This window comes from Bos mutus, chromosome 9, assembly GCF_027580195.1.
Source record: "Bos mutus isolate GX-2022 chromosome 9, NWIPB_WYAK_1.1, whole genome shotgun sequence".
Classification (NCBI taxonomy): domain Eukaryota; kingdom Metazoa; phylum Chordata; class Mammalia; order Artiodactyla; family Bovidae; genus Bos; species Bos mutus.
Window position 1 is genome coordinate 25918365 of NC_091625.1, and position 273659 is coordinate 26192023.

The 273659-nt window shown below is 41.4% G+C and overlaps 2 protein-coding genes, 1 long non-coding RNA gene and 1 pseudogene across 5 annotated transcripts; 1 reads left to right on the top strand and 3 right to left on the bottom strand.

Annotated features, from left to right (window-relative positions):
- Positions 1-110670: 110670 nt before the first annotated feature.
- LOC138989202 (uncharacterized) lies at positions 110671-122418 on the bottom strand. The gene is made up of 3 exons (XR_011465455.1): positions 122304-122418; positions 115298-115485; positions 110671-111083 (listed from the first exon to the last, which is right to left on the bottom strand). It is a non-coding gene; the product is annotated as an uncharacterized lncRNA (long non-coding RNA).
- Positions 122419-122521: 103 nt separating this feature from the next.
- Positions 122522-142328, top strand: HDDC2 (HD domain containing 2). The gene is made up of 6 exons (XM_005890121.3): positions 122522-122677; positions 125051-125172; positions 126877-126979; positions 132976-133044; positions 137066-137204; positions 141971-142328. The coding sequence occupies exons 1-6, from the start codon at positions 122591-122593 to the stop codon at positions 142066-142068; spliced, it is 618 nt and encodes a 205-aa protein (XP_005890183.1). The 5' UTR covers positions 122522-122590; the 3' UTR covers positions 142069-142328.
- A 5814-nt stretch (positions 142329-148142) lies between these two features.
- TPD52L1 (TPD52 like 1) lies at positions 148143-238382 on the bottom strand. 3 transcript variants are annotated; one of them, XM_070376294.1, is made up of 7 exons: positions 238149-238382; positions 178348-178463; positions 170523-170671; positions 161293-161394; positions 156346-156384; positions 153352-153412; positions 148143-148736 (listed from the first exon to the last, which is right to left on the bottom strand). In XM_070376294.1, the coding sequence occupies exons 1-7, from the start codon at positions 238165-238167 to the stop codon at positions 148608-148610; spliced, it is 615 nt and encodes a 204-aa protein (XP_070232395.1). In that variant the 5' UTR covers positions 238168-238382; the 3' UTR covers positions 148143-148607. The 3 variants fall into 3 exon arrangements, with proteins under 3 accessions (XP_070232395.1, XP_070232398.1, XP_070232396.1); XM_070376295.1 differs by lacking the exon at positions 156346-156384 and having other exon boundaries at positions 148144-148736; positions 238149-238381; XM_070376297.1 differs by lacking the exons at positions 153352-153412; positions 156346-156384 and having other exon boundaries at positions 238149-238378.
- Positions 175495-176013, bottom strand: LOC138989216 (large ribosomal subunit protein P1 pseudogene; annotated as a pseudogene).
- Positions 238383-273659: the final 35277 nt, after the last annotated feature.

Here is a 273659-nt window from a genome sequence, read left to right on the forward strand (position 1 = left end):
CTCTATTGGACTTTGCCCAAAGTCTTAAAGCCAGGAGATGACAGAATCACATTATCTAACCATAACACAGATGCTTCTATTTCTTTTGTTGATGGGGTTATTACCAGAATGTTATTATAGGGAAATGTGAAAGATGTAGTAGAGTTCAGTTCAGTTCAGTCTCTCAGTCGTGTCTGACTCTCTGCTACCCCATGAATTGCAGCACGCCAGGCCTCCCTGTCTATCACCAACCCCCCGAGTTCACCCAGACTCACGTCCATCGAATCGGTGATGCCATCCAGCCATCTCATCCTCTGTCGTCCCCTTCTCCTCCTGCCCCCAATCCCTCCCAGCATCAGAGTCTTTTCCAATGAGTCAACTCTTCACATGAGGTGGCCAAAGTATTGGAGCTTCAGCTTCAGCATCAGTCCTTCCAATGAATATTCGGACAGATTTCCTTTAGGATTGACTGGTTGGATCTCCTTGCAGTCCAAGGGACTCTCAAGAGTCTTCTCCAACACCACAGTTCAAAAGCATCCATTCTTCGGCGCTCAGCTTTCTTCACAGTCCAACTCTCACATCCGTACATGACTACAGGAAAAACCATAGCCTTGACTAGACGGACCTTTGTTGGCAAAGTAATGTCTCTGCTTTTTAATATGCTATCTAGTATAACTGAGCTTTAAAAGCTCCATAGAACAAGATCTTTCACTAGAGTCTATAAATGGGAGAAAAAGAGATTGGGGTTTTGGTCACTAAGCCATTTAGATGACAGCAACTGGTCAAAATATTGGATATAAAGAATCCTGACTGACCATTTGGTGCCTCAAATGGTGTTTCTGGCACCATGTTGTGGGAGCGCTGAAAGGATTCTATTCCTTTTAACATATTTATCCATGTTTTCGATGGAAATATAGAGGACAGCCTCACAGACTCCACTGATGACAGGGATAGTAAAATTTTGTAACTCAGTGGACAGTAGGATTAGAATGCAATATTATTTAACAGATTTTAGCAGTAGTCTTACTCTAAAAAGATAAAATTGAATGGGGCTCCAAAAGACAAATGACCAAAAAGCAGAGTGGAGACTTGTCTTAGGGGAAACATGTGTGAAAAGCAATCAATGGATTATAGACACCAGTTAGTGAAATTTGAGTAAAAAAAAAAAAAAAATGTGGTTACTATAAAAGTTATACCACTTTAATCCACTCTTAACAGAGGCACAGTATGCTTATTCAGGAAAAGGATGTTCTTTTTTCATACTGCACTTAACAGATGATACTGGAAGCACTGAATGCTATGTATCCACTATATATTTCAAATATATTTTATATAGACATGTGATATATAATGTAAATGCACAGTATATGATGTTCTATTTTAAATGTTTCATCTTGAATGGAATATAAGCAAACTAAGGAGTGGTAACTATAAAAAATAATATCTAATAACTTCTGGACATTTGATACATGCCAAGTACCATACTAAGCATTTTACTTATATATTTTAATTTAATCTTCCTAGTCACTAAGTCATGAGGAGATGAAGTCTCTAGAAAATTAAGTGACTTACACAAAGCCAGACAACTAATAAAATATGAATCCAAGGGACTTCCCTGGTGGTCCAGTGGTTAAGAATCTGCCTTGTAATGCAGGGGACACCAGTTCAATTCCTGGTCTGGGAAGATTCCACGTTCCAGAAGGCAACTAAGCCCATGTGCCACAACTACTGAGGCCCGTGGGCTCTAGAGCCTGTGAGCCACAAGAAGAGCCGCCACAGTGAGGAGTCCGAGCATTGCAGCTAGAGAGCAGCCCCAACTCGCTGCAACTAGAGCAAAGCTCATGAGTAGCAATGAAGATCCAGCACGGCGAAAAATTAAAATAAAAAATATGAAGCCGAGATTTGAATCTAGGCAGGCTGACTGTAGGACTCACTCTCTTATCCACTTGCCTGTGGAACTGAGGATGCTGTTCTCCAAAGATAAGATGAAAGAAGTAATCAGCTGACTCATGGACAAGTTGCTTTGAGACCTACGACAGCTGTCCACAAATACTGGAAGGTCTCCTGGGTGGAAGAAGGATTAAATTTGAGCCCAAAGGAGAATGTGTGAAAACCTTAAGGAAGCAAGTTTCCCCTAAATTAAAGGAATGATTTTCTAACCAAAAGATCTGTTCTTTCTAATAAGGACTGTCTTCAAAGACAGTCTTACTGCTATTATTCAAGGTATTCAAATGAATAAGAATATGGAAGGAAGAGTTTTTTCCAAACCATGGGTATGATGCTGAAATTAATTTAGCAGGATATTAACAATATCATTTTTTAAATGAAATACAAAAAGTAGAAGAGGAATTATTTGAAGTATCACCTTTGTAAAACTCTTGTCTGATGTATGTGCATGTGAAATGCACTAGATTGTGAAATATATTTCTAGTGAGTTATTAAGTAGGTACGAAAAGTACTGGTGTAGAAAGTTGTTCTCCAAACCTTGGCTAGTCTTTGAACCAGTGTTGTTTCTGATAAAGTTACCTCTGATATTTAGTGAATAGAGAAACTTATAAACAATATGGTAGGCTTTTTATTAAACTAGATTTATTCAATTTAAACGGTCATCCTTCAGTCTGAGATTATGTCCTTCTATCAATGTCAAAATGTCCTATGTTTTTATAAAATGAGGGATAGTAAATAGTGTTTCTAAACGTGGCCACATTGCCCATTCCACATAGCTTTTTCAGTGTGACTTTTTCATTCTTCCACCAAGAGATGGAATCTATTTCCCCTCACCCCCCTTGAATTGGTCTGGTGCTGTGACCCATATTCAGTAATGGAACACAGCAGAAGTGATGCTGTTTAACTTCTGAGACTTGGATTTAAGAGACCTGTAGCTTTTACTCCAGAGAAGGCAATGACACCCCACTCCAGTACTCTTGCCTGGAAACTCCCATGGACGGAGGAGCCTGATGGGCTGCAGTCCATGGGGTGGCTAAGAGTTGGAGACGACTGAGAGACTTCACTTTCACTTTTCACTTTCACGCACTGGAGAAGGAAATGGCAACCCACTCCAGTGTTCTTGCCTGGAGAATCCCAGGGACGGGGGAGCCTGGTGGGCTGCGGTCTATGGGGTCGCACAGAGTCGGACACGACTGAAGTGACTTAGCAGCAGCAGCAGCTTTTACTCTCATTTTATAGAATGCTTCCTCTCAGAAACTAGCTACCTTCTAGTGATGAAGCCCAAGTAGCCAGATGGTGAGGTCCACGTGGAACAGAAGCAACGCCAGCTTTGACTGCCCCAGCTAATTGCCAGGCTGACACGTGAGTTAGGCTGCCTTTTCAGCCATCCCAGCTGAAACCACGTGAGGCATGTGTTCTCAGACAACCTACAAAATTGTGAGAAGCAATAGATTGCTATTGTGGTGAGCCATTAGGTTTGGGGATAGTTTGATATGTAGCAATAGATAAGGAAAGCAAAAGATACTAGCCAATTGCCTGATTATTTGTTTAATATTCACTCAACAAAATAAAAATGAACAACCTGTAGTATGTCTCCGGCTTTTTCCTTTCTCAATTTTTTGGTTCTTTGAGATTGGGTCCCTGGTGGCCACTGTTACTGGAGGACCTTCCTTTCACTCCTGAGGTGCTAGGAGACACCCTCTCCTTTGTGAAACTTATCCAAATACTCTTAATGACCTTGCTACATGGAACAAACAGTCTTTTCCATCATTAGCTCATAAAACCAGGACCTTAAAACTATTTTAGTGTTTCTCACACACCTTTGTGTAAGAATTTGCACTTCCATTTGGTGAACTACTTGAGGACAGGAGCTCTGTCTCATCCATTGTAGTTTCCTCAGAATCTGTATTAGTGCTGGGCATGGAGTGTGTCCTTAATAACCTAATGGAACTGAGTTTTCGCTTCTTTCTAGAAAAATTCTCTGTAAACACCTTTTGTTGCTCTCAGTTACCAGCAAGCTAGGGGAGCGTATGCTAAATACATAAATGTTATGTTAAATACACAGATGCTTATTTCATGGAAACATACAGGAGAGTGTTGAAGAAGGCTACAGGAAAAGGGAGAATCACCATCATACACAAGGGGTGATATGGTCATTGCTGTTAATATGTCCCTGACCATCAAATTACTGTAGTCCCAGAGACCAATGGGCATCATTCTATCTATGTCAACACTGAAGAATCTCTTATTGGGTGTTTCTTATTTTTGTAATAAACTGTAGGTTAGTTTTGACTTTCTTGGATCTGGTGATTTCCCATCATAAGAAGAAACATCTTTAACAAATTAGGAACATTGTGGTTATTGAGTACAGGAATTCCCTGTTCTATTTGAATGAATTAAAGAAAGCATTTTCTTAGAAGGGAAATATTTTCATTTTAAATGTTTAGTTGTTCCATTTCTTAGCCACATTTTATTTGGTCTTTGGACCACTGGATATACTAAAACCAAGAATCATTTCTAGAGTCTGGTCCCATGAGTTTGGAGGTGGGAGTTTGTGAATATATTTTAAAGGATGTTTTATTTATACATAAATTCTGATCTAGCACATGATAATCTTTTGGCATTATCAGGCAAATACCATCACTCTTTAAGAATATTCTTTTGGTTGGATGACATTACATATCTTGTTCATTGAAATTAGTATTACATTAAATCAAGAGGAGTGAAAAATAATTCCAGAAGTGAAAATGAAGCTAAAATGACATTTGTTGCATGTGGAGTGATCACCAAACAGTTTCCATAAAGGGATAATACAAAATACACAAATATGGAAAAGGCAAGTGTCCTAAGATTTTCATACTCAAAAGGGCTCGTGTTAGATTCTTTTGTAACTTCAAAAAGGCAAAGATCACAACTATTGAAAGAGAAATACTTGATTGGGAATTAGTGGTAGAGTAACTGAACAAGGCCTAATTAACCAATGCTTTCATAAACACTAAGAATTGATCAGAGATAACTTGAAGAACTGAAGACCCTGGGAGTCCCTGAGGCCTCCTAGGTCCTTGGCCCCCACCCATCAGGCGCCTAAGAAGGATGTTCGCTATCTTCTCTCTGGTCCCTTCCTATCATTATACCCCTCAACACATAAGAGCTACACAAATGCTAACTTCCTCCAATACCACGCTCACTGGGAATTGAAGTTTGGGTTTTCTAGAAGTGCCAATGGGTCTAAACTTTTACCTGGATCCCTGTCTTCTATCAGGGGACAGTCCTTTCTTACAATGCCGGTGCCCTTGTCCCTTCCTCCGCACTCCCTGTTGTTTCACTGATCCATCCTAAACGTCCACGAGTCGCAGAATTCAGTCCAGATTCCATTTTCCAGGAGCATCGATCACAGTGAGGCTCCCAAGGCTCCAGTTTAACCCCTAGGAAACTACCCTAGGCTCCATCTCCCCTGCCCAGAGACCTGCGCTGAGAGACCCAAGCCCTTACTCACAATTCATCATTTGCATGAACTAAGAACTCTCACTGGGGCTTCCCTGGTAAAGAATCTGCCTGCAATGCAGGAGACCTGGGTTCAGTCCCTGGGTCAGAAAGATCCCCTGGAGAAGGGAATGGCAACCCACTCCAGAATTCCTGCCTGGAGAATCCCATGGACAGAGGAGCCCGGTGGGCTACAATCTATGGGGTCGCAAAGAGTTGGACATGACTGAGCGACTAACACTTTAACTTAACTTTAAGAACTATCACTAGAAAGTAATTAAAACTTCTATATTCCCCAGGATCATGTGATGATTCTGATTTCCTTTCTCACCACTAGATTTGTACCATCCCAACATTCACTCTTATACCCACACCCTGGAGGCCCCCAAGTCAGTAATTCTGGGAAAGATGATAGAAGCAGTATATAGCTCAGATGAGGAAAAAATATAAATTTAGAGATAAACAATGGGCCATGACCACCAATTGAGTCAAGAATGTGAATTTGAAATAGAAGAAGGATGTATGTGTGTTTGTTGCTCAGTCATGTCTGACTCTTTGTGACCCCATGGACAGTAGCCCACCAGGCTCCCCTGTCCATGGAACTCTCCAGGCAAGAATACTGACATTGGGTAACCATTCCCTTCTCCAAGGGATCTTCCTGACCCAGGAGTTGAACTCGGATCTCCTGCATTGCAGGAAGATTCTTTACTATCTGAGCCACCAGGGAAGCCCTTAGAAGGATCAAAAAGATTAAATGAATAAACACAAAGATAAACTTGGTTTTAAATGACTGTAAGTTTTAAATGACTCCTCTCTGGATTAAGACAAAATATGAACAGTTAAGTGAAAAGAGATTTGGGTAGCAGACAAGGGAAGTGTAGGAGACAGATAGGATATAATTATGATATGATTTTAAATTGCAATAAATGTAGGGTCAACCTAGGATAATTTCCCACAATGTCCCCAAGTTATGGGAGGTCCAAGAAAGATACAGTAGCAAAATATCCATGGTCAAGAGTGATTATACTTTGCTCTCAAACCCAGAAAACAGTGGAGACTAAATAATTGAAGAGTGACTCAGAAATTAAAGCTATGGCTCCCAATAGCTGACCCTGGACAAGTGCCAGGCTGGCTGCAAGGGTTTAGAAATATCTGGAATCCATCTCCAGAGATTCCCATTCAGGAGGTCTGGGGTGGGAACCAGGAATGTGAATTTTTTAAAAGTCTCCTCATTGATTCAAATGTGCAGCTAGAGTTACAACCCACTGGGCTAGAAGCCACAAATCCTGAGCTCAGTGACTAAACGTCTCCTGCTGGATTGTTGACTCTGTCTCCAGAAGTCCACAAAGTAAAACAATAAGGAGCAAAAGGCATGATGTGTAGGTGTGTGAACGTGAGGTTACTGAGAGTTGGAGCACAATGGACTGTCTGAAGAGGATGCAGTTAAAGAAATAGGCACCAACATGCAAGCCTAGATTAGCTGAGGAGTTGCAGGAAAAGTGTGAAATTTACATCAGAAGGTGGGGGGAGGGGGAAAGGAATAGTTGCTAACAAAATTTGAAAAACAGTAGTGAAGGGACTTCCCTGGTGGTCTAGAGGCTAAGACTCCTGCTCCCAATACAGAGGGCCTGGATCTGATCCCTGGTCAGGGAACTAGAACCCACACGCCACAACTAAGAGTTCTCATGCCACAACTGAGACCCAGTGCAGCCAGTAAATAAATAAATAGAAACAAATATTAAATTAAGCCAAATAAAGGCAGTGGTGAAGGATGGACTAGCAATAGAGTTAATGCTATTGTAGCATGTATCACTCTTTTTACACAGCTAGTTTCTCAGCCCACAAGGAGTCTAAGGCTCAAAGAACTTCCTCTAGAATAGGGAAACTAGTAAGGGGCTGTTAAGAACTGCACGCTTGGGACCTCCTAAAGTTCACTTGTTGAAGTCTTAAAAAGTCATATGTTGAAATCACCTTGGGGTGTGATAATATTCAGAGATGCGGCCTTTGTGTGTATTAAATGCTCAGTCGTGTCTGACTCTTTGAGACCCCATGGACTGTAGCCCACCAGGCACCTCTGTCCATGGGATTCTTCAAGCAAGAATACTGGAGTGGGTTGCCATTCCCTTCTCCAGGGGATCTTCCTGACCCAGGGATCAACCCCCAGGTCTCCTGCACTGCAGGTGGATTCTTCACCATCTGAAGTACTTTGGGAGGTGATTAATGGAAGAAGGTAGAGATCTTATGATGAGATTAGTAGCCTCAGAAGATGAGACATGAGAGAATGAGGTGGCCTCTCCACCTCACCAGTCCCTTCCCTTTCACCTGCTTCTTTACCAACCTTGCATTTCTTGTTTTCAAAAGCCATTCACTCGTTTTGCTGGAAGACAGAGTAATCTGTTAAAAGAGTATATGTTTTGAAGCTAGCCTTCCCCAGGTTCAAAACCTGGTCCAGTCCCTGTCTTAGTCAGATTGGGCTGCTCTCACAGGATATCATAGACTGGGTGGATTAGACAGCAAGAATTAATTTCTCACAGTTCTGGAGGCTGGAAAGGCTGAGATCACGGGGACAACAGGGTCCATTTCTGGGGAGGGCTCTTCTACTGGGTTGAAGTGGCCATCTTCCCGCTGAGCCTTCACAGCTAGAGTGCAGAGAGGAGAACATTCTCTCATGTCTCTTCTTACAAGGATGTTAATCTCATCATGAGAGCTCCACCTTCATGAATTAACTACTTCCCAAGGGCCCCATCTCCGAATACTATCACATCCCAAGGCAATTTCAACATGTGAACTTTTAGGATTTTGACTGGTGAATTTTGAGGGGACCTAAGCATATAGTTCCTAACAGTCCCTTACTAGTTAACCGTGCTCTGGTGGCAGTTCCTTGAGCCTTATGCTCCTCATCTGTTTAGACGTTTAAAATGTATTGTGCTGGGTATTTCATAAGTTGTCACTGCCTCCTATGTATTAACCATTCTGCTGTATTAGACACTGCACTTCCTTCTTGAAACATTTTCTTTTTGATGTCTTCAACGCTGTATTATTTCCTTTTCATTCCTTCTCCACAGTATTCTATCTCAACATATCCTCTTTATCTTTCGCTGAATTGTGTGTTTTCCCCAATGACTTTCACTCAGACTCTCCCATTGGCTCCTCTCTTCCAGGCAGATGCAGGTACCTCTTCTGTGAATCGCTTGTTGGACCCCTTGTCTGAATCCCACGGTAACGTCTGCACACGAGCGGCAATGCAGTGTTATCCTCCTCTCTTGCAGATGGTGAGCTTCCTAAGGGAAGGGACTGGTAACCTGGAACCACAGTTGGTGCTCGGTAAATGCACTTTGGAAGGAGAGATGGAAGATCAAAATAAAGAAAGAATAAATGAATAAGTGTTTCCGAAGTGTGAATATTGCACATTGCCTAGGCAATTCCAGTTATCCATCGCCTTGCCAGTGATCAGTTTGGGGATGCACAAATCTAAGCTTGTTTGGACCAGTGAGACAGATGAGGCTTACTTGAGATAAGAATCTCTGGGCAATAGATTCAAGTTCCTCTCCGTCCCACTATGAACAGCGAAGTATTGGTCCCAGTTATTGCTGGTGGCCTATTCATGGTCTCAGGAAAGCTGGACTCGGTGCTGTGGATACCAGGGTAGGGGTATGAGAGGAACCTGAGTCTCACAGGATAACATTGAGACACTAAATCAACCAGCCCTGAAGCCCGACCTTCTCCTGTGGACTTGATATTACATTTAATATACATTTTAGTTATTGTAATGATTTACCATATCTCATATATAACAGAAACAAAGCATTTATGTAACGTTACTTCCCAAGGTCCAGAAGCGTTGCACACTATTTCTTCCCTACTGGACACATTATCATTTAGTTATTTTTAAGAGATCCTATGGGGAAAATATTAATTTGCTTTCATGTTTAATCCCCTGAACACAAACTTCTTCTATCTCTTTCTTAATGCTGTACTTATTGATACCATCTTGAGAAATACTGGAATAAATGTTCACCTCTTCCTTAAAATACCTTTTATGCTTCTTTCCACCTGTTTAAATTCTGATTATTTTCAACCTCTTGCTGCTGCTGCTAAGTCGCTTCAGTCGTGTCCGACTCTGTGTGACCCCATAGACGACAGCCCACCAGGCTCTGCCGTCCCTGGGGTTCTCCAGGCAAGAGTGCTGGAGTGGGTTGCCATTTCCTTCTCCAATGCATGAAAGTGAAAAGTGAAAGTGAAGTCGCTCAGTCGTGCCCGACTCTTAGCGACCCCATGGACTGCAGCCTACCAGGCTTCTCTGTCCATGGAATTTTCCAGGCAAGAGTACTGGAGTGGGGTGCCATTGCCTTCTCCTTTCAACCTCTTACTGAAACCCAGATTTTAGTAAATGGTTCACCCAAGCTGTGAGTGGCACCTCTGTCTTCAGAATAACTATTCTAGTTATAACACGTGCTACTCATTTGGTTTCTGTAGCCTTTATTTCATCATTGTTGTTTAGTCACTAAGTCATGTCCAACTCTTTTGTGACCCCATGAACTGTAAATCACCAGGCTTCCCTGTCCATGGGATTTCCCAGGCAAGAATACTGAAGTGGGTTGCCATTTCCTTTTCCAGAAAAATCTTCTCAACCCAGGGATTGAACCCATGTCTCTTGAACACATGTCCTACATTGCAAGCAGATTCTTTACCGCTGAGCCACCAAGACCACAATGGGCCACGCTTTGGATCCAATGATCGTGCGGAAGTGTCATCTGGGTCTTTATCTTTCTTTCTTTCTTTCTTTCTTTTTTAATCAGGGTCTTTTTCTGCTTTGAACACTTCTTAAGCCCAAAACACTGGCTTCAGAGTTTGACCTGGTCCGCTGCTTTCATTTCCTTTACCTATCCAGGTGAAGACCATGAAACAAGAGTGTTCTATAACCTACATGCCTGGTACATCACATGAACTTCATATTTATTGACTTGGCAGGCACTCCTCTAATCCTTGGAGCCCATGGTAGGAAGACAGGCTTAGTACACATCATTCTGTCCTAGTTGGTAGGAGAGTTGAAGTCAGGAGGCAGGATGGAACTTGTGTCTCCTGCATTGGGAGGCAGATTCTTTACCACTGAGCCTCCAGGGAAGTCCCAGGAAAATAATACAGTTATAAAATTTTATCTATTGTCAAGGCACAGTTCAAATCCCACCTTGCTCTCAAGTTAACTACTGTAACCTTGTCCACTGGTGATTTTACCCTCATAGCCCAGTTGTGTGAACCTCTAAGCTCCTGTTTGCCTATAAGCACAAGCCTTGTAGTGTATCTACATGCTTCATCTCCTCCACTAGAGTATAAGTTCCTGAGAGCAGTTATATGCCCCTGTTTAATGATACATGGTGATTAAAGCATGGGCTCTGGGGTCAGATCACATGGATTTGTATCCCAGACAAATCCCTTAATTGATTTGTGTCCTTGAGCAAGTCAGCCAATCTGAGTCTCAATTTCTTCATCCATGAGTTGAAAACAGTAATAGCAATAAAAACAACAACAATAATACTACCTACTTTGTAAGGAATAAGTGAGAAATACCTGTAAAACATCACAATGATGAGTAGCAACTCAATAAATCCTAGCTATGATTATTATCCTTTGTAAATTCAGTGCTACATAGCATAGTACACTCAAAGAGTGGCACTAAAGTAGACATTTTTTGACTAAATTGAATACATAAATGAATGAACGAGTCTCCCCAGGCATCTCAGAAATGGAACGTGACATAGAATAAGCCTCAGGTTCTCAAGGGCCGAGGATGGAATCAGGGATGGCCAAAGGAGGTCACTGCTTTTAAATTCCCAGCTTTAGACTGGCTTCCTATCATGTAATGATTCTGCGGATTTTATTTGGTTTCCTTTCTTTTAGGTTTTACTATGTCCCAAAGTCATCTTGGGCCTTTGGGGGACTGTTTTGAGGAAGACCACCCCAGAGTTTTACAACACAAGGCTTTGTTTTGAGAAATCTTATGCAGTTTTCCACTTCCAGCATTTGAGAAGAGCCCTGCATCAGTGTGGGTCTTCCCTCTTGCTCTTCCTGTGGAGTGCCAGGGGAATGTTGTAGGCCCAAAGTGACATTCTGAGTTTCTTTGTCAAAGCCATGACTCAGATTTTTCCAAAGGTGATTTCTCATTATAAGTGATTATAATAAAAGATGTTTGGTTTTTTTTTTTTTCCCATAAAATGCTTTCACGTGCTTTTTACTTCTAAATTTTGAAAGAACACTATTTCCTACTGCAGAGCCTAAGCATCTTCTGGGTTTTGTCTGACGGAGTAACTTTTGACACTTCCTGATCTTTCTTCAGCCTGCTCCCAAGTTCAGAACTGAGGTGTCTCCTGGAGAAGAAGAGGGGAAGGGGACTTAGAACAAGCTCAGAAGATTCTTACAATTTATTCAATAGCCTCAGCATCTGCAACGTGTTTTTATAAAATATCTGAGAGCTTTGCCGCAGAGAAAAATCCAGGTATACCTTACCCTTCTTTCCCTATTTTTCCATTAAAATAGCAACAAGCAACAGATGAGGGAATTTGCACAACACCAGGCACATAAAGTACTCACTTCTTTCGCTAATGTCATATAAGGACATGCGACAAAGGGAACCAGCAAAGAGGGAGGGCCATGATCCATCCTTTTAGCAATAGTGCAGAGCAAGGTTGACATGCTCCAGAGAGCTGCATGGAGAGGCTCCTTGGGCTGAAGATAGGTTTTCAGAGAAGAAAATTGGAATTTAAAAGAGAAGAGGTGGATGAGCAACTTGGAGACTTCCAGGTGGCCTTTTGAAGCTGGAGGAATTAACTAGTAAGGGTGTGATGGGAAATCATGAAGCCCCCAAAGGAAACAGGTCAGCAGCTTGAGATTATGCTTGCAGCTCTGTGGAAGTATGCATCCTTCATCTCTTTACCTGAGGAATTCTTCAAATGCATTTTAAAGGAAAACCAACCAAGTCTTTTAATTCTCTTGTCTGAAAACAACCAATGCATACACTATGATTTTCCTCTTAATTGTTGCACAAAGGCAGGGCTGTGTGGTTCCATTATGTCTGTCACGGCCCTCTGTTTGGCATTGTGGTAATTTGCTGGGATCTTTGTCTTCATGTGAGGGATGCCACATACCACCCTGGTTCCCACCAGAGTCAGCGGTCTGTTTCCCCTTTGTCTTCCTTCTGAACTACCACTGCATGCCTTTCACCTCCCCAAATGTGCTGTCTTGCATTATTCCACTGAAAAGATGCTTTACCAGCACCAGGGTCCTCAGATGTGGTTCGCTCAAATAGCATCCTACCAGCAACTAAACAGTAACTGGCGTCCATCAGCCTCTGGGACGAGGGAGCTGAGAGACAAGACCGCTTCAGGCTTAAACAAACAACAATAAGAACATGTGCAGATTCCAAAAGAACACACACCAAATCTAATAAAGACTTGGTGCCACAGAAGGTTGTGTTAGTGGATGTTGCCAGAGTTCTTGTCCTCCTGGATTTTCTTGTATTGGTTTGTCCCTGGAAGCCATGCACTCAAATCTACACTCTGTATCACCATGAGCTGATTCACCTTTGGGTGGCTGCCTCGACAGCTAAGAGATGAGTTTGGGCATGCTCAGTCGCAAAGTCATGTCTGACTCATTGCAACCCCATAGACTGGAACCCACCAGCCTCCTCTGTTCATATCTCCCAGGCAAGAATACTGCAGTGGGTAGCCATTTCCTTCTCCAGGGCATCTTCCCGACCCAGGGGTCAAATCTGCATCTCCTGTATTGGCAGGTAGATTCTTTCCCACTGAGCCACCTGGGAAGCCTCCCTAAGGGGCTTATTAGAGCATTGCTCCTATGGAGCCAAAGCGTGAGCTCCAGCCCACAGAACCACTAGGTTCGGTACCCACAGTCGCCCCACCAAGGCCTGGGCTTGGCCACGGGGGCACTGAGTTAAGGTGTTGGAGAAGTTTCCATGCGGCAGCACCAAGGGAAGAGCCTTACATCACTGCTTCACGGGTAGTAGCCGAAGAACTTGGTTTAACTTCATTAAGACTAAGTACTACATGTATGTAGTTGTACTTAGTAGCTCAAAGTGTAGAATAGTGGTCCCTACAGAATCTGGAAAAAAAGTGCATATCTGAGGGCATCTGGAAGGCTTCACAGGGAAGGAGATACTTACCCTGGGTCTGGACAGAAGCAAAATAGTGCTGTTGGCCGGTAGAGACAGAGGCCAAGCATGAGCCACGAAGCCCTGCCGTGCATGCAGGTCTTCTAGAAAGATTCTTTTTTTTTTTTTTTTTTTAATAAAAGTGGAGATGATGACAAATTTCAGACATTGCAGTAAAGAAAATTATTTCCCAGAGGACCCCAGGAGGGAAGTAAAAGTTTAACTTTAGGGGAGCAAGAGGGGCAGGTTGGCCCTGAGAGTCTGGCGCAAGCTCTTTCTGATTTCACATTTTCTTACTCTTTCTTTGGCTTCTGAACTCTCAAATTCTCTCAAATCTTAATTTTTTAAAAATGCTCTGTTATCTTAGTGGAGTGGGAGAGGCAGGAGAGGGGAGGGGAGGCCCTCGGGTTCCGGCGAGCCCTAGGGCGGATGCTGGCAACTCCATGCGGGGGAGGCAGGTGGGACCGGCCGCCTCTCTCCTGCCCCTTCCTCAGCCTCATCCAGGGCTGCCCACGCCTGCCCCTCTGCCCTGATCTCCCATGCTGAGCAACCCCAGCACACAGGGCTGTTCTCCTGAATCCATCCCAATTCTGTAGAGGAAAGGGAAGGAGGTAAAGGGAGGTACACCATCCTGAGAACTGTGCAGGCCTAGGCACTTCCTGTGTCTCCTAGTGACTGAAGTCTCACGTGTCCAACTCTTTGCGACCCCATGGACTGTAGCCCGCCAGGCTCCTCTGTCCATGGGATTCTCCAGGCAACAATACTGGAGTGGGTTGCCATGCCCTTCTCCAGGGGATCTTCCTGACCCAGGGATCAAACTCGGGTCTCCAGCATTGCAGACAGATTCTTTACGATCTGAGCTACCAGGGAAGCCCCATCCACAGGTGTATTGAGCTAAAGGGTCCTATGGTGGGAAAGGGATTGGAGGTTGGATTTCATGACTTTCTCACAGCAAGGGAAGGAGGGTGTAAGAGTGAAGGCTCCCTATGGGCATCCGCAAATGTCAGCATTTCATCTGGCTTGTGTGTGGAAATCTGGTTTCCTGCCCTTGACCCTGAATGACTTGATCCTGTCAGAAGGCAGCTGTTTGGTGGCGGGGTGCTGCTCTGCAGCCCCCTGTCCCCGGGGTGGGGGTGAAGGGAGGTGGGGCTGGGAGGTGGCCGCCCAGACTCCAGTTTCAGCTGCTCTGGGTGAGGGATGGCGGTGAGAGGTCCTGTGAAAACCGTCTGGGCCATCTCTGCTGGCTGTCCTCCAACAAGAACCGTTCACAGGCCTGTTCTCAGGCGGCCTCGTTCCAGAAGCTCTAACTGGGAACACGAAATGCATTGCTTTTTTTTTTTTTTTTCCCAACGACCTCAAAGAGATCCTTTTATGGACAGACCGAGTCTGTCTCCTTTTTGAAAATTCCCCTTGAGAAGCTGACCTCCCTTGGCCTTGGCGAGGCAACAGGTGATGACCCCTAGGAGAGTGGGTGGTGTTCAAAGCTGCTCTGTCCCTGGGGTGTCCGTGGAACTGAAGACAAATCGAGCTTTCAGCCTGAAGGGACACAGGCGACGCCCCCGCCATGTGCCCTGGAGTTTGGTGGTGTGTCAGGGCAGTGGGACTCTTGGCCTCACAGAGAAGTTGTGGCTGCTCCTAGCGCTCGGGGAACTCACTGGGTTCTGCGTGATCATGTTGGCAAACAGGGGAGCGGAATGCATAACTATCCTTTGGGCAAAATTCCTTGGGTTTTTTCCCAAATACACTCGGTTGCCTTTGGCTTAAAAACTTAACCTCAGCGCAGTCTCCTCTGTGGACAGTTGTGGAGAAGAGATTCTGAGTCAGGGTGAGATTGTCAGCGTCACTGACTGGATGGGAAATGATACACTAGGTGAGACGTTTTTCTTAAAGACTGTAGCGTCTGGGACTTTTCAAATCTCCAAGAAAGCCTTCATTTGATGTTGTTAATGTTTCAAGATGTAATTAAGAACTGTTAACAGGAAACAAAATGAAATTCAAAATCAGTTCCAGCTACCGCTCAAACATCAGCAACTTGATGTACAGATCTTGCTCTAGGAAAGGATTGACAGACCTGGGTCTATATAACAGAAAGTCCAAAATTTCAGTTATTTTTGATGCAAATGCATTTGAGTCCGTTTTAATGGGCTTCTTTAGCCATGTATTTAGATCTCTCTATTTACTTTATGTTTGGAGTGATAAAGAGGAAGGAAGCTACAAAAATGCTGAGTTCTTACATAGAAAACAAACTTGTGGTTACCAAAGGGAAGAAGGAAGGGGGAAGGGACAAATTAGGGGTATGACATTAATATATACAAACTGCTGTGTATAAAATAGATTAGCAACGTGGATAGACTGTATAGCACAGGGAATTACAGCCATTACCTTGTAATAACCTGTCATGTAAGTTTTCCTTCGTGTCTTCTTAGCAGGGAGGAAGAGGTACCTCTCCATGTGTCAAAGACACACATCCTCTATGGACATCAGGGTCTCTTCATTATTTTCTGAGCATCTCTAATGTCCAGGACTAGCTCAGGTGCTGAGTGGAGGGTGATGAACCACACAAACCTGGTCCCTGACCTCAGGAGGTGAGAATGTGTTTTTCGATGCAAAAACACTGAATCGCTATGTTGCATACCTGAAACTAACATAATATCGTAAAGCAACTATACTTCAATTTTTTTTAAATGCTGGGGTTTTTTCCTACTATTAAAAAACTTGGAGTAGATGACTCACTTGTCCCTTTTGTGTATTTTCATACTATTTTGAACATTTTTTTATTAGTCCCATTTATTTTATATATATATTTATTAACTTAATATGTATTTAGCATGCATTTATATAGTGTCTTGCACTAAATTAATCACTTCAGTTTGGTGTTATAAATCCAGAAGACACAGTGGTTATCACAAATGATATAAAAGGCTTAAGGAGAAAAACAGTGCCAAATATAGAGTTCTCATAGACTGTAAAATTTAGTATTATTTCACTCGATCAAGAAGCCAACGAAGCAAGTCTCGTGGCTTTTAGGAGCTGATCCAGAGTCAGTCAGAAGTTGAGGCAAATTTCAATCCCAAATCATTTGACTCCTTCTCTTTGCTCTTTCACCCCTTGCTAAGGAACCCAGGGGAAATCACTGATAATTAAAAAACAAGCGTACCTCGTTCTTTCGGTGGTTGCTTGCATCTGAACAACTGAGCCATGGTCTTGAACGGTTGTCAGGCTCTAAGTCATTCCCTGTTGCACCGTGTATCTCAGTGTCCCCATTCCTAACACACAAGTTATTCCACAGCTATGTCTCAGGGGTAACAACAATGATAGTCATTTACATAGATAACATTCTCTGTTTGCAAAATTGTTTTTTGTAAACAAAAATATTACACAAAAGAGCTTTGAAAAGTAAAAGACTATACAACTGCAAGAGATTACTATGCTTCCCATCTTAGAACTTTAGTTCTAAGAAACTTTAGTTTCCCCAACAGTAAAAAAGATAGCTATATCAAGTATTTAAGGAGTTTGGAGAGTCAGTGTCATCTGGACAATTTTTTCCTGAGCTAAAGAGATGTTCATTCAAAACACATGCAGAGCATCTATTATCTGTTAAGCATTGTGTTAGAAACAGGACTGCTGCTGCTGCTGCTCAGTCGCTTCAGTCGTGTCCGACTCTGTGCGACCCCATAGAGGGCAGCCGACAAGGCTCCCCGGTGCCTGGGATTCTCCAGGCAAGAACACTGGAGTGGGTTCCGTTTCCTTCTCCAATGGATGAAAGTGAAAAGTGAAAGTGAAGTTGCTCAGTCATGTCCAACTCTTAGCGACCCCATGGACTGCAGCCCACCAGGCTCTTCCATCCATGGGATTTTCCAGGCAAGAGTACTGCAGTGGGGTGCCATTGCCTTCTCGGAGATACAGGACAGGTGAGCCAAATTCTTAGACCTTTGATCTTGGCACCAACGACTTTCACCTTCACCTTACTTCCCCAGTTCATACTAATGGTTAAACCTTTAGTCTTGCCAACTTAACTTTTTTTTTTTTAATTTCATTATCAATTTTGATGTTACTATAACACAAACCAATTAACATAATTGAAATCCTAGATAAAAATTGTCCCATATCACATTGCCTGATTAAAACTTTTTTTTAACTTTGTATTGGGGTAGAGCCAATTAACGGTGTTGTGACAGTTTCAGGTGGACAGCAAAGGGACTCAGCCATACATATACCATACATATACATGTAAGTATCCATTCTCCCCCAAAACCTCCTCCCATCCAGGCTGCCACATAACATTGAGCAGAGTTCCCTGTGCTATACAATACGACCCTGCTGTCAGGGACAAATTACCTAATTTGTCTGTGATATCAACTATTTCTCCATATGTTCATCAGTTTTTGCATATTTACAATATTATATCAATAGAGTTCTTCAAGTTGTAATTCATCACTTAGTATTATATCAGAAGACTGTTTTTAAAACTTTCCTAGTCTTTTTTTCTGCCTCTTATAATTTTATCCTATAAAATTATAATATACTATATTCTATAGAATTATAATATACTATGTTCTATAATATATATATAATATATAATATAAAATATTCTATAAAATTAAAATTATAATATAGAATATATTTATTCTATAATCTTATAATATACTTTCTCTGTCTGCTGTGGTGAATATAATAATGGATATTTCCTTGCTTAATATCTATCCAGTCTCCTTTTGGGCTTCCCTGGTGGCTCAGTGGTAAAGAATCCGCCTGCCATTGCAGGAGACGCAAGAGACACAGGTTCGATCCCTGGGTGGGGAAGATCCCCTGGAGGAGAAAACGGCAACCCCCTCCAGTATTCTTGCCTGGGAAAATCCCATGGACAGAGGAGCCTAACGGGTTACAGTGCACGGAGTTGCAAGAGTCAGACACAACTTGGCAACTGCTGCTGCTGCTGCTGCTAAGTCACTTCAGTCGTGTCTGACTCTGTGCAACCCCATAGACAGCAGCCCACCAGGCTCCCCCGTCCCTGGGATTCTCCAGGCAAGAACACTGCAGTGGGTTGCCATTTCCTTCTCCAATGCATGAAAGTGAAAAGTGAAAGTGAAGTCGCTCAGTCGTGTCCAACCCTCAGCGACCCCATGGACTGCAGCCTTCCAGGCTCCTCTGTCCATATAGCTGCTATTCCTGTCAATTCCAAAGGGCCAAATTCTGTCATTGAGTTTCTGCCAACACTGCTTTCCCAGTGCCATAGCCCAGTCTCTTCTTAGTCCACATACTTGACAGTCAACCAGAAGATTTTTCTCTTCCACGACTCCTTTGACAGTTGTGACTCCAAGAAGTATGTACCATATATGAATATCTAACACAACTTAGTTGTGTTGTCATCACAGATTGCCATTTATTACACTTCAGTGGTTCAGTAAATATTGTTACAGTAGTGTCAAACTAGTACTATCAAACAGTAGTGTCAAAACTTGATCATTCTCTTCGAGTCTGTACAGGCTACCCTGTCCATGAGATTCCCCAGGCAAGAATACTGGAGTGGGTAACCGTTTCCTTCTCCAGGGGATCTTCCCTACCCAGGGATCAAACCTGGATCTCCGGGCAGATTTGAGGGCAGATTCTTTACCATCTGAGCCACAAGGGAAGCCCTCCTGACTTGACTTCTACCCTATCAATCCCCTCTTCTTCTTTCACTCTTTCATTTCACAGAGAAAATATATCAGTTGAAAAGTCCCTCACATTTCTCCCTTTCGAAGTTTTCCTTCATGTCTTCTTAGCAGGAAGAGGCACCTCTCCATGTGTCAAAATCCTCTTTGGGAATCAGGTTCTCTTCATTATTTTCTGAGCGTCTCGATATCACAGCACTAGCCCAGGTGCTGAGTAGAGGATGATGAACCACACAAATGTGGTCCCTGCCCTCAGGAGGTGAGAACCCAGTAGAGAGCAGGTATTTGTTATTATAAATGGGATGAGTGTTAAATCACACAGGAATTCTTATTCCTCCTGCTTTCTTGGAAACTGCCATTGACCAACCCCTACAGTCTTCATTATCTTCAAGCTCTTGCTTTTGATAACTTTCCCTAGTGTCTCAGCTGGTAAAGAATCCGCCTGCAATATGAGAGACCTAGGTTTGATGCCTGGGTTGGGACGATCCCCTGGGGAAGGAAACAGCTACCCACTCCAGTATTCTGGCCTGGAGAATTCCATGGACTACAGTCCATGGGGTGCAGAGTCAGACGCGACTGAATGACTTTGACTTCACTGCACCACAATCAGCATTTCTGTTTGCTGCTTCATCTTAAAGGTAAGATAAAAATTCTTTCATGTATATTTCTCTCTAAATATAGTCCTAAGCTGTTTTCCATTCCCCAGCAAAACTTCTGGAAAGAGTTGCTTATAATCACTGTATTCCTTTTCTTAACTCTTACTGCATGTTGGCTTCTGAAACATTCCCTCGTCTATCACCAGATCCCAGGAACCTCTCCAACCAAAAACCACAACTCTGTGAAGAAAGTGCCTATTTTTTAGTTCTGGTTTGACCTCTCAGCAGTATTGGAAGTTCTTTATCATTCCGTTTCTCCAGACCCTCTTTGTTTAGCTTCAGGGGCTCCACAGATCTTAATTCTTCTCACCTCTTTGCTACTCTATTTCCATTTTCTTTGGAGGTTCATTTCAGCTGCTAGACCGGTAAGATTCAGTTCTCCCCTCTTTTCATGTGCTGTCTTCTACGTAGGCAATTTCATCCATCCCTCAGCCTTAGATTAACATCTTCAGAGGACTATTCCACATTTATACCTCTGGCTCAGATCTCTCCTCTGAATTTCAAACTAGCATTCCTAACAGGGTTTGGGTGATTTCCTCTGGGAATGTTTCACAGAATTCTTAACCAGTTCAGGGTCTCTTACAGCACACTCCCAGTTCACCTTGTATTTTTCTATTTTATTGTGATTTTATTTCGTCTTCTTCCTTGAAATGTACTCTGTGAGGTTAGAAACCCCACTACCCCACTACTACGCCTATCTTATTCATCACTTTACCCACAGTATCTAGCAAAGTACTTGCTTTGTAATTACTATATACTGAAAGTCTGAATTGATAAATTTAGTGATTCTCATTTAAAACATTGTAGGAGTGATTTGTTTTAAAGGACATCAAACAGTATGCCTTTCATCTTTTACAATATGATACTGTTTTAATAACTGATACTTTTGTGAAATAGTTGTAAAAAACAAATTACTAGAAAAATGAAGCCAGCAATAACAAGAAAAGTATACAGCATGCAAGCTCCAACTTTTCATTATTAAATTCAGCAGATTTGTTTTTAATCTGTGGAATAACTATAAAGGTTTCTAAATGTTTACTCTAAATTTCTCCAGTTCTCCTGGTGCTGAATGGTGACAGCTCACAAACCAGCACTAGAGAGCTGACCGTACTTTGAGTAGTGCTGGGTTGGATGTCAGAGAGAGTCACACCCCTCAGTGTTTTTGCATCTTTCTCTGATCACTTTAGGCTTCCCAGGAGGTACAGTGGTAAAGAATCTGCCTGCAATGCAGGAGACGCAGGAGATACAGGTTTGATCCCTGGCTCAGGAAGATCCTCTAGAGAAGGAAATGGCAACCCATTCCAGTATCCTTGCCTAGAGAATTGCATGGACAGAGGAGCCTGGTGGGCTACAGTCCTTGGCGTCACTAAGAGTTGGACGTGAGTGAACACACACACATATCATTTTATTTGCCAAAAATCATTAGATAAAAGTCCTTTTTGTTTTTGCAGAGCGAGTAAGGAGCTGCGTCTCTACTGGTCAATGAACTAAGTCAGTCTCCCTCATAGTTCAGGTTTCTGTAGAGGGTACAGAGTCACGGGTGGTGCTCTGAGGCAGCACGGGGGCAGCAGTGCGCATGTGTGCTCTGGAGATCATCCAGGCCTTTTGTTACATGCTTATCACACAGTCCTCGACAGAGTGACCGCTGAATCAGCGCCTACAGTTGTGCAGCAGTATTCTTGGCACTGAGTGCTTGCTTTAAAGCCAAAGATGTCCTGAAAATACCCGTAACCTTTCGCTGTTTATGAATCCCACCTTCAGAATCCCTCAAAACAGCATAATTTTTATAGCCATTAGAAAATTCTTGCATTGTTTCTACTAAACATATGAAAACTACAAATTCTCATGGAATTGACAATTATTTTTTTCTAGGACCAAATATCCATGGACATTAAAAGTTCAGAGTGATGATATCTACAGTTTTCCCTCATGTTTTTTAAAGGTATAACTATGGGGAAGTTTCAACCTCTTCCCCTTGTCGACTTCAGAATAGTTCTCTGTTTAACATTTGAAGAACTGAAAAAAGCCCAGCCTCACACTGGAACCTCAGTTTATCTCAGTCAGAAATTGCTGGATAGAAGCCCTGTTTATAATGTCTTATCAAGGTTGCTGTATTTAAGAAATAAAAATACAGGACACTCAGTTAAATTTGAATTTCAGATAAACAACAAAAAATGTTTTTAGTATGGATAAGCACATGTCCATTGCATGGGACGCTAAAAATTTATTCTCTGTTTATCTGCAATTCAAATTTAACTGAATGTCCTATATTTTATCTGGCAACACTATCTTGTGTAAATTAATTTATTTAGATGGACACTTTTTCCTATATAATCACTGTGGGGGTTTTTGTTGTTGTTTGTTTCATTTTTTTGTTTTTGAATTCTTTTCTTTGCTATTCGAGCACACTTTTTAAAAGGATCTCTGCCAATCCCCAGCTCATTATCAATGACATCATTAGCATCACCATAGCTCTAAATTATGTTAAAACAGGATTAGAACTACTGACATGTTGTATAGACAAGAGGCTCCCAAAGAAGTTGGGATCAAATTATGATCAAGAAAGGAAAGGAAGGAAATGCCAAGCTTAGCCTGTAGATAATGCCCAGCCTAGCGAAAGCTCTGAAAGGGAATCAGACATGGAATACCCCTGGGAGGCTGATGGGCACTCAGCCTTGCATTTCACAGATGGAGAAACTTGAACACAAAGGGAGGTAGAGACTCCTTGAGGGAGCAGGAAGCAGCTGTGTAAAGGAATGGGGAAAAGATGAGAAAGAAAATCTTCTGAAACCCAGTCTTACCTGGCAGGGTAAGGGAGAGGGCAGACATCACTGAAATGTGGATATTTTATTAAAACATTTTTCTTCAAGACAACTGGGGACGTTTTGTCTCTACAACCCACCCTTTATATGCACAGATCATGGGACCAGCACATTCTAAAATCTGGAAGGGACATTAGAAAACATTCATCCCAATTCCTTCAGTATATTGATCTAGGAATTGAGGCCAAGGGTTTGAGTAACTTCAACCAAATTGTACAACCTGTAGGAATCCACCAGGGTCTAAGCCTAAGGATATGGACTTCTCAGTGTTTTTAATCCAGCTCTTTGCAGCCCCATAGCCTGTAGCCCATCAGGCTTCTCTGTCCATGGAATTTTCCAGGCAAGAATACTGGAGTGGGGTGCCATTCCCTTTGCCAAGGGGATCTTTCCTACCTAGGGATTGAATCCGGGTCTCCCACATTACAGGCAGATTCTTTATCTCTGAGCCACCAGGGAAGCCCTTAATCCAGCTACTTTTCAATTAATAATTGATCCATAAACTATAAAAAAAAAAGCCAGGGTGAATTTTTTTCAACCAAGGAAAATGACTCCAATAAATTGAGGTATAAAAGGGTCTTAAAATATCTGACTCTTTACAGTATGTGAATAAAGTCGGATCCTCTTGTTAAAGGGTAAATCTTAAAAAAGAGATATAAGTATGACTTATGCAACTATAAAACAAACACACATCAAAGATTTGATTTAACTAATTAATTAATTAATAAAGTGGCTCAAACAGTAAAGAATCTGCCTGCAATCGGGAAACCCAAGGTTTGATCCTTGGGTCGGGAAGATCCCCTGGAGAAGGGAATGGTTACCCACTCTAGTATTCTTGCCTGGAGAGTTCCATGGACAGAGGAGCCTGGCAGACTACAGCCCATGGAATTGCAAAGTCAGACACGACTGAGTGACAATCAATTCCACAATGAGGGAACCAGTAAGATGTCACAGATGGTTTAAAGCAGCAATTCCCAACATTTTTTACACCAGGGACCAGTTTCACGGAAGAAAATTTTTCCATAGAATGAGGGTAAGAGATAGTTTTGGGATGATTCAAGAGCATTGTATTTATTGCGCACTTTATTTCTATTATTATTACATCAGCTCCACCTCAGATCATCAGGCATTAGATCCTGGAGGTTGGGAACCCCTGGTTTAAATGATACTTTGACATACAGAGATAATACATTATCTGCCTGAGTGTTAAGGACTGAATTGTCCCTGCTCCTCACAATCCCTACCCAAATTCATTTATTAGAGCCATAACCCCTTCATGTGACTATTTGGAGGTAGAGCCTTCATGGATATGATTAGGGTTAAATGAGGACTGAGGAGTAAATCCCTGATCCATCAGAACTTGTGTCCTTATAAAAGAGCAAGAGATACCAGTGGTCACTCTCCCTGCCACGTGAGAACATCATAAAGTGGCCATCTGCAAGCCAGGAAAGGAGCTGTCACCAGAATATGACCCTACTGGCATTCTGATCTCACACTTCTAGTCTTAAGGCCTGTGAGAAAATCGTTTCTGTTGTTTAAGCTACCCTTTACACTGTTTTGTTATGGCAGCCTGAGCTAACTCTGAGAAATCCATTCACACTGCCTTAAGCAGGAATCATTTGCATAGTTATGAACAGTTGTATGTGCAGTTTTGTACAAGGTAACTCCTCTCTACAGAGTTGTAGGAACCTAGTCAAATAGAGACAAAGGCACACAATCCTACAAAATTAGATAATCCCCATAGGCTACATCATTCCACAGAAAGGCTATTCAGTAAACTCTTTAAACATCTTCTATGGTTTCCCCTCACAATTTTTATGAAGATATATCCTTGGGAAAGTATTTTACCCTTGCTACCTTGGGCCCTCCTTTACTTCACTGGAGGTTACTCCATTCCTTACACTTTATTTGGGCTTCTGTGGACACAGATCTCTACCTACCTCTCTTTCTTCCATTTGCAAGCTTTTACGCTCCTCACTCTCCATACTTTTCTGTGAATGAAAGTGTTAATTACATTTATCTGCAGTTAATTTGTATAAAATGAATATAAAAGCTCTTGTCATTGGAAAATTAGAATGCTTCCAAAATCATAACCAGTTTACTTAGGAGAAAGAAGAGGAAGGTTCCTACATGTGCCTACCATTCTTCTCAGAATTAAGAGGCAGCTCAGTAGATTGATTTTGTTCCTCATATTTAAGTATCTAGAAGATAAAGTTTTATTTAAACTATTTGAATAATTTTGAATGGTATTTTTTGATACTCATTTGTTTTGAGATGACTCAGTAAAAATTTTATAACCACTAGTAGAAATATAAATATTCTTACTGTAATGGTATTCATCCTTAGAAAATCACAGATTAAATTTTTGAAGAAATTTGGAAATTGTAGAACACTTCTCATCAATTTTTCATTTCTTCTATATTATTCTTTAGAAAAATTAATACTGCTTAAATATTTTATCTCAATACTTCAAAAGGAATTTCTTTTCATTGTTAATGCCAAAAATAATCATAACTCCCTTAAGCCTAAAAATATTAAAAATATACTGAAATAAATCTAGTACATTCAGATGAGATATCCAAGATTTCTGTCTAATTCTCTGCCCTAAGATCTTCCTATCCACTCAAATATCCAGAAATGCATTTTGGTATCTATAACACATAGTGTTCTGGGCAGGACTGTAATTTTTTTAAAAAAAAAATTATGAAATAAGCAAAAGTTTCCTTGTCTGATTTTTGTTCTAAACACGAACACAACCCAACTGTGTGTGCATGATTTATAAACCACAAAGAATTCTGAGCCAAGTTTCAGGTGAAACTTCTTTTTTTCCCCATGGTTTCAAGTCAGACAAAAATCAATGCATTAAGACCATTGAAAGTGAAAGTTATTGAGGTCAACTGACAGGAATTCGGATATAAGATTTTCCAACACTGCAATCTAAGCAGTGAGCTGCATAGAAAAAAAGTTCTTTTATTCAGATCATTGCAACTGGTAGTCATGATTCCCCACAGACTAAAACAGCTTTGCCTAGTTATTGTTTGTAAACTAAACTTTAACAAATACCATCAGGTAACTCATCCAAAGATAAGAAAGTTTAAGGCAAAGGATCCCAGAATTAAATTATCAAAGCAAGCCTTTAGGGTGCTCAATTTAGGTGGTTTAAATGCAATCATTATTCACAGAGTTTGTAGGCTTCTGATTTGCTCTATGAGGGAATAAAAACAGCTCAAGTCTCTTATTTGGCTTATTGGGTTCCTACATCCTCTCAAGGGTAATAAAGAAATCTCAAATAACAATGTTTCCAAAAGTTCATCCAGGCCTTTAAAGTCTCTGAGTTGAAATTACTCTTTTATTAAACAGATTCATAGTCCTAAGAAGATGTGTTTTCATGCTAATCTTCAGAAAAAAAAGGTAAACATATTTATCTCAGATTGTAAAAGGCAGGGAGTAAAGGTTATAAACTAGGAGACTGCATCTCAGTCACAGATGAACGGCTCAGATTCCCAACCCAGGAAAGAGTCGTTTTGTACCTACTCCAAAAGTGAGTCACTCTGAGAAATAGGTGTCTGCCCCGGTCAACTAACTTATATGTGCATATGCTATGAGGAAGGAGCCACAGGGGCATTCGTTTTTAATTTCATATATATGCTATATATGTGTGGGCTTCCCTAGCGGTTCAGATGGCATAGCATCTGCCTGCAATGTAGAAGACCCAGGTTCAATCCCTGGGTCAGGAAGACCCCCTGGAGAAAGGAATGGCAACCCACTCCAATATTCTTGCCTGGAGAATTCCATGGACAGAGGAGCCTGTGGGGCTACAGTCCATGGGATCACTATATATGTTACTTATACATGCTGTATACTATATATATATATCATATATTACTATGTATACAGTATGTGTGCTAAGTCAGTTTAGTCATGTCCGACTCTGTGGCTCCTCTGTCCATGGGATTTTCTAGGCAAGACTGCTGGAATAGGTTGCCATGCCCTCTCCAGGCCTTCCCAACCCAGGGATCGAACCCATGTCTCCCGCATCTCCTGCACTGGCAGGCAGGCAGGTTCTTTACCACGAGTACCACCTCGAAGCCCCTATAAATATATACATATATATAGTATGTATTATATAATATATATTACTGTATGTTCTACATATGTGTGTGTAATGTTCTTAGTCACTCAGTTATGTCTGACTCATTGCAGCCCCATGGAATATATCCTGCCAGCCTGCTCTGTTCATTGGCTTTTCCAGGCAAGAATACTCGAGTGGGTAGCCGTTCCCTTCTCCAAGGGATCTTCTCAACCCAGGGATTGAACTTGGGTCTCCTGCATTGCAGGCAGATTCTTTACCACTGCGCCACCCAGGAAGCCCCATAAATAGGACTACAAACCCCACAATAAGCTTAGACAGCCAAGCGACAGGATGAAGACCAGTAAGACAGACGTAGGGCTACCAAAAGGGAGAGTGAGAAGAGAAAGATCAAGTCAGAGAGAAAGACGCACCAGATTAGCTAGAGCCTTGGAACCAAGGTCAAGTGTTTAGATTCTTTTCTAATTAGAATGGAGAGCCACTGGAACACATTAAAGCAGCCACAGCCTCTCACTGTAAAGCGGTGAAGTGATTCACTTCAAAGGAGTGAATCAGAGAGTGCTTGGTTCTTAGTAAGAGTTCGATAAATGACACTATTGCTATTTATTCCTGGATGGGAAAAAAGCACTGCCCACCTCATCATTCTTCGCTCATCAGCATCATATTCACCCCAGAAGGCATCTTAGCCAACCTATATCTCATTATGTCACAGTCAGCGAACAAGTCTGAGAAAGCTACTTCTGCATTGCTGTGTGGTATGAGATCTGGCCGGGAGGATGGGTGTGCAATAAAGGTGGCTTCCCCCAGGTCTAACAAGGTCTTTGTTCTCTCAGAGTAGAAGGGACCACAGGATCATTTTTAGTATTTAATTGAAAAAAAAAAAAACACTTCAGATTTAGTAGTAAAAGCGTTAGTCCCTCAGTCGTGTCTGACTCTTTGTGACTCCATGGACTGTAGCCTCTGTCCATGGGATTTTTCAAGCAAGAATGCTGGAGTGGGTTGCCATTTCCTTCTCCAGGGGAACTTCCCCATATTTACTCCAAAACTGAAAATGTGAGTTGAGTAAGTAGGGTGACAGCTCAAATGCTCCTCCTGACTCCCCAGGAGATCGCCTTAACCCCACTTGGATCAGCCAACAGCAGCATGGTTTTCCTAACCTTCCCATATGGGCCAGATTAATGTCATAGTTCATCTTCTGTGAAAATATATGAATGTTTCTAATACTATCTCATGTTATTTTAAATAAGAATGAAATATGACTTTCAGAAGAATCATTCGTGGTTCAAGTACCCTTGGCCAACAAATATGTTTTGAGGGCTTATCACCAGCCAGACATTAAAGTTACTTACTACAGTGGTTTTAAAACTTTTTTTTTTTTTAAGACAGAGACAACTTTCTTCAAACAAAATCTAAGTCAATCTAACCTGTGAAACAGACCAATATGAAGCACTTTTTGTGAAAGCAGGGATCGAGGGTCTCAGGCCTGAGATGAGACTCCCAGATCGGCCATTGCTTTCCTAGGGGATCCTTGAAGAGTTTGGAGGAATTCGAGCACGTTTGAAAACTAGGGTCCTGGGTGAAAAGATTCAATAATCTTCAGATACTGATGGAAAACAGATTTAAAAAAGAAAAACCACTGGGGGATGGTGGCCCAAATGTTAATTTCTCGTTCTTTTCTCTATAGAAGATGTCTTTGAGGGGTTATGAATTATATTTTAAACTCTTTGTAGTTTTAACACGTAATGTGCCATGTAAGTTAAAGTTCCTACAATCTTCTGTTCACATAGCTATCCTAAACCTTCTATGTCCAGGAAGCCCCATCCTTTTTCAGCCCTTCATCACTGCTGCATCCCACCAGCAGCATCTAGGAGAGTAAGTCCCACCAGGTGCAAGACTCCCCAAATGCATATGAGCGGTAGTCAGCGGGCTCCTGATGTACTCCCAGAGAGGCTGGACTGATTTGAGAATATGTGCCTGTGCCTAGTCGCTCAGTCGTGTCCGACCCTTTGTGACCCATGGACTGTAGCCCGCCAGGTTCCTCTCTCCATGGGACTTCCCAGGCAAGAATACTGGCGTGGGTTGCCATTTCCTCCTCCAGGAGATCTTCCCAACCCAGGGATCCAACCCAGGTTTCCTGCACTGTAGGTGGATTCTTCATCAACTGTGCCACCAGAGAGAAGCCCAATTTAAAAAATAAACAGATATAAACTGAGACATATTAAAAACTTTAAGAGTTTACCTGAGCAAAAGTCAATTCAAATCAGGCAGCACCAAAGCGGAAGTGTTTAGAAGCGCTGACAGGTGTTAATCTTGAGGTATTTACAGGCTTAGGTTTTGTCTGCTTACATAGGCTGCTAAGACATAAGAATCTCCTGTCTAATGGTCTCCTTGCTTAATTAAATAAGCAGGAACAGGTGTGTGCTGTGATTTTCAGTCTTTGCTCTCTCACTTACCAATAGTTGGACCTGAGGCAGGTATCATAATTTCTCCAAGTTAGTTGTTTTCTGGGCTTCCCTGGTGGCTTAGTGGTATAGAATCCACCTGCGACACAGGAGACACTAGTTCGATCCCTGGTTCGAGAAGATGCCCTGGAGGAGGAAATGGCAACCCACTCCGGTATTCTTGTTGGGAAAATCCCATGGATAGAGGAGCCTGGCAAGCTACAATCCATAGGGTCACAAAGAGTTGGACATGTTTGAGCACCAGCAGGGATTATACAAAAGAAGGATAATAAATAATATGTTTCTTACCCAAGTACAGTATGCAGTCAGTACTCAATAAATGCAAGTTTCCCCCTTTTCACTCTTTCCTTTTCCATTGTGTGGTACAGTTTCCCTTCTGGGAGCCTGTAGGGATGAGGGAGGGATTGGGGCCTGCTCAGTCATGTTGGACTCTTTGCAACCCCATGGACTGTAGCCCGCCAGGCTCCTCTGTCCATAAGAGTTTTCCAGGCAAGAATACTAGAGTGGGTTGCCATTTCTTTCTCCAGGGTATCTTCCCCACCCAGGGATTGAACCCGTGTCTCTTGCATCTCCTGCACTGGCAGGCAGATGGGGGAGGGCTGTATAAACTACACCCTCTGTTTTCTCACCTATGCAGCTGCTGTTGAGGGGGAAAAAAATACAAGTTCATTTATAGTGTTTACCAAATTCAAGGTAGCCTTTTAAAAAAAGTTAATTTACTTAAGAAATAAAATGCATCTCCACTTACATAAAAGGCCACAAAAATAGTTGATTTTAAGAGGTCCTTCAAGTTCTAAAAAATGGGAACAGCTTTCTGGTGGAGCAAAAAGGCAGCTAGGAAGCCCTGGCTCTGGCATGAAATCTTTAGTCTCTATAGCAGCCTCTCTGCATCTCTCATTACTGGTTATCAGGGGGGGAAGTAAGGACCGCAGCTTTGCTTTCCTTCACATTGCCTGTCCTGTTTCCTGGCTTCCTGCCCCTCCTCCTCCCATCTAAGCCCCTCTAGGGTACTTCTCAGGAGCCTGGCAGCAGACAGAACACTGAGTCCCAGGCTTGGCGGTGGTTCTGGCCTGGTCCCACCCTGGTCCCAGCCCAGAGATAGCCCCAAGGCTGCATCTGATTGCTAATGAGCCTTCTGGAGGGCGCGCCTTCTCATCAGGACCGTTTGTTTTTACAGGTCACTGGCATAGACTTGACACTTGTTTTCCTTGCCTCCGAGGCCTCCAAAGTTTTTCCTCTCTCAGCCTTTTCTTTTGAGACTTCGTGGGAGCTAAATTTAAACTTGATTAACAACATTTAGTCCAAGGAGGGTCAGGATACTATTTTCATGTTTAATGCTGCTCTTTCGGAGGTTCTGTTTTAAGAACCAATAGGCCCTCACTGATGAGAGTCCTGATTTTGTTGCTATGGTGTGAGGGACAAAAATAGCATAAAGCCTTGGCTCCTTTGATTCTAATCGGAGACAGAGGGGAATTGGTACCCTTTTGTGAGAATATAGTCTACTATTGACAGATGTTTGATAAACCTCACAAATACTATAAGTAGTGACATGCTGACACTTCTGAAGAGCTTTTTCCACTTAACTGATGGGGCCAGCTTGACATCATTTGCTCAGGTAAATTCCCTGACTCCCCAAAATAGGTCATATCCACTATTAGCGACTTGCTTCAATACCTAGGAAGCATTGTCTATGGCCTGATTAAAGCATTATTCATCACCTGCCTTCTTTAACAGCCTGTAAGCTCCATGGAACAGGCATGGTTTCTCTGGTTCTCCACCAATGTGAATGAATATATAAATGGACATTGACCAGACCATGTGACAGTATAACACTGGCCCTCAACCTCTGTAGCAACCAGTTCTTGAAGGCAAACTACAACTTTTTGGTCCAGAATGGTCAGGATGTTGTCAGAGTATGGTTGATAACTGACAGCTTCTTCAGTTTTGTCCCCATATCTAAGTCAGGACCAACAAGAGAAAGTAAAATACACTCTCCAGAACTGTCACACAGCATGCTCCCTCCCATTCAGCCCCTCCCCAGCTTCCCTCAGGCCTAAAGCCTTTTATCTTCAATATATTGCTTTTCCACTCCCCTGCCTGCCTTGGAGTCAACAAAACATAAGTGATATCAACAACCTCAGATATGCAGATGATACCACTCTAATGGGCTTCCCAGCTGGCAGTAGTGGTAAAGAACCTGCTTGCCAGTGCAGGAGACATAAGGGACACAGGTTCAATTCCTGGGCTGGGAAGATCCCCTGGAGGAAGGCATGGCAACTCCTTATTCTTGCCAATATTCTTATTGGCAACTCCTTATTCACTCCAATATTCTTGCCTGGAGAATCTCAATGGACAGAGGAGCCTGGCATGCCCCAATCCTTGGGGTTGCAAAATGTTGGACATGACTAAAGCAACTTAGCATGCAGGTACCACTCTAATGGCAGAAAGTGAAGAACTAAACAGTCTCTCAATGAGAGTGAAAGAGGAGAGTGAAAAAGCCGGCTTGAAACTCAACATTAAAAAAAACTAAGTTCATGACATTTGGCCCAATACCTCATGGTAAATAGAAGAGGGAAAAAACATGGAAGCAGTGACAGATTTTATCTTCTTGGGCTCCAAAATCACAGCGATGGTGACTGCCACCATGAAATTCAAAGATGTTTGCTCCTTAGAAGGAAAGCTATGACAAACCTAGGCAGCATATTGAAAAGCAGAGACATCACTTTGCCAACAAAGGTCCACATAATCAAAGCTATAGTTTTTCCAGTAGGCATGTACAGATGTGAGAGTTGGATCATAAAGAAGGCTGAATGTCAAAGAATTGGTGCTTTTCAACTGTGGGCTGGAGAAGACTCTTGAGAGTTCCTTGGACTGCAAGGAGATCAAACCAGTCAGTCCTAAAGGAAATCAACCCTGAATATTCATTGGAAGGCCTGTTGCTGAAGCTGAAGCTCCAATACTTTGGCCACCTGATGCAAAGAGTCAATTCATTGGAAAAGACCCTGATGCTGGTAAAAGCTGAATTCAAAAGGAGGAGAGGGCAGTAGCATCACCAACTCAATGGATGTGAATTTGAGCAAAGGCCAGGAGATAGTGGAGGGCAGTGGAGACTGGTGTTCGATGGCCCATGAGGCAGAAAAGTTGGACATGACTTTGTGACTCAACAACAACAACAATGACAAAAATGTAAGTGATGGTCGCCAACTCCCTTGCTATAGCAAACTCTGAGCAAATGGCCTCTGTTCTCATTTGAATGGTTCTCATTTATTTCCAGAGTATAACCTTGTACTCAGGACAGTGTCTAGCAATAGTAGGCACTGAAAGTAATTGAATGGGTGAAAGACAACACCTCGATCCCTTATTGAATTATAGTTCAGTTTTCCTGAACAGAAAATTCAGGAGCCAAGAAGACCTGGGTCTGCATTTTAGGTCTTTATGTACCTGACTTGGCTGTAACTCCCTAATACTTTAAAGGCACTTTTTGTGGGGTACTCATCACTTTCTCAGAGAAGGCAATGGCACCTCACTCCAGTACTCTTGTCTGGAGAATCCCATGGATGGAGGAGCCTGGTAGGCTGCAGTCCATGGGGTTGCTAAGAGTCAGACACGACTGAGCGACTTCACTCTCACTTTTCACTCTCATGCACTGGAGAAGGAAATGGCAACCCACTCCAGTGTTCTTGCCTTGAGAATCCCAGGGACGGGGGAGCCCGGTGGGCTGCTGTCTATGGGGTCGCACAGAGTCGGACAAGACTGAAGCGACTTGGCAGCAGCAGCAGCAGCAGCAGCATTTTCTCTGTGTCTTGTCAGTCATCCTCCTCTCTTATGTCTAGGGGCTATTCTTTTTATTTAAAAATTTTATTGGAATATAATTGATCTACAATGTTGTATTAGTTTCTGCTGTATAGCAAAGTGAATCAGTCATATATATACACATATACACACTTTATTTAGATTCTTTTCCCATATAGGCCATTATGGAGTATTGAGTAGAGTTCCCTGTGTCATACAATAGGTCGTTATTAGTTAGCTATTTTATATATAGTAGTGTGTATATGACAATCTCAATCTCCCAATTTATCTCTCTCCCCACCTTACCCCCCAAAACCATGTTTGTTTTCTACATCTGTAATTCTATTTCTGTTTTGTAGATAAGTTCATTTGGACAGGGGCTATTTTTAATTCATTTTATTTCTTAGAATAAAAGAAACCAATGGGAGAACAGCAGAACTGAAAGATGCAAAGAGGTCCTGACTATGGTGATGTCGTGCTTCAATCCTGCCAAGTTTTAAGGTCATTCACTACGGACTTTTCAAATGATGAGCTTATGAATTTGTATTTTTTTCTTCATCAAGTTTAAAGAAGAGAATTCTTAAACTAGTAGATTGCTGGTAATTATGGGTAGGTAACCAGGATCATTAGAATAATAACAATGTTTAGCTGGGTTTTTAATTGCTATCTCTCCTAAGCCTTGTTTTCAGTCTTCGTGGTCTTCTTGTCTGGTTTTCCTATCCTCATAGTTTCAATAAACTCTATGGCAATGACTGCAATATCCATCAGTCAAAATTTCTCCAGACTCACACACCCAGTTGCCTACTGGACCCTCCTCGGGCAACTTCAGACTCAATATTGTTAACATGGCTTGCTTTCTTCTCCTTCAGATCTCTACGTCTTCTCATTTTCCCTCCCTCATTTAAGGACTTCAGGTACCCAAGTCCATCTTCTCTAATTAAATGATCGCCTCATGTGTGGGCATAATGTTTTCCTCTTACTAGGCCCAGTCCTAGCAGCATGTCTATCATAGAATAGATACCTCCCAATTTTTTTTTTTTTTTTTTGCTAAATGAAATTATTAGCAAAAAACAAATGAAGAAATGATAAAAACTACTCTTATTTAGTGATATCAAGAGCAGATCTTAACTGAAAAAGAATAAAGTAGAGGACCTCTTAGAATCCCTTCCAGCAAACTAATGTTTTTTTTAAAAAACAACTCCTCTGCTTTGTTTTTAAAGAGGTAAACCACTTTTACAGGTAAAAAGTATTTTTATTTATTTATAGTTCATTTTGATCCATTTTAAACAGTAAGATGTCTAATTGGTGTTGATGCAATACATTTGGTCAATCACAGACTGTAGACTTGTCTATGGACTAGTTTCATAATCCAAAGTTTTGGAGTTTCCCTAAGTATCAATAATGCAACTTTGATCAAAAGTTGTTCTGAAAAAAAAAAATCTCTTTTATAAATAAACTAGGAGGAGAGGCAGGAAACTAGAGGAAGTAGACCAGAATGGGAATAGATGAAAAGACTATGAGAAGGCCTTAATGGCAAACAACAAACAATTTCATGTGGGGAGCGAGCTCCGCCCGTGGCAAAGGTCATGAGGAAGGAGGCTTGACATACGCAAAGGCGGGATCAAGCCTCAGGAGTCTCCCTGGAAATTCTCGAGCAATCTACCCCCAAAACCAGAGTCTGCCTACTTTCTGCTTTGTGCTTTCACCTACACCTCTGACTTTACGGGGGGCTGTCCCCCACGACCTCTCTGAAAAAAGAGTTAGCTTACAGCTCCAGTTAATAATTCCTGGGTGTGACAGTGTTTAACCTACAAACTCCTTTGGAAATCCTCTAGCCTGCCTGAATAGGTTTTTCCGGCCACATGTGATTGTTCAGAGCCTCTCAACTGTGAGAGGCAGGAGATGTTCTAAACTGTCTAAACACAGATTCTTTTGAGTAGTTAAAAGATTGATTAGAAATTGTATTGGTGAAGGGATTTTCACTTGTTGGGCCAATGTTTGCTGCTAAGTTTCCATATCCCTTACCTGCTGTGTCCCTGGCAGTGTATTGATTAATATAGTTGGTGTAAGTAGTAGCTTTAATGTTTGTAACCTGGGACCCTTGAGTTAATTCTTTTTCTTGTTATAGCCCACCACACCTTTGCTCTGTAGGAATGCAACTTTATCTAATGCTTTTTGAGGCTGGCGCCTGACTTGAGAATAATCACCTTTAGAGAAAAAGGCCTCCGGGCCAGAAGATGATGCAAATCACCTAAACTTTTGCATATGATAAGTTTGCAGGAAGAAAGCCTGGCTTACTGCATGACTCTACCCCTTCCCCCATTATCCTCTATGCATAACTTAAGGTATAAAAACTACTTTGGAAAATAAAGTGCGGGCCTTGTTCACCGAAACTTGGTCTCACCATGTCGTTCTTTCTCCTACCTTCTGGCTGAATTATTCAGCCTCTTTTCTACACTGAATTTCCTCACTGAGCTATCCTTATTTCAGCCTCTTTTCTCCACTGAATTTTCCTACTGAGCTATCCTCATTCTATTACTCTTTATATCCTTAATTAACGTTTAATTAAGCAATTGTTTCCTGATCTTCGCCGACGCCGTCCCCGCTTCGAATTCCCTGGATCAGCTGGGGCTGGTCCCCGGCAACTTCACATCCAAAAAAAAAAAAAAAATGTATAAGACAATTCAATATGAAGGGAGTGTTGAGAGAAGAGAATTATATCCTGGGGGAAATTCTGATTTATGAGCATTTCTAAAGTTTATTCCAGAATATAGCATCACATTTTGTGTTTAAAAGAAAGTTTATAAATTAGGAGTTTGAGGTTAGCAGATACTAACCATTTTAGATAAAATAGATAAACAACAAAGTCCTACTGTATAGCACAGGGAATCATATTTAATATCCTATAATGAACCATAATGGAAAAAAATATGAAAAAAAAATATATAAGTCACTTTGCTGAAGCCCAGAAATGAAGACTACATTGTAAGTCAACTGTACTTCAATTATAAATAAATACAGAATGGGCTCCAAAAAAAAAGTTTAGAGTAATTGTTCTAATTGCCACACTGTAAGATGTTAAGATTGACTTCTTGAGGTGTCTGTATTTTATATTTTATCACAAATATGTGGGAAATTGGAGGTGGGAGAAAGGAAGATTAAAAATGGTAAAATTTCCAGAAGTCTAACTTCTTCCTAGGGCAAATTCACCAAACTCTAGATTTATGTTGGACATGTTACAGTACCAACTACTTGTATGTACTCCTTTGCCACACGAGTCGTGTGTACTGCCACAAAAATCCTTTCCCAGCTAGCACACTCTTCCCATAAGGACTTTAACTCAGGGCTCTGGGATGCCAGTGACAACCACCTCCAACCTGGAGAGGCTAATGGTGTGGAATAAAATCACCTGACAGATCTTACACAGATTTCTTCAGAAAGCAACCACTTCCCAAAAGGGCATTCATCAACTCCTTCAGTATACAACCTTAAGATCTTAGCCTAAACCTAATTACCATACTCTTCTTGGTTTTTGTTTTTTCTCCATATGACAAAGTCAAAATGCAGTGCTTGTAATCAATAGTAATCTCCTCTCCAGAATGCCATATTTGCTCAGAATGCCCTCAACATGGAAAAATATGATGGTTCATAAAAAGGATACACAGGAGAATGATTTATTTGGCAGCCAGAACACAAACTCAGGCTTAATCTCCATTGCTTGGATGTAGAACAAGGCAATCGGGCAGAAGGCACAGTGAAATACAGATGCTTGAAAAAACCTGAATTGCACCTTAGTATCTTTTTGCTCATGGGAGAATTCTCTGTGCTTGCTTGGTAAAACTACTCAGATTGTTTCAGTCCAAAAAGGCAAGTGAAAAAAAAAAAAAAAAAAAGGCAAGTGAAATACAATTACAATGAGGGTGAAGAGGTAGAGGAGATAATCAGTAAATGTGGGCACACCAGGGTCCATTCAGAAGCTCACTTTGGTCAGAAAATACATTCGTACAGTCACTCTAATCACACTGCCTCTTCCCACCATTGCTCTCATGCACATCACTCCATAATCTTTAATTCTGTTTACATAGTTATATATCTATTCCTCTGTACCCATCTATTCATATATGTGTTTCAGAGTTGGTTTAGATACTCCTACTGGCTGTTGAGAATTTAGAGGTCAACCTTCATATCTAAAGTATTTTCTTTCCTTCTCCCTTGGGTAACTCTATGATTGAATAAATGTTATTGACTAAGCTGTCTACATTTTCAATCTCAGAGTAGTCTTTCTGAGAATAATGAAAATAAATATTTATCAAGTGCCTGAGTGTTAAACCTAGAAAAGAAAGGAGATTCAAAATATTAAGGCAGCCTTTGACTTCTTTGTACTTTTTTTTTAACTCTCTTTTATTAATTAGGGCTTCAGTTTTCAGTTATTGCAAGAGCAAGCAACCTCAAACCTCAGGGGTTTGAATAACAATGAGTTTTTAGCTCACAGTTCTGTAGATTGGCAGTTTGGGCTGGATTCAGCTGGATGGTTCATCTGGTCTCAACAGGCTCATTCATGCGTCTGTGGTCTGCGGGCATGCTCGCTGGGGTGTGAGACTACCAAGGCTCAGAGCAGGGTGACATTACCTCTACTGCATTATAATATAGTATAAGGAATAATAATCATTATTTTTAAACAAGTAATATATAATATGGTATGGAATAATTTTATTAAACATCTTTTTTTAAATCTCATGCTTTCATTGTTTCAGTGTTTTACAGATCATCTTTGAAATTTCTGAAAAGTCAGGGGCTCTTTACAAACATACATTAAATTATTATTATTTTTTTTTTAAATCACAAGTGAATTGCAGTAAAAGCAGACTAGAGAGTCAGAACTTTGGGAGCAAGCACTGGCTCTGACACTTTAGTTCTTCTAGTTTTAGTCTTCCATCAGTTGTCTTACCTGAGAAATGGGGTGTCATGGACTTGTCTCTCACCCCAAATTAATATGTGGAAGCCCTAATCCCCAGTATGACTGTATTTGGAAATAGGGTGTTTAAGGAGGCAATTAAGGTCAAGGTCATACAGTCGGATCCCTCATCTGAGAGGACTGGTGTCCTTAGAAGAACAGGGAGACAGTGATACATCTCTTTCTCCATGTGTACGGAGCAAAGGCCATGAGAGAATCCAGTGAGAAGGCACCAACCTGCAAGCCAGGAAGAGAGTTCTCACCAGGAACCAGTCCTGCTGGCCCCTTGACATCTAGTCTCCAGAATTGTGACAATATATATGTCTGTTGTTTAAGCCACCCAGACTGGTATTTTGTTATGGCAGCCCATAATAACTAATACATGTGAATTAAGATAATACATTTTGGAGGGATTTTGTAAAGTTCAAATTAGATTTGCAAAATGAAGGAAATTTATAAACAAAATTTCATACAGTGGCTAGCTATGAGTAATATTTAATGATAATTAGAGTTGGTGATTATTTATACTTGAATTTAATAACTGAATTAAAAATTGCCAAGGACATGTTAACAGAGCAAGGACAGGCTTGGTGTAGGAATGTAGGATTTATTAGCTAGTAGAGATTGCCTCTCTGTGTGGCCATTATTACTCACTCTGCATATTATGCATAGAACCTGCCTAGTTTCAGGATGATGAGTTGAGGAAAATTCATGCTTTGTCATGCAATGTAGGAAATGCGGGTTCAATCCCTGGGTCAGGAAGATCCCCTGGATTAAGGGAATGGCAACCCACTCCAGTATTCTGGCCTGGAAAATTCCATGGACAGAGAAGCCTGGCAGGCTGCAGTCCATGGGGTGGCAAAGAGTTGGACATGACTGAGCATGTGGCACATCCATAGTATTGAGGGTTTTCTTATATTTAAGTAATATCTAGTTGGCTCTTTTTCAAAATCTGTGAAGAAAACAGAAGTTCTATGGTAATAAAAATAAAAGTGGGTTCAATTTTTCTCTTTCCATCTGGGCTGACCTAGAGAATGGTTCTGCTCATTGCAGCAGCAAGACTTCCAGAGGCAGCAGCCAAAAGCAGCCTTTGGATACCACATGGAGATGCTGGCCTCAGAGCAGTGAAAGGCAATGAGCAGCTCTAGCTCGGTGACACTTTCCCCGCTCCAACCTGCTTGAGGTCCAGGTGTTCTAGGGTCCATGTGGCCCAGAAGGAGAAGAACTTCTGTCCCTGAAATATGTCTCCTCTCCCTTCCTATGTCAGCGACTCCCCTTGCCCCTCTTGTTTTCTTGAATACTCAGAACTGCCTGGCTTCTCTCTTCCTCCTGAAAGGAAAAAAAAAAAGTCAATTCCAAAATGACATACTTGTGCACGTCATTTTCTCCAAAGAGCTCTAAATATATTTTTAAAAACCTTCTCGTTTGCATAGCTCTTGGAAAGATAGATGGCAAATATTAGGTTTACCAATAGGAAAAGGTCCAGAAAGAGAGTCTCCAGGGACTTTCAAGAGAGAAAACTCACAGAGTTGGACTGGGTTGTTTTGAATGTTTTTCTCTATACTATATCCCATTACAAAATGACTGGAAAAGTATAGTCTCTGTGTCATGTACCCCTTACAAATTAAAAATCAGTATAGTAAACATGAAGAAAGAAGGTATCTTAGGGTCCCTAATGGTGTACTTCCAGAATTTCTAGTGGGATATAGACAAAGGATAGATGTTACGGTGCTCCTTTTCCCTCAATTTCTAATAAAATATAAACTAATAAAAACATCCCAATGATTTACAAAAAATGATTTTTAAAGTAATCAAGTTGAGGTGTAAATGCAGAAGGCCTTGGGTCTCGATCAACAGGGAAGGAGTATGGTCTATTTGACATATACAATCTTTGGGACTTTTTAGCCCAGCTGATGAAGCCGTGGCCACAACTGCTGGTTATTTCCATGAGTCATATTAAAGAGCTTAGACCAGTGCGGTCATCAAAAGAAGCTCTGCCTTCTGGTTAACTCTGTTTATAAGTGCACCACAGATAGTTCTTCCTGGGGCTACAGAAAAATTTGATTTGCTCTTTGGGTCATTTTAATGAAATGCTGACTTTCAGTTTGTGATTCTTGGCACTATCCCAATTGCTAAGAAAAAGAATTAGGAAAGAGACCCTTCTAAATATATACCATCATCTCCTAAATATACACCAGTATCTGAGAAACACTCCCAATAGCTCTCTGGGATGAATTTGTTTATGTCTGTGTCTATGTAAAAGCCTACACATGGTCTTGGAAGGAATTATCAGACTCTGGGATCAAACTGTACCTTTCTTAATATGTAAACTAGTTCCACCAAGCCAAACAATCAAAATAGGCTTTGCTGCCTTGTAAGCAAAGATTTTAGAGCAATTTTGGATATCCAAGAAACATAATCCTGGCAATGAGGCTAGGGAGAAGCATTTTTGTGAATGAATGCATAGAGATTTATGAGCTTGTAGGCAAGTCATTCAGTCTTTCTAGGTATCAGTTTCCAAGGCTCCTTTCAGTTTTAAAAGTCTCTGCTTTATAATCCCCTCAAATTGAAATTTTCAGCTCCAAAATTATCACTAAGTACACAGGATGAGCCAGTTAAATCTTAGAGCTGCAGAGGGTCAAAATATTAAAGAATTAGATACAGTCCCTGCCTCCCAGGATTATGAACTGGCCAGGATATTTACATGATAAATGATAAAACAACCAATCAGATTAAGGACACAAGTGATAATAGGGAGTTGTCTGCAGAGAGAGTAACATGATAAAAAAAATAATTACAAAAATGTAATTCTTAAAGGATAGGTTTGATTTGCATTAAAAGTATTCAGTACAGTGTGGTCTTCCTCACTTAAATACTTCTCCCCACTTTGGCATGGAGAAGGCAATGGCACCCCATTCCAGTGCTCTTGCCTGGAAAATCCCATGGACAGAGGAACCTGGTGAGCTGCAGTCCATGGGGTCACTGGGAGTCGGGCACGACTAAGCGACTTCACTTTCTTTTCACTTTCATGCATTGGAGAAGGAAATGGCAACCCACTCCAGTGTTCTTGCCTGGAGAATCTCAGGGACGGGGGAGCCTGGTGGGCTGCCGTCTATGGGGCCGCACAGAGTCGGACACGACTGAAGCGACTTAGCAGCAGCAGCAGCCACTTTGGCATGTTCTCCTTACTGATGCTTTCTTTCTGCTGAGATTAGTTGGCCCAGTTGTCACTAGTGTTGGAATGCTTCCTGGAATTTCTTTTTCTAACAGCAATTTTTTCTTTATGTCATTCCTTCAAGACAAATCATAGATCAGAGCAACATACAATATTTACTAAATGCTTGTTGATGATGATAAAAACTCAGTTTGCAAGGCAGCGGCTAAATAATTCAAGGAACTGATCTAATCTGCTATAAGTTTACTAAAAACAGAGAGATACATACATAAACTTTATATAACATTTTATATAATAAATTATTTTATATATAATATAGTTAATATAACTATAATATAAAATAATGAGCTCCTAGATGGAGAAAATAAAGTGGTGACCACTTGGTGCCACTCTGGATTTAGTAGGAACAAGTCATGGCATGCTAACTTCTTTATTTAACCTCTTTATTTTTTTTTAAATTTTTAATTGGAGTATAATTGCTTTATGGGACTTCCCAGGTGGCCCAGTGGTAAAGAATCCACCTGCCAATACAGGAAACAAAGGAGACATGAGTTTGATCCCTGGGTTGGGAAGACCCCCTGGAGGAGGGCAGGGCAACCCACTCCAGTACTCTTGCCTGGAGAATCTCATGGATGGAAGAGCCTGGTAGGCTGCATGTATGTCCATGGTGTAGCACAGTGTCTGACATGACTGAAGCAACTGAGCGCTCACATATGCTTATATATTATGAAGGCTTTCAGATATATACATTCTTTTTGGAACCAAGGTATCAAAGAAGTAGATTAAGAGTCACAGATTATATGAGAATTTTTAAAGAAAAATGTTTAAAAGATAGATTGAGTTACTTTGTGAGAGGAAGATTTCCTCTTGAGAAAATTTGGGCTTCAGTGGTGTTTGAATCAATGCCCTGTAAGATAGTGCTGTTGGGAGACAATTCTTCATGAATCTCTCATGTGTTTGTGTGCATTGTGGGCAGAGTTACTGATTATGTTTTAATCATAGTTTAATGTTAATTAAGGTATGGTGAAGTAATACAGAAATCAAAGAGAAGGGGCCTTGAAGTCATGAAAGTTTATGATACTCACAGGTCCCCAGGAAAAATTCAGCAGACCATGCAGGGCCAAAAAGGGAAACACCAGAGTCAGTTATGAGGTGGAGAGGAGAAGAGAATGGGAATTGGTGCTCAAGGAACCAGAGAAAATGCTGATATTTTGACTACTGCTACGCATGTGAGTGATAAACTTTTCTTGTTTATGACTCAAGGCTCTCCTGTCTTCTGCCAGAATCCAAGAAAATGACTGGTTAGCCTACTAGCATGAAAGTAGGGTAAAATCTGAGACCTTCACAGTTCTTGACAAAACCTTTCGACATCTTGATTCTGTGATTTTTGAGAGTCTGGAGATAATGTCTTAGTGCAAACAACATACACTAATGATGAGAATTCCAGTGTCTGGCATCTGATAAAGAGGTGACTGAGAGCAGGTGAGAATTTGAAGAGATTACTGGGACAAATTTCATGGATAGCCATCTCTTCAGCCTCTGTTATGGCCCATTCTCGTGTTGTGAAAGATCTTGAGCACAATATTGATGGGTCTAGAAATATAGCCACTTCCCAGGTAAATTGTGTTATTTCAAATTTCTACTGAACAAGGATGTCCTGTTTTAGAGATATGACATAACCTGAACTGTATTTGAGGTCGTACAATAATTGGTTGCATCACACAAAGTTCTTCTTTTCTGTCCCCCAAATGTATAAAAGGTAATGTGGCAAACACATGACCTACTAATTTTACTATCAACACCAATTACATCTCTTTTCCATGAGACCTTCCCATGAGTATGGTTCAAACAGTAAGACTATAGTGTATTTTCTTTTTTTGAATATCACTTCTGTGAGGGAATAGTGATAAAAGAGTGATTTATTTCTCTGAAATTTCAACAGCTTTAGCAAGACTGTTTATGTGATTATTTTTGTTTTTTTAGACAAGTTTTTCCAATTATTTTATAAGTATTTCATCAAGTTAAGAAATGTGAAACTTCATATGTACCTGGGAATATTTGTGTGTGTGGACTTCTGTGGAATGTGCACATGCTGAAGTGAGATTTACTGTCTGGATGCTTCAGGTCTTGAGCTGGGTAAGAGAAAGCTATAATGAGAGTCAACCCTAGCCACTCATCCCACGTCTCCCATGACTGGCTTTAGAATTGATATTCAGGACTGATGCTTCACCCAAGCTTGCAAGGGGAAGCAAGGGGAAGAAGCTGAAACACCCGGACCAAAATGGGAGCAAGGAGCGCCTTGCTCCTTGTGGATAAGTTGACAGCTGAAGACTGAGTGCCAAACTGGTGTCTGGCTCCAGAATGTCTCTGGTCTATGACACAACACAGTTTGCCCCATAAAGACTTTGAAAAATGAATGGGAAAACAGTTGGCTTATTGAAATCTTATAGTTAGGGTGGGAAAATTGCTTTCATTGTTTATAAAAATAATACATTCCAAAAATGGTGTATAGGGGAGAGTTTTAATTTTCTCACTCCCCATTTGATTTTTTTTTCTCATATTTCAGAGAATAATATGGGGGGAAAATGGGAACTGATAGCATATGTTTCAGTTGGGTGGCTTGTTACTGGAGATAGGACAATCCTAAAGGGAAAAAGAGTTGCTTATCTCATGGGAAAAAACTTTAGTCACTGGAAATAGAGCAATATTTAGGTGACCTGTTAAAAGCAGGAAAGAGTCTGTATGTATATTCACAAGTGATCAGTGGGATGCATAAAGCTCTGGATCATTCCAATAGTATTGTACCCCATGTGAAAACTGGCTAGCATTACAGGTCAGGCATATGCCCCAAAGGGCCCAGGCCCTGTGGATCAAGCATCAGACACAATTCATGAGGAAGATCCCAATCTCTCGGATTCTTCTGAAAACTTGGCCCCAGCACTTTTCATGGGTCTCGTGTCTAACTGCCATCGAATGAATAGAGCATAATTTGTAGATTACAAGATTTGCTTTTGAAAAAACCCAAGTTAATCTAATAATTAATGGAACTGTCAGATCAGACCAGATCAGTCGCTCAGTCGTGTCCGACTCTTTGCGACCCCATGAATCGCAGCACGCCAGGCCTCCCTGTCCATCACCAACTCCCAGAATTCACTGAGACTCACGTCCATCGAGTTAGCCATCTCATCCTCTGTCGTCCCCTTCTCCTCCTGCCCCCAGTCCCTCCCAGCATCAGAGTCTTTTCCAATGAGTCAACTCTTCGCATGAGGTGGCCAAAGTACTGGAGTTTCAGCTTTAGCATCATTCCTTCCAAAGAAATCCCAGGGCTGATCTCCTTCAGAATGGACTGGTTGGATCTCCTTGCAGTCCAAGGGACTCTCAAGAGTCTTCTCCAACACCACAGTTCAAAAGCATCAATTCTTCGGTGCTCAGCCTTCTTCACAGTCCAACTCTCACATCCATACATGACCACAGGAAAAACCATAGCCTTGACTAGACGAACCTTTGTTGGCAAAGTAATGTCTCTGCTTTTGAATATGCTATCTAGGTTGGTCATAACTTTCCTTCCAAGGAGTAAGCGTCTTTTAATTTCATGGCTGCAGTCACCATCTGTAGTGATTTTGGAGCCCAGAAAAATAAAGTCTGACACTGTTTCCACTGTTTCCCCATCTATTTCCCATCACAGTAATTTAACTGTAAAATAACTGAGTAGTACCTTATCAAGAAATATGAGGCTTATGTTAAGAAAACCATAAATATTTACTGAGATGTAAAAAAAGTTTTGCTATATAGAGATGTATCATATTTTAAGGAAGATGGAATCTGACAAATGTTAATTATTCTAAATTAATTTACATGTTTATACAGATTCTAATAAAAATTACCCTCTCTACCCAAAACTTGTGTCATTTAGGGATATTAAAAACTACTTATTTTTAATGGAACTAAACAGAAAAATTTAGCCAAGAACATTTGGAGATTAAAACAAAATAAAAAGAGTAGTTAAGAAGGAATTTGTTTTACTAGATATTAAAACTTTATGTAAAAATTTAATATGGTGTTAAGATCAATGGATAGATCAATGTAACAGAAAATATAGGTCTGGGTGTTGATCCCTTACTTCTTAGGGATAAACATTGCAGTCACGATAATCCTGTTTGTGGGTTGCCTACACCAGGTGTGTAGGTCTGGACTATGCCATGTCTCTGCCCCTTCTACCCATCTCATTGTGGTTCTTTCTTTGTATCTTTAGTTGTGGGAAATATTTTCTACGAGTCTTCAGGTCATGCCCAGGGGCAATCGCTCTATGAATAGTTGTAATTTTGATGGCCTGTGAAAGGAGATGCGGCTTCCCAGGTGGTGTTAGTGGTAAAGGACACACCTACCAATGCAAGAGCCTTAAGAGACGTGGGTTCGATTCCCTGGAGGAGGGCTTGGCAACCCGCTCCAGTATTCTTGCTGGAGAATCCCTTGGACAGGGAGTCTGGAGGACCCTACTACATAGGGTCACAGAGAGTCAGCCACGACTGAAGCGACTTGACACAAGTGAAAGGAGGTGAGTTCAGGGGTTTCCTACTCAGACATCTTGGCCACTACCTACTAATTCCAAAGTAAATTTCATCAAGTCCCTATAAAACCAAAAGCCTATATAAATATAAAAACTTTGCAATGTAAACATAGAAAAAAAAACCAGATTCTTCTGTAATAGTTAACTTGAACTATTGTACACAGTTAAATTTATCTAAACCTATTGGAAAAGACTTTGACACTGGGAAAGATAGAAGGCAGGAGGAGAAGGGGACAATAGAGGATGAGACAATTGGATGGCATCACTGACTCAATGGACATGAGTTTGAGCAAGCTCCGGGAGATGGTGTGGGAAGCCTGGCATGCTGCAGTCCATGGAGTCGTAAAGAGTCAGACACAACTGAGCGACTGAACAACAATAAAACCTATGGCATCACTTATTTAGCATCTTGTTTTTGAACTTTGTTTCTAATAAATTTGCTTTGATCAGGAAAATCTAGTCATCTAATTTTTTTATGTTTCTATTAGGACCCCAATATACTATTTTTTAAGTTAAAAACTTTAAAGAAAAAAAGAAAAAATGAAGTTGAACTTTACCTCCACCCTTAATCTCTTTGTCAGAAAAAAATGATTCTAGAAATTGATCTACCTGCTAATGAGCAGGCATCCAAAAATAAAAACACTGCAGGCAACAAAGCTTCTGTTCTAAGAAAGAGATTGATTTCCTTGTTTTGATGATTTTAGTCTTTTGTAGCCTGTCTCCACTGAAAGAGAGCTTTCAATTCCCCTCAAGACCACAAAATACCCCACTGCTCCCTCATCATTGTGGTCACCAGTGTATTTATCAGTTGTGGCAAATGGTAACCCTTTACACCGTACTTAGCTGAATATTGTTTGCTTTAGGAACAAAGCACAGAGGACAAAGATTTCAATGCGGTTTTTCATTTGGGGAGGGAGTGGGACTAACACTTGAACTCCAGCTGATTCTCATCCTCTCAGACCCATGCTATTTGGCAGCTGAAGCTTCACAGAGCCCTCAAGGCTCCAAAGTCTTGAACTCTGACTTGCACAGAGGAGGCAAGAATTAAATTGGGTGTAATTAACCTGAGAAGCCTCTAGATTCCAGGCCCCTGGTAAAGAGAAAGTTAGAAAGACCACTAGAGCACCCTAAGTTAATTATTATGTAAATAACTCATAAGGAAACAAGTTTCTTCTTCTAAGGATCTCTGCAGGGGACTTTTTTGGGTCAGGATTTATGCTGATTTCAGTACATTTGCAATGCATGTTAACTCCAGCAAAATCAAAATTAAAAGAAACTACCTCTACCCACGGCCACCCAATATGAATCAAATGAAATCCCCTTCAAGCCTAATATATTAGTGGGGGCGGGGGTGGTCAAATGGTAAAGGACATAATGTCCTCTATCTTATTTAGTTTATAAAAAAATACATTAGTTATGACCCACTGAATTGATTTCATGGTGGGTCACAATCCTCGGTTGAAAAAACACTGGTTTTTATGGGAACCCATTTATGAGTGGGAAAAGATTTAGATCTGAAGCATTGAGCCTGTGAATACCCGAGATGTATAAATTTTTTAAGCAGAATGGCCTGAGAAAGAGGAAGTATAAGGTTGCAAGGCCACCAAGGAGGAAAACCTACATTTTTTTCCACTGGCATTAGATTTCTTAGAGTCAGAAGCTGAGGTACAACAGTGCGGACTATTTTATTGGTCTTACCCATTTTTCTGCAGATCTATCAGTCCAAGTTTTGAGAAGACTACCCGTTCAGGCTTTCATTTTTACCAATGGAAATGACAAAAAGTACACTACAAATGGAGCAAAAAGAGAGAAAAAGAAAAAAAAAAAGACTTTGAGGTACTGGATAAGAGCATAGACTATGGAGTCAGGCAAGCTTTGAATCAAATTCTGGCCATGCCGCTTACAAATTGGTTACCTTGACGATTTGCTTAAGCTCTATGATGCTGTTTTCTCATCAGAGTTTCTTGTGGCACTAAAACACTTAGCATAATACTGGGCACAAGATGCTTAATACGTATGGTGTGATTTTTATAGGATGCCTCTGTCACTAATAAGTTGTGTGACATTGTGCCAATCATTCAACATCTGTGAACCAAGAGGAGCCATGTCTTTCTCATCTACAAAGTGAGGGACTTGAATGATACGGGTAATGCATGCCCCAGCTTTAAGTTTCATTCATTAAAATCCATTACCACTAGGAATTTAGGCATACTGGAGCCAGCTAGTGGAAGTATACCTCTTACCTAGATATACGTGGAAAATACAATCTTTTAGTTTTTCACTATCATCCAGACACTGACTTCTTTAACTAATTACCTTGTTTGTAAAAGTTCTTTAGAAACCATTTCAGAATTATGAAAGCCAAACTCCAATGTTTTAGCAGGAAAATAGGCAGGCTGCAGTGACATGATATTGTATTGCTTAGATACCAGAAGTCATGAAAGATGTTGCTACATAACATTGATAAAGATCTAACTAAGGATAAGGTTTTCCTGATCCAATTGTTAGGAGATCTTCTGCCTATTTAATGCTCTAAGGATTATATAAAGGCATACTTTTTTTTTGTTTTTTTTTTTTTTTTTTTAATCTCAACAGTTGCTTTTCCATTATAGAAGGACCTCTTTCTAGTCTTAGCTATTGGAAAGGGAATTCCCTGGTGGTCCAGTGATTAGGACTCTGTGCTTTAACTGCTAAGGGCCCCAGGTTCAATCTTTGGTGAGGGAACTAAGATCCTACAAGCCAAGCAGCCAAAAAACAAACAAACAACAACAACAAAAATTAGAAAAATAAGTCCCATTTTCCTTTTATGCCTAGTCTACTTCCTACTTTATTCTAGGCCATTGTTAAACAATGTTCCACTGTTTAGTCAGAAGTCATTCAAAATGAGATTTTTCAGTTGTCCCTGAGCTTTTAGTCTTCCTCTCCCTTCCACTTTCTTCTGTTCTAAAAGAAATAAATGTCCTCCTTTCCATACATTTACCTACTTTTGGTTAGAATCCATAACGTCAACTTCTTCAGCTAGGATTATTTCTGCCTTGTCTATATCTGTAGAATCTATCTCTGTTTCAAGGGGAATTTATTCTCCCTTCTCTATGCCTCCATTTTGGTTTAGGAATTTATTACGTCTCTCCTTCACAATTGAAACAGCATCTTACAAGATCACCTAGCCTTTCTTTTTTTTTCTCTCATTTCATATTCTTGCTGCAACCCTTAGCCAAAACTTAAATTATATTACTGAGTAAGTCACAACCCTACTTCAAAATCACTAGCAGCTGCTGAGTGTTAAATAAAAAAAGTTTCCAAACTGGGAACTCACTCTTTATTGGATACTCATTACTTATTTGCATTTAGAAGCTACCCTATTTAACATCCACTTCTAGCCGTGATGTTGGGACTAAACTACTAAATTTACTCCAAGGCATAAACAACTACACAACTGGAAAAAATGAAAGAACTATTTCAAATGTTTGACAACAGCACAGGACAGTGAACCCCAAGAAAAGAAGAAAAAAATGAGGTGAGTCCATTTTTCCCCAAGGCACATATCAGCAGACAGAGAAAAAGATGAATTACCTTTAAGGGAATGATAATAAGAATGATTGTTGTTTATTAATCGGATGTAATGGAAAAAAGGATAAGAGATTATTATTTTTTTAATTACTAAAAGAAAAAAAGACTATAACCTAGAATTCTATAAGCAGACAAATTATACTTCAAACTAAGTTGAAGTAAAGAGATTATCAGACAAGCCAAATCTGAGAGAATTTATTGCCAGGAGACCTGGGCTACAAGAAGTATATAAAGAAGATTTTCAGGTTGAAAGATAATGCTGTATGAAAATGTGATTCTACACAAAGAAATGAAGAACGCCAGATATGGTTAATACATCAGTTCCGTTCAGTCACTCAGTCGTGTCCGACTCTTTGCTACCCCATGCACCGCAGCACGCCAGGCCTCCCTGTCCATCACCAACTCCTTGAGTTCACCCAAACCCATGTCCATTGAGTCGGTGATGCCATCCAACCATCTCATCCTCTGTCATCCCCTTCTCCTCCTGCCCTCAATCTTTCCCAGCATCAGGGTCTTTTCCAATGAGTCAGCTCTTCGCATTAAGTGGCCAAAGTATTGGAGTTTCAGCTTCAACATCAGTCCTTCCAATGAACACCCAGGACTTATCTCCTTTAGGATGGACTAGTTGGATCTCCTTGCAGTCCAAGGGACTCTCAAGAGTCTTCTCCAACACCACAGTTCAAAAGCATCAATTCTTTGGCACTCAGATTTCACATAGGTAAATATAAAATGCTTTTCATATCATAATTTTTTTTAAAAAACTAGTTGACTCCTTAAAGCAAAAACAATCACAGGATTTATGACATATGTGGTAGCACAAAAGATGAGAAGGAAGAAAATGAAATTATATGTTATCAAGATTTTTATTATATATAAATTATTATAATATTTCTGGTGAAATTCAATACCTGTGGCAGATTCATTTCGATATTTGCAAAACCAATACAATATTGTAAAGTTTAAAAATAAAATAAAATTTTAAAAAATAAAATAAAATTCATGTAATAAATCCTAAATTAACTACTATAAAAATAAAATTTTTTTAAATATGAAGATAAATTAGTAAAGGAGATGAAGTACTAAAAATTACTCAATCCAAAAGAAAGTCAGAAAAGCAGGGAAAAGCCTACAGATTATGTGAACAAATAAAGCTCAAATAAGACAGTAGGCTTATAACCAAACATAAACTCTCCAACAAAAATAAGTTCACCAGGCATGATTAAAAACTGTGGCTCAATTATTAGTAGCTTAAAAGAGGAATACATTAAGTATAAAAAAACAGCTACAAATAGGCTAAAATTAAAGGATGGGAAACACTACTCATAAAAAGTTTGCCTGTATCAAAAGCAGACAGAGTAGACTTCAGAAAAAAAAAGTATTGACAAAGATATAAGGAACATCTCATGATGATAAAAGGGTCAGTCTATCAGGAGGAGGTGGAAATCGTAAATGGGTGTGTATGCATCTAAAAACAGAACTTCAAAAATACACAAAACAAACACTTAATATGACCAGAGCGAGAAATAGACAAATCCACAATTGTAGTTAAAGATTTCAATATTCCTCTCTCAGGAATGATGGAAAATTTGGCATAAGTCACTAGGGATATAGAAAGTTTGAATAACACTATCAGCAAACTGAACCCATTTGATGTTGTAGAATATTACATCCTTTGACAGTATTCTTTTCAAGCTCACTTAAAACATACAGAGATAGATCAGATGCTGGGCCATAAAATAAGTCTCAAAAAATATTGAAGAATTGGGATAGTTCAAAACATGTTCTCTGAACACAATACTACTCTAGAAGTCAGAAAAAGAAGTATACCTGGAAATCATCAAATATTTGGAAATTAAACAACAGAGTTCTAAATCATCTATAGATCAAAGAGGAAATTCCAAAGAAAACTGACAAATATTTGGAACTGAATGATAATGAAAAAATTAAAATATAGTAGCATATCAAAATATGCAAAATATAGATGTAGCAGGGCTTGAAGGGCAATTTGTAACTCTAAATGTTCACATTAGGGGAAAAAAAGGTCAAAAGTCAATGATTTAAATTTATAGAATTTAAGAAACTATAAAAGGAAGGACAAATTAAATACAAGCAATCATTAAGAGGGATAGAATAAACACAAAAGTAGAAATCAATGAAATGATAGACAATAGAGAAAATCAAGACACTTAAAGCTTTTTCTTTGCTGCCATTAATAAAATTGATAAATTAATTAGATTGACCAAAAAAATAGAAAAACCCACACAAATTATAATTTTTGAGAATGCAAGAGACATTTTTACATTTTCTATAGATATTGGACATCAAAGCAATAATGAGGTGATACTGTAAACAATTCCATGACTATAAATTCAACAACTGGGGAAGAGCATAGATTCTAAAAGTAGATCCATGCATAGGAAGTAGAGATAATAAGTGAAATAAGATAAATGCATAGGACTTCCCTGGTGGTCCAGTAGTTAAGAGTCCACCTGCCAGTGCAGGGGACACAGATACGATGCCTGGTCTGGGAAGAGTCCACATGCCCCAGGGTAACGGCCCGTGCACCATAGCTACTGAGCCTGCAAGCCACAACTGCTGAACCCACACGCCGCAGCTACGGAAGCCTGAGCGCCCTAGACCCGGCGGTCCTCAAAAAGAGAAGCCACCGCAAGGAGAGGCCAGAGCTCCACAACCAGACAATAGCCCCTGCTCCCACAACTACAGAAAAGCCAGTGCATCAACAAAGACCCAGCACAGCCAAAAGAAATTAAATAATTTTTTAAAAAGATAAATGCATAGCAGCAGGAGGGCAGTTATTGCTTTTAAGCCTAAAGAATGTGAACAGGAGAGGAAGACTTAAAGTTCACAGACAACTGAAGGATCTCGTTTTGAATGACTTCTTACCAAATTAAACAATGGATCATCAGCCTGGAATGAACTACAAAAGGAGTTGAAGATAAATGGAAATAGGAATTATTTTTCTAATAGTTAAGACTAGATTTCCTTCTTTGATGGAGAAGCATATGATTGAGATTTTTTAGTGCTAAATGTGAATGTTGCATTAATTATCTTTCATTGAAAATGTTAGAAAGTATATTATCACGCTCAAGTTTAAAAATGGGTTGGAATTAGATTAGTATCTTCATTCAGGTTAGACAAAATTTCATGTTAGCTGACTACATGGGTTTCCATTCAAGAGGTAATTTTTTAAAAGGAAAAGGTAATTTTTTAGTGGGTGTTGGCACTTCCAGTCCCAAACGAGGCATAAATGGGTCTTTATTAAGTTGAATTTGGAAAGTATAGATATTAGCTGTTAAGCAGAATGTATTCTCAAAGACCTTCTGTACACGGAGTATATTATATGTATGTATGTATTTTCCGTTTTCTTTTTTTAATTCGTTTACTAATTTACTTACTACATTTTTTCTAGAATAAACATAATTTTTTAATTAAAAATAAAAAACTCTAAAAATCAACTAAGAAGAGATCAGTAATACTGGAATTATTAGTGCATTTCTTTGTTTTACTTTTTAGCTCTCTATTTTTCTACTTATCTCTGTGCTATGCTTCGTCACTCGGTTGTGTCCGACTCTTTGAGAACTTTGGAGTATAGCCTGCCAGCCTCCTCTGTCCATGGGATTTCCCAGGCAAGAATACTGGAATAGGTTGCTACTTCCTTATCCAAAGGATCTTCCTGACCACGGATTGAACCCATGTCTCCTCTGTGTCCTACATTGCAGGTGGATTCTTTATGCACTGAGTTATTGGGAATATTTTCTATTTTTCCTAGCATAAGCATGATTTTTTCACATAAAAACATCAAAGACTAAATCAACTGAGACGTCAGAGAATTTTAAAAAGTTTTTAAATTCCAGTTGTGTTATGGAAATTGAAAAGATTAGTACTTGAGAAATAATTTTTAAATATAAATATTATTGTAAATAGGTGATATACCCTTCAGTTCAGTTCAGTTCAGTCTCTCAGTCATGTCTGACTCTTTGCGGCCCCATGACTTGCAGCACGCCAGGCCTCCCTGTCCATCACCAACTCCCTGAGTTCACCCAGACTCACGTCCATCGAGTCAGTGATGCCATCCAGCCATCTCATCCTCTGTCGTCCCCTTCTCCTCCTGCCCCCAATCCCTCCCAGCATCAGAGTCTTTTCCAATGAGTCAACTCTTTGCATGAGGTGGCTAAAGTACTGGAGTTTCAGCTTTAGCATCATTCTTTCCAAAGAAATCCCAGGGCTGATCTCCTTCAGAATGGACTGGTTGGATCTCCTTGCAGTCCAAGGGACTCTCAAGAGTCTTCTCCAACACCACAGTTCAAAAGCATCAATTCTTCGGTGCTCAGCTTTCTTCACAGTCCAACTCTCACATCCATACGTGACCACTGGAAAAACCATAGCCTTGACTAGACGGTCCTTTGTTAGCACAGTAATGTCTGCTTTTCAATATGCTATCTAGGTTGGTCATAACTTTTCTTCCAAGGAGTAAGCGTCTTTTAATTTCATGGCTGCAGTCACCATCTGCAGTGATTTTGGAGCCCAAAAAAATAAAGTCTGACACTGTTTCCACTGTTTCCCCATCTATTTCCCATGAAATGATGGGATCAGATGCCATGATCTTCGTTTTCTGAATGTTGAGTTTTAAGCCAACTTTTTCACTCTCCTCTTTCACCTTCATCAAGAGGCTTTTTAGTTTCTCTTCACTTTCTACCATTGGAGAAGGCAATGGCACCCCGCTCTAGTACTCTTGCCTGGGAAATCCCATGGACGGAGGAGCCTGGTAGGCTATAGTCCACGGTGTCGCAAAGAGTCAGACACAAGTGAGCGACTTCACTTTCACTCTTCACTTTCATGCATTGGAGAAGGAAATGGCAACCCACTCCAGCGTTCTTGCCTGGAGAATCCCAGGGATGGGGGAGCCTGGTGGGCTGCCATCTATGGGGTCGCACAGAGTCAGACACGACTGAAGCGACATAGCAGCAGCAGCACTTGCTGCCATAAGGGTGGTGTCATCTGCATATCTGAGGTTATTGATATTTCTCCCGGCAATCTTGATTCCAGCTTGTGCTTCTTCCAGCCCAGCGTTTCTCATGATGTACTCTGCATATAAGTTAAATAAGCAGGGTGACAATATACAGCCTTGACATACTCCTTTCCCTATTTGGAACCAGTCTGTTGTTCCATGTCCAGTTCTAACTGTTGCTTCCTGACCTGCATACAAATTTCTCCAGAGGTAGGTCAGGTGGTCTGGTATTCACACCTCTTTCAGAATTTTCCACAGTTTATCGTGATCCACACAGTCAAAGGCTTAAAATATGACAATAGAAGACTGAAGTCCTTGTCTCCTCACATACATTATCTTGCCACTGTGCTTAAGTCTTTGAGTCATCATGTTAGAGGTATGACTAATCTGATGAGGACATTTTAGGAAATCAGGAAAGAGAAGGGTCTGTATGGCCAACATATACGAAATCATATGAAAAAAAAGATTAATTTCCTTTTCTCCTGAAGTTGTCAACAGTTAGAGGACAGGTCAATTTTATTGCATTAGCTCGCATTTATTGACCATGTAGTTTGAGCATGAGTCTGTACTAAGCCCTTAACTCATTTAATCTTCATGCCATCCCTATGAGCTAGGTAAAATTATTATCCCCATTTTTCAGATGAGAAAACTGAGGCACAACATTATGTAGCTAGTAACTTAAGATCTGGGACTCAAAGCTTAGCAGTCTGTCTCTTAACCTCTGAGTTATACTATTTAGAGACCTTGGCCATGTGACAGTACAGGAGATTGACCTACCATAGTGTATCAGACAGAATGGACCAAGACAACGGAAAAAACCCATTTCATTACAGAGAATATAACCATAGAATAAAAGGAACTTTTGAGATAACATCGGTTTCTACCTTCAGGCAGGTGAAACCTTGATCTTTGCATGATCAAGTGTTTTCTAATCTGTTGTAAAATATCCAGTGATATAGACTTCTTTGTGGAGTGCAGTGCTAGGCAGCCCCAAAGGGTCCCAAGGTTCCTCCTAGCATTGGTGCCTTGTGTACCCCCTCTGCTTGAGTATGGCTGAACACAGTAAAAACTCACTGTGACACATGGGATAGTGCAAATGCAATGTGACGTCACTTCCGAGATTAGGTTAGAAAGACTGTCGCTTCCATCTTACACACTCACTCTTGCCTTCTTTCACTCTCTAGCCCACCTGCTCCAAGGGAAGCCTTGTTGTGAGCTGCTCCAAGCTGCCATGTTGTGAGCTACCCTGTTAAAAGCCTCACATGGCAAGGACCTAATATCTTTAGTCTCCAGCCAGCAAGGACATAGGCCTGCCAACAGCCAGGAACGTGACCTTGGAAATGGTTCTCTGCTCTCCTGCTTGAGATGACTCTCCTGAGTCAGCCCAGCTGAGTCCTTGATTGTAACTTGTGAAAGCCCCAGAGTCGGAGACACTCAGCTAAACTATTCCTGGGTTCCTGGCCCACAGAAACTGTGAGATGATAAATGTGTGTTGTTTTAAACTGCTAACTAGGATTATATTGTCGCAAGCATGACAACAGGTAACTAATACCAGCATGTCGCTGATCTCATTGAATCCACTGGCAATTCTTTGGGAAAATGTTTACTTTTCTACTTCCTCCCCAAACTAAAACCCAAGTGTGTACACCTATGGCTGATTTATGTTGATGTTTGAGAGAAACCAACAGAATTTTGTAAAGCAATTAACTTTCAATTAAAATAAATAAATAAATTCAAAAAAAATCCAAGTGTTTCAGTATCTGGTGTTGGACAGTGTCTTTAACATGATGCCCAGAAGGACAGGGCAAAGTCCTTTTTAAAAAAAATTTTTTTTAAGGGAGTATAGTTGATTTACCATGTTGTGTTAGTTTCTGCAGTACAACAATGTGATCCAGTTACACATATTCATATATCTACTCTTTTTTAGATTCTATTCTCATATAGGCCATTACAGAGTATTGAATAGAATTCCCTGTGCTACTGAGGAGGTTCTTAGAGCAAGGTCCTTAAAGCAGTGCTAGGCTAAGGAAGAGCCATCTGACTTCTTTGGCTTTCTATGTTCCTGCCTTCAGTCCCTGGGTTAGTCTTACAGATTTTCTGCTCCATCTCCTGGCCATGCCTCCTGGCACTGCCCCGACTTGGCTCCTAGCAATCAACCCTGGCTGACCCTTAACTCTCCACCTCCTGGACCACAAAATAAACCCAATCCTCTGATCATAGCTTCTTTGAGACTATGTTTACCCGATGGTTTGGCTCTTCCTGGACTTTTATCATGCCTTTCAGAGCACTCTCCCTCTGTCTTGTACCTAGGGATGAAGCCAACCCATTCATTTCTGAAACTATGCTAAGTAAGACCAAGTTATGTTGTAAGTAATTTAATAATGTAGAATCTCCAGAGTTATAAAATAGTGAAGCCATGTTATAATAACTATCTTTTCTGTAATGGTTTATAAAATAAAACAATGTCATTATCTCCAATAGATTTTGAACAATAAGCTATAAGCATGGCTCATTTCCCAAAGGAAATTTTGGATTCTTGGGGATTAAAAGGTTAGAATTAATTATAAACCATACAATAAAATGGTTACTTTTCAGTTTAGATCCAACAAAATATCTTTTGTAGAATGACTTTGAGAGGCTCTCTAAATCAAGAACTTGCCTTTACTACTCATAAAATAATTGTGCAACATATATTCACTAAAAAGCCATGAAATGCAAGACACCAGCCCAGGCTTTATGGGAACATAAAAATGAAACTAGAAAAGTTGGGGGGAAATATTTTTAAGAACAGTTCCCTCCAATTCCTCCACTCTCTTGTGAAACAGTTTGAAAAAATATTTTTCTTTCTTACTCATGTTTCATTTGAGCCTTTGATCACTGAAAAAAAAAATTAAAAAAATTTTTTAAAAACCAGACTGTACAACATATTTTGCCTTTCAGACTACAAACAAAACCATCTTAGTTTTGTTTCAAGACTGCTAAAACCTATGTTTTGTATATATTCCAGCTTTCTCAAATGTTTAAGGATTTTTAAAAGATTTCACGATTTTAAGATCTCAAAATTTTATATCTTGCTCTTGACTGAATCTGGGTATGTTTATGTGAGAGTGTTCAATGCAAATAACCTTTGACAAATAAGTGATGATTTAGAGCATCTCCAATTTACTACTTAGCCTCCCACCTCCAAGACTCTCAGTTCTGAAGAGCAAGGATTTTTCTCTGTTTTGTCCACTGCAGTATCTCCAGAGCCTGAAGGAATGAATGCACAGCACATAAAAGGTGCTCACTCAGTGTGTTGATTGAAGGAGCGATCTTTTTGGAAGAAGAGGACTGGGGGTTTTTGGCATTATTACTTCCATTTGTCTTGCCATCACATGTAGATGAATGTGAACCTATAGATATTCTTTCCTGCTGATATTATGACTTTGGCTTTCAACTCCAGCAAAGGAATTATATTTGGCTTTAAATAGAAATAAATGTGGAAACATTCTCAAAAGCCTGAAGTCAAAAGAAAGAAAAATCCTTCTACAACCTATTATTTATCCTAATCTTTTTTAGAGTGAGCCTTCGCGGTCCTCAGCCCCTTAAGCACCTTCTAAGGATGAACTAGATCAGATTCAGAAAGATGAAAGGAAATCGAAGCCTCAGATTAAAGAACAAGGTACCAACCAGTGGAGCTGGCTGCAGTGTGTTCAGCAGAAGAGGAGCAAGTGATTCGTGATAAGCTGAGACTCATTTCCTTGTTGGGTCTTACCTGGGCTTTTTCCTTTTGTTTCTTCCTTCCTCTCTCCTCCATGTCCTTCCTTGCTTCCCTCCCTCCTTTCATTCCTTCATCTGATTTCAGGGCTTTCTAAGAAACTTGGGACCTTCCAGGCAAAGTCTTTCTTCCTACTGTATTTCTTTCCATTTGTATTCAATTGTGACACGTATGAAATGAGGATTGATTTTTTTTTTCTGGAATTTTCTTTTAAGAAAAAAATTTTTTTTTTAAATTTTTAAAGAAAAAAGGCTGGTGGAATTGTTTTTTTATCTCTTAAAAATAACTACCAATTTATGTCTTGAGGTTGGTACACATTTAGGCCAAAAATCTACCTTTTCTTGTCTTTTGCAACCATATTTCCATCTCTGGAACAGTAAGAATTAATTTTCAACATTTGGGAATGTAAGTTTGTATAGTTTTTTAACAGTTGACAAATACCATCTAATCCACACAATAATCCCATACAATTATAACTCAGTACTGGAAAGACAATTTTGCAACCACCACATAGAGAATTCCTTGTATTTCACTCATGTTTTATTTAAGCAGAATACATGCTGAAAATCACATCTGATTTTCATTGAAATTTCGTAGGCAGTTAGATGTGGGTATGAACTAGGGAATGTGTTTTCTTTGAATTCTGTAGCTCTTCTACTCATTTCTTTATGTTCTTTTTCTTTTCTTAACCATATGTTTTCGTATTATATTAATGAAAAATGTGGGATCCCTTGCTGGGGGGATTAGACTTGAGGGAACTTGTTATATGTCTAGGGAGGGGGAGAGAATGTGTGTCTTTGTCTTTCTATTGTGCTATCACATTTCCCAATGCCAGTTCTGGGGAGGGTAGGAACTGGTCATAAAGTGCTCCTATTATAACAAGAATATGCTTCCTTTACTGCCAATTCGACTTTTCTTTGTGTAAATGTGACAAGGCTCATGTGAAATTAAATGAAAATTATTATGGCTTGAGAAACAAAATGCTGTAAACATTTAGGCATTATTTCTAAATCCTCTAAATATGAAATGTTAATTCAAACTCACTCAGTGCCAAGGCATGGGGCAGATATTAAATAGGGCTGAAAAAAACTTTCATTTCTTTTTGGAAGGTTGTGACTTTCTTTGAATTCTTGTGATCTCTCCAGTAGCTCCTTCTGCTCTCCTTTCCTCCCCCACCTCTGTCCTTACCTCTCCTCATAGAAGTAATTTAAGAAGGGGAGTAAAGGAAAAGAAGCATTATTCTAATTCCTCACTAAAATTCCACCCACATCCAGTCTTGACTCTTTCACTTCTTACTAAATCTCCCAAAGAGAACAGAGCCGGCTTCTTCCCTGTGTTCACCAGGACATCTCTCTGAGAGGCGATATTTGACCCCTTGCTTTCCAGATGTCATTGGAAGTAAAACCATATGTAGTTTTTTCATGAGTCAGAATCAGCCCCTCTTACATGAGAAGTCAGCCTGAACAGCATGGGCCCTTGTACATCCCAGGAGAAAAAGAACAGGAGTTAAAACTCAGTTCCCCCTCTGCTTGCCCAAAAAGAAGGAAGAGAGTTGGGCCACCCCGTTGTGTGGGTGGCAAAATATTTCTCCTCCGGGGTAACTATTGCGTATCTGTCTTCCTCTGGGCCTGCAGCCTCTTTAGTCTGCTGGTTGTCGTTGTTGTCATTTAACCTGGCCAGTCGTGAGGCTCTGCTGACAGCAGGAGCTTCCTGGAGGCTGTGGAGTTTTCAGTACTGAACAGATACCTGCCCATGAGATACTGAAATCTGGGTTACAGTAAGGCCCAATGTAGTTCCATTATTCCTTTACGCTTTAAAAATTGCATGCCAAAGCACTGTGCTCTCTTCAAAAAGAAAAACCCACCCTCCTATCTTGGGCTCATCTCAATAGGCCCCTTTAATGCTTTTAGCTACTTTGAAGAACCATCTGTCATTAGTCTCAGCACCCAATCAAATCATAGCCACTTTCTTTTATTCTTTCTCCCGTTAAAGTGTTTTAGATCCATCACCCCTTCCTTTGCATTTTTACACTATTTTAATTTCCACTGTTTTTCTGAATGAGTTTTACAATGGTTCCTGTGATCATATTCATTACTCACCTTTCCTTTCTCTGCAGAGGTCAGCACTGACTGGAGACAATGGTCGTCAGCCTTTATTTTGGCCCTCAAGCCATCGACCATTCAATGGAGCCTCGGCTCCTTAGTCACACATGGGACTTAAGGCCTAGTTTGATCCTCTCTCTCATAGTCTCAGAGTCAAAGCTGCTGCAAGATCTGGTTCATAAAATATTGGCTAAGCAATGTGCCATTGTGCAGCGTCATCCTATTATTTAAGACAACTTGGCTTTTCTAGCTATTCTGCTGTCTTATTACTTCCAGATTAGCTGTCTCCCTGAGAAAGGCCTTTCCAGGCTGGTCAAGAAACAAAGTGTATCAGGAAAAGGAAGGTGAAAATGCAAATGTTAATTTCACTCCTCAAATGGTCATTGAGCTCACTGCCATGTTAGAGACAGGATGATCCATTCACTTCATAAACTCACTTGTTCCCCAACTTCCCCATGACAACTCATGAAAAAATGCTGGGCAACATTTTCAGCACACAACACAAAACGCCCAAAACCATCTTCATGGGGGGATTCTCTTGCCTGATTGATCAGAACAGGCAGATTCGCATGATCCTTGCACACGAGGTATAATCTTGAAGATAAGAATGACTAGCATCCCTCCATTGACTGACTTAAGGCAAGATCTGTTACTCTTTGGGTCACTTGGCCCATGTTGAATGATCTTGGGGGATAAGTTGAGTCTTTTCACATGGGTTTTCAAACTAGGAATGTTTCGATGGTAAACCAGGGCAGGAAGTATAATGGGAAGAGCTCTGTCACAGAAATTGGAGGGACTTCAATTGTTAAAAGGCGAAATGCCTTGTTTCGTCTCTGGTTTAAATTTAAGTTTACTGCCAAAGGTCACATGATGCAACAAGTCGTGCGGGCAGTCTTCACGGCGCCCAAGGGACAGAACTTGTTCTCTATGAAGTGATGTCCAGGCAGGATGCCCTTTAGAAGGCTGTGGTTTCCACAGCAAGAGGCTGAATTGTGTTGCTGTCTCTAATTCCAGTTTATAAAAGCATGCAAAAAGATTATCCAAATCCTACAGAGTTTAGTAACTATATTAAAGACAGATTTGCTTTGAACATCGGTGGCCAAAATGATCGAGAAGATGAGAGAAGACAGAAGTGAAATACAATCAGAATATTTATATACAAATAATATATCTTTAAAATTAAACTACTGTCGTGAGATCTCTCTGTACTCTCCAGATTTTGGTCTGCTTTTGTACTCAGCAGATAACCTTTGATCATGTCTGCAAAGAGACCAAAACGTGAATAATTTGACAATGACAAAACCGAAAACCAGATACTCCCATTACTATAAGACCCAGTCTTCTTTTGTCATTGTTGGATATTTTAACTGAATTCCCAAGTCACTCTTTAATGGTCAGAACAAGTAAACAATCTTGGGTTGTTTGGCAATATCTGTTATAGTTCCTTCAACTGGATATATCCTTCAAATCAGCATTTTCACCTTTAAAAGTTTGTCCTTAAAGTATACTTGCTCATTAGTGAAATGATTTATGTTCAAGATTTCTCACAAGTTAGAACTTAAATATATCCTGACACATCTATTCCAGGGAATAGTACACAGCTGTTTGATAAAAAATCAAGCAAAGTTCAGGGAGACTTCCTTGATGGTCCAGTGGTTAAAACTCTGTGCTTCCAATGTAGGAAATGCAGGTTTTGTCCCTAGTAGGAGAACTAAGATCTCACGTGTCCTGTGACATGGCCAAAAAAAAAATTTTTTTAAAGGCAAAGTTCAGTATATATTGATGTGGAAAAATCTTCAAGATACATTGTTAAATGAAAAAATAAGAAGTCAAGGGAAAGAACAATGAGGATAGTTTTATTTTGCTGCTGCTGCAGCTGCTAAGTCGCTTCAGTCGTGTCCGACTCTGTGCGATCCCATAGACGGCAGCCCACCAGGCTCCTCCGTCCCTGGGATTCTCCAGGCAAGAACACTGGAGTGGGTTGCCATTTCCTTCTCCAATGCATGAAAGCGAAAAGTGAAAGTGAAGTCACTCAGTCATGTCTGACTCTTCACGACCCCATGGACTGAAGCCTACCAGGCTCCTCCATCCATGGGATTTTCCAGGCAAGAGTACTGGCGTGGGGTGCCATTGCCTTCTCCTTTATTTTGCTAAACATGTCTAAAATAAAAGAGGCAGTAGGAAACAAGAAAAGAAAAGAAAAGGGAAAAGAGACAGGAGGGAAAAGGAGGGGGAGAAAGAAGGAAGAAAGAATGAAGGGACAAAGAAGAGCACTGATGTATATATGCTTCAAATATCTCTAGAAGCCCCATCTCCTAGGATATTAACTGGAAGCTAGGCATGTACTTTTGTACCTTTTCAATGTTTTGAAAAGTTTCGTAGTTTTTACATTTTTAAACCAAGTGAATATATTACTTGTCCTATATAACACGAGAGAAATGAAAGTCACTCAGTCATGTCTGACTCTTTGTGACCCCCATGGACTGTAACCTGCCAGGCTCCTCTGTCCATGGGATTATCCAGGCAAGAACACTTGACAAGAATACTTTCCAAGGAGTGGGCAGCCGTTTCCTCAGGGGATCTTCCCAACCCAGGGATCGAACCCTGGTCTCCTGCATTGCAGGCAGATTCATTACTATCTGAGCCACCAGAGATTTGAGAAGATTGCCTTTTTTTTTTTTTTTTTTTTGCTTTGGAGGAGCTGAGAATGAGCAATGGTATTTGGTCCCAGGCAGTGTAAAGCATAAATATAGGAATGGCCATTTTTAAATTTCATCTTGATGATTACACTGCCATTTTTGTTGGCATTTGAACATGTCATGCTTCAACAGCAGAAGCTTTAAATATCCTTCTTTTGCAACTCTGGGTCAGTGGTCAGGAGTGAGGGCAAAACAGTCAGCAAAGATATTAATAAGCTGAAGTCTTATTCAGTTTACAAGGAAAGTAGAAAGCAAGTGGGTGGTTTATAGATTCTCGCAGGAGGTAATAACATGAAACTGCTGAAGAGTAGGCAGTTTGAAAATAAAGCACAATATCTGAATCTATAAGCAGTGAACGTGAATGAAATCCACTTCTCCCAGGTTATTCTTTTCACACGTCTGTCCAGAATGTCATACAATTCTATGCTGTTTTTGTAAGTATTCATGTTTCCTGGCCTGTGAGCCCAGGGAAGGCATGATCTCTGTTCTAGTTGCTTGTGGACATCCATGCCCAGCTCAGCTTCTGATGAACCCCTGGCAGGGGGTTAACAAATGATTGTTGCCTGCATAACTCTCAGCCCCAAAACAATATTGTTATTGTCAATAAAGAAATTTAATGCTTTCTAACATAAGGAAACCAGAGTGTGTCTGTAGTATTTCCCCCTCCTAAATGCCTTTTACCAAGGTATGCTCCCGTTTCTTAGAAATAAAAATATTGTCTGAAACTTGGACTTTTTAGCAAGTTTATTATAGAATACAAATATATAGATAAAACCCTTTAAAGGGTTTTAACAAGAACCCATTAAAAAAAGGAGTTCTTTGCTTTAAATTTCATGAATATTAAATGTAAACATGTTGGCATTTATTTGTTAGTTGTATCACTTGACAAAATAATTGAGACACTTAATGAAGTGATTAACTTCCCTGGTGGCTCAGACGGTAAAGTGTCTGTCTACAATACGGGAGACCCGGGTTCGATCCCTGGGTTGGGAAGATCCCCTGGAGAAGGAAATGGCAATCCACTCCAGGACTATTGCCTGGAAAAATCCCATGGACAGAGGAGCCTGGTAGGCTACAGTCCATGGGGTCGCAAAGAGTCGGACACTACTTGAGCGACTTCACTCACTCAATGAAGTGATTTAACAGTAATATAAAGATAAGAAGAGCCACCCAAGATAATGCCAGGGGTCCCACTCTTCCCACAATGTAGTGATTATGTTCTCAATGTTTTTCTATTCTAAATTTAACTCAAAACTAGAGAAAATTCTTTATGATCAAATTAAATGTATAGTTAAAAGAAGGAAGAAATGTAAAAACACACAAAACAAGCCCCACTCTCCTCTGCTTTTAGCTGTTGGGTGCAATCTCAAACACAAATTAGCATTTGGAGTTTGATTTAAGAACTGAATGTCTTTTCCCTGACTAGTAAACCTTTGCTAGTCTAAAAGTTGAGTCCTTCCAACTGAAGGTTTGAATTAGAATTAAAATAATATAAAGTCAGGAGTGATGGTGTGACCACAGGATTTTTTCTTAAAAAAAAAGTTATAATTGGTCTTTCCTAATCCTGGATTTTAGAGTTGGTGATTTTCATATAAGTCAGAAAAGGTTACCCACTCCAGTATTCTGGCCTGGAGAATTCCATGGACTGTATAGTCCATGGCGTCACAAAGAGTCAGACACGACTGAGCGACTTTCACTTCACAGAACGCGATACATGTCCAATAAATATTAACTATTGTTATTGTTCATATTATCCTCAACTTAAGTAGTGACTTACCCTTAGGATGGAGTCCAGCTAAACTGAAATCAATCTGATACACTACACGGGGCAGAAGGAGAGGAGATTGAAATGTAGACCATATAGAAGGGGGACTGATTTCATCTCTAGATTCTAAGCTCATTTGAAGTCATACATGTATCCATTCATACATGGTTCAGGAATAGACACAAAGTTTAACTGTAAAATAATTCTTATGTCAAGGTTCTACCAAGGTTGTTGCCATAGCTGTTGCTGTAAACCTGTTGGTTTTTCTCTTCTTTTTCACTTGTCCTTTCCTAAAGCTTCCTATTTAAATGTCTTTGATGGTGATGGACAATCAAATTTTAAATGTTATTGTGACTTTCACATAGGCTCCAAATTATTAGAAACAAAACTAATGAATAAGAGATTTGAATTAATTTAGGTACAAGCATCTTAAAAATAACCAAATAATTGCAATAGGAAAAAAAATAAATAAATCCTAACCTCTCCCTTACCCTTAGTTTTGTATTTGATTAAAATAAAACAAATTTCCCAATTAATGGAGTGACTTTTCTCAAAAAGCTCAAACTTTTTACTAAAAAAGAAAAATGCAACTCCTTAGACTCAAAATGTTAAGCGTGAGACTTCCCTAGCAGGCCAGTGGTTAAGACTCTGCATTTCCACTGCAGGGGACATGGGGTTGATCTCTGGTCAGGGAATTAAGATCCTATATGCTGCATGATATGGCCATAAACAAAAAAAAATTTTTTTTTAATGTCAAGTATGTATTGTCATTGTTGTTTTAGTCGTTCAGTCATGTCTGACTCGTTTATGATTGTACCCGTCAGGCTCCTCTGTCCATGGACTTCTCCATGCAAGACTACTAGAGTAGGTTGTCATTTCCTTCTCCAAGGGATCTTCCCGAGCCAGGGATCAAACCTGGGAGGCGGATTCTTTACCACTGGCCACCTGGTAGGCAGAGTAAGTGTGTATATACCAATATAAGTTTTAAAAGTGAAATTTATTGTATTTATCTCATTTTAATCAAACATTTAATGTCACATATTACCTTTCTTTTTTATATTACAATATTAAGAAAATATATCTATGAAATTCCAATTTCCTGGGGATGACAGCATTTGGATTCAAGTTGTCTCTTGATCATGTTACTTAGCCTTTCTAAAGTTTGTTCCTAAATTGCTCTCTATATCCAACTTTAAAATTCAAAAGGGTTTAAAGTGAGAAAATATTATTTATCCATATAAATGGCTCAGAGCTAGGTTTATCTAAGTTTTTATTTAATGATTTTATCCAAATAAGGTCTCAGACTTTAAAACTTCATTAGGAAAGACAAGTGATGTATATTCCTGCTCGGAGAGTGTTTCTCCATTTGTTCAGTGATGCAAAGGTATCACATGTGTGTTAATATAAGGCTTTAAGAACCCTAACTCAGGGAGAAAAGTTAACCCTCCCACCCTCAGGGTTACTTGCCGATTTTACTTTCATTTGGTTTCAAGGTGAAGCGTTTCCCAGTAGTCTCAAAGTTCTTTCACTGGTATTTTTGAAATGGCCTGCTTTTTGCCCAGAGATTGCTTTCATCATGGGGTTACAGTCCATGCTCAGCATTTCTCTTCTTCTTAAAGCCGTTGAGCAGTTTCAGGGGTAAATCACTTTCTATTTGCCTCAGTGCCATTGGCTTGGAGAACCCTCAAGGACCACTGCCCCGGCAGAGCCGCACACAGAGCACCCTGCTTCGGCATCTTTAAACTGCTCTCTGAGCTGCGGAACATGTCAGCTCTGGTCATCCACTCTCGCATGTTACAGGCACCTGCGGCATCTGACAGGGACCTTTCTGCAAGTACATGTGGGGGTCGGCCTTGTAAAGTCTTTATCACTTGCAGATTATTGCAGAGTGGCTACGAGCTGTGGTGTGATCCTGTCACACGGAGAGACTGGTCACATTTCCAGAACACCAGGGAAGGGACACCTGCAGACTTAATATTCATGGGCTTTTCAAAAACTTCTGTGTTACTCCAGGAAAACAAGACTCAACTAAATCTAATCATTAATCTGACAAATAATCTGAGAGGAATGTATCAGTTGACATTTTAGTCTAGGATTTTGTGAAAATCAAGCACAAATATTTTAAAAATTGACTATTATTTCCCCTTTTTTCCTAGAAATGTATAAGAGTTACAAAAAGAATCTCCTCTCAGGTCTTCTAGAAACTTCTTGCGTATTATTTAAATCCATTTAAAAAATTATTTTAAATATTTAAATTGTATTTGGTTCTATTATTGTCTTTTCCTCTCATTAGCTAGCTACTGCTCTTTTTTTTTTTAATGCATAAAATGTCAGACCTGCCAACATAATACCAAATCAAACCAAACAATAATCCATGATGGATGGTTTTCCTTATATCATTTCTCCTATCATTTCTCCATTCTCTAATTTACATGACTTCTCTTATGTATTAGCTGTCTTCTCTTTTCTCTTAATAATATTGTTCTAATTTCATCATTTATTCTGTTCTAAGAATGGTGCTCTATTAATTGTACTAGTACCCTTTCATTACATTTTCGTGTAATGGATACCCTCACCCATTCGACTCAAGACGTTTCTGTAGTTCTCAGACTTTGCTCTTCCAAATTCTTAACATCATCCTGCAATACTCAGGAGCTCTGTACTTTATTCTATTTGTAACCATTAGGCATTCCTTCTTGCTGGAAAATGGAGCAAACCAACAACCAACACTTTTTTTTTTCTTTCTTAGCTCTTAAGTAGTTATTTCCAACTCTACATACATTCTTCCTATATTTGCATCTTCTTAAGATTCTTCAAAATGTATTTGCATTGTTCTCTTTTGAATTCAAGCTTATTTGCAGAAGCTTCCTTCAAAGTAGCTGCAAGAGTTATTTTCCATCTTTAGGATGCAAATGCCATCTATTTATTATCCACTGATGTTATTTTGCTATCTTGTCCCTTTCCCACTTCTTTCTTTTTGAGAAGAGCCAGCTCTCCCATCATGACTTTGAATGGGAAAGTTGAAGCATCTCTTTCTCTCTTTCCCTCTTGTTCAAATGGTAGAACAACAAAAACTAAAAGTCACTGTAAGGGGAAGCTCTGAAATCATTATTCTCAGTCTTTCATTTCTCTTGGATGAAAAACCACTAGGATCCTTTAAAATCTATTTACCTGATCATTCTAGAAGGCAGTAAGTTTCTTAAGATGCTGCACACATAGTCACATGAAGCTAAAGATACATTTATATGTATAACTATAAACATAGATAAACATTAGATAATTTAAATAGAAACATAAAAGAAGAAAATGTAAAATACAATCTAAAGAAGACTTGCCATGTGGTTAACAGGCAGAATATTTCTTTCATGAGGTTGTTTTTAAAAGCATGAATGCATGTAGACCACATGTCTTTTCTTTATCACATGAGATTTAATATCTTTTAAAATGTCTCCATATTCTGACACAGATTTTGGATGACAATTAGGGCAACTTAACACTATATAAGTGAGGGTTTTGCCCAAATACTAAAAGACACCAAAAAAAATTTACCTTTGCAAATGTTTTGTATAAGCCTTTGACACACTGTCTCACAGGTTTTCACAACAACTTTGTGATGAAGTAGAGATAGTCATTATTAACCTCCCAACATTTCAGATAATACAAGAAGCTCAAACCTTGTCTAGTGGCACAAAGTAGGTGACAGCTGTGACTCCAACGTGGTCTGCCACAGACAAAAGCACAGCTCTCTCCACTTTGGGGCTAGTGTAGGATGCTGGCCTTACATCCATGCTGGCCTTAGTTTAAATTCAGGTTTTAAATAAGGAGTCTCAGATGTAAAGCCCTTTCTTGGCTACTAAAGCAGTTCCCTATGCTTTAGAAGGATACTTAACCTTTCTCTCTTTCATTTTCTTCCCTCATAAAATCAGCAGGTGCTTCTCAATGGCCTTTCTGCTCTCTTTGCCTCTCACAGCCTCCGATATAACACCACCACTGGTTGGTCTCTTAATACCAATAACTTTCACCACTAGCCTCAATTATATTTTTGTCTTAATTATTCATCCCTAACTCATATTATAGATTCCTTTTTGCCTTATCCCATTTGGCCTCCCAGCTTTAGTTTTGGCCTGGGGAATAGGTTAAGGTTTGTGTCCACAAATATTGACTATCTGCTGCCTCCGATGTGCTCGGCACCCAGGCTGCTGATCTGCAATGAGGAATCTTTCTTCCTCCCAAGACCAGAGACCACCATCCACATACACATCACATCCGCTCTGCCTTCCTCTCTTTTTTCCTCCAGGTTCTGGGCTGAGGAAGCCTGCCTTTCATCTCACCATCTTCCCCTTTCTAAAACCTTTAAACTGACCCTCAAGAAGAATCCTTCTCCCCAGAGAAACAGCAAGACTGCTTTTCATTATCTTGTTCCCCCTCTGCCAAACTTTCTTCCTCATTTCCGCTTCAAGATGTCCTCAGTGTTCAATCTGTAATTCACAGTTTCTCACAGTCTCATCTTGCGGCATGAAGCCAATGGGTGTCGGGAGAGAGCATCTTGCAAACACGAGCGAAGGAGGAGAGTAGATGTCATAGCGACGCTGATCTGTCTTTATTATCTGGTAGCCTTGGCCGCCTAGTGCAGTGTAAAGTAGGAATGAGAATTCCCCATGCAAACTGCACCTAAGGGAAACACCCTTCTGAGGACCTGAGTTCAAGTCTCAGCTCTGACAATCTCTTCCTGAATGACCTTGCAGCAAATAACCTTCTTGTAACATAGGAGTGCTTTAACTGTGTACATTTTAAATAAGTCCTTTTGAGAGTGGGGCTCAAATTAGCTCATTTGTATGGATGGATTCAGTGGGGGTTTTGTGAGCTGAGCTAAAGACATTTCTGAGAGCAGCAGAGGAGGCTGTGTATCTGGGAGACAAGGGTAGGAGCAAGAGATGGGAGAGAGATTCAGAAAAGGTGATGAAAGGGGGCACAACGATCAATTCTACATATTCTGTAGTTTTGTACAGGACCCCTCAGCAGCCCACAACTACTGATACTGTTGTCTGGGACCCCACAGCGGAAATTAAGAAATCGGAACTCCTCGAAAGGCTGCAGGCTTCATATTTTCCCAGTTCTAGTAGGCACATGGATGCGGGCTTGCAGTCACATCATTTTGGTTGCTGCTCATAACAGAAGAGAATTTCCTCCTTCAACCCTGCCCATATCTCCACTCAATTCCATCCCCTCACTAGTGAAAATAAAAAGAAAAAGAAAAGGGGGGAGTCAAGTACCTATAAATTCAGTCTCCCCAAATTACGAGGTTATCCACGGGGAGTCCCTGTTCAGGAGAAACATCTGATGGGAAGGCAGTGGTGGCACCACGTTTCTTTGCGTCTTTCCCCCTGGTATCTACAAGTGATCATTTGGGGGTAACTTGAACGTGGTCGCCGTTTTATGTGCTTCTTCAGTCCCTGGTTCTCTGTCCTGATTCTGCCCTTCCTCTCCCGATGTGGTGTGTTCTTTAGTGGCTGTTCACCTCACACCAAGATATTCGTTTCCTTCATGTCCACAGAAATTTGATACCTTCATTCTCTCCACCCCAAAAATGGCTTTGGCAAAGCAACTCTTCTGGTTTCCTCTGATACACATTTCCTTCAGTTGTACTTTCCTGATCAAAATGGTCAAGAGGCTCATTCATCTGATTTATGACCTTGCAGTCCTCCTTTTGCGTCTTCTGGCAACTATTTGATTTCTGACTACTCTGGACATAGGACAATTTTATCTGTGACCTACTTGTACTGCAAAATCAAGCCCAGAATTCATTTTCTTTTCCAGATATTTGTTGTCAAGATCATCATCTCCTACCATTGTCTTAAAATTCAGCTCCTGTGTACTCAGGAGTTTTTTTCTGGACATGGAAATGTCTCTCAGAATTACACCACGTGCCATTTTAACCAAATTTCTTAAAAATGTGGGGCCACATTTTTATTTTATAGAGCCATTGAATTTATTTCTTCCTTTTTAACGTTAACTAGGTCCTTTTTTTTTTTTTTTTTTTTTGTCCATCTCCTTTTCTTTCTGGAATTTTAGAGAAATCCCAACAATAGCTATTCAGCACCTATTGTATGCCAGGGTTAGGGTTAGAAGAACTAGAGACACAAGGCATAGTCTTGCCTTCTAGAAAATCATAATCTAGCTGTGGGTCATAAACAAATACTGAATTAGAAATCCAAATCTCTGGGAGCCATCCTGTTCTGTCCCTAACTCAGTTTTGTGGCCTTGGTAAAGGTTGGCTTATTCTGTGTAACCTAATCACCATCCATCCAAGTAACAAAGGATGTGTGACGTTGACCTGTGTTGAAGAGAATCCAAGCGTACCCGGGGAGGCTTAAACAAAATAAAAGTGAAAATAAGGTTAGAGGGATTTGTTTAAAAGCATAAATAATCTGAAGACTATCACTAAATGAATTGTTCTGATTAATTATATGTGTCGTTTATTCTCTTGATCAGATCCTGGAGGACTGGCTATAGCTAATAAATAAATATATGTATTTGTGAAATAATCATGCTAGAATACATACGAATGTGTGTACAGTATGTGTGCTTATATTCACATTTGAAAGTAATGACCAGAATTTTGGTCCTTAAAATTAATCACTAGTAACACTATAGCCTTGGGCCAGGTGGTGGGAGTCACCGATATACTGCTACCTCCTTTCTGGCTTATGTTCTGGACAAGCGTCTGAGCCTGGATGAAAAGGGGAAATTGAGCGACAGGCCTGCCTCAGGTTAGAGAGCAGGTTGGGGCTGGAGCCAAGAATAGCCCACAGCAGGATTCCTGAGTGATAATGGGTCGGTGTGACCCGGGGCAGGCTTTCCCGATAGCGGAGGGAAGGCTTATCAATCCTCAAGCTCTCCATTCCATCCTCCTTCCGAAAGGGCTGCTGTGAGCAGTGGGGGGAGGCAGGCAGGAGACCTAGGCCCTGGAGGGCTGAAGGCATGGCCTCACTAAAGGCAGGGCAGAAAGTAGCCTCCGCTGATCTTTTTTTTTTTCTTTTCCTGTGGCTCCTTCTTCACCGGGTACATCCTGGTCAAGAACCTTCCAAGGCCCCTATTGCTGGCTCTTTGCCCGAGAGCAGTGGGAGGCGCACAAGCCAGCCTGGTGGGAAGACTAGCCAGACGTGCGCCTCCCTTTCAGCCCTCGCCGCTCTATCCTTCACCGGGTGACAGATGCATTGTTCCGCTGGCGAGGCCGGCAGCTGGACCCGGCGCCCCCCGCCCCTCCTCCGCCTGCGGCCCGCGCGCCGCCGCGCATCCCAGCGGGCCCACCCTGCGCGGCCAGGAGGCCCGGCGTGGCGGATGGCCATCCCCTAACTTTTAACAACACCTGCTACCAGCGTGCCTGTTGGTGGCCTGAATGAAGCTGGCTGTCGGTGCAGGGGGCTGGGGGGAAGCTTTTATATTTATTGCCCCGAGGGCGGAAGTCCGGGAGCTGTCCCCTGGGACCGGAAAACAGCAGGCACGTCGGCGGGAGCGAAAAAGAGACCAAGCGCCCACGCGGGGGGACACTTCACCGGCCGCGGGGCTGGCCCTCTTCCTCCAGCCTGGCAAAGACGGCTGCATTGTCTTTGGAAGTTTCCAGTGACCTCGTTTGTCCTGACTGCAAGGAAGCAGTTAGCCCCCACAGAAGTGGAATCTGCAGTTTCCTCCAGGCAGGACCTTTTCACGGCGTGACTCAGCCTCACTTCTCCCGGGCGCGACGGGAACGGCCCTGAGTGAAGGAAATTTAATTAACTTTAAAATGGCGGGGGGGGGGGGGGGGCGGGGAGTTGGGGGGGAGGATGTTTAATTTGTATTAGGCAAATGCATTTCCAAAGGCCTGCTGAAATTTCTTCTTCCAGGCCTTTAAAATAGGACACACACCAAAAACCGAACTTGGTCTTTTTCTCTCCTGTCGCTCGTTTCTCGGCTCAGTTTACCAATTCCCATCTCATCCGGGTTTGCAAATCTGAAATCCTCTTGATGACTCTCTACCCTGCCAGGCACATCCTGTGAGTGAGTTAAGTCGCTCAGTTGTGTCCAACTTTTTGCGACCCCATGGACTGTAGCCTGCCAGGCTCCTCAGTCCATGGAATTTTCCAGGCAAGAATACTGGAGTATGTTGCCATTTCCTTCTCCAGGAAATCTTCCCTACCCAAGGATCGAACCTGGGTCTCCCGCGTTGCAGGCAGACGCTTTACCGTCTGAGCCACCACGGAAACGATGGCTAGCACATCCTACCAGCTATGAAATCTTTTCCCCTCTGCCTTTGCACCATCTCTCACAGGGGGCTTTTGCTCGATGTTTTCAGAGACATGGTCGTGCATTTCTTCCCCTCTCAGATGGTAACCAGGGTCTGCAGTCTCTCATTCTCCAGCTCTCCAGCCCATATGCTGCTACCATATTGTCATATACTCATCATCCCGGTGACATTAGAGGACTGTCTATTCTCCATAGTAAAATGTGCAACTCCTTGATGGGACGTTCAAGACCTTTATTTACCAACATTATTTGTCTTCTTTCTATTAAAACTCTTTGCTTTGGTCAAAATAATTCATCAAAAATTCCCTAAAAAAATCTTTTTTTTTTTTTCCTGCCTCTGTCCTGTGTGCCCTATCCAAGACACCTCTCACCTCTCTACTGAAACTTGGCCCATTTGGGGCTTCCCTGTTGGTCCAGTGGTTATGACTTCACCTTCCAATGCAGGGGCGTGAGTTAAGAAGCTAAGATCCCACATGCCTTGGAGCCCAAAAACAAAAACACAAAACAGTTACAACATTATGAAAAATTCAATAAAGACTAAAAATGGCACATTAAAAAAAAAACCAACTTTAAAAAACTTCATCCATCCTTCAAAGTCTAGGCCAAGTATTCCTTTTAAGTGTGAACCTTTTCCCAGTTTCTCAGAGGGGGAAAAAAATATGTTTCCTTACTCAAGAAATCTAACACTGTTTGTATCAATCTTGGGCAATTTATTACACATTTCTAGCAATTTGTCCACATATCTTGTCTCTATCTCCTCTGACACACCCTAGGAAAAATGGGCAAAATGATTAGTTGCCTGCTTAATTGACACAGCCTTGAAAATATCCATTAAGTGCCTATGAAGTATCCAGTGGTGTTTTTACACTACTCATTTATGAATGACCTACTTAGAGTAAAATAAAGGACATTTTAAAGCCTCAGAAGAACAGTCACATCTGTTTCCCAAGCTCCTTCCAGTGCTGACCCTGGCATGTATCCTGCCACACCTACTTCTGACCAAGGGCACGCATTTGTGTAGTCTGTAGCCATGGAAGTACTGAGGTCAGCTAACATTGGGCTTAGTAGCTCTATGTAGAAGCCAAATGAACTAACCAAGGGCAAGTAACAAGCATTTATAATATGGTCTATAAGGAAACACATCTATTTAAATCCCAAAGCAGACCCAGCTATTGTATTTCATCTAATACAAGCAAAGTAAAAATACACATACCTCCATATGAACTGGTCAAGCAACATTTCCAAAGTGTGAAGTTCTCAAAATGCTCTTTTTGGCTTAATGTCCTTACATGAAATCTGATATAAGATAAAATTTAGATGTCCTTCTTCAAAATGCATTATAACCAGAAGATGCTACAAACCCAAGTGGCCCTAAAAAGGGTCCAGAAACCACAGTGTGTGTGAATTAGCAGGGGAAGTTGGGGGGGGGTGGAGTTGGGGATCGGGAGTCCCCCATACCATCACCATCAGGCAGTATTTGAACATCAGCTGGGTGTCCTATAATTGAACACATTTCTGACATCATCTATCCCAAAGTAGAATCAGATTCCACAAAGTTAAAGTTTTACATTTCAGACATGGCTTAAATCTTGGCATATCTGTTGAACAAGAAGGGTAGGTATTTCAAATCAGTTCTTCTTATTTCAAGGAGAATTAGAGTATAAGATGATTTTTTTCATTACTATTGATCCATAAAAAGAATACTTCTTTTTAGGATATTTGTCTTTTAAAACTCTGTGCTGTGTGCCAAGTTGCTTCAGTCATGTCCAATTCTTTGGGACCCTGTTGGCCATAACCCACTGGGCTTCTCTGTCCATGGGATTCTCCGGGCAAGAATATTGGAGTGGGTTGTCATTCCGTTCCCCAGCGGATCTTCCCAACCCAGAGACTGAACCTGTAACTCTTAGGTCTCTTGCATTGGCAGGTGGGTTCTTTACCACTGACACCACCTGGGAAACCTGTTATTTTAGCCACTATTTTCTCCTGACTTTATTTGGTCTCCTTATCTCAGAATGGCTCCTGTCAAGCTAGCAGAACATAGATAATACCCTGACAACCAGGAAAATTCAGTTTCCTAAATCTAGCTTTTGCAAGAAAGGCTGCAGTATCATTTCACACCTGCCAGGATGGCTAAAATGCAAAAGACCAATAATACAATCATTGGTCAGCATGAGGAGAAACTAACTCTCATCCAGTGCTGATAGAAATAGATATTTGTGCAGATATTTTGAAAAACAATTTGGCAGTTTCTAAAATGTTGAACACAAATTTACTGTGTGACCCAGTGATTCCACTTCTAGATATTGACTCAAGAAAAATGAAAACATAAAAACATACTTCCACATAAATACTTGTACCCAAGTGTGCATAATAGCACTATTCATATTAGTAAATAAGTAAAATTAATCAAATATCAACTAAGTGATGAATGGATAAACAAAATGTGGTATGTCTATACAATGGAATACTATTCAGTAATTAAGAAACCAAGTACTCACATAAGCCATAACATAAAATTTCAAAAGAGTAGCTTAAGTGAAAGAAGTCAGACACAAAGAACCATAAAAAATGTATGCATGATTCCATTTACATGAAATGTTGAACAAAGGAAATTCTATGAGACAGAAAGTAGATTAATGGTTGCCTGGAGCTGGGAATGAGGAGTGGTTGATAAAAGAAAGAGTGCTGGGGGAGGGGGTGATAAAAATGTTCTAAAATTGGATCATAGTGATGGTTGCATGATTCTGTAAATTATACTTAAAACAGGTGAATCATGGTATGCAAATTACAAATCATAAAGTTGAAAGAAAGAAAAGAAAAAGGAGGGAAAGAAGGAAGGGGAAAGATGGAGATGCTGCAGTGAAATAACTCTAAGCTGGAGAGTTCTGCCCTGAAAGCGTCACACACCATGGACCCGACAGTCTCAACACACAACGTCCCACTGGACTCCCCTATTTCTGGAAGAAGGAGCAAATTATGCAGAGCGCTAAGGAAGTTTACAGGCTGCAGAGGGTGGAAAAAAACAATCCTTTTATCTATTTTTGTAAAAGTAGCAGAAGCTATAAACATCTTCTCTTTCCTGAGTTGATAATTTTATCCCTCGTGACCTGTCTGTAGCCCCAGAGAAGGAAGTCATTTAATTCAAGCCCTGAGGATGGAGAGGTACTTGGAGCTCTCTCACCCCCTCGTGTCAGCACGCAGCCCCCCTCTGTGGCCACATCTTCTCTCACCTGCTTCTGACATTCATCTTGCCAATCAACGGCAAGGGGACAGAAGAATTAGCTGTTGGTTGGTGACCCCACACAATGGGCTGACCCGGGGGCAGGGGAGGGGGCTGGGGAGCAGTTTACTTGTTTGACACCATTTCCTCTGAACTGACAGGCAGCCCTTCCTTCTGAAGTCCCTCCTGAACCCCAGTATACTCTGACATGAGTGTACACAGCTGGCCAGAAACCAGACCTGACCTGCATCCTTATTACGGGTTGTCATTAGAAACAAATCAAGGATTGTGTGGACGCTTCTCTTCCTGGCAGAGTGAATCTCACCAAGTGAACCTCGCCCAGTCCTGCCAAGATGCTACTTCTGCTCCTGCTGGGAGAAAGAGAAAGGGGAGGCACCAAACACACAGAAAGTCAGGACAGGGATCCATTCTCAGAGCAGACAAATCTAGTGAAGAAGTAACATGTGAAAACTCTGGATGTCCTTGGAGTTAAAAGCACGCACACTTGTTCAGGTCTCTGCAGGGATGGGCTTGCTGCTCGTAACCACATCCTGTGCATGCTGAAAACCTCCAGTGGAATGTCATACAGCATGTGCGCCAACAATGTCACCTTCCAGCCAGAGCCGTGTTTTCTATTTTGAAGAACGATTTCCAAGAGGATGTTTTTCTTTTTCACAGCAAGTCCAATATCAGACTGAGTGTGTTTGTAGTGGGGAAAGGGGGGGAGGGGGGAGTCTACTTCTAAACAAAAGGTTGTTTACCATCTTATCTTTTGAACTAAATATAGAGATTTCCCTCAAAACGTGTACACCGATGACCTACGAATGTGGTGAGCTCACGACAAGTAAGTGGGGACCTAAGCTGTTGTCCACGCCCAGGGGAGGACTGCTTACAGGTGACTGTGAGAAGCCTGCAAACACCAGGACAACCTCGGGCCAGCATCCTAGGACAACCTAGGACAACATCCTAGGAGGATGTATGTTCAAGTTACTTGGTAGCACACAGAACATGGGTGTAACCTGGGCCCAGACGGTCATGTCAGGCTTCCCAAAGGAAGGGGCGTGCGATAAGTCCCATTGCATCAAGACTACTCAGGTAACTTCAGTTTTTAGAAGAAGCACCCTAGATTTGCTCTACATACTCTTTCAGCTACTGCCAATTTTTCCAGTCTGCAGAGAAAGTTTTCTAGAGTGTTCCATTCATTGTAGCTCCTTTCCTCGCTTATTCACTTTTCCACTTCCATCTATCTGCCTTTTGTCCTACGCCAATCTCCTGAATCCACTCTGAGAAAGCCATTGGTCACCTCTTTGGTGTCAAAACCTGTGGATGCTGTTTCAGTCTCATCTAACTCAGCTTTTCAACAGCATTGGACACCGTTGAGCACTATCTTCTTCCTGAAACACTCATTATACATGTACAGTTGCATCTGCCTGGATGAAAAAGGCCATCTTTCCCTGTCAAAGGTGACATCTGTCGAACACAACAAGCTGAGCACCAAAAGGGTTGTGTCTGCCTTCAAAGGCCTCAGTTTTATCCTTACAAAGGATATGCACACAGGTGAATTATATTCCTGCCATCTATCCAGTTACAGTTACCAAAGATGACACCTACCTAATTCACCAGCAAGCCTAACTGATTCCACCTCTCGTCTACAGCCATCACCCTAGTTCATGCTCCCATTGTCCAGTATGCAGACCACCTTAACCTCCATCAGCTTCTCCACGTTTTTACTATTTGTCTTCTCTGATCCATTCTTTACAAAGTAGCCAAATTTATTGTTTAAAAACAATATCAGATGTCTTAAACATCTCCCTTTTGCTGAACTGTTGAAATCATATCCCATTTTCCTTAGAATTAAATGCAATTACTTCAGCCTAATTGCAGCCCACTCCAGTATTCTTGCCTGGAAAATCCTATGGACAGAGGAGCCTGGCAGGCTACAGTCCCTGGGGGTCACAAGAATAGAACATGACCGAGCGACTAAACCACCCCCACCACCTCAGCCTACAGAGAGTTCTGTGATCTGGGCCGGCCTCACCTCTCCAGGCTCTTTCTTTTATGCTCCTCACCTGTCCCCTTGCCAGTTTTTTCTGTCTTTACCTTATGTGACCTCGGGCCAACATATCATCACTGGAGATTACATCTTCCTGTCCAAAAGTTTTCTTTCGTGGCTTCCCTAAAGCTTTCTCCCTTGCCTGAGTGCAGAGCTTAGCCTGCTGTTCTCATAGAAAGTGTGCCTACTTCTGTTACATAGTCACCTGTGAACATGAACAGGAATATCTTCTCCATTAGACTGTGGTATCCTAGAGGGCAGGAACTGTGTCAGTTTGGTCCTGAGTCTTCAGTGCCTAGGTCAGTGTCTTAATCAATAAATATTGGCTTACTGAATTTTGAATGAATGAGAAAATTTTCTTCATAACAGTTTAACTGTGGCAGAAACTGTTCATTGCCTCTAATATCTATTTTTCCTCTTTCATTTGTACCAGAACCCTGAATGTGTTCAGCTGAAAAACTGTATTTCCCAGCCCTGGCAGTGTAATGAGATGGAGGGAGAAATCTCTATCAACACTTACTTACGGAAAGCTCTTAAGAAAGAAGGGGCACCCTTTCTCTCCTTTTTGTTTCCTCTAATGTGACGTGAATGGCTGCAGCTTTATCAGCCGTTTCATGATCTTGATAATGCAAGGCAAAGAAGCCGAAGAAAACGAGACTGGTCCCTGATATATTTTATGGGGTAACCACACCAGCGTTGCACCAAATACTGCTGGACTTCTTAAATGTAAAATAATGGACCCTTAAACTGTTCAGTTCCCTCTAGATGGCTCTCTGGCATTAGCAGAACTTAATCCTAACCTGGCATCCCAGGTGGCTCAGTGGGTAAAGAATCCGCCTGCAATGCAGGAGACACAAGAAACGAGGGTTCGAATCCCGGGTAGGGAAAATCTCCTGGAAGAGAGCACGTCAACCCACTCCAGTATTCTTGCCTGGAGAATCCCATGGGCAAGAGGAGCCTGGCGGGCTACAGTCCACGGGGCCACAAACAACTGGACATGACCGAAGCAACTGAGCACACACACACAGTCCTAACCTACACCACATCCTAAAATAAAAATTCTTAACGAAGGTCACCACTCCTCAGCGCTGGAGAGTTGGAAACTTTGGTTGCCTAATTCACTCCCTGCACAGAGGAAATAGGGGACAGAGAGCACAGATGGTCACTGTCACGTTTGATGCCCATCTACTAGTGGATTTAGTTAGAACAATGGGCTCCTGCAGAAAAAAATAAGAGTTTATCAAACCAAGACACGTGATTATTCAGTGGTCAATTTTTAAGGGGAGTGACTGGATTAAATCTACACTAGGTTATTCAAAAGGGTAATTGAATTAAATAAACCAGTAAGGCTTCCCTTGTGGCTCAGTGCATAGGAATCCCGTGCCAATGCAGGAGACATGGGTTTGATCCCTGATGGGGGATAATCCCACAAGCCGCAGAGCAACTGAGCTTGTGTGCCACAACGATTGAGCCTGTGCTCTAGAACCTGGGAGCTGTGACTCCTGAACCTGTATGCCTTAGAGCTCCACAAGAGAAGCCACCGCAATGAGACACCCCCACACCGCACCCATAGCATGGCCCCTGCTCTCTGCAGCTAGAGAAAAGCCCTTGAAGTAACGAGAACCAGCACAGAGAAAGATAAATGCATGAATAAAGAAAATTATTGTTTAAAAAGCCAGTTAATTTAGTCCAAACAGTTGTTTTCTTTTAAATAACATTTAAATTGCAAGTTGATCATTTTAAGACTAAATGGAACTTTGGTCACAAAACAGGACATTTCAACACCACAGCATCACTTGGCCCAGAAGTAGTCTAGGGAGTGCCTTCATTCTAAGTATGGGAGCTAAAAGTCACATTTGGAAGAAGCATCGTGGATCTACAAGGCATGGAGCACAACAGGTAGAGATGCAGTCTGGGTGGGAACTAATATTTAGTATCTCGGAAAAGCAGGCAGTTGATTTATTCTTAGCGGGCTCAAAAGATTTAATGGATGTAATCTTAAAATACATTTTCAAATAATTTAAATACCTGAAGTATGTGAAAGAGTCCAGACTCCTGCATTTACACTGGAAAGTTTGATAAGCTGGAGTTTTTCCCATATAGGCACGCAATTGATTTAACTATAGGCTTGACCCATGGAATTCCCTTGTCAACTGACAGCCATGAGAAAACCCACTCTTGCAGTGGAGTCCTCCTGAAAATAGAGCAGACACTTCTTGCCCTTTCTCACAGGCCTCTTGGCTGCAGGGAAACAAGAATGCCCTTTGTCAAGGCATACCCAGGAGGAGCACTTTGGAGCTCAATTTTCTCATGGTGTTTTCAAATAAAAGGAATGACGATAATTCAATTTGAAATATGTCCAAGTGTTTCTAGCATCATCCCTGGGCTGTGGTATGTTTCTGAAGCAAATAAGATAATAAGGAATCAAATATGGAGAGTCAGCTAAGTGTCTAATATCCTAAAAAAATGGCCACTTACAGATTTTTGCCATTGTTTTCTTTTGTCTCTCCTTTTCTGAAACAACGTGCTTGATAACCTGGTCTCCTGAACCAAAGAAACATACGAACAGAAATGGTTACCAGATCATGTCTGTGACCTCAATGTATCTCAATATATAAAGGAGCCATTTCTTCAGTAGTTCTGCAGCTTAACTGCCTTCCAGACACAGTGAATGAGTCATGAGTCCAAGGAGGTTTAGCTGGAGAAAGGGGGCCCAGGTCCCCATCCACACAGACTAAGCCTACAGGGCGATAAGACACTCAGTTTAGATCAAACACTGAAGAGTATGTGAAGTTGTTTTCACTTTCTTCAACCATATACTTACTGGTTAATATCTCTATTACTGTTACTGGTTTAATGCTAATGGCTGAAAACTATTTTTAAATGAACACTTGAAGTGTTTTCAATTCTGCTGAATGCCATTTACATGCTATTCACATACCAAGAAGGTTAAAAGAACAGGCTCTGCAGTCAAACTGCCTAGGATCAAATCCTAGCCTGCCTGCCTGCCCTCCTCCAGGGGATCTTCCCAACTCAGGGATTGAACCTGTGCCTCTTACAGCTCCTGCATAGGCAGGCAGGTTCTTTACCACTGGCACCACCTGGGATCTACCACTTACTAGCTGTGTGATCTGGGAAAGTTTGTTCACCTCACTGTATTTATTTTGTCATATGTAATCAATGGAAATGATGGGCAGCAAGTTCATTATATACAGTGCAAGGCATCAAATACATAGAATGGAAATCCAATTGCTCTACACACGTAAAGAATTCCAGTGTTACAATTAACATCTGTGTACGAATGAGTCTAGAGCTTTGGAATTAGTCTATTTTAGTTTTCCACAATCATACAGAACTCTGCAGGTAAAATGTCTTTAACTGGATAACATCAAATAGTCTGGTAATTCATTTAGCCTGCTGCAATAACATTACAGATATGATTATAAAATTGCAGGATGAATTGAAGGAAAAAACCCACAAACTGCTATGCCAAATTTACCTATCAAAAGAACTGTTGACATTCCAAGCTGTTACTTTGTGAGACTTTTCTAAAATTTATTCTAATGTGATTCTAATTGTTGAAAATATTCTTAGTTCTTCTGTTGAGGAAGACAGTTTATAGGCTACAAGGCAAAAAGTAATCAAATTATTTTTTTTTCCATCACATCTGACACTGATGGTAATTATCCCTCAAAATCCTGCTTAGCCTTAAAAAGAATTGTTAACAATAACATAAATCCAAAGAATGAATAACTGGCCCTGAAAGCAATAAATGAATTTATTCCCCATTCATCCATAAATATTTACTTCAATGCACTACTAAAGATGCTTTTACAATATCAATCACACTGGCTTAAGCAAAATATTTTAACTGATTGTTTTAATAGGAATGTGTATAAATTCCTGCCTATATGTAATTAAATAGAAGCTACTCAAATCAGTTTATAGACACAGGTCAAACTTGAAAGGATCCACAAAGATGCCTGCTGAGGAGCCCACAAGAAAATAGTGGCAAACGTACTACTGTTTATAAATGGAAGGGAAGTTTCAAACGTTGGTAAGGTAGACATTATTTGAATTTATTATCCTTTAGTGTAAGTTTCCCCTGTGGCTCAGCAGTAAAGAATCCACCTGCAATGCAGGAGCCACAGGAGATGCTGGTTCAATTCCTGGGTTGAGAAAATCCCCTGGAGGAGGGCATGGCAACCTGCTCCAGTATTCGTGCCTGGAGAATCCCATGGACAGAGGAGCCGTTCGGGCTACAGTCCAAGGGTCGCAAAGAGTCAGATACGACTGAATCGACTGAGCTCACATCTTTTAGTGTTATGTTTAAGATTCTCTGTTTAGTTTCCTGGGGCTGCCATTAAAAAAAAAAAAAAGATCACAAACTGGCTGGAAACAGCAAAAATTCATTGTTTCACAGTTTTGGAGATTAGAAGTCCAAAACAAAGGTGTTGGCAGGGCCATGCTCTTGCTGAAGGCTCCAATGAAGGATACTTCCCTGCTTCTTCCTTAACTTCTGGTGGTTTCCAGTGATCCTGACATCCCTTGGCTTGTAGATACATCACTGCTCTGTCTCCACTGTCACAGGGCATTCCTCCTGCCTGTCTGCATCCAACTTGCCTCCTTCTTCTTACAAGGACACCCAGTCATGTTCACTTAAAGGCCACCCTACTCCAGTATGACCTCATCTTAACTTGATCACATCTGCAAAGACATGTTTCCAAATAAGGTCACAGTCACAGATACCACACTTTTGCAGGAATGCAATTCAAATCATAATACCTTCTGTGTCAATTTAGCTAAGCTATGCTTCCCGGTTACTCAATCCAACACATAGATGATGCTGTGAGGATGATTGTTGGTATGATTAAAGTTGATCAGAATCAGTTTGCTTTATGTAGGGAAGAGTATCCTAGATAATCTAAGTGGTCATGATTCAACCAGTTGCGAGACCTTAAGAGCAGAACTGATGTTTCCCCGAGGAAGACATTCCACCTGTGGCCCACAGTGTCAGCTCCTGCCCCAGAGTTTCCAGTCAGTCCTCTTGGATGACCAGTCCTGCAGACTTGCCTAGCCAGTCCTTGCAGTCAGGTAAGCCAATTCACTGTAATCAATTTCTTAACATATGCACATATGTATATAGTACTAGCTCTTTATCTGGTAGAATTCCAACTGATACAACACCTATAGGAGTATGCTGCTGCTGCTGCTGCTGCTGAGTCGCTTCAGTCGTGTCCGACTCTGTGCAACCCCATAGACGGCAGCCCCAGTCCCTGGGGCTGGGGCTCCCCCGTCCCTGGGATTCTCCAGGCAAGAACACTGGAGTGGGTCGCCATTTCCTTCTCCAGTGCATGAAAGGGAAAAGTGAAAGTGAAGTCGCTCAGTCGTGTCTGACTCTTCACGACCCCATGGACTGAAGCCTACCGGGCTCTTCCGTCCATGGGATTTTCCAGGCAAGAATACTGGAGTGGGGTGCCATTATAAACTTCCTCAAATCAATATTTCCTCATTCAGAAATCATTTACTGAGCTCCCAGAATGGTACAGGGGTTAAGTGTGTGGACGCCGGTGTTAGGTTGCCTGGGCTCAAAGCCCTTCTCCACTGCTTACTGGTTCTGTCACTCTTGGCAAAGGAACAGAACTTCCCCATGCCTCAGTTTCCTTATTTGTATGAAAGTATGTAATAACAGTGTCACTCGATAGAGGAACTATTAATAACATTGTGAATACTTACAGCAGTTAGTACCAGCTAATGTTTGTTACCAGCGGCATCCTGGCCCTGACTTGTATGTACCAGCTCAGGAAAGCCAGTTGTGAACTAAAACTGTCCACGTTCAGTTTCAAGAGATTTGGTAACTTGAACTAGGCTGTGAAGGGAATATTTACACCAGGATAATCAGCTAAATTGACAAACACTGCAATTCAGGGCTTTTTTTTTTTTTTTTTTTCAGAGCTGGATTACTAGCATAATACTTATACTAATGTCTGATAGCCCTTGGTAAATAGTAGTGATTATCATAGGTAAAGTGTAATATGAAAAAAAAAGTGGATACTGCTGGTCCTTTATAGTTCTTTTGTACAAAACAAACAAACAAAAAACACCTCTCCTTCAACACACTTCACTGACACTTGCCAGGAAATCATCATATTAAATTAAAATATTAAATTAAATCAGCAGTATGAATGGTGACAGCTAGAGATACATACTGCATAACTCAGACAGCTAACTACATATGGTAGTCCCGCAAGAAACAACACTCAGTGACCATTTCATTTCTCCATTACTGTTTTGAAGGCAATTTAAAAAGAGTGGTTCCCCTCGTTCCATTTTAACCTCAAATACATTATAATCCTTATAAAGAAATGGCTGGAAAATAAAGATATTTCTCAAGTATTAATAAAAGGAAATGTTTTCTATTCCAGGACATTTTGAAACAACTTTTCAGTGCAGAAAAGGACCTCAGCAAGAGCATCAGAAAGATAAATAACCAGTTACTGGGAAGAGCAAAGGTGAAGGGACGGGATAGGCCATATATTTACAGAATATTTTTTTTCATATTTATTTATTTGGCTGCCCTGAGCCTTAGTTGCGGTAACACGATTTTTTTTTTTTCTAGCTGACCCATGCAAACTCTTAGTTAGGACATGTGGGATCTAGCTCACCCACCAGGGACGGAACCTAGGCCTCCTGCACTGGGAGCGTGGAGTCTTAGCCCCTGGACCACCAGGGAAGTCCCCTACACAACGCCTTGACTAAAGCTGGGTAATACACAAGCAACAAACCACTACAACAATAACAAGAACTTCCACATGAAAGGGCCCTTAGAAAGGAGTGAGAGCTGAATCTCTCTTGCTAGCGCCCAAGTTTGCATGAAGATGCCGGAAGTTCAGCCCTCAACCTGAACTGCTCCATCCACAAAGCCAGCAAGTCTTCACAGGCCCAGGGCAGCCGTCCTTGCAACGCACCGTGAAGACAGCCTCCCTACCACATTCCCGGTGCCTCCGCAGGGTCTGCTGCTTCCCAAGTCTTGAAGACACAAAACAAAACCCCAAGGGCTGCATTAACAAGGGCCCCAAACACAGGCAAGCAAAGCCAGCAGTTGTGGCAAAGCGTCCTGGATTCCCATGAGAAACTCTCTGGATCTGGTTCATTGAAGTCACAGGAGACTGCGAACAGGCAGCCACAAAGGGTTTAAAAATACTGTGGCTGAAAAAAACAAAAAACAAAAACAAAATAAAATAAATAAAAATACTGTGACTGCTGGAGATTTCCCTGGCCATATTTAGTTCACCCGCCTCACAGGGGTAGGAAAGGGCTGGGAAGGGACAAAGGGAGATGGTGGGAGAGAAAGGCTGCTGCTCTCGTTAGGAATTAGGATGCAACACTGCAGCCACCTTCCTGTCCCCACCCCAAGGCTCCCTGGAGCGCCTGCTTCTCTCCAAGGAAGCTGCAGTACTCCTCCGCCATCCCTGGACATCTGCTGGGCTTGTCTATTTTCTGCTACAGGCAGAGAACAGGAAGGAAGAGTTTGTTTCCTGTAAATAGAGGGAGAGAAAATTACAGCTATTATTGTTTTGACAACGGAAGCCCTCCCCGAAGTTTGCCCCACAGTTCATTCCTGACAGGCATCAGGTCTGAGTTGCGGCTCTCTCGGCAGAAAACTCCTCCCAAGGGGTCCCCAGGGAAAGCTGAAAGCCTTGATGGCTTTGCATTAGGTGTCTAATGGCATAACGATGTGATTCTGGGCAATCCTGATATCGGGCTGTGGAAATGGAATGCAACTTTGATGAATGTTTTGATGCAAAACCTCTGCTGCCCTCGGTGAGCGTGTTAGAGCCTGACATACAGACACCAGGGTTGCAAAGGCCTTGATAACACAAATTATTTATCTGTTAACTACTTCCCCTTGCTCCCTGTTCTCCCAAACTTCTTTTGAAGATTCTTGGCTTTTTAAACTATAGACACATGCATATTCAGTGCAAGGGCTTCCCTGGTGGCTGAAATGGTTAAAAAAAAAAAAAAAGGAAAGAAAATCCATCTGCAATGCCAGAGACCTGGGTTCCATCCCTGGGTCTGGAAGATCCCCTGGAGCAGGGCATGGCAACCCACTCCAGTATTCTTGCCTGGAGAATCCCCATGGACAGAGGAGTCTGGCGGTCCACAGTCGCACAGGGTCACAAAGAGTCGGACATGACTGAGTGACTAAGCATGACACAGCACATATTCACTGAAAAGGTATAAATTATCCACAACACACTGGGTATCCTGCCTTCTACTTTGAAAATGTGACGTGTCTGCATGTTGTTGGGGATATATTTGACCGTGATCCTCAGACATACATTTGTTATTTTTAGATGTTTTAAAGTCACCTTTTACATGACTGGTATTTGAAAAAGAAAAGAGGAAGGAATTAGCCAGAACTTAGATTGGGAGCCAGGGAAGATCTATGACTATGTGCATTTTCTAATAAGAATGAGATTTGTTACTCCAAGAGAGTGATTTTCTCCTACTGGTAGGAGAAATAAACTTAATTTTGATCGTGGAAGCAGGATTCATATTTTTGTCAAATACTGGAAGAAAATGTTGTTTCGATTTTTTTTTTTTTGGCTGAATTTTTAAAAAAAATTTTTGCTGATTTTTTTTTTTTTTTGCAACAGTAACAGAACACCTTAAACAGAGTTGTTATGGGATCACGTTTACTCTCGGCAAGCAGATGGCGCAGTGGTAAAGAATCCACCTGCCAACACAGGAGATTTGGGAGAATAAGTTCAATCCCTGGGTTGGGAAGATCCCCTGGAGGAGGAAATGGCAACCCACTGCAGTATTTTTGCCTGTAAAATTCCATGGACACAGAAGCCTGGACCATGGATCTCGAAGAGTCAGACACGGCTGAGCACAGCAGCAGATTGTGGCAGCGCGCTCTTCGTGTGTCCTCCTTTACTAGCTGCTCCTTCTATCGTTCTCTGCTAGTCCCTTGCCCTCAGCTCCACCAGGAAAGATAGCATGTCCCAAGGCTCAATCTCGGTTCCTCTTCACTGTTCTTCCTAGGATTTTGGCTTTGATAATATCGATATGCTGATGGCTTTCCAATCTGTGACTCTAGGCATCACCTGTCACTGGGACTTCAGATTCTTAGAAGTCACAGCCTCCCTGATGAATCTACGTGGCCATCTCACATCTCAAATTTGACATGCCTGAAACAGAGCTCGTGTTTTCCCCATCTCCAGACTTGCTTGTTGCTTTGTATCCTTTTTCTCAAAAATTGCTACCACCAATCACCTAGCTGCACGATCAAGACATCACTCCTGAGTCTTCTTTTCCCTTTATTGCCAATATCCAATCTGCCAGAAATTTCTCTTCTTTTGATTTCCAACTGCCATCCTCTGTCTTCCTCCAATACCACGGCTCTCCCAGTCCAAGTCACCTGACCTACTGCAGTAGCCTCCATCTGACAGCTGTATTAAACACTTATACACCTAAAATCCTTCACATACAGTAGTCAGGGCCTTCCCAGGTGGCACTGGTGGTTAAGAACCTGCCTGCCAATGCAGGAGACTTAATACATGCACGTTCAATCCCTGGGTCAAGAAGATCCCTTGGAGGAGGGCATGGCAACCCACTCCAGTCTTCTTGCCTGGAGAATCCTCATGGACAGAGGAGCCTGGCAGGCTACAGTCCATAGGGTCACAAAGAAGTGACTTAACACACACGCACAGTACCCAGAGCGGTCTTTTGAATATGTAAATGAGAGAAAATAATTTATTTGCTTAAAGCACTTTAGTACCTTCTCATTATACTTCAAATAAAATTCAAATACCTTATGCTGACCTGCAAAATCCTGCCACCGGTGATCTCTTCTGTAGACCTAACCCCCTTCACTTCTGCACTCTACCATCTCTCTCTTCTCCAAAGCCTTCCTTTCTCCACTTGAACCTCCACTGGAAATGTCCTTCCCTTAGAATTTCATGCCATTGGCTCCTTCTTGACACTCAGATCTCAGTTTAGATGTCATCTTCTCAGAGAGGTCTAATGCTTAACTATTTCTATCACTGAGCTTATCACTGCCTGGTGGTTCCTTGTTCATTTGTCTGTGTATTATTTCTTCCTCCAACAATATCATAAGCTCTTGTGAGCAGAGGCCTTGTCTTCATACCCAGTGATGTAGTCTATGTACCTAGAAGATTTCCTGGCATGCCCTGATGCTACATAACTGTTGAGTGAATGAGAGAATCAATAAACATACTCTCAGGGGGTGATCTGTGACCTCAGCAAAGACTTCCCTAAAAAAGTGTTGCTTGAGCAGAATCCTGAATGATGAGTGGCAATTAACGGAAAGAATTCATGCAGAAGAAGAGGTGAGAAAAGTCTTCTAAGCAGAAAGAACAATTGGTGTAGAAATCTGGAGTTGGGAAAGCACCCCACCTTTATTACAGCGTAAGGACGGACCCTGTTCAGAGTGTGTGGACAGAGGAGAGCAGTGTCAACTGTGACTGGGAGAGGCATGCAGAGCTTCTAGACAAGATAAGGATTCCCAACTCTACTATCAAGGCTTTGAAAACCGTTGTGTGTTTAAGCAGGCAGATGCCATCTTAAGATTGCTTTCTAAAAATATCCCTTTGTCTGCAGTGTAAAGAAGATGCTGGGGCATGGGCAGCGTGGCTGTTGCTCTTCCTGCCATTAGGGTGCTGCTGCAGTAATCTAGACGAAAGATCATGGGAGCTTGGTGAAACCAGTGCTGGAGGAGAATGAGAAACTGGGACAGACTCCAGAGACAACTGGGGCTTCCCTAGTGGCTCAGCGGTAAAGAATGTGTCTGCAATGCAGGAGATGTGGGTTGGATCCCTGGGTCGGGAAAATCCCTGGAGAAGGACATGACAACCCACTTCAGTATTCTTACTTGGGAAATCCCATGGACAGAGGAGCCCGGCAGGCCACAGTCTGTGGGGTCACCAAAGACTCAGAATGACCTATCAACTAAATGACCACCACCAGAGCCAATTAGGAGGGGAAAGAATTAGTGGTGTTCAATTCCATAAAGGTAGAGTGATGGAGGGTGGGGAAAGATGGTGGCCTTAGGCCTGAAGCTCAAGTTTTTGACTTGTATGCATACTTCAGTGGAGGGTGGCACCATTTATGGAGAAAAAGAACATGAAATAGAATTAGAATGACAAAACATATCAAAGTCTTGATTTTCTATATATTGAATCTGAATGCCTTTAATACATCTAAGTAGAGATGTGGACATAGACAGCTGGAGTCACGTGTAGGGAGCTCAAAGAAAAAGTATGGTGGGCAGGAGATATAAACTGGGGAACACTGGTTATAATCGATGCACACGGATGTCAAGGACCACCTTAAATTATTTAAACTTGCTATGGCAGCTAACACACAAATATAAGCTACTGTGACCATTGTAAGTGGTGAGTAGGTATGAAGGCAATTTGTACATGTTATTTTAAAGAAGCAAAATGAATGTTCATTTGGAAAGTTTTTTATTTAAGCTTAGTAGAAAAAAAAAATGAATTAACAGGAAAATCATATTTAAATTTGCCATGAACATTCACAAGTTTTTTCTGCCAGAATTTCAAATTGGTTAAAAATTACCTCATTAAAAACCCTTCAGATGACTACTTCCTTTATGGGCCAGTTTATTGGGATTCCAAAGCTAGGTTAGTAATGGAGCAAATATATCCTAAAGAAACATTTTTATTGTAATTACATCACAATTGTTTTCTGGGTTGAATAAAGATAAAGAAAGAAGCATATGTTCCTTATAGTACAGAGTAGCAGTTGCCCACCTTGCAAATCTGACTCATCTCTCATCATACTCCAAACAAGACAGCCTGACATGAATTGATTGGAGTAGAGAGGGTGAGTTTATTGTGTTTAAGTTTGAATTGTTTTAAGTGAGACATAACACGAGTATGAACGTGTGTCAGAGGAGGCGCGCATGGAGGGTATGTGTGTGAGGGTATCCATTCCGTAGTAATGAACTATACAAGTTTCCTAGGGTTGCCATAACAAAACTCCACAAACTGGATGCTAGAAGTCTGAAATTAAGGTGTTGGCAGGGCCATGATCCCTCCAACTCTTCTAGGGCAGGAGCCTTCCTCGCCTCTTGTGGCCCCAGGCAGTCCTTGGCTTGTGCAGTCCTAAGTCTCTGCCTTTGGGTCTGTATGTCTCTGTGTCTTCATGACATTTTCCCCCTTGGATCTCTGTTTTCTCTTATTAGGACACTAGTCATATTGGATTGGAGCCCACTAACTTGAATATGACCTCATCTTAACTCATTACATCTGCAAAGATCCTATTTTCAAAGCAGTTCCCATTCACACATATTGGGAGTTAATTCTTCAACATGTCTTTTTTTTAGGGAGATGGGGAAGGAACACAATTCAACCCAGAGCTTGAACTATGGGAGCTAATGGAAATGCACATGTGAATGTGCAAGTGAGGGCTCAGTGTATGTTTGTGTGAGTGTGTGTTTGTGTGAGTGTGTATTCACGTTGTAAAGAACTACAACCAAGTAAACAGTTTCTTGATCTCTATTCTGATTCCTGGTTTTTGCTTTCAGTGGTTACTTGGAGAGCTTTTATGCTGTCCCATGACTCCATTCACAATGAGTAATGGATTGTTTCCGGGCTCTCACTCCCATTTTTAATGAATACCAAACTAATTAACTGACAGTAACATGGAGTTGCTCCTGGCGGCATGAATCTCTCGCTGAGGTCATAACGGCTGTTGGAAATGTAATTTATTACTTTGTAAGGCACATTCTGGGACTCTCAGTGTGAAGACCATTTTTGCAAGTGCCAAGGCTGTGTTAGGCAGACCTTTAAGGTAATATGTTCCATAGCTCCTGGGACTTTGCATAATAATGCATCAAAGGCACAATGGTTCCACTGGAATGCTGTAAAGATTTCCAACCACAGTACCATTTGCTGGGAGGGACAGATGAGTACTTTTTGAACCAGGACTCCCGCTTATATCCTGAAACCAGAGAAAGCAGAACACCCTCAGTTATCAGGACACATCGTATTGTTAGTGTTATTTGTATTATTAGTCTTCGAATTATTCTGGGAGTGAGAAAATTGCATCTCAGGAAGAAACAGCGCCCTATAAGCCATATCAAGGATGTGTGATTAGGAGAACGGCAGGCATCCGGGCCCTGGTGAGTCCTGCAGTGAGGTCTCTTGGGCACCCGGCTTCAGGACCCAGCTCTGGACTCCCCGTGAACTCTACCAAATTAGCTTTACACGAGGAAGCCGTCTTGCTTCTCTAGAGGATCAAAGTAGCTGGACCCGGTCCCAGTGTTCTGTAGATAAGCAGGTCACAGGATACGTTCGCGCCCTGTTCTGCTCCTAGCACACCACGCTGCGGATGCCTCTGTATTTTCCAGTTAATATCCATAGAGGGAACTCGGGTCCACGTGCTTCCTTCTCTTATCTGCACTAATCTGGTGACCTGAGATCATTTATGTACCCTCCACTCTTGTTACAACGCCTCTGGAACCATGTAACATTTTTTTCTCATGTCTGGGGCTACTGTTCCCAACCAAGTCCTTTTATCCTTTGTACTAGTAACAGCATCTCCTTGTAACACTTAACATGCTTGTCTCGCCAGGGCAGCCTGACAAGGGAAAATATGTAAATATGATTTTCAAAATGACGTCTGAATAGTGGAAAATCACAAGACTATCCAGCCAAAGTAGTAAGAACAAAGACAGTGAAAAGATGTATTAACAAAAAGAACAAAGAATGGAAGAGAATAACATGAGTTAGAATGAATTTTAGCTGTTCAGTGGAGGGTGATATTGGTCAGTATTCCATGCTTGGATTTGTTCTCCTTTTTCTGACACTCAGTCCTCATAGACAAAGACCACACTGTACATCCATCCTCATATACAAATATGTGGTAAATGTGACCATGAAGTTTTGAGACTGACTTTTTGAAAAATGTCAGAACTTAAATATTCAAATTATTATTTTCCTTAATCCTGGAAACATGTGGTCATTCCAATGCAACTGTATTTATCTAAAAGCCTGTGGAACTGTTCTTTTAGAATCATTTTTGAATTCAGTTTGTGAAAACTAAAAACAGAAAGCATACTCATTACTTTGTGTTCATATCTGACATACATCCTCAAACTGTTTAATTATCTGGAATACTTATCATATTCAAGAGATAGTCCTAAACATCTTGTCTTTAAGTCAGCCCCTTTGAATGAACCTTTGCTATTGTGTTTTTAATTTATTAGGTATTTAATAGTAAAGGTAATATACATTCATTATAATAAGTCAAATATATGTATAAGGAAAAAATAATAATCTCCATCCTCTTCTCTTCCACAAATATCACCCTCACAAATGAATAAAATATGGCACATCTATACTAAAGAAAATAAACAGCTATATGTATTAACATGAGGGGATTCCAAAGGCATCCCTTAAATAAAAAAGAAAGAAGGATAGAGTATACAGTATGACTTTATTTTTATTTTAAATTCTGTCTATAAATGAATGGATCTGTAGCATGAAAGCACATATTTTATTTAAGTATTGCCCTATAAGTGGATAGTCAGGATATTTGCAGTTTGTTTCCACTACAAGCAATGTTCCAGGAGACTTCCTTAATCATAGACACCTTTATAGCTTCAGAAGAGATCCCCACAGTTGGAATTTTGGGGTCAAAGTACATATGTTACATTTTTTTTTTGTTACTCCTAAGAAGAAAAAAATTCTTAGAACTGGTAAAGCATAATTGACATTCAATTTGTGTTTCTCTATTCTCATGATAAGGAAAAAACTATCTAGATTATTGTTCAACATTCAGGGAGCACGTGTTCATATGACACAACATTGCAGTCATGGGCAACTGTGCTTGTTAAGGCAGTCACTTACTTTATTTCTCACTCTTGAGTGTCTAAAGCCAAGCTTCAAAAGGAAAATGACAGTGATATGAGCATAAAGGAAAAAATATATCCAACTACACTATTAGATAAGACCTAACAAAAACTACCCAGAAGATGTCAATTTGATTATTCTGTTTTATGACCCCAAAGTATACAATAATCCAAGCCTAAACATATTATTAAATCGTTGTAAACTCTGTCTGAAAAAAGCTAGCATTTCACCTGTTTGTGACTTTCTCTAATTACTCAATAAACACCCACGATAGCGATGTCTGTGTTTCATCGTTGGGTCATTCTTCCAGCCCTATCACCTCCCTAATGTCATCACAGTGACCTGTCGGTACGTAAGATGCATACTGATGAAAATACTACATGCCAGTTTGCAAAGAGTAACTGGTATAAAGACCATCAAATAATGTGTTCACCAGTAGCCATGAAATCTTGTCTTCCATCTGTAATTATAATTTAGTGCTTTCAGTGGTTCAGGAAAGAGGGAATACTCTTCATACTTTATGAAATAATGAGAAGCAAGGTTATTGAGAACTGGAGAAGAGTTCTAGTATGTCCCATAAAGTATAAATTATATTTCATATGATAAATATTTATTGAGTGCCTCCTCTCTGCCAGGAATAGTCCAAGGTATAAGGAACATAGAAATGGAGTAACTAGTCACTGCCTCCAGTAAAGGCAAGAGACCAACCAGTAGCCACATTTCCAGCACAGTTTGGGAGGAGAGGTGATGGAGATGTGTACAGCTTGCACTGGAAACCCAGAGACCGGTCCGTACAGATCCGAAAAGAGCCTAAAACATTCACTGCCTTTGGCAAAGAAGTCCACAGAGCTGAAGATTTAGTTTGCTAAATAGTACAGAAAGCTCAAAGATAAAGTCAAGTAACAAAAAAATGATATAGTAGTAAGTAGGAAATCTGCAAGGTTACAATTAAACTCTTCATTCTGAAAAACCTAAATACACACTCACATATATTTATGATGGAGCCCTACCAGGACACTCATGCTGGGGACAGGAACAAACAAACTTACTAAATTGTGAAATAAATTTATCAGATAAAATTCTTCTTTAGCTACATCCACATAATAATAAACCACTGTACCATGAGGTTTGACTGTATTTCTACAATCTTAATAAACAAAAGTCATTGAAAACAAAAATCGTTTTATTTAGTTTTTACTGAAAGAGATAGACTTCCATGTGACACAGCAATTACAGCTTAATTAGGCTTCATAGACGAGCTACAAAACTTTTTTTTTTAAACGCTAAAGAATCTACAAAAGTATCCCAAGAAAATTTTTAAAAATTGATACATCTTTAAGAATATCCGCATAATCCACTTTTAAATGGAAACAGTAAATGATGTGGGTGTAACAAAGCACTCATAAAATATTTCCATCAGTGTTTACTTTTAATCCAAAAACAATGATCCAGGACTTCCCTGGTGGTACAGTGGATAAGAATCCGCCTGCCAGAGCAAGGGACACGAGTTCGATTCCTGGTCCGGGAAGACTCCACATACTGCAGAGCAAGCAAAGCCCGTGCACCACAGCTGCTGGAGCCGGTGCGCCCGGAGCCTGTGCTCCCCAATAAGAGAAGTCGCTGCAGTGAGAGGCCGCGCACCACGACAGAGAGCAGCCCCTCCTTGCCACAGCCAGAGCAAGCCTGTGCAGCAACGAAGACCCAGAGCAGCCATAGATGAATATAGATTAAAAAATAAAATAAAAACAAGAACCCATACAACCACAAATTTAACCCTGAGCTTTGCTTTTGGAAAAAAAAAAAAAAATCCAGTTTTCTCTGTTCCCCTCAGCTCCCCACAGCAGAGGGCTATTTTTCTCATTTGTTTGCATAACATGAAATGTTCTTAAGTAGTTTGCTTAAGGGAAATATTGCATATCTTCACTTCGTGTTTCCTGCAAAGGACTAAAAATTAAGGTCTTAATTATTTTTTAAAGCCATTTTGCAAGGACTCCAGGATATCATAACCTAACACTCATCTATATATCAGCACATTATCCCTGCTTTTCTTCTTCCCTCCCTTCTTCTCTCCCTCCATCCTCTCTCGCTTCCTTCAACAGTATTGAGCAATAACAATTACATGTTTATCAGAGTGCTATCTATACAGATTCCAAAAGCAGACTTAACAATTATATCATAGCTGTTCTATTAAAGGATTTCACAGAGCAATGCGGAGATTGCAAATGTACACGATTATACATAGAAAACTGAACACTTCTGATTCAGTATCATTTCATAATTTCATTAGTAGGATGAATGACAGAATACAAGCCTAGTTATCAATACCCTGAGGCCAAAACTTTTCTCCTCTGCCTTGAGGGACAATGTTCCAAATTCCGAGTGATCATGTAAAACTGGAAACGTGGTCAGTTGGAAACCAATTAAAATCAATTAAAAAAAAAAAAGCTGCAGACTAATTTAGAACTAGGAAAATACACAAATAAAATTATTGAGAATGACTTTTTATGTGAAAGAATAATAGAAAAGTATTCTCCAATCCTGGACTCAGAGTGAATACCACATGACTACTGCAGCATTTCAGAACAATCATTTTTTCAGAGCAAGCGTTACAGGCTGTAGGAGCTGGAGGTTAATTCCTGCCCAACACACACATGTAGAGCTGTGCTGGTGCTTGGTCACTAAGTCATGTTCTGACGCTTTGTGACTCTGTGAACTGTAGCCCACCAGGCTCCTCTGTCCATGGGATTCTCCAGGTCAGAATACTGGAGTGGGTGACATTTCCTCCCTCAGAGGATCTTCCGGACCCAGGCATGGAACCCAAGTCTCCTGCATCTCTGGCACTGGCAAGTGGATTCTCTACCTCTGAGCCACCAGAGAAGAGCCGTACCAACCTATGTTATTCAGTTGGGATACATCTATTGAAAAAAACATTGATGTTAAGAGAAAATTCACAGACAAGCCTTATTTATGATATTATCAGGTCTCTGAAAGTCTGTCAAGTGGCCCCTGAGGATATTCACAGCATGAGCCCAAACCTCCGTTCCCCACTCCCACTGAGGATGGCACAAGGAACACGCCGTTGAGGAGAGCACGTGGGCGAAGGAAGCAAACAAGAAAGGAAAGCTGCCTCTCTGCCTTGGGATCAGATTAGAGCCTCAGCTTTCTGAAATGGCTACAGTGTGGACCTTCCTAGAAATGGGGGCGGGGGTGCAGGTGGGGAGCAAGACTCCAAACACCAACTTTAGAGAGCTAATTAATAAGCTGGCAGTGTCCCAGCAACCTAAAACATAGCTAGAGTTCTCTTTTGACTGGAATATGTCTGTATATATGAATTATTTACATGTAACACAGAGGCTTATAAGGAATAGGAAGGAGAACTTTTTATTTATTCACTTGTTTTATAGCCTACATCACATCAGAAAGGATTGTAAATGACTTACAAGGATTCCGGGAAGATGGCAGTGGTGAAAGCATGGTATTTAAATATCCTTGAATTCCCCTCATAAAGAACAGACAGAGCAACTATGATACCAGAACCCAACAACCCACAGGCAACATGTGCAGCAAACTAAGTGACAAAGTATCCTCCACAAACCTCAAACTATGAGCACCCACAGCTACAAGATCTGTGTGTGGTCATCCTTAGCGCAGAAGGATGCAGAGGGAAGCCGGCAGGCATCTGGCAGCCCTGAGACGAGGAGAGGCCTGCTGAGCTCTCCCTAGGGGCCCACAGCCGTATGAGCGAGTGGTTAGGCTGGAGGGTCTCATCAAAGCTCCCTCCCAAGACAGAGCCCTGCAATGAGAAGAAACTACTGCTGAGGTAGAATTCATCATGGGCAGGAGCAACAGGAGCAGAAGAAAGAAAAGGTCCTGATAAGCGCTATGATAACAACAGAAGAAGGGGACTTCCGTGGTGGTACAGTGGATGGGAATCCACCCGCCAATGCAGGGGACACAGGTTCGATTCCTGGTCTGGGAAGATTCCACAACTACGGAAGCCCGCATGCCCTAGAGCCCACACACTGCTAATGACTAAGCCCACACACTGCAACTACGAAACCCGTGCACTGAGCGCCTGCGCTCCACAGCAAGAGAAGCCACCGCAATGGGAAGCCTGTGCACTGCCACGAAGAACAGCCCCTACTGCAACGAGAGAAAGCCCTCACGCAGCAATGAAGACCCAGTGCAACGAAAAATAAATACATTAAAAAAAAACAAAAAGGGAAGCAAACAACACAAGAAGTGTGAGTCATCACACTAGAAAAGCTATCCACTATCTTACTACCATCACCAGTAAGAAGGGGACTTCTGTGCTGGTACAGGGGATGGGAGTCCACCTGCCAATGCAGGGGACACAGGTTCGATTCCTGGTCTGGGACGATTCCACAACCACTGAAGCCCGCATGCCCTAAAGCCCACCACTGAGAAGTCCCCAAGAGAAACTGTACAGAGGACCAGGCCCAGGAAAATCATGTCCTTTAATACTGCAGAGTCTTGATTCTAAGGCTTGTCTAAGTCTTGACATCTCTTGCTTGAGGCCAAAAGGACAGATTGTGTGGAGAATTCTGTGTAAGTGGAAGCAGGATTAGAACCTACACCAAAGAATGCCAAGAAGTCTTTTGATTCTTAGACATCCTCCGCCTACCATTCTTGTGGTGAGTGCAGCGGGGAGAAACTGAGAAGGACAGCTCAGAGACAAGAGAGCAACATCTGCAAGAGGGAGAGGGCTCAGAATAGCTCTTGCAACAGGCTTAATGCATGTCCTCCTGCTGTAATCCCATCCCAGGCAGGGGGGTGGTCAGGGGACCCATCGTGGGCAGGGGTTGGGGAGAGGGGGGCTTCCAGCCACACCCACCATGGTCAAAGCTGATCATGATGTGATCTAAACGCTGCTTATGGTGGCAGATATGGGAGCAGAAAGGAAGAGACTTGATAAGAGATCACAATGACTGAAAGAGTAGAGCCATCCAAAGTCACAGTTTTGAGCCAAAATAATGGGAATAATGTACTGAGAGAACTACAGGGAGCAGAAAGAGATGCTTGCTCTGAGTAGATAATTATTCCTCCCTCTTTTTTACACATCCCAGTCTAGCAAAGCTCACAAAACTTAAATGAAATTTCAAATTCCTGGTGCATCATCTTGGAGGCTTCAACAAAAGCAAGTAATTCAATACGCAAGTTTCCCCACAAGTTCATTTTTTATTTTGTTGTTGTTGTTTTTTGGGTTTTTTAATTTGGAGAGATTTTTTTAAAGGGACTGTACATATAAGATGAGGCTTCCCAGGTGGCACTAGTGGTAAAGAACCTGCCTGCCAATATAGGAGACTTAAGAGATGAGGGCTCAATCCATGGGTTGGGAAGATCCCCTGGAGGAGGGCATAGCAACCCACTCCAGTACTCTTGCCTGGAGAATCCCATGGACAGAGGAGCCCGGCGGGCTACGGTCCATGGCGTCCAAAAAGTTGGACATAACTGAGTGACTTTACATGCAGTAGCACATATAAGATAGTCTTACTTCTTATGAGGTAGGACAGAACATGATAACGGTTTCTTAATAAAAGCATGAGTTTCTATTCCTCGAGTACTGATTTTATTCCAAGCATTATGCTCATCACTTTATATACACTACAGCAATAATATTGTTTTCATTTTCCTGATGAGGAAATTTAGGCACTACGAAGTTAAAAATATTAAGAAATTCATCCCAAGGCACACGGATAGTAAATGGCCATTTCAAGCTGCAAACTTAGATCTGACTTCAACACACTTATCAAGGGTTACAAATGATGTTCATATTGCCTCTGACTTCACTTTTCTATTATCTATCAAACTGGCAGGCTTTTCTCTGGTGGCCACTACAAAATTAACCGGCATTCTTTTAACTAGATTGCAACTCACTGGTTATTTAACTGAACTATTAATGAGTCAGTTTAGTCAGCACTCTTAATTCCTTGTTAACTTGTTAAAGCATGAAACTGATTGAATATCTAGCATGTACAGAGCACATCAATCTGCTAGAGAAACTGGAAACAGAGACTTTCCTTCCATGTCCATAGTTTATCATCCATGGAGAGACATACTTTGAGAAATAAGGTATAATTCCAAAATCAGGCTGAACACCACTGCACAGCATACCATTTAGACTCTTATTATAGTAAAAAATTCTATTCAATAGTTTGAATTCAGTTTGGAGAAAGGCTTACCTAGTATGCAAAATGACAATAAATGGGATGATAATCTAATGTAAACCATACCACCAATTCTTGCAAAGAGATTAAGGCACTAACTTTTTCCTCATCTATATTTAAAATGTTTTTCTTTTTACCCTTTGACCCCCTTCTTCCATTTCTCTCACTCACCACCCTCTACCTTTGGCAACCATCAATCCATTCTCCATGAGTAATAACTTTTTAAAAAAATTAAAAGTTCAGTAAGTCAACAATACTTAAATGTAAAAAAAATTAAACATTGTAAAGGATGTGAGAGTTGAACTATAAAGAAAGCTGAGTGCTGAAGAATTGATGCTTTTGACTCTTGAGAGTCCCTTGGACTGCAAGGAGATCCATCCTAAAGGAGATCAGTCCTGAGTGTTCATTGAAAGGACTGATGCTGAAGCTGAAACTCCAATACTTTGGCCACCAGATGCGAAGAGCTGACTCATTTGAAAAGACCCTGATGCTGGGAAAGATTGAGGGCAGGAGGAGAAGGGGACGACATAGGATGAGGTGGTTGGATGGCATCACCAACTCGATGGACATGAGTTTGGGTAAACTCCCGGGAGTTGGTGATGGACAGGGAGGCCTGGCATTGCTGTGGTCCATGAGGTCACAAAGAGTCAGACATGACTGAGTGACTGAACTGAACTGAATTGAAAGCATGAATAAAAGAACACATGTGAAAAAAAGAAAACTATACTTTTGTATATACACACCGAAGACAAATAATTGCAATGATTTTTCAGAATCAAATCAGATGAAATCACTATTTTTCATTGAATCATTAAAGTCCTTCCTTTCCCAAACAGTTATTTGGGCCTGAACAACCCATGTCATTACTTTTATTATCTCCTTGACTTTAGCAGGGGATGTGTAGAATGAGAAAAGTTATTTCAGAATGAAAGTTTAAAAAGCAAAGTCAGAAGGGGGAAGTCACAGACCTGGGTGACCTCATCCTGCATGGAAACAATAATTCAGTAAGTCCATAAGGGCAGCAGAGTTTGCTGACCGCCTTCTCCACTGAAGCCAGCACAGAGGGGCAAGGAGCGCTGAGCCAGGAACACAGCGGCCGGGCGAACAATTTACAATAACAAGGTCCGTTCCAAACAGGAACACTGCAGGGAAAGGCAACCCTCTTGGTGAGAACTGTCTCTTGCTTGAAATCATTAAAAACCAAGTACAGTTTAGATCTAGGGATGGTATTTCTTGGAATATTCCTCAAAGGGGAGCCACTTGTGCTCCCAGCTATGCCGTGGGCCCTAAAGCTGTCCTTTCCTCATGGAAATTTGCCACTTTTGTCTGGTCACATGCTCTGTGATCTCAGGAAATGAAAGTCACTTCCCTAAATCAATCACCAAAAGGGATTTCAGACCTCAGTGATGCTAAACTCAGAGAAAGGGACAGAAAAAAAAGATAGTGACTTCCTAACAACTGTCAATGTTTTTCTTTCCAGTTTCAACAGTTTTATCTTACAATCACAGCTCTTCGTTATTGGAGGTGAATATGGTACAAGATTTGAGAACCTGTTTCATGAATGCTCAGGCTGCTGGCATTGTAAAGGGTCAAAGTGATGAAGTGAATAAAGACCTTGCTTGGGAACTCAGTGATTTAGAGGTAAGCTCAACAGCTCACATTTGCTGAGCCTCAACCCAAAGATTTGTATCAGAAGGACTTCCCTGGTAGTCCAGTGGTTAAGATTCTGCTGCCAATGCAGGAGACCTGGGTTCGATCCCTGATCTGGGAAGGTCCCATAAGCTGCAGAGCAACGGAGCCTGTGAACTACTGTGGCTCACACACTCTAGGGCCCACGTGCTGCAACTGCTGAAGCCAAAAATAAATAATCAATACATTTAAAAACAACAATTTGTCTCATCTTAAGTCACCAAGAGACTATCGTGTTATATTTCTCCATTTAATATGGAATCTATTACTATTCAGAAGTATCGTGGACCTCGCATCTCACTCTAATAAATTCCAGTGCAACTCCAAACCAGTCACAGACAGAAATACACTATGTACTGAGATATAACCATTTTTTTTTGAATGTTTGGTAGAATACAGAAGCTATTTTGTTTCACAAGTATAACATGATGATTTTTATGGGGGAGGTGAAGAATAATTTATCCAGTGGGGGAGGAATGTAATTGGCTTGAATATAGAGCACTTGGAATTGGGCCAGGACAACAGCCAAGTTACTGAAAAGAATACTCCATTTTGGACACCAAAAATTAAAATGGCACCCCCTACCCCCGCCCCTGTAGAAGCTTGTATTCTCATACTTATTTTTTCTCTCTCTCAAAGTAGAAAATACGCAATACCTTACTCAAGGACTGTATCAGAAATGTTTGCAGGGGATCCACTGAATGCTAAGACACTGTGCTACGCATTCCCAGTCTTCATGGTTCTGCGCTGTCTGTACAGTCAAGCTCCCCTCATGATCCCACAAATGCCTGTCTTGGCCCCCACTTCAGCCTACAAGTGATCCCCGGTGGTGCAATGCAGTTTCAGGAAAACAGACCTGGAAAGAAAGAGGCCTGAGAAGACTGGAAACAGATTGGGCAGCAAAGCAAGAAATTGTCCCTGGTACCTGGATGATGGCCTAAAGGCTGAGTGGGTGCCAGGGGAGTCTGCCCCTTGACGTGAACACTCCTTGATGCAATGCCCAGAGGCCAGAACAGAGATTTCTAAAATGCAGAACCCAGGGACTTGCCTGGCAGTCCACTGATTAAGATGCCCTGTTTCCAATGCATGGGGTGCAGGTTCGATCCCAGCCAGGGATCTAAGATCCCACATGTGGTGTGGCCAAAATAAATTTAAAAAAATTTTTAAAGATCACTGACCTTAGATCACTATACAAATATAAAAGCAATTTTAATAAATAAATGAACAAAATGTGGAACCTGGAGCAAATCCCCATGTGTCTCTCCACCTCCTCCCTCCAGCCTTACTCTAAGGCTGGTGTTACCAACCTGGGTCTAACTCAAAGCTTAGGCTCTTAGTGTGTGTGTGTGTTAGTCACTCAATCATGTCCGACTCTTTGTGACCCCATGGACTGTAACCCCCAGGCTCTTCTATCCATGGAATTCCCCAGGCAAGAATACTGGAGTGGGTAGCCATTCCCTTCTCCAGGGGATCTTCCCAACCCAGCAATCGAACCCGGGTCTCCTGCATTGCAGGCGGATTCTTTACCATCTGAGCCACCACAGAAGCCCTCAATTAATGGTAAAGTCATGATAAATCTCTCTGAATTTACTTTGTTCTTAAACATTTTATTTATTGCTATTCTTAAAATCAAGAGTTGTAGAAGTCCTTGGCCTGGTCTAATGAAAGGGCAGGCTTTTGGGTGCACATCTAAAAACACAAATGAGTTCAAATGATTCCATTCTATTTCTGAAAACCCTAGTCTATTCCTCCAAATTCAACTTCTTAAGGCTCACCATGGCCCCTTGCATTAGCTGGAAGTATTGCTTCTTATCTCAAGCTTATCATGAACTGTTATTTCTATTATACTTCCCCTTCTTCAAAGTCTTGCATGCAAATGCTTATTTTTCAAAACTCAAACTTAATTTTTTGGTAGGGTCGCTGAGGATTATGTCTTACCATTCAAGCTAATTGTATTTAAAAACAGACAAAAAAGCACAAAGAAACAGGTACGAGGATTACGAGTCCGAGGGAGACTGACTTGGGAGAAAAGCATCCACACACCAGCTTCAGCAGGATGTGGGATTTTTGCCACTGACTTTTTTCTATTCATGGTCTCACTTGTGAACAGTAGAAGCGAAAGGAGCTGGTTGGTGGTCTGCGCCTGTCCAGTCAATGCTGGGAAACTGTCAGGATTACAATGCTCCTTTGTTGGCTGGCTTGGCAGCGATGCCAAGAGCTGAATGGGCCACAGAGACTGAACTAGTTATGACGACCGCTGCGTCCCCCCGAATGACCAGAGGCCCTCCCCACCCCATCGCCTGGCCACCCCGGGATGACAGTGTGGACACGGAGACACTCCTACTCCCCCCACAAATATGCTCCACCAAGTTGGCCGACGGAAAGCATCGGCTACCTGATGATCCATCTGATTCAGGAGGGGCATCAAGCTTACTGGAAACTTGCAAAAAAAAAAAAAAAGCAAGCAGAAAAACGAGATAGAAAGTGTATCTTGAAAACACTATCGTGTAATTATGTGCTAATCTTTTCCCACTGAAACTGTACAGGGAATTTTGCAGATGGAGAGTAAAGGATGAAACACTAAACTTAGGACAAAACAGAAAAAGAAGTTCCCCTCGGATGATATTCATGGAGAAAAATATGACCTGACCCATTTAGGTCACAGTGATTTTTATGTTTGTTTTTGACAAATCACACGTCCCTGTGTCCCAATTTTCAGATTGAGATGCATCTCCCAATAACAGAGAAAGACACTAAAGTCTAGGAAGCAGGTAGGGCAAGAAAAGAGATTACTAAACAGAAAATGAGTTGTTTTCTAACAGCTTTCTGCTAACCCAGACTCCTGGTTTTATTTAAGAAGCCCACTGCCTTTGAAAATACACAGGGTCTTTTCAATAGCAAAAGATCAAATGATGTTAATCAGGCACTGGGGCCTAATCCTTTAATGCCGCTGTCTCTTTACATTATAAACATTCCAGCTGTATGAGCTGGAACGATTTTTATCTTAGCTTGTCTTTTCTTCTTCTTCCTCTCTCTTTAAATTCTAGGTTTTGCCAATCAGTACAGAATAGGCTTTCTTCTACCTCCTTGCTAACCCCCATCCAGCAATAATCTGTTGTGCCTTAGAACCAAGGAAGACAAGAAGATGGGGCAGTGGGTACCTCCATCTCCCTGTTTTCTAATCCACGTCCTTCACACATTTAAGTCAGTTCCAGTAGAAAAGCCACGACTGCTGGGCACCGCATACAGCTCACGGTTCTCCATGCTCATCATCTCTGCTCCCGCTCAGCTACTGGTTTGGCCTGATAGGTTCAGTTCACGTACCATGGGAATGGATGCAATTACAGCTACTATTGACTGCTTTTTTTTTTTTTCTTAAACCCCGTCTTTGCTGCAGAAAGATAATAATTATATTTTGAAAATAGTAGCATGTTTAGCCAAAAGAATTGACTGGGACAGAGAGAAGGCTATGTGACAGCTGTCTTCAGATATTTGACCTGCCACATTGTTGACATAGGACTGGACTTCTGGAGGAATGCAGAACCATCACAGCAGTGATTCTGGGGGTGTGGTGGTGTGCAGAGACACTTAGAGAATTCTTTAGGTTACATCTCTGCCGAGATGCTAATGTCACTGCAGCAGAATGCCATCGTTATCCTGAGAGTCTGACCTATTTCTTAGGAAGATGAGGATGGAAAAAATTGAGGTGTGTCAAACTGGACTATAAATTCCACCAAATCAGTTGAACTACATGTAATCCCCTTATCTTTTTATTCCTAAAGCCTAACAGGGCTGGACATGCGGAAAGTGCTCAAAAATGCTTTTTGAAGTATTATTTTGTTGACGAATTAAAAAAAAAAAAAGCAGGGAAGCAAATTTCACTTTAATACAAGTGGAATGCTCTAAGAAGAAGCACTGTCCTAGGTGGCTATATGAGAGACAGTGAGCTCTTCATCTTTGGAGGAGTTCAGACAAACTGGAGATAGTGTTATGTAAGCTGAGGAGCTGACCCTGTTTATACAGTGAGAACAGTGGCAGTCCATTTTAGCTCCAGGCCAAGGAAAAACTCCAACACCTTCTACTCATGACCATGAGCAGATTCATCTTTCGAAGGGTATAGAAAGATGCAGCCCGCAATATTGTCAGTTTAAACCAGGGCTCCAGATCCTTGTGCCCTGCTTTCTGGGAGTTCTGTGTTAAATTTGAGTCACAGTTTATTAAATCCTAAGTTTGTAATTTCTATTCCTAAAACTAAAGATTTTTTTTTTTTTTTTTTTACCAAGAAGAACACTTGTACCTTTGAAAGTCTCCATGGATATGATTTTCTTCATTAGAGCATCATTTGAATGCTGATGTGTATTAGCCTAGAGCCGTGGTTGACAGGTCCTAAAAACCCAATTCCCTCTTCTTGTGGAACTAAAGACCTTGAAACCCCTCTCTTTATCACACTAATTTGGGGCCCAAATTTCCAAATTAATTTAAATGTGGCCCATAAGAGAATTCCAACATTTCTTGAAACATTGTAAGGCTTTTGAAGACTTCCCCCCACCCATGACTGCTTTTCCCTCCTCTTCCTTCCTTTTTCTTTTCCTCCTCCTTCTTTTAATTCTGAATGAAGTTTATCATCTCAGGAAATGTGGTACCTTGATAATCTCTTTTTGAGATTATCTGTGCATCCCACGTTGATTTATACTGAACAACTGTGGCTGGTTAAAAAGAAGTAATAAAGAGGGAAGCCTCATGCTCAACTGGTAGACTTGCTGTGATGATCTTTTGGTGAAGAGCGCCACCTCTCATCAGCAAACCAAGGTAGCCTTTCTGCGGGCCAGAGTCAGAGACGAAACGGAAAAATAAGTCAGCGATCACAAGCATTTTCTCTTTGCACAGCATTCCATCACCTTTTGGACCTCAGACTGCACCTCATGGCTGTTTCAGTGGGAGCAGTTCTGGGCTCTAAAATCATTATTTACCATCTATGAATTCACTGTTAAAAGATAGTAATTCTTAATTTATTTCTCAGCCTGGACCATTCTTTAAAATCTTGGACTTTCTACTGAATAACAGTGGTAACAATGACAGACTATTTTCTTGGGCTCCAAAATCACCGTGGACAGTGACTAGAGTCATGAAATAAAAAGACACTTGCTCGGAGAAGGCAATGGCACCCCACTCCAGTACTCTTGCCTGGAAAATCCCATGGACAGAGGAGCCTGGTAGGCTGCAGTTCATGGGGTCCCGAAGAGTCGGAAACGACTGAGGGACTTCACTTTCACTTTTCACTTGCATGCATTGGAGAAGGAAATGGCAACCCACTCCAGTGTTCTTGCCTGGAGAATCCCAGGGATGGCGTAGCCTGGTGGGCTGCTGTCTATGGGACTGCACAGAGTCGGACACGACTGAAGCAATTTAGCAGCAGCAGCAGCAGCAGCTCCTTGGAAGGAAAGCTATGACAAACCTAGACAGCATATTAAAAAGCAGAGACATTAATTTGCCAACAAAGTTCCATCTAGTCAAAGCTATGCTTTTTCCAGTAGTCATCTATGGATGTGAGAGTTGGACCATAAAGAAGGCTGAAGAATTGATGCTTTTGAACTGTGGTGTTGGAAAAGACTCTTGAGAGTCCCTTGGGCTGCAAGGAGATCAAACCAGTCAATCCTCAAAGAAATCAATCCTGAATATTCATTGGAAGGACTGTTGGTGAAGCTGAAGCTCCAATACTTTGGCACCTGATGTGAAGAGCTGACTCATTTGAAAAGACCCTGATGCTGGGAAAGATTGAAGGCGGGAGGAGAAGGGGACGACAGAGGATGAGATGGTTGGATGGCATCACCGATTCAACAACCACGACTTTGAACAAACTCTGGGAGAAGGTGAAGGACAGGGAGGTTTGGGGTGCTACAGTCCACGGAGTATCAAAGAGTCGGACATGACTGAGCGACTGAACCGCAATGTAGCATGTGAAGTGGAAGTCCTATGTGTAAAGGTTAAAAGCCAGGCTCTTTGATCTGCCAATTTGGATGGAATCCCAGCTTCACTGCTTACTTATTAGCTGGGTGCCCTCTGGTGAGTTACTGAACCTGCCTAAGCTTGACATCCTGAGGGAATATCAATTTAGTGCACATTTTATTGAGCCGTATTAAGATAGAATACACTGTTGATGGGAATCTAAATTGGCGCAGCCACTATGGAGAACGTACGAAGATTCTTTAAAAAACTAGAGTTACCATGTCATCCTGCAATCCCACTCCTGGGCATAGATCCAGAGAAAATTCTAATTCAAAAAGATAGGGAATTCCCTAATGGTCTAGTGGTTAGGACTTGGTGCTTTTACTGCTAAAGGCCCAGGTTCAATCCCTGAAAAGATACATGAACCCTAATATCCATAGCAGCACTATTTACAATAGCCAAGACATGAAAGCAACCTAAATGTCCATGGATATATATATATATATATATATATATATATATATATATTTGCTTTCCTAGTGGCTTGGATGGTAAAGAATCTGCCTGCAATGCAAGAGACCTGGGCTCAATCCCTGGGTAAGGAAGATCTCCTAGAGAAGAAAAAGGCACCCGCTCCAGTATTCCTGCCTGGAGAATTCCATGCACAGAAGAGCCTAGTGGGCTACAGGCCAATGGGTGGCAAACAGTCAGACACGACTGAAGCGACTTAGCACCCATCTATGTCTACATCTATCTATCTACCTACCTATCTATATACACACACAAAAATATGGGTTTCCCAGGTGGTGTCAGTGGTAAAGAACCTGCCTGCCAATGCAAGAGACATAAGAGTGGCAGGTTTGATCCCTGGATCTAGAAGATTCTCTGGAGTAGGGCATGGCACACACTCCAGTATTCTTGGCTGGAGAATCCCATGGACAGAGGAGCCTGGCAGGCTGCAGTCCATAGGGTCACAAAGAGTTGGACATGACTGAAGAGACTCAGCACACGGCATGCATATATATATATGGAACACTTCTTGTTTACTCACTCAGTCATGTCTGACTCTCTTGCAACACCATGAACTACAGCCCACCAGGCTCCTCGATCCATGGGATTTCCCAGGCAAGAATACTGGAGTGGGTTGCCATTTCCTACTATAAGAGATCTTCCCAACCCAGGGGTTGAACCCATGTTTCTTGTGTCTCTAGCATTGGCAGGTGGATTCTTTATCACTGAGTCACCAGGAAGGCCAATGGAATACTACTCAGCCATTAAAAAAGAATGAAATAATGCCATTTGCAGCAATATGGATGGATCCAGAGATTATTGTACTAAGTGAAGTCAGTCAGAAAGAGAAAGACAGATAGTACATGAGATCACTTATATGTGGAATTTGACATATGATACAAATGAACTTACTTACAAAAAAGCAAGTCTCAGACACAGAAAACAAACATCATTACCAAAGGGAAGTGGGGAGGTGGAAAGGCATAAATTAGGAGTTTGGGATTAGCAGATACATACACTGTATATACAATACAAATGATAAACAAGTTCCTGCTGTATAGCATAGGGAACTATATTCAGTATCTTGTAGTAAACCATAATGCGAAAGAACATGATAAAGAATATATGTATATATAACTGAATCAGTTTGTTGTACACCTGAAACTAACACAACATTCTAAATTAACTACATTTCAACAAAAAATAAAGACAGAAAACATAAAGTACAGTGATGCATGCAAGGCACCAAGCAAATTAACATTAGTTTGTTTTAGTATTATGAGATTGCTGGTTCTTTCTGTTCATAAGGTTCTGTGTGATAAATAATTGGGGAGAGTTGGGTCTCTTAGCCCTTAAAATATTTCACTTAGGTCTCCCACCCCGTTACTATGGCTCTAGCTGAGACTTCACCTCAAAGGACATAGAGCAAATGAAGGTGTCATGACACAAAACTGTTTTGTGCTAAGTCGCTTCAGTCGTGTCCGACTCTTTGCGACCTCATGGACTGTAGCCTGCCAGGCTGCTCTGTCCATGGGATTCTCCAGGCAAGAATACTGGAGTAGGTTGCCGCGCCCTCCAGAGGATCTTCCCAACACAGGGATCCAATCCAAGTCTCATGTCTCCTACATTGGCAGGCAGGGTTTTTACCACTAGCACCACCTATAAGACCCTAAGGATCCATGAGTTTGGGGATAAACTTAAGAATATCTGCCTTTTTCCCCCTTCCCTCCCTACGCTACTTTTGTCTTCAGAACTACATCCCTTACAAAAAAAACTTGAGAAGAGTCAATTTCAGAATGTCTTCTTGACTCTGTTCCTCGTAAGTGTCCCCAGTAATCTTAGACCCTTTATAAACTTTATGAACTTATAAATAAGCCACCGTGTTTTAAAAATTATATTGCAAATAATTTAGTTAATTTACTCTATTTCCTCTTTCAGATTATGAACTTCACGATGTCTAGCCTCTTCCTGTTTTTCGCATTACACCCCATGTTCAAGTTCCAGGAATGATTCAAACAGCATTAATGCCTAGACGTTACATAAACCCAGGCTCATGCTGTGCTACTATCGCCTACTTGTTTGGGATCCTTGGGAAAGTTGCATCAGTTCTCTGAACCTTGGTTTCTTTGTTCATAAAATGACGGCAATCATGCAGAGTTCCCCGCAGTCTTAGAAGTAACACTTGAAAAGTCCTTAACACATAATAAGCCTTCAGTAAAAGGTCAGGATCTGTACTTTTCTCTTTAAATGGTCTAGTATGACTATTACCACCATGATGACCACCATCTCTAAGCCTATCATTGGCCCAGATTCTCAAGAACTAAAGAAAAGCAGAAGAAAGGAGATATAAAAAGCCAGAAAAACGTGATGAGAACTGAAAGCTTTTGCTGAAACCAAATCAGCAAACACAGGACAATAAATGTAGTATTCCAGAGTGCAGCCCAGCAGGCTTCAGCACGGTGATGAGAGAGAACACTGGTGAGATAGCGCCACTTAGTGGCGGTCTCCTAATATTACATGCAGCGACTCAGTAAGCGGTGGGGAAATAATTGCCAAAGGAGCCTCCAGTTTATCCCTTTTGTCTCTATTCAGAAGATGGGTGTGCACCTCTTGTACCACCTGTGCACCCATCCCGAATGGGGCTGTGGACAGCGCTCATGGATCTGCTCAGTAGCACTTTCCTGTGTGCTTGTTCAGATCAGATCAGATCAGTCGCTCAGTCGTGTCCAACTCTTTGTGACCCCATGAATCGCAGCACGCCAGGCCTCCCTGTCCATCACCAACTCCAGGACTTCACTCAGACTCACGTCCATCGAGTCAGTGATGCCATCCAGCCATCTCATCCTCTGTCGTCCCCTTCTCCTCTTGCCCCCAATCCCTACCAGCATCAGAGTCTTTTCCAATGAGTCAACTCTTCGCATGAGGTGGCCAAAGTACTGAAGTCTCAGCTTTAGCATCATTCCTTCCAAAGAAATCCCAGGGCTGATCTCCTTCAGAATGGACTGGTTGGATCTCCTTGCAGTCCAAGGGACTCTCAAGAGTCTTCTCCAACACCACAGTTCAAAAGCATCAATTCTTTGGCGCTCAGCCTTCTTCACAGTCCAACTCTCACATCCATATATGACCACAGGAAAAACCATAGCCTTGACTAGACAAACCTTTGTTGGCAAAGTAATGTCTCTGCTTTTGAATATGCTGTCTAGGTTGGTCATAACTTTCCTTCCAAGGAGTAAGCGTCTTTTAATTTCATGGCTGCAGTCACCATCTGCAGTGATTTTGGAGCCCAGAAAAATAAAGTCTGACACTGTTTCCACTGTTTCCCCATCTATTTCCCATGAAGTGGTGGGTCCGGATGCCATGATCTTCGTTTTTCTGAATGTTGAGCTTTAAGCCAACTTTTTCACTCTCCACTTTCACTTTCATCAAGAGGCTTTTGAGTTCCTCTTCACTTTCTGTGCTTGTTACTTCTACGTTAATAGCTAGATCCTCTGTGCTTATCAATTAACTCATTGGCAACAAGTCAGCAATTAACCAACATATTAATTAATCACAAAGTAACAAGGATAATGAGATTCTTCTTGACATTGGCAGGATAAACTGTGACCTTGGTCATCATTTCCCCCTCTGCAAAGAAGGGAAAAAATACTTTTTGTAAGTTTCTCAAATGAAGTTCAGAAAATTATGAATGCTTAAGAAAAATGTTTTATCTATCATGATAGGGCATCTTGCAGTTACTGAAAATAATTAAATACAATGATGTTCAGTGAGGGGTTATACAGCGCTGTATAGACATTCAGTCCTGAATCCCTGGGAAAGAGAAAATAAGCAGATTCGATTAACTTTGTATTATTTATTCACTTGTTCATTGTAGAATCTATGAAGACAAACTAATTCCACCAACAAATGAAAATTCCAGTAGCTCAAGAATAAAGCAACATACCCTTCAACTGTAAGAAAATTTTAGAATTTTAGAATTAGAACTTTAGGAAGAAGAGGGCTTCCTGGGTAGCTCAGTGGCAAAGAATCTGCCTGCCAATTGCAGGCAGATTCAGCTTCAATCCCTGGGTCGAGAAGACCCCTTGGTAAAGAAAATGACAACCCACTCTAGGATTCTTGTCTGGAAAATCCTCACGGACAGAGGAGCCTGGCGGGCTACAGTCCATAGGGTCACAAAGAGTCGGGACACGGTTGAGCATGCACGCAATCCCTCTTAAAGAAGGTTTCTTCTTATATAAATGACACTATGTTTATCGAATGCACATTTTTTGTGATTTGGTCTTTTAACCTTGATTGCTGTGTAAGGTTTTGTTACAGAACAGTCTGGATCGATTAACAAGTCAGGCTGTAAAACACCTTCTACAACGTGTCATTTATTTGCAGAGAGGCAGCCTGGGAGAGAATTAAAAACAGCTGAAGGCACATACACACCCATTGCTGCTCCTTTTTTAAAAGGCAGTTTAAAAGCGCAGATCAAGAGAGAATAGGAGGAAACAGAAAGTTAGAGTGGAACAGATGCTGCTGCCGTGGCTCTGACCCAAGACAGGCTCCAGCCTCAGAGACAGAAAGGACCATCCAGGCAGCTTGACATCTCCTTCCCAACTCTCTGCCACCCAGCTTCACCTGTGCATGGGAGAAGAGGGGAACACGTGTGTCCCAGTCCTGAATGCCCTTGTTTTATGAAAATTCCAAGACTTTTGGACCAATGGCATCTCTTCTGGTAGATACTGGAAAACATCTCCCAAACAGACTGAAGTTTGTTCATTAAGTTAACATTTTTGCCCTCCTGACTTGTGCTCTTCCGTAAACATCTCAATGGGGCTTCCCTGGTGGCTCAGTGGTAAAGAATCTGCCTGCAATGCAGGAGCCACAGGTTTGATTCCTGGTTAGGAAGATCCCCTGGAGAAGAGCATGGCAACCCACTCCAGTACTCTTGCCTGGAGAATCCCATGGACAGAAGAGCCTGGCCGGCTACAGTCCACAGGGTCACAAAGAGTCGGATACAACTGAAGCAACTTAGCACACTCACAAAAGGAGAAGAGAGCAACGGAGGATGAGAAGGTTGGATGACATCACCAATTCAATGGATATGAACTTGGGCAAACTCTGGGAGACAGTGAGGGACAGGGAAGCCTGGCATGCTGCAGTCCATGGGGTTGCAAAGAGTCGGACCGGACTTAGTGATAGAACAACAACACTTCCCACCTTCTGAGGTCAGAAAGGAAACTTATAAGGGTAAGATAAAAAATTACCATTTCAATTAAGTTGAACCAAAAACACACACAGAACCTGATTTATTCCTAGAGAAAGTTTGAGATGCACTTTGCCTATAACAGCATTTCTGCTCTGTATCACCTTCCAAGCTCTGACATATAATTCCTTGGTAATACAGCCACTTGAAATTCATTCAACATTTACCAAGTAATGGCATATTCTGACACAGCGTCTCTCTTTGTGAAATGATTTCCTCACACAGGAGAACTTGATGACTGCCAGGATTCCCACAATGCCATTCTAGAAAGTCCTAGGAGGTGGTGTGGATACTAGAAAATACATGACCATTGGTGCTACCACGTTTCAATTCTGACACAGCAATTTAACACGTGTACCATCTCGGGCAAATTTTTTTTTTATCTTTCTGAGTCTGTTTTCTCACCTGCAGAAAACAAATAACACTCTGAAGGACGGTACAAATTTGAATAATACAGTAGAACTCTTAGTGCAGAGTCTGGCACCAATAAGATATTCTTTAAAGAAAGGTATTATCAGGACTTCCCTGCTGATCCAGTGGTTAAGAATCTGCCTGTCAATTCAAGGGACACAGGTTTGATCTTTGATCTGGAAAGATTCCCACATGTCTCAGGGCAACTAAGCCTGTGTGCCAATAACTGCTGAGCCCACGCTCCACAACAAAAAAAGCCACTGCAATGAGAAGCCCACTGTAACTGGAACTAGAGTAGTCCCTGCTCTCCGCAACTACAGAAAAGCCTGTGCAGTAACAAAGACAGTTCAGTTCAGTCGCTCAGTGCTCAGTCATGTCTGATTCCTTGCGACCCCAAGGACTGCAGCACGCCAGGCCTCCCTGTCCATCAACTCCCAGAGTTTGTTAAACTCATGTCCATTGAGTCAGTGATGCCATCCAACCATCTCGTCCTCTGTCGCCCCCTTCTCCTGCCTTCAATCTTTCCCAGCATCAGGGTCTTTTCCAGTGAGTCAGCTGATCACATCAGGTGGCCAAAGTACTGGAGCTTCAGCTTCAGCATCGGTCCTTCCAATGACTATTCAGGACTGATTTCTTTTAGGATTAACTGGGTTGATCTCCTTGCAGTCCAAGGGACTCTCAAGAGTCTTCTCCAAACCACAGTTCAAAAGCACCAACTCTTAGGCACTCAGCAACAAAGACCCAGTGCACCAAAAATTTAAAATGAATAAATAAAAATAATTTTTTAAAAAGAAAGGCATTATCATTTCTATCTAAATACTTCTTGTACTCACTGCCTGATGCATGCATGCTAAGGTGCTTCAGTCATGGACAACTCTTTGCGACCCTATGGACCGTAGCCTGCCAGGCGCCTCTGTCCATGAGATTCTCCAGGCGAGAATACTGCAGTGGGTTGCCATGCCCTCCTCCAGGGGATCTTCCCAATGCAGGGACTGGATCCACATCTCCTGGGGCTCCTGCACTGCAGGCAGATACTCCACCACTCTTACCCTCTCACAAGCCCCCACTCCTCCTGCAAGACTGCCTGACTGTCCTGAGCTTTTAGTGAGGCTAAGCCCTGCAGTTTTAGTATCTGTCCTTATTTCTAATTGTTTTCCTAGAGCCAATGTCTGTTTCCACCACTTGTAATATTCACCACTCACTGCCTTTGCTGTTTGCCATTCTCATTCTTGTTCTCCCCCCTCTTCCGTCAGACTTCCTCTATACATCCTGTCTTGAAGGCTGATGTGGTTTGGTTTGCCTTTTATGACTCTGAAAATGCACTGAAGGATCTCTATTCTTCCTGAACATCAAACCAAGAAACCATTAAGTGCCAGTGCCATCTTGGGCCCAATCCAACAGGTTTTGGTCTAATGGCTTTAATGAATGTTGGATGCTCTGGGGCTGTTTTTTTTTTTTTTTCTGTTAGACACACTTTAAAAATCACATGCCCCTTTAACCCTCTGGGTTCCATGTCACTCCAGATGTATAAGATTACTGGAATTTTGGCCTCTGGGATACCTGAGGTGTTGTTACAAAACATACAGGTTTACTCTTTAATAGTGAGGAATGTGCTAGAACAACAGCATTTGTTTTAATTGGGAGTGAAAAAAAAGAAAGACTGTTAGAAGCGTCATATTATCAGAATTGTTTTCTGGCTCTCTTTTGGTTTATTCTATATATTACTTAACTTGGCTGCTATTTTATAGGAGTAATTATTTTTATTTAACATGGAAATGCTACTGCTGAGTATGCGTGACAGTTTCTTTCTTTTTTTCTCTTTTTTTGTCTGTGTTTGGAGAAGAACTCCAGCACCTGGTCTACGATACCTGATGGGTCTCTGAATGTGAGCACATGCAAGTGTGCTCAGTTGCTTAGTCGTGTCTAACTCTTTGGGACCCCACGAACTGCAGCCCACCAGGCTCTTCTGTCCATGGGATTCTCCAGGTGAGAATACTGGAGTGCGTTGCCATGCCCTCCTCCAGGGGATCTTCCCAACCCAGGGATCAAACCCACATCTCCCTGTATCTCCAGCCTTTGCAGGCAGATTCTTTACCACCGAACCATCTGGGGAGCCCTAGGTCACCATGTAGCAGCTCCCAAAACAGGGGCTGGCGTCAAGGTCCTCCGTGAAATTCACCTGGAGTGCCACCCTATTCCTCATGATACCTGCTGATGAACAGGGGCAGGCTGTAGTCTCAGTCAATTAAGACAGATAAAAGTTCCAATCCGTTCCATGTGATAAGGATGGAGTGATACAGTAGCTGAAGACTCTTGTGCAGTTATGAAACTCTTTAGTCACTGTAGATGGTTATCTATGGAGAAAGTCTGGCAGCGTGCCAGAAAACTCATGTAAGAGATTATTGATTAATACTCAGATAATAATGTAAAACATAAACCAAAACAATACTGTAGTACCATCTTTATACATGCAGAACCCCCACTCTGTAATCTAGATGTGTCCAGGGGTGATTCTAACACACCTACTCATGACAGTTAGCGTGGAGCCAAACTGTTCTTGCTCAGCTTAAGAAGATACATCTTTCTGGGCAACGTCTCGGCCATTACCCTCAGCCAACAGACAGGGTGCACTCTGCAGCTGCTCATCTGAGCAGAGAGCATCCCTCCACCTCTGCCCCTGATGGCTGGTTTTATGGAAGACTGCTGCCCACTCCTAACTTATTTTGTTGCACTGCAGTCCTGCACCACAGGCAAGCAAGCGGCAAAAGGGAACAAAGCCCAGGCTCTTTCCCTTGAGCAAATACTCCCATTGGAATACTCATCCACTCCACAGACTTACTCTCCTACGTTTCACTTCTGTGAGCTGAACTGCTCTGCTTAACCTACTTATGTGTGTGTGTGTGAGCTCAGTTGCCTCACTTGTGTCCGACTCTTTGCAACCCTATGGACCACAGTGTGCTAGGCTCCTCTATCCATGGGATTCTCCAGGCAAGAATCCCGGAGTGGGTCGTCATGCCCTCCTGCAAGGGATCTTTCTGACCCGGGGACAGAATTCGTGTCTCCTGCGTTGCAGGCAGATTCTTCACCCACTGAGCCACCTGAGAAGCCCAACCTAGTTACATAAATGATCAAAGCCTTCCTGATTCCCCTCACCTTTCCAGGACCTCTGTGGCCAAGCTCCAGAGCCTGTCTACCCTACTTTAAAAAGGGATTACACGTGAAAATTATTTGTTTACTTTATTTTCTCACTCAAGTTAACGTAAATATACTTCCATTTTCTGCCAATTACAATTCATCGACAATATGAGTTTAATTGTAAGCATTTTCATTTTGGAGCTATACACTGCAGCTTCTTAACTGCAGCATAAGAGACATCTGGCTGAATAATTCTTTGTTGTGGGCGGTTGTCACAGGCTTTGCAGTTTTAGTAGCAGCCCTGACCTCTGCTTCCTAGACGCACACCCTCCACCCTGTTCTGTGACAACCAGATATTGTCTGATTTGGACAATGTCTCCAAACATTGCCAAATGTTCCTTTGGGGCAAAGTCACCCGGAGATTGAGAGTCACTGATAAAGACCAACTATTAAACCTTTTTATCAATGAAGACAGGGCAGGCAGAAGCATTATTTCTTTCTTGGGTATCCAAAGGAAAAAATTTTTAAAAAGAACATAGGTTTTAGTCTCTTTTCTTTCATCTGTTCCTAAGACATTTTTATAAACATTTTCTGGGCAAATTTTCTTGGATCAATCCATTGCTATCTGTTCACTTGCCCAGTGCTTTACACAAATAGTGAAAGTGAAGTCCCTCAGTCGTGTCCGACTCTTTGCGACCCCATGGACTGCAGCCTACCAGGCTCCTCTGGCCATGGGATTTTCCAGGCAAGAGTCCTGGAGTGGATTGCCATTTCCTTCTCCAGGGGATCTTCCCAACCAAAGGACTGAACCTGGGTCTCCCACATTGTAGACAGACTCTTTACTGTCTGAGCCACCAGGGAAGTCTCCAAATCTATTTTATACACAGGATCTTAATTTCCACAAGATGTGGTACTAAAAGCCAGAGGGTTGGGAAGCAGCAAGGTGTCAATAAAGAAAGATTTGGAGGAAGACAGGCCAGAGCTTCAATTCTGGAAGCATTGTTCATTGGTTGTAAAAACTTAGGCCAGCTCTTCAGCTTCTGTGCCCCTCAGTTTTCTCATCAGAAACGTGGAAATGTCATCATGGAGAAACACTGGGTGAATTAAAATGAGGTGAGATGAATAACAATATATCTCACTTAGCAGAGACTTAATCAGTGACAACTTTTTAAATTAGAACACCAAGACCAGAGCTTCCTGGAGACCCCACGGCCTTCCTGCCCCTACATCGAGGCAGCTTTCTCAATAGCAGTGCTTTTTGCCCCATTCTGGTCATAGACCTCTTTAAGGTCTGATTCTTTCCTTATTTAGCACCACCTACCTAAGAACTGCTTCCCAGGTGGCCCAGTGTAAAGAATTCCCCTGCCAATGCAGGAGACACAGGAGGTGCAGGTTCGATCCCTGGGTCAGGAAGATCCCCTGGAGAGTTCCATGGACAGGGGAGCCTGGTGGGGTATGGAATATGGGTCGCAAAGGGATGGACAGGACTGAGCGACTGAGCACATGTGCTCCTAAAGAATAGCTCTTGGCCCACCATCATGGCACCCCACTCCAGTACTCTCGCCTGGAAAATCCCATGGACAGAGGAGCCTGGAGGGCTGCAGCCCATGGGGTTGCGAAGAGTCGGACACGAATGAAGCGACTTAGCAGCAGCAGCACCATCCTAAACCATGTGTTAAACAAGCTCCACTGTCCTTGGCATTCATTCGGTGCTCAGTGGTATTTAATTCTGTTGCTATCCTACTCTCCAAAACAACTACTTTATGTCATCTTCTCTTTCCATAACCCTCCAATGTCTCCTCTTCCGTTCACAGATTTCCTGGTCTCCTCTCTTCCTGGGATGGTAAGATTGCATTTCACAGGTCTCTTCCTTTGAAGCTACCACGGTGGTGTTCCTTATTTTGGCCAATGATATATAGAATAAGGGTCAGATGTCATTTCCAGGGACAGGCTGTAAGGGGCAGGATGCCACTCTTCCCTGTTTCAATTTCAGTAATACAGAAGAACAGCGAGTCACCCAGCTCCCCGGCTGAGGTTAGAGCAACATCCCCTACTTGACCAGCAATAGAGATTTAGCCTGAGAGAGAAACAGACCTTTGTCATGTCAAACTCCTCAGATACAGAGTTTGCAAGTTACTACAACATAACCTAGTCAAGACTTCACTTCCTATTTCAGTGACAAAATAGAAACAATCAGAAGGCAACTCTGAAATCTCTCATGACCACAACTGCCATTAATTAGTCACCATTTATTCTCCTTTCCTTCTGTATTATGGATGAATACTCCTGAGACCAATCTTTTGTCTTGTACCCTAGACTGTATGTTCTTCTATCTACTCGAGGCCATCATTCCAGCATTTTTCTCCTTTGTCTCTTAAATCATCAATTTTCCCCTCTCTACTAGGTCACCTCCATCAGTAAATAAGATACTAATATAATACCCCAATCTTCTGAAAAAAAGAAAAGAAAGAAATGTCCTCTAGTAGCCCCACTCATTTTAAAAGAGGTGCAATATTTACTCTTGTTCTCTCTGGAACCATCTTCAGGTAGGGTCCTGCTTACCCCAATCAACTAAATCTGCTCTTATCAAGGTCAGCAGTGACAATGAATTTGCTAAATCTAGTAGTCAAATCTCAGTCCTTATCTGATAGACAGAGTACCTGATGAACTACTGATGGAGGTTCATGACATTGTACAGGAGACAGGGATCAAGACCATCCCCAAGAAAAAGAAATGCAAAAAACCAAAATGGCTGTCTGAGGAGGGCTTACAATAGCTGTGAGAAGAAGAGAAGCCAGAGGCAAAGGAGAAAAGGAAAGATATATCCATTTGAATGCAGAGTTCCAAAGAATAGCAAGGAGAGATAAGAAAGCCTTCCTCAGTGATCAGTCCAAAGAAATAGAGGAAAACAATAGAATGGGAAAGTCTAGAGATCTCTTCAAGAAAATTAGAGATACCAAGGTAATATTTCATGCAAAGATGGACTCAATAAAGGACAGAAATGGTATGGACCTAACAGAAGCAGAAGATATTAAGAAGAGGTGGCAAGAATACACTGAAGAACTGTACAAAAAAGATCTTCAAGACCCAGATAATCATGATGGTGTGATCACTCACCTAGAGCCAGACATCCTGGAATGTGAAGTCAAGTGGGCCTTAGGAAGCATCATTACAAACAAAGCTAGTGGAGGTGATGGAATTTCAGTTGAGCTATTTCAAATCTGAAAAGATGATGCTGTGAAAGTGTTGCACTCAATATGCCAGCAAATTTGGAAAACTCAGCAGTGGCCACAGGACTGGAAAAGGTCCGTTTTCATTCCAATTCCTAAGAAAGGGAATGCCAAAGAATGCTCAAACTACCACACGATTGTACTCATCTCACACGCTAGCAATGTAATGCTCAAAATTCTCCAAGCCAGGCTTCAATAATACGTGAACCGTGAACTTCCAGATGTTCAAGCTGGTTTTAGAAAAGGCAGAGGAACCAGAGATCAAATTGCCAACATCCACTGGATCATTGAAAAAGGAAGAGAGTTCCAGAAAAACATCTATTTCTGCTTTATTGACTATGCCAAAGCCTTTGACTGTGTGGATCACAATAAACTGTGGAAAATTCTGAAAGAGATGGGAATACCAGACCACCTGACCTGCCTCTTAAGAAATCTGTATGCAGGGCAGGAAGCAACAGTTAGAACTGGACATGGAACAACAGACTGGTTCCAAATAGGAAAAGGAGTACCTCAAGGCTGTATATTATCACCCTGCTTATTTAACTTATATACAGAGTACATCATGAGAAAAGCTGGGCTGGAAGAAGCACAAGCTGGAATCAAGATTGCCAGGAGAAATATCAGTAACCTCAGATATGCAGATGATACCACCCTTATGGCAGAAAGTGAAGGAGAACTAAAGAGCCTCTTGATGAAAGTGAAAGAGGAGAGTGAAAAAGTTGGCTTAAAGCTCAACATTCAGAAAACTAAGATCATGGCATCTGGTCCCATCACTTCATGGCAAATAAATGGATAAACATTGGAAACAGTGGCAGACTTTTTTTCTTTTTTTGGCTCCCAAATCACTGCAGATGGTGACTGCAGCCAAGAAATAAAAAGACACTTACTCCTTGGAAGGAAAGTTATGACCAACCTAGACAGCATATTAAAAAGCAGAGACATTATTTTGCCAACAAAGGTTTGTCTAGTCAAGGCTATGGTTTTTCCTGTGGTCATGTATGGATGTGAGAGTTGGACTGTGAAGAAGGCTGAGCGCCGAAGAATTGATGCTTTTGAACTGTGGTATTGGAGAAGACTCTTGAGAGTCCCTTGGACTGCAAGGAGATCCAATCAGTCAATCCTAAAGGAAATCAGTCCTGAATGTTCATTGGAAGGACTGATGTTGAAACTGAAACTCCAACACTTTGGCCACCTGATGTGAAGAGCTGACTCATTTGAAAAGACCCTGATGCTGGGAGGGATTGGGGCAGGAGGAAAAGGGGACAACAGATGAGATGGTTGGATGGCATCACTGACTCAATGGATGTGAGTTTGAGTAAACTCCAGGAGTTGGTGATGGACAGGGAGGCCTGGTGTGCTGCAGTCTCGACTGAGAAACTGAACTGACTGACTGATAAGATATAACGCTGACTTCATTGATCACATTCTTTCCTTCTTGAAATATTTTCTTCATTTGGCCTTCAGGACACAACTATCTCTTAGTCTTCTATTTCACTGGCTACTTCATCCTGGCCTCTCAAACTCTAAATGTTGGTTTGCCTGAGACCTGAGGCTTCAGACATCCTTTCTTCTTCATCCACACTTCTCCACCACATAGTCTCATCCAGTTTCTTGGTTTTTCGAACCGTCCTATGTTGCTGACACAAAATTGTTACCTTTCTCCTGACCTTTAGATTTACATCTCTACTAAGATCTCTGATAGGTATCTCAACATGTCCTAAACTAAACTGCTGATTCCTACCCTTCCCACAACCTACTCTTACAGTTTTCTCCAGCTCAGTATATAGCAACTCCATCCTTTTGGTTGGTCAGGTAAAATTTGTGAAGTCACCCTTGATTCCTCTTTCTCTCAACCCCCATGTCCAATCTGTCACAAACCCTGTTAGTCATACCTTTAAATTATACCCCAAATTCCACATCTTACCATCTCCACTACTAGAATCCTGGATGAAGCCAAAATCATCTCCCCAAAGAATTACTTCAATAGATTCCTAACTGGTCTCTCTACTTCCTTCCTCCTTATAGAGTCTGTTTTCTATGCTACCCGCTCTCATGGAGTCCTTCAGTAGGCACATCACTAATGGCTCAGATGGTAAAGGATCTGCCTGCAAAGCAGAAGACCTGAGTTTGATCCCTGGGTCGGGAAGATCCCCTGGAGAAGGGAATGGCCACCCACTTCAGTATTCTTGCCTGGAGAATTCCATGGACACAGGAACCTGGGGGGCTACAGTCCATGGGGTCACAAAGAGTGGGATACGACTGAGTGACTAACACTGCTGCTGCTGCTAAGTAGCTTCAGTCGTGTCCGACTCTGTGCGACCCCATAGACGGCCGCCCACCAGGCTCCCTGGGATTCTCGAGTGCCTTTAAAACCTGGCACCCTTGGTTGTTGATAGAATTAAGACAGACGCTTGAGACAGGCCCTGAACAACTTTTCGGGGTAGGGGATTCTTTATCACTTGCGGTGTCAGGGAGGTTGTGATTTCATCATGGGATTGTTCTCACTCCCTAGCCATTTATCCTCACCTCCAAGTCCTCTAGTTATGGCTAGCATCCAATCCTTCCAGTACTCCTGTCACTCCTAATTAATGTCCCCTTCCAACTCACTTTCCTTGTGCCCCCGTTAAAAATGTTTACAGATTGCTAGCTTGGAGGTAGAGTTTCTCTCTTCCTGCAGTCCAGAGGCAAGATTTTGGTGCATTATGACATAACCCTCCCTCCTCCACGCCACTCTCTCTGCCCGTCCCCAGGGAACTGCAAGCCCTTCAAAAGTTTGATGGAGTGCAGTTGAGCAGAGTTTAGCAAATAACTAACGCATACCTAGATGCTCCAAGTACAGAGTCTCTGACGTGGGTGGTGCAATGCTCACCGGCTGCCACCGGGGCCAGAAGGGCGGAAGTCTGGATAGAAGGGTTGAGGAAACCGAGACAGAAACGTAAAGGGACGCAGAGGAGAAGAAGAGGGAGGGAGGAGCTTCAGGGACAAAGCTTCGGGGGAGGAGCTTCAGGGGGCGGAGCTTCGGGGGAGCTTCACGGGGAGGAGCTTCGGGGGCGGAGCTTCGAGCGGAGGCCCCGCGGCCGGCTAGGAGCTGTAGGATCTGCTGCCGCATGGCTTCGGCCTCACCCGTTGCGACCATGTCGGGCCGCGGGACCCGGAACCTGCTGCAGTTCCTGCGGCTGGTGGGGCAGCTCAAGGTGAGCGGGCACCGGGAGGGCTGTCTGAGTTCGCGGCTGCGCGGAGAGAGGCCGGGGCCGTCCGCCGGGCAACCAGGCTTCCGGTCCCCGCCTGGCCTGAGGCCTGCCCCCTTCCTCGGTTCTCCGCGCCTCGTGGGGCCTGCAGAGGAAGCCCTTCCATAGGGATGCAGTCGTGCGTGAGGATCGCGGGCGGAGGAGGCAAGTGGTGGAGACGGCGTGGCGGGATTTCTGGGCCCCACCCCAGGCTGGGCAGAGTCCGAGCCGCACTGGACCCCAGTGTTGGCCTGGCGCTCGGAGGGGCCCGGCCCCGGCGGCCTTGCGAGAGATTTCTGAAGGGGAGCCGGCGCGGTGATGTGTGCATCTCCAGGCTCGAGTCTGCCCCGAGTACATAGGGTCACGACCCCACAACTGGGCTAGTGGGAAGAACAGAACCCATTGATCCTGCAGGGTTTGAGTGCCTAAAAAAAAATTTTTTTTTAGGGAAGGGTTTTATGTAGGATACACTGAAGTTATATCCGAGGGGATCCTCCTTCCATCCCCCACCCCCATCCTGGCCACACCCAATAATGATCTTCTCCAAGCTCAAAGCAGGTGGTTTCGTGCACTGTTACTATAGTTTATAAACTTTAGACATGTGAAGTCCCAAGGAGAAAAGACAGTCTCTTAGGATCACAGGGTACGACAGGCGGTAGTGTACAGGAATTAGAAATGCCTTACTTAACCCTTTCTGCTTCAGAATTTGGAAGTCTGTCACTTGTTCAAGTTCAGCGCTTTCCCTTTTATGTCTAAGGACTTGTGTATGTTCTGTACATGCAAGCATCAGTAACACTGTTGGACTTACAGGTTGTGTGTGTGTGTGTTACTCAGTTGTGTCTGACTCTTTGTGACCCCATGAACTATATAGTTCGCCAGGCTCCTCTGTTCATGGAATTCTCCAGGCAAGAATACTGGAGTGGGTAGTCATGCCCTTCTCCAGGGATCTTCCCAACCAGGGATTGAACCCAAGTCTCCTGCATTGCCAACAGATTCTTTATCATGTAAGTCACCAGGGAAGCCCTTCTATGTTGTATATCTATGGCTTATTCTTCCCTCTGTCTTTCTCATTCTCTGACCTTACTCGTTCATTTGATCCAGATGTTTCTCCCTAAGTTGGTTAAACATTTTTTAATATGTACTGAAACTATGGCCCAGTGCTGTATTCTCTGGACTTGTCTTAAAGAGCATCAGTTCAGTTCAGTTCAGTTCAGTCACTCAGTCGTGTCTGACTCTTTGCGACCCCATAAATTGCAGCATGCCAGGCCTCCCTGTCCATCACCCACTCCCAGAGTTCACTCAGACTCAGGTCCATCGAGTCGGTGATGCCATCCAGCCCTCTCATCCTCTGTCATCCCCTTTTCCTTCTGCCCCCAATCCCTCCCAGCATCAGAGTCTTTTCCAATGAGTCAACTCTTCGCATGAGTGGCCAAAGTACTGGAGTTTCAGCTTTAGCATCATTCCTTCCAAAGAACACCCAGGACTGATCTCCTTTAGAATGGACTGGTTGGATCTCCTTGTAGTCCAAGGGACTCTCAAGAGTCTTCTCCAACACCACAGTTCAAAAGCATCAATTCTTCAGCACTCAGCTTTCTTCACAGTCCAACTCTCACATCCATACATGACTACTGGAAAAACCATAGCCTTGACTGGACAAACCTTTGTTGGCAAAGTAATGTCTCTGCTTTTGAATATGCTATCTAGGTTGGTCATAACTTTCCTTCCAAGGAGTAAGTGTCTTTTAATTTCATGGCTGCAATCACCATCTGCAGTGATTTGGGAGCCCCCAAAAATGAAGTCTGACACTGTTTCCACTGTTTGCCCATGAAGTGATGGGACCAGATGCCACCATGATCTTCGTTTTCTGAATGTTGAGCTTTAAGCCAACTTTTTCACTCTCCTCTTTCACTTTCATCAAGAGGCTTTTGAGTTCCTCTTCACTTTCTGCCGTAAAGGTGGTGGCATCTGCATATCTGAGGTTATTGATATTTCTCCCGGCAATCTTGATTCCAGCTTGTGCTTCCTCCAGCCCAGCGTTTCTCATGATGTACTCTGCATATAAGTTAAATAAGTAGAGTGACAATATACAGCATTGACGTACTCCTTTTCCAATTTGGAACCAGTCTGTTGTTCCATGTCCAGTTCTAACTGTTGCTTCCTGACCTGCATATAGGTTTCTCAAGAGGCAGGTCAGGTGGTCTGGTATTCCCATCTCTTTCAGAATTTTCCACAGTTTATCGTGATCCACACAGTCAAGGGCTTTGGCATAGGCAATAAAGCAGCATAGCAGATAGTTAAAATATGTATTCTTATAAATTTCTTTCTGTTCATTTTTATCAGAGAGTCCCACGGACTGGCTGGGTATACAGAAATGTCCAGAAGCCAGAGAGCGTATCAGATCACATGTACAGAATGGCAGTTATGGCTCTGGTGACCAAAGATGAACATCTTAACAAAGACCGGTAAGCTGTGAACTCTGGTGTCAGTTTGGGTCTGTGATCTATGGGAGTGCATGACTCTTCACGTATGAGGCCTGTGTCCAATTCTTCTAGGTTAGTTTATAGTCAAGAAAAATTATTTGAGGCAAACCATACAGATTCAGGATGTGGGCAGACCATACAGATTCAGCAACTGTGTGCTGCAGTTGTAAACTGCACTCTGGGTTTTCTCTTGGCAAGTGAAAGTGTCTGCCTTGGTCTCAAGGAAACGTAAGTGTGATTTGATGATTTTCCCGGGCCTTGAAGGTAAGTGTTTTATGTCTAAACTTGGATCCAGACACTATGTATTTTATTTAGCCCCTTTTCTGAATAGCAGCACTCTTTTGTGAAGTGACTTTTTGTAGTGGTATGTGCAGGAAAGAGCTGAGAAAGAGATATCCTGTCCCCTTAAGTCATCTATCAAGTGTTGAAAATAATTTTTGAGCACAAGACAAAGTTTTCTAGCCAAACAGTATAAGGTAGTAAATAAAACCCAGATGAAGTACATAGGCCCAGAGTGGCTTCAATACAAAGCACAAAATAAGTCATATTAGAAAACTAATAGGAGAAATCACCTGTTCTTGGGTGATCTTACTGGAGGGGGCAGAGTCTGAGTTGACCTCTAAAGGGTTGATTAGGTATAGAAGTAGAAGACACAGCACAGAAAGAGAAGGGCATGGAGACCAAATCTCTGATGATAAGGAAGTAAAGGTATGTTTTGGAAATGATAAGTCAGTCCATCCAACTGAAGCAGAGGTTCATCTGGGAGTCTCAGGAGCCCTGTTACTCTGTAGATAGGGTAGAACTTAAGGAGATTTTTGGCACATGGTACAAGATGAACATGGTGTCGAATGGCGATGAACCTACGCATAGTCTGCAGTTAGAGCTAGATGAGGAAGCAGCTGCAGGCAGGGACACCTGGAGTTCTTGTTCTGCCTTGTTGATGGCTGGGAACACGAAGCAGACTGGCCCTCTGGGACATTTATCTCATAGCTGCCTTTGTTATTTTGATGACGATTATCCTGATCAGCAATCACTACCACTAACAATTACCAATCGTTACCACTAATAATTATAGTCATTTGTTGAATGATCAACATGTTCCAGGAACATAAAGTATCAAATTTAATTTTCATACCAAATTAGGAAGTATTAGTACCCCTTTCTTATGGATAATAAAATGAAGGCTGCAAAACTTAGCATTTAAAGAAATTAAGTGACTTGGCAAAGGGCATGCAGCTAATAGATGTTAATTGCTGGATTCAAACTCAGATCTGTCCAGCTCTACCTATTTATCTATAAAGGGCTTCACTTTGACATCTGACTAGTACATTTGGAAAATGATTTGTTTTAAGTGTTGTATTGGTAAGTAAATGCTATAACCAGATCACCTTCTTCTGGCTTTTTAAAGTTATTAACCTTTTAAAGTGATATATGAGAGACCAGCTTTTTTTTTTTTAATTCATGCTAACAGCTTCCCTTGCATTCTCATGTATTTGTGCTGAATATTAACTAGCAGTTTTGATTCAGATCTGTTGCAGGCTGGCAGAATATAATAACCCCTAGAAAATACTGCATTAAAATCCTCTGTGAGGCTGGAGAAAAAAACTATATTGTGTAACTTAAAGTAGTATAGAGAAGGAGTCTGTAGTGAGTATAATTCTGTGTGATTATTTCTTGCCTGGTCAGATGTGTACGCCTAGCCCTGGTTCATGATATGGCAGAATGCATCGTTGGGGACATAGCACCAGCAGATAACGTCCCCAGAGAAGAAAAACATAGGCGAGAAGAGGTCAGTGTTGACTGTTGATTCCACAAAAGAAAAACCCATTGCTGAAACAAAGGAAAACCAGAAAAGCCCGTTACTGAAATGCAGCTAAGTTCACTGACCCTATTGCAGTAAGAGAGAGTACCTCCTTGACAGAGTCTTAGTATCTTGGGAAGGAAGATCAGGGGAGGGTATTTATAGAGTTGGAGGGCCTGGGCCTGAGGATGTTTGGATGGATCTTACAAGAGCGGCTACTGTCTTACAAGGTGAGATTGCCCAGACTTTAAACATAAAGGCTTTGGGTTGGTAGGGCTGGTAAGGCAAGGTCTTAGCAAGGGTCTTCAAGAGCAAGCTGTTACTGCGTACTCTACTTTGGATTGGTTTACAATCTTACCTTCCAGAAGTAAGGATTTCGTGGAATAAGCAGTGAATTGGTTTTCTTGTTCTAAGTCTTAACACAGGGACAGGGCATTGTGTTGGTTTCATTTCTCACAGAGAGGCAGAAAGGGGATCTGAGCACAGGATACATGGTGTGGCTTTCATTCGAACCATGGAGATAGCTGGAACTTGAAGGCATTCTCCATGCCAGTTAAGCTCTTTGGAGAGAAGTTCTATAAAACCCAGGAATAATCATTATTATAATTAGTATTTAGTAAGACAAGCCTGGTGGGCTACAGTCCATGGGTTTGCAAAAGAGTCAGGCACAAGTTACTGGCTAAACAAAAACAATAACAACAAATTTTAAATTAGTCCTTTATTTTGGTGGTTAAAAATTTTAAAAATTTGTATTAGTAAGAAATGACATCAATTAAACAGGATCTGCTGATTTGGAATCTTAAAACCAGAGCCCAGGGACAAACAGGAAGACGTATTTGAAGCAGAGACTGGAAAATTCAGGAAGTTTTTTTTTTTTTTTTTTTAGCTGAATGGACGGGTCCCAATTCAGGGACTGTTGCAAGCTGTTTTTCTTGTAGGCCAGAGGGGTTGATCCTAAATGTCTTTAAGTCAACAGATCCTTCATCAAGATGGTTTAACAGGGAAGGTGGGCTTCAATAGCTGTTCTTGGGGGAAGGGTGTGGCCAGAGCTCAGTAGCCAACAGCATTTTTTCCCCTTTTGAGGTAAGAAGATCCACAGGGAATCTCAATTCAGGAGTTCCAACACACCATAAATTATGGGAACAAGGGAGATAGGGAATGTGGTCATCCCACATGAGCATCAGGACAGTTTGTGAAAAGGGAGGAGCTAAGGAAACATTTCTCTGTAGGAGTCTAGACTGTGGTGAATAAAGAATTCCTGAGTTGATTGGTTGATAGAAAAAGAAACCAGTTAGTTCAAGATAGTGAGTTGCAGGGACTCTCCTGGTAGCTCAGTGGTTAAGACGCCACACTCCCAAAGCAGGAAGCCTGGGTTTGATCCCTGGTCATGGAACTAGATCCCGTGTGCTGCAATGAAGTTCCTATGTGCCGCAACTAAGATCAGGTGCAGCCAAATAAGTTTAAAAAAAAAAAAAAAAGATACTGAGTTGCAGAAAGGAATTAGCCCCAAACCAGAGGATGCTGGGTGCTGACGTATGCCATAGAGGAAAAGACCCCTCAGTTATATAGCATGTTTCAGGATGTATGGTAGTTTCATACAAGGGTGAATTTAGATATTGTGGAGGAGAAATCACAGGCTGAAGAACCATAAGGTGATCAGAAACCTTAAAGTGACCAGAGGAAGAAGACACTTCCCATGTGGGCACCCAAGCAGTGTGAGGTTCACTCCACCGAGGAGCGAATCAAAACTTTCTGAAGAAAGAACAGTTCAGTAGGAGGGATCTCCAACGCCTGGCAACAGAGTAAACCTACCTCTGTCCTGACAGAAGCTGAGTCCTGGCTAGTGGTGCCCCCTGGAGGGGCATCGAGAGGACTTGCCACCCAGAGAGTGCTGGATGCCATATCTGGGCAGTGATGAAAAGCCTTCCCGGCCTCATTAAACCTCCTGGCTGCTGCCCACCCCATCTGACTCACAGGAGAATAAATATCATCATCAGAAAGGACAGGCAAACATCTTTAAGAACCGCAAGTTCTTGGGCAAGAAATCAAAGGCTTGGGAAGCGCTGATCTTCATTGCTTCTTCCTCCACTCGTTAGGATTTGGGAACAGAGAGAAAGATGTGGGAGGTAAACAACTCCTTATGCAGATGGTGTTTAGGGATGAGGTTTGGATGTCTGAACCATGCCTTAAGATAATTAACTGAGGGTTTCTTGGTTCTTTGAGGTGAAACACACATACGGGACCAGGAAGTGTCATTTTCCCAGAGGCTAGTCTGCTGCATCCAGAGGGCTTTAAACCCAAGTAAGAGGGAAGGAAAATATTTGATAACCCTGGAAGGCTGATTGTCTCAGAGGAAAGTAGGTACTAAGATGAAAGGGAGCATGAGGGTGTAGAAGAGAAAATATAGAGGGTGGGGGCAAAAGCAATGCTTGTAGGCTGACTCCCTTCCTAAACAGAATAAAATAAACTTTATGTTATAAACAGAGATGGTAAATGATGCCTCGTAGGAATCATGGATGTGAGAGTTGGACTATCAAGAAAGCTGAGTGCCAAAGAATTGATGCTTTTGGACTGTGGTGTTGGAGAAGACTCTTGAGAGTCCCTTGGACTGCAAGGAGATCCAACCAGTCCGTCCTAAAGGAGATGAGTTCTGAGTGTTCATTGGAAGGATTGACGTTGAAGCTGAAACTCCAATACTTTGGCCACCTAATGTGAACTAACTCATTTGAAAAGACCCTGATGCTGGGAAAGATTGAGGGCAGGAGGAAAACGGGACGACAGAGGATGAGATGGTTGGATGGCATCACTGACTCAATGGACGTGAATTTGAGTAAACTCCGGGAGTTGGTGATGGACAGGGAGGCCTGGCGTGCTGCAGTTCATGGGGTCACAAAGAGTCAGACGCAACTGAGCGACTGAACTGAAAGGACCATTAAGAACTAGTGGAATGGAGCTTGAGGCTGGAATACAGCAATAATAGGTTATTATATTCTTCTGCAAAGGGAAAACTTACTAAGAGGACAGAGTCATGATACACATATATATACACACATACCTGACAGTTAAAGTTGCTGAAGAACTAGAGGTTAAAAGGGGAAGAACCATTTATTATGGGGGTGAACATGGCAAGATAGAGAAAGTGAAACATACAGTGAATACTTTATAGAGTCCTTACCCTGTTCCAGATAATAAGTACTTTATAGTGACTATTTCATCCTCACAGCAAACCCCTTCATTTTATAGATCAGAAAGACCAAGATGTATCTTGCTCAGGATTCAACAGCTAGTAAATGGCAAGCTGGGTTTCAAACCGCATCTCAGTCTGTAGTTTGTCATTAGCTTTTGCACTGTGCAGCGTCACCAGTGACGTGTGAGTGATGAATACTGCCTTCTGGGTGCTTAACATTTCATTCAGCTCAGAACGTCAGGCAAATTCTTGACATGCTTTGCTAACAGGAAGAAGCTAGGGAAATTATCACTCTATGTCTATGTGTGAACAAGGCAAAACTCAGTTTAGAAGTGGGAGTGGCAGGGCTCACAATCAAGAAGGGAAAGTCTGGTATCATCAGACCCTTGTCCTGGACTTCAGTGAAGTCAGTTTCAGAGGATCATTTAAAAAGGGCCTGATTCTATGGCATAGGCTGCCAAACAAGGAATAACAGCTAAGAGGTCTCAAATGCAGTCCTGATTGTATAATAACAAATGGTGTCAGTGAGTTTAGATCCAGAAAAATCATTGCTCAGCTTCAGGAAGAAAGCAAAAACATATTTGTTATGTTTTGTTTTTTAAAGGACATTGTGATTTTAGTCAACAGGAAGCTTGTTAATAAGTCATATGTGATTTCCAAAAAGCCAACTCAGTCTTGAGCTGCATTTATAGAAACAGAGCATTTACCATGATGGACACTTTGGTTCCATTGTGTTTTGTCTGGGTCAGACCACCCATCAATCACTATATTCAGTGCTGGGTACATCACTTTAAAGAGAATAAAATAATTCCTTGTCAGAGCAGGACTTTTAAGTTTGTATTCGAAGAGTTTAGATTTTGATATATCTCTGTACATATATGTCATTCAGTTCATTCCTTTCAAACAAAAGCAATGGGCAAACGTTTCTATAATAGTGGAGAGAAAAGTGATCTCTTTGTAGAGACATTTTTAATTTTTGAAAATGCAGAGTTTTTTCTCAAGTATTTTGCTGAGATTTATGGAAAAGAAACAAGGGAGAATGCAAGTACAAAATAACCAAAATTTCATACCACTAAGGATAGTATAATGCTACAAGCCATTCAAGATGGCAACGCTACTTACAAGAGCAGACCATTGACACTGGCCAGTATGGTTTGCTCTGGAAGTGGTTGCGTTCTATAACTTATTTTTTCTCCCCATTATAAATAGTTATATATAAAATATTCACTTTTATTTTTATTGCTTTTTACCATTTCACCATTTGATTTTAGTAAGACCTTGCCCCTTTTGTATAAGCACTTTGCTAAAAGTGGTTCTTAAAACAGTATTCTTTTCAGGGAGCCTAAGCTCTGGCCAAATGAACTGGAGCTGATTAAGAGGTGGAAGATGACGATAGGAGGAGAGGGAAGGAGTTGGAAGCCATTTGAAAGTAGGTTGCAGACCTCACGCCCCCCAAATCGGATACTTGAGGATTTTGGAGCAACACAGAAATGAAGGAAGAGATGGAATAAGAGGGGCTCTTGGGACTTTGGAGATTAGAAATATGTACTGAGCACCTCCGTGCTCTCACTCTCTCATTTCAGCCTTTCTGTGCGTTTTGGCTCTCTGAACTCTACTCTGGGGCTTCTCGCCCTCCATCTCATTATGCAGCTGGTGCCTGGGTGGCTGGTTAGAGTTACATGGCCATCCCTTGGACCAATCACTGGCCACAGAGATTCTCGTCTTTTGGGTTACCGCCCACCTGATTGACATTGTGTTTTTGTGAGGGAGGAAGACAGGAGGGGTAGGGTTAGGCACAGTGGAGGAACTTGCAGGGACAATTTTCAGCTTGATATGAGACACTGGTACTTCCTACTAACGCTGCCTAAAGTCCACTTGAGCAGCCTCTTGGGGTGCTAGGTTCCCACCATGAGGCATGTGTGGGGGGAGGACACAGGTCCCCACTGATGGTGCTGAGGGGTTTGCTGCACGTGGATGGTTTCGCTCACTGCCCTTTAACATCTCTTTTCAGCCTGTGAGTCTGTGAGCTTAACAAAATGCTGTCTTGTAATTTCCTTTATGTTAGTGACAATAGCTTCCCATTTGTGTAGTGCTTTACATTTTGCAAATAAAAACATTAACAATAGAAAGTGAACATAATGGTATACCAAAAGTTTATTTGAGCTTCGTAATTCACTGATACTTTCCTGTTTTCCCCACAGTCAGATTTGGTTTGAACTGTAGTACTTACTGTTGAGGGCTTCCCCGGTGGCTCAGCAGTAAAGAATGTGCCTGCAATGCAGGAGACGAGGGTTTGATCCCTGAGTTGGGAAGATCCCCTGGAGGAGGGTATGGCATCCCCCTCCAGTATTCTTGACTAGAGAATCCCATGGACAGGGGAGCCTGGTGGGCCACAGTCCATCAGGTCGCAAAGAGTCTAATACAACTGAAGCGACTGAGCACGCATGCACTTACGGTTGAAATTGACATGCATTTGGGGACTCTCATCCACAAGATATAAAACCTTTGGCCTCACTTCTGTTATTTCTGTAATCGTCTCTCATACCCTCATTGTCCTTGATTGTGTCTAGTGTGCTGCAGGCCACAACATAAGTACTCCTGAATAAATACATATAAATAAAGACACTTACTTATTTAACATACACAACTGCTCTCCTTGTTAGCCTAAATCTTCTCCAATATTCTGCTGCCCCTTTGGGAGTTATTTGGAAGAGTGTGAGTCCATTATTTGGCATTTGCAGATGAGTTGTTAACTAACAAATGTGAACATGATTAAAATAATGGTTTGATCTTTCAGGAAGCAATGAAGCAGCTAACCCAGCTCCTCCCAGAGGATCTCCAGAAGGAGCTCTATGAACTTTGGGAAGTAAGTATATACACTGGGTTGCTTTTTATCGTAACTGAATTTGTATGGCACGTCAGTGTTTTAGTTGCCTTAGAGTATCTTAACGTGCCGTGTCTAACTTACCTGCTTTCTGGATTGTCTGATTCTCACATCCCAGCTGTTATAGGTGTCTGTCAGGGCTAATAGAAATGATTCTTCCTTCCACGTTCCGCATTTCCCTTCTCACCATAATGCCTGGTACAAATACTGACTCAGAGTCCCTGGATTTCCTGATGCATTGCTCTCATCCTCCACTGTGCCAGCCTCACACCCACCCATCTCTGGTCCTTGAGAGAAACGTGGGCTTTGGGGTCATTCAGAACTGGGTTCCCAACCCACTGCTTCCTGGCTCAGTGGCCTTGGGCTCATTCGCCTCCCTGAGTCAGCTGCGCATCTGTGAAACCCGTAAGGGTTGTTCAGGTTGCATGAGGTCAAGGGCAGATGTGCCATGGAGCCCAGCACCGAACATGGGCCCCGTCGGGCCTCAGTGCCTCCCTGGTGCTGCTGATAGCAGGCGGCTCTGGGGAAGGGGCATGCCTAGTGCTCCTGTTGTCCCCCTCCTAGTGCTGACTTCCACGTGTGAAGGGAAAATAACACATCCTTGCCTCGGGCAGTTTCTCACTTCCCTCCAACCTCTTCCCCTGCCTCCCTTGCTTGAGCCCCTAGCCCTCCTTACTCTGGGGTAGCCCTGCCTCATTGCTCTGGAGGCCGGAAGTCCAGATCATGGTGTGGGCAGGGCCATGTTCCGATTCCCTCCTTGCCTCTCCCTGGCTTCTGGTGATGCCTTGTCCAGCTTTGGCAGCCCTGCCTCTGAACACATGGCTCCAGGCTCTGCTTCCGTAGCCAGCTGTTCTTTTCCCCGTGTCTGTGCGTGCGTACTAAGGCGCTTCAGTCAAGTCTGACTCTTTGCGACCCTATGTACTGTAGCCCGCCAGGCTCCTCTGTGGGAATTCTCCAGGTTTGAATACTGAAGTGGGTGGCCATGCCCTCCTCCAGGGGATCTTCCTGACCCAGGGATCGAACCTGCATTGCGTACATTACAGCCAGATTATTTACCACTGAGACACCAGGGAAGCTGCCTGTGCCGCCTCACCACCCCCACCCCCCACCCTGTGTCTGTATCTGGGCCCAATTCCCTCTTGTAAGAATGTTGATCATTAGATTAAGATCGTCCTAATCCACTATGGCTCTTTCTTAATTTGATTACATCTGTAAAGACTGTTTGCAAATAAGATCACATTCATAGATTACAAGTAGATTTGAACTTTGTGGAAACACTGTAAACATAGAATAGCTGTCATATTACACATTTTAAAAATCATGTTCAATATTAACACGTTGGCTTTGGTATGAGATTTCCAGGGTTCGAATTAGTGGCTCTTCTGTTTACTAGCTGTGTGATCTTGGGCAACTTACGGTACCGCTCTGAATGTCATTTCCTCATCTACAGAATGGCACTAATAGTATACCTGTATTACAGGGTTGTATGGCAATCAAATTAATTAGTATGGTAAGCAGTTGGAAAGCTTTCCTGGTGGCTCAGTGGTAAAGAATCCACCTGCCAATGCAGGAGACACCGGTTCCATCTCTGGGTCAGGAAGATAGCCTGGAGAAGGAAGTGACAACCCACTCCAGTATTCTTGCCTGAGAAGTCCCATGTACAGAGGAGTCTGGCAGGCTGCAGTCCATGGGGTTGCAAAAGAGTCAGACATGACTTAGCAACCAATGATGACCACGCAGTTAGAATATTGCCTGACATATGTAGTATGTTTTTCTGTCTCCAGTCTGTGTGGTCTGGTTTTGATTTCAGAAAATAGGGTCATTCTGAATGCAGGGAACTTTGAATAGTGCTAGGTACATAGAAAATGGCAGTTGAATTGATTTCTGAAATGTAAATCACTGCTGTTCACCACTAACAACAGCTTTCGGCCCAAAGGGTCACGTCTAGTTAAAGCAATTATAATTTATCGTTTGCCACAGAAGCGTGAAATCACATTTCAGTAAGTCAAGAGAAAGCATTTTCACTTTTTCCTCGAAGTATCACAGAAGGATGTCCTCTCTACCACCTGAGTTTTCCTTTAAAGAAAGAGCCCTTCGAATCCTAAGGCAGATCAGGATCTGCTCCCTGCCACGTGCCCAATGCCTGGCACACACACCTACCTTTGAATTGTTTCCCAGCCTGCAGCTGAAGATCCAGCTGGGTTAAAAAGTACTCCTTCAAAAGGTCCCTGGAGAAGGAAATGGCAAACCACTCCAGTATTCTTGCTGGAGAATCCCATGGACAGAGGAGCCTGGCGGGCTACAGTCCATGGGGTCGCAAAGAGTCAGACACAACTGAGCGTATAAGCACTTCGGAGGTCTCCTTGTTCTTTCCTCTGAAGTAAAAGGGTAGGATTTTGGTGGGGAGTTTGATGTGCAGCAATATGAGGGTCCTGGGTCCCAGAGGGAGAGGCACTAAGGTGGGAAAGCGTGACATGCAGAAGATTAACTTTATGTCTGCACTGTGGTCAGGGCCAGCCTTTCTCCAAGGGAGACAGGCAACCTTTGACCTTCTTTGCCTTTCCTCTCTCTCTTCCCTTTGGGTCCTCCATGTCGAAGACCTAGAAGTTGTATATCTTTCCTGCTTGAAGCCCTTCTGTTGCTCTGCAAACACCCACCGGAGCTGCATCTAATAAAAACCAAGAAACCATCAGTGATTCACAACACATCACCCTGGCTAGAGAAAGCATGGCAGATTCATTATCTAGGGTGGAATTAGAAACGAGAGCCTGACACAGAAATCAGCTGGGAACACTTTGGGCTTAACAGAAGAATGCTTCTCTGCGGTCTTAACTGGGGCATGTGGTTGTGTGACGCGTGTGCTCTAAGACGCCGACTGCCTGTAGCTTCTTGTTTCAGGCCTGCACTGAGGAGGGAGGGACCAGTGGGGCGAGGAAAGGTACGCTGCTTCCTGCCCACTGCCTTCACTGCCTGCCTGCCACCAACACGTGCACATACACCCGGCAGAAAGAGTTCTCAGACCCTGGCTGTATCCTCAAGAGGGGTGTGATTAGCTCCTTTCTATTCTGAAAGCAAAGACAGAGCTTCCCAGTGTAGAGTGGAAACCAAAACTAAAGGAGAAAGCCAGAAACTCACTTCAAACGGAAAAGGAGACCTGACACTAAATGGAGAGGGAACTAACTGGAGAAGCATAGAATGAAATATTTGTTGTTGTTTCGTTGCTCAGTCGTGTCTGACTCTTTTGCAGCCCCATGGACTGTAGCCCACCAGGCTCCCCCGTCCGTGGGTTTCTCCAGGCAGGAATACTGCTGTGGGTTGCCATATCCTCCTGCAGAGGATTTTCCCAAACCCAAGGATCGAACCCACATCTCCATGTTTCCTGCGTAGCAGGCAGATTCTTTACCACCTAGCCATCGGGGAAGCCTCAAGATGAAATATTAACTTGAAATTAATACTCAGAATCTGGATTAAAGAATAATGATCTTGAAGACAAGTTACTAAACAGGAAGGAGAATGTTTGGAAGTACCCATGTGAACACATGAGACTTGGGCAGGCATCAGGTGGACTAGATGGAATTGTGAGTGCCCACCTGGAACATGGGTGTTAAGCTGTGGAATTGTGTGTGAATAGTCTCTGTGATGGTCTTGTATACAGTGGAGAAATATGGCCAGTGGAGAATGTGCTTTTAGCTGTAACTGATTCCGGGTACCAGGTGTTCCTGGCATAACCTACCACGTGGGCTTCCCAGGTGGCCCTAGTGGTGGAAAACCTGCCTGCTGGTGCAGAAGACGTAAGAGAGACGGCTTCAATCCCTGGGTTGGGAAGATCCCTTGGAAGAGGAAATGACAACCCACTCCAGTATTCTTGGCTGGGGAACTGCATGAACAGAGGAGCCTGGTGGGCTACAGTCCATGGGGTTGCAAAGAGTCAGACACGACGGAAGCGACTTAGCACCCACATGTGCAGCCCTAATCATGCGGCTTTAATTGTCCCTTTACTTAGGAATATGAGACCCAGTCTAGTGCAGAAGCTAAATTCGTGAAGCAGCTAGACCAATGTGAGATGATTCTTCAGGCATCTGAATATGAAGACCTTGAGAACAAGCCTGGGAGACTGCAGGACTTCTACGACTCCACAGCAGGTACGCAGCACTGATGTCAATAAGCATCATTTCAGTTTGGCTTAACTTACTCCTAGTGTAATGACTAATATTACCTAAGGGAAGTCCATGGGTTTTCAACCCTCCTCTGACCCTTTCATATGGAGCATCTGAGAAGAAAATGGTGGGATTCATGGTGTGAGGCTACCTAATGCAAGAGAGCCTTGCCGCCCTGGAGTCTGAGCACCAGATTCACATCACGCATACTGGCTGTGTGCTCCTAGGTGATCTCCTGACCTCTCTGTATCCTTCCTAAAAAATGGAAATCATAGTACCCTACAAGTAGGTTGGTTGGTTTTGAGATTTAAGAGAGATGATGAATGTCAAAGTGCATTATGTCAGTACTTACTAGATAGAAGGTCATGTAAGGTAGAGGTAGAGATAGAGATTTAAAAAGAGAAAACCGCAGGCAGCGAAGTCATCATTGTCGCTATAGCCCTACAGAGCACAGGCCTGAAGCTGCTTGGGTTTACATCTTGGTTCTTCCACGTTCAGCTTAGGTAACCTCCAGTAGATTACTTCACCTAGTTCTGGGTCTTCGTTTCCTTATTCTTGGGGCTTCCTGTGTAGCTCAGTCTGTAAAAGCATCTGCCTGCAATGTGGGAGACCTGGATTCAATTCCTGGGTCAGAAAGATCCCAATGGCAACCCACTCCAGTATTCTTGAGGGGGGAATCCCATGGACAGAGGAGCCTGGCATGCTACAGTTCATGGGATCACAAGAGTCGGACACGACTTAGCACTACCTTTCTTTTCTTCTTTCTTCCTCATTTTTAAATTGAGAATGATTATAGAGTCTACTTTATAGGGTTGTTTGAGGATATATGTGAAGTGTGTAGAAGACTGCCTGGCAGTAAGCCTTGGCTGTCTTCATTTTGGCACAACTTCTGCAGCGAGGAGCCAGGGGCATTGACCACGGGTCTCCTGTTGCTCCCTGGAATAGAGCTCCAGCTCTCTTCCCTTGGAGTTCCCCAGGCTCAGCTGACCCTCCGTCTCTCCTAAGAGAACTGTCAGAGATGGCCTTGCTGTGACCTCTCCCGACCCTTTTGTGGCCTCATCAAGTCCAGCAAAGTCCCAGCTCCAAAATAAGCTCCCAGATCTAATTTGCATTATAATGGGGTTGATTTGATTTTCCTTCTGTCTGGGCTCACTTACCTCTGCCCTAGGCAAGGCCCTCATTGTTTCTGTATGGATGGCGGGTCAGTCAGTCAGTCAGTCAGTTCAGTCAGTCAGTCAGTTCAGTCCCTCAGTCGTGTTCAGTCAGTTCAGTCGCTCAGTCGTGTCTCTTTGCGACCCCATGAATCGCAGCACGCCAGGCTTCCCTGTCCATCACCAACTCCCAGAGTTCACTCAGACTCACGTCCATCAAGTCAGTGATGCCATCCAGCCATCTCATCCTCTGTCGTCCCCTTCTCCTCCTGCCCCCAATCCCTCCCAGCATCAGAGTCTTTTCCAATGAGTCAACTCTTCGCATGAGGTGGCCAAAGTACTGGAGTCTCAGCTTTAGCATCATTCCTTCCAAAGAAATCCCAGGGCTGATCTCCTTCAGAATGGACTGGTTGGACCTCCTTGCAGTCCAAGGGACTCCACCTGGTGAGTCTTCTCCAGCACCACAGTTCAAAAGCATCAATTCTTTGGCGCTCAGCCTTCTTCACAGTCCAACTCTCACATCCATACGTGACCACAGGAAAAACCATAGCCTTGACCAGACGAACCTTTGCTGGCAAAGTGATGTCTCTGTTTTTCAATATGCTAGTATCTAGGTTAGTCATAAATTTTCTTCCAAGGAGTAAGCGTCTTTTAATTTCATGGCTACAGTCACCATCTGCAGTGATTTTGGAGCCTAAAAAAATAAAGTCTGGTTATAACCACCGAATTTAATCTCCCAGGCTCAGGAGTTCACCCTGCACATCTCAGTGCTTTTCTCCTTTGTAGATCTTAAGTACCATCACATCTTTGCTTTATGGCTTTCCTCGTCCTTAAAAATAAAATCTTGATATATCAGAGAATGGCAACCCACTCCAGTATTCTTGCCCGGAAAATTCCATAAATAGAGAAGCCTGGTGGGCTACAGTCCATGGGGCCACAAAGAGTCAGATCAACTGAGCGACTGAGCACAAACAGCTCTGTAGTCTCCGTTCAACTCTCTGGTTTCCTTTCTCAATCCTCCCTATCACAACTAAATGTTCCTTCTTTTTGCTCAGTCTGTGCGTGGTCCAGAGCATGCCACCGTGATGTCACAGTCTGACTTGCATTCTCCATTATGATGTTCCTAGTTGGGTTTCTTCCCAAATCCCCATCTACTCACCCCACCCTATGGTAAGCTGTAGAGGGCCACGACCAGCTTTGTCTCCTCTGTCTTTGAAGTAAGTGATGCTCAAAATGTTTGACTTCAGTTAAATAGAATAACACTGGAAACCAGGAAGTCAGTCAACTATAACCCATGGGCCAAACTGGCCTGCTGGTTCTTTGTGTAAAAAAGTTTTATTGAAACAGCCACACTCTTTATGTGTTGTTTATACTGCTTTTGTGCTACAGCCACAGAGTTGAGTAGTTGGCCACAAAGGCCAAATTGTTCACAAAGCCCGTAATATTTACTACGTGACTCTTTACTCTAACCTGCCAACTGTGTTAGAAGCAATGATCAGGTTCCCAGATAGCATCTTTTCCCAATAAGGTCATAATCATGTTTGTGTTGTGCTTTACACTGTTATCCTCAGATAGATTCACAATGAAAAAAATAGAAAATGAAACATGAGAATACTGATAGAATCCAAAAATATGGGAGCTGGAAGGATCATCTAGTTTAAGCTCCACATGTTACCAAGGAAGAAACTTGAGCCTAGAAAGTGGGTGATGAGCCCACAGCCAAATTTGAGATTAAAACTCACTGCACTTTCTCCCGGAGAAGGCAATGGCACCCCACTCCAGTACTCTTGCTTGGAAAATCCCATGGACAGAGGAGCCTGGTGGACTGCAGTCCATGGGGTTTCTAAGAGTCGGACACGACTGAGCGACTTCCCTTTCACTTTTCATTTTCGTGCATTGGAGAAGGAAATGGCAACCCACTCCAGTGTTCTTGCCTGGAGAATCCCAGGGACGGCAGAGCCTGGTGGGCTTCCGTCTCTGGGTCACACAGAGTCGGACACGACTGAAGCGACTTAGCAGCAGCAGCAGCACTTTCTCCTCTGGTGTACTACTTCTGGTGAACAGTTAATAAAAACATGTAACCGATGTAAGAAATGATTTCTCACCATTTTGCTTGCCCCGGTTTGAACAGGGTGGTCATAGTAGAAAACATAAGAAGAGATCAGATTCTGGATATATTTTGAGGGTAGATTCAACAGGATTTGTATGTGGCGGTATCTGTAAGAGGAACCTGAGGGGTTTGGACTTGTCACTAGATTGGGCTTCCCTGGTGACTTAGTCAGTAAAGAATCCACCTGCAATGCAGGAGACCTGATTTCCATCCCTGGGTTGGAAAGATCCCCTGGAAGAGGGCATGGCAACCCACTCCAGTATTCTTGCCTTGAGAATCCCACAGACAGAGGAGCCTGGCAGGATACAGTCCATTGGGTCACAAAGACACGAATGAGCAACTAAGCACACACACACACACTAGATGGGAAAGATGGGAAAAAATCAGGGGTCCCAGAAGCCAACGGGAGAAAGTTTCAGGAGGGCAGGAGTAGCCGTCAGATTGAGCAACTTGGTGCTGCTCGGTGGTGGAATGATTATAAGTCCAGCCTTTACACAGTGGGGCAGAGGGTGACCTGGAAACAACACGGAGCGTGGAGGACAGGCCCCGCCTTGGTGCTAAGAGCTGCGTAAGACAGAAAACAGCCAGCACTGGGGGAGCTACAGGGAAAGCTGCACCGCAGGGCCAGCCAGGTGTCAGGTAGGGCAAGAAAGTGAAAGGGACATTAAGCAAAGGGATGGCGCATAGGGAATAAATGGGATAGAGTTCACTGTGAAATGAACAGTAAGCAGCAAAAGGCACTGGCAAGAGAAGACCATCAGGGAAGAGACGGTGGGCTTAACACCGCCCCTGCCAGCGTCTGTCCACCTAAAATAGCTCAGAGCTCGGTTATTGCCCAGGGCAGAAGTCCAGGGAAAGCCAAGGGTCCGGGAAGACAGGGCAGACCAGCTGATTTCAGGGTAAATGTTTGCATTCTTGTTTGCAAGCGAAGGGACAGCCTGGACCCACTGGTCTTCCTGTTAGTCTTTTCATATGTAGGTGCTTGAAAGTGAAAGTGTTAGTTGTGTCTGGTTCTTTGTGACCTCATGGACTGTAGCCCACCAGGCTCCTCTGTCCATGGGATTCTCCAGGCAAGAATACTGGAATGGGTTGCCATTTCCTTCTCCAATGTAGGTGCTTGGTTCCCCACAACTGCAGATTCAAAATGGCCAGAGGCTGTTCTCAGATGTTCCCAGAGAGGGCCCCAACCTCCCCTAGTTTCCCTGGAGTTCCCAGTAAAAGTTGCTTGTTGCAGTTTTGCCCAGCTCTGCCTGAGCTGCAGTCCTTTTCCTAATTCTCATCTTTCCTCTCCGTTGCATCTGGGGTGATGAAAAGTAAGTTCTGAGTGGTTGCGTCCAGCGCCTCTCCAGGACCTGGGATTGTATCATCTGTGTTGGAGAGAAGTGTGGGTCAGATCACAGAACCGAGCCCCTGGGAAGCCCTAGGACCCAGCTGGAGAAACTGATGTATTCTCTTGTCCTTATTTCTTCCCCCATCTTCTTGCCTTGCAGGAAAATTCAGTCACCCTGAGATAGTCCAGCTCGTTTCTGAACTTGAGGCAGAAAGAAACGCTAACATAGCCGGCGCCGCCAGTGAGCCCTGCTCCTGAGATGTGCCCTCCGTTGCTGCACTCCTGTAGCAAGCATTTCAGTTTTCTGTCTCGTGGTATTGTGTTTTGCCACTGTTGATCTGTTGATTTTCCCAGATGTGTTTATTTTCAATTGCCTGGACTCCAGCAAAAAACGTGATACAGTTTGGATAATAAAAGAAGCTATAGAATGTGGTCAAGAAAATGTTAGGGATGGAGACTTGGAAGCTGAGGGGGAGGGGTTTGAACTAAATAAAATTTTTAAATCTTAAACTTTGGAATATTTATTGTTGATTCTAAATCATTGTATTCTGAGTTCATAACCTACACTCCTGAAGGCCAGATTCATTGAACAATAGAAAATTAATTATGATTGCTTTTAAGAAAATTCTTCAGCTGGCTTAGTGATAAGGATCTAGGAAAAACAAATTATTATAATACATTCTCCCATCAATTGAAATGCTGCTTTATTCAAGTTCTGCAGCCCAATCTTTAATTCACTGTGACCTGTTTTAGGCCCCTGATCACAGACTTGAAAATCTGGTCATGGTTCCCTCCCTGCAATCCTTTTTGTCATCTGGGGATAGAAATCTGGGTGTGCAATTTTAAATGTTATTTGTCTGCCTCTGCTTTTCCCCTGGCTGGTTTATATTTTTCAGGCCTTGATTATATTTATCACCAGACAAGAAATACATCATAAGTTATTACTGGGTCATTGGACCTTATGGAGAGATCTCGTCAGACCTGGCTTCTTCCCCTCATTTCTCTTTCACAGGATAAGATGCTTGCCTTTAAATGATGCACAACCACTGAATGGTGAAGAAAGGATGGCTGGCTGTGCAGGCCAGCTCAAGAGTTTGGTGGAAGCATGATGCTTACCCCTTTAATTCAGATGTCAGTTTCCATTTGAAGAAGGCCTAAAAAGGCTGGCATGGTGAGAATTCTAGGCAGCGTTTCTTTGGAAACTCTGCAGTATCCATGGATACCCAGTCTGCCGGAAGCAAGGTGCCGTGATTTCTTCAGAGACAACACGTGTGTACATAGAGCCGATCTGCACTGCCAGGAGTTGTGCTGCTCTGCACTGAAATGCTGTTGCATCACAGCCACACTAAGTAAAAAGCAGTAAATGGTTGAAAGTCAACAAAGTCTGGTTATTACCGGAGATTTGATTAGCAGGTGAACAGAACCATATCAGTATTTTGGAGTTTTTTTTTTCCCTCCTGGCATGAAATCATGCACACAAAATAACCCCAGATAAAGTTCAGGTATTTAAAACCGGAAGATGTTCTGTAACCCTGGAGTTTTATTGGGATGTTTGCCTGCTGTAATTTTCATAAATCCACACAGAGACTTTGGAAGTTTTTACTGGGTCAGACTTAATACTGGTCACAATCATCTCAGTTTTTCATTTACCTGCCACGTGAGGGTCCACATTGACTCCTAAATCTTGCTTACTGGAATAATATATTTAAATACCAGGTTTGAAACAGTTGCTTTCAACATCACATTATCACCATCTCCCTGTTACCAAGTCCAGGCTCGCTCTGCCAAAAGATGGGCCAATAAATCTGAGACAAGGTGTTAAGGCAAGGAAGACGACTTTATTCGGAAAGCCGGCTAACCAAAAAGATGGCAAGATAGCACCTCAAAATAAGCATCTTCCCAGGGCCTGGTTGCCAGGTTCTTTTATGGATCAGAGGTGGGGGGAAGTGAGGAAACAAGTAAAAAGACTATTCAATCCTTGCAAATGTCTCAGAATGGCAAGCCTCAGGCAGGGGGATGGATATATTAGTTTCACTTCCTTACTGTCCTTCACAGGTAGGTGGGCTCAGGTTATCTCCCCAAGGCAGGCAATTATGTACACCTATAATAACAAGGTGGCAAAGTGTTAGTCGCTCAGTCATGTCCAACTCATTGCAGCCCTGGATTGTCACCTCCCAGGCCCCTCTGTCCATGGAATTCTCCAGGCAAGAATATTGGAGTGCGTTGCCATGCCTTTCTCCAGGTATCTTCCCTGACCCAGGGATCGAACCCAGGTCTCCCACATTGCATGCAGATTCTTTACCATCAGAGCCACCAGGGAAGCCCCAAAAGTGGCAAAATGAGGGTTAAAGTCACATAAGCAACATGAAGGAAATGGCAACCCACTCCAGTGTTCTTACCTGGAGAATCCCATGGACGGAGAAGCCGGGTAGGCTGCAGTCCATGGGGTCACACAGGGTCGGACACAACTGAAGCGACTTAGCAGCAGCAAGCAACATGAATTCAACATTAACCCTTCCCGGTTACATTCTTTTATTGCACCCATCCACACTCCAACCTGATAGAAAGTGAGAGGAGAGGGTTGGGGTTAATGTTCACGACCTTATGCACTAATATACAGTGAAGTTCAACAACTTTCAGGCTGACATAATTTTGGAACAATGTACAGAGGCACAACAGTCACTTAGATCCCCAGTATTCTCATCACGTTGACCACTGTGAGTGGCGTGGCTTATCAGGAGTGTTCACAGTAAAGCACACAGCTGTTCTGTTTTCCATGGTTCATGACCAGATCTATAAGAAATGTGTAATTTAGGGGAAATGCAGATTGTTTTGCTGACATGACTATCAATAGTCATAGTCGAGATAAAGGTGTAGTGTGAATTTATGAATATTCTCCATCAAACAACAATTTAATAAGTGATAAAAGGTTAAATTACAGAATGGCTTCAAAAGATATTTTGTAATCACAATTCACACTGGAATTTTTGATTATTGAGATGTAATTTTGGTATCATACATATTGTAATATCATTTCAAATACTTGGTGCTGATCTAGCCTGAAGCTGTTTTGATTTGTTAGCCAAATATGTCCATTGTGTGCAAATACTGTTCAGTACTGTAGAACACTTGAAAATACTGCAAGTGAGCTGAGCCCAGCTGAACAAAATAGGGCAACTCAGCAGCTGGTCAAATTGGGATACACTTGCCCATCAAAGTCAGGGACACAGGGAGCTCCAGAGTCATTAGGCAGTGAGAAAATGAGACCTACCAACCAACGACTGTTTTAATTATTCTACTTAAGTGATGTGATATTGAATGGTTTGCCTTGGAAACGAACAGAGATCATTCTGTCGTTTTCGAGATTGCATCAAAGTAGTACATTTCGGACTCTTTTGTTGACCATGATGGCTACTCCATTTCTTCTAAGGGATTCCTGCCCGCAGTAGTAGATATAATGGTCATCTGAGTTAAATTCACCCATTCCAGTCCATTTTAGTTCGCTGATTCCTAGAATGTTGACGTTTACTCTTGCCATCTCCTGTTTCGACCACTTCCAATTTGCCTTGTTTCATGGACCTGACATTCCAGGTTCCTATGTAATAGTGCCCTTTATAGCATCAGACCTTGCTTCTATCACCAGACACATCCACAACTAGGTATTGTTTTTGCTTTGGCTCCATCCCTTCATTCTTCTGGAGTTATTTCTCCACTGATCTCCAGTAGCATATTGGGCACCTACCGACCCGGGGAGTACCCCTTTCAGTATCCTATCATTTTGCCTTTTCATACTGTTCATGGGGTTCTCAAGGCAAGAATACTGAAGTGGTTTGCCATTCCCTTCTCCAATGGACCACATTCTGTCATACCTCTCCACCATGACCCATCCGTCTTTGGTGGCCCCACACAGCATGGCTTAGTGTCAGACTTTATTTTTGGGGGCTCCAAAATCACTGCAGATGGTGATTGCAGCCATGAAATTAAAAGGCGCTTACTCCTTGGAAGGAAAGTTATGACCAACCTAGATAGTACACTGAAAAGCAGAGATATTACTTTGCCAACAAAGGTCCATCTAGTCGAGACTATGGTTTTTCCAGTGGTCATGTATGGATGTGAGAGGTGGACTGTGAAGAAAGCTGAGCCCCGAAGAATTGATGCTTTTGAACTGTGGTGTTGGAGAAGACTCTTGAGAGTCGGGACTGCAAGGAGATCCAACCAGTCCATAATAAAGGAGATCAGTCCTGCATGTTCATTGGAAGGACTGATGCTGCACCTGAAACTCCAATACTTTGGCCACCTCATGCGAAGAGTTGACTCATTGGAAAAGACCCTGATGCTGGGAAAGATTGAGGGCAGGAGGACGAAGGGACGACAGAGGATGAAATGGCTGGATGGCATCACCGACTCGATGGACATGAGTTTGAGTGAACTCTGGGAGTTGGTGATGGACAGGGAGGCCTGGCGTGCTGTGATTCATGGGGTCGCAAAGAGTCAGACACGACTGAGCGACTGAACTGAACTGAAGTGATGTGGGTTATTCATCACACATCTCATGGCAGAATGAAAAAAGACACCATGGCCATCATACCATTCCTTGCTCAGAGGGAATAATTTTTAAAAACTTAACAAGTAATAGAGGTGATATGAATATAGTTTTTATAAAATATCAAAATAGAATTTTTGAAGAATGATTTAAAATGAACAGCTAAGATATAGTTTATTTTAGCTTTGAGCATTAACACTAATTTTCTTGATCATTTTTCTGCCCGGTTTTCATGCTGTGTTTTCAGATTGTAAGGCTGAGACTATTGTGTGTAGAAATGGGTTGGTGAATGAAGACATTTATTTATAGCAATGTAACTGCATTTTCTAATACAATGCAGTGTGCGGAATGTGGCCAAAAGAAGGTGGCAGTGAGTTTATAAGAGGTGACCGGGCCACTGTAGAGTGGACAGACAGCCCAAGGGCACGCCACAGCAGTGGGCAAGCAACACAAGTCACAAGCCAGCTAGACAGGGTTTGGCTTCAGCCAGCAGGCTGGAAGGCTAAGTTAGGGAGAATGCCAACACTTCGACTGGCAGAGGTCCTTTGTCCACATTCATCTACTCTGGTTCGAGTTTACATCCCCACACCTGTTGCTCCCGAGAGTCCAGGCCTTGGAGATTCTGTGTCCTTGAACCAGTTTGATTTTCAGTTAGGTATATGGATTGTCCTGCTCCATTAATGTGAATAGAATTTTTTAAAGTTAGCTTTATTTCAGTGTGTCACAAATACCCACTTCTATCTAATGAAGTTAAAAATGAACAATGAACATACTATGTTATGCATATTATATGGATTATATATTATTTATAAATAACATATGTTATATATATTATTACTATATTTAAATTTGGTTTTTTTTTTCGGTTGGTAAGTCTATTCTACATTCTAGAGTGTACATTTTTAAAATGTAGCTATATTACCTGCTACTGTCAGGTAATTAGAATAGAAAAAATGAGTCCAAAATGGCAGTGGCTAAAAGACAAAGAGAAAAGCCTGCAAAAACGGAACAGAAGAAAATCCGCAGACTGGAGTGAGAGCTTCAGGTGAAACAAACATGCCCCCTTCTTGCCTACCCCAATTGGCATAGGGCAGGCTCAAGGGGAGGAGGAGATGAATGAATAAAAAGGAGGACGCCAAGACAGATTGAGGCCTCTCCTTTTGGGTTGGCCCACCCTCCTGCCTCACGGGTGTACTCTTCTTTGCTTGCTCAATAAAACTGAGCTGTAAAGAGCTGCGACACTGGTCCACCATTTCAAATTTTTGCTGCAATGAGACAGAACTGAGGAAATTATACACCCCCACCCCCCAACACACACTACTAATAATAAATGCTACCTGCTACCTAACAACCAACATATGTTCCTATTGAGAAGAAAAGTTTGTGATGTGGAAGGTAAACATTACTGCAGAAATCTGATCATACTAAGATGATTTTTTTTTTAATGTGAGCAGTTTGCAAACTGGAAAGAGTGGCAGAACTTTGCTTCTACCATTTTCTAGCAAATCCTTTTGCATCTGTTTCTTGCCTACTTAACTAAGTAGTTACCTGAGTTAAATACTATTCTAGGTAGATTTGAGAGAATTTCAGAATTGGAGATTGTTTTAGCATCCTAAAGTAGCAGAGGTTATAATTACTTATGTATCCTCTTATATTCTCCAGATTAGCAGTAGAAGTTGATTTTAAAACAGCATCTGCAGAATTACACTACCACCTATCAAGGTCATCAACAGCCCTGAAATGTAAAGAAATTAAGGATTCAAAGTTATCATTAAAATCAATTATTTTAATTAATTCAAATAAGCATAAGGAATTAATTGAAGTAGGTGAGGGAGCTCACAAGCGATTTGAGGATATTTGCAGTGTCATCTCATTCCCTGCTGGAGCCAGTCAGAAAGAGAGCACTCCAGCAGACAGAACTGAAAGGGGGCACTTAGACTTCAAAGACATGCACTTCCTATAGGAGTCCAAGCAAAAATCAAAGCAAATAATTAACAGCTACAGGTTTGGAAAACATGTTGAATTACACAAAAACAAGGGTCATGACCAACTATGTACCTGCTGAAGTCGACATTTTAAAAGATGACAATCTAGGAACTCTAAAATGGTTGCCTCGTCCCGCAAAGACACGAATTCAAATGTAAATCATTTAATTAAACTTTGAGGAGAAGCCATTTGAAGAACAAGGTCAAGGCCTGTGTCTTCCCCAAGGACTGTGGTCTTCCTTCCGGAGGCACGCGGGCAGGGCGGGGCCTTAGCACTGCAGCTCCTCCCCCTCGGCCAGTCGTGGGCCCCCGGCCGAGCTCTGCGCGCTGGCGTGCGCCGTGGAGCTCAGCACCTCCTCAAAGCTGCCGCCGCCGTGGTTCGCACCACCTACTTTCGTCTGAAACAGGCAGAGAGGCACACGTGTAGTTAGTTCGTCATTTTCATAATTTTAAAAAATAAGATGGATTACTCTGAAGTTCAGAAATACTTGTTTTCTTGAGCGGGCATGCAAAGGGGATGCAAAGGATGTAGAGAAGTTGTTTCCTTTCACAGAGGGCTAGGGTGTCAATCATATTTGGGTTTGGGGGCGGGACTCGAAACTTTAATTTGTACAACACTCTCTTTGTCTCTCTAACTTTATCAGTATTCTCTTTGTCCCTTCTACATCTAAAATTCTCAGTCCCTTCAGGGGCATGTCCAGATCTGTGGATTTGCACCGTCTCTTCAGTCACCCAGAGAATCAATTTAATCTAAACAGAATTGAATGTTAGATAAATCCCCCCAATTTTACAAATGTAGGAACTCCTTCAAGCGACGCCAACTTTTCATTTTGAGACTTAACAAGACAATCTGAAGTTCTGGTAAATGTCTCTACTTTGAGAGCTGGAGATGAATCATGGTTTAAGCACTAGTCACCCCACATCTTTCCAGGCAGCGGTCTTAATAGGAGGATATACCTTAAAATGCAAAGTTATGATGCTTTCAGATACTCTTTTTGTATACTTGTTGTTGGCTAAGAATATAGTCAGGAAGAAATCAGTTTATAATTAAGGAATATGGTTAAGTACTTTGAAAAATTTCTTAGCAAACGGTCTTTCAAAAGAATATTTAATGGCCCCAAAGGCTTAATGCAAGTCTTGGCCCTCCTTTAACCAGTAACAATATGGAAAAACACTTTGAGTAAAAGAAAGGTACAGAATAGATAATGTGGCTATTTCCAAAATTCTATCTACACCTCACTGTCACTTATTATGATCACTTACAAGGACATAGACTACATTGGGGAATGTACCTGCTGATTGCCTGGCCTGCCCTTTAAAAACTTTAACCAGGTTTTGAAAGCAGTTCAGTTCTCGAAAATCACACACATACTTTTCTCCCACTGTCGCTAAAATCCCTCTGCCTCTTTAAAGTCAGTTACTAAGTTGAGTTTTTCCACTCTGCTTGGAATTGGAAAACTCATTCTGGAAAGTGACAGATTATAAATATTTTAGACTTGAGAACCACATAGTCTCTGTCACAAATACTCAAATCAGCCATGGTAGAAATCAGCCAAGATAATATATAAGTGAATAAGCATGGCTGAGTTCCATTAAAGCTGTATGTATGGACACTGAAATGTGAATTTCATGTAATTTAATTTTCAAATTACAAAATATTATTCTTCCTTTGAAGAATAATTACCATTAAGAAAAAAGTAAAAATCATTTCTTAGCATACAGATCACTCAAAAATAGGGGACCAGCTGGATTCAGTCCATCCATCTTAGTTTGCAGACCTCAGACACAGAGCATTGATTCCTCCTCTACTCTGTTATCTTAACACTGGGAAGAAGCAGGGGATTGGCTTTAACTACCTAATTTTTCACTATGCTTATTTTCTGAGAGAGATAAGTCTAATTCAATGTAATTGACTCTATTAATAGTTTTCATCTTCCTCTTTAGTCACATTCAGTCACACAGAGTATTGAGTCTGATCTCCTTCAAAATGGACTGGTTGGATCTCCTTGCAGTCCAAGGGACTCTCAAGAGTCTTCTCCAACACCACAGTTCAAAAGCATCAATTCTTCAGCTCTCAGCCTTCTTCACAGTCCAACTCCCATATGTCTTACCTTTTTTGAGGTTTTAATTTAGGCTATACAATGTGCTTATCAAAAAGTAGGTGCACTGAAAATATGTTCTGTTTGGTATGGAACAATACAATAGTTGGAAAGGATGTCATTGCTCATGATTCACTGGAACATGGTAGAACAATGTTCCAAATATGGTTTCATAGGAGCTGATTCTAGGTCTGCTTTCTGTTTGCTTGTTTTAGATGAAATAGAAATTGTGCTTATTGAGCATACAGGTGACACCAGCCAAGATTTCAAGTAGTACACTGATGTGTATTACAAGGATGTAGGTGGAAAGGACCACCTTTATATGATTTTGATGAATTGGCAAGTTTTTCTGGAAAATCAAACTAACTACACAATTGGGTATAAAATAAGAATGATCCATCAAATGATCCATTGGGTACAAATGCCAGATGGTGTGACAGATTGTGTGAGAAGATGGCAGGAACAGACCTCACTTCACAGCAGAACATTATTTCCAATAGAACTCAAATATGAACATGATCCCCTCTAAGTGGTGTTTGAAAAATCAGGCTTGAAGCAGTTATGTGTCAGTACAAATACAGCATATCGACCTACAGGTTATTTCACTCATCCTTACTGATTCATGAGTCATTCCTTCAGCAGGAAACAGCCTCAGGATTCATAATTGAAAGTTATAGAAGCTTTGGAGAAGATTCAGAACACCACAGTAAACTGCACAGAAAATAAACAATGTAGGAAGGGTTAAACATCTGCTGTTTAGTCTGGAGAACAAAAGGAATGAGGAATTTGTAATTGACGGTTTGACACAAAGAATGATTATCAGCCATTCTCCACTGTCTGTGTGGGCAGGAAAAAGGGAAACTAAGCATTGACCATGACCCAGGAGATGGATGGGATGTGAGTCTTGTAAAATCTATGGGCAGTCATGCAGATATAGGACCTGTTTTCAGGTGGTCTTGACACAGGCTAGTATCCAGTTGGCTGAGTTGGTTTTGTACATGTCTGAGGGCGGAGAAGGTGATGGCACCCCACTCCAGTGCTCTTGCCTGGAAAATCCCATGGACGGAGGAGCCTGGTAGGCTGCAGTCCGTGGGGTCGTGAAGAGCCGGACACGACTGAACGACTTCATTTTCACTTTTCACTTTCATGCACTGGAGAAGGAAATGGCAACCCACTCCGGGGTTCTTGCCTGGAGAATCCCAGGGACGGGGGAGCCTGGTGGGCTGCCGTCTGTGGGGTCACACAGAGTCGGACACGACTGAAGCGACTTAGCAGTAGAGGGAGGAGGCACACTCTATACCTTCCATTCAGATGAAGTGAGAAAAGTGAGAGGCTGACAGTGTGGATCAAACTCTTGAATCATATGTGTCCTGTAAGCTTACCAGATTTTCCTAAAAGCAAAAGTAAATAGGTTGTTCTTTCTTTTTCTTTTGCTTCTTCATATCTCCTTCTTCTAAAGGAAACCTAAAAATGTACAACTTTTCCTATGTCCGAATTTAGCTAACAACAGAATCCATCCTTCTTGGACTGTCTAAGGCTGAGAACCAAATGTTGAGAAATTAACCCCTAGGGTTTTTTGAATCTTCTCTTTTGAAACTAGGTATTTTAGCAAGAGAAATGTCTGTGACACTGCATGTCCCTCACTATCAAAAGTTTTCTCTACAAATAGGGGCAATATAATGGCTCCTCCTGGTTCCTAAACACTCAGTAAATGATAACGTTGACAAGCAGAGCAGTAGAACTATGCGACTAGAAACTGCTCGTAACTGAAGTCAATGAAAGCATGGTAAATGCTGAGTAATAATTTCATTCTTGGGCCTTAAACACCTAATCACAGGCCTGGAAAAGAGAAGACCATGTAAAAACCCTCCTCTAAAGGGAAGGACCCTCCAGCTCAAAACTGATAAGAGCATGTAGGACCTCCAGGAAGGAATTACTTACCATCTCATAGACTCTCACCTGGCAGCACGTGTGAGGGCTGCATGATTCAGAAGCAGCTGGGTAATCAGCACATGCCTATATCTGCTTTTGAGCTAGTTAAAGGTCACACATGTTCTTAATTTTCCCAGTAATAGGGAAATACAGAAATGGATTGTATACAAAATAGTAATATCAAGATGTAATTATGTTTAGGTAATACCTTTAAAAAAATCTTAGTAGTATCCATGATTTTTCCTGTTTTAAATGTTCTATACATTTAAGATTAGACTGCTTCTATTTTTGCTCTTTTATCTTCAGTATATTAATTTATCTATGCTCAAACATGAAATTCAATCAATTTTTTTTAGCACCTACTATACAACAGGCATCTTTTCAGTATATATCCAGGGAACAAATGCACCATTACAAAATAATACATTTTGTGACTCAGCTTAATTTTGCCTTCATGCTGTGCTGTGCTCAATATATGAATGCAGTAAACAAATCTAAATAGTTGAGGGGTGGTGGATGGCAGGATAACCCATGGAGCCAAGTTTATTTCTACTGATCCACGGTTTATTTCTACTGATACACCAAATCAGAGGAGCTCTAAGCTGTTACTGAAATTTCCCTTACACTCTAAATTCAGAGTTCATATATAGTTTGTCCTATCCACATTCATCTATCACGTATCTGCTTCTTGGGTAATAGCATTAAGAGTTCTAACCAGCAAAGAGATCAACCCAAGCCCAATTCCCTTGAATGCACAATTCATTCCTGAATGGTTTATATGAACAACTTTGTACATATACAGTAACAATATTCAATACTGGTTTTATTTACAGATTTATATCTGAAGAAAAGTGACTCAGTGCAAGGCTGCCTTCTTGGTAGCAGCCTTGGAACCAAATGCTGGTGGCCCCGCCTTTGGAACCAAGCGACTAAGCTTTCCTGATTCATGAACCCCATGACGCAAAATTTACTTCATCTGTACCTTAAGGCTTGTGACAGTTGTCTCAACCCTCTCCTCAAATGATTTGAAAGTAGGAGAATTCCTAAAATAACAAAAAAAGAGAGGTCAGCTCCAAAGACCTAGCTGTGTTAGCAACTGTGCTATCTGGTTTCAAACATCACCTCTGCACCAGAGCTAGTTGTTGGTTGGCCACCTACACCAACCATGTTTTAAAAGACATTTCACTTCTGCTAGGTTAGATCCAGAAACCATAACCTACCATGGGATTTTTCTAAGTAAAATTGTCAGATGCTCAGCTATAGAATAAATAATATAGCATTTGGCAAGGATACAACTGGCTTAATTCCATGTTGAACCATAAATCATTTCCAGTGAGTCAAAGAAGTGATAGCTTAATTTTTCATTTCCTAATTAATTATTTCTATCACAATACACCTTTTCCAAACCCAGTTATTTTATAACCACTGGAAAGTCTATCTGAAGAATGTCATGTTCAAGTTTTCCCACATGGAATTTTAAAAGTCATTTATTTTTAGTGACTGTGAGACAGGACAGAAATAGCTACGGGGAAAAAAGGTTCATATGTTTTCAAACGTTAAAGTTTTTAAGTTTTAAAACTAAGTATTTTGTCAGTGTCCAGGGAGCAGTGTTTCTGAAAGTCAATGCCTTCTTTATTTTAGGTTGAAATATACTTATTACTTGTCTAATGCTTAATCAAAATGGTGCTATTCACATGTGTTATATTTCCTTTCAAAGAAGATACTTATTTGTTCTATTAGAAACTTGCAGTCTACTGACATTTTATTTGTAACTCAGTCATTGTGTTAAATAATCTACATACCATGTTATACTTCTGAGATTTATATTTTTCATGTGGTGCTTTTTGGTTTCCTATACTGTATTTGTCTACATGAAATTATGAGTTAATGACATCATTACTCTTAAAAGTGATATCAACCAAGTCCAATGATATCAACTAAGTCCAAGTAAGGCAACTGGAACTGAATTAAAAATGAATCTTAAATCTAGTATTCATGTCAGCTTTCAGCAACAGTGACTCTCATCATTTTCAGGTCAAATAATTCAACTGAATGTTACTATATTTGATAAACCACTTTCTAGTCTCTTTTGAGTGCAGAAGAAATAAAATAAGAGAAATGACCTAAAGAAACTTTATAAGGGAGAATAGTTATAAAACGTGGGCTTCATTGTGTGGTGTGCGCTATAGCATGGCCCTAATACTATAAAGAGAAAGCTAACATACAGAATATGTTTTTGAATGAATTTGTCTTTGTTAGAGTTTGTCTGTCAAGGCTGATACTCTGGATGGTCAAAAATGCATTTGCATCCAGGTTGCATGAATTAACAATGTTGAGCCCTGAGGGACCAAGCACAGCATCACATCTTGTATATGACTCAAATAGGAGTCAAATTCCTATGAGCGATCCTCCACAGTACCTGTCTCATGATGAAATGCTAGTGAAATTGCATGAGAGTGATTCAGAAGTGTGTACTTACTAGCACCTTACTTCCAACACACATTTTATTTGGCCAAGCTGGTCACATGACTACCTGTTATCCATCAGTTGTATAAGACCACAGTGGGCAGACATTTAGTTCATCCTGATGGTTCATAGTGGATGTTAGTTGAGTAAAATCTCTCTTTTTTTTTTAAAGTTAATTTCAGGCAAGCTCATAAGGAACGCATTTGACCCATAAGTTATTTGATTATTTCTGGCTCCCAGAGAAAAGCCATACAAATTTTTTTCAAGCCTTCTTTGGGCACTCAGACAAAATTTAACAAGTAAGGAAGCTCAGGGCTGCAGGGTGCACTGGTCAATGTTCTTATGCTAGGGGAGCAAGTCATTCAAATATAAACTAAGCCACCTATGCTGTCTATTTTTCCCCACATTAGGGAAATCAAATGCTCTGGTCCAACTTGCAAAGTCACAACATAGGCCCAGTGTAGAAGAGACATCAGCAGGTATAATAAAACAGACATTCCTCTAATCTGATTACCCTAGAGTGCATGCTGGAGAACAGGGAGAAACTGCAAATAACCTTAGAAAGAATTTGGCTTCAAAGTGCTTGAACTATTTAGAGTAACTGAGCTCCCTCTAGAATGTATTCACACCACAATATGTAATATAAAGAAGGAAAGAAGAGACACAGTTCTGCATGATGTAAGAGAGAGCTCCAGGGGCCAGATGTCTTTCCACTGAGCCCCTCCCCAGGGCAGCCCACGGGTTCCTGGAAGCACCGTGGGAGGAGCCCAAAGTCTGGTTCTAGCCCTTTATTTTTAAGCATGATGAAACCGCTATCACCGAAATGATCTTCCCAAAGCTGCCAAGTTTACCCCTGCTCTGAACTGGGCTACAGCCTGCATCTTCTGACTCCCAGTCTAACATTTTGATTTTATCTGATCATATCACTATGTCACACCAACTGGAAGCCAGAGGAACACCTTTCTCCGGAGTTTTCAGCTGACCAATAAGCTTAATGGCATTTTGATTGTTCAACAGACTCTTCACCTTAATATATCCTTTAACAAATCCTAATGTTATCCTTTCTAGAACTGTAGCCCTCTTTGTCTCCTATTTTTTCATTTACTGCTGTGGCAATAAAGTGATTTCCCCCTTTTATAGGTGTGCTTGGAATGTTCCAGGCCCTGTACTGAGTGCTTTATGCAGACCATACATCTCACAACAGCCATTTGAAGTAGATAGATTCTCATTTCTCCTAGTATATGGGCAAGAGAATGGAGATTGAAGTAGATTCGGTAAGTTGTCTCAGGTCATACAAATCAGGAACTGCTGGATTTAAACTAGCGTGTCCAATCAGTAGCCTGAGCCCTTCACAACTACAATTCTTCTATAGCCTTTTTTTCCTGAGGGCCATCAGAAAAGAGAATATAGGTCATGGCACTTCCCCTCATATAAAAAAGGAAAAAATCCACAATAAAAGTAACACTTCATACACATTCTGCATTGAGATTATGTAAACTACACACATTACCTCATTGCAGGCATACTTATGGAATGGCGAATGGAGTAGCTTCAGGGCAAAAGCAGATTAAAGGGGAAACAAAAAAAAGAAAAAAGAAGATAGTACAATATAAGTATCTGAGAAACTCCTCATTCACAGTTTTAAAACAGCAATGTCAACTATCTGAAGTATTCCCTGCCCTCCCCACCAAGATGATATTTGTTATTGTTGGGTAGGATGGGCCACAATCATTTCCAAAGGAATTAAGGAAGAGCAGATGGTCCGTGGCTGCATATTATTTTATTGGGTTGGCCAAAATGTTCGTTTGGGTTTTCTGCAAGATCGTATGGAAAATCCCAAACAAATTTTTGGCCAACCCTATACTTTCTCGGTAAGCCAGGAAATCTGACCTGGTTCCCCCCAGGTCAGGCCAGCAGTCCATGTACATGATTCTGGGGACATGACTCCTGGTCCAGCTCCCTCCTCCTGTTTCAGGAAGACAGTCAGGGACAAGGGACAGTGCCCAGCAGGTAGAGCCAGGCAGCTAACAGCTCATCATTCCATTTGAAGCTCATCAGAGGACTACACAGAGTTAACATGAATCAATCAAGGAAACATGCCAAATAAACACATTTCACACAGTCCAACGTGGGAGCTAGGGTTTCCGCCTCCATCCTAGGACAACTGGTACGAGGATCAACTTTTCTGAGACTTCTAAGAGCATCAGCTGTCTTACCTTATTAATCCTACAGCAATTGATTCATTGTCCCTCTGACTGACTGTTATTTCTATGTGAGTTCTGCTTAGAAATCAGGGTGTGTGGAGGGAAGAAGCAAAATGGGGTTCATTTTCCTAGGCAAGCATCCCTTCATCCACTTTCCAGCACAGTTCCTGCCTGCTCCTCTCCCAAGAAGCTTAACAGGTAAGGGATCAAACTCACCCTCACCTTCCCTAACAATATCCACTGAGGTTAGGGTTAGTAACTTTACTAGAACTCAGAAAGAAAAGGACAAAGAAACGCAGCGGATATTTACAGACACTCCATTTAGAAATCATAGGCAAAATACTTCTTCATAAATTACATTTAAAAAAGAGAATTACCAAAAGAAATTCATCAACATTATCAAGTATTTATCTCTTAAATACAGGTAGTTTTCTTAGGAAAGATTTTTTTTTTTAATTTATGTAATAAGATTCCACCCCAAAGGAGGCTTAATTCAGAGACCTGGGACTGACAATTGCACACGTGTTAACATTTGGGCTTTTCCACTTCAACTTCAGAGGGTACAGAAAGCTGAAGGTGAACCATCTGCTTAAATTACAGTTATAAGAAGTTCAGAAAAACATGACAATCTAGAGGAAATTGTTCTGTTTCTCGACTTTACTTTCTGCCGGTTTCATATACATCTGCAGTGCACAATTTCCACTTTCCATTTCTTCTAAGGACCTCTGCCATGTACACAGGCATGATGCAGAAAGAGATCCCTGAGGATGACTCAGCAAGCGAAAGCGATGCATTAATAAATGATTCAGAAATGATATAAACAAGTGCTGAAATAGATGCAAACACATTAGGTGCCCTATACTCTGTAACTCCCTGGTAGTGAACACTTTCAGGAAAAGAGCTTTGGGGCCCAGGCATGCCCACCATGGTGCTCTGGGGAGGAAGGGAGCTTCGAGGAAGGGAGCCAGTTGGGGCAGCGCTTACCCGATGGAATGAGACCTACAGCCATAGCAGCACAGGAGAGAAAAGGAGGAGCAAGGTTAGCACATCAGGATGCAGAGGAAGGACCACACTGCCCGCTGTCCCTTTTCAAAAGCCCCAGGGAAAAGATAAGGGACCCCATTCCTTACTCTTTTTGAGTGCACTGACTTTAATGTCTTCACGATTGCTTTACCGTCTCTTATCACTGTTTTTCTCATGGCTATAGCTGGATTCTCTGTTAAAGTTACAAGCCTTGTCCAAAGATTTCCCCTCCACTAGATCACACGCTGTTTGAGCGAATTCACCCAGAAATGCCAAGAAGATGGCAACATTACTATTATAAAAATGATTCCAAGAGCTTGCACTTCTCCACAGAGTCCTTTCATAAATGTGACTTCGTGTTAACCTCAGAGAAAACCATCTGGTTAGGTAGCTATTAGCCATGTTATCTAGCAGACGGAGAAGGAGGCAGAATTCCGTGACTGGGCTGAGGGGCCTTCATTTAGGGGTCATCAGGATAAAAGGAGGACCTTAGCTCAGGAAATATTTATTTTTATAAAACGTCTAAATTAAATCTTAACATAGTGTTTTTCACTCAGTTATTAAAAGGTCCAAATTCTAAGTTTTGGAAACCTGTGAGTATTAACTTGTAATGATTTTAAACAAAAATTGAGAGGTCCTGTTTTTCTCCTAAGGTATCTAAATTTTTCTAGCAATTTTTAAACAAATTCAGAAATGTGTTCCCAGAATTCATAAAGGGATATTATGATGTAACCAACAAAATATAAAATAATATGATATTAATACTTTCAAACTGCAAAGGGGTTCAAAGTAAAATGCCTGTGATAAAATTTTTAAATTTCCCCACTATCATTTTATAAATTGACAAGTTAATTTGAACCCCAAATTGAAAACCCACTAATTGTTCTCATTTAAGAATCATTATTGTATTAAACTTAAGTAATTTTCAAATGTGATTTTTACATATATTACTTGTTCTAGTATAATCAAAAGTAATAATCCTTTGTAAAACTTGTTTTCACAGGGACTTATCCTCATTTATATATAGATGTTAGATATTTAGCTTGAGAAAAATATAGATTGGAAAATATAGGTCTACATATTATTACAGGATCATATTTGAATCTCTAGTAATAAAGACTACATTTCCCAATATTTTTAGACACAGTTTATAATGGAAGTGTTGTGTCCTCTGCACAGAGCAGTAATTAACGAAAAGTTTAGAACTCCTGGGAAACAGATTATCCATTATGCTAAAATAAAGCCACATTGAAACAGGAGGAAAGGCAGTCAACACACCTTGATATTATGCCCAGTTCATGCAGGAACATGAGTGTGTCAACATGTATATGTGTGAAACACAGTCTTTATTCTTTACAACTCATGAAATACAGCACACTCCTGTTCAGGGACTCTGCCTAATTTCTGTCCTGGAGGGCCACCTTGTAACTGAGATAGTTCCTTAGTAAAGTAAAAACTAGCATTTATTGAATGTTTAATACATGGCACGCTGTCTTCTGCTACTTGCATAATAACCTGAAGATGTTACTCTTATCTACATTTATAACTGAGAATACCCAGGTACAGGTAAGCTAAATTACACTTGGTTCCTCAACACCTAACTAGTTGAAGTCAGATCACCTGGGAGCTTATTTCAAACAGGTTCCTAGATGCCATCCAAGACCTTCTTAGGTGCAATCTCAAGAGAGAGAGGTGGAATCTAGGAATATGCATGTAACAAGCTTCAGAGCTGTCTGTAAAGTCTCCTCCAGTTGGAGAAACACTGTTCCTGTTGGCAGTATTATGCCACTATGATCATTGTTTCAACTAAGTACGTGGAAAACAAATTTTATAAACATGACAAAACATATTTTCTTGGATATAACTGGTGATAAAGTCTTTCCTGTTTTAAGGAATTATTTAATTAGTTTAGATAAATGCTTTCCTGCCATTGAAATGACTGCAAATTTTATTCTAATAAAACTAGGGTTAATTAATAATCCAAAATGCTTACCAGTTCATCACACACTGCCTCTGAAGAATTTTAATTGCTTTTTGTTATTGCTTTATTAGCAAAAATGAAGATAAAGCAATGTACTCAGATTCATGCATATGTACTTATTTAATTCTAGCCTCATGAATGCCAAGTTCTTAAGATGATGCATGAATGTTGGGCACAATCCAGTAATTTTTGAAGTCAAAAAATAACTTAAAGATACAAATATTTGCCTCTAGGCATCAAAGCTGCAGAGTAATACAGAAAGCAATAATTTAAGAATCCAGTAAAATAATATGCACATAGTTTTTAAAAAGAAGAAATATAAAATGTACTTGAGAAGTTTTTAAAAATTGAACTTGATTTTTAGAGACAAAAATGACATTGATTTATAAAGAAAAATCTCCTAAGCATATCAGCCAAATTCAAAATAAACTATGATAGGTATTTAAATAAGCAAAAAAATATGAGAGCAGCAACTGTATGTAAGATAACTTTCTAGAATATAATATAAAAAATAAAAATGGTCAATATTACATTGTTCTCAGTTTCAAATCTTGATATTCACCCTAATTTTATATAACAAATACTGAAAATCACCAAAATGTGCAAAGGAACTGGTTTAAACATTTTGGTAATTTTTAAATTTTTAAAATTTGGTAAATTTTACATTTAACAGCTGTGCACTGGAAGAGAATACATCCACTGAAAATGAAGATGTAATAAACACTTATTAAATATTCACAATATATTGCCAAAGTAAAGAAAGAATATTACCAGGTGCATATATCCATGGTACCTTTCTAGAATAAAAGAATAAATATCTATATATTTAGCATAGAAAAAAATATATATACTAGCTGTATGTGTACAAAAATGTAGCCAAGAATAGTTTATCAGAGCATATTCACTGAAAGCATATTTTAACTTAGTTTGAGTTACAGTGATTCAAATTCAGTATGTGTTGCATTCTTTTGGAATCTCTCCTTATTACTGGTGATTAAAGGTACCCTCTGTCTTCTATTTTTACTGAATAGTAGAAAGGGCATCTCTGGGATCAGATCCACTAAGCTGACCTTTAGGTAAAGGTCCCAATATAAAAATGTATCTCAGTCACCAATACGATCAGCCACATAAAATTTTAATCTAATTAAAGAAAAGAATGCCTTAGGAAAACTAGTCAATGGATAATGCCCCTCCTTGTCTCTGAAAGCCAAAGGCCAAGCCTCTTCCACCTGGCTCTTTCCCACAGTACCTCATGTCTCCAAACTTCTTGCTGATGGCCGTCCCAACGTTGCTGAAAGCTGCAGTTGCCTTCTGCCCGGCATGACTCAGGGTTTCATGTGTTTTCTTGTAGCTAGAAATAAAACAGAAAAATAAGAACAGCTCATTATCAAGACCACCCATAATACATCCACCGTCTTTCTCTCTCCTGTGTGCTTAGTCGCTCAGTCGTGGCTGACTCTTTGGGACCCCATGGGCTGTAGCCTGCCAGGCTCCTATGTCCATGGGGATTCTCCAGCAAGAATACTGGAGTGGGTTGCCATGCCCTCCTCCAGGGGATCTTCCCAACCTAGGGATCGAACCCAGGTCTCCCACATTGCAGGCAGATTCTTTACCATCTGAGCCACCAGGGAACTTTTGAAAGTTCCCTTTCCAAAACAGATTTAGGAAGATGATCCACAGAAGCAATTGCTTCTGTTCTTTGGGGAGGATGGATTGGTGGCTGCTCATCAGCAGGAAAGTCAGACCATGCAATCTGAATTCAGTAAAAATACACATTTGTAAGCCTAGATCTGAATGTGCAGATCTTTAATCACAAATAATGGAACTGCTTCAATAGTAGAAAATTATTCTTAAAGAGATGTATTAACTCTATGAAAGGACCATGAAAGCTCTAGCCATCAAAGCTAACACAGATTAGAGAATGCATGTTTCAAAGAGAAATGTAAGCTTTTCCTATTTATGTGGGTAAAAGGAACTATAAAAAGGCAAAATTGAACTAGTACTTATTTTGTAATATGGAGAGAGGTTGGAGTAAGAAGGGTGCATAATCTTAAGCTAATACAGTGACTTTTTTCAAGACAGTTTTAGGAATACAGTACTGCAATGATCTGTTCCTAAACCTATGTCCCCACAAGGCTGACTCCCCGAGGACAAGGAAGCCATTCATTTCTGTGTCCCTAGGATCTGGCAGCAGGAAAAAGGGGAAACTGAATAAATACTAGATGAAGGAATCAGTGATCGAAGGGGAAGCTCCTCTGTTGGTCTGAACTGGGAGTCAAGGCAGTAAGAACAGAGCGGTGTGATGGACTGTAGAGAGAAAATGGACAGACTTGACAAAAGGTTGCTAGTGACAAATGGAACAAGACAAAAAGATTGGCTTCAGGTTTTGAGCATGGTGGCAGGAAAGGCAGCGGTGTGTCCGCTGGCCTGGGAAATTTCTAAGCGTTAATAAACCAGAAAACAAAAGCACCTAACCTGAGGGAATATGTAAGTCAAGTCACTATACCGCACTGCTTAGACTTCTACAGAGCTGTTCCCAGGTAAGTTCCCCAATGCTCCCTGCTTAGCCTAGAACACTTTCATGCATATGGCGTCTCTGAGAAGACTATGTCCTATGAAATCCATTAAGTGGGAGCTTCCCTTATCCTTCCTCCCCTTCCACCTCCCACAAGTCATCCAGCCCTAAATATACTATCAGACTTTAAGCCAATGCTTTAAAACACCCTTGTTGGTTTCCTTGGGACTGAAATCACTTTAGTAATATGGTATTCTATTATTCTTTTTTGTTAGCAGGTAGAAAGAAGTCTATATTACCAGCACCATATGTTATTTATTTGTACAATGCCTGTGTTCTTAGGAAGTGTAAAAATCATGTATTATCTAGATGATAAAGTCAAACCAAACATTCATTACTAAACAGACATTTCCTAGGGAATAGGGAAAGACACATATTACACATCACAGCCTAAGTGAAGGGCCCCTCTGCAGTTATGCACTGCACAGAGCCTGTCCTTATGCTGCATCCTAATTGTGCTTGATCTTAAAACTGAATACACCCCCATCCAGATGCTAGGAGCCTGCATCTTGAAAAAGGGCCCTTCTGTCAGGCCACTGATAACCCCCAAGGAAGTCAGCATAGTTGCATTTTCCTCCCTTCACTGTGCCATGAAATTCTGTACATAGTTTGTGCTGTGCTCAGTCGCGCCCAACTCTCTGGCAACCCCAAGGACTGCAGCCTGCCAGGTTCCTCTGTCCATAGGTTTCTCCAGGCAAGAATACTGGAATGGATTGCCATTTCCTTCTCCAGGGGATCTTCCTGACCCAGGGATCAAACCCACGTCTCTTGTGTCTCCTGCACTGGCAGGTGGATTGGATTCTTTACCACTACGCCACCTGGGAAGCCTACATAGTTTATACTGCTGCTGCTGCTGCTGCTGCTAAGTCGCTTCAGTCGTATCTGACTCTGCGACCCCAGAGACGGCAGCCCACCAGGCTCCCCTGTCCCTGGGATTCTCCAGGCAAGAATACTGGAGTGGGTTGCCATTTCCTTCTCCAACGCATGAAAGTAAAAAGTGAAATTGAAGTCGCTCAGTCGTGTCCGACTCCTAGCGACCCCATGGACTGCAGCCTACCAGGCTCCTCCGTCCATGGGATTTGCCAGGCAAGAGTACTGGAGTGGGGTGCCATTGCCTTCTCCAACAGTTTATACTACTAACACTTAAAACTGTTTTTCAACTCTACTGCATAAAAATATGTTCAATAATATTCAAATGATGAAAAACAACTTAAATGCTAACCTTCTGATTGACCTGACAACCTTCTAATTTAAAAGGAAGCAGTATTTAACATTTTAGATTACTAGCATCTCTTATTTTAAGCTAAATGTGAATTACACCATTGCTGAGTTTCATAATTGACAGAGCAGGAGACTAATACCTCTTCCTTAAATAAAAGTCAAAATGTTAAGATATCCTCAGGTTGCTGTCAGTTATGCACTGGGGGGCAGAAAACTCGAGAGTATTTGCTCTAAGACGTCGGTGTTGCGTGCCTCTCCTCAGGGTTCCCATAATCCCCTCCGCATAGCTCTCTCCAAACATTGTTCCTTTGTGCTGCAATTAGGGTTTTTGAATCCCTCTCTGTGACTTATCTGAACTTCCTGAGGATGGGGACCACATCTTGTTCATCATCTCTGTATCCCCAGCGGCTGAAATCAACCAGAGCAAGAGCCCCCTGAGGCCAAAGGGAGGAAACAGAGTCCAGCTGGATTCCCTGACTTCAGGCACAAGGTGCAAAGTCAGGACTTTGCAGCGTGAACTTTCCCCTTCAGAGAAGAGCCGTGGTGACCTTAAAATGAGTGAGGGAAATTTGTCCTTGCGTGCTCTGAAGCAACTCCAGCAAACACCCGCTTTGGGGGAATATGGGCTGCCTTGGTAGTTCAGAAGGTAAAGAATCTGCCTGCAATGCAGGAGACACAAGAGATGCAGGTTACGCCGTCCCTGGGTCGGGAAGATCCTCTGGAGAAGGAAATGGCAATCCACACTAGTATTCTTGCCTAGAAAACGCCATAGACAAAGACGCCTGGCAGGCTACAGTCCATGGGGGTCACAAAGAGTAGGACAAGTCTAAGCAACTAAGCATGCATGCACATGTATATATTGAGGAGAACGTTAAGTTCTACTCTCTTAGCAAATTTCATTTATACAATAGTGTTTTCAACTATGGTCATTATATTATACATTAGCTCCTCAAACCTTATTCAACTTATAAGTGATAGTTTGTACTCTTAGAAACCTCTCCCTATTTCACCCATACCCACCACCTCCAGAAACCACTCTTGCATTCTCTGTTTCCAAGAGTCTGACTTTTTTTTTAGATTCCACATATAAGTGATACTATGCAGATTCTATCCTTCTCTGACTCCACTTAGCATAGTGCCCTCAAGGTCCACCCATATTATTGCAAACAACAGGATTTCCTTTTCTCATGGTTGAATAATACTCCATTGTATCTGTGTGTGTATCTTTACATTTTAAGGACTGGGTAACCTTTAACCATTAGAACAGGTGAGCTCTTTGGCCAGCGTACTGACAGAGGGCTCTTCCTCTCTTCATGTCCTAGTGATTTGAAAATCAGTGTTAATAATCAAAAGGAGAAAGCATGTCATCCTCTAAAGTGTTCTGACCTAAAGCATTTTTCTACATGCAGGTAGAAAAAAAATTGTAATTCAACAGTCTTTTTACAAGAAGATAAAATATCTTTATAGCCCAAATCTATTTCCTATTATGGAATTTAAAAGAGAGCATTACTTTAACAATTGCATATGCAGCACTTCACCAAAGACACAAAAACTTTTTAGACTTCTTCTCTTCCAAAGGTTCCCCAAACACAACACCAAATCACAGATTTACCACTTGAATCTCGAAAAGGAGAACCTATGTTCTACCTTGTATGATGAGGCCAGTAAGAATGAACAACCATGAGAGAGATGGGCTTTTAAAATTAGGTCTTTAATCTTCACTGGCACTTCTGAACCTAATGGTGCCACAACAATTCCTCATAAATAAGATATAATAATCTTTACTGACCACAATAGGCTGGAAGTCTTAGAAGCACAAAATCAAAGAGTAAATAAATCGTATACCAAGCTTCAATTTTCAAGCACTATGCATTTTTTTTAAAAGCTGAATGTTAGAGTTTTACTCCTCTGTATATAGGGTGAATTTATTAAGCTTCCAAAAAGATGGAATAGTTGAAATTCCATTCCATGACCTTCTCCCCTTTGTAGACTACCATTTGGTCTAATACAACTCAGAGGGGTTTATTGTTGGGGCAATTTCACGGGTTAGCAAAGGCCAAACACTCACTAAAATGAAGCACATGGGTTTGAATAGCCCACCATGACATCAGGTTTTCAAATTACTTTTCCTTCTATCTCCAGAAGAGATTCAATTTCTCCTCCAATGGTCTCCCACCTCTTCACCCCAAGGCCACCCACCTCCCCTGTGCCTCCTTAAAGCCTAGAAACATTATAGAGCTTCAGAGAAGAAAAAAGAAGAGGGTAGGGGGACTTTTTGTGTGTGTTCTTAGAGTCTCTGAAATCAAGGCACCCAAAAAACTATGACAAAAACAACAGCAACAGCAAGCCCTGGGACACAGATGATGTCTTGACCTAATACTGTATGGTTATCTTTCTAAAAGGGAGATAATTTTAATCTGCTGTGTAGTTATTCCTAGTCATCTGGTTTCATTCCAATATGAATCCTACCACAAACTAAAATACGCAAAATCTTTCATTAACATATCAGAGGTTTTCATTTCATTATAAAGCAAACTAAATAGGTCATGACTGTTTAATCAGCATGCAAAGTATTGCCTCTGGAATACCTGTAGTGAGTGCCTTGACACCTAAAATTCTTTTTAGTGCTTTGAAATCTAATTCTATCCTAGCTAACCCTAGCCCAGTTCATCACTCCCTCACATCAAAATTTTCACCACATGATGCATAGATATTGTTCTAAAATCTGTGTGATGTACATTAATAGCAGGAATTTAAATATTTAAGGAAAAAAAAAAGGAAAGATGGGTGAATGGAAAAAATAATGAATCTTACACACATATCCATCACTCACAGTTAATCCCAGTTAATATATTGGTTTCCTTTCAGTCTTTTTTCTACATATATATATTTTATAAGTGAGATGGGTTTTCACTGAATATTATGTTAGCTAGCACTTTTCCATGTAATTAATTTTTTTGGAAAAGTAGAATTTTAATGGATGCAAATTATTTAACAAACAATAATTTATTTCACCATTAAAAATATCCAGGGGAAAAATAGATTCTATGATCACATCCTACCCCTTGTCCCAACATAGGACTTTTCCCTTCCCTTCAGTTCAGTTCAGTTCAGTCGCTCAGTCGTGTCCGATTCTTTGCGACCCCATGAATTGAAGCACGCCAGGCCTCCCTGTCCATCACCAATTCCCAGAGTTCACTCACACTCATGTCCATTGAATCGGTGATGCCATCCAGCCATCTCATCCTCTGTCATCCCCTTCTCCTCCTGCCCCCAATCCCTCCCAGCATCAGAGTCTTTTCCAATGAGTCAATTTTTCACATGAGGTGGCCAAAGTACTGGAGTTTCAGCTTTAGCATCATTCCTTCCCTTAGCAGTCAAGAAAAAAGGGTGAGAGAAAATGATCTCCTGAAATTATGTTGCTGATAGACTCAGGCCTCCCTCTTAAAAAAGAGATTTATTCTTCTTTACAAAGGAAAGTTCGCAACATTCCTAAAGGTTAGTGAGACCATAATCATCTGTATTTATTAATTAATCTCTTAGGAAATCTATTCTAGTCCTGTAGCTTTCACTGCATCAGTATGTAGATAACTCTCATGTCCATCTCTAGCCCTGATTTTTCCTCTGAGTCACCCCCTTGCAGCAACTTGTTGGTCTGTTGGGCATCTCAGACTAAGCACAGCTCAAACAGAATTTTTTTCAACATTTTACTTTGCCTTGGCTGCTAAGGTGTGTCCGACTCTTTGCGACCCTATGGACTGTAGCCCAGCAGGCACCTCAGTCCATGGGATTTCCCAGGCAAGAATACTGGAGTGGGTTGCCATTCCCTTCTCCAGGGGATCTTCCTGACCAGGGACTGAACCCAGGTCTCCTGCATTGCAGGTGGTTTCCTGCATTTCCACCAGATTCTTTACTGACTGAGCCACCAGGGAAGCCCTTCTATTGAGTATAGCTGATTAACAATGTTGTGATAGTTTCAGATGAACAGTGAAGGGATTTAGCGGTATACATGTATCCATTCTCCCCCAAACTCCCCTGCCATCCAGGCTGCCACAAAACAGTGAGCAGAATTCCATGTGCTATACAGCAGATCCTTGTTGGTTATCCATTTAAAACATAGCAGTAGACCTGTCCATCCCAAACTCCCGAGCCATCCCTGCCCCCCCTTCTTCCCCCCTTCCCTGGCAACCATGGTTCCTTCTCTAAGTCTGTGAAGCCAAAACAGAATTCTTGGATCTCCCCACCAGACCTGCTTCCTACAACAGCAAACAGCATACAAAGTGCCAGATGCTGTTCTGCACTCACTGAATCCTCACTACCTATGATACGTACTAATATGATCTCATTTCATGGAAGCCCCTCTGTGCTTGGGAGAGAAGAATCAGCAAAGAGAAAAACTGTTTCCCACTCAGATACTAGGAATGTAATATCTTTAAGTTCCAAAGGGTAATAGTAGGGAAGAAAATGCATAACACAAGGTCAAAAATTTCTTGATGGTGGAATCTGGGGTCAAAGATAGGACGCCTCTATGGTTTCTCCATCAGGCCCCACCCCTCAACACACAAAAGGAAGAAAAATCACATTATGATCTGGGCACCTTCTTCCCTTTGGTACAAGACCACCTGGCAAGCAAAATATTTTAAATCATTAGAAAAGTACCACAATAGTTCATTATTTTGTGTAATTTTAACAAGTAACCCCATAAAAGCAAGACTGTAGAATATTCAAAGTTATTCTGCTGCTGCTGCTGCTGCTAAGCCACTTCAGTCGTGTCCGACTCTGTGCGACCCCATAGACGGCAGCCCACCAGGCTCCCCCGTCCCTGGGATTCTCCAGGCGAGAACACTGGAGTGGGTTACCATTTCCTTCTCCAATGCATGAAAGGGAAAAGTGAAAGTGAAGTCGCTCAGTCGTGTCCAACTCTTCGCGACCCCATGGTCTGCAGCCTACCAGGCTCCTCCGTCCATGGGATTTTCCAGGCAAGAGTACTGGAGTGGGGTGCCATTGCCTTCTCCACAAAGTTATTCTATACTTTGCCTTATATCAGACAAGAAGATAATAGCAAAACTGCAAACATTTCTGCTGGTCTACGAAAGAAAAACTTGCTTCTGCAGTGTTTCTCCTGTAGTCTCACACTTACCAGCACACTCAGGACACTTTTGATACCAGATGTGTTTGTGTGGAGGAGTTTCTCATATCAAGAGGTTCTGTAACACCGGCTGAGTCTCCTACAATTTAATTCTGACACTACCTGGAGATCACATCAGATCCCACAGGTTAAAGGCACAGTCCCACAAGAGTGCTCCCTACTCACCCCACTTCAGATGCAAATCACGAGTCCAGATTATCACCAGTGCTCCTGACCAAAGTGTTAGTCACTCAGTCATGTCTGACTCTTTGTGACCCCATGGACTGTAGCCCACAAGGCTCCTCTGTTCATGGAATTCTCCAGGCAAGAATACTGGACTGGGTTGCCATGCCCTTCTCCAGGGGATCTTCCTGACCAAGGAATTGAATTGCAGGTACTGTCTGAGCCACCAGGGAAGTCCAAGGGGCTACAAATCAGAGGTTCCTACAACCTCCTCCCCAAGTTCAATTAATTTGCGAGAGTGGCTCATAGAACTTAAGAAAACAGATTACTTGCTAGGTTATACCGATTTATTGTAAAAATTATATGATAAAAGATACAGATGAACAGCCCGATGAAAGAGGCATGTGGGGATGGGAACCCATCCCCATGTTCCCATGGAAATACCTGCTTTCCATGCTTTCTCCTGGGACCCACCTGCCTGGCACTTCCATGGGTTCAGCAACCCCAAAGCTTTCCAAATGCCATATTTCTGAGATTTTTATGGAGTTTCATCATAGGCATGATAGACCATTTCCAGGTCCTTTTCTCTCCATAGAGAATGGGGGCATGGGACTGACAGCTTCTAATCATGCCTTGGTCTTTCTTGTGACCGGCTCTCCTCCAGGAGTCCGCCAAGAGTCATCTTATTAGAACCAAGGATACGCCTGTTACCCTGGAAATCCCAAAGGATTTAGGAACTCTGTGTCAGGAATCAGGGTAAAAGTGCAAACATGAGAACAAAAGATGCTCCTAGTGCTCTTATCACTTAAGAAATTATATGAATTTTGGGAGCTTTGTGCCGGGAACTGAGGCAGAGGCCAATATACACATACATATTCTATAGAGTAACAGGGATAAAAAGCACATCCCCAAAATATGAAAGATACAGGTTTTTCTCTTTACGTTAATGGTCAAAAAGTCTACAGTTTTTAAAACTGTCAATCATTTTTAATAGAAATTCAAAATATGTAGTGAGTGCCACGTATTCAAAGGATTTAGAATTTTATGGAAAAACATAAGCCTAAAGTATATATTTAACAAATGTTAAAAAAATATGTATATTGAAGAGAAAGAATTTAAAACTGTACAACTCCATAAAAGTAGTCTAAGTGAAAACAGAGTTTTGGTGAACAAAGTTTTATTTCATGAAGCTACTTTGCAGAGCCTGTATCATGCAACATACTAATGACCATTCATATTTCTATATATTTTACTTCTAGAGAAAATATTTTCCCTGGACACCAGTACAAAATAAGCCTTGAAGGAAAAAAAATATAGAAGAGGCAAGACAGCAGGCTGAGTGATTACTTTTTAAGAAAAAAAATATACTTACGCAGTGGTTGTCTGCACGTCATGCCAGCCTCTGCTAAAGTTCTGTTTTAATTCATTCATCAGGTTCATGCCGAGTTTTTGTTTTATCTCCACAAGATGCCTTTCTTTTGCTGATAAAACTTGTCTTAAGGTTGTAATTTCGTCTTCCAGCTACAAGCAGGAGGGAAAATGATGGGGGAAAAATGTCAGACCAGGTGAAACATTCAAGGGCGGAAGCTCTCAGTGATCCAAAGCACCCTGGGCACCCTCTTGTTTACACAGCCCTATGCAAGGCCTTAGCAAACACATCCTGTAGAGAAGTCTAATATTTTTAAATGAAAGTAGATTTTTTAGTTTGAATGGTTCTAAATGTAAACACTACTCCTTGTAAAAAATTCACAGCAAAATACAAAGACAATAAAAACCATGTGTAATCTACTAGGAAATAGACACTGCTTAGAGTTTCTGGTTTTCAATCATCCAAATGTTTTTCTAAAATTATATGTAGGTATAATTTTTGAACAGGAAATTGATTGTGTAGTCTATATCTAATAACTTCTTTTCAAGTGCCATTAGTCAGCGTTATTTTTTTGCCATCCACACCTAAGCATACATTGTGGTTTTGCCAAGCTGGCATTTTACTCCTTACTTTAAAAAAAAAAAAAAAAACGAAGCAGCTAAGTTTCATTTACATTCCAAGTGTCACTCTACTCCTGACCACAAACAGCATCACTAACCCTGTCAATCATCTTGCAAATGTGTTCCTTGGGTCACCAGAGACATAGCTGCTAGAAAAACAACTCAACAATGACATCTACTTTTGCAAAAATAGTGTTGTAAACCTTTGTATTGACAAAAAATCACTTAAAACAGGCAGAAATACTGAATCAACCATCTGAAATGTTCTAGTAGAAAAGAACACTATCTTCGAGGTTTTAATATCAGCAAAATGTCCTAGTAGTCTAACATTATCCTTTTTTTTTTTTTTTTTACAGTTGTGAAACGTTTTTGTATGTTCTTGGAAATTTTCCTGAAGTCTTTCTAAAATGAATTCCACCTTCCATGACATGTTATAGTTAGTAGCATCCTATGTTTTCATTTTTTCTTTTTTCTTTGGCCATGCCAAGTGCCATATGGGATCTTAGTTCTCCTACCACAGATCAAACTCATACCCCTTGTGTTGGAAGCACAGAGTCTGGACCACCAGAGAAGTCTCCAAGCTATAGCTTCTTGACAAGCAAGAGTCTTCAGTATGCAGCTGTATACTCATTACTCCAAAAGGAGTATATTCAGGGGTGGCCAAGGGGGACTGTGTTTTTAGTCTCTCCATTCAATGAGAACACACTATCATTTTAAAATCAGATCCTTCTATCCTTTTGCTCTCATGTTATATTCCATATTTTCATCTTAGTCAACGAGCTCACCTGCATTTAGTCCGTTGCCTAAGATTTCTCAAGGTTGTATCTCTAGCTCTCTTACCATAGAAAATACTTGGGCTTCAGGTCAGCTTTTTATTCAGCATAGAAAGATTTTTTTTCTTCTTTCTTTTGAATAAATAATATGTTTGAGTGACTGAAATAACTAGGAATCTGGTTTTATAGATATATTAGGTATTACTGCTTTTTCCAATGTGTAACAAGGGTAATGAGAAATTTTTTAACTTGCAGAGAAAAATTAAAGATGTAGAGAAGAAGAGAGAGGTTTAAACATCTTGATATTCTCATCCTTTTATCTATGGAATCTCAGAAATTTATTCAAAATTATGGGGGACAGTAGGATATTCATTAGTTTTGGGGAGTTGGGAGGAATGGGTAAAGGATTCATAAGATTTCTAATGAAATCCATGGTCCCAAAAAAGTGATAGAAATACTGAAGTGACCAATTCATCAAACATCATCCTAAAGAAATATTAAATCCCACATCTAATCATTTAAAAATTGAAGCATATGTTAAAAGGTATTTGTAGAGAAAAGACTTCTAATGATGAAAATATGAACTCAGTTACTCTATGCAGACTAATGGCAGGTACTATAATGAAAGTCTCACTATTTCAATAAAATGTTAGACTCACACTTCTTAATGCTTTCATTTATATATCAGTGATCTAAGTATAATATATGCCAAAATAGTTATTAAGAAAATCCCAAAAGGTAAAATTAAAAGATAATTCTTAAATTATATTAACATGCAAGACTGAAAATGGTCAATCTCATCTCTTTCTGCAGAGCACAGAGTCCTGACACAGCAGAAAGTCCTTTAATCACAAATACTTTAAATGATGATCCTGGTGAGATTCAATCCCTTATTGGACTGATGAGAATTTTTGGCCTAGTTACATCAATTTCAGTTTATATAAAAGTCACTCAGAGAGCACATTTAAAATGAATATTCCAGAAGGAGGCCCCTTTTAAGGCCCTGAGATTCTGATGTCTCAAATTTGGTGAGGCCTGTCTATGTATATTGGAGAAGGAAATGGCAACCCACTCCAGTATTCATGCCTGGAAAATCCCATGGACCGAGGAGCCTGGTGGGCTACAATCCATGGGGTCGCAAAGAGTCGGACACGACTGAGCGACTTCTGTGTGTGTGTGTGTGTGTCTATATATATTATTTAACAAGTACCCCCAGATACTCTGATGCAGGTAGTATAGAAATTCTACGTTGTAACCCATATCAAATTCATTTTGGAATGAGCTGGAGTGCAGGTAAATCATTAATTGAAGTATTTAAGATATCCTTTGCCTGTTAATTTTAAATTAATCATGTCTTCGTTAGAAACTAATAGTCTGGTTCTTTGGTTTCTTGATTCCCCTAGGAGATCTCCTTGTAGGATAAATATTTATGTACAAGATTAGATATTTAAACTTGGTTACTTATATATGAATGAATAGGAATTTAAGTGTTGGCGAGGATGTGGAGAAATTGAAACCCTTGTACATTGCTGGTGGAAATAAAAATGGTTCAGCCACTGTGGAAAATAGTCCAGCAGTTTCTCAAAAAGTTAAAGGTGGAATTATCATATGACCCAGCATTCCTATTTCTACTATATTCCTCAAACAAATACATGTATATACATGTTCATAACAGAACTATTCACAATAGCCAAAAGACGAAAACAATCCAAATACTCATCAAAGGATGAATGGATAAATAAATTGTAGTATATACATAAAATGGAATATTATTTAGTCACAAAAATAGATGAAGTACTGATATAAGCTACAACACACATAAACCTCAAAAACATTTGGCTAAATGAAAGGAATCAGACACAGAATGTCACATATTGTGTGATTCCATTTATATGAAACACCCAGAATAGCTGAATCCAGAGACAGAATGCTGGCTCATGGCTACAGAAAAGAAGGGTAAATGGGAAGCAACTGCTTAGCAGGTAATGGATTCCTTTTTGAGATGATGAAAATGTTCTGGAACTAGACAGAAGCGGTGTTACACAACATTATAAGAGTACTAAATGCCATTGAATGATTCAATTTAAAATAGTTAATTTTATATCAATTTATTACAATAAAAATGCAAAAATACAAATGAACTAATGAGTTAGCTTCAAAATAAAATTTATATTAGAAGACTGAAGACTTACTTTTCTATTTATTCAGCTATATTACATAAAATATGTCACAAATACAGAGAAAGAAATAGCTTTTTAAACCATTAATTATCAGTATGATGTTTAGGAGTAAGAGCCTTTGGTCTCTTGTTCATACTGCTTCAAGTCATGCTTCTTCTCCTGCCCTGGCTAAGAGTAAAGAAGAACTAAAATTAAAATGCAGATACTATCTGGGAGAGTATGACAGGCCATGGGTTAGCAAGACATTTGGTCAAACATTATTCTGGCTGTGTCTTTGAGGGTGATTATGCATGTGATTAACATTTAAACTGACAGACTGAGTAAAGCAGATTGCTCTCCCAAAGCTGGTGGGCCTCACCCAATCGGTTGATGACTTAAATAAAAAGGCTGACCCTTCCTTGAATAAAAGGGAATTCTATTTGCCTGACTGCTTTTGAGCTGGGATGTTGTTTTGTCTTGTTGTTGTTTGGCTTTTTTGTTTTTTCTTGCCTTCAGCTTCAAACTAAAACATCAGCTCTTCCCAGACCTTTAGACTGAGCTGCACCATTGACTCTCCTGGGTGTCCAGCTTGCTGACTGGACACAGAATCACATTAGCTGACTCCTTAGAATAACTCTCTTTGTATATACATCCTATTGGTTCTACTTCTCTGGAGAACCCCGATTAACACAGAGGGGTGCTACAGTAAGATGCTATTGGTTATGAAGGCTTTAATTGTTCACCAGTTCAGTCCAGAAAGAAATAAAGACTTGAAGGAAAAAACTGGGAAAGGAAGGAAAAGCCCAGGACACTTATTTGTCAGCCTGAGACAGGTGGCTTGAGGGCACTGTGTGCTTTCCTTGGGAAACCACACGCCAAGAAGGAACAGCCAAAAGAGGCTTGTCTACTTAGTAACGCTGTCTGGTAATTTTCCTACTCCTATTAATGCCTATTTTTCTTGAGTCATTTTATCGAGGCGACATTGGCAGTACTTGATTATTATATAATCATAAATTTACAGTTATCAGGCCAACACTTCATCCTTTTCAAAAACCAAGCCACATTATAGAATACTGAGCATCAAATGCAGCTTCGCAAAATGAAAGTGGGAGTGGGATGTTAGTAGCACAGAACTAATGAGCAAGTTTATTTAAAAAGAGAGCTAGGAAAAAAAAAGAACCCCACAGAATAGATGTGTAAAGAACTCAGAAAAGATGTTAGGAGCAGCTGGTAAGAGGACTAATGAGAACAAATACTTAAAACAAATAGTATTTCTTTATATATGGACAAGATTTGTTTAAAAAAAAAAACAAACCCATATTCTACTTCTGGAATTTACAAATACATACATTTGTTGGTGCTCTGAATCAAGTTCATTAGAAATGTTAACTGCACACCCTCCATGTGTACACAAACCACTGCATCAGGTCAGAAGTGATACTGGTGTTGCGTTGAAGGAACTTTTTTTTCTTTTTTTAGAGCTCAGCTTTTTATTGAATGTGTTACTAAAGAGGCTTAGTGAAAAAAGACCAGAGCCCATGTCATCATCAGACTCTTCAGATTCTGCTGTCTTTGCTTCTACTTTCTTCTCCTCAGCTGGGGCAGCAGTGGTGACCGGGGCAGGTCCGCCAGCCCCAGAGGAGGTTCCCGATGTTGACACCGGCCAAAGCCTTTGCAAACAAGCCTGGCCAGAAAGGCTCAACATTTACACCAGCTGCTTTTTTTTTTTTCTTTTTAATTAATTAATTTATTTTAATTGGAGGCTAATTACTTTACAATATTGTAGTGGTTTTTGCCATATACTGACATGAATCAGTGAACACATGTACACCAGCTGCATTAATGAAGGCATTGATCTTATCCTCCAGACTGTCACCTCATTGTCGTGCGGAATGAGGGCTGAGTGGGTGCAGGCGAGCTCCAAGATGGAGGCCAGGGTGCAGGCAAGTTAGCTAGGAGGGGGCTGCCAGGCACAGTGCTAGTTGCCGGATGAAGTGAGAGCCTCACCCCAAAATGGCCTTAGCTTCCTCAGAAGGACCAAGCACCTTAGCAGCAGCAGAGGAAAGCTGAAGGAACTTTTAAAAAAACGCATATTGCATGACCACAATAACAAACTAAGGACTGAACAGATTCCTCTTTTAAAATGCAGACTTCCATCTAAGATGTAGTAGCCTCTTGGACAGTATTTGCTTACGTCTCTCTTCTCAAGGACAGGTCTTCCTGCAGCCAGCACTTGGTAAAAGAACAATATGCTGGTTGTGTGAGTGAATGCAGTTACAGATTCACCCTGAAGTCTAAAGGTATCCTCCTGGAATATGGGCTACAAAACAGCGTAAGGTAAAAGCAGACCAGGGTGTGGGGGAAATGGAGCAGGGTGGATCCAGCACAGCTGACAGACAGTAGGAGAATCCAAGGGAGGGCAGTGTACAGAAGGGGAGACTGGGTGCCCGGCATACCCTGCGACTCCTTTAAGCAAAGCAGTCAGACATAAGACGTCCTTCTACACAAAGCTCTTGCCTTGGATCATGGCCACAACTGATTGCCTGACTCGAAAGCAATCTAACAGGCTGATCTGTGAGGTGTCCACCCACGTGGCTAACAGACCCAGTGGGATCGTCCCTCAAACAGAGAGGAGCTGCTTGTGGGCAGGGGTCCTGGAAAAATATCTCTGGAGAACTGAGGTAGATAAGCTGAGCTGTTTACAAGACATCTCAGTTCTTCATAGGGCCAGCGGTGAGACCGCTGAGATGTCCTTGATACAATTAAACCCTAGCATCTGAGGTCATCTGAATGCATGTGTGGTCTGAAAGAACCTAATTTGTGTGTGTGTGCGAAGGGCAGGCACTATATAAGGGCAGAAAAAGCGGGTTTAAGAAAAGAGTGAGCATAAAGCATTGGTGGCCTGAGGTGGAGGGAGAAGAAATGGGAATGTGAAAAGGAAAAATAGCAGATTACTTTCTTTGCTTTTTGCTGCGCAGGAGCAAAGAGCTGTGCCCAGTGCCCCCAGAAGTCACACTGCTGCCCTTAGCGAGATGCAGTGCTTCTTCACTCCTGAGGAATCCAGAAATGAGAGACAGGAGGCATGGAGGCTAATGCATCGTAAGGGATGAAAACATCAATCCTGATAACATGAACAAGTAACAGGGAGTCTGATGTTACTTTCAGAAGTCAGGCTCAAAAAGTCTTAGGAGTGAGACACACTGGAGGATCGTTAATGTGGCCAAATGAGACAAAAATGTGTGAAAACCTTGGGTTTTTATATTCATGGGGGCAACCACTGAGAACCAAGGCTTACTGTTTCTCGATTATCAAAGTAATACATGATCATTGTTGAAAGTTTAGAAAATATAGAATGCAGGTGCACAAAACATAGATGTATGTATGTGTGTATCCATCCGTCTGTCCATCTACCTATCTGTCTATCAGTAACTGCCGAAAGAAAAATCAAGTCATTTTATAAAACTTGGTCTGTTACAGAGATTGTGTACGAACTTAAACTTGGACGGTAGCAGTGAAGGAGTTAAATTTTGGCTTAGAATCAGTTAGCTAACACTGGTCTGTAGAATATAACTTTTGGACACCAAAACTGACACAAACAAGTCATGATCCAGGATTCCAGGCCTTAAGAAAATGTGGAGCTAGGACGTTCTCTGTCAAGGCTGACTGGTCCATGAACCCTGGCAGGTGTGGCCAATGTGAAGTCAACAAGGTGGTTCTGGATCAGTGGCCACAGACAGACCCAGCTAAAGAACTAGGCCATTTGATCCGAGGCACTGTCCTTACTAAAATAATCTCTGCTGCACTAGAAGAACAAGCTGCTCTTTTATTTGAGCATGAAGTTATTTTAGGGTGTGTCTTGTGAAAGCACCTGAAATGTCTTCAGTATTATTAAGAGCTATCGTGAACACTTCAGAACCTTAGAGCTTGGAGAGTCTGGGATGAATGAAGTGGGGTGAGGGGAAGGTGAAGCTTAACTTAAAGCTATGGTCACCATTGGGTAATGGACCATTAGCATCACAAAATACCATAGAAAATGAATTATCTTACAATTCAACACCTATTCAATCTTATTAAATGAAAGACAACATTACTGTAATATGGACCTTTTATTGGTCCATATAAATGTTCCAATATATTGGTCCATATAAATGGACCTCCATTTCATAAAACCTTACAGAAAAACTCAAACAAACTTTCTGGCCAACCCAACATCAGACTAACAATAATTCTGAGAATCCGGAGATAGGCATAGCAACAAGAAGATCACTAAGCATACCTGAACTAGTTCTGCCTTTAACTCTTCTTTTTCTTCCTCGGAGAGCATGCTAGGGGAGTCAGCACTGGCTATTGCGTCTTCATCTCTTCCTTGCAGTGGTTCGGTCTCCAACAAACCTTTAGGCAAGATTGGTAAAATATACTGTCATTTAAAGAATGAATTTAGCCAAATTCTAGTTCCACAGTCTGAAAGACTAGATACTCTGATCGACCCTCTCTCTGAAAAACAACTAAAAATTCCAGAAGAAAATCATTCTAAATGTGCAATGAGCTGCCAAGAAAGTGAAGAATACTAAGAATCGCCCAAAGTTAAGTGAAAGTGGGAAGCTATAGATATAAACGAGTTTTCATTAGTTCTACATTTGCCACCGAGATGAATCCCAGCCTCGGTTTCCACTGTCCCATGGGATGCAGATGACTGGGGACAAAGCCCAGGACTATTGAGGGAGAGGGTTTTATGAAGAGACCCCTCCATAAATCTACGTCCCCACAGGGCTACACCCTAAGAGTAAGGTGAACTAGAAATAAATACCCTTCATCCCCACAGGGATCTACAAGGCAAATCACCTGCCTTGACCCTCAGCACAGAATGGACAGACCAATAGAGCCTCCCCCAAGAATTCATGACATCCTCAGGTGATCCAAAGGAACATTGAGATCAGTTCAGTTCAGTTCAGTCCTCAGTCATGTCCGACGCTTTGCGACTCCGTGGACTGCAGCATGCCAGGCTTCCCTGTCCATCACCAACTCCTGGAGCTTGCTCAAACTCATGTCCATCGAGTTGGAGATGCCATCCAACCATTTCACCTTCGGTCATCACCTTCTCCTCCTGCCTTCAATCTTTCCCAGCATCAGGGTCTTTTCCGATGAGGCAGTTCTTCCCATCAGGTGGCCAAAGTATTGGAGTTTCAGCTTCAGCATCAGTCCTTCCAATGGATACTTATGACTGATTTCCTTTAGGATGGACTGGTTGGATCTCCTTGTAGTCCAAGGGTCTCTCAAGAGTCTTTTCCAACACCACAGTTCAAAAACATCAATTCTTCGGCACTCAGCTTTCTTTATAGTCCAACTCTCACATCCATACATGACCACTGGAAAAACCATTGACTAGATGGACCTTTGTTGGCAAAATAATGTCTCTGCTTTTTAATATGCTGTCTAGGTTGGTCATAGTTTTTCTTCCAAGGAGCAAGCATCTTTTAATTTCATGGCTGCAATCACCATCTGCAGTGATTTTGGAATCCAAAAAACAATGTCTCTCACTGTTTCCACTGTTTCCCCATCTATTTGCCATGAAGTGATGGGATCAGACGCCATGATCTTAGTTTTCTGAATGTTGAGTTTTAAGCCAACTTTTCACTCTCCTCTTTCAATTTCATTAAGAGGCTCTTTAGTTATTCTTCACTTTCTGCCATAAGGGTGGTGTCATCTGCACATCTGAGGTTATTGATATTTCTCCCAGCAACCTTGATTCCAGCTTGTGCTTCATCCAGCCTGGCATTTCGCATGATGCACTTTGCATATAAGTTAAATAAGTAGAGTGACAATATACAGCCTTGACGTACTCCTTTCCCGATTTGGAACCAGTCTGTTGTTCCATGTCTGGTTCTAACTGTTGCTTCTTGACCTGCATACAGATTTCTGAGGAGCAGGTAAGGTGGTCTGGTATTCCCATTTCTTGAATAATTTTGCACAGTTTGTTGTGATCCACACAGTCAAAGGCCTTGGCATAGTCAATAAAGTAGAAGTAGATGTTTTTCTGGAACTCTCTTGCTTTTTCGATGATCCAGCAGATGTTGGCAATTTGATCTCTGGTTCCTCTGCCTTGTCTAAAACCAGCTTGAACGTCTAGAAGTTCACGGTTCACATACTGTTGAAGCCTGGCTTGGAGAATTTTGAGCATTACTTTGCTAGCGTGTGAGATGAGTGCAATTGTGCGGTTGTTTGAACACTCTTTGGCATTGCCTTTCTTTGAGATTGGAATGAAAACTGACCTTTTCCAGTCCTGTGGCCACTGCTGAGTTTTCTAAATTGCTGGCATATTGACTGCAGCACTTTCACAGCATCATCTTTTAGGATTTGAAATCGCTCAACTGGAATTCCATCACCTCCACTGGAAGCATCATTACAAACAAACCTTGAGATTAGAGGTATTAAATAAAACTATTTTTGACTTTGGTAATGGAAATATACAGATATGAAGCCTAGAACAGCTGCAGCAGTGAGGAAACATCATGACCACACAGACTCTTGGTAAGGGGCGTGGGAAGTGCCTGGGTTCTTGGTGACACCATTGTGCCACAGATTGTCGAGGGACTTCTGACTTGTCATGTGAGCAAAATGCTTTATTAGCAAAAAAATAAAGAGGTTCCCTATGGAGTTTGTCAGCATCTGGTCAACACAAATGCATTGTTCTCTAGGGCATAGGACACAGGCACACACATATAGGGAAGCTTTATTTATGACATGAATTATGACAGCGCTGGCATTTATACTTCTCCACATAAAGGGAGGTCATACAATACATTCTACTGGAATAACTTGTTACCCATATTTTAAAAAAATGGGACACCCTCACACCATTCACCAATATTAAATTATAAATATTTTACAAGACAATATGGGACTTCATATTTATGGACTTCTAGGTAAGAAAGGCAGAGAAGGTAATGGCACCCCACTCCAGTACTCTTGCCTGGAAAATCCCACGGACAGAGGAGCCTGGTGGGTTGCAGTCCATGGGGTCTCAAAGAGTCGAACACGACTGAGCAGCTTCACTTCCACTTTTCACTTTCATGCATTGGAGAAGGAAATGGCAACCCACTCCAGTGTTCTTGCCTGGAGAATCCCAGGGACGGGGGAGCCTGGTGGGCTGCTGTCTATGGGGTCGCACAGAGTCGGACACGACTGAAGTGACTTAGCAGCAGCAGCAGCAGCAGTAGGTAAGAAAGTATTTCTTAAGATACACAAAAAAGGGAAAATCTTGAAAGAAAGGAGGGATAAGATGAAGAATGAGATATCACCTCACACTTGTCAGAATGGCTATTGTCAAAAAGACCACAAATAACAAATGCTGATGAGGAGAAAAGGGAATCTTTGTGCACTGTTAGTGGGAATGTAAATTGGTGCAGCCATTATGGAAAGCCAGTATGGAGGTTCTTCAAAAAGCCAAAAATAGGATTTACTGTATGATCCATCAATTTCACTTATGCATGTTTACCCAAAGAAAACAAAAGCACTGATTTGAAAAGATATATGTACCCCAATATTCATAGCATAAGTATTTATAATAACCAAGATATGGATGCAGTCTAAGGGTCCCTCAACAAATGAAAGAATAGAGAAGACATTGCAACAGGTGGATGGACCCAGAGGGTATTATGCTTAGTGAAATAAGTCAGACAGAGAAAGACAAATGCTGTTTGTTATCATTTCAATGTAGAATCTAAAAAAACAAACAAATAAAACAGAAACAGCCTCACAGACATAAAGAACAAACTGTTGGTTACCAGTGGGAAGAAGGATCGGCAAGGGAAAACATAGGGGTAGAGGATTAAGAGAGACAAAGTACTATCTGAAATAAATAAGATACAAGGATATATTGTAAAGCACAGCCAATATTTTTATAATAACTTTAAATGGAGTATTTGTTGTTCAGTCACTCAGTCATGTCCGACTCTGCGTGACCCCATGGACTGCAGCACGCCAGGCTTCCCCGCCCTTCGTCTCCCAGAGTGTGCCCAAACTCATGTCCATTGAGTCGGTGATGCCATCCAACCATCTCATCCTCTGTTGTCTCCTTCTCCTGCTGCTCTCAGTCTTTCCCAGCATCAGGGTCTCTTCCAATGAGTTGGCTCAGTATATCAAAACACTGAATCAGCTTTTCACCACCAAAGACTACAGCTTTTGTCAGGCAGTTTTCTTCTACAGCTCAGCTCTCGTCTAGTTCCTAGAACCCTGACCTCTCCTCCAGCTTAGGGACTGTATTGATTTCCTGCTGCTGTCATTCTGAAGAACTACAACATCCCCTGTTCGTTTCCCTTAATCCTTCCTATCTTTCTAATAGTTCCTTCATTAAACCCTTTTAAACCAGGCACCTTTTCTGAGCATGCCATCCATCAAGTTCTTTCCTGGTCCCTGACTGATACAGGAAGACTGCCCCCACTCTCCTTTTATTTTGGGGTGAGATGTCTAGAAAAAATAAATGTTTCAGATTGTCCCATACCAACCTGGAACGCAGCCACATCTCTGTAAACTGCTCAGGTGCTGGGTGGTGGGGCAGATTGACCCCTGTGTTTAGTTTCCTAATTCAATCTTCTGCAGTCAGGTAACCATGCATGGGATCCAGAATACCTGTCGTACTTAGGGAGAAACTTGCCACCTTGGCCAGGGGTGGGGGTCCTGCAGCCGGAGTGGAGGGTCCTGGCTCTGGCCAGAGGTCTGGATGGAGAAGGTAGAGAGATCTGACACCAGTGAGTGCCAAAGTGAGGCTGAATCAGCCTGGAAGGGCTATTGGGCCCAAACTCAGGTGAGGAAGACAAGATCACAAGCAATATCTGCAGGAAACAGCAGCAGCAGAAGACTTCATGGTCCCAGCTGCCCAAAGAGCCAGTGCAGAATACAAGGCACTACATGGGCCTTCCTGCTTCCATATACTAGCCACCCTCTTAGCTGGGACAAGGGAAAGGGCAGCTATAAAAGGAGAATTCTGAGCTCAAGGGTACTTTTACTGAGAAATTGAGTATTACTTAAAGGGGCTTTAAAAATGATTGTACTGGAATGGACTAAACCACTTCTTCTTCCACACTATCCAAAGCCCAAGGGTGGTAGGGATACAGGTATAGATCAGGGATAGGTTTAAAAAACAAAATGGAGCACATGTATGTACACCAAGATGTAGTGTGAATAAATCTTGTGGTCCTGCTGTGGAGTACTTTGCACACAAAGATGACCGTTTTACTTTCATTTAATTGTTGTTCAGTCACTCAGTCATGTCCAGCTCTTTGCGACCCTATGGACTACAGCACGCCAGGCTTCCCCATTCTTCACCAACTCCCAGAGTTTGCTCAAACTCATGTCCATTGAGTCGGTGATGCCACCCAATCATCTAGTCCTCTGTTGTCCCCTTCTCCTCCTGTCTTCAATCCTTCCCAGCATCAGGGTCTTTTCCAATGAGTCTGCTCTTCACATCAGATGACAAAGGTATTGGAGCTTCAGCATCAGTCCATCTAATGAATATTTGGGATTGATTTCCTTTCATTTAATACATGCAACAAAATATACAGATTCGTTTTAATAAAAGTAACAAATATCTACAGGTCTGACTCTACTGCAGGATTCATGCTTCTGCCTTGGCGAGGTGACATCCTGGGGAAGCAGGTAGGTCTCTAAATACCTGTCCAGTGCTAGCATCTTCCTGCTTTCACTGTATCTACCACTGGCCGGTAATGACTCAGATGGGTCAGTCCCACATATGGGGCTGAATGACAACAAACTGAACCAGATCCAACTGAGAAGTCATTGTGGGCTGGTCTCAGCCATTGCTAATGGGGTCTCTCACTCATAGGACCTGGGTTGGGAGTCTGGCTCAGTCACAAGTCACTGGGCTCTAATTTAGGCTAGTCTGACTCCTAACCCTTCTATATCTCAGAGCCATTTGAAGAATAGTAAACAAAATGTTGGTAAACACAAATCAAGAGTGAGCTCTGGATTAAAATATCTCCCCTCTAGTCTTGAAATGAAACCAGCCACTGGCATCAGCACACTTTTAATGCATCCTTGTCAAATGCTCCAATGAATTGCTGTTGTTGTTCAGTCACTAAGTCATGTCCGACTCTTTGCGACCCCATGAACTGTAGCATGCCAGGCTTCTCTGTCCATCACTATCTCCCTGAGTTTCCTCAAACTCATGTCCATTGAGTTGGTGATGCCATCCAAACATCTCATCCTCTGCCTTCCCCTTCTCCTTTGCCCTCAATTTTTCCCAGCATCAGGGTCTTTTCCAATGAGTCAGCTCTTTGCATCAGATGGCCAAAGTATTGGAGCTTCAACTTCAGCATCAGTCCTTCCAATGAATATTCAGGGTTGATTTCCTTTAGGATGGACTGGTTGGATCTCTTTGTTGTCCAAAGGACTCTCAAGAGTCAGTGGATTAGGTTGTGGCTTCATGTATATGATTGAAACAGTATAGACAGCTATGAGTTAAAATGACTATGAACTGTGATTTCAGTTGAGTGATCATATCCTGAATTGCTGGCAAATACAGAAAAGTTACAGAATTTCTCTTAAAAAGCAAAATAGTCTTGCTGGTATGTGTGTGTTTGCACCAATATTCAGAAATAAACAAATTTAGCCTAACAAAGAAGAATAGTGTATATTTTCAAAAAGAACACACAGCTATCCTACAGACTTAAAAAAAGAATTCAATAAAATAGCTCAAATGAAAATTAACCATGTTTTAAATAATAAATTTAAGACTGCAATATTTATTACTTAATCACATTTTCTTTAGGATGTTTGGTAAAAATAGCTTTAGGCATTCTTTTAACATAAAACTTCAAAGTATCTCCACTTATTCCCTAAGGGAAAAACAACTGAGCTAATCTCAATCCTGTTGGATTTATGATTATCTTTAAGTGAACAAAGCCCCTAATACATATTAATTTGAGAAGGGCAGAAATTAAAGCTATAAAACAAATTTATTCATTGGAATCCTTTCCACAGGATTCACTAAATCTTCCACAAAGAAGCCAAAATATTGTTTCTTAGGCACCACCTTGTAGTCTCGGCAGAGGCCTCAAATGCTAACAGCAGTACAGTGAGGCCTCTGCACTGCCACGTCCTAAAACCGAGGCCTGAGCCCTGAGGCAGGACAGAACTGGGTGGGGGTAACCTATCTCCAGCCTTTGAGAGCAGGGGTGAGACATAAACCCCGACTGTCGCCTATGACAGTCTGTAGCTGTAACATATGCAGCCTCACCACCATCCAACACTGGAAAAAGTCCAGGGTGGGCTTTCATCTCCCAAACCCTCTTGTATAGGAGTTGCTTAATGAATGCTTATTGAACCAATACCCTAGAATAGAAAACCAAGCTATCAACTCTTCTTTTTGTTCACTGAAGTATCAGTTCAGTTCAGTTCAGTCGCTCAGTCGTGTCCGACTCTTTGCAGCCCCTTGAATCGCAGCACGCCAGGCCTCCCTGTCTATCACCAACTCCCGGAGTTCACTCAGACTCACGTCCATCGAGTCAGTGATGCCATCCAGCCATCTCATCCTCTGTCGTCCCCTTCTCCTCCTGCCCCCAAGCCCTCCCAGCATCAGAGTCTTTTCCAATGAATCAACTCTTTGCATGAGGTGGCCAAAGTACTGGAGTTTCAGCTTTAGCATCATTCCTTCCAAAGAAATCCCAGGGCTGATCTCCTTCACAATGGACTGGTTTGATCTCCTTGCAGTGCAAGGGACCCTCAAGAGTCTTCTCCAACACCACAGTTCAAAAGCATCAATTCTTTGGCGCTCAGCCTTCTTCACAGTGCAACTCTCACATCCATACATGACCACAGGAAAAACCATAGCCTTGATGTGACGAACCTTTGTTGGCAAAGTAATGTCTCTCCTTTTGAATATGCTATCTAGGTTGGTCATAACTTTCCTTCCAAGGAGCAAGCATCTTTTAATTTCATGGCTGCAGTCACCATCTGCAGTGATTTTGGAGCCCAGAAAAATAAAGTCTGACACTGTTTCCACTGTTTCCCCATCTATTTCCCATGAAGTGATGGGACCGGATGCCATATATATATATATATATATATATATATATATATATATATATGTATAGATTTTTTCATATTCTTTTCCATTAAGGTTTCTTATGGGATACTGACTACAGCTCCCTGTGCTATATAGTAGCACCTTGTTGTCTGTCTATTTTATATATAGTAGTTTGTATCTGCTAGTCCCAAACTCCTGTTTTATCCTTCCCCACCCACTTTCCCCTTTGATAACCATAAGCTTGTTTTCTACATCCTATCAAGTCTTCTCGATGCCCTTTGCATATCTCTTCATTATCCGTCATATTTGTCTATCCTTTTGAAGTTTCACTGCTACAACCCAATATTGCTTGCTGTGCCTACTGCTTACTGTGATTTAGGCTTTTATCACTACACACTCAAAAGTATTTAAATCTCAGCTAAATTTTATCTCCTTGCTTTCAGTGGCTTTCTCCATGACTCAACCTACACAACACTCAAATTAATATTTTGAACACAATACTCTCATCATGTCAAAACTAGTTTAAAAAACATTAAGTGGATGAGATTTGTTTCTAAACTAAATTTGAAAATTCTAATACTAGCATTCAAAACCATCTACAGCAGTCTACAAGTGATGATTCCAACTAGCTTACCTAAGATTTTCCCACCAATGCTTCAAAACCCAACAGGCTGTCACATGCTATGTCCCTCAGTCATATTCTAGTCATTCCTGTTTTCATACCACCCCATCTTTCTCCAAATTCTCTCTCCCCTTCCTCTTCAGTTTCTCTTCTGAGAATCCTACCAAGTTGCCAACAACACTAGGAAAATAAGCTAATGTGTTGTGTGCCTTAAATTAATCTAAAATGTTGCCTTTTTGCTTTCTCTACATTTTATGATATATACTGCTCTACATATTGCTACTAAATAGCATATATAGAGTATAAGCTATAGTATAATTTGCATTATAAATTGCAGTAAAACACACAATACTATATATTACTATAGTTATAGTTAAACAAGTTTATGAAGAAAACTTTTCAGACACTGTCTTGCAAAAGTTTAGTGTCCTTAAAATATGAAGAACACATGAATCATCACTATTAATAGCATTGTTTTCTAAAGCTTTGGTGTCATTTAATAATGTAACTAAAACAAGTCATCTCTGTAATGCTTAGCCTGAGAGTTACTAATCAGCTAACTAAAGGAAGACTTTATGCTTTTTACTAAGTATTTTATCTAAAGATGCTTCTGAGGTTGTAGAAGACTAAATTAAATTCTTATACTCCATCTTTCTGCTTTTTAAAAAAATATGCTATTTAGGTGATAACCCACACAGTTAGATGCTAGTTAAAATGTATTCATCTCTAAAGAAAAATTTATGACTGATCAAAATTTAACTTTGGCTAGAGATGGAAGTAACATGCTACTACAGATACAGATCAACGTAAGTATGGAAACATTTCCTTCCATTTCTCACTCATGCATATGTACAAGGTGGGTGTCTTCTGATTGTGTAAGAAAACATACCTTTGCATTGGGTATTGATGAGGTCACCAAAATTCAACAGAATTAAAGTTAGCAGAAAGTATATGGCATCCAGCGGCTTCCCTGGTGGCTCAGAGGTTAAAGCGTCTGCCTCCAATGTGGGAGACCCGGGTTCGACCTGTGGGTTAGGAAGATCCCCTGGAGAAGGACATGGCAGCCCACTCCAGTACTCTTGCCTGGAGAATCCCATGGACAGAGGAGCCTGGTAGGCTACAGTCCACGGGGTCGCAAAGAGTCGGACATGACTGAGCGACTTCACTTCACTTCACTTCAGTGCTTACACAAGCATTTCCCAGCCCCGAAGGGCAGCCTATCTTCAAGGAGCTCAGATCAATCCAAGATGCACTTAAACCTAAATGATCATTTCTGTGACTAAAGTCTGACCAGGGCTCTTACTCATTTCCCAGGATAAGAATCCCAGATGGCATGAACTGGCCCCGTTTACCCCAGGCTCCTCTGGGCTCCCAGCCAACCCACATCTTCAGGGTGCTCCTGAAGGCTCTGAAAACTGCAGGCACTTGAGGATAGACAGGCCTTGTTCACCCTATGGCTACAGTGCCACTTCCCAGGCCCATGTGAGTGGCTTGCTTTGTGGCATCATTTTACTGAGCTAACTATAGGAAATGTCATTGCATTAAGTACAGTGTGAAAGACTAGCTGGCCATTATTATTGTGAAAGACTAGCTGGCCATTCAGGCTGGGATCACCTGCTTGGCTGCATATTTGAGTGATATCAGATTCCAAACTGTCATCTGAGGTTTTTCTTAGGTCCAGATATTTTATGTCACTATTTCACACTGTGGTAATCCCCCTCTTAGATGATAGCTTTTACTAACAGATTTTCTGGGAGATTGTCAAGTACATCAAATTTCTAACGGGAAAGTCTGTGCTCTTCACTTTCTCAAAACAATATCTATTTGAGAAACCAAATGAACAGCAAAGGATTATTTGGTAAGCACTGGGATGGACACAGAGAGTTCGATGACATCAAGATGTTTAGCACTTATGCCATATTTTAACTGTATGATTCATTGTCTTTCTCCTCCATTAGATTCTGAGGTACTTTATTCACTCAATATTTGGTACTCCATAAATATCTGTGGAATAATTTAATTAGCTATCATGACCTTACATATGTGCTATTCAAATGCCTATACATTAAATCCAATGTTCAGTCAGGAGAACACCTATCTTTCTGTGGTGTTGACAATAAGATGAAAAAGACTTACAACCAGTGTGATGGCCATTGACAAAAGTGGTAAGTAACATGGCAGAGAAGTAACAATCAACACACATCAATATATCAGCTGCCCTGGTACCAGCACTCCATTTCTGTTACTGCATTTAGTCCCCTCAAAAACTAAGTTAAACCTGAGGCTAGCTTTCATTCTATCAGTGTTCTGTCTGAGTTTATACCTCTATAATTGCAGATAAAACAATTCTGAGTTTCTACTTCCTTGAAAAAGATACAAGTAAAATGAGAAAGATTAAGATGAATTAGGATCCTTAAGACATGATGGGTGACCCAGGAAAGTTAACTCCATTTGGTAAGATCCACAGAAGGATCTTACCCAACATCCCCACAAACTGAAAACAGACATATACTCAGGACTTTGGCCACCTGATGAGAAGAGCCAAATCACTGAAAAAGACCGTGATGCTGGGAAAGATTGAAGGCAGGAGGAGAAGGGGATGACAGAGCATTACATGGTGGAAGGCATCATCAACTCAATGGACATGAGTCTGAGCAAACTCCAGGAGATAGTGATGGACAGGGAAGCCTGATGTGCTGCAGTCCATGGGGCTGCAAAGAGTCGGACATGACTGAGCGACTGAACAACAGCAACATTTGTGGTAGAAAGGTTCTCTTCCTGTCACCCGGGACATAGTTGTATTATACTTTCCAACATCAGTGTTAATTTATGTTCTTTAGAATATATCGATAAAAGATAACTGTGAATACTGTAGAAAAAAAGTTTAAAAAAAAATGTTTAAAAGTGGGTCAAGGGAACAAGCATAAGATGTTAGTCAGGTTTTCTGAAATGAAAGCCAGCAACAGAGAAGCTTAAGTTCCTTACAGTTGATGTGGTAGATGCGTTCTGCCAGGGGCTGTTTCTGAATGTCACTCCCGTGGGACCACCATGCATCACAATGCATCTGAGCCATGCAGACCTGAGCTTTTATGCCTCACCTGCAGTCACATGGCCCTATTCACACCAATGGCTTCTGTTGCTTACAAGCATTTCAAGTGAACACACTCCAAACCACGGAGAAAAACTTGAAGTCAATTTTCAATGAAAAGACATAAAATATTTATTGTGAATCATCTTGGCTCTCCAATGGCCTGTGTTTCAAGTATAAGATTAAGGCACTTAGAATACGTTTCCCATTTCAAACCATCATTTGCTGGTCTTGAAAGGCACAATTCAACACACACAAAATAGATGCATGGTGGATAAATCTGCAACTCAGACCAAAGCAACCCAAAAACACAGTCATAAAAACACAGCAGCCACAAATTTGTGACTAAAAAAACAAACAAATAGTTGTGGAAAAACAAAAATAGCTAATCTTCCTGTGGGACAGACTCTAGGAACTTCCTTCTCTGAATAAACTCCTACACTGATGCAGAAAAATAAAACTATTGCAGGAGTGTGTATAGACAAACCCCAAATAGGTAGACCATCTAAACCTTTAAACCATCCTTTTCTTTTGCATCCCCATCCTCATTTCACAACCCCCAGCCCCATACATACATATTCAAGTTTGCCTCTCTTGGAATTTGGAAAAAAGAAATCAAAATTGACAAAAGATAAATCCTCCAAATTTAACACCCAGCCTCAGATTTTTGCCTTGAACAAGAAGGGAGATGTTCTCTTTTCTATTACATGAAAATCCCAGGGTAATAAACTATCCTGGATCCAAACTCATCAACAAAAATTAACACTCATTTTTTAAAAAAGAAATCCCTCCTCTTGGTCTCCCTTTCTCTCCCCTCTTTCTTCTTAAACAATCAGCTACAGGTACCACAGTCTGACTCCAAGGCCTGATCATTTAAAAAGCATTGGTCAGAGGTATAGGCAGTCTTCCCTTTACGTTAAACAATCAGTTCAATAACATTCACATTTATCCAGTTTCACTTATTAAAACTTTAGCATTTCAAATAGCTGCTATTGACAATGTCCAGGAGAAAAATCTCTGTTCTCCTGAAATCTGAGAAGGAAAATAAATGTTAAAGGAGCTAGAAAGAGGTGTTTCTGAATCACGAAATCTTTAGCAGAAATAAAATATGCAAGAACTAGGAAAGTCTAGGGCTTCCTGGGTGGCACTAGTGGTAAAGAACCCACCTGCCAATGCAGGAGACAGAAGCGATGGGGATTTGATTCCCTGAGTCGGGAAGATCCCCTGGAGGAGAGCATGGCAACCTGCTCCAGTATGGAGAATCCCATGGACAGAGGAGCCAGGCAGGCTATAGTCTGCAGGGTCGCAAAGAGTCGGCTGAAGCGATTTAGCATGCATAAAGGCAAGTTAAATACAAGAAAATGCAATGGCTAAATAAAATATGAAAATATAACCTTACTGGTAAGAAGGAAAATGCAAATTAAAATTGAAAAATCATATGATTTTTCATCTAAGAGATTAAAAAAAAAAAATCAGCATGTGGGAGCACAGCCTGTGCTGATAAGGTTGTAGAGAAACAACCTTACGTGGTCTTCCTCCACGTCACTCACTTCCAGACTGTGACAACTGATTGAGAGCCCCTCTGACCCTGCCCTCCCACTTCTGCGAATCAATCTTACAGAAGAAAAAGAAGACTTAAGAAAACAGGTATTAAATATTTACATCAGCATTGTTGGCAGCTGTAGAAAACAAACAAACAAAAAAAACCTGGGTGCTCATTAGTATAGAAATGTCAGAGACAAGCACAGGACACTCGCACAGAGTACTATTTTTCAGTTATTAAAAATAATGAATTGGATCAACATGCATGGACCAGGAGGAAGGTTCACTGTATGTTGCTAAATGTGTTAAAGCAAATTGCCGAGTCATGTTTGCCTATGACCCATTTGGGAAGAAGAATAAAAACTGTTGGGAAAGGCAGTCTCAAGAATGAGGTCTTCAGACCTCCATCTGGCAGAATAAGAAAGGGCCTTGGGCCTGGGGTATTTCATACCAAGAGATAAAGAGCCCACATGGCCTCTGCGGGGTTTATCACCTCGTAAGGGAATCTCTTTCCTTATCTCAGGCTTAGTGGGTGCTTTTTTGCTCTGCTTAAGCATGTGGCAATGGCTTCCAAGCACACCCTACTTTCAGTATTTCAGACTCCACATGGGTGGGGTTGGGATCATTCCTCTCCATTGCTGATGGTGGTAGAAAGGAGAGGGGTAAGTAAGATCCATTGCCCTTGTCTACCTGGGTGAGGGAGGGGACTTGCTAGTCCTGAGGGACCTAGGCACACTAATGAAGCTGATCTTTCTCTCTTTCTATGTAAGCAAAGCACTGTTCCATCGAGTGCTTGACTGTGTTGCTGTATTTTCCTTGGTAACTCCAATATCAATATACAATGGACAAGAGTGTTTAAAGTTCTCTCCTGGTATTGGTGTGTGGTGTTTTGCTCCCTTGGGATAAATATCCAGCACACAGTACTCTGCTCAACAGAAATACCTTTTATATGTGAACATGAATGTCCGTGTGTTTCTAAGTGTACTGAGAAAGGTGAGAAAAAATACACACCAAATCATTAATGGTATTTATTGCAAAAGGGTGAGATTGGACAGGGAAAAGATTAACTGTTTGACATACCTCTGTATTACCTGGCTGGTTACAATAAGTATATGTAATTGACTGGATGTTCGTGGTCCCCCCAAATTCACATGTTGAAATCATAATTTCCAATGTGATGATATTAGGAGGTGGGGTCTTTGGGAAGGGATTAGGTCATGAGGGCTTCCCTCGTGGCTCAAATGGTAAAGAAGCTGCCTGCAATGCAGGAGACCCAGGTTCAATTCCTAGGTTGGGAAGATCCCCTTGAGAAGGAAATAGCAACCCACGCCAGTATTCTTGCCTGGACAGAGGAGCCTGGCAGGCTACAGTCTATGGAGTCACAAAGAGTTGGACATGACTGAGTGACTAACACTTCTAGGTAATGAGGATGGAGGCCTCATGAATGGGATTAGTGCCCTTATAAAAGAGACCCCTGAGAGTTCTCGCCCTCTTCCACCATGTGAAGACACAGCAAAAAGATGGCCGTCTGTGAACCAGGAAGTGGATTCCCACCAGACACAGAATCTGCTGGCACCTTGATCTTGGACTTTCTAGCCTCCAGAAGTGTGATAAATATATTTCTGTTGTTTAAGCCACTGAGTCTATGGCATTTTTGTTATGGTAGCCTGAATGGACTAACATAGTATGTAACTGTTAAAATTTCTCAAAATTTGCATTTTATAATTTCAAAATTATAGATAAGTAAAATTTTAAAAGATAACAAAACTATAAATATATATACAAGACACTACCTATCCTAGTCAATTCAGGTAAGAAAGATAAGTACTTAGGTCCTGGCTATTTCTCTTCTAAGTTATCCAGAAAATGAGACTATAGGTTCAGGAGTCCCATGGTTACAAATATGTATCCCATTGTTAGAGTAAGAAAGTCTTTTCTAATGTCTAACTCAAATTACTCTCACTACCATCAAAGCAAACGCCTCATTTCCATTCAGAACAAACAACATTTATTTATTATCTTGTTTCAGTGGAATCAATGAAAAATTATACAATATCACTGATGTGTTATTTTTAACAATACTAACTGGTATGTTCAGCAAGCTATCTTAAAGACAAATATTGAAAACTAACAACATAAAAGTGAAATGTTAAATGTCAAAAAAATGGAGGATTATTTTTACATTTTATGATAAGTCTGTTAAAAACAAACATTTTGCATTGTAAAACACCAATTTTCCAGAAAAACAATGATAACATTAAAAGCTCAAAATATCATGCTAATTTTAAAACATATAAAACTGTAGTTTGAAATTTTAAAACAAATTTTATGTAAAATGCATATATTTTCTATGCAAAGGAAAATATTATATGGAGGAAATCCACAAAAATCTTTAAAATGAGTATTACTGGGAAGTGGATTTATAGGTGACTTTTTCATTTATTTCCTCTTTTCTATATTCTTCAAATTTTCTAAAATAGATATATATTAAGAAAAAAAGTCCCTATCATTCTAGTTGGGTTCCTTGGGGCTCCTACATCATACTTAGCTCACCTAAGGATAAGCTGGTCTATAACATCACCAGAGAGCCTTTGATGGCTCTTTACTAGATGCAGAATAAAGTATAACCATCTTAGCAGAGCATCAAGACTGGACAGAGCCCCTCTACACTGAGCCCTTCGAGAGTCTTTATCAGGCAGCCTGCTCTCCACCTGCATCAGCTCATCAGCCATTCTCAGAGAACTGGGCAATCTCAGCTCCCAATCCTCTACTCCCGCTGCTCTTTGGCAAGTCATACCCTTCCCTTCATGTGTTCAACACTGCTTCATTCTCAGCCTGCCTCCGGCTAAGTCGCTTCAGTGACGTCCGACTCTTTGCGAAGCTATGGACAGTAACCCTCCAGGCTCCTCTGTCAATGGGATTCTCTAAGCAAGAATACTGGAGTGGGTTTCCATGCCCTCCTCCAGGGGATCTTCCCAACCTAGGGATTGAATCCGTGTCTCTTATGTCTCCTGCAGTGGCAGGTAGGTTCTTTACCACTGGCGTCACCTGGGAAGTCCTTCAACCTCAAAAAGTGAAAGAAAGTGAAACTGTCCGTTGCTAAATCACGTATGACTCTTTGTAATCCCATGGACAGTAGCCAAACAGGCTCCTTTGTTCACAGGATTCTCCAGGCAAGGATACTGGAGTGGGTTGCCATTCCCTTCTCCAGGGAATCTTCCCAACCCGGGGACTGAACTTGGGTCTCCCACATTGCAGGCAGATACTTTACCGTCTGAGCCACCAGGGAAGCCCAGGCCAAATGGCACCCACACTGTGAAGCTTTTCCCTGAATTAACTGCTTCCTCATGTATGTGTCTTATCTGTTCTGACTGGTTCTGCTCCAGCACTCATTACACGGACTTCCGGGTTTATTAGTCCTTACCTAAGAACTTGGCACCCCACTCCAGTACTCTTCCCTGGAAAATCCCATGGACGGAGGAGCCTGGAAGGCTGCAGTCCATGGGGAAGCTAAGAGTCGGACACGACTGAGCAACTTCACTTTCACTTTTCACTTTCATGCATTGGAGAAGGAAATGGCAACCCACTCCAGTGTTCTTGCCTGGAGAATCCCAGGGACGGGAAGCCTGGTGGGCTGCCATCTATGGGGTCGCACAGAGTCGGACACGACTGAAGCGACTTAGCAGCAGCAGCAGCAGCAGCAAGAACTCTTTGAGAATACAGACTCTGTCTGCATTGTGTCTGAATCTTCAGCACTTAGCACAGTTGTAGCATATAATAGGAGAATGATTGGAACCTCTGGTCAAAAATCACCAAGAAAATAGAAAAGACAAGAACAATTACTGAATCAGGGAATCTTTCTGAGCAAGAGAGTTGCCAGTTCTTACAAACTGCAATCCAAAATCATAGCCTATTTTGGGGGGGGGGGAGATAGACTTTTAAAATATGTAGGAGTAAAAAGAATAGATGAGTCTTTTAAATTGTGTCCATGTTATCACCACAAGGAGAGCATATATACAGTACAGGTATAAACCATTAAATAACTCATTTCAGTCTACATCTTTGGCCCCAGTGGGAGACAATGCACACTTTTGAATTGTGAATGGTGATTTTCATTTCAAATAAAGAGTTGGTAAAGGAACATGCACAGAGAAAACTTACACAAGCTGAGCAAAATGGACCTGGGCAAAAGGGGTCCAGATTTTATTTTGCTTTATTATTATTTTTTAAACATTCATTTATTTACTTACATAGTGGCCACACCCTGTGGCATGCGGAATCCTGACCAGAAATCGAACATGTGCCCCCCTGCACTGGCCATGGGGGGTCTTAAACATTGGACCACAAAGGAAGTCCCAAGGCTCTGGATTTTAGAAGGTGGCTGAGGAGACAGTCCCCTTGGTTTCTCTAATTTTCTTGAAGAGATCTCTAGTCTTTCCCATTCTATTGTTTTCCTCTATTTCTTTGCATTGATCACTCAGAAAGGCTTGCTTATCTCTCCTTGCTCTTATTTGGAACTCTGCATTCAAATGGGTAGATCTTTTCTTTTCTCCTTTGCCTTTAGCTTCTCTTCTTTTCTCATCTATTTGTAAGACCTCCTCAGACAACCATTTTGCCTTTTTGCATTTCTTTTTCTGGGGGATGGTCTTGATCACTGCCTCCCGTACAATGTCACGAACCTCTGTTCATAGAGCTTCAGGCACTGTATCAGATCTAATCCCTTGAACCTATTTGTCACTTCCACTGTATAATTGTAGGGGATTTGATTTAGGTCATACCTGAATGGTCTATTGGTTTTCCCTATTTTCTTCAATTTAAGTCTGAATTTGGTAATAAGGACTTCATGACCTGAGCCACAGTCAGCTCCTGGTCTTGTTTTTGCTGATTGTATAGAGTGTCACCATCTTTGACTACAAAGAATATAATCAACCTGATTTTGGTATTGACCATCTGGTGATGTCCATGTGTAGAGTTTTCTCTTGTGTTGTTGGAAAAGAGTGTTTGCTATGACCAGAGAGTTCTCTTGGCAAAACTCTGTTAGCCTTTGCCCTGCTTCATTTTGTACTCCAAGGCCAAATTTGCCTGTTACTCCAGGTATCTCTTGACTTCCTATTTTTGCATTCCAGTCCCCTATGATGAAAAGGACATCATTTTGGGATGTTAGTTCTAGATGGTCTTGTAGATCTTCATCAAACCATTCAACTTCTGCATCTTCAGCATTACTGGTTGGGGTATAGACTTGTAGTACTGTGATATTGAATGGTTTGTCTTGGAAACAAACAGAGAGCATTCTGTTGTTTTTGAGATTGCACCCATGTACTGCATTTTGGACTCTTTTGTGACTATGAGGGCTATTCCATTTCTTCTAAGGGATTCTTGCCCACAGTAGTAGATATAATGGTCATCTGAGTTAAATTAGATATTAAGAAGAGGTGGCAAGAATTCTCAGAAGAACTAAACAAAAAAGATCTTAATGACCCAGATAACCACAATGGTGTGATCACTTACCTAGAGTTAGACATCCTGGAATGTGAAGTCAAGTGGGCCTTAGGAAGCATCACTATAAACAAAGCTAGTGGAAGTGATGGAATTGCAGTTGAGCTATTTCAAATCCTAAAAGATGATGCTGTGAAAGTGCTACACTCAGTATGACAGCAAATTTAGAAAACTCAGCAGTGGCCACAGGACAGGAAAAGGTTAGTTTTCATTCCAATACTAAAGAAAGGCAATGCCAAAGAATTTTCAAACTACTCAACAATTGCACTCATCTCACATGCTAGCAAAGTAATGCTCAAAATTCTCCAAGCCAGGCTTCAATAATAAGTGAACCATCAACTTCCAGATGTTCAAGCTGCATTTAGAAAAAGCAGAGGAACCAGAGATCAAATTCCCAACATCCATTGGATCATAGAGAAAGCAAGAGAGTTCCAGAAAAACATCTACTTCTGCTTTATTGACTATGCCAAAGCCTTTGACTGTGTGGATCACAACAAACTGTGGAAAATTCTTAAAGAGATGGGAATACCAGACCACTTGACCAGCCTCATGAGAAATCTACATGCAGACCAAGAAGGAAGAATTAGAAACGGACATGGGACAATGGACTGGTTCAAAATTGGGAAAGGAGTACATCAAGGCTGTATACTGTCACCTTGCTTATTTAACTTATATGCAGAGTACCTCATGCAAAATGCCAGGCTGGATGAAGCAGAAGCTGGAATCAAGATTTCCAGGAGAAATATCAATAACCTCAGATATGCAGATGACACCACCCATATTGCAGAAAGCAAAGACAGAACTAAAAAGCTTCTTGATGAAAGTGAAAGAGGAGAGTGAAAAAGTCGGTGTAAAACTCAATATTCAAAAAACTAAGACCATGGCATCTGGTCCCATTACATCATGGCAAATAGATGGGGAAACAATGGAAACAGTGAGAGACTTTATTTTGGGGGGCTCCAAAATCATTGCAGTGCTGACTACAGCCATGAAATTAAAAGACACTTTTTGGAAGAAAGGCTATGTCCAACCTAGATAGCATATTAAAAAGCAGAGACATTACTTTGCCAACAAAGGTCCAGTCAAAGCTATGGTTTTTCCAGTAGTCACGTATGGATTGGACTATAAAGAAAGCTGTGTGTGTCTGTTAGTCACTCAGTCAAGTCTGACTCTTTGGACCCCATGAACTGTAGCCCACCAGGCTTCTCTGTCTGTGGAATTATCCAGGCAAAAATACTAGAGTGGATTGCAATTCTTGGATCTTCCCAACCCAGGGATCAAACCCTGGTCTCCTGTATCACAGACAGATTCTTTACCATTTGAGCTACAGGGAAGCACTGAAGAATTGATGCTTTTGAACTGCAGAGTTGGAGAAGACTCTTGAGAGTCCTTTGGACTGCAAGGAAATCAAACCAGTCAATCCTAAAGGAAATCAGTCCTGAATATTCATTGGAAGGACTGAACTAAAACTCCAATACTTTGGCCACTGATGAAGAACTAATTCATTGGAAAAGACCCTGATGCTGGGAAAGATTGAAGGCAAGAGGCGAAGGGGACAACAGAGGATGAGATGATTGGATGCCATAATAGACTTGATGGACATGAGTTTGAATAAGCTCTGGGAGTTGGTGATAGACAGGGAAGCCTGGTATGCTGTAGCCCATGGGGTCACAAAGAGTTGGACATGACTGAGCGACTGAACTGAACTGAGAAGACAGTGCCTTTCGAGATCAGCAGGGGAGGGACAGGGAGAATGCAAGGCCCCAGTGTCCATGGATCTCAGACAGCACTCACAGACCACTGCAGTCAGAAGTTACCAGAAGCTGGTCTGCTGTCCCCACACTCTCAGACATACAAGCCTTTGCTCATTCTGGGGAGCAATGACTACTGAGAAACATTTAAAAATCAGGTCATGTGGAACTGATGAGAAACTGTGTATATCATTTGCCTCTATTTTGTGAAAGCATTTCCTATATTTTGAATGCAAATTTTTTCAAAGAAAATATGTATTTAAATTAGTTTGTAGTGAGTACAATTCTGTACACATGTAGTCAATTTTCAACACATTTTTAACAAATGACTAAGTCTAGAACTATTTTTTTTTTTAAAATCAAACTATCTTAAGAATTTATTAAGTGAGTTTATGCCATACTAAACATGGAAACGGGCTTGCCTGATGATTCAGACAGTAAACAATCTGCCTGCAATGCAGGAAACCTGGATTTGATCCCTGGGTTGGGATGATCCCCTGGAGAAGGAAATGGCAATCCACTCCACTATTCTTGCCTGGAGAATCCCATGAATCAAAGAACCTGGCAGGCTACACATACAGTCCATGGGGTCACAAAGTGTTGGATACAACTGAGCATCTAACACACACACACACACACACACACACAAACATGGAAACAGGAAGGCTCCTGGTCCTTCTTTAAACTTCTTCTCCAGGTGGTGGCAAACAAAACCACAAAACCAAAGTCTTCAAGTAAAGTGACTGAAAGAAGGGTTTAAATAATAATCAGCGGCTTTAAAATGTACATTCTTTTAGAAAGATGCACCTCAGAAGTTTAACACATGCTAGCAACTCTAAGGCCTTCCCCGGTGGCTCAGCAGTAAAGAATCCGCCTGCAATGCAGGAGCCTCGGGTTCCATTCCTAGGTTGGGAAGATCCCCTGGAGGTGGGCATGGCAACCCATTCCAGTATTCTCGCCTATTGAATCCCATGGACATAGGAACCTGGTGGGCTACAGTTCACACTGCCACAAAGAGTCAGACACGGCTGGAGCGACTTAGCACGCACACACAGCAGCTCTAAACCATGGCGATGTGTCCCAGGGAGCCCAACGCAGGCAGTCAGGTGGTAATCATCCACTAAAGAGACTTCATCCGGTGGTGCAACAATGTGGAAACACAAGAAAGTCAAGCTTTAACACTGCCCTATGATTCTAAAGCATTCTTGTGCAGTAAGTCATTTAAAATTTTTCATTGACATCTGATATTTCATGATATAAGTACTCAATTCTAGCACATTTTTCTTGTATATTAAGGCAAGTTAAATTTGATGTCTTTTTCCTTCAGAGTCTCATTTGAATTGAAATAAATACCTAAATAAAGAATTTAACACTTGCCTTTTTCTTGGTTTTATGTGTCATGCAAACATCAGTAATTAGTGAATCATACAAATCTAGCAAAATACTTTTTTAGGCTGTATTTTTGATAAAAATGAAAATCAATAATATCCAGCCCTAGATCCTTCAATCCGTAATCAGCTGAGTAAGTAAGATGGCTTGTTTAAATTCAAATAAACAAAACACCCTTATATTTAAAGAAAAAGTTTTCTTTCACCAGAATCAGTTTCACAGCAGTGTCTAGATTCTGTAGGCTCTTGGGATCCTTAAGTGCCAGAAGAGGTCAGTAATGTTATGTTAACACGATGTTAGTATTTTTACATGTTCTTTTTCCTAAGGGTGAAGGAAAATGAGCCAAACTTGTTCTTTTTTGCTATGACTTTTCAGTTGGATGGGTGCCTCAACCCCAGCACAATTTGACATTTGGGGTCAGAGGATTCTTTGTTATGGAAGACTGTTCTACACACTGTAGGATGCTCAGGAGTTTATAGGGTCTCTGCCAGATAGACATCGGTAGGACCCTTCCCACAGCTGAGACTACCAGTCTCCAGACATTGCCCAATGTCCTCTGCAGGGCAGAACCACACCCAGCCGGGAACCAGTGAAGAAGTTCTCCCGGAAGCATGGAGGCAGCCCCATGTCCACTACTATGGCTGCCAGGAGGGAGCTGACATGTGTTCTCAGTGTGTCAGGCACTAGCCCAGTGGGTTTGATGCTCATTAATTCATACGGTTAAGTATCATCATTCCTAACTTATAGATGAGAAAATTGGTGTTCACAGAGAAAACGGTCGAGCCATGTTCCCCTGCTTTTTCTGCATGCGTGCATACTAAGTTGCTTCAGTCGTGCCCGATTCTGTGCGACCCCATGGACTGTAGCCTGCCAGGCTCCTCTGTCCATTGGATTCTCCAGGCAAGAATACTGGAGTGGGTTGCCATGCCCTCCTCAGGAGATCTTCCTGACCCAGGGATCGAACCTGCGTCTCTTATGTCTCCTGCATAGGTTCTTACCTCTCCTGCATGGTAGGTAGGTTCTTTACCACTAGCTCCACCAGGGAAGTCCATAACATTCCCTCCCTTCTCTCTTATTTCCTCTTTTTCTGGAGACATTAGTGACTCCACTGTCTCAGGTAAAGGACACTCAAATGCCTCTTTGAAAACTGCATGGTGTAACCTCTCACCTCCGAAGGTTAGTGGGCTTCATTCAGTTCTCTTTGGACTCTTCCACGTCACCAATTACAGACACTATTGTTTACCTAGTTCCTGCCACCCATCTGAATCCTTAGCACTAAGATGAAATGAAAAGCAACTTGGCCAAGTTTTTAATGATGGTTTGGGATAGAGCTCAAATGAGAGTAGTCATTGGAAAGAAACTCTTGTTTCTGATGTATGGGCTAACTTTAAGAAAATATTAAATTACATGTTATTTCAGAAATAACAAGTTTGCACACATGATTAGAACGTTATATTTTACTTTGAGTAGAAAACAGACTTTGCTTTAAAAAATTCATCCAACTGTTCTGCCTCTAGTGGTAAAGAACTCGCCTGCCAATACAGGAGATATTAAGAAACACGCGTTAGATCCCTGGGTCGGGAAGATCCCCTAGAGAAGGAAATGGCAACCTACTCCAGTGTTCTTGCCTGGAGAATACATGGACAGAGGAGCCTAGCCATGGGGTTGCAGAAAAGTCAGACACGACTAAAGCGACTTAGCACACAGCACGCATTCTTCCTCTTAGACTTCTGAGTCGTACACTTAACACTCAGAAGAGTCTTTACTTTAGGGCCTGGCAGGGAGAAAGAGGGAAGGGATTCCTGACTTGGAAGACAAACATTTCTCCAAAATTCTCACTGTTAGAAAAAGAACTCAAAAGAGATATGAAAACGAGAATCAGAAAAATAAGGAAAGTTACATCTCTTGAATTTCTAAGCATGTGAACTTGATTGATACCACTCAGTATGGAACTGGATTAAAGGGCAGATATGTGTTGCTGAGAACTATTCATTAGAGATTATGAAGAGAACAGACCTACCAAGATGAAAAAGTTAAAAGATTCAAGGGTTTAGACGGTCAAAGTGATAACACATAAAAAGAAACTGTAATCTGGAAAAGGGACTTCTCTTTCTCTATAGGAAAGACTGTTCATATAAGGAGGCATGTTGAAAAGAGCCGCAGCTCTTTTTTCAGCAAGCAACAAAAAAGATGAAATGACATTTCAGTAAGCAAGATTATGCGTCTGTGTTCAGAAATGTTTTCAGATTATAAATTAAATGTAGTTCCTCAAAGTCTAGAAAAAGTTAGGAGACTCTTTTCCGAGGCTCCTTAGTGGGAGAGTCACCACATGACTATTCTGATTAAAAGCACGGGTTTGGCCAAGTATCTCCAAGGAACAGTTTTACGGTTGTTGTTTTTTCCTTTTTGCCGAAAGAGTTAAGACTATGACTACACCTTTGCTACTAAGGGGCAGAAATTCTAACTCTGGGTCTGCCACTCTCCGGGTAAGTGGCTCCAAGCAGGACTCCTCTTTGCTCTCACCTCTGTGCCTCATGTGTAAAACATGGACAGCATGTCAGACTCATAAATCTGTTTAGATACCATGGTGATGAGGTAGGTGGAGAGTCTAAGAATAAAGTCTGATGTCACATACATAAGCATGAGGAAAAGGAAAGCTCTATTTCCACTGAAATTTGTTGTACAATTTTAATGGAATCTGATAAACACCAAAGTATATATTATGGATAAAAAAATATTTATGTCAAGTTCATTAATCAATGTCATGTATCTTATATAAGCTAAGAGAAAAAATAACAATATGTAGTATGTCTCTTAAAAACCATTTGGTGATTGCCAGTCTGATATTTAGACAGAAGCCCGGATGATATTTACTTACATTTCCTGTATTTGCAGGGCAACATACCCAAACTTGTTTCAACATGCAAACTATAATTAAGCTCTTACATTACTGAAATGGTAATTAACACTTTGGAACTGCCCCAGATGCTTCTGATGCAAGTTCATGTTTGATCTTCTCATTATCTCTCTGTGACAGTCACAAGGATTAAGGATATGAGACGAGGTTAACATAAAATATAGGAAGTCTTAGAAAACAACCACAACTTTGGAAGCTATGCAAATCTTATCTGTCCTTGTTTTCCTGAGCCTTTGATGATTCATACCTTTAGAGCTAACTTTAAGGCATCATTCCAGGTCAACCGAGTTGGAATCTTTGAGGTCAACCTTGCACATTTGTGTTTTTTTAAGTCCCACAGGTGACACTGATGGGCAGTCAAGATTGAGAACAACTGATTTTAAATGACATAATATGATATAAGCGGTGTCACAGTTAGATTGGCCCTGGCCTAGTTTCTAGAAATATAGTGATTATCAGAGCAGACAAAGCCTTTGCTCTCATGAAACTTAAGAGACACTTCAGCAGATAAGCAACAACTCATAAGGCTGTGGCTGGGCACTACGACAGAGCAACTGGAGGAAGGGTTTCCATCTCAAAACAGGACCAGCAGTGGTCTGAGAAGTCAAAAGAAGCCTCTCTAAGATGGGTCATTGTGCTGGCCCTATGAAGGAGCTGAAATTTAAAACTCCAAAAGGAAAGACATTTCTAGGGACAGGCAAGAGCTAGCTCAGAAGCCCTAAGGTTAAAACCTGCTTGAACATCAAAGAATCAAAACACGCAAGTACTGATTAAAGCAACACAAGATGACAATGCTGACTTACCCTGTATTACCAGGGAATGTCACATCAGTGCGCTTCTCATAGATCTAAGGTTTACTTAATGTTTTTAAAATACTCATTTTATACAAAATCTTTCTTTCATTAAAGAGACACAAAAAATGCATGATATGCTTCTTACCCTCAAAGAACAGAGTACAGTGCTTCAGTGTGCACAGCTAAATATAAATTAAGAAAGAATGTAATAAACACTTTAGCCAAGTGTTTAAACAGCATACTATTGGCATGAAATAAGAAATGTTTAATTCCAAAAACTAATCCTCAAGGTCTTCTCAGAAATAATGTTGTTTAATATTGGTCTCACAAAATAGGAGAATGGCGAGGGAGATCTTATAGGAAGAGCATTGGCAAAGTTTAAGAACCAAAAAAGTTTAGGTTTAGTACAAGAATGAAGAGTTGCTTGACCATCTGAAATTAGGCTTTTAGGGGAAGGGATAAGCTGCTGCTGCTGCTGCTAAGTTGCTTCAGTCGTGTCCGACTCTGTGCAACCCCATAGACAGCAGCCCAACCAGGCTCCCGTCCCTGGGATTCTCCAGGCAAGAACACTGGAGTGGGTTGCCATTTCCTTCTCCAATGCATGAAAGTGAAAAGTGAAAATGAAGTCACTCAGTCGTGTCCGACTCTTCGAGACCCCATGGACTGCAGCCTACCAGGCTCCTCTGTCCATGGGATTTTCCAGGAAAGAGTACTGGAGTGGGGTGCCATTGCCTTCTCCGGAAGGGATAAGAAATGTACCAAAAAGAACGTTTGGTCTGGATCCTAGAGGACCCTGAATTGGAAAAAAAGATGGAAAGGAGACTGGAGGCAGGAAATGGAAAAAGAAAGGACAGACTTTTGAGCAGAGGGACAGCAAGATAGGAGACGTGCTTAAAGGAGAAAACACAACTTTCCTGATGCTATGATGTACTCAGGGATGACCTCAGGGGCTGCTGAGTTATAAATGGCCCTTTCATCCTTAAACAGAAAACTCAGAAATACTGAGCTTCCAGATCTATTCCTGCTTCTTCCAGATCTTTCCCTGCTGTGAACTGCCCACTTCTAACCGATTGCAAACTACAGGATGCCAAGGAAAACCAAAAAAGTCGCACTCAATATCAATTGTGTAATTGAGTAAATACGCTGGAACTCCAAAGGCGGTCCTAGTCAGCTCTTACCGACTAAATGGCATGGGGCCCTGTATTCATTTTTCAATTTTTTTACTTTTCAGAAAACTTTTCCACAGAATTCTCTGGCTGTCTAAATCATGATGCTCTAAGAGCAGTGATCTATAAATTGAACTGTCAACGTTATCTTTAAGAAAAACAAAAGTCCTTTGGATTGTGAGCTCCTTGAAGGCCTGGGCATGCCTTCACCCTCATCAACTCCCCAGCTCAGTCTTCCAAGTCTCAAAGGAGAACTGCTGTGTAATGAACGCATAACAGCTTTGCACCTTTAACTAAGGTTGATGTTGGAATTGGGAGGGGAGGAAATGTGTACCTAGAGTCCAATACTTTCACATCAATATCTATTCCTAGATATATAGATTTACATATAAAATATCTATGTATTTTTTCTCATTTACATACATATTTTTCATGAATATGTGCTTTGCCTATGTATGTGTACACACAAAGGCGCAGTGGTAAAGAATCGCCTACCAATACAGGAGACGTGGGTCTGATCCCTGGGTCAGGAAAATCCTCTGGAGTAGGAGATAGCAACCCATTCCGGTATTCTTGCCTGGAAAATTCCACGGACACAGAGGAGTCTGGTGGGCTACAGTCCATGGGGTCGCAGAGAGTCAGACATGACTGACTGCACACACACGTACATTTTATAGACAAGTTTCCTATTTTTTATGCATACGTTTCTCATATCCATAGAGGCTGTTTCCAGCTTGCGTTAGCACTCCGCCACTGTGCGTGCCCCTGAAGCTGTGCCATCGTAGAGAGAATGCCTCACACAGGAAGTCACAGGAAAATTGGTTGGGGATTTGTCTGCCTTCCGCAGCCCACTGGTTCTCAGCAATTTACCTTCATGGCCCCCCTAAGAGCTGTGACACACTCTCAGGAACAGTGACTCATTGTGGCAGTGAATGGCAGTAGCAACCATAGGCACTCCCCCACCCTGTCTACCCAGGAAGAGAGGCACCAGAAAAGGAAGAAAGAGGGGAGGATGGAGGAGGAACACGGCAAAGGGGAACAGAAACACAAACAACTTGAAAAAAACCCCCTAGGTCCTTCTGCCCCACCCCACTGAGGACAGGTCTTAGCCCTGGTCTCCACCCTCTCTACTGAGAATCGCAGTATAACTTCAGAATATCTCCTTCGGAATAAGATGGACCTGAATCTAGTCCTGGCAACACATTTAAGAACTGAGCAGTCCTGGCTATCTCACTTAGCTTCTCTAAGCGTCGCTTTCCTCATCTGTAAAATAGAGAAAATAATAGTCACTTCATCAAAAAATTGTCCAGAAGATTAAATAAGATTAAATTATGTAAACTCTTGGGTATAAAGACTAACAGAGAAGGATAATGAATAGATGTCAGCACTGATTAGTACAAACAACCAGCTAGGCACGACCATTGGTGCCCTTAGGATTAAATGCTGGCCAGGGAGGACAAGGAGATAGTGGATAGGGAAGCCTGGCGTGCTGCAGTCCGTAGGGTCACAAAGAGTCGGACACAACTGAGCGACTGAACAACAACAATGGAGGACATGGATGCTAATAAGATCTCTCAAGAAATCAGGTGGGACACACCTGTGACAGAACCAGCTCTCACTAGGGTAGCCATGCATGGGCCTGACTTTATCAGTAAGGTACGTGTGCATGTCCAGTGTGGAGAACAGGGGAGCCAAGCCCCACAGGGGTCCGTGCAGGCTCGGGCCAGCCACGAAGCAGACCCCACTGCAAAGTGCATGGTTGGTGTTTGGAACCATGAATAATATTCTCTTTTCTCTCTGAGTTCTTAACAGCTCTCAGAAAAGTGGGCTTAGCACTAGCTCGTAAATTCACACAGGGGAGAAAAACTGATGCTTAAAGGAAATCAGTCCGGAATATTCATTGGAAGGACTGATGGTGAAGCTGAAACTCCAATACTTTGGCCACCGATGCAAAGAACTAACTCATTGGAAAAGACCCTGATGCTGGGAAAGATTGAAGGCAGGAGGAAAAGTGGACGACAGAGGATGAGATGTATCCGACTCAATGGACATGAGTTTGAGTAAGCTCCAGGAGTTGGTGATGGACAGGGAAGCCTGGTGTGCTGCAGTCCACGGGGTCGCAAAGAGTTGGACACGATTGAGTGACTGAACTGAACTGAACTGAACTGATTTCCTCAGAATTGAAGATGAGCAGCAGAAAGACTCACTGTGAGGTACTGCTGCATGAAAAGAAAAGAAAACACACCCACCCCGCTGTGCTTTCCAAAGAAGGGCTAGTAATGCGTCCCTTGGTGGCCAAGTGATGTCATAGCAGGTGTTTTTTCCATTAAAGGGACAAGGTCTGCATGTCCGTTTCTTCCTTAGCAGATTATGTATCAAGTTACCAGCAAGTACATTTGGCGATCCTTCTGAGGCACTTCCAGATAAGGAAAATGAGGATTCCCCCTTTTTCTCAAAAGTATTATTGCTATTAATTAACCCCATAGAACTTCATGATGCTGGTTCTGAAACCCTTGGCATTAAGGGCAGGTGTCAGTGTGGCTGGGTGACAGTCATATGCCAAGAGCTAAATACCTGGTCCTGAATGCCAGCCAGTTTCATCAGGAGAACAACAATTCCCACTTGGAGTAAAGCCATGCTTAACCACCCCCCACCCCAACAATTCTCCTGCAACAGAGGCCCTGAGGGAGTAATGAGGAGGGGACAGTTTTCTGCAACAGCATGACTAGGAAAGTTTGGTGGCTGTGTAGTTGCTATTTTAGGTTCTTCATTCATAATCCTGTTCAAACCTTTTATGATTCTATATTGTGCTTTAGAATAGCAAGTTCCATGTTATTACACTGTGTGAATATTGGTTCTTTTTTCTTGAACTTTTTGTTAAAAAACAGTAAAAGTTCATAATGACAAGGTATGTTGGTGTCCAGTGGGCAGAAAGAGGAACAGGAAAAAATCAAGTATCTGAAGGCTGGTGAGGACTGTGATGTCCCAGTTATCCATTTCTTTCTTTGCTCAGAACTCTCTCTCTCCAGATATTAAGGAGACAGACAGGCTCAGAGTATGTTTGGCTTTATATTAACACTTCAAATATCTGCACCCTGTTTCTCTATTTTGACAAACTACATGTGAGAATAGCCAGCCAAATGGAAAATAGCACTGTTCTTGGGCGCTTACAGGGCTGCACCAGCGATATTTGGTAGTGGGTAGGTTCCTCTACGCTGTTCCGCTTACAAGAAATAATATTCACCCAGTTTTGAACACATCATTATCTTGAAAACTAATGAAACCCATATTTTGACGGAACTGAAAGAGGACACTGAGTCTCTCCATTTAGAAACGCCTGTGCTCACGAAACACATCAAGCAAGTGGACAATGGGTAAGATCCAAGTGTCAAAGGACAGCCTGTTCTGCAAAATCATCCACTAGGAAATAAGGTTAGGAACACTATTGAGAATAAAGGAATGGAGAAAATGTAATCTGAACAAAATAACCAAGCAGATGTCAAGAACAAAACAAAATCCCAAGGTCACCAAGAATTCACTCTTAGAAAAAACAAAGCTATAGTTTGGAAGACAAATGAATTCAGAATCCAGTTAAGAGTCCATGGAACATCATAGGACATAATACAAACCACTGTCATCAGTAAGTAGAGCAGAGGCAACAGTAATGGATGGCTCCATATTGTTTCCTTGGTTTAGCAAAAGAGATTATGTTGGGTACACTGTAAAAACTCTGAAGCATGCCGATGTAATGTTGATGGCATTCCGCTTCATTGATTTCCTATCCTCAGTCTGGGTATTGCAGTGACTCCCAAATGCCACCTACTTTAGCACTGTTTTCGGAGAGAATGACCTAGGACTTATTCTGAAAATAGGGCACAAAGGACAACAGTCTGTTTCCCTTGGGACCGGTCACAAGTTTGGTGTCTTAGTTTTCGGGAGTCCTACAAAAACCAAGAAAGGTGTATTAATTCTTTCCAGTTACAAAGTCACAGCCAGTAGGAATAGTTCAAATTATGACCAGTATAGATTATAAAAGCTATTTCTACTCTGGCTCTTGAGGCTGTCTTTATTTAAAGATATGGGAAACGACCTTAAAGCAGAAAGCTCTATCCACACTTCCTTTCTATCCTAAACTCCAATACTTCAGTGTTGGTAGAGAATTCTAGGAAGGGAGGGCAAATGGAAAGGGATATTTTAGGAAGACCTATGATTTGACTTTCACTGTCTTAGAATATCCTTTTTATCAAGTGTTTCATTAACTGTAAGTATTACTGCTATGGTTTTTACTTTATATTCTTCTTATGGCTCAATTTATTTCAAACACTCATGTAATAAGGAAACAAAATCAAGTTCCTACAATATTAGATCTACTCCAGAGTAAAAGGGGAAGAACAATGAGGTTGTTGAAAGAAGTCTTATGCAAAAGTACCACGAAGAGAGAGGTTGCCAACCCCAACTCTGCTCTTTCCTCGTGTGATTAACTATCTTTTGACAACACCTGCAAAATCAAAGGCATCAGTGTTAATGACTATGAAAAACATGTTAGATTAAAAAAATAAAGTTGATGGCAGGATATAAAGGCTTTCTTTTCCTAATGAATACCTAAAAATGTTTGTTATACACATCTTAAATTAGGTATCCTAGGATGCCGTAGGCAGAGTCCATTTTCTGCCGTCTTTTTAAAATTTGTTGCTCCCAAATCCTGTTAGATATAATACATGTCATTTTCCTTTGCAGTCAAAGTAGGAGTCAGATTTTTAAACACTTCCACTTTCAATGCCTACATCAGCCACCTCTATGATTATGACCCACACAAATCCCATATTTGAAATGAAGTGCGCAACTGATCTCTACTGGTCCTACAAAGAATTAATTTAGCAGTTTGCCCAACTGGGATAATTACTATAAAAATATACTTAATTGTTGTTAAGTATGGTATGGAACTTTTTTCTTTCTATTTAAGCATATAATTTTAAAGTTTAAGCAGAAAAGAATGCTTAGAGCAGAGGTGAAATTAACTGGGATGCCTTCTATTTATATCAGGATGATCAGCCTTCTTATGAAAAATCCAACTGCTGGAGAAAAATTATTACCTAAGGCATCTACCACAGCAGTAAAAATGTATCTGCTCCCATTTTAAGCTAATTCTCTAAAAGTATCCAGAGAAGGGAATGGCACCCCACAGTACTCTTGCCTGGAAAATCCCATGGATGGAGGAGCCTGGTAGGCTGCAGTCCATGGGGTCGCTAAGAGTTGGACACGACTGAGCGACTTCACTTTCACTTTTCACTTTCATGCATTGGAGAAGGAAATGGCAACCCACTTCAGTGTTCTTGCCTGGAGAATCCCAGAGATTGAGGAGCCTGGTGGGCTGCCATCTATGGGTTTGCACAGAGTCGGACATGACTGAAGCGACTTAGCAGCAGTAGCAGCAGCTAAAAGTATCACACAATGCTTTCCTTAAGACTGAAAACTATTGGGATGGCCCAAAAGTTTGCTTAGGTTTTCCCGTACGATGTAATGGAAAAACCTGAGTGAACTTGTGGGCCAACCCAATATCTTAAGAAACCTGCTCTCTGAATGTCTTCCACATAAGCTGGCCTTACTGGCATGTACTCAACAAAGCAAAGAACATCTAGGTCTGGATTTGATCTTACTGAGTAAACTGTCTTACCAGCCCAGTGGATATCTTCTGACCAGGGAATGCCAGGCACCCAACTTGATAGGTGTTTTCTGAGCAGTTTTTTTTTTAACTGCAGGTCACTACCCTATTTAGTGGATCAGTAAGTGAACTTAAGGGTCTATGACTAGCGTTTTTTTTTTTTTTTTTTTTTTAATGAAATAAAACAAAGTAGATGAGAATAGAGTAGAAATTACTAGGAATACACAGAGTTAGGGCAAGTAATGTTGCATGAAATTTTGCTTCATAGCCATTATTCTATATATGTGTGTATATATATATACAGGCACAACCATATACACACACACCAATATAACAGAATGTAACGTAAGATGTATTGGTTATTTTGTATCAAGGTTTGAAAAGTTTGAACAACACATCTAAGAAGGAGGCTTTACTTCATTTAATACAAGATCTAAATTTTCACACACTCTCACTGCATAGGTCCCTCTTTCCAACAAGGTAAGGATAGGAGTAAGTCACAATTGACAGAGGAGAGAGGCACTGTAGTCTCCACTGGAGTCATGAGTCTTCTCAGCTATGGTAACTTGTTCCGAAATCTACCCAGCTGTGACGGCTTTAGCGGAATGTGCAATACGTGTGGATAACTATGGGGTATCTTATTCAACAGGCGATGTCATAAATCCTGGCCACCTTCTCAAAAGCAACTTTCAAAACTAGATCTCTATTAATTATTCTTAGAGGTGAAATGCTCCCCTTACCCCTCCCTCGAAACCCCAGCTAAAACCCTTCATGTTTTAATGCCATAAAAACCTTGGTAGATGAGGAGGTATAAAAACAAAAGTGCATCTGACAGTTTCTGGATTTAAGATAACATAAGACTTTGTACTTGCTGCCGATGCATGTGTCTATGTGTGTACACATGTATAAGTATATAATTACACATACACACGCACTTTTTGCCACTGTTTGACAAAAATAGCATCATAGTTATATACTCTTCTGTCTCTTGCTATTCTTACTTAGCAATTCATAATGAATATGCATGCTAAATGGTACATCCATAACTAATTGCTTTAAGGGACTGGTGAATAGTTCATGATAAGCAAATACTGTATGTATTCAAACATTGCCTCTTTGATGGACACTTATTGACTTCACTGTTTTCTGGCTGGGGAGGTGCCCACTATAATCAGTGCTGCAATGGATATCTTCGTGCAGGTACCATTACATAGGGTAGTTTTGGTTCCAAAAAATGTCAAGAGAAAAATGTGAATTTTAATAGATGTTGCCCAATTGTTTTCCACAAAGACTGGAGCAGTTCACATCTTGCTGATTATTTATTTTGCATACTGTAGTGTGCATGCTGTCATGTGTGCAGGTTTTTTTCTTAAACATACTTCCCTTAAGACCTTCCAGTGGAGCCATACAAACGCCAACAGCATCAACCTGTGCCACTTCAAGGCCCTTCACTAGGCACACTTCAACTACCTAAGCTTCTTTCCAATACTTATAATCTACACTTGATTTTAGCCAAAAGGCCGAGAAGCAATCCAACACTTTTGCCCTGTCAATCCTTACTACAAAGCCATGCTTCAAGCTCACTCTTCCAAGAAGTTCTCCTTTATAGTTATGACCTGGGCTGGCCACCCTGGACCATCTAGATGCTTCAGTTTTATACAGACATGTTCAATGCTGCTTTTCATTCCCATTTTCTTTTCATTTTTGTTTATTGTATAAGTAGGTTCTATTGGAAATTCCTCAAAGAATGGGAATTTGTTTCTTTGGCTGTCCTCAGAGTTTCATGAAGTACTCAAAATACCATTCATTGCATTCTTAATCCCCACCATATGTGTGTGTGTGTGTGTGTGTGTGTGTTACAATGTAGTATATAAACACACACAGTAATTTGTGAGTACTTGGTGCACAGATTACTTAAATTCCTAAAGTGAAAGTGAAAGTTGCTAAGTTGTGTCCGACTCTTTGCCACCCCATGGACTATACAGTCCATGGAATTCTCCAGGCCAGGATATAGGAATGGGTAGCTGTTTCCTTCTCCAGGGGATCTTCCCAGCCCAGGATTGAACCCAGGTCTCCTGCATTGCAGGCTGATTCTTTACCAACTGAGCCACAAGGGAAGTCCAAGAATACTGGAGTGGGTAGCCTATCCCTTCTCCAGGGGATCTTTCTGACCCAGGAATCAAACCAGGGTCTCCTGCATTGCAGGTGGACTCTTTACCAACTGAGCTATCAGGGAAGCCCTTTGTGATGAGTGGGATGGGGGGCTGGGAGGGAGGCATAAAAGACAGGTGATATATGTATAATTATGGCTGAATTGTGTTGTTGTAGGGCTTCCCTGGTGGCTCAGACAGTAAAGAATCTGCCTGCAATGCAGGAGACTGGAGTTTGATCCCTGGGTTGGGAAGATCCCCTGGAGAAGGGAATGGCAACCCACTCCAGTACTCTTGCCTGGGGAATCCCATGGACAGGGGAGCCTGGCGGGCTATAGACCATGGGGTTGAAAAGAGTTGGACATGACTGAGCAACTAACACTTTCACTTTCTTTTATTTCACAGCAGAAACCAGCACAACATTGCAAAGCAATTTCCCTCCGATTAAAGAATAAATTTTTTAAAGAAAAAAAAAAAAAGACAGTACCCAGCGCCTGGAAAGTCATCATCCATCTAAATGGCAGGTTCCCTCCCTTTCTACCTTCAACCAACTCTCAAAACCGCCCCCTCAGCAACCTCTCCTGACTGTCTATACAGAGGCAGCCACTGCTCTCACCTCACGTTCTAAAAATGCAACTCCTACACCACTTTGCTCACGATTTCAGCTCACGAACCCCGAAAAAGGCAGCTTGTGCCTCTGCATGGTCAAAAACAATGCTGCGCTGTGCGTTTGTTCAGGTTTACAGACGTTCCCAGCGCCGCCGTGTGCTTCGCACCTCGCCTCCGAGAAGGCACAGCTGCTGTTTAAACTGATCTGTACAACGTCCAGCCAAGTGACATACATTTACGGGTACTGGCTTAATAAAATGCCCCTGGGCATTGACTCAGCATCTATGCCTTTCTGCCATCTCAAGACTCTGTCATTATATGTTTAACTGATTTCTAGAAAGTACAGCTGCCAGGGAGCATAGTCCTGCCTCCCTCAAGCCAAACACATCCTAGAGGTAGCCAGGCACACAAGAACTAGCCTGAAGGGGTGATGTAGGACAGAGCCACCAGGGGAAGTGAACTCAAACTCCACTTTCCAAACAAAAGCCAACTGCCCCAGAATCTCCCTCATGCCCAAGAGACTCCTCAGACCCTGTACCATCCAACACCAATTCACTCCAGCTCTCCTTTGAAACCTGAAAAAAGAGAGAAATTGTCCAGAGACCTATGGCTCATACCAGGCCAAGAGAAACAGATCAATCCTGAATGCCCACGATTATCTATGCTGACACATTTTAGTACCCCTTCTGGGTCATCACTGTATCACCAGGATCTAAACAGTGCGTTAAAAAGCAGAGACATCACTTTGCCAACAAAGGTCTGTATATTTAAGGCTGCAGTCTTTCCAGTAGTCATGTATGGATGTGAGAGTTGGACCCTAAAGAAGGAGAGCACTGAAGAACTGATGTTTTTGAACACTTCTCAAGTGCTGGAAAAGACTCTTGAGAGTCCCTTGAACAGCAAGGAGATCAAACCAGTACATCCTAAAAGAAATTAACACTGAATATTTATTGGAAGGACTGATGCTGAAACTGAAACTCCAATACTTTGGCCACTTGATAAGAACTAACTCATTGGAAAAGACCCTGATTGCTGAGAAAGATTGAAGGCAGGAAGAGAATGGGGCAACAGAGGATGAGATGGTTGGATGGTATCACTGACTCAATGGACATGAGTTTGAGCAAACTCCGGGAGAGGGTGAAGGACAAGGAAGCCTGGTGTGCTATAGTCCATGGGATGGCAAGAGTCAGAAATGACTGAGCGGCTGAACAACAATATGTTGCCCAGCATACAGAAGATGTTCAGGAAACGCTTATCATTTAATAAATGTTATCATAAAGTAACATATGCCTCTGTCTAGTTCTATCCTAAGTGCTAGTGGAAAACACCCAAATTCTATAGCTATTCTTAGTCTGATATTTAAATTCCATGATTCTGGTTAAATCCTGGTTTGATTTCGTCTCTCTCTTTTTTCTCTAGAAAACAGCATGTACATAATCAGGTGAAATAGCTGGTCACCTTGACAGTATCACTAAACTCCCAGCAGCCTCAGTTCTTTTTGTATTATGGCCGATAATGTTTCTTGAGTCTCTTTAGATCTGTCACATAGTTCCCTGGGTTCCTAAATCCTAAATCCTCCTATTCCTAAATCCTAAATCCTATTAGGAACTATTTAGGAATAGTTCGTATTCCTAAATCCTCCTAAGAGGTATCTTATATTACAACCTCTTTGTCTTCCTAAAGTTTGGTCTTGGCATTGTTACTTATGCTAATCATTTAGATCACATATTAACAGGTTTGCTACTTCATTGCTACAAATTGATTTGAAGTATATAAATTAATAATTCATTAATAATATGACATCGTGTTCACTGCCATCAGATTTTTCACCTTTCTGGATCTTAAAGAGAAAAGCAAACTGTAGACTTGAACCCAACTTCTAAGACTACTCTATGCCATTATTTCCCCCCTTCTTCTGTTTCCAGCTTTGTAATCTGCACAAGAGCAATGCCAGCCTCCTTCACACCCCCTGAAAAGACTGTGAATACTCACAATTAGATGTACTGAATAGCATTCAGCAAGTATAAAGGGTTATGGTAATAGCAAGTCATTTGGCTGCCATTCTGTGGGCCACCAGAGCTGGGAGCTGGTATGATTCTATTTCTTTACTTAAAGGAACTTTGAGCAAGTAAATAGAAAACATTTTTGATACCTGAATGTATCATCAGAAAAACTGGGAAACAATGTTTTATATAGATGTGAAAGAATCCCACTCATGTTTTCAATTATAAGTTGAATTCTACAGAATGGGGTAATTCACACTCCTTTATATGCTCTGATAAAGAAAAGCTGAATACACACACATAGATATGCTGAACTTATTTATTTATTTAAAAATTATGTATTGAATTTAATTTTCAAATTCCAATTTGTTAGTACTTTCAGGAACCTCAAAGTTAAAGTGAAATTTTGCTCAATTTAAAAAAGTTATAAATCATGCTTGGCACTAACTGTCCAATTAACCATAGCAAGTGGTAGATAACCCTGGGAAAATGTTCAATTTCAAATATCTGTCCTTGAAATCATAACAAATACAAGCCTGCCTTTCTTTTCCTCCCTTCCTCTTCTTCTGCCTTCACTCCATAACAGAGTTGAATTGACTTACAACATCATATATGATGAGATAATAATTGCACAAAAATAAAATAGGGTTTGTATAGCAACTGTGAGAAGACATAGGGAAACTGACATATCTGATGATTCCCAAAGACTCTGAGTGGAACTACAGATGTGATAGAACGCTGACAGAAGAACAGCAATAACCAGAACTATGAACAAGAGATAATGAAATGGTAGTGTCAGGATGGTATCAGAGTTCTGCCTGGTGATGGATCCAGGTGCATTCAGACTCGAGGTAGTAAGTGACTTTCCTTGTCGAAATGGCTTTCAAACTCTCTCTCTCCCTTAACCAGATTGCCTTGAAGATGCTACTCCCCAGGGCAACACAGCCCTCTTAAAAACTATTTTTGAAAATTTTCTTAGAATGCTCAAACAACATTATCATGCACGAGAGCCGAAAAGACTCACTTCAAATAAGAGCTGCCTTCTCAGTATTTCTGTCCATAAAAAGATTACTGGTATTCAGAGTAAGTACACTGAAGGACTAGGAAAAAAAAGTTAGTACTACCAAGTGAAAAGAAAGAAATTAAAAATCATTCTGCAACATTGAAGCTATCCTGTGGAAAAAACTTGTGCCTTAAATATATACCAGACACAATGAAATTATCAGCATGGTAGAGACAAAACAGTATAAACTCACATTACCCTAAAGCCTAAATAGAAAGGGAAAAAATGATCTGCCTGTGAAATGTTTTAAGGAATTTAAAAAATAAATATTCAACCACTAATACTATGAAAATCAGTATTCCAATAGTGGTTCTTAGCTAACAAAGGGCTTAGAGGCACGTGGGGATTATTATAATTCCTATTTACACTTGAGTACGACAAGGTTGCATATTGTCACCCTGCTAATTTAACTTATATACAGAGTACATCATGTGAAATGCCGGACTGGATGAGTTACAAGCTGGAATCCAGACTGTGAGGAGAAATATCAATAACCTCAGGTATGCAGATGATAGCACTGTAATGGCAGAAAGCAAAGAGGAACTAAAGAGCCTCTTGATGAGGGTGAAAGAGGAGAGAGAAAAAGCCAGCTTAAAACTCAATATTAAAAAAAAAAAAGATCATGGCATCCAGTTCCATCATTTCATGGCAAACAGGAGGGGAAAAGATGGAAACAGTGACAGATTTCCTCTTCTTGGGCTCTAAAATCACTGCAGATGGTGACTTTAGCCATGAAATTAGAAGACAATTGCTTCTTGGAAGGAAAGCGACGACAAACCTAGACAGGGTATTAAAAAGCAAAGATATCACTTTGCCGACAGACGTCCATAGAGTCAAGGCTATGGTCTTTCCAGTAGTCATATACAGATGTGAGAGTTGGACCATAAAGAAGGCAGAGCGCCAAAGAATTGAAAGCTTTTGAACTGTGGTGCCGGAGAAGACTCTTGAGAGTCCCTTGGACAGCAAGGACATAAAACCAGTCGACCCTAAAAGGAAATCAACCCTGAATACTCATTGAAAGGACTGATGCTAAAGCTGAAGTTCCAGTACTTTGGCCACCTGATGCGAAGAGCCGACTCGCTGGAAAAGATCCTGATGCTGGGAAAGATTGAGGACAAAAAGAAGAGGGTGACAGAGGATGAGATGTATCCTCTAGATGGTATCATGGATTCAATGGACATGAACTTGGGCAAACTTTGGGAGATGGTAAGAGACAGGGAGGCCTGGTGTGGTGCAGTCCATGGGGTCACAAAGGGCTGGAAGTGACTTGGAGACTGAACAACAACAACATTCACTCTTGAGGGAGTCCAGCCTCTGAGCAGTTGACTTTAACAGGAGGCTGAGTAGGATGACCCTGTCTTTCTTTGAGCAACACTAAGTGCTGTTGTTGTGCTAATTGCTCAATCCTGTCAGACTCTTTGTGACCCCATGGACTGCAGCCCACCAGGTTCCTCTATCTGTGGGATTCTCCAGGCAAGAATATTGGAATGGGTTGCAATTTCCTTCTCCAGGGGATCTTCCAGACCCAGGGATCGAACCTGGTCTCCTGCATTACAGGCAAATTCTTTACCGTCTGAGCCACCAGGGAAGCCCAAAGGGTGGTACAGTCACACTGAGGAGGGTGGTAGGTGGCAGGTGGAGAGGAAGAAGAAAGGCTTCCCTGACCAGGAAGAGAACCCGGGCTGCGGCAGTGAGAGCCCTGAATCCTAATCACAGACCGCCAGGAAGCGTACCTGGTACTTACTGCTTTAAGCAACATGTCCTGAGGGCCTTCTTGGGTAATCCACTGTGTTCCACAGTACACAATGCTAAACAGAGTAATGGAACAAAGCACAGTGTTTTTCTTCTTGAAGTTCTCTGTTGCCAGGAGAGCTAAAGTTGAACAGGAAAGTGACTGGGGAAGTTGTGTCCAAATGAAGGAGAGAACCATGAAGGATGCCAAGAATGCAGTCAGGTGTGTCTGTTAAGACTGAGTGGTTCAAAGAATATGAAGGATTTCAGAGATACAGCAGAGGTCTTTACAGCTGGGTGGAAAGAATGTTCATATTTTGTAAGAGGCAAAGAAATGCAAAATCCAATCAAGTGGGGGCTGCAGATTTCCCTCTAGAAGTCCCAGAATTGTGGACACAGCAGTTCAGGGTATTCACCGGGGTCACCAGTGAGAATGTAGGCAATGTTCCAACCTAAATCTCTTGTCCTTGTGCAACTTCACACATACTCAGAAAGCCAACTCTGTTTCCTGGAAAGTAAGCTCAGTTAATAAAGTCTCTGTGCAGAGTATCAACCCACAAAGATGCAGAATCATCTGTGAGCATCACTCCACCCACCCCCTTGTTCACTGTTTTCTTTAACATTGACCAACACATCTAGTATACTACATCTTTAATTAATTTATGTTGTTTACTATTTATATGGGCTTCCCAGGCAGTGCAGCAGTAAAGAATCTGCCTGTAATGCAGGAGACCTGGGTTCAATCCCTGGGTACAGAAGATGCCCTGGAGAAGAGAATGGCAACCACGCTAGTATTCTTGCCTAGAGAATTCCATGGACAGAGGAGGCTGGCGGGCTACAGTCCGGGAGGTAGCCCATGTTTACTATTTGCCTCTTCCCTCCAATGGGCTTCCCTTGTGGCTCAGCTGGTAAAGAATCCACTCTGGATTCGATCCCTGGGTTGGGAAGATCCCCTGGAGAAGGGAAAGGTTACCCACTCCAGTATTCTAGCCTAGAGAATTCCATGGACTGTATAGTCCATGGGCTCACAAAGAGTTGGAAACGACTGAGCGACTTTCACTTTCTTCCCTCAAATAGGGGGAAGAAATTTCCTCAGGGCAGAAATTTTCTTTTTGTTTGCTTATGTTTTTCTGGAGTTTAGAACAATGCCTTGACACATAGATATTTCAGGTAATTACCACATGAAGAAATGAGTAAGACCACAGAACTGGCAAACTTGTGGGAAGGTATCTGAATATTTGGAATTTCATATTATGGTTGAGAGAGTTTCATCTTTTGAGATACTATCAGGTTTATAATTACAATTTTAAACATTTAATTAGGTCATTGATTTAAATGTGATTTTAAAGTAGAAATCTTACTAAATTTGTAAGTAACATTAGAACATTTAAGAGAATTTTAGATTTACTATATTTATATATTTAATTTCTAGATTTACAAGATTTAAGTAATTGGGCAGGACAGTCAACTGGAAAAACTGAAATTGACTATCAGCTAAATGTATATATTGGTTAATATCATACTATTTTAATGTTATACTATTCAAAGTTCCTTTAACAGTAATTATTAGCATTTGCTCATTTTATAAATAGGATAAGATTTGCAAGCTGAATTTAAGAATGTAAATTTTCTGAAACTTTACATTCATTTCCAATGAATAAAATGTTAACTGTTAAATGAAAAAAAAAAAAAACCCACTTCCAAATAGTCTTTTCAATAGGGCACAAGAACAAACCACAGCGTGATTCAGAAGGGAGAAGGCCACACACATATGACAGGATCACAGGGCCTCGAGATAGGAAGAAAACCCACATTCGGTTCCAGTGTCCCCATGTAAAAGAAACCAGCCTGAGCCAACGACCCACCCCAACCCAGATCTTGCCGTGTTTTCATCTGCAAAATGAAGTGACTGTATGAGATCACTAATTAACTTCTCCCAACTCTCGGTGATGATGTTGTTCCTTAAGGACATAACAGATTCAAAATGCCATGGAAGTTGGGAAAAGAGAGGGATTAACTCCAGGGAGAAAATCAGAAGTTCATTAGCAGTTGGATGGGATCTGTCAAGCCGAAATGAGAGGAACCAGGATTCCAGGTGGACAAAACATGGGAAACTAGAAAGTGGGCTTAGGAAATGGAGACACAGAAAAATGTGCAATGGTGAGCGTGCCATCCAGTACAGTCAAGAGAGCTCTTCACTGGCGTGTGGATAAATACAGCTCACAGCTCAAAAAGCTGATGTGTTAGCAGCAGCATTTACTGTATCTGCTAGGAAGTCAGAGACATTTTAACAGCACAATGGTAGTATTTACATAGGGCCTCAACAAACATTTGATTATCAAAATGATTACATCTATTTGTAGTAAGATTGCTGTGGCTGCTGCTAAGTCACTTCAGTCATGTCCAACTCTGTGCGACCCCATAGATGGCAGCCCACCAGGCTTCCTGTCCCTGGGATTCTCCAGGCAAGAACACTGGAGTGGGTTGCCATTTCCTTCTCCAATGCATGAAAGTGAAAAGTGAAAGTGAAGTCGCTCAGGCGTGTCCGACTCTTAGTGACCCCCATGGACTGCAGCCTACCAGGCTCCTCCATCCATGGGATTTTCCAGGCAAGAATACTGGAGTGGGGTGCCATTGCCTTCTCCGGTATTAGGATTAGATTTTACCAAACAAATATGCTTTCACATCACACAGTAATTCCTTGGGAGCTTATTTTAAATTTACTTCATAGTGTGCAACTTCATTAGTATAAAGGCTAATCCTGAGCCAAATATTCATTTTACAGAATACATCTTGAGTTTTATGAAACTAAAAGAATACCCACAAAGTCTGATATTTCTCTAAGAGATCCCTCAGAAATCAGAATTTGCCCTAAATTCTCAACAAAGCTAAAAATACTCTTCAATGAAAGGTCAGTGAAATTGGGAGAAAAATGGATGCATATGCATCAATATTTCAAACCCTCACAGGCCATCAGCAAAGACCTGGGACAGGTGGCTCATTCAGAGAAGGAAATAAGTGGAGTGGATGTAAGAATAAAGACATATCTTCTCATAAATCTCTATCAAAGAGCAAGCAGACCAGGCCACCCGCACATTACAGGAGAAAATGCTACCAAATTCCGGTAGCTTTTATTTCTATGAATGAGACTTTCATTTGTCCAGGTAAAACAGCATGATCAAGTATTGCTGATGCAAGGTTTCCCACTGCACTGAAAATCAGCTGCTCGGGTAAAGCATCCTCACAAGAGTGAGTTACAGTCTCTCTTTCTGGTCCCTCCAGTGCCCTGTTGGACTCTGCACCAGGACAGCCAGGAAAACCTGGGAACCCAGGGCACACGGTTCATCTGCACAGCTCATCCTGAAGTCTATTATGTATTTGTTTGATAGTGCCTTAATGGAGACTGGGAGAAACCCAGTATCTATTTCTTTGCTTGTCAAATATATATCAGGTGTCCAGTGACCTCTTTTCTTTCGAGCTGTCTTACCAAAAAAACTCCATTTTAAAAAAGAAATTGAAGAATTGAATCAAGATATCACGGGGAAAATTAGGAGGTGATTGATCTCATTTCCCGGGAAAGTGCCATTAGAAGTACCTCTTGTCCTGAGTTTCTCTCATCAGCCTCCAGGCATCTCTTCTTGTTTCCTGCTGTATTTCCTTTTCTCTCTCCAAGGCTCACTCTTTGTGGGTCCTTCCTTCCCTACTTCCTGTATTTCCCCCTCACCCTCTCCAGAGTCTTCTCACTCTCCTTTTCTTAAGAGGAGCAACTTAGTTCTTCCCCAGCTTCTATTTTTATATCGCCATCCCTCAACTCCTAAGCTTAATACCGTCTTCGGTACTTCAATATTGGAGATAATCATGACAAAGAAAGAATACTGAGAATTCTTACTATCACTCTTACTGTATGCGTGTGTGCTAACTTTCTTCAGTCATGTCCGACTCTGTGCAACCCTAGGGACCGTAGCCCGCCAGGCTCCTCTGTTCATGGGATCCTCTAAGCAAAGAATACTAAGAGTGGGTTGCTATGCCCTCCTCCAGGGGATCTTTCTGACTCAGGGATTGAACCCATGTCTCCTACATCTCCTGCATTACAGGCAGATTCTTTACTGCTGAGCCACCAGGGAAGCCCATCCCTCTTACTAGCGCTTCTTTAATTTAGAAAGATTTGATGAAAAGTTACAATAAAATTTTTTTTAAAAACTAGCCATTTCTTATAAAAATTGAGATGTTCATCCCCTATTACACCCTGCTGGGGTTAGATAAGATGTTATCCACTCAGTACTATTCACTCCTTCATATTTGTTTCCTCCACAAGTATTTACAGAGTGTTTTCCATGGACCAGTTATTGTTCCAGACACTGGGGACATGAAAATAAACAAGACAAAGTTCCCTTCCCTCAAGGAGTTTAAATAATAGTTGAGAGAAAGTGGAGACAAACAGTTATACATAATACGAAATGCCATAGTGCTATGAAGGAAAAGAAGGCAGAATAAAGGAAATAGATTGGGATGGATATATATATGTATATGTATACATATATGTATAGGTATATATACATACATAAAATATATATGCATATAAGACTCCTTGGCGGAGGCAAGGCAACCCACTCCAGTATTCCTGCCTGGAGAATCCCATGGACAGAGAGCCTAGCGGGCTACAGTCCACAGGGTCTCAGAGAGTCGGACATGACTGAAGTGACTTTGCACAGCACAGAACACACATATATATTTATATATATACATAGTTTTCATTTGTGCCTTATTTTTTGAAACCTCTGAAATAGCAAGAGCAGAAACCTACATTTGTCATTAGGAGCTTTTCAGAATACTCGGAAATCTCAAGCATGCTGCTAAGCAACAGACACCAGGACCTTCAAAGGCCTGCCACCCAGAACACACACCTTGCTCCATGGGCTCCGCATTGCTTCAGCAAGGCTGCGCTGTAATAATCAACATCCAAACCACAAAAGACCAGAAAGAAGATCTGCCATCTGAAAAGATAAGCGCTGCCAGCACTCCCCCGCCTCTGATGATCTATGAAATTATTATGGGAGAAGCAGTAGAAATGGAAGCAAAGAATTTAACTCATTCATCCTCAAATGGCTTCCCAAGCGGCGATAGTGGTAAAGAATCCACCTGCCAATGCAGGAGACACAAGAGATGCTGGTTTAATCCCTGGGTCAGGAAGATCCCCTGGAGTAGGAAATGGCAACCCACTCCAGTATTCTTGCCTGGGAAATCCCATGGACAGAGGAGCCTGGCGGGTCCCTGGGGTCACAAAGAGTCAGACACAACTGGGCAACTGAGCACTCACATTCTCAAAATGTGTCCAAATGATGAACACGGCTTTGTATGTCTGCCTATCTCTAAGTTTTGATCCAAGAAGGACCAAAGGAGCAATCATTTAAAATACCCTCTTGTTAGCAAAATTGCAGTGTGCTTTACTAGGTAAAATTTACACTCCAGAAAAGAACTCTGCATGCAGGCCAGATATCCAAATTTCAGCAACTTATATATTTATTTCTATCTTCAACCTACTCATCTTTCCTTAGCTCCAGAGAGCTATTTTTAATCGCATGGTAGGTGGTGTACAAAATCCAAAGAGTTTTCTGATAAAAGAATGCATTAAAGATAGTAGCTTGACACCTAACTGCTATGACAAAAATAGGGTGGTAAGCTCATAAGAAAGGACTTGGTTTAATAAATAACTCTCACATTTCCTTTTCATTACTGGAATAGTACCCAAGCACTGTCCAAAGTGCCTCATGGGCATTGTCTCAGTCATCACCAAACCCACCACTCTCACCATTTTTCATATGAGAAAACTGAGACTTAAGTTAAAACTCACACATCCAAAAAGTAACTGAACTCAATTCAGTTCATGAATTCAATTCTATGAGACAACATCTGTGTTCCCACCACTAGGGTGGAGTCTCTTTATATGCCAGAACCTCTTTCCTTTTTTCTTCTATTTCTTCCTCCTGACTTCTCCCCACATGACACACTCATATCCTCAGCCTGGAGAGACAGCTTATGTGGGTGTACAGTCATTCTCTAAATGCGAAGGACCAGCAGCCAGACTTAAATTTTAGGAATCACGTTAGGAAAAGAAAATATCTAATTTGGCTGTAAACTTCGGAGAAGGCAATGGCAACCCACTCCAGCACTCTTGCCTGGAAAATCCCATGGATGGAGGAGCCTGGTGGGCTGCAGTCCATGGGGTCACTAAGAGTTGGACACGACTGAAGCGACTTAGCAGCAGCAGCTTTCCACATAGAAATGGAAATGAGCATAGTTCCATTATTGCTGCTTTATAGCTTTGTGTGTGTGTGTATATATATATAGGAACAGCAGCTTTATACACACACACACACACACACACACACACACACACGCATGCATGCTAAGTTGCTTCAATCATGCCCAACTCTTTACAGTCCTGTGGACTGCAGCCTGCCAGGCTCTATCCATGGGGTTCTCCAGGCAAGAATACTGGAGTGGGTTGCGGTGCCCTCCTCCAGGGGTTTTCCCGAACCAGGGACCAAAGCTGAGTTTCTTATGTCTCCTGCACTGACAGGCGGGTTCTTTCCCACTTGCACCACCTGGGACATCTGGTACATACATGTATATGTACTTTTATTTTTAAAAAGCAACATGTGATAAAGAATTTGAATGAGCCTTTCACGAACAAAGGAGCTCAAAGGACATTTGACCCAACCTCTTGAGCAAGAGGTGAGCAAACAGACCTGAAATCCAGGCGGAGGGATCACACAGGGGTATGCAAACCAGAAATCATTCCTCACTGGGGTCACCCTGGGGTCTGTCCACCATGAGCACAAGTAGGGGCTCCCATACACGTGCATGCAGCAACCTAGCCTGGTGAGTTTATATCAGAAGTTTCAAGCAGAGTGTGCATCAGAATCATTGGAAGGGCACTGGAGACAGAGATGGCTCGTCTCCAAAGTCTCTGTTTCAGTAGGTCTAGAAATGGGGCTTGCATGCATGTAGCTTCAGTCGTGTCCAGCTCTGTGTGACCCCATGGACTGTAGACCACCAGGCTCCTCTGTCCATGGGATTCTCCAGGCAAGAATATTGGAGTGGATTGCTATGCCCTGCTCCAGGGGACCTTCCCAACCCAGGGACTGAACTCTCATCTCTTATGTCTCCTACAGTGGCAGGCAGGTTCTTTACCACTAGCACCATCTGGGAAGCCCAGAGTGGGGCTTTAAGGATATGCATTTCTAACAAGTTCCCAGGTGAAGCTAATGAGGCTGGTCAAGGGATCACACTTTGACAAGCAGTGCATTGCCCGTACACCACTGCCACCTCTAAGAACAATCAGCTCTGTCATAGCTCAGGATGAAGACTGTTCATGCTGGCAGCATGGTCCACCCACGAAGGGACACGTAAGCCTGGAAGCCCACTGAGGGCTGTTTACGCAGAGTGTTCTGGAGTCCTGGGTACCCAGAAGACAGCCTAGAAGAAGAGACACAGGTTCTAGGTGCTCACTCTGGACAAGGCGCAGCTAGTCGAAGCCTAAAACGGGGCCGTCTGAAGTTAATGGCTCAGGATGGGTGTCACGAATTGTGAAGGGTTGGATTTCGCCCCACTTGGCGAACAAACAAATTAGCCTGCCAGCTTCTGCTGGCAGAAAACACCCGACTCCTGGGTCACAGAACAGAGAGAATTTATTACTCACAGTGATAGCAGTAGCCATGGTAACATTATTGCACCGGTTCCCTGAGCCCTAATTCTGGCAGGGTGACACGCTGAGGGCCAGGTGTTGTCTGATTACACAGTGGGATGAGTTTCTGAGACCAACACCGAGATTAGGATGCTCTGATTTTATACAGATCCGCAGACACTGGGTCTCGCTGGAGTCCTGATCTTTATTATCTCGGACGGTAAACCTATCTACCCCTAAGGGAGGCGGTCTCTGTCTTCCAAGGCTGCCTGCTATGCAAAACCTCCCTGAAAAGACAGTCCAGGGAGAATCAGCAGTGAATGCCTTTGCTCCCAAGACCAGCCGTGCGGAAACTCGAGAGACCAACAGAGAACTGTCTCCTCACAACAGGGCCCGGCTGCCAGGACGAAGGGTGACCCCGACTGGAAACGAGGATGAGGACACGAGCCGGGGAGGCAGCCGAGGGAGAGTTTCTGAGGCAGAAGACTCAGTGAGTTGAAAGGCTGTGAGGAGGCAGCCCAGGGAACTCAGGAGTCCATTAGGAGATGAGGTCAGGGAGGAAATGAGGAAGAAGGGGGACCGATCATGGCGCAGCCTTGTGGCCACAGCAAGGACCCCACCCTTTATCCTGAGCGAAAGGAGAGCTGACTGCCGAGTCCTGAAGGGATGAGTGGCATGGCGCCACGTGTTTTGAGAGGGTCACTCTCGGCACCATGTGGAGGAACAACCTGAAGACAGGCCAGGGCCAAAGCAGGGAGACCAGCTAGGAAACTCCAGGAGAGAGTCCGTGAGAGATGATGGTGGCCCAGACCATCATCTGCGAGGTGCAGAGAGGGTGCAAGTCATTTGACTCTAGGCATATTTTGAAAGGCGGATTCTCTGGTAGCTCAGATGGTGAAGGATCTGCTTGCAATGCAGGAAACCTGGGTTCGATCCCTAGGTTGGGAAGACCACACCCACCTCCCACCCAGAAGAGGAAATGGCAACCCACTCCAGTCTTTTTGCCTGGGAAATCCCATGGACAGAGGAGCCTGGCGGGCTACAGTGCATGGGGTCACAAAGAGTTGGCAACGACTGAGCGACTGACACACACACTTTCATATTTTTGAAAGTAGAGCTAGCATGACAGACTGGAAATGGGCTATGATGGGGCGGGGGGCCCCAAAACAAAAGCTTTCCAAGGATAGGTTTGGGGCTACTGTGGTTGAAATGCTGTTGTTAGCTGAGATGTGGATAACTTTGGGAGATACTAGGATTCTAGGGTTATTTCCAAGAAAGAAGATCAGAAATTCAATGTCAGACACATTACATTCAAGATGCTTATTAGGCATTCATGTAGAGACAGCAAGTGAACAGGCTGAAGGTGAGGGGCCAGGTCCAGGCTGAGAAAACAGATGTGGGAGTTGTTAGTTTACAGATGGAATTTAAAAGTATGAGAAGCTCACCAAGAGAATGAGTGCAGATAGAAAGAAAGGAGACTGAGGCAGGGCTTGTGAAGGAGTAGGGGGAAAGCGCTTAGCATCCTGGAAACCAAGAGAACAAAGTGCTCCAGGGAGGAGGGACTGAGCAACTGTGCCAAGTGATGCTGGTATGGTACTGGCACAAAAACAGAAATATAGACCCATGGAACAAGACAGAAAGCCCAGAGATACACCCATGCACCTATGGGCACCTCATCTTTGACAAAAGAGGCAAGAATATACTGTGAAGAAAAGACAGTCTCTTTAATAAGTAGTGCTGGGAAAACTGGACGGCTATGTGTAAAAGAATGAAATTAGAACACTTCCTAACACCACACACAAAAATAAACTCAAAGTGGATTAAAGACCTAAATGTAAGACCAGAAACTATAAAACGCTCACAGGGAAAACGTAGACAAAACACTCTTTTACATAAATCACAGCAAGATCCTCTATGACCCACCTCCTGCAGTAATGGAAATAAATGAAAAAAATAAACAAATGAGACCTAATTAAACTTAAAAGCTTTTGCACAGCAAAGGAAACCATAAACAAGGTGAAAAGACAACCCTCAGAATGGGAGAAAGTAACTGCAAATGAAGCAACTGACAAAGGATTAATCTCCAAAATAAAGCAGCTCATGCAGCTCAATCAGAAAAACAAACAAGAAAATCAAACAATGGGAGGAAGACCTAAAGAGACATTTCTCCAAAGAAGGCATGCAGATGGCTAATAATCACCTGAAAAAAATATTCATCATTGCTTATTATAAGAGAAATGAAAATCAAAACTACAATGAGATATATATCACCTCACAACAGTCAGAATGGCCATGATCAAAAAAAAATCTACAAACAATAAATGCTGGACAGGATGTGGAGAAAAGGGAGCCCTCCTGCACTGTTGGTGGGAATGTAAATTGATACACCCATTATGGAGAACAGTATGGAGATTTCTTTAAAAAATATATTAGGAATAAAACTACCATATGACCCAGAAATCCCACTACTGGGCAAAAAACCTGGGAAAACCACAATTCTAAAAGACACCCCAATGTTCACTGCAGCCTTATTTACAATAAGCAGGACATAGGATAACCTAGATGTCCATCGACAGACGAATGGATAAAAAAGTTATGGAACATATATACAATGGAATATTACTCAGCCATAAAAAGGAACAAATCTGAGTCAGTTCCAGTGAGGTGGATGAATCTAGAGCCTGTGATACAAAGTGAAGTAAGTCAGAAAAACAAATATCATATATTAATGCGTATATATGGAATCTAGGAAAATGATACTGATGAACCTATCTGTAGGGAGTAGTAGAGATGCAGACGTAGAGAACAGATTAATGGACATAGCGGGGGAAGGAGAGGGTGGAATGAATTGAGAGAGTAGCCTTGAAATACATACATTAACATATGTAAAATAGATAGCCAGTGGAAATCTGCTGTATGATGCAGGGAGCTCAACCCTGTGCTCTGTGACAACCTAGAGGAGTGGGATGGGGTTGGGGGTAGGAGGGAGGTTCATATGTAGGTTCAGATGTCCCCAACCCAGAGAGAGGGGACATATGTATCTATGGCTGATTCCTGTTGATGTATGGCAGAAACCAATACAACATTGTAAAGCAATTATCCTCCAATTAAAAATAAATAAATTAAAAATTTTTTAAACTAAATAAAAGATGACAGAATAAAAAATGTTAGTGCTAACACCACTATCATTTGTCCATTTCTCTTAATGAAGGAAGTCAGCAACCCCATAACATACATAATCAAAGAATTTAAGTTGAGTGGGATGGGAGGGGGGAGGCAGACTGTGAAGGAGGGGATATATACATGATTATGACTTATTTGCATAGTCATACGGCAGAAACAAGCACAACATTGTAAAGAAATTATCCTCCAATTCAAAAATAAAATATACTTTTAAATGTAAAAAAAAAAGAATGTAAGTCATTAGCGGGGTAGGTAATATTGTGATTCCAATTCTTTTCAAATGTATATATGAATCGATTTTTAGACGTGTGTTTTCCCTCTGTTTTTTACTGGTACTCAACCCACTTTTTTTTTTCCAATACAAGATTTGCTTTTCAAATGTATTAGATTTTCTGTTTGTAAATACAAGGGCCTTTCTCTCTCAGATGCCAAAATCATTTCTGGAAAGGAGAGGCCAAGGTCTCCGTTCAGCCCTTCTCCTGCATGCAAGAGAATCCGTAAGGCATATGCATTGAGCACTACCATGGAATAACCAGCTGCCTTTGGGCTGGTAGATCAGTTCTGTTCAGTTCAGTTCAGTTGCTCAGTCGTATCCAACTCTTTGCAACCCCATGAATCGCAGCACGCCAGGCCTCCCTGTCCATCACCAACTCCCGGAGTTCACTCAGACTCACGTCCGTCCATCGAGTCAGTGATGCCATCCAGCCATCTCATCCTCTGTCATCCCCTTCTCCTCCTGCCCCCAATCCCTCCCAGCATCAGGGTCTTTTCCAATGAGTCAACTCTTCTCATGAGGTGGTCAAAGTATTGGAGTTTCAGCCTCAGCATCAGTCCTTCCAATGAACACCCAGGACTGGTCTCCTTTAGGATGGACTGGTTGGATCTCCTTGCAGTCCAAGGGACTCGCAAGAGTCTTCTCCAATACCACAGTTCAAAAGCATCAATTCTTCAGCACTCTCCTCTCCCAAAATAGCAAGATCATATTTCAAAAAAGTTCTGCATGTGTGTTCTTACCTCTATACATTCTCTCAAGGGTCACAGTGACAAATGCGAGTCCTAATCCTCAGAATAAGCTTCCTTCTTTCAGGTACAGAGTCATTGGGCTCTGGAAACCTGATGGAACATCTCATATAAGCAATTGGAACCAGATCCAGCACACACTAAGTCCACAATAAACAGACATTTTCCTTGTCAGTAATGTCCTTCGTGGAATGTGTGAATTAGGAGAAATGGGTAAGTGCTTATAAGAACCTTTCCATCATTTGAAATAAACTTTGCAGAAAGCAAGAAGATGGATCCTGGGGTATCAAAAGAGGAATAATGAGGATCAAAGACTTCAATTTCTTCCTGACTTGTCTCAACTCTTAAGTAAGGGAACCATCTTTCCATGATGTCTTCATGTAGAAATGAATCCTACATAAATTCTGAAATCCCAAGTGTTGGCAATATTTATAGATTATTTACTGTTCTCATTATCGCTACTCTCAGCTTGTTCACATACAGGGGGTGGAAATCAGGGGAAAACAAACAAGTAAATACCCAACAGCCAGAGCCTCTGAAATAGAGAAATCTGAAGAGACTCCCCTCTCATTGTACCCATAGTTATCATTTTCTTCTGAATGAATCAGTTCTGTTTCCAGGATCCTTGACAAGCTGCTTTTGCTAATGATTGACAAAAGAAGTGTCTAATTATAAAAAAATTGCATTTTGCAGTTTCCAAGGGCTTGGTGGATTCTGCGTTTTAGATATATGTCAGAGAAAATGTAATTTGTGTAAGGTGCAAATAACTAGATTTAAGTCTAGAGATGAGATGTAACATATATACACACGTTTTCGGTATGTGGTACATCATTTGGCTACAGCACAAATAGCCAAGCATCTGATTTTTGTCTTCTGAAGAAGTAATAGGTTGGCGATAAAGGGGTATTCTTGGAGATTTATGGTTTTATTCTGGGACTTTCACATGCTCTGCATCAAAATGCAACATTTATAAACAACTCACACTGTGAGAAACTATTTAAAATTCATCTTTCCTTGAGGACCCAAAGCTTTCTTTTAGCCAACTCAAATTCATTAAAATGTTCTATTGCCTTCCCTGGTGCATTAATAATGATTCTTAATTTAATGCATAGATTTTAAATACATTACACTTCATTTCATAAACATTCAATGACAAGTAGAATGACAGGCTTGAAAATCCACAGTTTAGGGTCATCCTTCATGTGTTCTTAACTGCATCCTGACTCAGTTTAGGAGGTGGCTTTAAAGTGTTGCTGGGGACATTCCACAACTGCAGTAATGATGAACATTGACATACGTGGAGAGCAAGCCAGGTTGGTAACTGGGGCTGCCACCCTCTTTTCTCCAATTGCCAGTTTTTAAGTATAGATGATTTGCACATTTTAAAGGATAGTTGCTAAAGTACTTATTTATTATTTACTTAGTTCCCTAGGCTTCACTGGTGGCTCAGAAGATAAAGAATCTGCTTATAATGTAGTAGACATGAGTTCGATCCCTGGCTGGGGAAGATCCCCTGGAGAAGGAAATGGCAACCCACTCCAGTACTCTTGCCTGGGAAATCTCATGCCCAGAGGAGCATGGCAGGCTATGGTCCATGGTGTCACAAAGAGTCGGACATGACTAAACCACTCACCACACACATTGGCTGGTAAATTAGAGGAAGTAAGCAAGTCTGCTCAGTCTCAGTTCCATAGTATAAAAATGCAGACTTAGTTCAGAGGTTGTATTGTGAAGAATACAGGCAACAACATATTAACACCAAGTACCAAATCTTATGATTGACCAGAAAATGGACTCATATACTTCTAAGTTTTTTGAAGCAACTTCTCAAATTCTGCCTGCCAGAAAGTATTAAGAAAACAAGGCACATATTAGGGAATGCAATTCAAAATAGCTTCTAGTATGCTGAGCTGGATGATTCACAAGCTGGAATCAAGACTGCCGTGAGAAATACCAACAACCCCAGATACACAGATGATACCAACTCTAATGGCAGAAAGTGAACAGGAAATAAAGAGCCTCTTGATGAGGGTAAAAGAGGAGAGTGAAAAAGCTAATTTGAAACTCAACATTAAAGACATTAACATCATGGTTTCCCATCCCAACACTTCATGGCAAATAGATGGGGGAAAATTGGAAACAGTAACAGATTTTATTTTCCTGGGCTCCAAAATCACTGCAGACAGTGACTGCAGCCATGAAATTAAAAGAAGTTTGCTCCTTGGAAGGAAAGCTATGACAAACCTAGACAGCACGTTAAAAAGCACTTTGCTGACAAAAGTCCATATATTCAAAGCTATGGTTTTCTCAGCAGTTAATGTATGGATATGAGAGTTTGACCATAAAAACCATAAAGTTAGACTATAAAGAAGGCTGAGCACTAAAGAGTTGATGCTTTTGAACTGCAGTGCTGGAGAGAACTCTTGAGAGTCCCTTGGATGGCAAAGAGATCAAACCAGTCAATCCTAAAGGAACTCAATCCTGAATATTCATTGCAAGGACTGATGCTGAAGCTGAAGCACCAATACTTTGGTCACCTGATATGAATAGTCAACTCCTTAGAAAAGACCCTTATGCTAGGAAAGATTGAAGGCAAAAGGAGAGGGGGGCGGCAGAGGATGAGATGGTTAGATAGCATCACCATCTCAATGGACACAAATTTGAGCCAACTCCTAGAGACAGTGGAGGACAGAGGAACCTGGCATGCTGCGTCCATGGGGTCACAGAGAGTTGGACACAACTTAGCAACTGAATGACAACAACAACAACATAATATCTATGGTTCGTGTGACTCCATTTTATAAAAAATTTAATTGCAACAACTGTACATGCTGCTGTTTAATCGCTAAGTTGTGTCTGATTCTTTTGTGACCCGATGGACCAGTAGGCTGCCAGGCTCCTCTGTCCATAGGATTTCCCAGGCAAGAATACTGGAGTAGGTTGCTATTTCCTTCTCCAGGGTATCTTTCCAGTCCAAGGATCAAACCTGTGTCTCCTACACCGGCAGGTGGATTCTTTACCACTGAGCCATCAGGGAAGCCTAACAGTATATGATTTGTTACAAATGATTGACTTTATCTTATATATACATCACTACCTACTTTAAAATTTTTTAGAGGGAAAGTAAAACAGTAGAAAGTAGCTTTGAAGACAGTAAGAATACTCTTCATAATATTTTTAAAAGTCATAAATCAAAAGGTGTAATACCTAGCTTCCATAGTGTGAGGTTTACGATTGTACAACCTGAAATGTAGAAAACAGATTTCTTTTTCTTTGAGTACTCTGATCTCTACAATATAAGAGACTTAACCTCTTGCTCTTTGAGAAAGAAGGGATTATTTTACTGTTTTGTTAAAAAAAAAAACAATAATATGCTTTGCTTACAAAGCAAGAATTTGTTTGCATGGAATATTAATAAAAAGGATACAACTGTATTTATTTTTTTCTAGAGCTCGTTCTTTGCTTCATTTTATGTTCTTATCTGTTTGTTTTCTTTCATCTAACTTACATTATCTTCCTGTGTTTCATTTGTCTGTATAAAATGCCCTGACTTCTTCCTGGAACAAGACGACTCCAAACAAACGTCCTGTGAGCAAAGAGGAACGTAAGATAAACATGACATTTCACTTTAATGGAATCTGCAAACAGGCTTAATCTGACATGTATCACTTTAAGTCATTCATGGACTTCTGAGAATCCTCCTGAATAGAATGTCTGAATATAAAAAGTAGTTACTATAAGCTGAATATTGGTCCCCAAAGATATCAGATCCTGATCCCTGGGGCCTGTAAATATTACCTTTTATGGGAAAAGAATCTTGGGATGGGAAGATTATCTTAGACGCTCCAGGTGAGCTCTAAATGAAATATCACAAATATTCTTTGAAGAGCGAAAGAGGGAGATCTGACAGAAGAGAAGGCAATGGGACCACAAAGGTAGAGACTGAAGAGATGTGACCAGTGGTTGGAGGAGGCAAGGAAGAAGTATTTCTGAGAGCATCCAGAAAGATCGAAGCCTTGCTGACGTCCTAATTCTGCTTCTCAAGTGATGGTAATTTTGGACTTCAAGCCTCCAGAACTGTGAGAGAATACATTTCTGTTGTTTTAAGCCACTATATTTGTAGTAATTTGTTACTGAAGGAAAGTTACATGGCTCAAAATAGCCTGGAGTTAAAACTCCCCTCCAGGTCCCCCCCACCATTCTGTGCAAAACAAAGAAGAAAAAAATGGACATTAAGGTTGATTATGCCCAGCTCCCAGCCAGTCCAGCCTCTGGCCAATATCCAGAATTCCTTGCCCCGACCATTTAAGACAAAACTACTCCGAACGACCTTGGAGAAGAACAGGCCGCCTTAAGACAGTAGCTTTCCACATATATGCCTATATATACTGACTCTTTTCTTGGGTTAGTGCAGCAGCTCACTAATCTGACTGCTGCCCCTTCTCGCCCCATTAAAGGTGACCTGTTTCTGTGAAGTGCTGGTCTCGTTCTTTTTCCGAACCTCGCCTTCTCTAACTCCCTTACCCTACAGTTACAGCAATCATAGGACACTAACACAATCATTAATCTGAATACATATAAGTATTAAGTGAAATTTTTCCTTGTAACATTCAAGACATTGGGAAAGACAAAAAGTTAATTTCTAGAGTAATGAAATATGAAAGGTGGTTCCAAAAGGAACCTTCTTTAAAGGACTGCCAAATATTTCAGGAAAATGCTACATTCCAAAATAAATTCTCTCTAATATATCAACTTTATTAAAGCAAAATTCTCTAGTACCGGGAAAACAACGGGCAACATAGCCTCTTGTGGGCCTCTCACGGCACACAGTTCTCCAGCCTCTCCTCGTGGAGTTGTTCCTAACCCCACTTCTGTGTTTTTCCTTCTGCCAACTTCCCAGAATGTCTTCCTGTTCTGTTGGAAGTAATCTGTTCTTCTACAAAGTCAAAGAACCTAACAGCAGCATTTCACTTCTAAGACCCACTACTGCATTTATGGAGATTTGTGTGTAAATGAAGTCCATAGCATCTGTAGTATAAAGTGTGTGCTGAGTCGCTTCAGTCCTGTCCTACTCTTTGCAACCCCATGGACTGGAAGCCCCCAGGCTCCTCTGTCCATGGGATTCTCCAGGCAAGAATACTGGAGTGGGTTGCCAGACCCTCTTCCAGGAAGAGGTACTATAAAGTACCTGAGGACATCTCAATAGCACTGACCACTTAATCACATTCATGTTTGCTTTTCTCTAGATCAAAGGGCAGAAAGAGGAGCAATCCCCTCTCTAGATAAATCTAAAATAAACAGTGCTAAGGTTAGAAGCTTGCGTTTAGGAAACTACAGGACTCTCTTAGAATCTAAGAGGCAATTATTTAGCCAGAGAAATGTACCAAATAGAAAGAAGATCTCTTTAATATAAACCATAAACATTTTGTGAAATGTTTCATTTTCAAAGAACTTACTATGTCTGCTGCTTAACTGACCAAAAAAAAAAAAAAAGTCTGAAAATGGAGAACTTAATGTACTGGGAAGATGAGAATTTAAGGGGCAAATATCATCCACCAGATTGTAAAACTATAAAGTTGAAAGTCATCCTTGACAGCCAATCCAAGTTACCATTGTTTCCTTCCCAAGTCACCCGCCATCCTTCACAGCCAATCCAAGTTACCGTTTTTTTTCTTCCCAAGTATTTCTTAACTCTATTCACTTTTGTCCCCCTGGCTGACCATCACCCTATTCCAGTCTCCCTAGGAGGGCTTCACATGAAGGGGGAAAGAGGCAGAGGGGGCCAAAGAAAGTACGAGCAGGTAGGGACTTAAGTTTTAGTTCTCTTCTGAAAGTGGTAGGCTTTGTGTGGGGAGTGGGCCTTTACAGCATCCACTCTGCAATATTATATACTTGTTGTTACAAGGAATTTACATATCTGGCTTGTTTCCTTTCTGGAGAATGGGAAGGACCAGACTACCTAGCTCATGGAACTGCTGTGAAGCAGTGAGTCAACCCATGTAAAGCACAAAGAGCAGAAACAGGGACACTGAGCAAACTCTGCTGGTTTGACTATCACCTGCTGGGCTGGGAGCTTTCTTCAGGCTCTCACTGGTGACCCACTCCAGTATTCTTGTCTGGGAAAACCCATGGATGGAGGAGCCTGGTAGGCCACAGTCCATGGGGTTGCAGAGAGTTGGACACAATGAGCGACTTCACTTCACTACTTTACTAGGCTGGGAGCTTCCTTCAGGCTCTCACTACACTGCGGTCCTCTTCTTATCATTTAGATGGTTGCAATTTTTCTGTTTAGTTATCAAATAACTCTCAAGTTAATGTCCGTCTCTTCCTCTACTATAAATTTCACAAAGCAGGGATCCAGGCCATGTTTGTTCCTCCTAGCACAGTGCTTGGCAAAGGAAAGCACTGAAGTGTTTGTTAAGTAAATCTCACAAGTAAAGCAAACCAGTAACACCAGTGGGTCCAATCTGATGAATGTTTCCACTCTGCTGTAGTTTTTCTCTCCAACCTCACTGAATAACGGATTCACTTGAGAAGCTTTCAAATATACCCATGCCCAGGCCCCAGAGATTCCAGTTTGCTGGATCTGGATTGGGCCAGGGCCTGTATTTAAAACTGCAAATCTCATTGGCAAAGCAGGTTGGAAAGCTCCAGCTGTTCCTACCTGCTTCAGTTTAGGAGTGAAGGCCTCCAACCTGATCTCAACTTTTGAATTAGACTAAGGAGCTCCCCAGGGGCTTCCCAGGAGGCACAGTGGTAAAAAATCTGCCAGCCAGTGCAAGAGACACAAGACACAAAGGTTTGATCCCTGAGCTGGGAAATTTCCCCTGGAAGAGGACATGGCAACCCACTCCAGTATCTTGCCTGGAAAATTCCATGGACAGTGGAGCCTGGTGGGCTACAGTTCATGGGGTTGCAAAGGGTCCAACAGGACTGAGCACACAGCACACATAGAAAAATTCCCCACCCTTGGTTGCATTCACCTTTCCTATTTAGATAGACAGTGGAGGAAAAATACTGGAAGCAGCAGCTTTATGGACAAGATCTTGGCTGATGGAAAGAATGAGGATGGTTCGTGCTGTTCAGACCATTGTAAGCCTGGCAGCCAAACCTGTTGGGTGACTCCAGACCCAGCATCTGCCAAGTCGCTCTCATGTAGGAGGACACTTAAGCCCCTAAAAAGGGAGCACACAGGGCCATGAACCTCTTCGTTTTTTAAACTTTTTAAACGGGGCTCTTATTTTATTTAAAAGCCTACATAGAATTTCCCGTGGAAGAAAGGTGGTGATGATTGTTCTAAAGCCCGAAAAAAGCTGAACTCGCATTCATTCATTCTCGGCATTGCTCCCAAGAGAGACTCTATAGAGTCAGACTCCAGTCTCCTGCTCCACATTCGTCCACCTCTGCTTCTTTACATATACCATTTACTTCCATTCTGGCACGATTCCATCGGGATTCCCTAACCCTTCTCTGCTGCGACCTCAAGACACCAGGCTGCCCTCGGTGAAGCCCTCTCGGGCTCCTGGAGCCAGTGACCCCCGGAGCTCGAAGGCCCCGCGCGCCAAGGGAGGCAGAGGTCGCCCCCCGACCGAAGGAAACCGGGACTCGCGTCGAGCTGCGAAAATCAGCGGGCGGGTAACGCACTCCCCGGTCTCGGAAGGCAGGTCCCCGCGCTGCAAACCCCTCGCGTGTCCGGGAGACCCGGGGTCTCCGCGGAGCTAGCACCTCGGCGCGCGCTGCGCTCAGCCCGGGATTCGGGAGGTGCAGGACGCGAGCCCACCGTGCACTGCAGGAGTCGTCGCGGCCCCTCCCTACTCGCGGCGGGAAGAAGGGGACGAAAGGCGTTCTCCGGACCCTGCCCAACAGGTCCTGCGGGTGCCCGCGGGGTGTAGGAAGCGCGAGCGCGACTGGCTGGGAAAGAAGTCGAGCAATCCGGGGGCGCGTTTCCTGTCGAGGGTCCTCTCCACTGGTCCCCAGCCCACAGCACATCCTGAGTTTGGGGGAGCAGGAATTGTCCCGAAGGCGCGGGGAGGAGTAGAGTGGTGGACACATGGGGTGAGGTCACCCATCCGCTCGGCCGGGGAGCAAAGTTAGGTGATGAGGGGAAAGGGCCTTTGGGAGCCCTAGGGCCTGACCCTCGGGGCGATCGGCGACCACTCACCTCGAGCCTGCGCCTCCATAGTAGCCGATTTAGGACTGAGAGTAGCGGGGACGCCCGGCGCCTGGCGGAGAAGCAGCGGCGGTGCCGGATCTCGGAACGCAGCTGGCCACGTCCTCTCCCCGCACGCGTGTAGCGAGCGCGGCGTGGAGGGGGTGGGGGCCGAGGGGCGGCCTCCGCTGCCCGCTCCGGGTTACCTCCGCCCCTTTCAGTCTACCTGGCCCAGACCTCGCGGGGGTGCAGCCCACCGCTGGGCGCCACCTGCCGGCCGATTCGGGCATCGGGCCGGGGGCGCGCGCTCCGGGCTCAGGGCGCGTGCTCTGCCCAGCGATGTCTAAAGCCGGCTTGAGGTCCGCGGTGCTTTCAATTTTCTTTTTTGTAAATACATTTATTGATACCCACTTTCTATAGTTCATTAAAATAATCCACAAGCATAAAAATATTTTTCTTTTGGATATCACCGAGGTCCAATCTACCGAGGTCTCAATAGTCAGAATCGTCTGCCGGTTCACAGACCCGAATATTGATAAATCATTAAACAGTGGCCCTTATACACTCAAGTGGTCTCTTAGGCAATGGAGCATGTAGGGTAAAATTATGTATACGTTTAAATCAAGGAAAAGGGTATCAATCATGAACAAAGAGAAACGATTAGGAATCAATATCCTAGGTGAAGAAAGTACCACTGTTGGACACTTAGTGTCCGAATACTGGAGATGAAAGGGTATGTGTGTATGTGTGTGTGTTTATGGGACAGTTTCTTATGAATGCCGTTGCTGACCAATGGCAAGATCCATGGGCTTGCATACAGCCAATGCCCTGAAGAGGGGAAGGAAGGGGGCTTTACAATAAGGGATACAGTGGTAGGTTCCTCTGAACCTCTGGACTCAATATTTTTTTGTCAACTGATTAGTATATAACTTTGTTTGATGTGTGTTTCTGTTTAAAAATACCTCATTTAATACATACTGTTCACTCACTAATATTGAACACTCCCAGCCCACAGCACTATTAAGCTTATTTAACTTAGGAAATGTGAACAGAACTTCTGAAGCTTATTCAATATCTGCATTTCTCCCTAAGTCGCAGACAGCTTTCAGGCACTTAGGATACCCCACGGCTCTTCAGCACCAGGCTTGGTGTGTGCGCGCATGCGTGCTAAGTCCCTTCAGTTGTGTCAGACTCTTTGCGCCCCTATGGACCTTAGCCCGTCAGGTTCCTCTGTCCGTGGGATTCTCCAGGCAAGAATACTGCAGTGGGTTGCCATGCCCTTGTCCAGGGGATCTTCCCAACCCAGGGACTGAACCCATGTCTCTTAGTCTCCTGCATTGGCAGGTGGGTTCTTTCCCACTAGCCCCACCTGGGAAGCCCCAGAGACCAGCCTGCTGCGTTGGCTGGGGATTGAACCCAGGTCTACTGCTCCGAAGGCAGCTATGTTCACCACTATACCGCCAACCAGGCGTGGAGGCCTTTTTAAATAGTAGAACTAGCCTTCATTTTAGCCTTCATTATAGCCTGTGAGAAGGGCACTTATGTACCATCTGAGAGTTGAAAGAAGAAGGTCGAGGTTAGCCTTTGATTCCTTTGCTAGGAGGTAAATACCAGTCCTCCTAACTATTTCAGGGCTCTGCCCTTGTCCAGGAGGGACCATGAAAGTGCTCTATTGATTCTGGTATCACACATTTTCGTAGGGAGGCAAATTCGCAGATACAGAATCTGCCAATAAAAAGCATCAACTGTATAATTTTTCTAATCTGAAGCCCATGGGCTGTACCTGTAGGTTGATGAAGCAGTCACATTTTTGAGACAAAAGACTGGAAATTTACATTTCTGTTTCCAGCCTGACCTGACCTGGCAATGTGACCAGAAAGCATGGCAGGGACTAAGAAATATCAGCTCCTGCCACACCTCCTCAGCTCTTTAGCTGGTCTCGGTAACTTTTCCTCCCATCTATACCATCTAAATCTGCAAAATACAGTGTAGTCTTTACTTACTTTTCGTCTTGAATGATTTGCTGTATTGTTCAGTTGTTTTTATTTTTTTGTCCTCTCTTAGATGGTAAAGTCTGTCAGGGTCCAGTGTGGGTCTCTCATATTGAAAGTGTGAAAGTGTTAGTCACTCAGTCACGTCCGACTCTTTGTGATTCCATGGACTGTGGCCCGCCAGGCTCCTCTGTCAGTGGAAGTTTCTAGGCAAGTGGGTTGCCATTTCCTTCTCCAGGGAGTCTTCCTGACCCAGGGATTGAACCCAGGTCTCCTGCGTTGCCAATGTGGGTCTTTATACTGAGCCTCTCATTGCCTGCCAAAGAGCCTTATACAGATTCATAGCTATAAAATGATTTATTGAATAAACAACTAACTAGTAGTTTTTATAGTTACTCTCAGAATATAGTCTAATAAACATTAAGAGAGACATTTTTGCTTGAAAGAGGAGCACTCATAATTGCCTTGAACATGTATAAACACATCAGCGTTTCTTGTTATATTGAAGAGGTCCCTGATTTGTAATCATTGCCATTAAAATGCCTCTATAGAACACCAACCATGGCTTTTAAATGGTTTCTGGAGATATCGAACAAGGATGTGCCAAAGGATGAATCAGAATCGGTGATTAAATCACTTTTCAGAGCCTATTTCATTGTTCCGGTCCTCTCTACCCTGGAGATTGAACAACAGGCTAGAGTTGACTCCTAGCAGTTAAAAGGAGCTAAAAATAGTTAATGACTTTCCACCTTGAGTCATCTAAACTTCTTCTAAGCTCTGACTCATTTTTCTGATTTACAAAATGTTAAGGTCTGCCCTCTTGATGTCTTCTATCACTGTTCATAATAAGGGAATATTGATATTGATTCAGAAACAGCTACTGAAGATCCTCTATGTGCCAAGGACTGTGCTAGATACTAAAGGTACAGGAAGAGGCATGACCCTTTTTACCCAGGTTGTTCATGGACTCATGAGAAGGCAGATGCTCTATCAAGCAGTGCAGTATAATAAAAATATAATACAATATTATATTATATAATAAAAATATAATGCAATATAAATATAATATAACACAGTACAGAGTTAAGCCAAGTATGCACCTGGGCAAATAAGGGAGCTCTCCTAACTCAGATGGGGGAGGAGACAAAGGAAGGTTTCTTTGAGGATGCTTGCCTCAGCTGAGTCTTGAAGGATGGAGGAATTAACCAGGTTAATGGTTTAGTAAAAGGAGATTGTGTTTACGCCCTCCTTTTTCTTGGCACTTAGGATGGTGAATTTCCTTCACTTCTTTAAAGCTAAGGAAAACAGCCATCTTCACCCCTGTGTTCTTTGTCTCTGTAGATAATCCACCTGGAAAACAATGGGTGTGTGTTTGGTTATGTTAATGAAAAGCTGTTCACTCCTCCACAATTGATCTTTCTTCAGAGGTGGAGATGCCGTGGGAATCTTACCTGGACAAAGGGATGGTATACCAACAGTCTTGCCTAAATAAGTTCCTGGGTCACTTAAAACGCCCCAGACCACACTCTGACCTGGGCTGAGGGAGCCCTTGGGAGACGGGCAGAGCAGAGAAATTTGAGGTACAAATAGGAAAGGACAGATAAATTATGCCACTCTGACTGTGATCCTTACTAATACACTAAAGAACATGCTTTTTCAAAAAAATTAATTTATTTATTTTAGTTGGAGGCTAATTACTTTACAATATTGTGGTGGTTTTTGCCATACATTGACATGAATCAGCCACGGGTGTACATGTGTCCCCATCCTAAACCGCCCCCCCACCTCCCTCCCCATCCCGTCCCTCTGGGTCATCCCAGTGCACCAGCTTTGAGTGTCCTGTTTTATGCATCAAACTTGGACTGGTGATCTATTTCACATATGGTAATATACATGTTTCAATGCTACTCTCTCAAATCATCCCACCCTTACCTTCTCCCACAGAGTCCAAAAATCTGTTCTTTACATCTGTGTCTCTTTTGCTGTCTTGCATATAGGGTCATTGTTATAGGCTCAGAGGGTAAAGTGTCTGCCAGCAATGCGGGCAATCTGGGTTCAATCCCTGGGTCAGGAAGATTCCCCTGGAGAATGAAATGGCAACCCACTCCAGTACTCTTGCCTGGAAAATTCCATGGACTGAGGAGCCTGGTAGGCTATAGTCCATAGGGTTGAAAAGAGTCGGACACAACTGAGTGACTTCACTTTACCATCTTTCTAAATTCCATATATATGCATTAATATACTGTATTGGTGACTTTCTTTCTGGCTTACTTCACTCTGTATAATAGGTTCCAGTTTCATCCACCTCATTAGAACTGACTCAAATACATTCTTTTTAATGGCTGAGTAATATTCCATTGTGTATATGTACCACAACTTTCTTATCCATTCTTCTGCCCATGGACATCTAGGTTGCGTCCATGTCCTAGCTATTGTAAACAGTGCTGCGATGAACACTGGGGTACATGTGTCTCTTTCACTTCTGGTTTCCTCGGTGTGTATGCCCAGCAGTGGGATTGCTGGGTCGTATGGCAGTTCTGTTTCCAGTTTTTTAAGGAATCTCTACACTGTTCTCCATAGTGGCTGTACTAGTTTGCATTCCCACCAACAGTGTAAGAGGGTTCCCTTTTCTCCACACCTTCCCCAGCATTTGTTGTTTGTAGACTTTGGGATCGCAGCCATTCTGAGCAGCGCGAGATGGTACCTCATTGTGGTTTTGATTTGCATTTCTCTGATAATGAGTGATGTTGAGCATCTTTTCATGTGTTTGTTAGCCATCTGTATGTCTTTGGAGAAATGTCTGTTTAGTTCTTTGGCCCATGTTTTGATTAGGTCATTTAGAACATGCTTTTGATGCCTTTTGATGCAAGTACTTTCGATGAAAAGTACTAGCTGTGTAACTGGAGGGGGCTTCCGCAATGGCTCAGCAGTAAAGAATCCACCTGCAATGCAGAAGATGTGGGTTCAGTCCTTGGGTCAGAAAGATCCTCTGGCGGAGGGCACAGCAGCCCACTCCAGTATCCTTGCCTGGAGAATGCCATGGACAGAGGAGCCTGGCGGGCTCAGTCCACGGGGTCGCAGAGAGTCTGACACGACTGAGTGACCGAGCACACAGGCACACGTAAGGAGGCAGGTTCTGTGCGTCTCCGCGCCTGAGTTTCAGTATTTGTGGTGTTTTGTGGCAGGATGCTCTCTGCAGTGTTAATTAATGTGTTCTTTCCCTCCTATCTTCTGGGGCCAGAGCAGTGTTTCCCAGCCCACTGGTGCACCCTCACAACACAGGGAAGGGGCTTTGAAACATTTCCGACCACCTGGCTCCCACTCTGCAGACGTTTAGATTTGAAAGCTCCCTAGATAATATTGAAAGCTTTCTAGGTAATATTGATACGCTTCCAAGATTGAGAATGACTGTTTTAGAAACTGTCCATAGTATCTGAAGATGAATATATTAATATGTATATATATATATACATACACACATACACATATGGACATATATTCACTATAATTATTACTAATAATTATCATTGTTCCTAGAGTGTAAAATCAAGCACAGGTACCTAAAATATGGTAAAGTCACAATTTCAACCTAAGTCTATCTGATGCTAAAGCTTGTGTTTGAAACTAAAATTTAAATACTTAAAGGATATGAAACTTTGAGTTTTCAGATTAAAAAGTCACCACCTGGGTAAACAGAGTATAATGAAAAAGAAATGTGAGCAGACAAAGCAAGAATTTTCTGTCCCTCCTTCCAGGGGAGTTGGGGAAGGAAGAGAAGTTTGAAGGAGAGCTTAGACATAGGGCTGTCTGTGCATCTCACCCTGTCCTTCCCTCCTCCCAGCAGAGCAAGGAGACTTGGCCCTGACAATCCCCTGGGGAACTCTAATGTCCAAATAGCTTTGAGAAATGTTAGGATAGAATGGGTATCACCTTGAATTTCCCATCCTTCCAAGTGGTGTAGGAAAATATCAATGAATTTCCTTATACCCCATATGAGATATGTTTATCCCTCAAAAACTCCTCAATAAATTGATCAGACTATGTAAAATCCTTTACAAAAAAACCTAGTGTACAAATTTTGCTTTTTCTAAGTTCCTCCTAAATTTCTAAATGTGTTCTCTGGGTCATAAATTATGCATAGATGTTCAAAGAATTTAGAGGATAAAGGTATATTTTTTCCATTGAAAAGAGGCATATTGTTTAATTGTACCCTGAGGATTAGTATACACAAATACTAAAACTTACTCCTTTAGACTTTAAAGCTTTAAAATGTAGAATCATTTTAAAATATCAATCTCTAAAATACATTTAAAATGTATTAATTTTCTAAGGTCTTCTTAACCTCAACCCTGTTGCCATTTTTAAAGTCTTTAATTGAATTTGTTTCAATATTTCTTCTGTTTAATGTTTTGGTTTTTTGATCATGAGGCATGTAGGATCTTAGCTCCCTGGCCAGGGATCAAACCTGCAGCCCCCCACAACGGAAGGCAGAGTCTTAAGCAATGGACTGCCAGGGAAGGGCCTGTTGCCATTTTTCACTTGCTAATCCTTCCTTGTGCTATAGGATGGGTAGGAGCTTCCCTGACCTTTGTTCACGAGACGCCAGACACCAGTAGTGACTCTTCGGTTTGAGCAATCAAAAATGTCTCCCTGTTGTCAAATGTCTTCTGGCAGGCCAAGCTGCCCCCAGGTAAGAGCCATGACTTTATTTCTTGAAGGTCATTATGAATAGAATCATATGAATAGAAATGCTTACCCTGGGTGGGTAAGGAGGCCCCCACAGTACACGGAGGCTTCCCAGGTGGCGCTAGTGGTTAAGAACCCGCCTGCCAGTGCAGGAGACAGAAGAGACGTGGGTTTGCGCCCTGGGTCGGGAGGATCCCCTGGAGAAGGGCATGGCATCCCACTCCAGTATTCTTGCCTGGAGAATCCCATGGACAGAGGAGCTTGGCAGGCTACAGTCTATAGGGTTGCAAAGAGCCAGACATGACTGAATCGACTTAGCACACTCGGTATAGGGAGGGCCTCTGGGCCTAGCAAGAAGGGGTTCTTGCCTTTCATTTCCACACATAGCTGCTCTGAGCTTTCCTGTCGTCTTCTTCCCTTCTCATCAGTCATTTCTTATCTGCTGCCTGAACAGACACTGTGGTCCAAAAAAGGACTAAGAGGGGCTTTACCTTGTTCCTGAGGAGAGAAGGCAAGAGGAGGCAGAATGATCCCAGTGGTTTTCTCTGTACGTCTGCATGAGGAAAGTGCTAGAAATCCATTCTCTTTCTTGAGGTCAAATGGGTCCATATCAGTTCTGCCCAGGTACACACTTGACCTTCCAGTGACAGCATTCTTAGCCCAACCTCTTTTCTCGGGAGACGGATAACAAAGAGGATGGGGAAGGCATCACTTATATGGGCCTTCAGGTTGGAATGTGCCCATCAGACACAAAGAATCCGAGACTCTGGCAAGAAAGAAGCCTAGTCCTGCACCAGTCATTTGAGAGGTAGCATCGGGCTTCCTTGATAGCTCAGCTGGTAAAGAATGCTGGAGACCTAGGTTAGAGCCCTGGTTGGGAAGATCCCCTGGAGAAGGGAAAGGCTACTCACTCCAGAATTCTGGCCTGGAGAATTCCATGGACTGTATAGTCCATGGGGTCACAAAGAGTTGGACACAACCAAGCAACATTTCACTCTCACTTTCTTTCATTTGGTTTTCTTAGATTTAAAACCTGCAGCTTGCCAAAGTCGGCTCTTTCCAGGCTGTTTGTATCTTCTTGTTTTTTTTTTTTTTGGGGTAGTTTTTTCTCTGCTTGGTGTTTTGTTTTTTTTAAACATTTAATTTTGTAATGGAGTGTAGTCAATTAACAATGTTGTGATAGTTTCAGATGAACAGGGATGGGACTTGGCCATACATATACATGTATCCATTCTCCTCCAAACTCCCCTCCCATCCAGGTTGTCTCATAACACTGAGCAGAGTTCCATGTGTTATATGGCAGGTCCTTGTTGGTTATGTGTTTCTGTTTAGTGTTTGTTGTGTTTCCAAAAACGTTGAACTCTTTCAGTAGCACTAAGGAAAGAGAGAAAGGGCGTGTGTTGCCAACTAGAGCTAGGCCAGCACAGGACGTGGCCAGGGTGATGAAAGTATGGAAGCTCCAAAAGAGGCCCAGAAGGACGGGATGGAAAGACAAGGTCTCTACTACACAGTCAGTTCTCTCATTATTTGTGTTTTTCCCTCATTCCTTAGAGGATTTCTGATTTGTTTATTGAAAAGTACAATTTCATTACAAAAGGCTCCAGAACGGCTTGTTGCTGGTGAGATGGCTCTTGTGGTTAGTGGCTGGGTATCCAGTGGCTGTCTTTGTCAGGGTTTGACCTCTAGATAAATGGATATGACCATGCCATTCTTGTAAAACAAAAGCAGAAAGGCAGGTACGGGCCATGCTTTTTTGAACACAGTGTACACTCTGGCTTCATTGTTTATAAATGACATTGAAAAATTAGAGAAAGGTTAAGTAGAACGTCACAGAGATTATTGATAATGTCCTGAGGGATAGTTTTACAGGAGCCAGGAGGCTCATTTATTTGGTTCAGCAGAAATCTGGATGATATCTTTTTTTTATTATTATTTTTTTATTGAAGGATAATTGTTTTACAGAATTTTTTTGGTTTTCTGTCAAACCTCAACATGAATCAGCCATAGGTATGCATATATCCCCTCCCTTTTGAGCCTCCCTCCTATCTCCCTCCCCATCCCACCCCTCTAGGTTGATACAGAGCCCCTGTTTGAGTTTCCTGAGCCACACAGCAAATCTTAATGACAGTCCACATCTGTTGTCTATGGCCATAGGATAGATCACAGACAACACAGCAAAATGGCAAAGGATTGTTTCATGACCACGATGGCTGTTCTCTAAACTTCAGAGTGACTTTGGCAGCCTGAGATCATCTAAACTGGGTCTTAAGTAAATGTTATAGAAACACAAATTGATCATGAAAACCGCAGTAGGTCAATAAGAACATGTCAGCGTAACCTTTGTTACATTGGAGATGTGTATGTGCTCAGTCATGTCTGACTCTTTGTGAGTCCATGGACTGTAGTCCACCAGGCTGCTGTGTCCATGGAATTTTCCAAGAATACTGGATTGCATTGCAATTTCCTCCTCCAGGGGATCTTCCTGACCCAGGGATTGAATCAGTATCTCCTGAGTCTCTTGCACTGCAGGCAGATTCTTTACCACTTGAGCCACAGGGGGAAGCCCCTCTGTTATACTAGTTTATGTCAAATTCAAGGACCTGGCCTGGTAGGTGGGCTTGTCTTAGTTAAGAGTCAATCAAATTAGCTCTGCTAGGGATGTGAATGAGTGAGTAGAATTAACTTGTGGTTTTTCAAAGTATAACATGGAAGAAAGCAATTTAAAATTGATTTAAAGTACTGTATATAGCCCAGTATATTTTATATACACTGTATAGTGCCAATATATTTGTGGAAGAAGAAAAAATAAACCCCAAAGTAATTAAGAACTATTTTGGAATTGAAAAATTCTTAGAAGTACTATAAACTTCAATTGTTCAAATATTCTATTAATTTAATATTGCAGTATTTAACAATTTGAATGAAAATGAACATATATGAAAATTGTTCAGGAAAAAAACATTTTCATGAGCTGTCTCTGAGTTCTTGTTTTTTTGTAGTAAGTCTTCTTCATGAATGAAGAGAAATCTGTTTCTCTGGGGAACTTTCCTATTGATGAAGCAAATAGTACAGGAAAAATTCACAAGTCAAATATATCCCATGTAATATTGTCATAATTAACTTAGGAAGTATTTACATTTTACATTAACAAAATTCAAGCAAATACATTTTATGTTAAAAAAACTTTAAATTTTCTTTTGTTGTTCATATATACAGATTTGTTCTAAGTTCATTTCAAACCTTTAAAAAATCTACAGTGAAAATCTGTGAAGTGGTTTTATCAAGACTAAACAATATGTATGTGGTTTAATTTCTGTAATATCTATTCCATCCCATCGATCAGCGTATCTATCCTTAGGACAATACTGCAGAATCTTAACAGTATTTTATACTAAATTGCAAATCTGCTCAGGAACAACTTCTAGCTTGTACTTCCTCAAATGTGTCTTGGCCATACATAGCACTTTATTCTTTCACATACATTTTAGAATTAGCAAGACAAGTTCTATAAAAACTGATACTAGAATTTTGATCAAAATATCATAGAACCTATGGATAAAGTTAAAGAAATTTAAATCTCCCATTCATGACCATAGTAGCCAACTCCATTCATTTATGTCTTTCAATATCTTTCAATTAAGCTTTCAGTTCAGTTCAGTCACTGAGTCATGTCCAACTCTTTGCAACCCATGGACTGCAAACACCAGGCTTCCCTGTCCATCATCAACTCCTGGAGCTTGCTCAAACTCATGTCCATCAAGTCAGTAATGCCATCCAACCATCTCATCCTCTGTCATCCCCTTCTCCTCCTTCAATCTTTCCCAGCATCAAGGTCTTTTCCAATGAGTCAGTTCTTCGCATCAGGTGGCCAAAATATTGGACTTTCAGCTTCAGCATCAGTCCTTCCAATGAATATTCAGGACTGATTTCCTTTAGGATGGACTGGTTGGATCTCCTTGCAGTCCAAGGGACTCTCAAGAGTCTTCTCCAACAGCACAGTTCAAAAGCATCAATTCTTTGGTGCTCAGTTTTGTTTATAGTCCAACTCACATCTATACATGACCACTGGAAAAACCATAGCTTTGACCAGACGGACTTTTGTTGGCAAAGTAATGACTCTGCTTTTTAATATGCTGTCTAGGTGAGTCATGGCTTTTCTTCCAAGGAGTAAGTATCTTTTAATTTCATGGCTGCAGTCACCATCTGCAGTGATTTTGGAGCCCAGGAAAATAAAGTCTGTCATTGTTTCCACTGTTTCCCCATCTATTTGCCATGAAGTGATGGGATCGGATGCCATGATCTTCGTTTTCTGAATGTTGAGCTTTAAGCCAAGTTTTTACTCTCCTCTTTCACTTTCATCAAGAGGCTCTTTAGTTCTTCTTCACTTTCTGCCATAAGGGTGGTGTCATCTGCATATCTGAGGTTATTGATATTTCTCCCAGCAATCTTGATTGCAGTTTGTGCTTCATCCAGCCTGGCATTTCACATGATGTACTCTGCATATAGGTTAAATAAGCAGGGTGACAATATACAGCCTTGACCTTTCCCAATTTGGAACCAGTCTGTTTTTCCATATCCAGTTCTAACTGTTGCTTCCTGACCTGCATACAGGTGTCTCAGGAGGCAGGTGAGGTGGTCTGGTATTCCTATCTCTTTAAGAATTTTCCATAGTTTATTGTGATCCACACAGTCAAAGGCTTTAGTGTAGTCAATAAAGCAGTAGATGTTTTTCTGGGACTCTCATGCTTTTTCCATGATCCAACAGATGTTGGCAATTTGATCTCTGGTTCCTCTGCCTTTTCTAAATCCAGCTTGAACTTCTGGAAGTTGATGGTTCACTTACTTTTGAAGCCTGGCTTGGAGAATTTTGAGCATTACTTTGCTAGCATGTGAGATGAGTGCAATTGTGCCTGAACATTCTTTGGTATTGCCTTTCCTTGGGATTGGAATGAAAACTGACCTTTTCATTAAACTTTACCATATTCTTAATAAAGTCTTTGAACTTTGTTATATTTATTCCTAGGTTCCTTGTATTTTTTGTCGAGTCTACACTTTATGAAGACTGTTCTTCCATTTGGCTCCCCATTTTTTGTAGTTAGAAGACCTTTTTTTTTTAAATTTCTCTCTGAGTAGAAATAAGAATCTGCATATGCTTCCAAGGTAGCTTACTTCCCCAGACATCTTCTCATAATTCACTCCTGTCCTATATCTCCCCTACTATTTTTTAGCCCCTTTTCTTCATTTAAAAAGTGTATTTAACATTTTAATAGTTTAAGAATATTTATATTTTTTATTGTGGGATGGTATTAGGATCTCTGGTCTATCATATTATGAGAATTAGAGGTTTTTAATTGCCAAATATAAATTTACTAATGCAAGGTTTTCTCATTCCTAGTTTTCCTTATTTTCTGATCTTTGATGAAGCAATGACTGCACATATAAGTATTATCCTATTGATCTAGGATGAGCTTATAAATGGGCAGAGTGGACAGGCAGCCACTTGGAGTGTTTCGTGCTGTGCTGTGTGCTAAGTCACTTCAGTTGTGTCTGACTCTTTGCAACCCCATGGACTGTGGTCCTCCAGGCTCCTCTCTCCATGGGATTCTCCAGGCAAGAATACTGGAGTGGGTTGCCATGCCTTCCTCCAGGGGGTCTTCCCAACCAGGGATTGAATCCCCATCTCTGATATCTCCTACATTGGCAGGCAGATTCTTCACCACGTCAATACAGCTCTTTGCGTGAAAAATTACTCCTAACTCTTGATGATTGACATTCTCCCACAAGGCAGTTTTCCAGATAACTTAAAAGGCAGTTGTTAAAAAGCAAACATGTTCTTACAAATGGTTAATGTCACTAATTTATGATCATATATATATATACATATATGCACATACCTTAAAAGGGAATTAGGACCCTGTGCTTGATGTTTTGTTTGAGATGAGTAAACAGAATGCCACCTTGAAGGGATGATCCAGCTGGAATCTCAAGAAAATGGGAGTTAGGAAGCTTGGCCAACAAGACCAGCCACGTTGAACTAGGGATTAATTCTGGGAATTAATTATAGATAAGGTTGGATAATTTGGTGGAACCCAAGGAGAATCCAGAGTACCAAATGGTTCATACTATCAGGCTCTTGTTTTAATTTTCATTTTGAAAAATAAAACCCAAAGTAATAGTATTAAATTAATATTAACAATGTAATTTTAGACTGTTCCACAACAATACAATAATCGTTCACATATGCATAAAATCTCTTTGGAGAGAAGTATTATCTTCATCCATCTTTCAGACAAAGAAACTGGCTTAGGTCAGACAGCTAAGAACTATGGAGCGGGACTATGAACCTAGATTAAATTTTCAACTTGTGTTCTTAACGTAGACTCCAGACTGCCTCCTAGTTTCTAATTTTCTTTCCTCCATTCCTTGGAACAGTTAAAAATATCACAACCACAGTTCATTCTATAATAGTATTAGGGAATACTCAGTGAACATATAAATTAAAAAGAAAATTTAATTGATTAAATTCACCTGAAATAAATGTCACATAATATCAATGGAAGAATTTGAAAAGAAGAAAAAATTATGTTGACTTTCTCTTAAAAATATTGACTTACCTCTGTATCAGGATGCTTCATTTTCTGCATATCCAATGGTGTCTGTTACCCAATCACCTTTTTCAGAAGAGAAAGAAAAGAGTTGCTATATTCATGAGCTGGGTCAACAGTTTAAAATAGTCACTAGAAAAATGAGCAAAATTAACACAATCTGACAAGCTGCAGGAACTCTCACACAATGAGGCATTTCAAACCAGTTCGATAAGGAAAACGAGTAATTATTCCCCATAACTGTCAAATGAATAGAGCAACTGCTCTAAAATGCTGGTTAATAAAATCAGTTTGAAAGCAAACAGGATCCATCAACCTGCTTGAAATTCAATATCCTCTGGAAAAGATTTTCCTCCATTTTTATTCCTCTGAAATATTCAAGGAGTTTTGCTTTCTACCTTACGATTTTTTTTTTTTTTTATTCCACCTCTTTATATCTCCGACTCACTTTTGCCAAAACACTACCATTCACTACATACATACACTCACACACAGTCTGGTTTTGATAACTCATAATGATAGTAAGAGCCACAACTGATTTGTATTTCACAAGCTAAAGTATTCCACCTCCATCTGTCATTTTCTGCAAAAGCAGCAAGAAACCTTTAAAGTACACAAAATAATTATTAAAATAAAAAAGAAATACTTTTTTATAATTTGTTACTTTTTAGCATCTAGTATACCTTTTATTCTATCATCATGATTATTTTCTATTACTCAGATATATTTACTGTTGTACTAATTTCTTGGCATGGAATATTTTTCTGACATTCTAAGAAGTCTCTTCTTCTGTCCTTTCTTTTTATCTCTTAGGTTTTGTCATTCCTTCCAATAAGCTCCATTACTTTATTTAATTAGTCTCTTTTTACTTTTCAGGCATAAATTACTGCTTTCAAATTTGTACTGCCCTAAAATTATTTTTCACTATTATAGTTTAAAATTCATGACATATGTAGTGATTGTGTTGTGTTTTCTACATGTACTATGGGTGATTCAGGGCTTCCCTGGTGGCTCAGACTGAACAGAACCCACCTGCAATGCGGGAGACCTGGGTTCAATCCCTGGGTTGGGAACTTCTGGAGGAGGGCATGGCAACCCACTCCAGTATTCTTGTCTGGAGAATCCCCATGGACAGAGGAGCCTGGCAGGGTGCAGTCCATGGGGTCTCAAAGAGTCAGACATGACTGAGCAACTAAGCATTGCACATGGGTGATACAGCCATAATCTAACACATTTGGCAGCCTTTTTTTTTTTTTCTGTCAAGTTAGCCACCATACTGTTACCCATGATTTTTCTGAAATACAAATCTAATCATGTTATTACTGTCTTTATAAAAAAAGGACTCTCCATAATCCCAGGGCATTTCTTACTTTTCTCACAAGACATTTCAAAAACTAAACGACTCCGAAAATCAAACACGGTTACGACATCTGCATATTACCATTTTGCTGCTGCTGCTGCTGCTAAGTCGCTTCAGTCGTGTCCGACTCTGTGCGACCCCATAGACGGCAGCCCACCAGGCTCCCCCGTTCCTGGGATTCTTCAGGCAAGAATACTGGAGTGGGTTGCCATTTGCTTCTCCAATGCATGAAAGTGAAAAGTGAAAGTGAAGTCGCTCAGTCGTGTCCGACCCTCAGCGACCCCATGGACTGCAGCCTTCCAAGCTCTTCTGTCCATGGGATTTGCCAGGCAAGAGTACTGGAGTGGGGTGCCATTGCCTTCTCCGATTACCATTTTAATTTCCCCTTAAAGTTTTACAGTGCTTGTGACAACCTCTGAAATAAAAAAAATATTGTGTAATTTGGTTTAACTCAGCTTTTTGCAAACTTGACACCACACGCACGCGCCCGCGCCCGTGCGCGCGCGCGCACACACACACACACACACACGCATTTTCTTTTTGAAAGATGGTGAGAAGTATTCAGTAAAATCTCGGAGAAGGCAATGGCAATCCACTCCAGTACTCTTGCCTGGAAAATCCCATGGACCGAGGAGCCTGGTAGGCTGCAGTCCATGGGGTTGCTAAGAGTCGGACACGACTGAGCGACTTCACTTTCACTTTTCACTTTCAAGCATTGGAGAAGGAAATGGCAACCCACTCCAGCACTCTTGCCTGGAGAACCCCAGGGACGGCAGAGCCTGGTGGGCTGCCGTCTATGGGTTTGCACAGAGTGGGACTCGACTGAAGCGACTTAGCAGCAGCAGCAGCATGGAACTCAATTCTTGGGAAAATAATGACTCTACAGGAAAGGATTCCCTTTTCCCCAGGACACAGGAGGCCGACCCTGATGTGGCCACGCCCACCTCTCACGTGGACCTCACGTCCAGCCGCTGGCAGTTTCTGCCACGAGGCAAGTGCTTCCACAGCCCTCTGCATTTACATGTACTTTAATCTCTATTCAAAAAAATCCTTTGTCCTCTTGTCCATCAAACTAACGTCTCATAATTCTTTAAGATTCATTTTTTCAACCGTGCATATAATGAAATCTGTTGATATAAAATGAGGTTTCTCAAGTGTTGTATGAGGTATAATTCTGGTTGGCACCCAAATTACAATGTTCTATGTTAATAGTTATGTATTTAACAGATGTTAAAAACATATTGCTTTAATATTTATTATGATAGAAAACTGGTTTAGGAGATATGTTTATTTTCCCTTAAGAAATAGGTCAAGTTAAATTAAAATATTAAATAAGTAACAGGTCTTTTGGATTGACAAAACCGTATGTAAATAATAGTTTGAGGAAATAACCGATCTAAGCGTAACTCTACCAACTGATTCAAAAGTGCAGTGCCCGATACGAACACCAGAGGGCTCCAAATTATAAGCTCTATAAAACAAGCATGTAGAAGAACTTGGTTCAGTGGCAATAAATCCAATGATGATAACAGCTATCATTTCTTGATTATCTACTTTATATTAAGCATTTTTTCTAGGCAATTTACATGTAAACTATTTTATTCCTCACAATATCCCTTGAAATGAGCTATTATCTCTGTTTTATAGATGAAATTATTTCTGAAAATAATGTTTTATTTTGATTTGATCTTTTGAATTTAACATTATTCCATGCATTGTGTTGAGCTTTGATATAGATCATCTTAGTCATAATTTTCAAGAGCTCTGAGAGTTAGTTTATATTGCATTCCTTGTTTATAGATGAAGAAACTGAGGCTTAGAGAGATTAATTTGCCCAATATTATATGGTTAGGCAATTCTTGGTGAGGTAAGTCTGTCTGAAACTAAAGCCTCTGATTTCATGAAGTCAAAAGTTTCTCAAGCATTTCACAATGCATCTTTCTCTTCATGCCCATTAAATATATAGCATTTAGCATTTTCATTTCACCTCTCCTATAGCAGTGTGGTATTAGGTTTAAGCGTTAAAAGCAATCATCATGTAAGCTAAAAAAGTTGATATAAGTGTTGGACACTTACTACAATGTTCTTATGTTTATCAGAAAAATAAAGCAAGGGAAGGATCAACTTAAGTAAATTCACCTTTGATACTAAATTCAGTTGATTACACAATGAAGTAACACATAATGAGGTAAGAATAATTTAACTAATCTAAAGTCATTGTTAGCTACATGACTCTGGGTCATTTTGGAAAGGCAAAGATTAAATATCTTTGTATCAGGACCAACAGAGTTATATATTAAAAAAGAGCGGGAGAACCAAAAAGAGATTCCAGGGTAATCACTTTCATTATTATGACTTTAATAATCACATCTTGGTTCAGCTAATACTTATACTGCTAACAGCATTTCACCAGCAGCTGAAATGCTGAACACTCAACAGTGTTTCCCACAAGAAGCTTCTATTTCAAGTTTATTCTAAAGTGGAAACATCATGAAAGAAATTTAAATTGTGAAATTTTAAATGTAGTAATAGTCCTACATTAGGATATTTACCAATAAGTAGCCTGGGGTAAATGTAAATAGAATTTACGTTTGGCTCCTGACAGAAAAGATAACCGCAGAACTGAAGCACTGGCTTTTGCAGAAGTTTTCTCCTTTTGTATGTTCTGGCCCTTTGAACTAATACTTTTCTGTGACAAGCTTTGCTACCTTTGGTAACCAGATCATCCTTTAGATTGGTTGAAACTTGTGGATCCGAAGTTATAAGTAAGATCTTTCAAACTACAAGAAGTTATAACCAATACAATGAATTCAGTAATTTGAATTTAGCCCCCAAATGGCTATTTGAATGTTAAAACATGCTTTAAAAAAAAATCAGGAACTTTGAAAGAATTGGAGGGCTACTTGTATTATGTGTCTAGTCCTCGAAAGTCTGAGAAATTTCATGTGTACACCAGTCAGGCCATAGCAGATTGTCATATGGCTACTATCTCAGCTAGGCTCTTTTCTTTCTTCCCCACTTAATCTGTGTTTAGGTAGGTGGTGCATTAATATTTTACTGATGCTTTCAAGTTTATTCCTTCATACAAAGGCTCCTATGATAGTTTCTATTTTGAAATCAAAATAGTACTTCTTTTAAATTTATTATTATTTTACCAAAATTGTTTACCTTACAGTTTACAAGTAAGTGAACGCTTTGTCATGTGTGTCTATATATGTGCAAGCACCTGCATACACACATCATACAGATAGTGGTGGCATGCTGGCAAAGCAGCTCCGCCCCACTCCCACTAAAGAAACAAACAAAACTCCTCTGATATGTAAAGCCTGCCAGTTTCAGTAGTGCAAAACACTCACATCTTTGCTGATTTGAAACTCCTGACTTGATATTACCAAACGTAGAGTCTGGAAGAGAAGAACGTAATTGATTCTCGAAATCCGACGGACGCCAATGTCAGGATGTGCACACACGCGCGTGTGTGTGTGCGTGTGTGTGTGTTGTGTATCAGAGGCTAATGGGATTAGCCTAACAAATTGTCTTGGTTCTCCTCTTCGTTGGTATGTTTATCCCTAGAACGCCCAAACTGTTACCCCTTAAGCTCTCACGTCTCAGCCCGTCCTTTGTCTTCAGCTGCACAGGGGCAGTCAGTTGCTGGCAAGGGCGATCTGACAGCTCCTTCCTCCGATTTCCGTCTTGGAAGTTCTCTGCTGCTTCACTGGATGCCGTGCAGAGACTGCTGAGCCCTCGAGATTCACCTACATGGAAGCATGATGGAGTTTTGTTCCACGGAGCAACCCTCAACTAATGGGAATCAGAGCAGGTGGATAAACATCTCCTCTTCTGTTTTTAGGGTGGACAATTTGAGAAACATTCTATCTAGCTCTTCAGAGGGACCTCGAGGATTGATTGAGGCGAGGTGCCTGCAGAGGCAACAGTGCCTTGATAATGCAGCCTTTGATAAATCCATTCTCCTTTCCTGTTTCATTCTCCCAGCTGCTTGCTTTTGTTTCTCAGATTCACATGCCAGAATAAACTATTACCTACAAGCAAGATCTGATCTTGGGCTCTGCTGTTTTGGAGGGCACAGCCTGAGCCTAGGCCTATTACTAAGGCAATGTGATGATAATAAGCTGATGAAATGTAATCACTGTCAGCAACACCAAATAGGCTATTAGTTAAATTTTTGTCTACAAAACACTTAATTTGCTTTCTTTTTAGCTTAACTGCAAATTAAAACCATTTGGCTCTTAATTTGTAACTTCTAGTTAAAAAAAAGTTATGTGATAAAACCCAAGTGGCCTTATAAAAAGTAGAAAATAGTGGCAATACAATGGTTTATAAAATCAATTGCCTTGAGTTTCTTCTCTTTAACATTTATATATATCAGTAAACTATCAGAGACAAAGAAACATTTACTTAATAAACTAGTTCTTCTGCCCATATTCACAAAATATAAGTTCTTATAGTCACATACTAGAAGAAATATGCTTAAGAACAGACAAAATTCTTATGCAATGTTTAAAATGGTTATGGAAACAATTGTCATAATAACAAAACATGGTGATCCTGCTGATTTTCATTAATAAAACTTTAAAAAGTTAATAATGAACTCAGAAGGTAATTTTAATCCATATACACTGAGTAGATTGGAATATACTCTTTTTGGCTTAGGTTTGAACCATTTAAATACGGTAAGACAGCTATTCTTGATTTATGCATTTTTGTGTTTTCCTTGTCTTTCAGATAGCCACAAATCAAAACTTAATAAGAGGCATGCTATTTCAAATAAAATAAAACAAGAAACACTCTAAACACACAGCATATCCAATAGATAAGACAAATATAATACTTAAATTTTCTCTAAAACTTTAATAGAAAGTATCCAAATATAAAACCAGATAAGTAATACTATATTTAAACTAAGTTGCTTATTTCAGTTCAGTTCAGTCACTCAGTCGTGTCCGACTCTTTGTGACCCCATGGACTGTAGCATGCCAGGCCTCCCTGTCCATCACCAACTCCCGGGATTTACTCAAACTCTTGTCCATTGAGTCGGTGATGCCATCCAACCATCTCATCCTCTGTCGTCCCCTTCTCCTCCTGCCCTCAATCTTTCCCAGCATCAGGGTCTTTTCAAGAGTCAGTTCTTCGAATCAGGTGGCCAAGTATTGGAGTTTCAGCTTCAACATCAGTCCTTTCAATGAATATTCAGGACTGATTTCCTTTCGGATGGACTGGTTGGATCTCCTTGCTGTCCAAGGGACTCTCAAGAGTCTTCTCCAACACCACAGTTCAGAAGGATCAATTCTTCAGTGCTCAGCTTTCTTTATAGTCCAACTCTCACATCCATACATGACTACCGGAAAAACCATAGCTTTGACTAGACGGACCTTTGTTGGCAAAGTAAAGTTGCTTGTTTAGAAACAAATAATTTTAATTTTTCCCAATTTTAAAACATAGAACTTGAACAACATATAAAAAGACATGTATATAATGAGAATTTAGAAAATACGAAAAAGAATATTAAAAAAAAACAAAAATCTTATTTGGGTGTAAGAACATTTATTTTACTTTTTTGCATGTGTATATTGTTTAAAATTATTTAAACTGTCTCATTGATATAGAATGGACATTAAACTTTTATATTTAAAGTGTACAGTTGAATGAGTTTCCACGGGTGTATAAATCATTACCACAATCAAGTTAATATTTTCTCAAAAGATTTCTTGTGTCCAATTGTAATCTATCCTCCAATCTCTTTCTTCTCTCTGTCTAGGAATTTAAGTTTACATATATGATAATTTTTGATATCATCCTACACAGGGCTTCCCTGGTGGCTCAAACGGTAAAGAATCTACCTGCAATTCTGGAAACCTGGGGAATGGCTACCCACTCTAGTATTCTGGCCTGGAGAATCCCATGGACAGAGGAGCCTGGCGGGCTGCAGTCCACGGGGTCACAAAAAGTCGGACACGACTGAGCGACTTTCACTTTCACAGATTCTTAAGATTCTATTCACTTTTTAAATTCTTTCTGTTCTTCAGATATAATAATTTTTATTGATCTGTCCTCAAGTTTCCTGACGCTTCACTCTGCTATCGCTCTTATAGTTCTGAACTCAATCAGTGAATTTTTCCAGATGTTGCATTTTTCCAGTCTAAGAGTTTTATTTGGTTCTTTTAAAAATAGATTGTTTCTCTGCTGAGATTTCCTCTCTTCATTCATTTCTCCTTCTCCACTCTCTCCCCTCCACAATCCCCCTCCTGCCCTGTCTTCTTAGTTCTGAAATTTCAACTCAAATTGTTGCAGCTGTGTCCTCTACAATCATGCCTTTGGAGCAAAACATTCAAGGAAAACAACTGAGACCTTCCCACCAAGGGGGCTGCTTCTCCATATTTGATTTCCCACCACAACCTGCTTGGTTTTGCTTATTCCTACCTTTTCCGGTAACTGGTTTTTATTTTCATTGTACTCAGCAAGGACCCATCAGCTATAAAGGGTTGACAACATTGTAGAAACTGCACCCTAGAAATATTTATTTTAGTTTTATAAAAAACAAATTTTAGATGCAGTGAAAGCAAAGAGCTAGACTTTTATAATACAAAATGCCTACCTGTAGCTTTAAAAGCATTTGTTGGGCCCCAGAGAAGTTTTGGGGGAAAGACTTGGGGCCTTTCTTGCCTTATTTAATGGGCTTCCCTGGTGGCACTGGTGGTAAAGAATCTGCCTGCCAGTGCAGGAGATGCAAACCCAGGTTTGATCCCTGGGTTGGGAAGATCCTCTGGAGAAGGAAATGACAACCTGCTCCAGTATTCTTGCCTGGAGAATCCCATGGACAGAGGAGCCTGGCGAACCACAGTCCATGGGGTTGTGAAGAGTCAAAGTCACGACTGAGCATGAGCTCAAGAATATTAATAATACCAAGTTAATATAAATTTGAAATGAGCTTCAGATGGTCATTTGGTTGCACTTGATACTTCTTGTTTCTGCTCCTGGACACATATATAGTGAATTAAATTACTGCAATTTTCCAGGCCTTTATTAATTCATTTGTATAGAAAATAAGCAACAAAAATAGTGCTCTTAAGGGCTCTTAGCAAAAATATGAGAGATGTTTGCCATTGTTTCCTAATGACCTGGTAATTGTTTAGCAATGAAGTGTAAAATGTTCCAATACAGATCTCTTATTGCCTCCAGTGGCTTTAAAAATTCTGATTCAGCTTTTTCTTTGCAACTACTATTAGTCTCTTTCTTTTAGTTGCTAAGTCGTGTCTGACTCTTTCAACCCAATGGACTGTACCCTGCCAGGCTCCTCTGTCCATGGGATTCTCCAGGCAAGAATACTGGAGTGGGTTGCCATTTCCTTCTCCAGGGGATCTTCCCAACCAGGGAATCAAAACTGGGTCTCCTGCATTGCAGGCAGATTCTTTACTGACTGGGCTATGAGGGAGCCCCTATTAGTCTAATATTGAGCAAAAGTTTGAATACAAAGTCATGGAAGAGGAAAACAATGGGATCAAGCAATCCTTTTTTTTTTTTTATGCTTTTCATTTAACAAAATGCCATCAGCATTTAATCATTTTGTAGATATTTGATCGTCATTCTGAAGCATCTCCCAAATAATGCAATGATTCTGAGTGCCTCTGGTGGTTACAGGAAACGTTGTGGTAATGTGTCTGGTGTTTAGCTCACAGATTTCCTCCTCAGATGATCGAATGGTCCTAGCAATGAGCTAGCAACATGACTCCAAAAGTTCTTTGAGCAGCCTTTACTCATGTTGCTTGGGACTGGGCTTACGAACTCCTGGAGTTAATTGCAGCCGCCAGTCTTTCCTGCCGAGCCAGCTGCTTTTTATGGTCAGAGGAGATAAACAGAGGCTCAATGGGAGATCTATTTCTGGATGTTGAAAGGGCTTCTGTGCTGCTGGCTGTGTGTTCGGGGGGAGTCCCCCAACCTCCCTCATGGAATGTCTGGATGATTTCTTGGGCTGTCCTCTTGCGGGTACTTCCTGTACCTAATTTAAATAGTAGATCAGCTAAGAGAAACAAGTCTCAAAGAGTCTTAAAGTCTGCAATCATGTCTAACTAGGTAAACCAAAATTCTAATTTAGCAAGCCACTACTTTAATTCAACATTGAATTAATAACCAGGATGAGAAATCTATTAATTTGGGGTCACTATGAGCCTGTTGGGCTACAGTTCATAGGGTCACAAAGAATTGGACACGACTGAGCAACTGAGCTCGCACGTTAAAACCCAGCGATTATTAAGAATGTTCTCTGGGTCAAGTGTGTTTTTTGTGAGGGAAGCAGAAGGGAGTTGCCATTCATTGAATACTACTTTGAACCTCCTTGTATGAACATTATCCCCAGTATATTTATTCCCATTGTGCAGTTGTTAAAGCAAAATTTAACTGTATACAATTATGAATGGTTTTTAATGCTGTAGTTTGACTTTATTACGTATTACTGTTCACATAATAATGTGAGAAATTCAAGGAAGGGAAATTGTCTATAGACAAACCGAACACCTGTTCCAAGGCCATACTACCCAGGAGCAGGCAGCAGAAGCCAGGTCTTTGGGTTCAAGTCACACCCTTTCAGTACCCCAGAGCATCATATTTATGTGATCTAAGTTCCTTGCTTAAGCATTCAAGCCATCTGGAAGTTTATACCACTCCACAAACTTTCAGTTGTAAAATTAATGAGTCACAGGTATGAAATGCCTAGTTTGAGGTATACAGTCAATACCTGCGTAGTATCTTTGTATGTTAACATGTGGTCACTAGACTTATTGTGGTGATCACTTTGAAATGTATAGAAAAATCAAATTACTATGTTGTGTAACAGGAACTAACAGTGTTCTAGATCAATTATACTTCAAAAATGAACTCACAGAAAAACAGATAAGATCTGTGGTTACCAGAGGCAGGGAGTAGGGGGAACAAAGATTGGAGGAAGTCAATCAAAAGGCACGAACTTTTAGCAATAAGATAAGTACTAGGGATGTAAGGTGAAGAAGGCAATGGCACCCACTCCAGTACTCTTGCCTGGAAAATCCCATGGACGGAGGAGCCTTGAAGGCTGCAGTCCATGGGGTCGCTGAGGGTCGGACACGACTGAGCGACTTCACTTTCACTTTTCACTTTCATGCATCGGAGAAGGAAATGGCAACCCACTCCAGTATTCTTGCCTGGAGAACCCCAGGGACAGGGGAGCCTGGTGGGCTGCCGTCTACGGGGTCGCACAGAGTCGGACACAACTTAAGTGACTCAGCAGCAGCAGCAGGGATGTAAGGCACAATAGGATAAATATAATTAACACTGCTCATGTGACATATGGAAGTTTTTAAGAAAGTAAATCTTTAAGTTCTCATCACAAAGAAAAATTGTTTTTTCTATTTTAAAAAATTTTCTATCTATATGAGATGACGGGTGTTCACTAAACTTTATTGTGATAATCCTTTCATGATGTATTGATATGTAAGTCAAATCCTGATGCTGTGTACCTTAAACCTTTGCCTAGCACTCTTTCCATTAGACCGGTGTTGTGGCCTGGTCTTCTCTGAAATGCATGTACATTATGTATCATTTTACAAAGGAGGGTTCAATCCGTGGGTTGGGAAGATCCCCTGGAGAAGGGAAAAGCTACCCATTCCAGTATTTTGGCCTGGAGAATTCCATGGACTATACAGTCCATGGAGTCACAAAGAGTCGGACACGACTGAGTATCTTTCACTTTCTTTGCAAAAAAATTGCAGATGTTAAAAAATGGATAAGGTAGCTTGCCTGATTCCCTGGTTAATAAGAGGAGATGAGGAAGCAATCTAGTGCTGTGACTCAAGGGTCTTCCTCAGCCTGGGTTCAGATCTCAGCTCTGTCCCTGATAGGCTTTATGATGGGGCAAGTTATTTAAACTCAGTCAGTGAGCTTTCTGGGTGGTGCTAGTGGTAAAGAGCCTGCCTGCTAATGCAGGAGACATAAAAGACGTGGGTTGAATCCCTGGCTCAGGAATATCCCCTGGAGGAAGGCATGGCAACCCGCTCCAGTATTCTCGCCTGGAGAATCCCATGGACAGAGGAGCCTAGAGGGCTAAGGACATGACTGAAGTGACTTAAAACACATGCAATGCTAACAAATAACTTAACAGTGGTTAATTCTAATGTTTTGGGGGAATCAGACACTCTAATGTCACACAAAAAATGCCTTTGGTTCTGAAATCAGATGGGGTTTGCAACTGTCCTGAGTTCACTTCATCTCCACCTGGATCCAGGCTCTTCCAGGTAACTCCTGGCTCCTTTTTCCTATTCTAGCTTCTCAAATGTCCTTTTCTTTTCTCTTTCCTTTCCCTTCTCCCTTTCATCCCATTCTCCTTCTGTTCCTTTTCTTTTGGATACCGTTTAATCGAGACATAGAGAATTCATCAGCCAGGTTTAGAAGTGATCTGGTGAATGGAAGATGCAGCCAGGACTCTGCGGATAGCTGTCTTCTAGCCTCACCATAACATTAGATTGAACTTAAAAATTCACCTCCTCAATTAAAAGACAAGCAAACAGAACTTCCTTTACACACGCAGGATGAGACAGCCTCGGGATGTGTTGCTGATGCACAGATGTCACAGCCTCGCTGTCCCTCCCCTTGTGCAAGTGCAGGAGACCCACCTCTCTTGGAACCCTTGTCCACGGGGGTGGGCAACGGTGGTCGTGGGCCCTGCAGGGAGGCAGCAAGCAGCGCCAGGGCCCCACACACCCTATCCGTCCTCTGGCCAGTGCCTTGTCTAACACCCAGATGAAGTGATACTGTATTTTTTATCATCCCTTTCTAGTCAATGACCATCCCCCCCACAAAGTAACCAGTGTTGTATCTTTTATCACCATTGATTACTTTCATCTGTGTTGATGGTTGTATCACCATATCCTTGTTGCATCTGGCTTCATTTGTTCAACAACGTCTGTGAGAGTCAACCACATTTTTGTGCATCGCTCTGTTGTTGAGTCGTTATGTCCAACTCTTTTGCAACCACATGGACTGTAGCCCACCAGGCTCCTCTGTTCATGGGATTTCCCAGGCAAGAATACTGGAGTATGTTGCCATTTTCTTCTCCAGGGCATCTTCCTGACCCAGGGATCTAACCTGTGTCTCCTGCATTGGCAGGTGAATTCTTTACCACTGAGCCACCAGGGAAGCCATGCATCACTCTGTAGATTTTTTAAATCATTACTTTTCATTGTTATTGTCTTATAATATTTCATCGTATAAATATATGTAAATATACCCCAGTATACTTGTCCACTTTACTGTTGACAGGAATGCTTATACATGTCCTTTGGCCAACAAATGCCCTTGTTTCCCTAATGATAGAGCTGCTGCTGCTAAGTCGCTTCAGTCGTGTCCAACTCTGTGCAACCCCAGAGATGGAAGCCTAACCAGGCTCTTCTGTCCCTGGGATTCTCCAGGCAAGAACACTGGAGTGGGGTGCCATTGCCTTCTCCGAATGATAGAGCTAGGAAGGCATTATAAGGAAGGCATATATATTTAGCTTTAATGGTTAGCAGTTTCTACTTTTCCCACTCCATGCCAGCCCCTTCTGTCTGAGGAGCAACCACTACCCTAAGCCAGACTCTTACTTTCACAGTATCTGTGTCTCCATCACACTCCATGCAGAATGATCGTCACTGTCCTGTGTGTTTTCCTCAAAATCTGCCACAGCAACACAACACGACCCACCTTCCAAAATGCACACCCGTGAATTTCTGTGCATTCCTGCTTTTCCATTCTTAAGAATCTGGTGCAGAAATGACTTCAATAACTTTCCAGATTTACTTCCATACATGTAATTTTGGCACTGCCCAATATTACCTTTTGATGTCTTTAAATTCCAAATCGACTGGGAAAAAAACCAAGAGTCTTCTCTTTTAAAAACTTTTATTAGGCATTGCTAGATGATGGTGCATGATGTCCTGCACACATCATGCAAGTAAACAGCACTCCACAGGAATCCACACAACAGTTCATACAGTGACAAAGTAGTTGGTTCCCTTTATAGTCTGCATCCAAGTAGAGTGAATGTTGTTTCACCCCTCCATGAGATCTGATCTCATGATTAAGATTGCCCTTCCATTCTAAAACAATCAACCAAAAGCAACAAAAAATAAATGTAGAAGCCCAACCACAACACAAAGCCATAAGGACATTACTAAAAGTCCAAAATTGGACTCCAAAGTCTTACAAGGTGTCCATCTTTTGAAAGGCTTGACCCTAAAATTTGTGTGATCTGACACGTGGGTTGCTTTTACTGCCAGCAGCATGTGAGAATGTATTTACGAAGAAGGATCATTACACTGATACATATCTACTGAAAATTCTTGAGGTAATAGATTTTTAAATTTCACTGCTTAAAAAAAAAAAGAAAATCTGTTAATTTCCATGTCCCATCCAGCAGGACATATCGGTTGGCAGGAAGATTCTTCTCCTCTTTTTTTTTTGTCAAATATTTACACATATTTGCATATACAACCTGTGTCTTTGTCTTTTCTAAACACATGATTTATTTTAATTATTCGTTATACATTCATCAGGAAAAGTTGAATTATATACTATGGTACATAAAGAATACAACAACACCAGCTTTTTGTATAAAACTAACACAAAAGGCAAAGATCAAGAAGAGCAGGATAATATATTGTCCAAATATCTCACTGTTGATAAAGCCCACTGTGAATGAGTAACTCCATTTAAATAGCAAACACCATCAATTCTTCAGCATCTCTGTGGAATTACAGATGAAGTATTATCAAAGACAAGTGGTAGTAAACTGGTCAAATTCCTGAAGTACCATATAATTACTTTTATTTTTAATGCTTTGTAATTTTATCCTAATTGTAGCTATAAAGACTTATAGCCATTCCAATTCTTGTTTTAAACTTTAATAATCAGCATTCTTTTTGGTGGCTTAAAAATACATTTCAGTTGTAATGGCTTCAGTTTATGGTGTTTAAGATCCTTTTTTAAAATACTTTAGCTTAAAAATGACGATGAATTTAAGAAAAATATATTGGCTAACCTGCTGTTCTGGAGAAAATACAGTGAATGAAGGTGGCAAATACAGCCTACGTATATATATTCCTAAAGTGTCTCATCAGCACTTTAAATAGAAGGACAAAGAAACACTCACACAAATATATGGCTCTTCAGATAAGAAACAAAGTCAAGTGAAAAAAATAAGGCACTAATAACAGAGATAAATGTTTCATACTCTCATCACACAAAGCACCATATGGAAGGTTAAAGGGACTATACTTTACTGCTATTGGAAAATGGTAATAAACCCAGTTTCCCTGACCTTAATTCACTAATTTCTTCTCTTCTTAAAAGTAATTAATGTATAAACACTAGAATACTGGCGGGAGGAATTATATATTATGCTAAAAGCACAATTCATGGAACCAACAGCATGAAATAACCACTTGGAGATAAGAAGCCCATCACTCTAAAAATGTAAGAAATTAAAGTCTTAAACACTCCCAATTGTTCGACATTTTCATCACAACAGAATTTGTTTCCTTTCCAATTTTCTTTTAGGAATTTCTACAAAAGAGTATTAATATTTTCTATTTTCTTATTTTATTTCTACATCCCTCTTTCTTAAAATATATTCAAAATGACTTCCTCCACATAGTTTTATGAATACCAAAGTTAATAGTATGACCAATGAAATGTAGAAAGGGATAAAAAGTAAAATTACATAAATATTTGCCAATGTCATTGAAAAAGCAAAGAAAATCTCTTTTCGACCAGGCTCATATATTACTATGAAAAGGAGTATGCCATTATTAATGTTACAGAAAATGAAAAGAATGTAATGAGACTATGACAAGATCTGGTACAACCTACTAGTCAAAGTCACTCATCTTAAAATTAAGACATTCTTTTCATTTGCTATTGTTTGTGAGCACGTAATTTAAATGGAATATATTCTGGTAATTCAAAGGAAGTAAAATTTATTCTTTAGAACTGCAATTTCTAAATATACAATAACAACAGATTAAAGACTCAAATGTTTTTCTTTTTAGTGTTTTAAATTCGTTTTGAAAAAGAGAACAGGCCCACAAATTTGCAACATACATATACATGTAAATAAATGTTTCATGAAGACATCTAATAATTTTGTTTGCAATAGAAACAAAACAACTAACTGTTGTGGCTTCTTAATAATGTGTTAACCTAACAACATTTTTATGCCACCGTTTTCATGTTCTTTCAACACAAAATTATTTTTATGATATCTCAGAACGTATTACTTATTAAACTAATAATGTCTTTCATAATAAACAAGATTGTCAATTAATTTTTATATTAAAAATCTGTAACAGATTGTCCTTGTTAAGGTGTATATATATATATTTGCCAATATACCAATTAGTGTTCTAAGTTTCATAGTGTTCTAAGATACAAGGTAGGTTTACTTTTTTCAAGACCATCTAAAGACTTTTAATTATGATGAATATGATCAAATAACAAAATTAAGCTATTGCCATATAGAATTTAAAATAATATGTCTTAAAGAAAGGGTTTGTAATCAGCTGATAAAAATCACACTTTACCTAGAATTTTCTTTATAAAAGAACACAAAGCATGCTAATTTTGTATAAACTGAAAATTTCAGATACTTCTATCATATATTTAGTGTTTACTTGAAAGATTAAAGGTATATTTGGACATAGAAGAAATAATATATAGTGAAAAATATTATTTTTAAGAACTTGACTGAATTATTCACACTATTTCTCCAGTGGGAGCATGAGGTGGGCACCTAACTTTACAGGGAACTGATAACCAAAGTAGTGGGCCAGCTACAAGGAAAAATCTGAAGTAACATTATCTCAGCAATTTGGGGGCAATTTAACACCCAAGTTTGACTCTCCCTTAGGTTCTTCCATATTACATAATAAACCTATACTAATATACCTTGAGTGTGGGTTTTCCTATCAATGAAAATGTTGAACATCTGCAAACTTTGCATGGTTTCTCTAGAAAAGGGCCGATATGAGTTACATTCAATGCCATCCACTGTAGATTATCAAAAAGTCTAATAATGTTCACAGAGTAAGGATCCATGGTCAAGTCTTACATACAAATGTGACAACATTATAAATCCAGCCTTAAGACCAAGCTGTGGGATTTTTGTTGAAACAAAGACCCCCAGGCACACATCTGGCCATTTTGGATGAATCAAGAATGATTTGGGGGTCACACTGAATGAATATCCACATGTGCTTTCTGTCCAACTAAGATGCAAACACAATATTGACCTTACAATAGTCCTGAAGCAATTTTGAAAGCTACGTTTTAGAGTATTTCTAGGCTCTCAGATTCAACTGACATCTTCTCATTCATTTTACTTCTTATCAGAGGGCTGGGCCTGGCGTGCTGCCGTCCATGGGGTCACAAAGAATCCGACAGGACTTAAGGACTGAGGAACAACAGGAGGGCAGGCAGGGTGTTCCAACTCCTATCAAGGAGAGGGACAGTGTTCCAAGTTGTCCTGGCATGTTTCAACTTACAGATCTACTACCAGGGCCAAATTGTGGAGTCCTTTCAGTTTGAATTTCATTAGAGTCAAAAAAGTTAATGGTCAGACAGAAGTTATCCCACATTCAGTCAAGACAGGAAGGGGACTGCAGAGGGAAAAAGCAAGATAACTAAGAAATCTGGAAAGAAAACAGAAACTTGATGTTCAAGTATGTGAATATCACTTTACAAGCAGGGAAAAAAGTAGTATGGTGGATCAGAGCGACAAAAATGTGGGATAACCCTGAAAAAACAAAAAAAATATTTTCTATGCTAATAAGGTGTATAAGCTAAGCAAAGCAGAGTTAAATACACCTAATGAAATTTCTTTTGTAAACTAACAGGAAGTGGCCAAAAAAGGTAGTAGCAATCTTCTATGTTTTTTTCAAAAAATTCATTGCCTTTTAAGGCCATATTGATAGTCTCAAAACAGTCACTTCTTTAGCCAAAAAAGAACATAATTTCTAACATGGAAAGTTACATGCTCCTAAAATTGGCACCATGTATGAGGCTATATAGTCTATAGGGCTGCAAAGAGTCAGACATGACTGAGTGACTAATACTTTTTTTTTTCATGAGGAAATGTAAAATATGTGATACTTGAAGGCTTCAGCTAATGATCCAAAAAGATGACTGCAAGTCTCACACTACTGAGACTGTTTCTTGGATTCTGATTAAGTGACTAAAGTTCCAGCCCCAGAATAGCGATGTACAGTACAAACCCCACACACCAGTTGGCTGTGAAAGGAGTATAGCTTTACCCTCTGTGCTGTGCTTAGTCCCTCAGTCGTGTCTGACTCTTTGTGACCCCCATGGACTGTAGCCTACAAGCTCCTCTGTCCATGGAGATTCTCCAAGCAAGAATACTGGAGTGGGTAGTCATGCCCTCCTTCAGGGGATCTTCCCAGCTCAGGGATCAAGCCCAGGTCTCCCGCATTGCAGGTGGATTCTTTACCATCTGAGCCACCAGCAAAGCCCCTCTATGATTTACAAAGAAGTGTCTTTCTCTTTTAAAGCTTTGCATTGGAAAGGGAGCATTTCACCATGTTGCTGCTGCTGCTGCTAAGTCACTTCAGTCGTGTCCGACTCTGTGCGACCCCATAGACGGCACTCCCCAAATTTGAACTCTGATTTTGTTCATACCAAATTTATAATTATTTCATAACTATTGAAACAATAATTATGGATATTCATATTAAAATGGGATTTGCAACTTATTTTCCAGAGGAAGATGTCATAATTAAAATACAATGATTTGAACAAACAAAATATGCTTACACTGGCTATTAACGGTAGTTTTGATTTACTATGGTACTAGTTGGTGGAATTTCTTTTATAGATTTCATGAAAAATAAAAAATGCAGCTAAAACGTGCACTAGAAACTAACTTAATATTTTAAACAAATATTCCAATGAAGTTATTAGGTAACATGCATTAATTGCTTGCTAGGTTCGAGCTCCTAATACCAATTTTTAGAATTACTATATGTTTCGGAAACTTGGCTATATCTTTTTCAGGTATGTTTTACTTGTTTTAAATTTTCCGCTTCTGATTCCACCCTCCTCCCTGCTCGCCTGCCAGATTTAAAGAGGTGACATCTATTTGCTAACACTGTTATTCTACTGTCTCCATCGAAACATTGCAATCAGTTTAACTCTGTCAGATTACTTAAAATGACACAAGTATTTAAAGTGCATTATTGGACCTTAAGGCTATATTTATAATAGGCATTAACACAAAACAATAAAGCTGACCACAGGAAAGATTACTTTCAAGGGTTGAGACAGATCTCGGCCACAAATATGAAAGGTTAAGCACACAATCCAATGGGAAGACTGACATTAAGGCATATGTGCAGCTTGCATAAAAAATTCAAATATAAAATGGCATTTGGTATGAATTTTTATCTTGGTACTTAATGAAGTATACTAATTAATATTACTTAGGCCACTAACTTTTATAATCATGAATTCAATAGAACTTATAAAATTGTAGTGTTAAAAACACCTGCATTGTTTAATAAGGGAGAAACTAGATCAATGTGTTGGCAGATGTCCTGTAATTTGACAAAGGTCCAGGAGGAATGAAACTGCCTTGCAGGTTCCTAAGTGAGTTTTTAACCCACTCCTTTCCTCCTCTTTTCTACTGCAGAGGAGCTGGTTAGAGTCTCAGAGGAGTGGAGAAAATGAGGTTGGGTTGTCTGGGGACTGGAAAACTGTTTGAAGGTATTGTAGGGGAGCCTTGGGCCATCTGTTTGGGTGACAGGATCAAAAGATAAAGACTCACCTGTGGCCTTGGGACTCAAGAGATGATGGGTGACACAAGACAGGGAATTTCCTGACAGGCACTAATGAATCCGATATCACAGACAGGACAGCACAATTAAAGATATCAGGTTGTAACCTGACCAGTGTTTAATTATCTTTGATTGTTTTCCAGTCTGCTCTACCTTTAGGAAACAATAGCACCTATCAGAAAATCAGGGTGGTGGCAAGAGAATGCTGTTTGTGCCAAAGGTGTGATTCCTCTTTTCTTCTTAACTCCACATACAGAAGTCCTTCAGGAAATGCTGGGAATCATTGTCAAATAAATGTCATGCTGTTCTGTTTATAAGCACCCCAAAAAACCACCAACTTTATGTACACTCAAAGTTATTTTTCTGTGGATAATGTGGTCGTTTGTAATTACCAACATATTGCTTCCTACTTCTCACAATGGCATAATTAAGTTCCTCTGTGGAACATGCATGAACATGGATAGTGTTTTTAAAATGTGACAAATATGATCACTTTAGCCATTTCACTAAATTCCTCAAGTTTTAAAACTAGGCAATCCAAACATCAATGTATCTTTCTCTCATTATATTACAGACATCTCATTGCACTTTATTTTTATTGGAATAAGATGAATTTTCTTTTGTGTTGGCAAGATATTTATTTGGCTAATCAAGCATGAGGACAAATTATCCTGCAAAATATGCTTTTCTTCAAAAATGGTGCACTTTTACACAACTTTTTCTCCAAGAAAAGGGTCTTAAATATATTATTTCTATGATTTTCATTCATCGAAAATGCATTAAAATTTTATTACAAATATAAAAACCAAATTTAAAAACTTATGAAAATGTTCACACAGTGACAAAAATATATGTAAAGGGTCTTCACCAATGTTTTGTAACAGAGAAGTGAAAACAACCTTGATGTCCATTTAATAGGGGACTGATTAAATAAATTAATGTATGCCCCCCAATGGAATATGTAGTTAATTTACAAAAGAATGAGGTAACTCTATTTAAACACTTATGGAAATTTGTCTACCAATACATAGTAAAATGAAAAATAGTCACAGGACAGTAAGCATATTATTATTCTATTTGTACAAAACTAATACATACACAGATACACATACACACATACATATTTACTTATTTGTATATTTTTAGATAGTATCTGGAAAGACCTATACCAAACCATTAACAGTGGTTACCACTAGAAAATAAGGGGTGGGGAAAAGTAGAGGAATTTGTATTTTATAATTCCTTATAGCTGATTTTTTTTAAGGAGCATATATTGCATTTATAATGAAAAATATTAAAATGATAAGCCTTGGATAAAAAGATATTCATCTTATGCACATCTTTTTCTAAAGTCATTTTTTAAATTTCCTCCAAAAGATAAGGTTGTTTTACCTTCAATGTTGGCACTAACATATAAATAATCTCTTTTATCTTTCTCCTTCCTTTTTAAGATCTTAATGACACTTAGCAAAAAAAGTCACAAATACCTACTGTAAGTCACTAGCAGGGAAAGGCCTGATATATAGCAACTCTGAAAGTGAAAAATGCACACATTAATTTAAAAAAGTCTACGAAATATAAAAATGAAAATCCTGTGCAATGCTGTGCACACCATCACAAGTGTTGATGAAAGAGCCTTCACTGATAACAGACACTGCTCTGTAAGTGGAAAACTGGAACATTTCCAAATAATATAAAAATATCTCCAAAAGATAAGTTATTCAAAGAAAGGAATAAAAAATCCCTGAGTAGGCCAAAGACAACAGACACACAGATACAATAACCTAAGGAAATAGATTATCCAGGACCAGAGAGTATATTATTTAGCTAGTTGGTATATATGTATTCATATGCAGCCATGTATATATCTAAATATATATACATACACATATCATACATAGACACTTCCACTAGATTTAGATTTCATCACATGCACACATCATTAAACTAACACCTAAGTCCAGGAAGGGAAAGACTAATTTACAAAAATTAAGCACTTTTATGACAAAATTATGTGGATTTAGGGCTAGAACTTTCCATTCTCTCAGTTCTCTTGCTAGAGGATGTAGCCTAGGCACTCAATAAATATTTGTTGGATTGATAGATAGTCGGATGAATGGAAAAACAGTGTAGAGGCACGGATGAATTTGTGAAGCTACAGCATGACTTCTTGTATCATGTTATGTTTTGAAATATGCTATTCTAGGACCATAAGTGGACACAGCCTCCTCTAACTGGAAACAGATTAGTCCAGCAGTGAAGTTTTTCTGAGTGTTACTCAGAGAATGGAAGTGCTGGCTTGTTATCTGTGCACATAAACTTCACTATCATGGACTTTTTAGATCAAATAAAAATGATAAATGTTATACTCTGAAGCCCAACAAGACAAACTATCCATGTTAATGCATGTTTTATCACATAATGTATTTCAATTAAGAAAAGGCAGGTGACAAGTAAATGCTACATCAATGCCAATAACTAATGTTAAGGATTTGGAGACAAGTGGCAACTTTAGGCTTCTTAGGGGTCTTTAATGATGAACACTCATAATGAAAACAAAATAAAACACAATTTAGTTACTTGTCCTTTTCTTACTTTTAAAGACTTCTCAGTTTGGTAAAACATCCTAAATTTTTTTTTTTTCATTTTTTGCTTCCTTCTCTAAAAGCAGTTTATGTTTTAGATAAACCTGTGAACATAAAAAGTTTTGTTTCAAATCACCCCTCCATAAGAAGATACCAACACATTATTATGCATTGAAGCAGTAAACATAAGAAAAATCCTTCAAAAACAGTATTTGTTTTTATGAAAAACTTGGGGACAAACAGAGAGAGAGAGACAGGAGAGGTGAGAGGGTGGGGTTTTAAATAATACCATATACTTAATCTAAAGCATAATTATTATCATCACAAGTTGGTTAAACAATTAGAAGAATGGGGATATGTTCAAAGGCCTCAGCAGTTCTCTCTACAGCAAACTCATTTAAATTAACTATAGACTGAAGCAAGTATGCCAAC

Bases quoted from the DNA above. Each gene is read 5' to 3' on its own strand.
- HDDC2 (XM_005890121.3), top strand. From the start codon at position 122,591: ATGGCTTCGGCCTCACCCGTTGCGACCATGTCGGGCCGCGGGACCCGG. The intron at 125,173-126,876 runs GTAAGCTGTGAA...TTGCCTGGTCAG, and splicing joins GAACATCTTAACAAAGACCG to ATGTGTACGCCTAGCCCTGG. The intron at 126,980-132,975 runs GTCAGTGTTGAC...TTGATCTTTCAG, and splicing joins AAAAACATAGGCGAGAAGAG to GAAGCAATGAAGCAGCTAAC.
- TPD52L1 (XM_070376294.1), bottom strand. The intron at 156,385-161,292 runs GTACTGTGGGAA...TTTGCCCTGAAG, and splicing joins AAGAAGTTTGGAGACATGAG to CTACTCCATTCGCCATTCCA. The intron at 153,413-156,345 runs GTAATGTGTGTA...TTGTTATTTTAG, and splicing joins ATAAGTATGCCTGCAATGAG to GAATTCTCCTACTTTCAAAT.